The sequence below is a fragment of the Schistocerca gregaria genome, chromosome 6 (assembly GCF_023897955.1).
Source record: "Schistocerca gregaria isolate iqSchGreg1 chromosome 6, iqSchGreg1.2, whole genome shotgun sequence".
Taxonomy (NCBI): Eukaryota; Metazoa; Arthropoda; class Insecta; order Orthoptera; family Acrididae; genus Schistocerca; species Schistocerca gregaria.
The window spans coordinates 330400148-330688505 of NC_064925.1; the positions used below are offsets into that span (position 1 = coordinate 330400148).

Here is a 288358-nt window from a genome sequence, read left to right on the forward strand (position 1 = left end):
ACCATTCCCTTATACAACTGATGTTTGTTCATATTCACAACTGCAAATACATTTCATGTATTTCATAACGGCTGAGTTGCCACAGTGCCTGTTCCTTCAGACATGCATACATGTCCAAAGTAGCACTGCATCATTCCTCTTAACAACACAGGCACTTTCATATCTTAAATAATTAAAATGTGATCTGCAAAGAAAAACAATAAACGACACACTAAATGTGCATGCACAGCTATCTCATCATCACCTAAAATGTGGGTAGATCTCTATCTAAATTTTCCTACTGCCTACTTACCACAGTAAAAAGTGCACTCAGTGAAAATACAGCATAAGTGATTTGTACACCACAGGCATCTACATCTACATCTACATTTATACTCCGCAAGCCACCCAACGGTGTGTGGCGGAGGGCACTTTACGTGCCACTGTCATTACCTCCCTTTCCTGTTACAGTTGCGTATGGTTCGCGGGAAGAACGACTGTCTGAAAGCCTCCGTGCGCGCTCGAATCTCTCTAATTTTACATTCGTGATCTCCTCGGGAGGTATAAGCAGGGGGAAGCAATATGTTCGATACCTCATCCAGAAACGCACCCTCTCGAAACCTGGTGAGCAAGCTACACTGCGATGCAGAGCGCCTCTTTTGCAGAGTCTGCCACTTGAGTTTGTTAAACATCTCCGTAACGCTATCATGGTTATCAAACAACCCTGTGACGAAACGCGCCGCTCTTCTTTGGATCTTCTCTATCTCCTCTGTCAATGCCGATGTGGTACGGATCCCACACTGATGAGCAATACTCAAGTATAGGTCGAACGAGTGTTTTGTAAGCCACCACCTTTGTTGATGGACTACATTTTCTAAGGACTCTCCCAATGAATCTCAACCTGGTACCCGCCTTACCAACAATTAATTTTATATGATCATTCCACTTCAAATCGTTCCGCATGCATACTCCCAGATATTTTACAGAAGTAACTGCTACCAGCGTTTGTTCCGCTATCATATAATCATACAATAAAGGATCCTTCTTTCTATGTATTCGCAATACATTACATTTGTCTATGTTAAGGGTCAGTTGCCACTCCCTGCACCAAGTGCCAAACCGCTGCAGATCTTCCTGCATTTCGCTAAAATTTTCTAATGCTGCAACTTTTCTATATACTACAGCATCATCCGCGAAAAGTCGCATGGAACTTCCGACACTATCTACTAGGTCATTTATCTATATTGTGAAAAGCAATGGTCCCATAAAACTCCCCTGTGGCACGCCAGAGGTTACTTTAACGTCTGTAGACGTCTCTCCATTGATAACAACATGATGTGTTCTGTTTGCTAAAAACTCTTCAATCCAGCCACACAGCTGGTCTGATATTCCGTAGGCTCTTACTTTGTTTACCAGGCGACAGTGCGGAACTGTATTGAACACCTTCTGGAAGTCAAGAAAAATAGCATCTACCTGGGAGCCTGTATCTAATATTTTCTGGGTCTCATGAACAAATAAAGCGAGTTGGGTTCTGGGTTTCCAAAAACGACATGATACTCGAGCAAAAAACAAGTTCTAAAATTCTACAACAGATCGACGTCACAGATGTAGGTCTATAGTTTTGCGCATCTGCTCGACGACCCCTCTTGAAGATTGGGACTACCTGTGCTTTTTTCCAATCATTTGAATCATAGACTGAAGGATCCCCCTGCTGGAATAGGAAGCCATGTGTTAGGGGACAGTGCCCAATTTGGAAGGAGGTCAGGGACACTTCATTCTGCCGGAGTGACCAGCATCAGAAACACCGTGACCGGATAGTTAACTTCAACAACAACTGCATAGTAAGCTTATTGTCCCTCACTGCCAGCCACGCTTTCTCCTGCAACTGCACGGACCTTTAACTTACTAGCAAAATGACAACCCTCAGGGGAACGGCACATTGTGTCATTTCATGTTTCCTGCAGGCGTCCTTGGAAGATTGGTCTACTTGTTCATTTCCCCAAATTCCCACATGCCCCAGTATGCAGCACAATGATACCTGCTTCCCTCACTGTTGAAAAAAGTACAGTTGATCATATATTAGCTTAACTATTTTCCCTGCCAGCTGCAAGTGCTGCAATGATTATAAGGCACAAAGGGAATCAGAGCAGATGATAAATTGTTTGCCCTGAAGATGCCCCATCGGCTTGAACTTTACTCTAAATACAGTATATTCCTGAGGAACATGAATCCTGAACACATGGCCAGTAAACACCACTAAACAACCAAAGGAGTCCCCTTGTTTGTAACCATCAGTGTACACAACTTTAAATGTGCAATGACTATCTGAAATGTTAAAAAACAAAGATTGAAATGTAAAATCTGGACAGTAATATTTCTTAAAAGTTGTGTTTATATCCAACCGTGCTGTGGTAGCAGTATTACAAAACTAAAGCTCCTATCTTTCTTCATGTGTAATGTACAAAATTAAAAAATTGTGATCAATGTAATAAGAACAAGGAGTGATACTCAAATAGAAGTGTTCCCTTCTGTAATAAGTAACAGCTCTATAACATGAACGGTCACACTTGGTTGCATCTTGAGGCAATCCTTTTCAGGCAAGCTCACTATTTGTATCCATGTATGCTTTAACATTAAATCAAGTGTGTTACAGAAAGATATTTAGTTCCACAAGTCCATATCTTCTACATGAATAAAGAGCAAACCTTGGGTTTAATTTTAAATTGTGCTGCAAAACTTAAAGTTTGCTTTGGCACTAATTGCTACTTGTCAGTTAATGTGGTTGTCATTAGGGGTCCATCTGAAGCAGCTAGCTCAATCACTCACTTGCTGCCAAACTGTGTTGACTCAAGATACGCAGCAACCAAATGCAATTTCCATTCTCTATTTCAGTAGGAGAAATTCAGTTACAGCTATGCAGCATGATTTTCAGGTGCAGCACTAAACCTCTTACAGCGTTAGGGGCACATGGATATTGCGTTGCACCAGTGGGTGTGTCCAAGGTCACCTGATCTCACAGGTGTGTGTGTGTGTGTGTGTGTGTGTGTGTGTGTGTGTGTGTGTGTGTGCGCACAGGGCAACAACAGTGAAAGCAGTAACTCCAGATTGTTCACCAAAACATGGAGTGGGTTTGATTATTGGCTGAATGTTTCTCATATGTCAGCACCTGTTTTGGGTAAATGAAAACTTTGATCATAAACACAGTTGTAAAAAGTTTGCCATGGTCATATGAGCATGCATATGAAAGATACATCCCACCCTTGTAAGATTGGATTGTTCCTTTGAAAGAATGTAGAGTCCAGACCTTAGTCACAACCATAAGTGGTAAGAAACAAAATCATATCAATATACCATGGTGATGGTTAGAGAGCTTAAAACATGTGTACTGACTAGCAGTAGCTGACAGCACTGGTTATATTTCATGCGAAACCAAACATCACAGCAGGTCATTATGTGCAACCAAATCCAAAGAGGAAGTGATGACTTGAATATTCATGGGCTCCACAGAACTCTTCTTGAGCTAGAACTATTGTTATGCTGTCTTCTGGAACACTAAACTTAACATAATGTCTTTTTCCTCATTTTTCAACAAAACTTTTGCTGAATTGGCATGAACCTTCTATTGATTGTATATAGAGGCTGCATGATGTAGTGTAAAGCATAAGGATGCGTGAGAGCTGTATATGTGTAAAAATGTGGACAAAATGACAGCAATGAACAGTGTGGATGCTGCTACTAGGACCAGTTAAGCAGCACTGCTGCTCTCTTTTAAAACTGTTTGGCAATGAACCTGCTCCTTTAGATAGAACTCCTTACAAGATGTTTAACAACGTATTTGTGCAAACAGAGGAGACTTGGCTTCTTCAATTCCATGTAATTTATGTCTCCCTTAAAGTCCTACAAATAACAAGTACACACAGCCAACTTTCCAGAGACTGCAGTTTAAAATCTGTTGTAATTTCTAGAAGACATAGCAGTATTTTATTTTGTCTACAAGATGTCCTGACAATATTTCATAGGTGTATTGGAAAACTTGTCACGAACACATTTGTATTGTCCATCTGCCAATGACATACAGAACATCAGTATGAGGTGTGGTGATATCGCTTAAAAATTAAGATGCACAACAGTACCCCATACTACAAGTCAGCTCATCCAGCATTATGTTTACCACAGATATAAATGCGCATTCAGTAGGTGATCAGTGGACCATGGTGGTAGTATTACAGCTGCAAGCCTTCCATCTGGAGGGACCTATGTGCCACTCAGCAAAATTTTTGTCTGGGAACAAGGTGGCTACTCTACATACATAATGTCACAAGTTGTAGGTACTCATCCACTAGACAATTTTTGTGGGGGGTTGAGCCCATCGAAACATTTTAGTCACTGAGTACTTCTTGAAAAAATAATTCTGAACTTTTTTATGATTAGAAGGTCATCCATCACGGCACCAAAAGTTTTTGCTAATTCATTTAATAGCAATGAGGTAATTCAAATTCCATCTTATGTCATACACCATATTAAAATAGTGACATCGTAAGTACATAACACCTAGAAAGAGATGCAACAGTTTTTGTACAAAAATTAAAAAAGTTGCTTTTGATATTAATTTAACAGCATTTTTTACAAAAATTAGAGAGAATAATATACCAATATTTATGGTTTAAAGAGCTTGTGTGGTTTTACTTCTAACTTCATCCTGCACTCACTGATGTCTAAAAACATATGCTTTGTGGTGGTACAGGTGCCATTTCCTGTTGATAATTCAGGATCTGTATACAAATGACTAACTATCCTATATCTTCTCTTATTGTATCTGCAAGTGCAAAAAATAATTGTCACATTAAGTGTTAGGATGACTAATGTCAACAGTTCATGCTATGAATAACCCTTCAGTGACTGAAATATGAATTGCAGTAACAATACTGCAAACTACTTTGCATGTTTGATTTATGCAAAAGTGACTCAAGCAATGTGATGTGTGATGTATAAAGGATTACACTTTGTTATTCGTGGTTCATGTTGTAAAACAATGCAGTATAATTGTGCTACTAATAACTCAGTAATTGTGATGATTGTTTCAAAGTAATTTGCAATTAAGTTTTCTCAAAGTGCAATTAATGAGTGCTACAAGATGTTTTGTAGTGGGTTGTTTTAATTCCTTCAATTTCCTAAACATTTTGTACCAATACAAAAAATTATGAAAAATCACTAGTCATGAAAACAGTATCCTTAAACTTCTGCTTTCATGAATGGAAAAGTAAAAGGAAAACAAATAAAAATAAGAGAGAACTTATTACATTTTACTGGATACATTACCAATTTTGTTGAGTATTTCTCAGTTAGCTAATTGTTCCAAAACTACTAATGCAGAAAACAATCCAACACCTTTTTTGTGAAAGTCTATGATTCATACATTTTAGGACCCTTTGGATCATGATGATAGAAAAAATGGTTTTTAGTTATTGATTACTGGTGAGTAGCTAAAAGAATTCCCTGTGAAAGTAACAGTCAGTCATCAGTGTACATTAAATTTTCTCAGATTCTGCTTGTTAAGGCGTGATTATGCACCTATATTTCTTGACATTGTTTCAAATGCTATTTCTTCATTATTGCAGGAAGAATTCTGAAAGAAACTGTGTTACTCTGAAGCTGTCTTGTCAATATTTATGAGTCCATTTATAGTTCAACATATTAATACATTTGTTTTTGTACAAAACATTTATTTTTCATCTTTTAGTAGTAACTCTTGCACCCAAGGTACAACTGCTTTCTCATAATTTTGTGATGAGATCAGTGTAATATTTAACATTATGTACAGGTATAGAATGGCTGTCCATAAAAGTGGAATAAAAATAAATATAAAACTAAAATACATACATGCAATGTGCATCATTAACCAAAAAAAAAAATCCTTTATTTCTCACCACAATTGTACAGGAACCATTTATGCTCCTTCAATCGACCCACATGACTCAGTTCTAGAATGTGGCTTATAGTGAACACAATTGGCAAGAAAAATGGATACTGAACGGTCGCTTAGACTAAGTGCTCTTCAGACATAGCAAGGTAAAAGAGCTTCTTGTACTAATACTGTTCCTAACATAAAGACTATTTTTTTCTGTCTCTTATTGGCATCTACATTGTTTGTATTCTGTGTGTATTTCAAATATCAAAACTGTTTTGCAAGCTGTATTCTTACAATCTTTTATTGTTCAAAATGTGACTGAGACTTGGCTGAAGACAACTGTAAGCATATTTTACATTAGGAAACACTTAAAATTTAAGATACATTTAAATAATATGCATTTAAGAAATAAACCACCTCCCCCCCCCTTCTGACTGTAATAAGTGTCTTGGATTCACACATCATTTGAAAGTCCTGATTTTCTTACAAATATGGAACTTCTCATCTTCTTTCTGAATTTTATAATTCAGGAAATATTACTACTCAATTAGTTAGCTTCATGTTCCATGGACCATTTTGCATAATAAATCATAATGATGTAGAATGAATCATTTTCCACTCAAATTGCCAACTAATTTGTAAATATGGCTGCATACTGAACATTTATAAGACTTTTTTAAAAATACAAATGTGAGTTAGTAATCCTTACCTACTACCTTTTCCACATCACAATAATAAAATTCTTCTACAAAACAAAAGGAGTTGTCAAGTAGAAACTTTTTCAGTTTGTTTTGAAATTTTATTTCTCCATCTGTCACAGATTTTATATCACTGGGTAAGAGATCAAAGAGTTTAGTTACAGCACTCTGCACCCCTTTTGTGCTAAAGACAACCATAATGTGAAGTATGAATGTCATTTTTCCTTCTGGTATTGCAATTACAGTAGAACCCCTATTTAATGTTTTCCTAGGGACCAGAATTTTTTAACCTTAAATGGGTGTTTACCTTAAATCGAGGTTTTGATAGAAAGTAAACCTTTTCCAGAATTTTTTAGCACTGTTGGATTTTAGGTTCAAAATGTCTGTCTCCAATTGATTTATTCTGTCTATAACAGAGCTGTCCATTTTAAATGCTGTGACAAATCTCCGGACAATGTCTATGGTGGCAACAGCTTCACTGAATGACGGTATTTGCATTTCTTCATCCCAAACATCATCATCTTCTTCAATATCTTCATCATTCTGCTTTACTTCATCTTCACAGATTTCCTCAACATCTCCGATGCATGTAGTAATGGCAACATCACCTCAAGCCACAAATTCATCAAAAGTGATGGTAAAATTGTTAGATACCTGCACCCAATCATTCATGTCCAGTTCTGCTTCGTTACCGTCTTTGTCATGAGTGCTCATTTCATTAAACCCAGCCTTATGAAAGCAATTTGAGATGGTTTCCTTAGTTACCATTTTCCAAGCTCCTATGAGCATATGCATTGCTTGCAGGATGTTCAATTTAAGCACTTCATTCCTATCAATAGAGGCAAGTGCCTTAAGGACAAGAGCTTTCCGATACTACTGTAGCTTTTCAGGCTATGAATAATCCCTAGACCTGTGGGCTGGAGACTGCTAGTGCAATTTGCGGGAAAGAAGTGCACTTTCACCATCCACAGAAATCCTAAGTCTGTTGGATGAGCAGGACACTTATCCACAAAGAGAACAACCTTCGTGTTTCTAGCAACCATTCGTGCATCAAAAGCTTGCAAGAACTTTTTGAACAAGTCCGCAGTCATCCAAGCACTTTTGTTGCTATAATGCTTACATGGCATCGTATCACTGTTCTTAAAGCAATGTGATTTGTGGAACTTTCCAGGTACTATGGGATTCAGCTTGTTGCCGCTATTTGCGTTGCTGCATAAGAGAACAGTAATTTTCTATTTTTTCATTCTTCCTCCATGGCATGCTTCTCCTTTAACACTTAAGGTTTTAGAGGGCATGAATTGGTAAAACAGGCCTGTTACATCCACATTGCACACGTCCCAAGATTCAAAACTTTCTAAGAGGGGTGGGAGCACCACTTCATTCCAGTGTTCAACACTTTCCTCACTAGCTGCAGCACTCCCTCCACATACTGCCCTGCAAGTTATCCCATAGCGTTTTTTGAACCTATCCAGTCAACCATTCGAAGCTTTGAAATTTCCCTGATATCGTAGATGCTTCCATTTTTATTAATGCCCCATCGATTGGCAAATTTTCAGCACGCACTCCATTGAACCTCTCCATTAGCTTCCATTCCATTTCTTTGTAGGGCGTCTTTTTAACATTTTTTTCTCTGCTTTGCTTTTGAAACGCAATGTGTTTCTTGATCCAGAATCTTATCCTTCTTCTTCCATATTCCTGACAATGAAGACTGCAAGTGCCAGGCGTCGAGCCATTTCACTTATGGGCACATTCGCGTTTCTCTCCACTTCCCGAGTCAATTTCACTTTCTCCGCGACAGATAGAATTTTTATTTTTGGTGCTATAGTCAACTTCACTAAAACACTGAACGTGATTGAGCAAACTGATATACAGCTGGATTCTCCACGCAATACGCAATAATACGCAAACTGATGCGAACCTGCGTAAACTGGCGCTACACTGTAATGCTGTTACGAACGTACATAATCGGACAGAGCTTGGCCGTGTGCAAGCATGCGAAGTGGTGTGAGTGTTTGCACGCTGTACATTGTTAGTCTTCGGCCGCAGACGGCTATATTCGAGCTTGGTCGTGCATGTAGCGAGGAATCGATCTGGAAGATCATCGATCATATTCAATATAAATGCTGGAGTTCATACTTTCTTGAAGCCCGTATCACACGATGCTTCCATTTGGAGGCAAAGGAAAAATCCTGCTAGAAGTCACCGCAAGTACTGTAGTTACCGTATTTACCCGATTGCAAGCCGACCTCGAGTGCAAGCTGCGCCTCAGAAATGAGACTCGGAAAAAATAAATAAATTTTATCCCGATTTCAAGCCACACTTAAAAGTGAAAGATCATCATATGATGGATAAGGTATTAAGTGGCCCTATCTCTCAGGGATCTGGGAAACTTAAAATTACAATTACATCGCAAAACACTGACAACAGTGAAAATTCACAAAATCTATCGAAAATACATTATTCCGGATCTACACGCATGTGAGCAGTGACATCGCAGGCGAGCTCGCTGCAGTTGCCGCTGCTTTCATACAAAGCATCATCCTCGTGTGCCATCAAGCGCATTAGAAATACAATATTTTTTTAATGCATGACGAACAGTTTCACTTGGGAGACGTTTCCAAGATTGACTAATGCACACACACACCTGAGACAAACTTGCACACTAAACATGTCCTGTAGGCGTTAATTGCTTATCTTCTTTCGTTACGCAATGTGTATACATATTTTTCTGCTTGTCCATAAAAGGTTTGTTAAAACAAACATATAATGAATGCAGAATGAACATCATCCATTCTGAAATTACAACTAAGTCCGTTTCACCATCTAGTTATTATTATTATGTACAGTGACCTGCGTACGAATCTAACACAAGCATTCGTGGAAAACCTAGCAAGGTACCAGGACGACGTTGCTATACAGGTCTGATCCTCTCTAAAACCATGTCCTCTGTGAACCAGCCAGTTTCGTTAGCAAATACAATAACATCTTTAGGAAACACTTGGGACTTCGGTAAAGTCTTCCGTGTGAAATGAATGGTGGTAGTTTATGGCCATCGGCTGTACAAGCCAGCATGAATTTCCAGTGTGCAGTTTGATGATGCAGCGCCGAAACGTGAAGAGTTTTTCCCCATATTTTTCAGGCCCAATTGCGGCTCCCTTTAAAATCCTGGATTTTCTGACATGCTTTTACTTGAATTATTTCTGCAGTTACAGGTAAGCACTGTCACTGCTTCCTCACAAAATCATTCACTACAGCTTCCAACTCATAGTGGTGGCTATGTTTTGGTCCAGAAAATGCTTGTCTGTTGCTGGAACAAGCTGAAAGTTGTTACTTTTGCTTTCTCCACGTCTTACCAAAGTTCAAAACCAGACTGAAACAAAGGTTTTTGCTAGCACTGCTCTCATTAGCTGGAGTTGTCGAAATGTAAAGCCACAGTTGTCAAGTTTCTTCAAAACGTCCGTTTTGATGTTGTATACCTAAAGAGTTTTTTTCAATTGCTGTGAATATTCGAAATATTGCTAAATTCGCCGATGATAAAAAAATCTTAACATTCATTACTCGAAACTAACACAACGGCTTCTGTGGCAGCTCCTAACGGCAAAAAGCAGCAATATTTAATAAAGGATGGGGGCCCTCCACTCCCACACCAACGTGGTGACCAAACCAAAAGTTCTACTGTCACCTCCGTAAACATGTTAGTTTTTGAATCAGGCGTTACAGGATGCGGGCTGGGATGTTGTCCATGCGTCTGGGTAAGATTACTCATTAACATGATCCATCAGGAGATAGAAGTGGTCGAAAACGATTGAAGGGTAGCGGTTGTAGGGGCAGAGGAAAAAAAGTGCCAAGGCAAGAGCCAAGGGAAAAAAACCTCTGCGACAGTAGGACGGGTAGTAAAGGCAGTAGCGGCTTGCTCTCTGCGACAGTGCATGCAAGATGCAAGGTGTGGTTGTGTTAGTTCGAGGTATCGTGCATCGTTACATTTGTCGTTGTTGGAGCTTGTTGCGGCGCTTGCTGTAGTTGCTGCGTCCCTGCAACAGTTCAAAGTCGTTGTGGGTTAGTGGGCGATCGGTCATAGATCGGCTCACAGACGGTGTAGGGGAGGGGGGGGGGGGCTGGTTTGCGTGCTGTGTACAGTACGGTTTCCCTGCGGTTGCTGGTCGCACATCTAGTAATACCTGTGTTGCAGGGGCTCGCCAGTACTGTCGTGTTAGCGTTCTATGGACCATAGATGTTTAGTTCCTAGCCAGTAATGTCTTTGGTCTGTTATGCTTCCATCTATGGTTGTGGTCGTAGTTACCCAGAGAAAGGATAAACAGGTTGCGTGAGTGTCTCGTGTTATTGTACAGTCGTGTGGAGAGTTTTTGGAATACCTGCAAGATAGTATCTAGCCGGTATTCCCGGTGAAGGTCCGCGATGCGTGTGTAGCGCGGAGCGTTGCTTATGATTTTGAGTACTTTGTTCTGTATGAGCTGCAGACGGCGCAGGCGAGTTGGCGCAGCTTATCCCCAGACAGAGGCTGCGTACGTCATCAGGGGTCTAATAAGTGTCATGTACATGGACCTAGACACCCTCCTGTTCAGTGTGCTACGCCTGTTAAGCATAGTGTAGAGTTGTTTGAGCCTCGCGTTAGCTTTGTTGGTCACATGTTGGATGTGGTCCCCTCCAGAGTAGTTTCCTGTCCAGCCAGACACCGAGGTATTTGACCTTCTCGCGGAAACGTATTGGGCGTGTGTGTAGTGTTATTGGGTTGCAGTGCTGATGTTTGCGCAGTTGCTTCGGTCTTCTAGTGAACAGAACGGCCTCGCACTTGTCGACGTTTACTCTAACAACCCATTTCACCAGCCAAGGCTCCGCCGTTCTGAGTGCAGTCTGTAGTCGTGAGTTAATGTTAGACGGCTTCCAATCTTGCGCGAGGATGGCAGTGTCATCCGCGTAGATTGCCACCGTCGTGTTGTGTGTAGCTGGGAGGTCGTTAATGTAGAGGTTAAACAGTAAGGGCCCTAGGATACTTCCTTGGGGTACTCCTGCCTGTATACCATGTCGTGTCGATTGTTTGCCCTGCACGTCGGTGTTGAAACTCCTGTCCGTGAGATATGAGTGTATGAGACGTACGAGCCCGTCGGGGAACCCTGCGTCACTAAGTCTGCGTATTAGGCCGTTGTGCCATAGACGATCGAAAGCCTTTTCGATGTCCAAGAACACCGCCCCAGTTGCCTTGTTTGTGTTGTATCTGTGTGTTATGTATTCAAGGACGGGGAGTTGTTGTTGTGTTGTCGAGTGGTGATTCCTGAAACCGAATTGCTCCGGTCTCAGGGTGTCGTTTGTGATGCAGTGCCTGGTGAGTCGTTTTAGTATTACCTTCTCAACGATCTTGCTGAGCGCGCTCAGCAGACTGATGGGTCGGTAATTTTGTGGGAGGGAGCGGTCTTTCCCCGGCTTCCTGAACATCAGGACCTTGGCCGTCTTCCAAAAGGCGGGGAAGTGTTGGTGCTTCAGTATGGCATTCGTGATGTGTGTTAGGTAGTCTACAGCTTTGTCCGTGAACTCCTGGAGGACACGGTTTTGAATGCCATCGTGACCAGGGGCCTTCCTAGCGGTGATGGCCCATTTGATCTCTGCTGTACTAGCTTGTCGGATGTTGTTGCGCGCTGGTTGGGCCAAGATGCGTGTGACCTCCTGGTCCGTAGCAAGTGTGAACGCTGGGTCTGAGGGATCCAGGTTCGGTGTGAATGACGCTGCGAGTGTGAGGGCCATCAGTTCCGCTTCTTCTTCCGCAGAATATGCTGGTCCGTCGGGTCCTTGTAGCGTGGGGGTGTACAGTTTCTCCCTGGTGAAATGTCGGGCTAGCTGACACACGCCAGGTCGCGTGGTGTCCAGCCCTTCGAGTTTCTGGTCCCGCTGTTGTGTCTTGAATGTTTGTATTTTTTCCCGGATTATACCTTGGAGCCTGTTAATGTGCTGTTTGAAGTGCTGCCGCCTGGTACTCTGCCTGTGTCTCCTGAGGCGGTTCCTCATTGAGATTAGGCCCAGGATTTCCTGGGGCAGGGCTGCACTGTGTTGTTGCGGCGTGCGGATTGGTATGGTGTCGGCTATTGCGTCCTGGACGGCGCCGGTGAGGGTTTCAACTGCCTCGTCAATTTGTGCTGTCTCGTTAATCGCGTGGGTGGGTGGGATGCGACTGTCAAGCGTTTCCTTGAACTGGGTCCAATTCGCGCGCCTGTAGTCTAACATCCTGCGTTGTTCCATATGCTGCAGTGTTTCTTCAATGCACAGTATAATGGGTTGGTGATTTAAGGGCAGATCGTTTTCAACGGCAACGTTGAGTGTCGTTGTTATGCCCTTGATAAGGGCCATGTCTAACACGTCTGGCCTGTGTCCCCTCCGGTAGAGAATGTGCGTCGGTTCGGTCGGCGCTAGTGTGATGTAGTTTCGTCCTAGTGCGAGTTCGTATAGTTTCTTGCCGTTGGAGTTTCGTATTCGTGAGTTCCAGTCCGGGTGTTTTGCGTTAAGATCTCCAGCGGCTATTACGCGCGGTGATATGTTGAGTATTGTGCTGATGTCGCGTGTTATAATGTTTTTAGGGCTCTTGTATACTGACAGAGCACTGAAAGACCTGAGTCGAAACAAGCCCCCCCGGAGTAGACAACATTCCATTGGAACTACTGACGGCCTTGGGAGAGCCAATCCTGACAAAACTCTACCATCTGGTGAGCAAGATGTATGAGACAGGCGAAATACCCTCAGACTTCAAGAAGAATATAATAATTCCAATCCCAAAAAAAGCAGGTGTTGACAGATGTGAAAATTACCGAACTATCAGTTTAATAAGTCACAGCTGCAAAATACTAACGCGAATTCTTTACAGACGAATGGAAAAACTAGTAGAAGCCGACCTCGGGGAAGATCAGTTTGGATTCCGTAGAAATGTCCTTACGACTTACCTTAGAAGCTAGATTAAGAAAGGGCAAACCTACGTTTCTAACATTTGTAGACTTAGAGAAAGCTTTTGACAATGTTGACTGGAATACTCTCTTTCAAATTCTGACGGTAGCAGGCGTAAAATACAGGGAGCGAAAGGCTATTTACAATTTGTACAGAAACCAGATTGCAGTTATAAGAGTCGAGGAGCATGAAAGGGAAGCAGTGGTTGTGAAGGGAGTGTGACAGAGTTGTAGTCTCTCCCCAATGTTATTCAATCTGTATATTGAGCAAGCAGTAAAGGAAACAAAAGAAAAATTCGGAGTAGGTATTAAAATCCATGGAGAAGAAATAAAAACTTTGAGGTTCACCGATGACATTGTAATTCTGTCAGAGACAACAAAGAACCTGGAGGAGCAGCTGAATGGAATGGATAGTGTCTTAAGAGGAGGATATAAGATGAAAATCAACAAAAACAACACAAGGATAATGGAATGTAGTCGAATTAAGTCGGGTGACGCTGAGGGAATTAGATTAGGAAATGAGACACTTAAAGTTGTAAAGGAGTTTTGCTATTTGGGGAGCAAAATAACTGATGATGGTCAAAGTAGGAAGGGTATAAAATGTAGACTGGCAATGGCAAGGAAAGCGTTTCTGAAGAAGAGAAATTTGTTAACATCGAATATAGATTTAAGTGTCAGGAAGTCGTTTCTGAAAGTATTTGTATGGAGTGTAGCCATGTATGGAAGTGAAACAAGGACGATAAATAGTTTAGACAAGAAGAGAATAGAAGCTTTCAAAATGTGGTGCTACAGAAGAACGCTGAAGATTAGATGGGTAGATCACATAACTAATGAGGAAGTATTGAATAGGATTGGGGAGAAGAGAAGTTTGCGGCACAACTTGACCAGAAGAAGGGATCGGTTGGTAGGACATGTTCTGAGGCATCAAGGTGTCACCAATTTAGTATTGGAGGGCAGCGTGGAGGGTAAAAATCGTAGAGGGAGACCAAGAGATGAATACAATAACCAGATTCAGAAGGATGTAGGTTGCAGTAGGTAATGGGAGATGAAGAAGCTTGCACAGGATAGAGTAGCATGGAGAGCTGCGTCAAACCAGTCTCAGGACTGAAGACCACAACAACACAACGTATACTGACACCAGTGTAGTGTAGGCTCCGTTGAACTTGACCCTGACGGCGGTTGCCTCTGCTTTTTCAAGTTCAGGGAGTACTATGTTTGTGTGTTCTATGTCTTTGTGTATGATGATTGCTGTTCCGCCGTGACCTGAGCCGTCCGGTCGGTCGGTGCGATAGACGCAGTAGCCGGTGAAGTTTAGTTGGTTGCGTGATTTGAGCTTAGTTTCGCTCAATAGTGCGATAAGGATACCCTTACGCTCCATGAGCGCGGCAAATTCCGCCCTTTTGTTGTTGATCCCGTCTGCATCCCAGAACAGGATCCGTGTTAGTGTTCGGTTGTTTGCGTTGGGGGCGGGGTGTGGCGTGTTATCCATGTATCGGTGTGAACAGTGTGGCGAACGCTGTTTTTATGGCGGCCCAGTACTGCCCAGGTTGAGCAGTCAAGAGCTGTGTAAAGAGTGTGGCGACGGCCGCCATGGTCTTGTTAAAGATCTGAGCGGTCGTGTGATGGGGGAATATTGTTTCCGATAAACCCTCAAATGTTGTGTTGGTGTTGTGTGTGTCGGCCTGTGGCTCAGTTGTGGTGTTGGCGGCCGCTGGTGCGGGTGTTGGCGTTATGTGTGGGCTGGCGATTGTGTTGTTGCTATGTGGAACATTTTGAGGTGCCAGTGTGTCAGACGTGGTGGGGGGTGGAGTAGTGTGTGTGCTGGTGTCGCTTGTTTCCGCGTGTACGCCTACGCCTTCTCTGGGTTTTTGGTTCTGGGGTTCTTTGTGTGTGTTTACCTGTGTGTCGTGTGGAGGTTCGCAGGCAGTGGCTTCAGGGGACGGGGTTGTGTTGTTTTTGGGGGCTGGTGTTGGTACCGGCGTGCTTGCAGTGTCGTGTGTTGGCTGAGACGACTGTGTTGTTGTTGCAGTGGTTGTTTTAGGTGCGTGTGCTGGGCGCAGAGGTTCCGCGGCCTGCCCCGCTCCTCCAGGGCGTGTAGCCATGGCGAACGACACTCCGTTCCTGACAGGGTTAGGTGCGGGCCGTGTTATGACGTTGGGCGGCTTCGACTGTTGATTTTTGCGCCTCTCTGTATACGTTGCAGCCCCTGTAGTTGGCCGCATGGCCTTGGCCACAGTTGGCGCAACGGCGTATGTTTTCGTGGATCAGAGTACATGCGTTGGATGCGTGTTTGCCAGCGCATCCGCGGCAACGGGTTGCCAGGCCGCAGCGGTGGACCGAATGACCGAACCGCTGGCAGTTGTTACATTGTTGCGGGACCTGTGGCGGTTCGTATATTTCTACCCTTACGTCCATCCGCAGAAGGCTTTTTATCTGCAGAAGGCCGCGGGGGGCGGCCGTGTCGGCCATCTCGACCAGGTAGTGTTGTAGACGGTGGTGGGAGCGGAAGCCTGTCATCCTGGAAGCACGTTTGCAGTTGAATCCTAGGAAGTTGAGCGCCGCTTGTACTGTGCTGTTTGGGGTACTGGGATCCACTCCCTTTACCACGTACTGCTCTGTCCGTTCTTCTCCGGTCCTGTACGTATAATGTTCGATGCCCTTTTCTTTGAGGAAGATAAGTAGATCTTTATATTCAGTGTTAGTTGATACGTACAGTGAGGCCCTATCCCCAGAGTATTTCGTGTGTAGCGTGCAAGGTGAGTGCCTTTCCGCAAATGTTGTGTTGAGGACGCTGAGGTCCACGTAGTTCTGTATTACGACTGGGGGAAAACCAGTCTTCTGTTGTGCGGGCGTAGCTGCGGTTGGTACTTGTGTGGTGTTGCTGACCGCAGGTCGGGTCGTGTCTGTCGTTGTGTTGGTGGTCCTAACCGGAAGTGCAGGTGTTGGTGTAGGTAGCAGCGCCTTTCGGCTACCTTGCGAGTGTGGTTGCTCGCTTGTTTGCGTGGTGTTTTTCTGTTTGCGGCGTGGGCCCTCCACCTGACAGGGCCCAGTGAAGTGTTGTTCTGCGCCCGCATCTGCAGCTGCTGGTTCCGCCGCTGGAGTCAGCTGCCGCAGTGGGACAGTAGTACAAGTCACCAGTTGCAGGTGAATGTAATGTTATGTGCAGTGTACTTGTCCGCGTGGGGGAATCACTGGGGCCGCAGAGGTCGGTTATCAATCGACGCTGGCTCAGCAGCTCCTGCGCTTGCGCAGCGATCTGCCGGTCCTTGTCGGCCAACACATCCTCAACGGCGGCAAGCGGGACGCTGACGTCGACGGGAACAGCCGACTCTCGCGCCTCTTTTGCTGCAGCCTTGCTGCGGGTTTGGGCGGGGGAAAACACCGGCGGAATCTGCCATCTTCGTGTTTACAGAAGCTTTAATTCGTGTGGGTGGGCACGGCAATTATGCTTTTTCTTGAAAGAAAAGGCTATAAGTAGGTCCTACAGAAGAGGAGGGGGGGGGGGGGGGTGTCCTACGGCCTAGCGTGCGCTGTTTGTGCAATGGCGCGGCACCTAAAGGAGGTGCGGAGGAAGAGAAGTGGGGTGGTCCGACGTGAACGGGCCCCTGGCACTGATCAACCCTAACACGGAACGAGATAGTCTCCCTAAGTTTGTAACCGAAGTTACGGGTTACTTTGAGTCAGTGACTCTTACGACGATTGAGCTTCTCCGCGAGCTACGCGGCTTTTCGACGAAAGGGAGCAAGCTCAACCTTCCGCCGATCCACCGAGCGCTTCGAAAGGGAACTCTCTGTATGGCAGAGCGGTCAGCGAGGCTTAAACCCCAATAGCTGCCGTTGCACCGGCTGAGAGCTCCTTCCGCTGCGACGGAAGGAGCGCGTCTGCCAAGCAGCAATAAAGGCTGCAGGCGCTTACGGCGGCAACTAGCGGCATTTTTCGCAACTTCTTAGGCTTTGCACCTGAATGCAAACTGTAGGCGGTTTTTTGGATTCCGAAAACCGGAAAAAAAGTGCACCTCGCATTTGGGCCGCAAAAGCCACTGTTGTATTGTTTTCAATATTTAATATTCCTAACGCTAAATGCGGGTTTTCCCGTAATGCGAATTACGTTAAATCGAATATAAAATTGCATTGCACTTACGGAATAATTTTTAGGACTTGAAATTTCTTCCATTAAATGCGGGATTACGTACGTTAAATGGAGGTCACGCAAAATCGGGTTTATACTGTATGTACATTGTTCCTTTTGCACTGCAGTGGCTTATGTACAACAAACTCCATGAGGGAATAAATATACCGTGACGCACTAGTCAGAGTGCCCAACTCCTTGAAAAGATGTCAACAACACGACAGTATGTGGCCACCACATATTCTTACATTATGTTTTGAGCATTGGAAACTTTCTTTCTAAACCCTTTCAGACCTGGATTTTTTCTGGACGAAGGAAATTCTTTCATTATATGGTAATGCTCTTACGTGATTTTTAATGATTTTAGATGCATGAATTATACAAAAATGTGTACAATTTCCAAAATATAGTTCATTTTATGAACTAAAACAATTAATTATGAAATACTCTCTATTGTAATAAATAACATGATCATTAAATAATTACCGTGCAAAATAAGAATAACAATATTCAATTATATAATGGAATGTAGCAAACCCACCATTCTGGTGGCCATGAGCTGCTACTCACTGCAACATTGACTTGCTGATGTTTTCATAGTGATGCCCAACAGTTGGTAGTGATTTGGCATGATGAAAGGGTTGACCATTCACAAATGTATACCACAGACTTCCAATGGGAAAAAATATTTCTGTTGTAGCTAATACACAGTAAAATTTAACATATACGATTATAACCACAGGGACCGAAAGGGTTAAAAATGCGTTACCCCATAACATTATTCCATGTAACATTACTGAATGAAAGTAAGTTGGCTTACTTATTTGTCTCTCCCCAAGATCTGGAATTTTTCGAAGTGCATATATGGCTGAACTAAACAGTTCCAAAATGTGCTGCTTCTAATTAAATTGTCATCAATACGGACATCTAAGAATTTTGAAGTTTGCACCCTATTTATTATTTCCTCACCATGTGTTATACTTGTCACTGGTGGGGTACTCCTGGATGTGCAGAACTGAATGTGTTGTGTCTTTTTAAAACTGAGGGTAAGATTGTTCACAGAAAAACAGTCAATGATACTTTTAAGAACATTGCTTACCTAAGTCCATTAAATTTTGGACATGCAGTCGTGCAAATAAAATTTCTTCCACTGATATTTCGACCGTTTATCATCCAGCCACCCTCAGAGTGAATTGCAAGACTGACGACAAGGCGCCAAGTACAGTCTTATATGCTCGACCACGGCGGCACTGCACGTGCAGGTCACAGACGCTGGTCGACAGTGAAGAGATACACTTACACACGCACCGCCTGTGGCAAAGGCCTACAGACATTCGATTCACTTACTGATGTATGTTCGGCAGCGGTGACACCATGATGACTTCTCTGCAGTTTAATTACCTCCAAGAGCCAGATTCCATGCTTTGTCCACATTAAACCCAGTATCTCCATGTATTAATTTATTAGCTAATCTAATATCTGTAGCTTCCTTGAAGACAGAATCCCAAATGAAGATGTGGATGTTAAAATCATCACATCACTGTAGTTCATGGAATTCCTAGTATCAATACAATGATCGGCGACAGTTGATTTGCCTGGCTGTGATAAGCATGTGTATCTTTGATCTTTCACACATCTCTCATGAACAGTGCATCTTGTTTGACCTGTGTATGATTTCTCACAATTCCCACAAATAATCTGATAAATACCCACCTTACAAAAAAATAAATCATGCTTTACACTGTTTCCAGAGATGAGTAAAGTGAAAATCCACTCATTTTAAAAATGCTTTTGAAGTATGTAAGCTATTCTTGCAAGTTATCTTTATTGGATATACAGTGTGCGCTATTCACAAAGGTCTTAAGGACACCTAGGGTCTGTAAATGGTGATCACAGCTGCTGGCATGTAGGTAGAGGTTTTTATGCATTGTTTTACGATATACGGCATGTCCTAATGTGCCATCAACTTTACAGCAAATGACAACATCCAAAAAGGGGAAGTAGCTGTCTTTTTCTATTTCTATAGAAAATTTGAGACTAGCGTGGATAGAATTCAAATGCTCAAGAAATCAATGTAATTCATTCATCCCTGTGGCCTTACTAAAAATGTGTCATCCACGTACCTCCAGAAGACTATTGGTTTAAAACTTGCTAAATCCAGAGCCTTTTCCTTGAAGTCTTCCATGAGTAAATTGGCTATTAGAGGAGAGAGGTGGCTTTCCATAGATACTCCATTAACCAGCTCATAAAATTCACCATTAAATTGAAAATACGATGACAAAAGAAAATGTTCAAATAAGGTCGTGATGTTCTTATCAAAATATTGGGTGATAAGAGATAATCCTTCACAGGTACCTTGGTATACAATGATACCACATCAAAACTAATGAGCACATCTGTACTTTTTAACCTGACATTGCTAAGTCTCTGAATAAAATCTATAGAATTATGAATGTGGTGACTACATTTTCTTACCAACAGTTTTAATAAGGAAGCTAAATATTTGGCAGAAAAATATGTAGGTGAACCAATAGTGCTCATCCTTTTCCATCTTGTGAACTTTAGGAAGCCTATAAAATCTCAGTGGTATTGCACCTCACATTTTTAAACTTCTTATGACTTTCTTTACCGAGTGACGTGGCGCAGTAGTAGCACACTGGACTCGCATTCGGGAGGACGACGGTTCAATCCCGCGTCCGGCCATCCTGATTTAGGTTTTCCGTGATTTCCCTAAATCGCTCCAGGCAAATGCTGGGATGGTTCCTTTGAAAGGGCATGGCCAACTTCCTTCCCCATCCTTCCCTAATCCGATGAGACCGATGACGTCGATGTTTGGTCTCTTCCCCCAAAAACAATCCAAACAATCCAATGACTTTCTTTGGTGGTGATGAAGCAATCAAGCAAGGCAGTAGTCATTACTGTCATCTTGTTAGTAGGATCTTTGTTAATCTTATGGTATGTGTGAGAACTGAGTAGAACACATACCTTTTCCTCATAGACTTCCTGTAAGTGGATTCAGCTGAAGAAAACAGACATGAAAGCTGCCGAGAAATTACTAAACATTGGCCACCAAGAAGTAATATTTCCAAGGAAGAGAGATTTGTGATACGTACAAAAGTTGTGTGAGGATACTGACACGGTCATCCTGCATGCTAATATAGGTAATGCTACTGTCCTTTTGCCTCAAGAAGTCTACACACACACACACACACACACACACACACACACACACACACTCTCTCTCTCTCTCTCTCTCTCTCTCTCTCTCTCTCTCTACACAGCTAGCAGAACTACTCAATAGTGGCAGATTTCCAAAACAGTCAGAAAAATTGATAGGACTCTACACTAAAATTAATTAAGGACAAAATATATACTGCCAATCAAATGCCTTCAGAAGTAATGAAGCCTAAGTGCAGGGACCTCAAAAAATTTATTTACAATAAATAAAAATTTAAATGTGAATTCTGGCTCAAAATGCAAAATAAACTAATGGACACTAATTTTACCAGCATAACTGCTTTACTGGTGATGTGTTCAAATTGCTTTACTTTCAGCAAAAAATGTTGGTAAAGTGACCAATTTGCAGTTAGTACTCTACATCTAGCAAAGTTCCATTTAAGAATAAAATTGTTGAAGAATGTGTCTGCAAAATAAGGAGCACAGCTGCGGATGAACAAAGTGGTCTGTAATGATGCTTGAAAGTTTCAGTTTAGTGCTACATAATCTGTCGGAAGGTCTTTACAAGATACACATCAACTCAAGTAAGATTGTCTTCATCCATGAGACCTGGACTCATAGAACAAAGAAACAGGTAGTTTTGTCTGTAGCAGTAAATAGTATGGGCTGCACAGCTATGAATAAACATTATAACAAATGCTACTTACGCCTTATGTACCACTGATACGAAAACATTTCTTTTCGGATTTTTCAATTGTTGAACTGGGTTGAAAAAGACAGATAATTTCAAGAAAGACATAAATTAGAGAAGTATTAGTTGTTCATGTAACACATCCGTAAAAACTGCTGTGCATAGCCACTTCATCAACATTGAAATCATTAGGGATGGAGAACACACTCTGAATGTGTTAAAAATGGGAAAAGGTTCGATCGTACCCTTTCAATGGAACAATGCTAGCACATGCCTGGAGCAATTTAGGGAAAACAGTAAACCTAAATCTGGACGGCCTGACATGAATTTGCACCATTGTCTTCCCAAATGTGAATCTACATTGCACCACCTCACTTGATCCTTTTGAAGGAATCATCTGTCACAACCTTTTCACTAAACACCATTATAATACATTAAATCCCCAATATGTCTCATAAAAGAATAACACTCTTCCCTAACCAAGTAGTAAACATACAATAAAAATTGAAAACAACATATTACTAAATTTAATTGCATTTTTGGCTACATATTACAGTTTCACTCAATTTTGGATCCACTGTATCATTGATTTTTACTTTGCTAATTATACAATAAGACCATTCCTTGTAAAACATTGTGGTGTTCAAATCAAACTTTGGTTTGATGACAGTTTTACCTGTCTTTAGTTAGATATTAACATCACAATTATGCACCACTGCACTTTCAGTCTATCTCAGTAAATAATAAAACCATCAACGATTCTCCACCAAACCAGTGACCCATCTCATATAGTGACAAATAACAAACAAATGATGCAATCACTTTAAGGGAATACCATGTGGGCTGAAGTGTGAATGGGACTTTGGAAGGTGTGCTAGGGTAGTCGGGCAACCGCACAAAGCCATTGTGCCAGCATGGTGTATTGGTTAGTGCATTAGCCTAGGGCTTGGGAGATATTGGTTTGAATCACAGCCGTTGTACAAATTTTTATTTGTCACATCAGTCTGCATATTTATATCATAAATGTTCAAGACTTGAGAAGGTCTCTGGAACTGTCGAGTTTCATTTGAATCCCATATAAGGTAGGCAGTAATATGTACTTTAAACTACAAAGATGAAATCTTCTTATGGTTCTGCTCATACAGCCTATCGCCAAATGAAAGTGTTAACTAAAATTCATATATTGCAGCTATTGAAAATCACTGCAAACTGCCTCTGCAGGCATAATCATAAGTCTCCAGCAGAAATGCAACATTTTTGAGAAATAAAACATGCACGCGCACGCGCACCGCGCGCGCGCGCACACGCACACGCACACATAATTTATCAATATCCTAAAAACAGTGCATAATGAAACAAAGGAAAATCCAGGATGGAATAATGACAGTATTATGAATAGGACAGATTGCTACTCATAGTATAGTGGAGATGCTGAGCCACTGATAGGCACCCCTCCAAAAACACTGTCAAACAAATAAGCTTTTGGCTGAAAAGGCCTTCATCGGAATTAGACAACATACACATGCACACTCATGCAAACGCAGCTCACACACACATGACCAGAGCTTCTGGTTGCGAGGCCAGACTGTGAACAGCGGTGCATGATGGGAGAAGGTGGTGGTGGTGGTTAGTGTTTAACGTCCCGTCGACAACGAGGTCATTAGAGACGGAACCATCTCGGCATCTGCCTGAAACGATTTAGGGAAATCACGGAAAACCTAAATCAGGATGTCCTGAGACGGGACTGAACCATCGTCCTCCCGAATGCCAGTCCAGTGTGCTAACCACTGCGCCACCACGCTCGGTGATGGGAGAAGCAATCTGGGTGAGAGGGGTAAGGAGGAGGCTGGTGCAGGGAGATGGAGAGGTAGCAGTGTAGGGGTGGGATATGGTAAAGTGCTGCTAGTGGGATCACGCAGAGACAAGGTGGAGAGGGGGTAGGGCAGCTAGGTAGCTAGGTGCAGTTTGGGAGGATAGATGGACGGTGGTGGGAGGGGGCAGTGGCAGCAGAAAAGGAGAGAAGTAAAATGATTGTGGGTGCATTGGTGGACTAGAGGGATGTGTAATGCTGGAATGGGAACAGGGAAGGGGACAGGTGGGTAAAGGACAATGGCTAATGAAGGTTGAGGCCAGGTAACTCTCCCGGCCTCCACCCTTCCTGTTTCCATTCAGTTCTACACAGCCCTCTATGCCACCAATACACCCCCAACTGTTTTACTTCTCTCCTCTTCCACTGCCTCTCCTCCTTTTTAACCTCCTGACTGCACCTAGCTGTCCTATCTACCATCTCTCCTCCTTGTCCCTGCATGCCAGCAGCACTTTACCATCCCGAACTCCTATTCTGCCACCTCTCCCTCTCCCTGCATCATCATCTTTAGCCCCACCACCCAGACTACTACTCCTGTCATGCGCTGCTGCCTGCAATCTGGCCTCAGCAACCAGAGACTGTGGTCATGTGCATATGAGTTGTGTTTTCATTTGTGTGTGTTCTTTAATTCTGATGATTGCCTTTTGGCCAAAATCTTATTGTTTGATAATCTTTCCTTTGTGCCTATCAGTGGCTCAGCATTTCTGCTGTCTGGTGAGTAGTAATCTATTCTTCTTTTTAATGAAACAAACATATTTAACTGTCATCTATATCTTCTTAGCTCTAAAAATACTTCAAGTCTTGATAAGACGTACTGATGTTTGATAACACAATAGATAGGTTCCTCCATGCAATATGCAAGTGATCCTATACATTCTGTACATATCGTTTCTTTAGATATCTTGGAGCTCTTCAACTTTGTAGCCACATTTGTCTGACATATTCCTATAAACATATTTCTTTCTTTCTTTTGCCCATTTCATTAGTGACTAGTGTGAAATATGATTTATTTGATGCAACATATAATAGTTAATTACATAACATAACTGCAAACCACAAAGAACATCTACATATCATTCATCTGTATGGAGCTCAGAGACAACACAAACAATCAAAGAGTCCACACTGCAGATAAAACATAACAGATGAATTTACTGTCTACATCAGCCCCCCCCCCCCCCCCCCCCACCACCACCAAGTGTCAACAATATTTGGGTTTGAAGCATGCACAGCGCCCAAAATGAGCTATGACTAAAAGTTTACTCAGAGAGACAAGTGTAATGCCAGACTTGCAGTTTCTCTTCCAAAGGGACTTCTTCACAATTACATTTTGGTAAAGATCTCATCCACTCATTCCACTCCTCATGTGTTTAGTTCCCATTATATGAAACTGGTGAATAAGTGTGGTAGATTGTTCATGATTTCCTCAGAGTGGTATGGGCAATGAAACCACTTCCCTTGCAAATAGTATTATCTCTGGAATATTTTCAATTGTATAACAACTCACTCTGCTGGGTTCCCTCGAGGAATGAACTTAGAACTAAGTATGTGTCAAGTCCCTGAAACCATCAAAAACTGCATCATTGGTTACAACTAAATTGACATTCCTTATCTGGTAACATTACTTTAGTTTCCCACTGTTTATAAAGTGTGTTCCACAAACCCATTTTACAAGCATGGCACTGATTATATTCTTCAGATTCATGTGAAAGGCATCATAAGTACAAGGTAGTGGTGCCTTACTTCACCTGGTCATTTTGATCCAGCAACACAAATGTTGCAAACTACTATTTGAAGTAATTAAGGGAGTACAATATGAGTGTAGTTATTCCTTTTTGCATTTATTGTTAGCTCTGTTTTTTGGCATAGCAAACAACATACTAAAACGTTTTGCACCCTCTTCCATATGTTTTGGAAGTAGTATTTTTTTTTTTTTTTTTTTTTTGCGCACTTAATGACACCAAAGAGTCCACATTAAAAATGTATATGCCAAAGCAATTTATTATTAGCCTCCTGTGGTATGCATATGGACCCCTTACTTAGGCCTAATCATGTAAAATTATACAGCCTGGTTGATAATGTAACATGCTGTGAGCTTGTTGTCTGGCTAATTTTTCAGTTATTTCTTCACCAGAAACCACACATTATCCTTGTCTTGCATCTGAATTACTTTTCTTCACCTATCTAGAAAGTGCTTATGGTATATATTATCCTTCAACATGACCTTTACCTGTGCATTTGAGTTGATTTGCTGTAAGATAATACTTTTGAAAACCTTCTGCTAAACAATGTGATGCAATGGATTTAAATTTGCTAACGTTAATGAACGTTAAAAGATAATGGATGTTCACTCTGCTCTTCTTGCTGTTTCCTGTAGGATAAATAACTGACTAAGGGTGAAGCTAAACACTGTTGGTTCTACTGACTCATGAGGCCCCATGTGCATCAGCATTAATAAAAATTTAATATACCAAGAAAAGCACAGTTCATTGGCTTCCGTATGTGTGGTTGGAATTCAAAACGTTGGCTATGTCACTGTCCTGGGTTTGTCACCTTAACCCCAAATGAAATCAGTCAATTTGTGGGGATATCGTTCACTTCTCACAACATTTTTATCTTTTCATACACTTGGTTTACTGCAGAAAAATAAAGTATTACTTTTCACTAGATACAATAATTTATTATTGAAATAATGTCTGCGAGGAATTATTTAGGCCGACCAGTATCATGCATTCGTTTGTACTTTGATAATCCACAAAAAGTATTTAAAATTGCTTCAGCATAATTCTAGTTGAAATTTCTTATTTGAAAACTAATGATATTTTACATGCAGATCACAATTAAAGTTAACTGCAGGACAGTTTTTAAAAGTTAAGACTAAGTTGCCTATTCCAAAATAATTCAGAGTCCTCACATTGCTTTCATGTGGACTTCATGATTTTGTTACAAATAGTGCTTTTGTTCACATGGACACTATTTTGCATCATTATATCATCAATAATAACCAAACAATTAATCTAATTACAGTCATAAGTCTGTAATTAAATATACTTACTAATGGTGCAGTTACTTTCACTATTTCATGTTTTATTCATGAGTAAATTCACTTTTTCATGTGCAGATTATACATTTAATATTTATACGACTGACAAAAAAATCTACCATAACAAATCAATAGTACTAATTGAGACCTATCCATTGACACTATGTTTGTATGAATCACTTCAGGTGTTATGTTATATTATGTTATGTTATGTTAACCGGGGACCAAGAAACGATGGAGAGGCTCCATCCCCACCTCAGACACAGTGGCCCGCAACCACACGATGACTACTGCAGTCCACTTCACTCCTCTGCCGCCCTACACCAAACCCAAGGATATTGTGCAGTTTGGCCCCCAGGGGACCCCCCAGGGAACGTCTCACACCGGATACGTGGAGAACTTGGTTGCGCAGCAATCGCCAACATGGTGTAGCTGAGGCGGAATAAGGGAACCAGCCTGCATTCGCCAAGGCAGATGGAAAACCTCCTAAAAACCATCCACAGGCTGGCCGGCTCACCAAACCTCTACACTAATCTGCAAGGTGGATTCCTGCCAGGGACCAGCGCTCCTTCCTGCCTGGAACTTAAGGTGTTAGTCAGCTATTAATTTTTAAAGATCATTTTAAATCTAAAACATTTACCATTAAATAACTTGAAAACTACAATTGTAACAAACCACGTTGGCTGAATTTACTGAATAAAGAAAATATTAAATAAATACTAAATAGCGTAGCCTCCCCCACAGCTTTCAAAAACATGCTCACTTGGCTGTCACAACACTCACCGACTTTGTGGCTAGCATCACAACAGAATGCAAGCGCACAGCCGCACCTGTTGTTAAAGTTTTTTTAGCCTTTTCTTAGATATAAAGTCTCAATGCCCCGAATTGCTACTTGGGAGGGAAGCCAATGTTACAATAGCTGTCCAGGAATAAAGAGATTTGCACATGATAGACTAGCATGGACAGCTGGATGAAACCAATCACTGGGCTGAAAACAACAACAACATTTGGAATATTAAGAGAGAAGATTAATACTCTTTATTGAGACACAATAAGAATGCTACTTTTCTGGAACAGTTGGTAACTGGATATGAGAAGTGAATCATGCACTACAATGTCTGGAAAGAATAAATCATGGCACGACACATGGCAGCCACCACTATCATTGTCCGAAGTGAATCATTTGCTCCTCAGAGCCTTTTTAAGGGGTCCAAAAATGGCGTAATCACAGGGAGAGAGGTCCAGACTGTGTGGAGGGTGGCTGTGAACCTCCCATTTGAATTTCTGCAGGAGTTTCATGACTGTGTTGGCTGTACGAGGCTTTGCATTGTTGTGGAGCAGAATGACCCCACGGGTGAGATTTCCAGGTTGTTTTGATTTGATTGCTTGGCGAAGGCTGATCAAGGTTTGCTAGTAAAGCTGGGCATTCACTGTTGGCCCCTGCTGCAAGAAGTGAATCAGAAGGGTGCCATCTTGGTCAAAGAAGAATGTCAGCATAACTTTTCCTGCACTCGTGTGGATGGCGACGTCCAGATGTACATGCAGAACTGGTTAACATCACAGCCCCAGAAATTTTACGAGGCAGCCATTCACTGCCTTGTGTCACAGTGGGACACGTGTCTCAACAGCCAGGCTCAATACTTATAACATACAGGTACTGGTTTCTGTAATTATACCTCCGGCTCGTTTCTTTTTGAATGCCCCTTATATATGCTACAGAAGTTAACATGTACCCCATGACAAAGAATTTCCTTTGCTTAAACCTCCAGAAACTGGTTTCTGTAATTATGCATCGGCTCATTTCTTTTTGAATACTCCTTATATTGTAGTGTAGAACTGTTAAAGTTTTTTCTGCATGGAGAACTACTAGTTACCAGCATGGTCTTTGGATTCCCAACAAATAATTGGTATATAAAATATAAATGGTATTCAATAATAAAAATATAAATGGTATTCAACAGTCTTTTCCACACATCTATACAATTAGTGTTATTTCATGAAACATATGCAGGTTCTTAGTCTTGCAGCCAAAATACAGTAAATATGGTTTTCTATTGCATAGACAGCATTGAAGGGCACTAACTTGCAGAAAATGTCACTTCACCACAAGTGTAACAGAAGTTATTGCATTATTTCCACATTTATGAACCACTGTTGTATGTCTATCACTTGTGAATTGACATTTCTCATGAGAACACTTTGAAGAGCAATCACTTTCTAATGTAAGAACTGAAAACCCTTACCGGGCTATAATCTTTCTGATCATGTCTTGAACACCTGAGCAGATAATGGGCCTGACCACATATGCTGTGAAAATTACATGCTTGAATAATGCTGGGAACTGCTCCACTTTGGAGCCCAATATTTCGTATGTTTCAAATTCAATAGCTCCAAATTCACATGGTTTAGCTCACTTCGCTTCCCTAACAATTTTTGTGTTGAACAATGTATCTTAGTCTATAGGGATATATTATACAGCTGAAGTCATTACACTTTTGTATTGTTAAAAAAAAAACAATTTAAATAAAAAATTTATTTTCAAAATGTACAATTATCAGACACAACATATCTGGTCAAATATCTTACCTTATGTACACAGTTGACCACATTTTTCATCACATGCCATTGATGCTACTCTTACATATTTTATTTACATAAATTACACATAAAACTCAATAAATTAGAAAATTTACATACATAAAAATAATTACTGCAAAATATTAGGAGCCACATGTAACAGTAAACACTGTGGCACTGCCATATTGTGCTATTTTTCCCCAGACAAAATAAATTATGCTTATCTTTGTACAAAATAAGATTACTATACCTTTCAATTTCTTTCAGTAAAAATTCAGTAGGCATGAGCATTTGAATTCATTACCCAAGCTGCTCTGGCATAACTGATTTCAAATACTTAGAATTAAGCAAGTTTTATTGTTGGTTACAGTGCTTTTCATACACTGGTTCGCCAATTCAGCACTTAAGTGAATGTGTCATCAAGGAAAGAAAACAATCACACGTTTCTGACAAACTCAGAGAATGAGACTTGACAGATACATTACATAAAACACACAGAATTTCAGTTACATATTCTATACTGCAAATACTGTCCATTTATAACTCTTTTCCATGGTGTTAGCCAAAAAGGAACATATCCGTGCACCAAGGTGAAAAATTGCATATACCATGTAAAACATAAAAAGAGATTTTTTTTCCACCAGTATTTGTCATTAATTTCACTGTGGTCTCCAATAAATAATGCAACAATATAAGGCTGACGAACAGATACAGATCAAATTAAAATTTTAAAAATATTAATAAAAATGACTGACTAAAGTCATTGTGGTGATTTTAGATAGATAAAATCATCTTTTCCAAAATACAATACATAGTATAATAACAGATGTAACAGCTCAAGGCTGAAGGCAAATATTAATATCGATTTGGCACGAAGACATTGCATGGCATAGAGGAGTTTTCCAACAAACAGAATAAAAAAGGGACAGATATCACCATCATATTTTTTTGTGACGTTACCTGTAGGTTTCTTTTAATTCTTTGTAAAGAAACAGTGTATGTAAATTTAACACATATGTAAAGAGACCTACACTTTGGCTTACAGGGAGGTGGAGTAGTGTAAGTACAAGATGGTGGGTGGGGAGGGAGAGAGGGAGAGAAAGAGAGAATAGTATCAATTACTGCTTAATAATACATTCTATAGTCAAATGATAAAAATGCTAAAGGAATGCGACAATTGATTTTTGGATATTTGTCTTTACAGTGATTGTTGTTTAACTATCTCTTCTATGGAATATGGACGAAGACAGAGGAAATAACAAAAACCATCAAAGTTATCCATAAGTAAATGAGTGGGTTTGAGATACAAGAAGTCAGATGCTTGAAGAGATACAATGCTAACTAAGATCAGTATGAAGTGACAAGAAGTGTGATGGAAAATATAAGACTAACTATAAATATAAAATGCACTAGTCTCATTAACATGGCATTGGCTGTTACAATTATTCCTATGTTCTGTAAGTATTACTGTCACGAGGTGAGGTCCACGTCATCTGAGAGGTCATGTATAGCGTCCACCATGTGGAGAGCTAACTGGTACTCAGGATGATCATCTGACATATGTTGAACTGCCTGTGCCAACAGCTGTGATGTATCCCTCACTGAGCACATTGCCACTGAGCGGAGTGAAAGTCCATTCTGGAAAAAAAAAAAGAAAAAAAAAGTACAGCCAAATAATATAGTACACAAACATTACACTCATAAGCAGGTAATGGATTAGAAACTAGAGAAACCAAATGTTGAGTATACATGGCCATGGGTGATGCTCTATCTTCTTTCAAGAGTTTAAATTTAACAAAAACTTTATGGGCTGCAGCTTCATGTCATTACAACATTTGTAAATCAAAATAAAGTGAGCCTTGTTTATAAACCAATTTAACTCAGAGTCTTCTACAGTGTAGCTAATAAGAGAGTTGAATGAAAAGTTCGTGGGGGAATGGCTGTATGATTTGACAAGACAATCAGGCCTTTCACCATAAAAAAACTGGAAAAACTGAAAAAGCAGAAAGTTATATGATGAAGCATTCCATCATATGTTTTTTCAATGTGCCCTATAGCCCTATGCCACAGCTGCCTACTAGCACAAGTATCTCAGTAATGAATCTGTGGTATATCTTCACGCTTTTCCAGTTTTGGGAGAACTGGAAATCGACCTAATAGTCTCATGAATAAATGCTAGTGACACACTCCACAAGCACCATCAGATCAAAAACTTTTCCTCAACTTTCACCTTTTCAGTGTTGACAAAGAGATCATATCATTCTCAAAATACACAAATAAAATGTAACTTTCATTTGAGGGATGACAAACATAGGTTCAAACCATTCCATCGATGATTTGGAGGCAGTACGGCTTTTGTTAACTTGTTCAATCTCTTATTTTGTAATAATTTTTATTGCATAACAAAGAAGGGTGGGAAATGCAAACACTTTGCTGTAAGGGCAGACTGGTGTGACTGATGCAGTTTGTTTCACATCTTGTTCGTATTTATTAAGGATATCTTGATGTACACCATGAGCTGCTGTTCAAAAGTTATTATTTGCCAAGCCAGTGTTTGGGTAAACAGCCCATCTTCAGTGATGTCACTTTCGTAGTCAGCAAAAACTGGTAATACCTGTGTGCTAAAAGAAATGTCTATGTAACATGCATCAATCAGCTACAAGTGAGCGGTTGCCTTTTTCCATTCTTGTTTATTATTTTCACCCCACAACTTCCATTAGTGTAAGATTTATTACATTTTATGTACTACACAACTATCTGCTAAAGTGCACTATTAATAATGTAGCAGCAAAGATCTAATGTATCCAAAATTTCTGCCATGTTACTTCTTTTTCTATTAAGTGCCCCCCCCCCCCCCCCCCCATTTTTTTTTTTTTTTTTTTTTTTTTTTTTACATACAACTAAAAGCAAAGTAAATGGCATGGCATCAAACCTACATGATTGTTGTTGTTAGTGCCTATGCTCTGAATTGTTGCTCGAATCTATGAGTTTAACAACGGATTAGGTACACTAGTTTTAGTCCTTTGTAAATAGAGACCTGTTAATATTTGAAAATTTATCTCATAAAGGGAGGTTCAAAACTCTCCTACGATATCAACATCAATGTGGTTATTGTCTCTTTCACTACAAGATTTTGAGGTGGTACTCTTGGAAACAAAGGCTATGAGCAGTCATCTTAGTCCTGCTGTGGCCAACTTGTTTATGGAGACTTTCGAACAATGAGCATTGCAGACTGACAGTAGGAGACCAGCCAGATGGTATCACTATGTTGATGACATGTTCATAATATGGACACATGGAGCAGAGGAGTTGGATGCCTTCATGACATATCTAAACAGCATTAATCCAAAAATCCAATTTAGTATGTAGACGGAGAGTAATGGGCAACTGAATTTCCTGGACATGTCAGTGATTAAACGACGGGACAGAATGTTGGGCCGTAAGATATATAGAAAGGCTACACATACTGATCGTTATCTGCATAAAGATTCACACCACCGTACAAGACAAAAAAAGAGTTGCAATAAAAACCTTGGTAGACAGGGTGAACAAAATTTGTGAATCTGTTCATTTAAAAGAGCAGATTAAACATCTACGGTCATCTTTCGTGAAGAACGGGTATTATAGCAAGGATATAGATTGAGCACTTCGCTCTAGGCAGAGAATCAGGAACTATGACGAACAACAATCGCCCAATGACAAGGTTTTTCTTCTGTTCATTAGTAAGGTCACAGATCCCATTGGGAAAGTGTTGAGCAAGTATGGGGTGGAAACTATTTTTAGGCCTACCAGGAAAATAAAACAATATTTAAGATTGGCAATAAACATGGGGCTGATGTTGACAGTGATCACTACCTTATTGCTGCAAATTTTTGACTAAAAATCATGGCTACAAACAGAAAGTTCGAACAACGGAACAAAAAATATGATGTGGGAAAACTTAGAATGACAGCAAAACAAGAAGCTTTCTGCATTGAGCAAAGGAACTGCTATGAACCACTCCAAAAACCACAGGAAAATTATGAAAATAGTGTTGTTGATACATGGACTGAGATTAAGGACATCTATTGCACTGTGAGCAAACAGGTCCTTGGCTTTAAAAACCATCTGAAGAAAGATTGGATGCCTGAGCGTACGTGGAATTTGACCAGCTGTACGAAGAAGATTAAGGCAAAATTAAATATGAGTAAAACAAGACAGCAGAAAACTCGAATGCAGGGTGAGTATGCAGCTACTGACTCTCCAACAAAGGGGACTGTGAGGAATGATAAGAGAAAGTGGATGGATGAGCAAGCTCTGCGAGCAAAGACAGCTGCAGCAAGGGCTTATGCAAAAGAACTGTATCACATCACCATAATGTTGTCCAAAAAAGGTTTCAGGAAGAACAGACCTGTGAAAAGCAAGGAGGTTCAACTGTTGATGGCAGAAGAAGACCAACTTAGAAGATGGAGAGAACATTTTTCTGAAGTCCTCAACAGAGAGCAATCTGAAGAGATGGAGAGGCAATGGCATTTTCCAGATGCTAGTGACAGATAAAGAACAGGAAGGCCCCAGGAATGAATAATAGTGCACCTGAGGTGCTAAAAGCACACATTGGCACGACCATAAATCTACTGCATCCATTGTTTGAGAAGATAGGGTCAGAAGAGAAAATATCAAAGGATTGGGAAGAAGGGCTGATTATCAAGTTGCCAAAGAAAGGGGATACTACCAACTGTAATATCTGGCGAGGCATCACCCTCCTATCTGTATCAAGTAAAATACTCTGTAGATTGATGCTAAATCGTATCAAGGTCTGAGACCTGAGACTGAGAAAAGAGCAAACTGGGTTTAGAGTGCATAGAAGTGGTGTCAATCTCATCAACACACTGCATATAATATTTGAGCAGAGTACAGAATGACAGAACGCACTCTACCTAACATTTATTGGTTTTGAAAAGGCATATGATTATGATGATGATGATGATGATGATGATGATGATGTTTGGTTTGTGGGGTGCTCAACTGCATGGTCATCAATGCCTGTGCAAATTCCCAACCTTTGCTCAGTCCAATCTCACCACTTTCATGAATGATGATGAAATGATGAGAACAACAGTCATCTGGAGGCAGGTGAAAATCCCTGACCCTGCTGGGAAAAGGCATTTGACTCTCTTAATAGTAGAGTTATATGGCATACTTTGGAAGAATATAGAATACCATCAAAGGTAATAAATATTATTAAAGCCATGTGTGATGGATATGAATGTAGGGTGCTACAGAATGGGAAACTTACTGAATCTATCCAAACAAATGCTGGGTTGAGGCAAGGATGTATTCTGTCACCTACCTTGTTTTTGTTGGTACTGGACAGCATAATTAAAAGAGGAGTTGATGGTAGGAGATGATGTATTCAGTGAGGAATGCAAGACAGGCTTGAGGACCTTGACTTTGCTGACGATATCTGTCTACTCTCGCAAATATTATGTGACATGGAAGAAAAGCTGGAAAGACTGAAAGAGGAAGCAGAAATTGCAGGACTTAAAATAAATGTTCAGAAAACTAAGGAAATGAAAATGCGATCTGAAAAACAAGTGAAGCTAACAGTGTATGGAAAGGAATTGGAACAAGTAGACTCCTTTGTATATCTAGGAAGTACCGTCTGTAAAGATGTAGGGAATGAGGAGGATGTAAAGAGTTGGACACGGAAGGCAAATGGAAGCTTTGTACAACTATACCCTGTCTGGCATAATAAGAACATTTCGAGATGAACCAAGCTGCATTTGTTCAGTATCAATGTGAAGTCAGTCCTCCTGAATAGTTGCAAAACATGGAAGGTAATAAACAGATTGTAAACCAGGTGCAAGTATTCATAAACCAGTGTCTTAAGCAGGTTGCCAGATGTTATATAAAATGACGAATAGTGGGAGACGACAAACCAGCAACCAATCTGTGAACAAATGAAGGAAAGAAAATGGAGGTGGATTGGTCACACAATACGCAAACAACAAGGAGCTGTTGAAAAGGCAGCACTGGATTGGAACCCACAAGGCACACATAGATGTGGCCGCCCGAAAAAGACATGAACATGGAGTGAAGTGAAATGTTTGGCTGCCAACAGAACCAAATGGAAGGTCTTTACTGCTACCCTATTATCCCACAGGAACAACAGGAAATAAGTCAATTAAGATCAGCAAAAGATGCTCGACACCCTTTGGCAATACCATGGGTATATAAAATTCCTTGCAGTTGTGGACCGGTTTAGATCGGTACCACAAAGAGAAGTGTGAACAACTGTCTTGTTAAACATAAGAGGAATTGCCACCTGGGCCACATGGATAAATCAGCAGTAGCAGAACATGTTTACCAGGGAGGTAATCATGAAATAAAATTCAGTGAGACTGTGAGGAAGCAAGCTGGGATGATTTCAATTCCCCTCTTGCTTTGCCATCTGCCTCCTTGAATGCATTTTTTTCAATTTTTAACTAATTATCATTAACGTGCATGAATATAATCTGCATTTTCATAAAACGAAAAAGTCTGGCCCTTAATATTAAAGAATGTAACACCAGATCTAATCTTGTGGTTAATTTTATGTACGTAATTGATTTTCTAACTTATTTTGACTATTCCTAGTTAGTATCTTTTGTTATAGGGTCAAATCAGTAACTGTTTCGTAACTTAAAGTCTACTGTTGATGTATAAACAAATATAAATTCTGTACTAATTATAAACATTTGGGAGACAAAACAATAGCATTCTCAAAGGATCTATTTGGCTCTGTTCGAAAACATGTTAGCAAAACCAGTCCTTCATTAATTCCAAAGTAATTAACAGTTTTGTCAAAAGTATTGTTTATGTAACTATATTTGTTAATTTCACGATTTAAACAAATAATTCGGTTTAACTCTTTTAGTAGAAGAAACTGTTGAAAAGAATCAATTTTTCGATATATTCAGTTAATTTAATGAGTTAAGATTTAATAGTAACTTCTGCAAATTTAACTTTAAACAATGCGTAGTTTCAGGGCGTATTATTGTAAAGTTTCAGACGAGGAACCTGTGTTGCTACGAAAGACAATAATGTATAAACTTCATAGTGAAATAAGTGTTATACCAATAGGGCGTGTGTTAAAGCAATAACAGCGACTGTTCAATTTAATTGAAGAACTGTGAACTATGTGGTTATGTTTTTACTGCTCATAGGTGTTCAACAAAAAACTATTGTAGCAGTATGTGGAGGTTTGCCTGCAAGCTATTAATGAGGCTTATGGAAAGATTAAACAATAGTGCACTGGTCGTACATATATAACAGTGTATTATTGGAGAGGGAGGGGGTGCAAAGTGAAAGTAAAAGACTGTAAACTGCAACTGAGCGTCTGTCGGCTACATTATTTACTGTAGTCAGTGTCCAAATTACAAACCCCATTTTTCAGCCAGCGTAGCTACGCAGTACATCGACACCGAGGACAACAACCGAAATAAATATAGCAGGTAGAACTACTACTAGACAAGCATCATATCTAAAACCTCGCATTATTATGCACACATGTATAGAGAGGTTATCGAGACTGATAAACACTGTAATAATTTTAACAGGAAAGATGAAGGTATTAAACTGGATAAAATTTGGATGTCGAGACAGTTGGTATTACCAGAGACAGTGTCACAGACGACACCTTGTGATGGACAGCGGCGCCCTCTGCACTACCTATATAAACAGCGCTTCCTTGAGTTCTCTTTGCAGTTTGCCACTTTATCTCGGAGAATGTCTCCCGTAGTTGAAGACGAAACGTGAGAGGAAAGTTTTAAACATCGACCACAGCCTATCAGCTTATAAGTTTTAAGTGAATGGATTCAGTAGTTCAGGGGAATCTGAGTAACTGGATAGGATTCTAGGCAATGATTAGTGGCATGAAGAAGATGATGCTTTGAGAGTTGACACCACACAAGATAAAGGATTTTTTAATTTCTGCGTAAGTTTGGGATGGGACCTCTTGTTTTAGTTCACAAGTTCAAATATCAGAAAACACATCAATCTGCTTGTTCTTTACCTGATAATGACAGAGAAAACAGATACACAAACTTAAGTAATGAGTCAGTATATTGCTTGGTTAGGGTTCCCATTCATCCTGATTTTTCCCAGACAGTCCTTATTTTTAACAAAACTCTCTTTGGGAACAGCAAAATGTTTCAGATTTTTGTTTTGCATTGTATGACTTTTTTTCTTTCTAAATTGTTCTGATACAATACTTCACTTTGTATGCTGACATTATACTTCATTCATACAAAAAATTAAACTAAATTGGTTCTCAAGTTCGATACAATATATTGCTTCTTCTGGAAAATTGATGGTACTGTGATTTTGAAAATAACTGCATAAATTCTAACTTCAGTGTGTTGTACTGTTGTATGGTAGCGCAATGTTTCCAGTGGTTGCAGCAGTGACTTTGATAAACTTTATCCTCGCATTACCTGGGTTAAGAATGGGATACTGCAAGTGGAAACTAAACAGAAAGATCTCCCAGAATCCTCGTTTACTAAAGAACAGTGTGATAAATGCTGAGTGGGCAGTTTGTGCTGTGAAATATAGCACTGGACATGGAAGCATTTTGGGTTACCTGTTGAAATAAAGGAAATGATAACTACTTATCAGTGAAGGTAGTTTCAGACATGAAAAAGCAACTTTCAGCATAAGAAGCCACATTTGTATACCACACAGTGATGCACAACCAGAGTTTCAAGTCTACAGACTGCACCACCAACACAATTAAATTACTGTCCATTAGAAGTTTCCGACCTTGCAGACAATTGTGCTGTTTACTATGGGAGAAATAACTGAAAGAATAACAGTTTAATTTAGTAATGGTAGATTCTTCCAGCCACACAGACTTCAAGCTCACTCCTTAGTGGTAAGGTATCACCATCCCAATAAAGTCATTGCACTAGATGAATATATTCTGCTGTAGATGTAATACTGCTGTTAACCTCTCATCAGCAAACTGGTAGGATTATGTGAAAAATAAATTATTATTAAATCTGTACTGATTATAATTCTATTCTGTTTTGATTTTTACTCATCTTTCAACACATTTTGTGTGTAGCTTTGTAAACAATATGTCTGTGTGGTATTTCAAAAAGTATTCATTTGATAAAACGTAATATGGGACTAGTATGCATGACACATGTAGTACGACAACTCAGGGAGCAGTTTGATTCATATTGGGTGAAATGACACATTTCTCTCTTGTATTGGAGACGAGTACTGTCTGGAGGAACACATATTTTCCTGATTGAAATTACTCACAATGTCGATTCAGATTTCCATCTTGTAGAATATATACTTCACCCTGAGTAACACTGTGATAATCACCATGTGCAATCCAATAATACCAAGAACATTTGCCCATTCAACACTATTAAATTGGCTACAAGCTTGTTGCTTTTATCTTATGTCTTGCCAATATATTATGTTGCCTTTTATGAAATTATTTTCTGTATTTATTCATTATCAGCAAATATGGAAAAAAAAGAGAAGAGAGAGAGAGAGAGAGAGAGAGAGAGAGAGAGAGAGAGAGAGAGAGAGAGAGAGAGAGAGAATGTGTGTGTGTGACGTACATGAATTTCATTTGTAATTATTTATGAAAAGGATAGTTGCTACTCACCAAATAACAAGAGATGCTGAGTAACAAATAGGCACAACAAAATGACTCAGGAACTGGGCTTTCAGCCAACAAGGCCTTCATCAAAGATATAACATACACAAACACACTCTAGCCACAACTCACACACACCTGACTTTAGTCTCTGGCTGCTGAGGCCACACTGCAAGCAACAGTACATAAAGGGAGATGCAATCAGGCGGTGGGGGTAAAGAGGAGGCTGTGATAGGGAGGGGAAGGGATAGCAGGGTAGGGATGGAGGACTACTTCACAGCATGTGTCATTTGGATCTTTTCCAACACTACCAACTTTTCTGAAATAAATGTGCAGGTGGTAACTCTCCCTGCAATATATTCTATGTCCCTGTAACCGTCCTGGCCTCAACATTTATCAGTCTTCATCACTACCCTCTAGCCCCTTCCCCATTTCCATTCCAGCACTACACAGTCCTCTAGTCCACCAATGCACCCCCAGTCCTTTTACCTCTCTCCTTTACCACTAACCCTTCCCCACTCTGTCTAACCTGACTGCACCTAGCAGCCCAATCCTCTCTCCACCTCACCCCTGTAAGCTCCCACAAGCAGCATTTTACCGCTCCCCTCCCTCCCTGCTGCAGCCCCCCCCCCCCCCCCAACCCAGTTGTGTCTCCCATCATGAGCTGCTGCTTGCAAAGTGGCCTCAGCAGCCAGAGACTGCAGTTGTGTGTGTGTGTGTGTGTGTGTGTGTGTGTGTGTGTGTGTGTGTGTGTGTGTGTGTGTTGTGTGTGTGTGAGAGAGAGAGAGAGAGAGAGAGAGAGAGAGAGAGAGAGAGAGAGTTGCAGTTGTGTGAGTTCTATCTCTGATGAAGGCCTTGTTGGCTGAAAGCTCATTTTCTGACAGACTTTTGTTTTACCTATATGCGACTCAGCATCTCCACTATTTGACGAGTAGCATTTGTCGTTTTCATAATATCATTACAGTCCATCCTGGATTTTCCATTGTTGAATTTGTCATTTTCTGTTATATGCACTGTAAAGTTATGTAGTTCATGCCAAAGTATAACAGACAGCATGTGGCACAGATGCACCAGCATTACACACAAAAGAATGCTTTGAGGTGCTCTGTGAAAACCCTTCCCCAAAATGCAAGAGATGGAGAAGGCACATGTCCTAAGACGAACACTGTTTCCCACTGGAGAGACCAAACTGTGAAAGGTGTACGAGTGATAGAGGGAACTTGTTGCCAGCCAGTTTTCTGCACTGCGAAAACAAATTATTTCAGTAAACCTATGTCTCTATGAAAAACATTAAAAAAAAAACTATCCTTTCTGCAGGTGTGTGTCTGCCCTGAAGCCATCCAGGAAGTCCTCGAGGGAGCAGGCTTGTTTGCAACATGCCAAAGCCGCCATCCTGAGGGACAAAACTGTGAGAATGCCTGCTGGATGCATGTTTGTGAAAGGCTGACTGTTTTTCAGCACAAAGTTGGCACCTTGGAACAAGGTATCAAAAGGAGGAGAACTGCCCTGAAGGGATGATCTATTGGCTGTCACTGATATATCAGCAGCCAATGATGAAATGTGATGACAAAATTTCAACAATCAAAAAGTGCAATAGGAGGGAGACTGGGATCAAAACCAGACAACCAGAGTGTGGAGAGACCCTTTCAGCAGAGTGAGATTCCATGATCAAATTCCATGGACTTTCAGGGTGGAGATACTCAGTGATGAGTGAGACTTCATTATGATTCTTTTAAGAATCCTCATATTATAGTTTCATCTCAAGGCCTGGTAGTCAGGACTTTGTCTGCACTTGCCATTGGTGCTGATCTGGTATTGTGACGACTCCAGTTTACTCCATGTTCTTCTGAACCCCTTTTCATTCTTTGTTGGATTTCATTCTAGTCTGCTGCTTATTCTTGAGAGCATCTGATTTTGCTTTCTTTTCTGAAGGGTGTGTTCCATCTCTCACCTGATGCTGCCATTGCAGTTTGATTTCAGTACTGATCTGAATTTAGACTCTGCTGCCGACAAGACATCCAACTCGAATCTGATTCCTTGTGTGCCACCTCCACAGTCCAGCCATAAGCATACCATCCCCCTTGTTGGTGTGCTGATCTCTTGTAACCCTATTACCTGAATGGTGGACATGCTGGCCAAAAAGCTCTCACCAATGTTCTGTGGAGCTCACCCTCTTGACTTGCATAATAAGAACAGGGCATGCAACTGTCAATAGCTGTCAATCATCTGTCTTGCACTGTCCGCACACAGCGATGAAAGACATCACAACAACCCAAGACACATGCCACTCAGATAGACGCCCGTCGACAGCCAACTATAGACCATGGGGGTGAAACTAATAGAGACTTCCAATAACACCCATAACATATGAATCAAAAATATTATCATTTAATGATAGGAAATATAGGCTACAATAAAGGCAATATTATTGAAAGGATACTCGCTATTCACCATACAGTGGACATGCAGAGTCGCAGATATACACAACAAAAAGACTGTCAAACAGGCCTTCATCAGAATTAAACAACATACATACACGAAAATGCAGCTCACACTCACATGGCCACAGTCTCTGGCCGCTGAGGCCAGATTGTGAGCAGTTGTGCATGCTGGGGGAAGCAAACTGGGTGGTGGGCGCGTAAAGAGGAGGTTGGGGCGGGAAATGGATGCAAACAAAAATATAATATAATAAAAGCAGTATACTTACAATGCATTTAAATTGAGCATGTCACGTACAGATTCGTAAGCAATAACAGTAGGGTAGGGCTGGGGGTGGGTAAAGTGCTGCTTGTGGGAGCATACAAGGACAAGTTGGGCAGAGGGTAGGGTAGCTAGATGCAGTCTGGAGGTTAGACGGAGGGCAAGAAGGGCAGGGCAGGTGAAAGGGGGGGGGGGGGGGGGGCAGGAAAGGAGAGAAGTAAAACGGTTATGGGTGCGTTTTTGGAACAGAGGGCTGTGTAGTGCTAGAATAGGAACAGGGAAGTGGACAGGTTGGTAAAGGACAATGACTAACAAAGGTTCAAGTCATGAAGGTTACAGGAATGTAGGATATATTGTAAGCTTTCTTTGACAGTCTTTCTGTTGTGACTATCTGCGACTCAGCATCTCCGCTATATGATGAGTGGCAACACTCCTTTTCAAATATTATCATCTAGTATTTGTATTTCACAAAGCAACAATACAGATTAGGGCGACATATTTTCCTGAATTCGAAGTTCACAGTCAGGCCACTCAGAGCACACCATCAAGTCCCTGTTTCCATATTGCAAGATGGGCCTCACACTTCTGGTATTTTGGTGTCTGTGCTCTGCAGTGCTGACAGCCGACTATGACATGTTATATGTAACTGAAAAGCCAGAGCCTCAGAACACGCTTCTGTGCCATGCCTGTCCAGTCTAAGCAACCTGAGACCCTATATTTAATAATGTTTCTCTTTGTTTTAATAAATTGTTTTGATTTTGCTACCTGTGTTCACCTGTAAGTCACTTCAATGCTTAGCACACATCCAGGGAAATGGTGACTTTTTGACTTTTGGTTTGTTTAATGTTTATCAGGACTGGAACACAGCAAACAAGAAACAGTTTTTTCCCACATATCACTGCTCAACATTTCTACTACCACATTTTAGCATTTTGCACCCAACATGGGGCTTGATATTACGTGAGTTACAGAAATAATATACTCACCAAACTGTCCAACCAAATAGATAATGAAGGGCTTATACGGGAAAGACGATCACAAAAGTTTTCTGATGATGTTAGAAGCTTCCTTAGTCGTTGTCCTACAATTAGCAGCAACTGCGATGCTAACTTTTCCACATCATTCACAGCAGGCAATATCTAAGAATGAAAAAAAAATTGCATTTAGTCTTATGCTGACGTTAATCTGTTTCCTTACACATTAAAAAGAACTTAATAATCTATTCATGAAATGACTGAATGACTATACCTTTCATAGCAAATTTATGGATTATGGATTATCATGAACACATGTCTTATATAATATAGTTGTGAGTAACTAAATCCACTTTCCCTTCTTCCCTTTCTTTCCCCTCTCTCCTCCCTGATGAAGGAACATTTATTCCGAAAGCTAGGAGCTTAAATTTTCGGTTGTTTTTTGTGTCTCTATCGGCTGTACTGAGCTGAGGTAAGTACTGGCCAGCCCCTCTATCTCTTTGTTAGTAATAATATAGGCCACGTGCATGATGGTAACAAAATCGTTGAAAGTATTTTTTGTCTGTAATACTTGTCATGACAGTAACCACATGTATATGCATAAAAATGTGAGCTCAAAATGTAAGTAGAAAGTAAAAAAATAGTGTAAGTCTCAATCATGTGATGGCCAACAGTAGAAATTGTGATGGCATCAACTGAAACATTCTGAAATTTTTAGTAGTATATTGTCCGAGTGTCATTCATATTCTCAGTTGCCTGTTCTTTTTCTTAACTCAGGCTTTTTACTAGAGTTTTTCCTCCATGTACTACCTAATTACCCATACAGAAGACTTTAAGCACAGAATCATAGTTTTCTTTAAATTGTCATCAGTCAAGTGGCTCAAATAAAAGTAACTGAAAAATCACAGCAACAGACAGTTCACTGTCACTGCAGTGCTACTAACAAGACATGAATTTAAATATGAGAAAAAATAATGTAAACACTAATGCAGTCTTTTAAAATATTATAGATATGTTTTGTCTCTTGTAATTCACTACCTTTCTGAAGCAATGAGCAGCAATGGGGCTATCTACTGTTACCTAAAAATAAGGCGCATTTCCCTCACAATTGAAAGCCTTTACAATTTTCTCTTTACTTTTATTTGAATGCTGCTGGGATTAAGGTTTGCCATTTGAGCCCATTCCAACTTCCAATTTCAGTCTACATTTTTTGTTTTGTTTTTAAGGTCTTTCCTTGTTTCAATGATGTAACGTATCTCTAATACCTCACTGGTTTATATTCGGAAGTACTGGAGATATCCAGCAACTAAGTGGGAGTGGCAATATAGAAAAACGAACTGACCACATTCCACTTCCTATCTGTTACAAAAATCTTCTGTGAAGACTGATGTGATCTTTGATTTCTTTTAGTTATGTATCAAGGTCTTGAACTTTGAATGCGAATTACTAATGCCACTGTTGAAGCTGCAATGGACATGTTTGTCACTGACACTTTAACTGCAGAAAAGAGGTGATTGAATCTGAAATCATCAGCTTTGAAGCTTGAACTTTACCATTAAGTCGTCTGAGGGAATAGAGGTACATACTCAAGGTATCATAGAAAGTTACCATGAAAAAAAAAATGAATCACTCTCCCACATTGCCTTTGCTTTTGTTGTGTCTGTCTTGACACTTGGCCTCTTCTTTTTGATTATTTTGAATTTTGAACAACTCTGTTAGCTAATCTTTGTTTCTGTTCTGTTTGACATAATAAAGAGTCCTTTGCTAAAATTACAACAGAAACTAAATTTATTTTTATATTTCTCATTTTTCAATTGTTTAGTTACATGTTATATGTTTTGTTCAGCTAAATTACAATGTAATTTGGATCTTTAATGTTCTTCAGACATAGTTATGCATTCTACAAAGTATTACACACAGTTCTAGCAATACGAACCATGACTAATGTCCAAAACCCCACAAGTGTGGTGTCATTGCCAATAAATATCCTTCAACTTAATATCACATCAGGCTATTCTGAGACTGTTTACTGGTTAGATACTGGTATATAACATTACAATCTGGAGAACTTCATTTATAATCATAACCAAAATGCATCACCACATAACAAGTGTTTTTCTGAGTTGGCTCCATCTGTATACCACAAAAACTGAGATAATTCCAGAAACAGCAGCAAAAAGTCAACCGTAAACTTTCATCAAAGATATCAAGTTTATAATCCTCAAACACAGTTGTAAGTCACCAAGGAATTGCAGACAACGGCTGTGAGCAGATGTTGATTTAAATCAATGGGAAAAGTTGATTCAAACCCAGGTCTCCTGCTTACTTGGCACATGCACTTTTCCTACTGATTTCAATACTGTACAACCTCACTTTTATGTTCCCAGAATTAATGTTTTCCCACTGTTTACAATATTTTTTAATTGCTCGCGTCAAATTTCTTATGGCTACAATGTTAATTCAGACTCAATTTTATGTTATTGTATTTATAATTTTCACAACATTTACGCTTATGAAAAAATGTTAATTCATTAACACCAGGGCACTCTATTCAGTGGACATGAACTGGTAAATGGGTAAAAGTTGGGACAATTCGTGCCTTATCTCCTGCCGCTGCCAAACTCTATTTGGCACGGTGGCTGATGGGAGTAACTAGGTTTGTTCGAATAAAGACATCATCGCCAATCACAACCATTTCCAAACTTTCTCTGTTTTGATTGAATAACTTTGTGATTGTTGTGACTGTCATGACACCTTTGTTGAACCATATTTAGTGTGTTTCGTTGTTTGGCCACATGTGGTGATAGTTGATACCTTCGCTGACTTTGTGTTACTCAAATGTTTTTGGTTTTAACACAGCACTAATTATATATTTTTTTCATGCTTAGCATGACATGTTTCGAGAATTTATTCTCACTGTCAAGTGCAATACTTACATATGTATTTTTTGCAATGTTTCACAAATAAACATTGTGAGTGATAGTTTGCATATGTCCGGTTTTCCACATAACTGAGGAAGCACAGCACCTGATAACCTTAAAAAGACAACTACAGTGCAAGAGATGCAGAACAACACTTATGCAAACACCACACAAAACACTTACATAAATATTTGCATTTGACAACTTTAAAAAATTCTTGAAATGCACCATGCGAAGCATGAAAAAATATGTAAGTGGTGCAGAGTTCCATTATTTAAATAATGGATGACAGCTGCAGGCTTCCCAAAAACACTGATTATGATGTATGAAATTAAGTAAAATGTTTCAACTTCCCAGACAGATACCAGTTCCAGTTACACCAGCAGTTTATATTTCACAATAAACCTTTATTAGGTAATAAACCTTTATTAGATAATAACCAAGTCCCTGACAAGTATTTTGATGGCTATTAAGTACATATATCATACATAAAGTGCAAAAATGCAACGGAGTGTTCTGTATGCAACTTTTCCCACATTATACACTATTTTTTAAAAGTCCCTTGAAAAAGTGTAACAGTGGAATTTCACTGTAGTAAGCAGGAGACCCAGCTTCAAATTCCAGTCCAGTACAAATTTTCAGCTTTCATCTTTATTTAAATCAATCTCCACTCGCAACCAAAGTAGTTCCCAGCTTCAGACATGTCCAAAAGAACAGACATCACATATAAATATATATAATTGTAGGCATTTAAAAATTCAATGCTGCTCAGTATTAGACTTTTTCATTACTGGAAGAAAATTCATCAATACTGTTCATCCTGGCTACAGTGCTACCTTGCCGAGTGGTACTTACTTCTTCTGCCAGTCTATCATAGCCACTGGCATAAAGTTCACATACTTGATGTCTCCTTAAGTCATCACTATATACACCCCAGACAGAAGCAAGATAATAGCATTTACTCATCCACTGTACAGCAACTGTGGTATCAAGCTGTACTCCCTGCAATTGATAACAATGAGTAATTACTAAGTTTCAGGACCTCATTCCATGCATTCATATGTAAATAAATATATTTATAAATTAATATCTCCTAAATCTTTGTGCATAAAAAGGCAAAAAAAAAATAGCACACAATGAATCATTACATTCTTATTTCTTGATTACACATGTTACCATGTATGCTAATTTCTCTAATGGTTATTAAAGAAACAAAATGTTAAGTACCTGAATTTTTGGGGGTGAAATTGAGATTGGAGTTATGGATACACAAAATGTTTTGTTTTAAGGTTTCATTTCAGTCATGTTGTATGATGCCCAGTGCAAATTTTATGATTACAACAGATTGTGCCCTGCATGGTTGGGATAAAATATCTGGGCAACTTACAGGAAAGAATATGATATGCTATGCTTCAACCAAGTTTCATTAAAGGGCACACATTAGAGGAAATTATGGAACATAGTGACAAATTTACTAAATGTACTTGATAATTACTTAACACTGATGTTTACTTACTACAATTAGTGAGTGGCTTCATGATATACTATTGCAGGATTAGTTATGAGCAATATGGAGGGTGGAGGTGGGGGGGAACGGACGACGACGACAGAAGTTTCCCATCCATCCTACTATAGCCCCCTATAGCTTTTCCTGTCTCTCCAGGGAAAAAAATGGGCAAGAACGGGCAATATTTTCAGGACTGCAAGAAGTTGAAACAAAAATCACTGGAAAAAACTTCTGCAAAACCTCACACTTTGACCTGACTGATGTTTCCACACAAAATAAGGTTAGGTAGAACATGACATCTACACACAGAAAAAAATTCTATTTATTTTTGGGTGCCTACTTGTATTCCTCAAGCTGACAAAAATGGCTCTGTGAAAACTTACGTGCCCCCAAAGTTTAGTTCAACTCTCAGCAGCTGATCTACAGTATTTACTCTTAAGCTTGATGATGCAAATAGGAATCACAGACTGGACTGATGACTTTCTAAGTAGTTAACACATAAGACCATACACGACTAATCCATATCTTTTGGAAAGAACCTAACTTGATACAGCATGACAGCATTCAGGGTTCTAGTGCACCAGTGGCTCTGACAAGCATACAGTTTTGAAGGAAATGTTTAAAATCTCTCGCCTTAAACCACTGTGGCCACAGTCATTGAAAGAAAGGTGAGAGACAAGACGTATTATAGTTAAACCAAAGTGTCTATGACATTCATAATAATAGGCAAACAGAAATATCTGCTTACCAAAAGGCAGCAGATGAAACATGTAGAAAGACTCAAAACTGCTACTTTTCAAAACTAAAGGCTCCTGTTACTGGAAACTTCACCCAGAACTGCTGGCAAAGCTCACTTACTGGGCAATATGATAAAGGAAAATGTATTGTTGGTAATGGATGAGATTTGAAAAGATGAAGCACTCAGTAAAAGAGGAGAGAAAATACACCATAAACAAGCCAAAAACGGAACAATCAAGTTCTTTAAAAATGGTTGAGGGAGGAAAAAATATAATAAAATGAAAGCCAAAGAAAAGAAACATCAGAAGAAAAGAGAGCAAGACTAGAAAAATTACCTGAATCTGAGACCCAGTTGGTGGAAAGTAGAAAGTGATTTTTGTAGAACAAATACCCACCTGAGAATAAGTGAGGAACAGATACTGGAAGGGAGAACAAATATCAAGGTCATAGATAGCCTTGCATAGTGTGCTCTGCAACAGGGCTCTGCCCTAGTACTCATCCAGACTGTCAGTGAGATTTTCCCCCATGCATTGCCATGGCACTGTTCTCCTCCTCCTTAACCTAAGCATTACTCTTAAAAAGCTCTCCACTTACAAAGTCTCTGACTAAACCAAATTAATGAGTGTATGAATGTACATATGTATGGACAACAACAGCCTGTGTGGCCCAAGTAGTAAACTAAACATTTTGCAGAACTGCAGTAAAACATTTTTTGATAGTTGCCATGCAAATATGGGTGTGGAGGGAATACGCCTTCTTTTTGCAAATTGCTGATATATCAAAGTAGTTGCTACACAGGGGGCTTTTCCTTTGATGGAATGGGCCTTGTGTGAATAGCAGTATTCTTAAAAGGAGAAGAACAATAAAGCAAGAAAATGTTTTCAGAAGGAGAGTGCAGTCAGGTCAGTACACAGTGGAGATTTAACACATTGTGTTGGATCATTAAGAGATGAGTGCTGCTGAGTAAATACTTTAGTTAAAGATAGTTTGAATAATGTATTACTTAAAAATCAGCAACATAAATACTGAGCAATCTTGAATGACATATCTATGAAGATTCATTGCAATAATGGAAACTGCTGAATGGAAAACTGTAAAATAAGGGAACTGCAACCACTCACCTACAGAAGACTGATATGTGAACACAGAAAACAGTGTTCACTAGCTTTTGAGCTCTGTCTCTTTTTCTGTTAGAAATTACACGCATTCACCCATCCCCCCCCCCCCCCCCCCCCTGAACTGAATAGTGGGTAGAGCGTGATACAGATGGGTAGCAGGAGGAGGGATTGGGGAGGGATGGTAAGTAGCTCAGGGAGAGGCACCTGATGTGCAGGATATGTACAAGGAATGGGGAAGGGGGGCACCAGCAGGTACAGGGGAAAAGAATGTGACATAAGGGCACTGGAACTGGTGAGTTCACGAAAAGCTCAATAATGATTATAAGAAGGTGTGAAATTGGAGGGGGTGATAGGACAAAGGAAGGAGACACTATTGGGTAGAGGGTGTGGGTCCGGTGGGTTTGCAGAGACTGAGGCTAGGAGGAACTCGGGACTGAAGGGTGTGTTGCATGAGTAACTCCCATCTGCGTAATCAAGAAAAGCTGATGCTGGGGAGAAGTATGCAGATGGCATGGGTTGTGAAGAGGCCACTGAACTCGAGCATCCTGTGCCCAGCTGTGAATTGTGACACTTGATGGCCAACACCATTTCAATTTGGACTGATAAAACACACTGGTGGACAGGGTATTGTAATCTACACTGTTATATTGCATGATTATTGAAGACAAATTGACTGGCAGGTGACTGATACCTTTAACTATTATGTCACTTTTGCTTGCTTCTTCCTCTCATCCAAATAAGTTAATTTTCTTTATTATCCCCTCTGTCTTTATTTCTGTCTATAGTCCGCTTTACCTCTTTTACATTGGTTCTTATTCTGCTCATTTCTTTTTTGATAAAGTACAGCTATTTTACAGGCAAAAAATTGAATGCAAAAACAGATTCATGCTACTGTCAAAAGGACTTCTGAAGGACCCAGAAGACAAAAATATTCTCTCTTGGATTCTTTGAATAAAGTGATATTGAGTAGACTGTCAAAAGTTTTATAAAATCTTTGGTTTCTAAAATTGAACTTGCCTTGGACGAAGTGGCATCTTCCAGTCCATCAACAGGCCGTATCATCTGCATAGCAGCTGAAATGACTCGCAGGAGGAACTGTGTACGGCTGTTCAGTAACTTTGGATTAGGTGAGTGCCCAGGTAGTTGGGGGTTTGAGCTCATATCTGTAAACATTGCTGCCTGGCTCTGCAAGATACAAAAAGTTAAAAAAAATTGGGCACATTTTAGATAATTATGTATGTATGCAGAAGTATTCTAAGTTCTGTTCAAGACAAATCTCAAAATAAAAATTAAATACAAGGCAAAATATAGAACTCATTCCTACATAACTCTACCCTTGGCTTGATTTCAGCAGTTCTCCATAGACCACACTACTCCCTGTAGTAATAGCTATACAGTAAAGCTTCATTTATATGTTTTTCACTTATACATTTTTTCTCTTATATTTTTTTTTTCAGTCCTGGAGAAATGCCCGCAATGTACGCAAGTTATGACATCCAGTTTGAGAACGGGGTTGTAGGGAGAGGATTGGTAAGCTCTGAAGCTCCGTGTACTAACATTGCACTGCAGACGGAGAGGTGTAGTCACAGTTGTCTGTGTTGCATTGTCAACTAGAAAATTACATTGTAGGGAGTGCTTGTAGCCATCTAAAGCTTAATTTTTAATGTGGCAAATTTGAGATTGTACTTTTGTTATATATCTCCCAGTCAGTAAAACAAAGTGCAACAACAGAGTCTCAAAAAACCAGTTGTTATGCATATACTTTTCAGTATAAAAAATCATAAAGTATGAAACTTACAGTTAAGTGGTGGCAATAGCCATACGAAAGGTTGATACTAGGTGTAGCAGTCATTTGTTACACAAACTCTGGTGAGTCAGCATTAGGGTGCAACTGAACAAGTATTGTTGCATGTCATTCATGAATCCCAAAGCACATCATTAGTTTATCTGTATTCAGTGAAGTAACACACACATTAAATGCGACTACTTCATGAAGTCTACTGTATAGGCTACTGTCCCATAATTACTGTATTTCTGATTATGGTTAGAAATGAATATTATAAGGGAAAGAAAGAAGAAAAGCATTGTGATCACTGAAAAACTATGACTTTTCAGTGCAGTGAAGTAGATGTCTGCAAATAGGGTGTTTTGCTCGCTTGTGCCCACCACACTCATTCACGGCTTGCCAGAGAACCAATGTTCGAAGTGGGCAGACTGCGGTTGAATGAAGCACTGTGGGGTGGGGAGGGCAGAGGCAGTTTGCTCTAGTGCTACAGTTGAAACTGTTATAGTGGCAGTTCTGCCTGTCTGTGGGCCAGTGTCATTTCTGACTTACTCCCTCCAGCTGATTGAACTACTCACATCACATTAGTTATGCTGCAGATGTATATTCCAAGGTAGTAATGTCTAATAGTGAATCTGTTATGATCCACCAGAGAAAACAGTGTGCTTTATGCAATATCAAATATTTGGAAACAATTTCAAGTTTCACAAGAAAACTATGTAACTACCAATTTTCGTTGGTCTCATAATGAAAATTTCAATTCCTGTTTTATGTAACACCTTCTGCTTTATTGATTCAAATGTATGTATGTGGACTTGATCGCCAAACAAATTAGGAATCTAGCAATAGGAAAATAGCCTCCAAATTATTCCCTGTTGATGAAATTACAATGAAACGACTCGTTTCAGGTAAGTTTGCTTCATCCGTCTGAGATAATTTTCCGAACTGCACTGAAATTTCTTTCACTATTTAAATTTGAGGCTGGAACACAAAACATTCTTCTTTCTGAATTTGAGAGGTATGGGAAAGACTACAGTTATGATTTCACCTTTCAAGATGATCTTCATCGCCACGACTACCCATTCAGGTTGCGTACAAGTCAACTTCGTCACGAGATTGAGTGTGACATGGACCACAATCTAGTCACTCTGAACACAGATACTTCATTTTCTCGGCTGCTGAGTGTAGCTGACAGTCTCTCAACAGTTATAAATAAATATCTACAGATACAAGAAAGCAGGGTAAGATGTTACATCCACATTATAATTTTATTCTAGTTTATCAGAAACAAATATTTCATCGCACATTTGACGCTCAGTAGTTAATGTCTCATCTCTATCAGATACAGACATCATTTTCTGTAATCGGAAGGACGACCACAGAATTGTTACTATCCTGTGCAGTGTAGGAATTTCCACCTTCTCATCTGTGAGACAAAGACAGCAATGTTTCAGCACTTGTAAAACCTACAGTTAATAGATGGTGATATGACAATTTTACTGTGCTGCCAAAATGCTCGTAACAAAAAAAAACCTGCATTTTGCAATTAAGTGCAGTTTTCATTTGCTAAACATGAGGTGTGTCTACAGTAATTTAAATGTATGTACCTATGTATCTTCAGGCTCTGTGTTACAAAGACTTTTCAGTTTGTGCATCCATAACAAAACAAACTGAATTGTTGGAAACTTGTCACCTTCCAGCATTCTCATCACATCTTTGAATGGCTCTACAAATGTCACGAGTTCTTTTGCAGTGTTCTTATTGTAACCAGTACGTTTTTCAGAGGTGCTTCTCTCTGGAAGCAGTTCCAGGATTTTGTTGTACTGCCTTACTACACACAGTAGCATTCTAAACAAGCTGTCCCACTTACACTCTGTAACTTGCTTCAAGTTTGTCTGCACTGAATTCACTTCACCAGTTTTCTCCACAAAAGGGACACTGTCTTTAGCAGAATAAGTTGTGAGATAAACCACTCCACACCCATTTATCAAATCCAACAAGTGTTTCAGGACTGTGTTCAAAATGTGTAATGCATGCATAGTGCTGAAAGGATTGCAGTGGGTTCCATATATTAGTGCCTCGGTCAGTGGCAAATGAAATTTTATTAAAATGCTGGGGATTTACTCCCAAAAATTTGAATAAAGTTTCTTCGAATGTAGTTCTTAATAAATTTGCCATTTTTTTTTCTTTTCAGAAATGTGAGTTGACACCAATACTATGTTTAGCAGTGCCTCATCTTGATAATCAAAGTGCACAGTACTAGATAGGTAACACATTTCCCCATATGTATTGGTCCATATTTCTGCTGTACATCCTCATGCATTCACACCTATTCCCTGAATAAAGCTGGGCATCATACTCACTCGAATTTCATCGGCTTGTCTTTCAGTGTTTCATACTACCATCATAAGATGAGGCAAAATGTTGGAAACACCTACATGTCCCAGTTCTGAAGTGGCACTTACAACCTCCTGATATAAAGCGAGAAATCCTACACCTAATGTTAATGCAAATGGATGAAGGTCTCAGGCATACATTTCTAGGCACCTTTTCAATTATTGAAGCTTTCACTGAAACTACTAATGCTTCAGAACATACACTTTGTCATGCTCTGTGGACATGTGCCTTCAGATGTGTAGTGGCAGATCTCTAACACAGGAGAACAGATCACTTGCTACAGCACATGTAGCTGACATCCTCATCAGTCACTAATGAAAATCTCTCCCAAACATTATTACATCCACTGTCTTTTGCACTCAGGAGATATTATTTCGAATCACGTTTCACTTTCGCACTCTCCTTCACCTCAGGTTCAAGCGTTGTGATCCTACAATGGGCAACTGAGCGGCACTCGGGTACCTACGGTAGACAGCCAGCAATTTGAGCATGCAATGCTCAAATGAGCGTGATTGAAGTTGAGTATGATTATCCCCTCAGTTCAAAGCAGCTGTATTGACATCCGATGGGCTTAGTGGAACTACATGCACCAAGCAATTCGAGTGAGCATAAACGTCAGATGCAGAACTGTACAGTGAGGGATGATACCAATTGAAAGTGAGTGGATATTGCCTAGGAATTAGGAATTACCTTAAATTCCATTGTACTTGAGGCAAAGGAAACTGAAGACAGGACAAGTGTATTTTCTAAAGTACCTAGTAGGAATAATGTTTTCTGTAATGTAACTTTTATCTACTGCATTTTTCATGTGTGGTTTTACCAGTTAATTTGCAAGTTTGGTGCTTCCTTTCATATATATGTGTTTCACACTTACTCTTCTGTTTTTTCTTTAGTCTTCTGAAAAACATACAAACAACAGAATTGTTACTATCCTGTGCAATGTTGGAATTTCCACCTTCCCATCTGAGAGACAAAGACAGCAATGTTTCAGCACTTGTAGAATTTACAGTTAATAGATGATAATACAACCATTTTACTGTGCTGTCAAAATGCTGGTGACCAAAAAACCGGCGTTCTGCAATTAAGCACAGTTTTCATTTGCTGAACGTGAGACGTGTCTACAGTAATTCAAATGTATGTACCTATGTACTGTCAGGCTCTGTGTTACAAAGACTTTCCAGTTTGTGCATCCATAACAAAATAAACTAAATTGTTGGAAACTTGTCACCTTCCATTATTTTCATTGTATGTATTATATTTATGAGATATAAATATATCTGTGAGATATAAAATAACCCATTTTCATTCAGTTCTATCATTCTATGGTCTAATTAGACAGGTATGAATGCGCAACTGTCATGGCATAAAACAGACATATTTTATTCAATATTCAACTACACGATCATTGATAAAAACTCATCTACAACATAACCTATCGCATGAGAATTTAATACTTTATACATTAAAAACTTCAGACACTCCTCCTCAACATAATTTCTTATTATTGTCACTTCATAAGCCACAGAACAAGGAAAAACAGAAATTTTCACTAAAAAAGAAATAAGATAATTTCTAATGTGGGTCTCACGGTTGTTTGTGTGTGTGTGTGGAAGGGGGAGGGTGGGGGGGGGGGGGGGGGGCAGGGTACCAAAAGTTCCTGGGCTAACACTTACATAGTATCTTATGGGTTTCTCACATTAGGAGTGTCACGCGAACGCCTGGGAGCTTCAGGGAGATTCAGTGCTACCCGTCGCCTTGCCCGAGAACATTTTGTCCGCCCATAGAGCTTTTTCTTTTTGCAGAAGCAGTTGTTCCATAGATCATTTTAATGATTTTTGTATCAAAATGATGAGGAATGAATTGGTTTACGGGATATGTACACGCAATCAGTTTTAACTTTGATGAACATATTCCTAGTGCAGCAAATAGCATTAAAATGAGCTTCCTTCTTTTAAATATAATTTTGGAGTATAGGTTACTTCTCCCTGAAAAGCAAAAACATTGTGTCATAGATATAAACACATGCACAAAAAGAAAGAAGTCCTGCCAGCTTTCATTGATATTTTTTGAGCTACAGTTAAAAAAAAAAAAAAAAAAAATGCCTGTGCCCATTCCCATGCCCCTACTTGGTGTCAGCTGGATAAACAGTGCCAGTGCTGCATTTCAGCAAGTTTTGTAGGTTGTGGTGAGGTTTGTGTTGGGTAGGATGGATAACTACGGAGATAGGAGTTATTCCTGCAACATACCCTTCACTCCTGTAATCATCCTGGCCTATCCTCTGTCAATCACCCCTTTCCAATTCGCACCCTCATGTCATCTTCAGGTTGAGAAACTCCCCACTGGCTTTGATATCACATACCCAGCCCATGTACCTACTACCCATCTCTCTCCACTCATATTCGGCATACTGACTTCCTCCCTCCGAGTGCTAGTCACCAACCCCCAATTTCTCTTTCTGCCTCCCACCTCTCTCTCTCTCTCTCTCTCTCTCTCTCTCTCTCTCTCTCTCTCTCTCTCTCTCTCTCCCCCCCCTCCCCTCTACATACCCCACTTGACACAGCCCCACCTGGCAAAATACAGCACTGGCACTGTTCATCCTGCCGAGACTCTGTAGGAGCACAGCCGTGTGTATGTGTAGGTGTATAATTTATTATAGCTCAAAAAAAGGATTATTCTGACAGCTAGCAAGCTTTCTTTCTGTTTGTATGTGCCTATCAATGAATCAGCAGGTCTGCTTTCCAGCGAGTGGTCTCCTGTAATCCAAAATTATTTACATTCTCCCAGAACTTTCCTACAACATTTATATTTCTGTTTGTCCTTTCTCTCTCTCTTTATCTTCTTCTTCTTTTTCTTTGCAGGCTACCAATTTTTCAAATTGCATGCAGAAACTGATAGATGAAATTTTTTGTAGACAGTGCTCAGACTGAAACAATTAATATGTACTGAAATTAATAGACTGTCTGATCATGATGCACAATTAATGGAAATAAACGACATGGAATGTTACAGTCCCAAGAAAGGTCCCCATAATGGCTTACTAATGGGAGCAGGACACAAGAGTTTTAAGAGTACATTAAAAGAGGTGGTCTCGGGTGAAAGAGGTGATAATGTCAAACTCAATTTATTCCTTAGAAAGTTTTTGTGTCAATATCTGAAAACTGCTTTCCTAAAAAAGTTATTCAGAAGACAGGGCATGGATGACATAGGGAATAACAATTCATGTAAAAGTAAGAGGGAAATTCATATCAAGATCAAAGTCAAGATCCAACATTACTTGAATACTACACGAAAAGAAAGAAAAAAAAAAATACTGTGGTATTTTAAGGAGAGTCATTAAGTTGTCCATAAGTATGAATATCCTGACAGAAATAAATAATGCAAACAATAAGGTTAAAACTATATGGGGCATTATCAAATGGGAGACAGGATATCCAGTCAGTGTACAAGAAATCATTACAATTAAACTAAATGACAATGGTGTGACTGGTAATTCACAAGTTGCAAGTAATTTTAACAATCAGTTTCTTAATGTAGCAGCAGAAACAGGATTACACAATTCAGCTGAAGAGGCAAGAGAATGTATTAAAATGTCTTTCCACACAACTTTAAGCAACTAGATGTAGCACCAACATCCTTAACTGAAATTAACAGAATTATAAAAAATTCTAAAAAACATAAGTTCATGTGGTGATGACAGAATTTAAAACAGAATTCTGAAAAGTTATTCCAAACTAATAAGTAATGTCCTTAGTGGGATATATGTAATGCATCCTGGCACAGGGAATTTTTCCAAATAGTTTAAAATATTAAATTATGTAATTGTCACCGTAAACCTCATCATAAGAAGGGTCACACGGCCTTTCCCTACTGACATTTTTTTCCAAAATACAGTATTTGAAAAGAGTAGTCTCACATGGAAGTAGAAACAGTTCGTAGTTTGGATTCTAGAAAGGTTATTCAACTGTGAATGCTATTTATCTTGATAAGATTTCAACAAAATTTTTCACTTTACAAAATGAAAAACTGTCAAATCTTGTGACTATAATATCAATGAGTATTGTCCAGCTCATACAAATATCTGGTGTAAAACTTGTACGGATAGGAAATGAAATGGTCACATAGGTCCAGTCGTGGGAAAAGTAAGTGGTAGACTTCAAATTATTGGGAGAATAGTGACAAAGTGGCATCATGAATCACTAATGCTACCCAATGTAGAATATTGCTCAAGTGTGTTGTGGTACCCTTTCAGATAGGACTAACAAGGAATACCGAACGTGTATAGAGAAGGGTGGCATTAATGATCACAGGTTTGCAGTGTCACAGAGATACTGAAGGAATTGAACTGGAGGACTCCTGAAGATAGACATAAACTATCCCGAGAAAGTCTATTAACAAAGTTTCAAGAACTGGATTTAAACGATGACTCTAGGAACATACTACAACCCCCTATGTATCGTGAGAATAAGATTAGAATAATTGCTGCACACATAGAGGCATCCAAATTATCATACTTCCTGTGCTCCATATGTGAATGGAACAGGAAGAAACCCTAACAACTGGTACCTTAATAACTGTACCCTCTACCATGCACCTCACTATGGTTTGCAAAGTATATATGTAGGTTTAGATGTAAATAAACATTTTTTCAACAATACTATAACGTTAAATAATAAATTATCACCAGTTGATATTTTTGTGATCTTTCTAAGGTATTTGATTGCGTAGATCATGTTACACTCTTAGAAAAATTCAGGTTTTATGGGACTGATAGTTTTACACACAGCGGGTTTAAATCATATGTAACGAACACAACGCAAAAAGTTGTTCCGAATAATTCAAACAATGTTGGAGGGGCAGAAAATTTTAGTGACTGGGGGAAAATCGTAACAGAAGGTCCTTGGACTCAATTTTGGATGAATAACCTTCCAGTTAACATCCAACAAACAGAATTGGTACTTTTTGCATATGACACTAGTGCTTTAGTAAATTACATTACAGTGAAAGCGACAGAAGACATGGTAAGGATATTTTCCAAAGACTTAAGTGGTTATTAGAAAATGGACTCTCCCTAAATTTTAAAAGAAAAAAGCACACTATAGTTAATTTTGTACAACAAATAAGAGTCATACCCAACAACAGATGTAGCACATGAAGAGCTCCAAATGTCTGGTTGAACATATTGATGAAAACTTGTGAACTGGAAGAAGCACATTACTGAGATTCTCAGACAATTACATTCAGCTACATTTGCTCTTAATATAATTGCTAACCTTGGAAACATGTGAATTAACACTGGCATACAGTAAACTCTCAACTGTCCATGATAATTGGGGACTTGAATACTGCGCATAATCAAATTCCATGGATAATCCACAATTAAAGTACATAGTCCTGCATTGAGGTTGTTCAAAAACAGAAATCCAGTTTCACCTTACATTACACTAGTTTGAAACAAAATAGTCTTGAACTGATTTCTGTCTCAGAGAGCTAACTTGTCTTTTACATATCACACTACGAGCTTTATGCATCACCAACTTGTCAGAATGGGCAACATCTTCTTAATGTACCAGGTAGGCCAATAACACTTCAGCCCACTTACATGCTGATGGTTACTGTTTCTGGAATTAGAGAAATGTTGTCATCTTTGTCACTGTCGTTCATCTCCTTAGGTATCCCTTGTATTTGCTGAACAATAGTACTATTACTCAACATCTCACGATCCAGTTCTGTACAGCTGATGTCAGACCATTCAGAAAATTTTTTATATCAACAGTTTCAGATCCTGTTGTACTTTTTGAAACAGCAGCTAACGGTGCTAATGAGCAGTCTTCTCCATCATCAGAATTACTGATTTCATCAATTTCTTAGGATTGACGTTTTTCCAAGACTTGGCTATATTTCAACACTTTATAAATTGCGTCTAGCACAATTAACTGTTTCTAAAACGTTTGACGATTTCTACCCTCACAATAAGTTTTTATAGCAGATTCCTCTACAAATTTTCTTTATGGCAACAATGACGCCCTGATTCATTGGCTGGATTAAGGCTATAACATTAGGAAGTGAATATTTTGCAATTATCATCCCATCATCAGTTAACAGAAAATTTTCATCCAGATGCGATGGTGCACTGTCCAGTAACAATACAGCTCTTCTAGATGGACTCTTGAACATTAAATGTTCTTGCACCTGTGGCACAAAGCAATTATGGAACCATGTTTGAAATATTGTGTGATCCATCTAGGCCCATTTCTGGTGAAAATAATGGGCGGGGAAATTATGCAATTCTTTTCCTTTGAAACAGCACTGATTTTAACTTTACCTATCACACCAAGCGTGACTTTAAGTGGTCCTGTACCATCAGCGAAACACAACACAGTTATTCTTTCCTTGTTTGATTTATAACCAGGTGCACTATGCTCTGTCTTTAAAGCTGAAGTCCTTGTTGGCAGACACTTCTGAAACAACCCAGTTTTGTCTGCACAGTTTACTTGCTTCAGCTCTAAATTTTCCCATGCAATAAATTCCTGGAAATCACTATAAAATTCAACCATATTATCCCTACTAACTTTCCTCCTTGGATAGCAATCTCCAGATACCATTATGCTGTTTTAACCTTGTTAACCAGCAAGACAATACATTAAAATCTCCTTAAAATCCCAAGGTTTTGAAGTAAAACTGGGCTCATCTGATACATACTGGGCCAGATACTTGTGTGCCCTCTACTCTTTTCTGCTGAAACCATTAGAACACAGCTTTATTCAGTTCTGCATAAGTTGACATTTTCACAGCCTTCCCTGTTAAACTGCTAGTGCACTGAATTATTTTGTCATTGGTTTTCCAAATATCATGGATCACAGTTTCACCCACATTCTCGTTGCAGTGGTAACACGATTCCTGTTAGATCACTGAAGTTAAACACTGTCGGGTTTGGTTAGCACTTGAACGGGTGACCGTCTGAGCTCGCCAAGTGCTGTTACCAAGCAGGGTGCTCTTGGTCCTTGTGAGGCCAATTGAGAAGCTACTTGACTGCGTAGCAGTGGTTCCAGTCATGAAAATGGATAATGGTCAAGAGAGGGTTGTGCTGACAACATGCCCCTCCATATACACATCCAGTTATGTTGCTGACTGAGGATGAGGTAGATTGGTAGTATTGGGCCTTCTGAGACCTGTCTGGATAGTCTTCTTTTAGTTTCACCCACACTGAACATCAATTCCGGAGTTTGTGTACCAATATTGGATTTATCAAACTTGTGTATTAGTTCCAGTTTCTCCTATTTCATTACCATAACATGCTTTCGCTTTTCAGATACTATTCGACACTAACAGAAACCAATGACTATGTCCTGCAACAATCAGAATCCAGCACTTGTTTACTACCCTCGTGTTGTAACATGAGATCATCATTCACTGCAACCACTCCTAGATTAAAGAAAAATTTTTGTGATAAAAGAAGAAGAAGAAGAAGAAGAAGAAGAAGAAGAAAAGAAAGGAGAAATAGGACATCAATAATCTGCAAAACTGATAATCTTCCTGCAGATAACCAAGAGTTTACTGTATTTTGCATATTTCCCCTCAGTATAGTCTTACAGAATAATTTTCTGGGGTAAGTCATCACTTAGAAAGAAAGTTCTGACTGCACACAAAAGAGTAGTAAGAAAGATACATGGTGTCTACCTATGGAGGCCACGTAGGTACCTCTTCGAGGAACTAGGCATTCTAACTGCACTCTCACAATATATATATTCACTACTGAAATTCATCGTATGTAATGTATCACAATTTCAAAAGAATACTGATGTTCATACTTACAGCACTACAGGGAAAAATGACCTTTACTATCAATTATTAAAGAAAGCTAACAGTGGCTTAGAAAGCAGTTCAATGTGAAGCAACAAAAATTTTTGATCAATTACCCAACACCATAAAATGTCCGACAGGAAGTAAAGCAAGTTTTAAAATATCTTAAAATGATTTCTCCTGGATAACTCCTTCTACTCCACTGACAAATTTCTACTCAGAAACTGCTGGCCTGGATACATATAAAGAAAAAAAAAACTTCTTTTTAAGTGAGTTGCATGCATAGGACTAAAAAAAGGGTTCATTACAGTGAACATTAACAATGTATACGTTTCCTGAAACTAACTCATTCTACATCATTCCGATAAAAGAACTGTTCAACTGATCTATGGAACATTAACAAACAAACTATCTAACTAACCAAGACACAAAACAAAGCAGCAATCTAAATTCATTGTCAGCTGCGTAAGTTGTGGGGATCAAAGGTCACAAGCAAACAGGTGGTGCACTGATGGTGAAGGGAATTTTTCGAAGGTCATCCAAGTATCCATACTGAAGAGGGCTGTGGGCACATGTCCCTCATCAATGATGACCTTGTGGAGCTGGGTGAAACCGCACGTAATGGAAAACCATCACTCCACATTTATGGATCTCAGCCATGATTTTCCACAGATAACGCAATCCTTGTTGGATGAACTATCAATAAGTGCCTGATGTTCAGAAAAGTATGTGTCAAGTGGCCCCTTCCAAAGGGCAGACTTCTATGACACAGCAATAGAAAATTTGATTCCACAATGTGACAAGGTCTCATTTTTGTTGGTGATTATGTCAAAAAATAGCTCATACATCACTGTGCCTGTTGCCATTAAAGTTTTTCATGTAACTGTGCTTAATAAATAAAACACAAAATTAAAAATCAGAAATTTAATATCTGGGTGAGCCTTGTCCTCTCATTCTGATGGCACTGGCAGTAAAATCTTTTTTGGAGTGGCCAATAATTCACACCTACTAAGCTAAAGCATAGTTCGGGGTACAAGGTTGAGCAATAAAGTTCACTTAGTTGTATGTGAAGAAAAAGAAACAACCACAAAATACTAACTTTGAATTAAGAGAAAACAACCTGCACATCTCTCCTAATCAAAGAGAGAGAGAGAGAGAGAGAGAGAGAGAGAGAGAGAGAGAGAGAGAGAGAGAGAGAGAGAGAGAGAGCGCACGAGCACTTACCATTGTGTCAAAAAGTGTTGCAATTGGTCGTGGCAGCCTCATACTGAATGCCATCATCATCTGCAGTGCTGTTGCTAGCTGCCGGTGTAAGTGCACAAGGTCAAAGTTTGCTAGCGACTGGGAGAGAGCAAGCTGAGCCAGTGGAGGGGGACCAGCATCAGAGTGCCACAGCTCTTCGCTTCTCAACATCCTCAGAACGCACGAAGTGCCTGTGCTACCTGTGACTGCCTGTAAAAATTACCAGAAGCACTCAAGGTTTAGTGATCAAAAGTAGTCAACTACTACTACAACATACTCTGGCAGTAAAGACATTATTTAAAAGGAAACAACGATTTCTCTCACAAATAACAATGTTTCGCTGTAAAGGATTAGAGTACGTAAGAGCAGCGTCAACAATATTTTACGCCACTCAGACAATATAACTACTATAATAATATAATATTATGAAAAGGACAGTTGCTACTCAACCATATAGCAGAGATGCTGAGTCACAGATAGGAACAACAATAAGACTGTTGGAAAAAGGGGTATCAGCCACTGACGCTTTCGTTGAAAATAGACACTGAAGCACACACTGACGCAAACGCAACTCACACACACACATGACCATAGTCTCTGGCAGGTGAAGCCAGACTGCGAGCAGCAGCACATGATGGTAGACCCAATTGGGTGGTGGGGGTAAGGAGGAGGTTGAGGTGGGGAGGGGGAGGGGGAGAGATAGCACGGTAGGGGCATAGGACGGGACGGTAAAGTAGTGCTTGTGGGAGCATTTAGGGATGTAGTGAAGAGACGCTAGGGCAGCTAGGTGCAGTCGGGAGGTTGACGGAGGATGGGAGGGAGGGGGTTAGCTGACAAAGAGAGAAATAAAAAAGACGGAGGACTGAGGCTGCATTGGTGGACCACCAATGCATCCTCAGTCTTTGGTGTCCTCCCCCCCCCCCCCACCCCCTCAGCCACCTCCTTACCACCACCACCCAGCGGCCTCTACCATCAAGTGCTGTTGCTTGCCATCTAGCTTCAACTGCCAGAGACTGTGGTTACGTGTGTGTGAGTTGCGTTTGTGTCAGTGTGTGTTCGTGTGCATGTTGTCTATTTTCATCAAAAGTCTTGTTGGCCAGCAGCACACTTTCCAACAGTATTTCTGTTGTGCTTATCTGCGACTCAGCATCTACGCTGTATGGTGAGTAGCAACTGTCCTTTTCATAACATTGTTACATTTCATCCTGATTTTCTACTATAATAATGATTATTATTATTATACTTCATTATTTAATTACAAATAATAACAGGGAATATCAAACTGCTATTAATATAACAACATTTTCTACAAAAACTGAATTAGTCACAATTTCTCAAATTCTGGTCATCAGTAGCACACTGCACATGCTGGTGGTGTTTCTGAATGCAATGCTTGGGGTTCTTTCAAAGAGGTTAGCTGACTCCATTACATAAGAAAATATTTAAAAATATTTGTCTAACAGCCAGTCATCCACAAAAGTAGTGTGCTGTCACTTACATCAACAAAAGATTTATATCTGAAATTCACATAAAATAGGCATTACATGTTCATTAGCGAACCATTTATAAATAAATTCATACAATGTAACCAACTAATACTTGATTCTTACTTTTACTGCCTCTTCTGCGTTATCACCACCCTTTTGGGAAGAGAGAGAGAGAGCGTGATGTTACTGTCAATCAAAGTGTCACCAAGCATGCAAATGCTTACAGTCATGCTTATAATTCAACTAATTGTCTGCAGTGAAAATCTGAATAAAGTCAATGCCCACCAGCTGCAACATTCTTCAGGGACCACAACAACTAATTGTACCATGAAATGCAAATATTGACATCTACTACAAGCATAATGTAAGTTAGGTTTTTTAGGTTTTCCTTGACAAAGTTGTAGCACAATTTTACAGCGATGGGAACAACTGAGTGAAAACAATTGATTCAAGTCAACTGCTGGAGAACAACAGATTCATATGGTTGTAGTTTTATGTGCTGGCTGAATTAGTCACTCATTCTTTTGAAGGAAACCAGTCTATAGGAGCAATCAAATGAAAACAATCAATTCAGTCAGTTAGGCTATTAATTCATTTCTTTTGAATGTATGCAGTCTGTGTGAGTACCTGAGGGAAAACAATTGATTCACGCCACTGTAGTTTTGAATTATTCATTTTTTCTTTTAAAATGAAACCAATCTGTGTTTTTTTCTGTTGGTTGAACATTGTATCCATTCATTAAATTGAAACCACTCTTTAGAGTTTTCGCTCACTGAGCTACCCATTCATTCATCTGAGTGAAACCAATCTGTAGTACTTTCATTAATTGAACTAAAGCAGGGGTGTACAACAAGGGCACACGTGCACAATGGAGGGTAGTCCTACCCATTGGGATAAGTGAAGACATCTGCAGGGGACATGTTAAGTTAAAATAAACGTTATATATAATAGAAAGAAACATTCCACATGGAAAAAATATACTAAAAAAAAGGTGCTATGACTTACCAAACAAGAAAGTGTTGGTAGATAGACACAATAAAAAAAACACACACACACGCAAATATCAAGCTTTCGCAACCCGCGGTTGCTTCATCAGGAAAGAGGGAAGAGGGAAGGAGAGGGAAAGACGAAAGGATGTGGGTTTTAAGGCAGAGGGTAAGGAGTCATTCCAATCCCGGGAGCGGAAAGACTTACCTTAGGGGGAAAATTGACAGGTATACACATACCTTGGTGCACGGCCAGCACATCTTGGCACAGTGTTACACCGTCCAGGTTATCTGGATACTTCCCACTGACACCAACCTATCAGAACTCCAGAGATGGGAACTTGCCCGTCAATATATCATCTCTTCCCATTACCCACCAGGCCTCAACCTCTGCTAATTTCAAGTTGCCGCCACTCGTACCTCATCTTTCATTCAACAACATCTTTGCCTCTGTACTTCCGCCTCAAATGACATCTCTGCCCAGACATGTCTGCTTGTGTCTGTGTATGTGCGGATGGATATATATGTGTGTGTGTGTGTGTGTGTGTGTGTGTGTGTGTGTGTGCGCGCGCGAGTGTACACCTGTCCTTTCTTTCCCCCTAAGGGAAGTCTCTCCGCTCCCGGGATTGGAATGACTCCTAACCCTCTCCCTTAAAACCCACATCCTTTTGTCTTTCCCTCTCCTTCCTGAAGAAGCAACCAAGCGGGAAAGCGCCGGCAGACAGGCACATGAACAAAACACACAAACACACACACAGAATTACTAGCTTTCGCAACTGATGGTTGCTTCTTCAGGAAGGAGAGGGAAAGACGAAAGGATGTGGGTTTTAAGGGAGAGGGTAAGGAGTCATTCCAATCCTGGGAGCGGAAAGACTTCCCTTAGGGGAAAAAAAGGACAGGTGTACACTCGCACACACACACATATCCATCCGCACATACACAGACACAAGCAGACATATTTAAAGGCAAAGAGTAAGGGCAGAGATGTCAGTCGAGGCGGAAGTACAGAGGCAAAGAAGTTGTTGAAAGACAGGTGAGGTATGAGCGGCGGCAACTTGAAATTAGCGGAGGTTGAGGCCTGGCGGGTATCGAGAAGAGAGGATATACTGAAGGGCGAGTTCCCATCTCCGGAGTTCGGATAGGTTGGTGTTGGTGGGAAGTATCCAGATAACTCGGACGGTGTAACACTGTGCCAAGATGTGCTGGCCATGCATCAAAGCATGTTTAGCCACAGGGTGATCCTCATTACCAACAAACACTGTCTGCCTGTGTCCATTCATGCGAATGGACAGTTTGTTGCTGGTCATTCCCACATAGAAAGCGTAACAGTGCAGGCAGGTCAGTTGGTAAATCACGTGGGTGCTTTCACACGTGGCTCTCCCTTTGATCGTGTACACCTTCCGCGTTACAGGACTGGAGTAGGTGGTGGTGGGAGGGTGCATAGGACAGGTTTTACACCGGGGGCGGTTGCAAGGGTACGAGCCAGAGGGTAGGGAAGGTGGTTTGGGGATTTCATAGGGATGAACCAAGAGGTTACGGAGGTTAGGTGGAGAGCGGAAAGACACTCTTGGTGGAGTGGGGAGGATTTCATGAAGGATGGATCTCATTTCAGGGCAGGATTTGAGGAAGTCGTATCCCTGCTTGAGAGCCACATTCAGAGTCTGATCCAGTCCTGGAAAGTATCCTGTCACAAGTGGGGCACTTTAGGAGTTCTTCTGTGGGAGGTTCTGGGTTTGAGGGTTTAAAACCCACATCCTTTTGTCTTTCCCTCTCCCTCCCTCTTTCCTGATGAAGGAACCGTGGGTTGCAAAAGCTTGTAATTTGTTTGTGTGTGTGTTTTTTGTCTCTATCAACATACCAATGCTTTCGTTTGGTAAGTTACAGCATCTCTGTTTTTAGATATATTTTGCCCACATGGAATGTTTCCCTCTATTATATATGTAGAAAGAAGCATTCCACATGGGAAAAATATATTAAAAAAGATGCTGTGACATACCAACGGGAAAGTGCTGGTAGATAGACACAATAAAAAAAAAAAAAAATCACACACACACACACACACACACACACACACACACACACACACACACACACACAACAAACAAATATCAAGCTTTCGCAACCCACGGTTGCTTCATCAGGAAAGAGGGAAGGAGAGGGAAAGACGAAAGGATGTGGGTTTTAAGGCAGAGGGTAAGGAGTCATTCCAATCCCGGGAGCGGAAAGACTTACCTTAGGGGGAAAAAAGAACAGGTATACATTCGCGCACACACTCCCTCTCCTTCCCTCTTTTCTGATGAAGCAACCATTGGTTACGAAAGCTTGAATTTTGTGTGTATGTTTGTGTGTCTATCAATCTGCCAGCACTTTCGTTTTAATGCAAAATTTGTTGTGGGACATCATGGAATATTCCTGCTTCAGCCCTTTAGTTTTATGAATTCCATTAGGTGGCAGCATTACATATAGATTTCAAAATAGCGTCTGTAATGAAGTTGCTTTCCAGACAGAGAGCAGTCACCGAGTTTCTTTCGGCGGAAAACAGAGCATCACAGATATTCGTAGGCACTTGCAGAGTGTCTACAGAGACCTGGCAGTTAACAAAAGCACAGTGAGTCTTCTGTCTCTGCATATACACTGAAGACCCTAAGAAACCAGTACACCTGCCTAATACCGTGTAGGACCTCCACAAGCACACAGAAGTGCCACAACACGACGTGGCATGGGCTCAACTAATGTCTGAAGTAGTGGTGGAGGGAAATGACACCATGAACCCTGCAGGGCTGTCCATAAATCCGTAAGAGTACAAGGAGGTGGAGATCCCGTCCGAACAGCATGTTGGAAGGCATCCCAAATGTCCTCAATAATGTTCATGTCTGGGGAGTTTGGTGGCCAGCAGTAGTGTTTTAACTCAGAAGAGTGTTCCTGGAGCCACTCTGTAGCAATTCTGGACGTGTAGGGTGTTGAACTGTCCTGCTGGAATTGCCCAAGTTCATTGGAGTGCACAATGGATACGAATGGATGTAGGGTGATTCTTACGTACGTGTCACCTGTCAGCGTCCTATCTAGACATATCACGGGCCCATACCACTCCAACTGCACACGCCCCACACTATTACAGAGCCTCCATCAGCTTGAACATCCCCTGCCGACATGCAGGGTCCGTGGATTCACGAGGTAGTCTCCGTACCAGTACACGACCATCTGTCGCCTGCTCTCCCGAGCAGGCGACATGTTTCAGTCATCAAAATTGTTACTGTGTTGACCACAAAATATTACTGCAGAAGTTGGACCATTATGGAGTAAGAGGAGTAGCTTACAATTGGTTCACCTCTTACTTTAATTACAGAAAGCAGAAAGTAATTCTCTGGAATATTGAGAGTGGTAGTGATGTTCAGTCCCAATGGGGCACTGTTAAGTGGGGCGTTCCCCAAGGGTCGGTGCTGGGGCCACTGCTGTTTCTTATTTATATAAATGATATGCCTTCTAGTATTACAGGTCATTCAAAAATATTTCTGTTTGCTGATGACACTAGCTTGGTAGTGAAGGATCTTGTGTGTAATATTGAAACAGTATCAAATAACGTAGTTCATGAAATAAGTTAGTGGCTTGTGGAAAATAATTTGATGCTAAATCACGGTAAGACTCAGTTTTTACAGTTTATAACTCACAATTCGACAAGAACCGATATTTTGATCAGACAGAATGGGTATATTATAAGCGAGACGGAACAGTTCAAGTTCCTAGGCGTTAGGATAGATAGTAAGCTGTTGTGTAAAGCCCATGTTCAGGATCTTGTTCAGAAAGTAAATGCTGCTTTATTTACCATTAGAACAGTATCTGAAATAAGTGACACTTCAACACGAAAAGTAGTCTACTTCGCATATTTTCATACATTTATGTCATACAGTATGTATTTTTTAGTGTAATTCTTCTGATTCAAAAAGGGTATTTTTGGCTCAAAAACAGGCTGTTCGAGCTATATGTGGTGTAAGTTCGAGAACCTCTTGTCGACCCCTATTCAATAGCCTGGGAATTCTGACATTGCCCTCACAGTATATATTTTCTTTAATGTCGTTTGTTGTTAGCAACATTAGCCTATTCCCAAGAGTTAGCAGCTTTCACTCAGTTAATACTAGGCAGAAATCCAATCTGCATGTGGAATGCACTTCCTTGACTCTTGTGCAGAAAGGAGTGCAGTATTCTGCTGCATCCATTTTCAATAACCTACCACAAGAACTCAAAAATCTTAGCAGTAGCCCAAACTCTTTTAAGTCTAAACTGATGACTTTCCTAATGGCTCACTACTCCTATTCTGCCGAGGAGCTCCTGGAAGACCTAAAAAATTAAGCAAATTCCAGTGTTACATTGTTGATTTTCTTTATTTACATTTACGACTTGTCACCTGAATATGCTTTTTTATATTTCATTTTATCTGTTTCCAATATCATATTATAATTTCATGTATTGACTTGTTCCATGACCATGGCGACTTCTCCTTAATTTGGTGCCACAGAACAATTAAAAAACAGTCCAGTGTCGGTGTTTACATGCCAGATGAGGCGTAAACCTTTGTGCTGTGCAGTCATCAAAGATCAGAAATGGGCCTTTGGCTCCTAAAACCCATATTGATGATGTTTCGTTGAATAGTTTCCACATCAAAATTTGTTGATGGCCCAGCACTGAAATCTGGAGAAATTTGCAGAAGGGTTGCACTTCTCTTACGCTGAACGATTCTCTTCAGTCGTTGTTGGTCCCGTTCTTGCACAATCTTTTTCTGGCTGCAGCGCTGTCAGAGATTTGATATTTTACCAGATTCCTGATATTCACAGTACACTCATGAAATGGTTGTACGGGAAAATTCCTACTTCATCGCTACCTGAGAGATGCGGTGTCCCATCGCTTGTGTGTTGACTATATCAGCACCTTCAAATTCACTTAAATCTTGATAATCTGCCATTGTAGCAACAATAACCGATCTATCAACTATGCCAGACACTCGGAGTCTTATATAGGCAATGCCGACCACAGTGCCATATTCTATCTATTTACATATTTCTGTATTTGAATATGCATGCCTGCACCAGTTTCTTTGGTGCTGCAGTGTAGATACCTAAGTGATGGCTGCCTCCCCTACCTCTTCCCCCTGATATGGCGGTCAGCATCACGTAGTGGGGGACAGGCTGCTGTTCGAGTCTTAAAGTATTCAGTCTTGTCCAGACCCACAACATGTTAACTGCTGGATGCAGTTTGAGTGTATAGTAGTTAGTGCAGGTAGGTTAGGTGGTAGCCCTCTCTTCTATTAACAAGATTGTCATGGAGCCTTATCTAATAACGCTCTCCCAAAAGCCACTAGCTCGGCACAACACTTTTGTTTCCTCAAATCCAAAGGTATGTTATTCATTGGGGCTAAGTCCTGCCACTACTGACTTATCTCTATGGCCCAGATATATGCATCTAATGAGCTCCACACAGCATTCCAAGATAAAGTGCTGTGTTTGCCCAACATATTGCAGGCCACACTCACAAGGGATCTATACGTACCTGGTACATGCAACTTAATTTTGTCCTTTACTGACCGAAGCACTTCTTCGATTTTTGTAGTAGTTGAAAGATGGCTTTGATGAGTGGTTCTAGGATTCTCATTATCTGTCTGCAGGAGACCCAATATATGGAATGATAAAAGTGAGTTTCTCTTTCTCTACCTCTTCTTTGCAAATGAGTGCATCACTCATTTTCTTGAATGTATGTCTAATCTTTGCTTCACTACGCCAATTTTGGCAAAACACATCTTTCAGGCATTGCAGCTCTGCTGGGAGACACACACTGTCACAAATGGCATATGCCTCGTTTAGTAGAGTTGCTAGGACAGTTTACCACTGTGCTGGATGATGACACTTCACTGCATTTGGTACAGGTGTGTGTGTGTGTGTGTGTGTGTGTGTGTGTGTGTGTTTTCTTTCTTTTTGTAGACTGCATATTCTAGTGTACAACAGCTTCTCTTTTTTATTAGAATGTCTGAAAATGGAAAACATCCATTCTGTTCTAGCTTCATTGTGCGGCATGTGCCATCTCTGAAAAAGAAAGCCTTCCAGTTACGCAGCAAAACCTTAAAAGAGGTGTTTCACCAAACTGGTACTGCAGAGACCAGATTATATGTGCACTGAAGAAAATGAATGATACAAACATCTGCAAATAAGACGAAGAGAAAGAGAAACTTGCCTTTATTTTCTATATAGAGCCTCCTTCAGGCAAAATTGCAAGAATCCTCAGAAAAATGGACATCAAAGTTGTCTATTGAGCACCACAAAAAATAAGAGATATACTTGGTATGGGAGGAACATGCTACAACTGCAAATATCGGGTATATTTAGCATCCCTTGTGAGTGTGGCCTCCGCTGCTTCAGGCAAACACAATGCTGCATCTTGCAACATTGCATAAGACACTTAAAATGCACACATCTGTTGGATAATAATAGGTCAGCAGTGGCAGAACACAGCCTCAATGAAGGACATATATTCAAATGTTGTGCTAAGCTAATGTCATATGGCAGAACGTCATTAAAGAATCAAGTGAGATAAGGCTCCATTGGACTCTCACCAACAAGGACGACGGCTAGGAGCTAAGTTTGTCACAGTAGCCTGCACTAGCAGCTACACCCCAAGACCACAACCAACAGTTGGTACTTTATGAGTCTGCATAAGACTGAATGCGCTGACAGTCAAACAGCATTCGGCTCTATGATGTCAACCTGTGCACCACAAGGAAGGAGTGGTTATATGTGATAACTTAACATGTACACACACCAGTGTTTATTATTTTTCTGGGTGTTTATCATTTGTTGTGCGAGTGTTAAAAGGTCTTCTCACAAACACTTCACGTAATTTATTACCTGATGTTTTCTGCACAGTTGTAAGTGCATCAAGAAGTAGACTATGCCTACCAGAATAGACTAACAGTTTTGCATCCACAATTCCACAGCTGACCTGCTGCCAAGGGTAAATTAAGAATTAATTGCTTGCTCTTTCTACATGTACTTCGATGTACCCAGCCATCTAAAAGCATACCAATCCTAATATCTACAATAATTAGTCTACAAGTTAAGGAAATATTGATGTAATGTTGTTCGGTACACTGTCCTCAGTCAGCAATAAAAATATCTGCACTTAAACCCATTAAACCCTGTATACATGGCACACCTGCATGATTGACACTTTGCCAGAATACTCATCAAAACACTGAAATTTCGACGAACCCACCTGGAGAAGATATTGTCAGCACTATTAGTCAGGAAAACCTTCGTTTAGATTTTAAAAAATGCATATCTGAAAAATATGTACTTATATTTTTAAGAAAAATATCCTTCTGATAAAATTGGTCTTTACAGTTTAGTTAGCTTCACCAAAAATAACGTGTTCCATAAACAGCCGAGGAAAGTGTAACACCTGTGTATTCTAATAAAATACTATACAGTACCTTCTCGATTGCATGCATGTGTATGCTATTAGCACCAAAATGTGAAACTTATGATGTACGCAGCTCTTGTAGAGCCATGCACTAAACTTTTACAGATACTTGTTTGTAACCTGGAAAATGATGAGTGCATGTTACATCATTGTTTTCCACCAAGAATACTTCCTGTAGAATATGAACTGCATAAATTTTTATTGGAGCTGGGATACTTAAGGCAATGGATTCAAACCGACTGATTTACACTGGACTCATTAATGAAGACAGTCGATGAATAATATCTCATCCAAAAACTTGAGAACTTGAAACAACATCTTTACACATTGAAATCTCAGAGTTGCTTCTTAAAATCAATCAAAGAAGCACTCCCTGATGTTTTACATATTGTTATGGTGGAATTTGAGTAAACTATATACAGGTTTGCTTCGTGTTGTTGCACAAGGATTTCTCTAGATATCAATCAACAAGTTACCCTTCATCCTTTTCTTGTTAGTTATAAAAGAGTGGATTGCATAATGTCAATGGCATTATGTTGGACAAGTGACTGCAACATGATGCAAACAATCCTACTTTTCCAGAAAAGTGCTCTCACCTATATATTGGAATAGCTAGTACACATCCAGCATGTCATTTATTTCAGTGGTGGCAGACCTACACATTATAAAAATCTTAAGAACTTTGTAAATTTGTACCATCACAAGCAAGATCATGGGATAACTGAAAAATGAATTTTATTTTACTTACTTTTTTGGCACTAGTAATGGTAAAAATCCATGTGATGGAATCAGCGATAAATCTTTAGGAAAAGAGTAAATTTACAGCATCCAAATGACAATCACATTGTAAGTCCAAGGGACCTTCATACATTAGCCCAAACCCATGTTTCTTTAATATGCTTATGTTTGTTTTAGGTATCATTTCAATTCATGACTGCCCAGATCCTGCATGACCTGATGATACTATTGGCAACAGTAACTGTTTGAATGTATTTGGTTATATTACATTAAGTGAATGCCATATATGCATGGGGGCTTGCATACAATTGTAAAATACATATGTCATTTGTTTTAAATGTGAAAAAAACATGTATTCCTTCTACCGCAATGCCACATACTACACATATGCACCATCTGGCAGTGCAGATTCACTTATCATTCTACTGCTGCACACGGGCCAGTTTGCACTTGTGCTTAGTAAGAATGAAGTGGATGTGATACTTTCAACAACAGTGGTCTGATAAGTGCAAATTCTGCCATCTATATTATTGTAATCAGTTTGTGGTGTAAATATGTCTGTCACTGTGTGCTTTGCCTTTTACATAATGTTCTTTTCATAATGGTGAAATGTCAAAACATGTAGGGAAGAAGGCAGAAACAGAATTAATATTACAAAAGTTTCAGTAAATTTGGAAAAAAACACTTTAGAAATAACTTTCATTACAGATTTCTAAATATTTGCAAGCATAAGTCCAGGATATTTATAATTTTATACCACAGTTGATTGTTTTATCTTTCCAATGATGTGAAATTGAATAAAATTGATTCATAAATAAAAAAGTAATAGTGGAAACAAACTTTTATCCCACCTTTTCTACCAATGCCAGTTTGTGAAAATTAATCGAATTTCAATATTACAGCACAACCAAAGTTTTGATCCAAAAATTCCAGGAACCCTTTTTCATTATATACTTCCTTACACTAATTTTTCAATATGTGAAATGTAGGCAACAGAACTACTTTATTTTGAGTGATTTAAAATGAAGTCAGCCAAGTTAGACACTCTCTTTTTGTACCATCTGTAATTCTCTTATATATTTCAACTAATTATGTAGAAACAAACACAAACATCTCATGGAAAATGGGACAATATTGTAAGATGATGATAATTTTTACTCACATCCATGAAAAGATTCAGAAAGTCAGCACATGTTCCAAGAAATTCTGTCATATGAATGTCTGATATTCCAACATCCTGATAACAGTTTGTTTCTTTTGGAATTTTTCCAGCTTTGTGTATCAACTTAGCAGCAGACTCAAATCTCTGTTTCAGATGCATTGACCATATAAGGCTGCATATTCCTTCAAAAACCATAATACAACTAATTAAAAGACTAGTTAAATATTTTTGCAACCTGTACTGATGTGTCATTCAAAAATATTTCATGTAATGTAAAATTTTCCACCAAATCCTTACCATGCTTCATGTGGACAGATGGAATAATATTCAGGCAATGTATTGCTGAATGAAGTGCTACCATGTTGTCGGGATTATGTTGCCAGTGAAGAATGTATTCCCAACAAAGATTGGCTAAGAGTATACTTGATGACAAACTATAAGGAAAATGGTGTTTTAAGATTGCCAGGAATTCTGTAAACAATGAAATTATAAAATTAATGCAAATGATAATGTGAAACAATAGAGCAGAAACACAATACTTAACTTTACCCTACTCTAATTTCCACAATAAAACGTGGAACACTCTTTTTTTATATATATATATATATATATATATATATATATATATATAGGGGGGGGAGAGAGAGAGAGAGAGAGAGAGAGAGAGAGAGAGAGAGAGAGAGAGAGAATGAAAAGAACTCTGACTGGATGCTGAAAATTTACAATTCAGGTGCAAGTAAATCTACACATATTTACTAGGTGTAAAAGAATGAGACTGGAATTTTGTTGCAATAATTACGCATCTGTTGTTTGCAACTGATAAACAATATTTTATTCAAGATAATATCCATTGCTATTTATACATTTCTTTCATCTCTCCCACAGGCTATGAATGCCATGCCAAAAAAAACAGTTATTCTTTTGAAGCAAATGAGTCAGCAAGCCATTTTCATATGAACTGAAGCGATGTTCCGTGACAGTATGTCCCAGTGATGCAAAGAGATGATAATCAGAAGGAGCCAAGTCTGGAGAATAAGCCGCATGCCCTAGTGTTTTCCAACTGGATGCTTCAATCATTTCTCTGACCTGTTTTGCTGTGTTTGATGGGGCGTTATCATGGAGCAATATGAATTTGTGTTGCCTTTTTCCATATTCTGGTCAGTTTTCACATAATGCTCGATTTTAATCAATCATTTGCTGTTGGTAGCGATCAGTGAAACACAGATTTAATCTGCCAGGAAGTTTCATATCAGCGCACACTCCACTGCAGAGGGAAAATCTTATTCTGGAAACATGTGGCTAAGCCATGTCTCCGCAATATCCTTTCTTTCAGGAGTGCTAGTTCTGCAAGATTCACAGGAGAGCTTCTGTAAAGTTTGGAAGGTAGGAGACGAGATACTGGCAGAAGTAAAGTTGTGAGGACGGGGCGTGAGTCGATGGTAGAGCACTTGCCCGCGAAAGGCAAAGGTCCTGATTTCGGTCCGGCACACAATTTTAATCTGCCAGGAAGTTTCAAAAAAAAAATGCTGACTACAAAGTGAGAAGCACATTTTTTTCAAGTCACATTAAAGTAGACACTGTTAAGAAACAACAAAGTGAAGTTAACAATAAGAAGTAAAATGTGAAAGAACAAATAGAAGAAAAAAATATTAACGAATCACAAATAGTTAAACATTTGATAGGAATTGAATCACAGTTCCATAGAAGAAGTCAACGATGGGAACCATTGGTATTCCACTATAAACAAGACTCTGCCATGTTATGCCAGAAACAACTGCATTTGAGAGACAGAAAAGGAACTGTTATAACATGACTTTAGCTGTATGTAAAGATAGCTAAAAATACATACTGTGAAATTTAGCTAACTCAGTTTCTTCACGCGATTCAGGAGGCAGTTAATATGGACACCCAGATTTATGCCATGTTCTTTGACTTCTGGAGAGCATCCAATACACAGAAAAACAAATATGAGCTTATGGGATGCTGGACTGACCTTGTGTCACCCTTAGTGGGGAAAAATCAACAGATGTAAAAGTAGACTTGGGTGTACTTCAAGAGTGTGTTACTGGCAGCTCATAATTCACAGCATGTATATAAAATGACCTGGTGGATAATGTTGGAAGTTCTGAATATCAGGAAGTCACAACAATATAAAGTTTTACTTAGATACAGGAAGAGCTGCATAGTCCTTCTGCTTGGTGTAGAGATTGATAGGTGACCCTCGACATAAACAAACATAATGCATTGCACATGAACAGGCACTTTGATCTCATGATACACCATCAATAACCAGAAATAGAATGAACCATATGACTGGGGTCACAGTGGTATTGACAACAGTCACAAGATGCTGGCACCAGAAGTCGCCCAATAACATCAGCTAACGGCTTGGTCACCACCTTCATCAGTTTTTGGCAGGATCAATTCTAAACTCTTTGATTGGGATGGATGAAAAAAACATTAGCAACAGATATTCTTCTGGAACAAGTCAAATTGTTGCATTGTGGATTTTCCTATTAAAAAATAATGCGGAATGCTTGTGAATGTACTAAAGCTTTGGTAAGGGTGAGAGCATCACAGAGATTGTCAACGAATTCCCACAATAAACAATGAAAGAGAGGAATTGTATATTATGGAGAAAATTCACCATTAAAATTCCACGAGTGTGTATTTTACAAAGAGTTAAAAAGCATACTACTCCCCCCCCTCATGCGCACTCGCTCGCTTGAGCGCGCGCGCGCACACACACAATTTTCTGCAATTACCATTGAAAGGAAAACTATATAAAATTGAAGTCATATGGAGGCTTACAAACAACTATTTTTCCTGTACACAATTTGTGGATGGAAAAAGGGTAATTCATAGTTGTATCTGAAGTACCCTCAAGATGGTTTGTGATGTAAGATGTAGAGTTATCAAAATAGCTACCTTAGACCATATTACAAATAACAACATAGTGTAAGAAGTAAATACCTGAACAATAACAAATTCGACTTCAGCAAATAATTTATATGAAACATGAACAACAGATGAAGGAAGGCCAGCTGCTAGTAATAACAGCACACTGATTCAATGGGAAGGAAGGAAGATTAACATTTAAGAGTCCTGTTGATATTCAGGTCATGACCAGTGGAGTATATATGCTCAGAGAGGACGATCATGGCAAATGGCATGTGTAGTGGCTTTCTCGAAGGAATCATCTCAGCATATGGCCGAAGTGGTTTAGGGAAACCACTTAAACCTAAACCAGAATGGCCAGAGAATGATGTGAACTGTACTACTCCTAAACGTGAGTCTGCACTACTAAACGTGAGTCTTGTGTGTTAACCACTGCATCCTCTTGCTCATCAAGTTCAGCTTCCATCCTATATGTATGAGAGAATTACCACAACAGTATCAGAAGAAAAGACAGGTCAAATTATTGGCTTTGCAGTTAAATAAAATATTCTCTCAATGCTAACTTTAATTACAAAGAATCCTTTTGTGTTACTGATGTGGACAAATAATAATAATAATAATAATAATAATAATAATAATAATAATAATAATAACAATAATAATAAAGGCTACTGATGAAAATCTAGTTTGTTGTTAACATTTAGTTCTACAACTTTACATTTCCAGCTATCAAAGGGCGAAGCAAAACTGTCATTAACTGAGTGATGTGTGGCGAGGTATTGTGCCTTCATACTTATTTAGTGCAGTTTTCCTACTGAGAACTCAACATTACCCACAATTTTCCCTGTTTTGCATCAACACTGAATTCTCATATGCCAGGATGGACTGTTACATAGATTTAATGAAAACTTGGCTCATTACTGAAGTCAAAAACTAAAATATTTAATATTCTTTTTGTCAGTCGGCCTCAGAGGACCTACATCACCGTACGATGAATGGCAGAAGGTACACTGTACCACTACTAGTCATTTCCCTTATTATTTCACTTGCAAACAGGTGAGGGAAAACGACTGTCTATATGACTCTGCATGATCCCTAATTCCTCTACTCTTATGTTCGTGGTCCTTACATGAAACATTTGAGAGTGACAGTAGGATCGTTCTGCAGTCAGCTTCAAATGCTGGTTCTCTAAATTTTCTCGTTAGCGTTCCTCAAAAAGAACCTCCCTTTCCCACCAAGGATCCCAATTTAAGTTTCAGAAGAATGTGTTGATTAAACCCAGTGAAAAATAATCTCAGTCAGTCTGAGAATTGTTTTGATGTGTTCCTTTAATCTGGCCTGGTGGTAATTCTAAACACTCAAGCAGTACTCAAGAATGGGTCACACTAGTTTTCTATATGAGGTTGCCTTTACAGATGAACCACACTTTCCTAAAATTCTCCCAACAAACTAAAGTTGACCATTTGTCTTTCTCACTGCTTAAATGCTCATCCCATTTCACATCGCTTTGCAACATTCTCCCTTGATATTTAACCAACCTCACTGCGTTAAGCAACACACTACTAATATTGTATTCAAACATTATAGGATTGTTTTTCCTAACTTACATTTTTCTACATTTAGAACTAACTGCCATTCCTCATACCAATGATGACATCTTCCTGTACACCACAACATCGACAGCAAACAGCTACAGATTACTGTTCACCCTGTCCATCAAATCATTTATGTATATGGAGATAATATCAGTCCTATCACATTCCCCTGGGGCACTGCTGATGACAGTTGAGTGCAACATACTTCCTTAAGAAGTCTTCACACCATTCTCTTATCGAGGAAGATATTCTGTAACCTCATACATTCATTAACAGCCTGTACCATAGCACTGTGTCTAACACCTTTTGGAAAACTAGAAATACAGAATATGCTTGTTGCCCTTCATACAGAGTTTGTAAGATATTGTAAGAAAAGGGAAAGCTAAGTTTCACATGAGTGACACTTTCTAGAACAATGTGGATTCAAGTACATAAGCTTTTTCATCTCAAGGGAACTGATTCAGGGTCTATAACATGTAGATAAGGAAAAAAATTTCAAGAGTTCCCAGTTAAAAATACACTTTTTCACAGGTGAAAAATACCCATTAAAAAAAAGTGTTTTTGGAAAGATCTTTGATGCACAGTAACATGTACACTGCAGATTTTTGTGTGATGAAAAGTATAAAGACGAATTCCACCAAATACAGCATGTTAGTTTCCAAAACACTGAAATCAATATTGTGGTGTGCTTTTGTCAGCCAATCACAGCTCATGTCACTTTACCTTGCCAGCAAAATGACAGCAGATACTCACAGCAGAGAACACGTGATGATGTCCACCAATAGCAACATCACTGTTAGATAGTGCAAACACACAAATACAAAAAGTTCATGGTTTAAATTAATATACATATAACGTAGTTACAAAAAAGCTAAGCTTTCACAGATTACATTGGTTTTTTTAAGATATATCAAACACCAACATGCCACTAAAATTTTAAATGATGCCATAAATGTCTAGTCTTCTGGATCCAAAATTTTTCTAATTGGCTGATCCTCTAAGTGCTAACTTTTGAATGAGAGTCAAACACACTGTGATTTAAGAAGGCAGTACACATTGTCATACATAACATAATTCATGTTCAGTGAAAGTAAATTTACTTTGAAAGTGTTGCTTCTCAACCACGATTTGCAATATTTTCCTGTGACCTATTAGAAACAGGTTCATTTGAGCAGTTGCCAGAGAGCACCAGATCACAGGGGTTACTGCTCATACATATGTACAATGACGTAGAAAGCCTGTGTTTGGTGTTTACTCTCCTTCTACACTTTTCGTTGCATTTCTGTTTTGAGTTTCATGTGTAGTGGGGCATCACGTGACCATGCATTTCCTATTGTCACACCAGATTGGTCAACGAGTGACTGCATAGCAGCCTTCGGGCAGCATAGTGATTTTACGTAGGACCAGAATTTTACCGGGTTCTCTGGTAGATCTTTAGCTAAGGTATGGTGGCGGCAGTTTTGTATGCTTTGCACAATGATCTTTTTGTTCTCTCTGGAAAAGAAAGTTCATTTATTATTGCATGTCAAGGTGTTTCTTTTACTCTTTGCTTCCCTTTACATAGTGGAACTTAATTGGCTCTGCTACATAACTCAAAAGATTAGTCAGAACAATAATGTGCTTACACTAGCAGACTCACCTAGTACCCTTAGCTGCCTCTCATCTGCGGCTGCAGCTTCCATCCCTGGATCAGCTTCTACTTTATCTCCTTCTGTGATTTGATGAGAGATGAGTCGCTCCTTTCGTGAAGGCATATCCTCGTCACTTAGAGGTGCTTGGGCTGCTGCACCTTGCTGTAATTCCAGTGCGTCAAATTCTGCGTCCCTCAAATCCACTAGCGATGCTGCTTCCAGACCTGCTGAGCTTAGCCAGCGGGCGACTAGTTCTGAGATAGAGCCTAAGGAATGAATGTCATAACGAGAACTGAGTTCCAACTCAACACACACATTTTGAAAACTGCTCTTCTCCTGACAAAATACTTGAGGCCAAATAAAATTACCCAAAATCACACTTTTATTTAGATTTCATCACATCCTTTCCTAAATCACATAATTTCTGATGAAAAGTATGCCCTTTAGTTTATAAGTAAAAGAAAGATATGCTGGTACATCATTCTGCAACAGTAAACAGTCTACATCCTGTATAAACACCACCCCTCAATCTCTCCATAATTTCCAACATATGACCTCATTACAACTGTTTATAACTATGTACATGCCCTTTGCTATTATGCTGATACCACTTTCACATGAATGTACTATAAATAAGTGCATGTTTTAGTATAGTAATAACAAATTTTTCTCAAGTTATGAATCAGTCATATTGAGGCAATTGCCTACATATGAGTATTTCACTAAATCAGTGCATCTTCTGCATCAATCACTTTTTAACTGCCCAATAAATCTGGCTCAATATATTTCATGAGCATTAAAACAGTTTTTATGTAGGCATCATATTTTGAAAGCATGCTACTGAAAAACTGCATGTAGAAAGGTAACTGTGGTGTCACCGCCAGACACCACACTTGCTAGGTGGTAGCCTTTAAATCGGCCACAGTCCGGTAGTATACGTCGGACCCGCGTGTCGCCACTATCAATGATTGCAGACCTCATGCCAGCCTGCATGAGCTAAAACGCGCGCATTTCGGCCTCCTTTAGTAACACAGTTGGCTCTTCTGCCAACTACAACATTAGTGACGAGAGTAAAAGTGTTCTTATCGATATTGCCCTGATTTACTTGTGTAATGGCTTTGCCACAATCTCAAGATTTACTGTCCGAATTTTATCGCTTACAGAATCAGCAGACACAGGCCTTACTGGATGCCCTTCGACAGCTCGTCCAGGGTCAACGTGCGATGCAAAAATATGCGGCAGCAGCCGCTTCACTGCTAACGCAGCCACAACACGCTGTTGCATCAACTTTTTGACCTTTTGATGCTGCACTGGAAAGCTGGACAGAGTGGTCATGCCAATTTGGATTCCATCTCGCCGCCTACAGAATTCAAGGTAACGAGCAGCAGCCTTTCTCCTTTCGTCTGTCGGAGTGAATACGTACCACGTGATAGTCAAATTATTTCCCCGACGTGACATAGCAACTCTGTCCTACGAAGAAATTTTGTCTTCATTAGATGCATATTTCAAAGAATCAGTCAATGTAGTTGCCAAACGGTACACCTTCTTTCGAACAAAACGTACGGCAGGTCAGACTAAACGGGAGTGGGTTGCAACCTCACAAGGCCTTACAAGGGATTGTGCTTTTGAGTATCAATGTGGACTCCTGCATTCAGATACTGTGGTACGTGATGCAATTGCACAGAATGTTTCTGATGTTCGTATAAGGGAACAGATTTTGAAACTAGTCAATCCCTCCCTTCAACAAGTGATGGGCATACTGGATCGGCAGGACACACTTGACTTTGCTCAGGAATCATTTGAAAATTCGCCAGCAGTGTGTCAGGTTAACTGGCCCGCTGGGTGAGCTGCACGGAGCAGTAAACAGCACTCGCACCCGGCCGCGCCGCTGCCGCCAGGCTCTCAGCCATGTGTAACGCACCGGCAAGCTAATGCAGTGATCAAATCATGTCCGCGGTGTGCTACTAAACATTCGCGTGAGAATTGCCCATCACGTCAAGCTTTTTGCTTTTACTGTAATAAAAAAGGGCATGTTCAGAGTGTTTGCCAGAAGAAGCTCAGATCGGAAGCTCAAAACCGTTCTAGGCCCTTTGCTTCATGCCGGAATCGAACCAAGGATACTCAGGCTTGCGAAACTTCGCCCATGGAAATTCATGTAGTTCGTTCCACTCCGCCCAGTGCCACTCTCTCTAACAGTGATTGTATTCATCCCAAAAATAGTGTGCGTCGACGTCACCGGAACTCCCGTCAAGTCGCAAGTGATTATGTACCAGTGCCCGTTCACGTTGCACGAGACAGTCGCTCTTGTCGTCAGCAGGACAATAAACTTTTTGTAGACTTGGACATTAACGGCATAGTGATACCATTCCAGCTAGATACCGGAGCTGCAGTTTCACTGACCAATCAAGACACTTACAAACTGCTGGGAACACCTCCGTTGCGTGCCGCAAATGTTAAGTTAACTAGCTATTCAGGACAAAAGATCCCTGTGTTAGGACAGTGCAGCCTTCTTGCAACATACAAAGGACAAACAAAACTTGTGTCGTTTTACGTCCTTCATTCTTCTTCTGCAGTGAACTTGTTTGGTTTCGATTTATTTCATTTGTTTAACTTGTCTATAGTAAATCAGGTACTATCAGTGAACCAGACTGTGCCTTCAGACAGTGTTTCTCGTCTGTGTGAAGAATTTGCAGACATTTTTGCACTGGGCCTCGGTTGCGCTAAGAACTATAAAGCACATTTAGAACTGAAAGTAAACGTGCAACCGAAATTTTTGAGCACGCAATGTTCCCCATGCATTGCGTGATGAGGTCACAAACACATTACAAGATTTGGAATCACAAGGTGTAACTGAACGTGTGCAGGCTTCTCTCTGGGCGTCACCCTTAGTAATTTTGCCAAAACCTTCTGGAAAGTTGAGACTTTGTGTGGACTTTAAGGCAACAGTGAATCCACAACTAGTGATTGCAACTTTTCCTTTACCCCGCCCGGAAGATCTTTTTGACAAACTGTGCCGGGGTAAATATTTTTTGAAGTTGGACCTCGCAGATGCGTACTTGCAAATACCGGTGGGCGAAGAAACCCAGCGCAATTTGGTGGTTAACACGCATCTTGGGTTGTATCAATTGAAACAACTGCCATTTGGGTGTGCATCCACCCCTGCATTGTTTCAGCAATATCTACAAACTGTTTGTGCGTCGGTCCCTACTGCAGCAAATTATCTGGACGATATTGTGATCTCTGGAAAGACGGAAGAAGAACATTTGGCCAATCTCAGACCATTATTTCAGACCCTTGCGACAAAATGGTCTTTGCTTGTGGAAGGACAAATGTGTGTTTTTTGCTCGGGACTTGCCATACTTGGGACATGTACTCAATGCCCAAAGGATACATCCCAGTCCCACGCACCGTTGTGCCATACAAGACTTGCCATCACCACAGAATTTGAAGCAGCCACAGAGTGTGATGGGAAAAATTAATTATTATCACCATTATATACCACACGCCTCTTCCATTTCATCTCCGCTTCATCGCTTGCACCGTAAGAGTGTTCCGTTCGTCTAGATGGCGGACTGCAAACACGCCTTTTGCCAGTTGAAATGGGCGTTGCTTTCCAATACTTGCCTTACGCCATTTGATCCCTAGAAGCCCCTTTTGTTGATGGTGGATGCATCGGATTTCGGGATCGGTGCTGTGCTTGCGCACAAAGATGGATCGCACGATCGCCCTATTGCCTTTGCGTCCAAATTGCTCTCGTCTGCGCAAAGAAATTATTCACAGATTGAGAAAGAAGCATTGGCTCTCGTATTTGGTGTTACAAAGTTTCATGATTTCTTGTATGGTCGTCACTTTACTATAATCACAGACCACAAACCCTTGACATCGCTTTTTCATCCGACCAAGCCTGTACCTCCACGCACAGCGCAGAAATTCATTCACTGGTCTATTTTCCTCTCGCAGTACCGCTAAGATATCTTGTATCGGTCCACTGCTAAGCACGGAAACGCCGATGCGTTGTCCCACTTGCCTGTTGCTGAGGATAGGGCATTCGATTCCTCCGAATTTGCTTGCATGTTCATTGATGCGGAAACCAATGACGTGGTCAAATCGTTTCCGATTGATTTTCGTTGTGTAGCTACAGCCACAGCTGCCAACCTGGTCCTTGCTCCCGTTCTGCGTTTTGTTGCTACGCAATGGCCCTTGTCAAAGTCACGGATCGGGGACCCGATGGTTCACCGATTTTTTGCTCACCAGGAGAGACTTGTTGTACGACGTGGTGTTTTGTTGTTGCGTTCTGATAATGATCAGTCCAGGGTCGTGGTACCACGTTCGTTACAGTCCTCTGTCTTACAGCTTCTCCACCAAGGACTTTGGGGTATAGTGAGAACGAAACAATTTGCTCGTCAGCACTGTACTTGGTTCGGAATCGATGCCGCGATTACGAATATATGCTCTTCTTGCATGGTGTGTGCCGAACAACAATCAGCACCACCGCGGAAATTCTTTGCATGGTCAAAAGCCACTTCCCCTTGGCAACGCTTACACATCAATTTTGCTGGTCCATTCTGGAACGCTCGATGGTTGGTTGTGGTAGATTCATTCAGTAATATTCCTTTTGTTGTCCAGATGTCTTCCACGATGTCGTCTGCCACCATCCACGCGTTATCCGCTATCTTTTGCATTGAAGGTCTTCCACAGACTATTGTTTCCGACAAAGGCCCACAATTCATGTCCACAGAATTTCAGTCATTCTGCAAGGCCAATGGTATTCAACATCTGACGTCCGCGCCGTTTTCGCCACAGTCAAACGGTGCCGCTGAACGATTGGTCAGGACTTTCAAGTCACAGATGTTGAAGTTGAAAGAGTCGCATTCTCGGGAGGACGCGTTATTGCTCTTTTTGTCCTCAGATCGCTCTCAGCCCCGAGATAGTCGCTCACCGGCTGAGTTGCTCCACGGTCGCCCTCATCGAACCTTGATGCCTTTGATACATCCGCCGCATCAGGTTCCTGTGCAGCGGCAGACACCTGCTTTTGCCCCAGGTGACGTTGTCTACTATCGCCACTATCGAGGTTCACGGCGTTGGCTGGAAGGGCGCATTCTTCGTTGCCTCGGACGCGCTATGTATCTGGTTTTGGGGGCCTGGTGAGGTGCGTCGGCATCTCAATCAGCTGCGCCTCTGTTGTCGCACGGGATCTGCCGCTCGTCGTCTGCTTTCAGCGACGGTGCCGTCCGATCAACGCCCCGGGGACCCATCTACTGGCTTGCTTCAGCCCCAGGTGTTACCGACGCTGCCTTCCATTTTGCCCCATGGCGACACGATGCTGCCATTGCCGCCGCCGCCTGTTCTCCTGCCGGCGATACCCGCAGTGGACGCATCGCTGCAACCGCCGGGTGCCTCCCTGGGTCACGTGCTGCCGATCGCTTCCCGTGCCCAGTTGTCCTCCGACATAGAACTCTTGCCCGCTCCGGACCATATGTCGTCTTCGCCCATTGGGTGCCCCGGCCCGATGGAGGTCGACCCTTCGGACCCTCCTGTCTCTTTACGGGCGCATACACTGCATGTTGGCGTGCACCCTGGAGCAGGTTTTCAGGTATTTCCTAGTTCTCCGCGGCCCGAATGGCAGGGTGCGGGTGGCACAGCCTCACCTGTTGTTAGGCTCCCCACCTCATCGCATACGTCAACATGCAGTCCTCCCCACGGTGGGCGGAAGCCTTATGCCACAACCGTACGCCGATTTGTGGGGGAGGAATGTGGTGTCACCGCCAGACACCACACTTGCTAGGTGGTAGCCTTTAAATCGGCCGCGATCCGGTAGTATTCGTGGGATCCGTGTGTCGCCACTATCAGTGATTGCAGACCTCACACCAGCCTGAGTGAGCTAAAACGCACGCATTTCGGCCTCCTTTAGTAACACGGTTGGCTCTCCTGCCAACCACAACAGTAACTAGTAAAGAGTTTTGGGCTTGCTTAATCAAATAATTATAATACATCCACAGGTAGTGTAATTTAAATTATTAAGTAAGATAAAAATAATATTTTTTAATTTTTTATGGAGCAACTGAAATGCAACATAGAAGCATCTACTCACAGCAACACAACACGTGGGTCCCCTTGTCCTGATTTATGAGTAACCAGTCATTTCTTTTTAACCTTCCACAACACATCCCTTTTCCCTCCCCGAGGAAAGCTATTGTGTAATTTTACTGTTATATGACAAAACTGAATATTTCATCTCCTGAAGTTAATGCATTATTGGCCAGTAATTCTTTCTAATAATTAATAGTTTTCTCAAATTAATTTTCCTTTTTTAAGCTAAGAATTACAATTAACCCCCTACATAAATCAACTAATTAGGAATTGAAGACCATAAAGTAGATTTTTCAGAGAAAATTCAGGACTAAAGCTAAAATCAAAGAGTCCTTCACAGGGAAGAACAATCACACTCACCTTTTCCTTTTTCGAGAACATAATTAAGTGAAATTATGGGTTTGGTAAAGGGTAAGACTAGAAGACCCTTTCCAGGATTTCTCATAGCAGCCGCCAGTCCTTCATTAACAAGAGGTTTTTGCCTGAAAAAATAGCAACCCTTATAAAAACTACAACACTTAGAATTAAAAATGTCCACAAAGGCCATGCACATAACAAAGTTTGTGGTCATTGTACCACAGAAAGAATAGTCTGAATGAATACTAACTCTAAGGATGAATAGGGTCCAATTTCAGCATGTGATGGTTGGCCTCCAGCAAATATCTCTGATATTGTGACATCTTGTCTACATGTTTTTATGAGCCATACGACTTTACACATATTGTCGTCTCAAAGCTTGACCAATGTAATGGGTGCAGATCTGCCCATGTTGATGAGCCAAACACCATTAGTTATGGGCTGGACTGCTGGAATGTACATTATAACACTGGTTTCTATTGTCCAGTAACCACACAACCTCAGATTTTAAAGAGTATGTGTGTGTCAGAATTGACATGTTGATTGACAATCTACAGCACTTTTTCATGATTTCTGTTTCAATCTGTTCTTTAGTATAGCAACAAGTGTGTTAGATACTACCATCGTGTATGTTTTGAGGCCAATACCAATCAAACATATAGTGATGATTGGGTCACTATCTACATCTTCATCTACATACAAACTCCACAATTCACTGTGCAGTGCATGGCAGAGGGTACCCTGTACCACTACTAGTCATTTCCTTTCCTGTTCAACTTGCAAATAAAGTCAGGAAGCTGTCTATATGCCTCCATATGAGTCCTAATTTCTCATATCTTCGTGGTCCTTATGTGCAATGTATACTGGAGGCAGCAAAATCGTTCAGCAGTCAGCTTCAAATTCCGGTTCTCTAAATTTTCTCAATGGTGTTCCTTGAGAAGAACATTGCCTTCCCTCCCAGAATTTCCATTTGAGTTCCCGAAGCATTTCCGTAACACCTACATGTTGTTCAAACCTACCAGTAACATATCTAGTAATTTAGCAGTCTGCCTCTGAATTGCTTCATCTTATTTTAATCTGATCTGGTATGGATACCAAACACTTGAGAAGTAATAAAGAATGTGGTCTCCTCTACAGATGAGCCATACTTTCCTAAAATTCTCGAATAAGCCGCAGTCAAGAATTCGCTTTCCCTACCACAATCCTCACCTGTTCATTATTTTCATACAACTGTGCAGCATTATGCTCAGGTACTTATATGACATGACTGTGTCAAGCAGGACACTACTAGTGCTGTATCTGAACATTATGCATTTGTTTTTCTTTCTCATCTGTATTAACTTACATTTAGAGCTAGCTCCCATTCATCACACCAATTAGAAATTTTGTGTAGGTGATCTTGTAACCTCACATAATCACTCAACTTTGACATCTTACCGCAGCATCATCAGCGAACAGCAGCAAGTTGCTTCCCACCTGCCTGCCAAATCATTTATGTATAAGAGGACAAAAGCGGTCTTATCACAGCTTCTGGGCATCTCCTTATGATACCCTTGTATCTGGCTAACACACTCTGTTGAGGACAACATACTGGGTTCTCCAACTTAAAAGGTCTTTGGGCCACTCACATATCTGTGAACCCATTCCAATGCTCGTACCTTAGATAAAAACCTGCAATGGGGGCACTGAAATCTAGAAATGCTCGTACCTTAGTTAAAAACCTGCAATGGGGCCCTGAAATCTAGAAATACGGAATCTGCCTGTTACCCTTCATCCATAATTCACAGTATATCATGCGAGAACAGAGCAAGCTGAGTACCACAAAAGCAATGATTTCTAAAACCATACTGATTCATGGATATAAACTTCTCAGTCTCAAGAAAGTTTATTATATTAGAATTAAGAATATGTTTATGGATTCTACAGCTAACAAAAGTTAGGGATAGTGGTCTGTAATGTTGCGGGTCTGTTCTTTTGCCCTTCTATTATACATGAGTCAACTGTGCTTTTTTTCAGTTGCTTGGGACTTTGCTCAGATTGAGAGATTCACAATAAATGCAAGGTAGGTAAAGGGCCAATGCCATAGAGTACACTTTAAAAACCCAAATTGGGATTCCATGCGGACCAGGTGACTTATTTGTTTTCAAGTCTTGCTGTTGTCTCCCTACACAGGTATGCTTATTACTATGTCATCTATACAGGAGTCTGTTTGATGGTTAAAAAAGAGTATGTTTGCACTATTCTCCTGTGTGAATGATTGCTTTTATGATAAATTTAAAACTTCAGCTTTAGTTTTGACATCTTCAACTGCCACATCACACTGGTAAACAAGTGACTGGATGGAAGCCTAAGACCAACTTGGCGATATTGCATAGGACCAGAAATTTCTCGGTTTCTCTGCCAGACCTTTTGCTAAGGTATAACAGTGGTAGTAGTTGTATGCTTCACACACAGGTCTCTTCCGAAAACGTGTGAATCTCTACTAACCATTGCCTATCATCATTTAGGTGTTCCCTTTTGAACCGAGAGTGCAACAGCCTCTGCTTCCTCAGCATTTTTGAATTCTGTAAAATCATGGTGAATCCTTTGCATTGTTAATCCACTTACTAAGCACAAATTTCCCAGACAATGATTAACAATCTGTTTAAACCTTGCCCATAACTCCTTTACGTCCATCTTACTGAAACTAAGTGATGTCAGTTAACCGTGTAAATGAGACGTTAACAACTGCTTACCTGCTCTTTCTACAAAAAAACCCTCCTACCCTTCTTAGTTTATTTATTAACTTTTGTAACAATGATTGCTACAATAATCACTAATCCCCATTTCTGTACTGACATTTTAGATAAGGTCTGCTTTATGTGTAGCTACAAGGTTTAAGATATTTTCATTGTGTGTGGGCTGATCAACTAGTTGCTAAAGGCAGTTTCCAGAAAACATGTTCAAAGGTACTTTGCACAATTGTATCTGTACCCTACACAATGAATCCATAGACATTCCAGCCTATATTGGGTGGGTTAGAGTTGCCTCCAACTAGTATTGCATGATGGACTCACTTCCAACTAGTATCGCATGATCTAGGTACTTACGCGATACTGACCATAGACTCTCTTTGAATGACTCAAATTGTTGAAGTGGACTTGGGTGGCTATAAAATATCCAACAATTAACTTGGTTTCACCTACACCTGTTATACACAGTCAGATAACTTCACTGTTTCACTCAACTTCGAACTCAGCAGAGACAAGGATTTTGCCAGCTGCAGTGAACACACCCCCTCCTACGGCCTCTAATCTGTCTTTCCAACATACATTCCATTACCCACTAAATACCTCAGAGCTTCCCACTTCAGGTTTCCATCAGTTCTTGGTCCTAAGAGTAATATGAGTATGACAACTTTCTTGGAGGCAGTAAATTCGGGAACTTTGTTATAAATACTTTGACAATTTACTGATAAAATTTTGACATTCAAAGTGTTTTATTCTGAACATGGTCTGATTTACCTTGCTGTGTACGTCTGACTTACTTTGCAACATACTGACTGCTGAATGCTCATCAGAGTACTACAAATTACCGCATAGCTTAAGAAACCCTCATGTGTACTCCATAAGCTGCTTCCTTTGTGTAGTACACCCCTGATCTATTGATAGGTGTCCTACAAACCCTAACAGATAATGCTGATCTAGAAATCATAGCCAAGACTGTCACAGAGTCAAAGAAGCCTTTGGTTGAGAACCTCCACATGACGCCAAAGCAAAAGGACCACGATCAGCTCAGGGAACAATGCCTCAAAAGGACCATGATCAACTCAAGGAATAATGCTGAAAAATGGTTATAATGTGTGAGCTCAACTCTCATATACAGAGGAAGTCCATGCTGTGACCACTATATCAGGATGGGTATACAAACAGGGATACTGTTCCATCTTCAGGCAACTCCACATTGCCGTACTTCAGCAGGCTATTACCTTGCTCTGTGTGGCAAGGAATCTGCAAGGTTTCTTTGAAGACCAACATATACCACTGACTCGCAGACCTGAATGATTGTCTGGAGTTTCACCCATTGGACATGTAAGACACTTGGTTGGTCAGTTCATCAGAGGCTTACAGCAACTACTCTTGACACTTTGTGGATCCGCAAAGAAACTGCATGACAGGAGCTAATTCAGGCACTCTCTGATTCATAAAAAGTTCAGAGATTCTGACTGCAGTACATGGGGCTTCAGATCATTCTGAAATATTATGCTAGAGTACTATATTTTTCACTGAAATTTATTATATTAACACATATACGTTAACAAAAGGACTTTAACTGTAAACAAAGTTTGCACAGATACCTGTTAATTACAGCTGAGTGTACTACACAATAGCAGGAGGTTGTATACTCATAGAGCAATATTGTTTGGATGAATTTTCCACGTATATACCTTTAAAGTATTCACTGTGTAAATTAGCTGGAAAGTGTGTGTGTGTGTGTGTGTGTGTGTGTGTGTGTGTGTGTGTGTGTGTGTGAGAGAGAGAGAGAGAGAGAGAGAGAGAGAGAGAGAGAGAGAGAGAGAGAGAGAGAGAGACGGGGGGGGGGGGGGGGGGGCAAAGAAAACGAAACAGTTTATAATAAGATCATCATCATCATCATTTAAGATTGATTATGCCTTTCAGCATTCAGTCTGGAGCATAGCCCCCTTATAAAATTCCTCCATGATCCCCTATTCAGTGCTAACATTGGTGCCTCTTCTGATGTTAAACCTATTACTTCAAAATCATTCTTAACTGAATCCAGGTACCTTCTCCTTGGTCTGCCCCAACTCCTCCTACCCTCTACTGCCGAACCCATGAGTCTCTTGGGTAACCTTGCTTCTCCCATGTGTGTAACATGACCCCCCCATCTAAGCCTGTTCATCCTGACTGCTACATCTATAGAGTTCATTCCCAGATAACATAGTTTTTCTCAACATCAATGCCTGAACTGTGTCAAAATATCTTTGGGGTTCAATATCAGACTGACTTGTCTGCTGTCTGCTTATATGACTGAATGATGAGGCACACTCACTAGGGCACAACACTCATGAGGAGCATGGTTCAAATCCCCATTTGGCGAAGTTTTTCTGTTGGTCTTTCCCTACAGTCAGTCAGCAGCTGCGTGACAAGACAGAGCAGCAACAGGGAAGCAACCGATTTTGTGACATTTTACAAGTTTCTAACAAGGAGCAAATTATATAATTTCATATGTGTGCTCTGGTAGTTTAGTTTTTGAATCTCTGCATGTTAATATAATTTACTAGGTACAATTCTTGGATTTTCCTTAGTATCAACAGTGGAGATTCTTAGCATGTGTTGATGGTCATTTGTTTGTCAGTTTAGCGTAGTATTCCACCATCTTTAGTACAGATAGGGACTGCAATCGCTGTGAGTTGAGTTGGTGATGCTCTAGATAATATCTGTGGCTGACACTGTCCCTCAGCCAGATGCAGTCACTTGTCCTGTTTCAAAGAAAACCATGAAGTCTGCAAAATCTGGGCACTCAAAGAGGGTGGGATTACTGGTAGCTCCAATGTTACGCACTTGAAGAAAGATCCATACCCAAAAACTGGAAAATACAGAGGTCACACCAATATTCAAGAAAGGCAATAGGAGTAATCCACTAAATTACAGGCTGATATCATTAATGTCTATATTCAGCAGTGTTTTGGAACATACATTGTGTTTGAACAATATGAATTACCTTGAGGATAATGACCTACTCACACGTAATCAACACGGATTTAGAAAACATTGTTCTTGTGAAACGAAACTAGGTCTTGGCTCACACAAAGTGCTGAGTGCTAAAAACAAAGGATTTTTAAATTGATTCCATATTTCTAGATTTCCAGAAGGCTTTTGATACCTTACCTCATATGCAGCTTGTAATCAAAATGTGTGTTTATGGAATAATGTACCCAGTTATGTGACTGGATTCGTGATTTACTGTCAGAGAGGTCACATTTATAGTAATTGATGGAAAGACAGAGTGGAACAGAAACAGTTTGCTGTGTTCCCCAAGGTAGTGTTATAGGCCCTCTGTTGTTCCTTATCTATGTATAAGTGATTTAGGAGACAATCTGAGCAGCTGTTTTATGTTGTCTCCACACGATGCTGCCATTTATAGTCTAGTAAAGTAATTAGAAGAACAAAATCAATTGAAAAATGATTTAGGTAAGATACCTGTATGATGCAAAAATTGGTAATTGACACTAAATCATGAAAAGTGTGAATCATCCACATGAGTGGTAAAAGGAATCTGTTAAACTACAGTACATGATAAATCAATCAAATCTAAATTCTGTAAAGTCAATTAAATACCTAGTAATTACAATTACAAACATCTTGAATTGGAAATGACACATAGAAAATATTGTGGTTGGTTGGTTGATTTGGGGGAGGGGACCAAACACCGTGGCCATTGGTTCCATTGGGTTATGGAAGAATGGGGAAGGAAGTCGGCCATGCCCTTTCAGAGGAACCATCCTGGCATTTGCCTGAAGTGATTTAGGGAAATCACATAAAACCTAAATCAGGATGGCCAGATGCGAGTCTGAACTGTCGTTCTCCTGAATGTGAGGCAGTGTGCTAAAAATTTTGAGGTCACGGTAAAGCAAGGACTGCATTTTATTGTCAGAACACTTAAATGCATCAGATCTACTAAAGAGATTGCATACAATATGCTTGTCCGTCCTCTTTTTGAGTACTGCTGTATGGAATCCTTACCATACAGGATTAACAGAGTACATTGAGAAAATTCAAAGAAAGGCAGCATGTATTGTGTTATCAAGAAGTAGTGGAGAGAGTGTCATGGACATGATACAGGATTTGGGATGGATGTCATTGAAACAACGGTATTTCTTGTTGTGGCGGGATCTTCTCACAAAATTTCAATCACTGACTCTCTCTTCTGCATGCAAAAATATTTTGTTGATGCCAACCTATGTATGGCAACGATCATCAACATAAAATAAGTGAAATTAGAGTTTGCGCGAAAAGATATAGGTGTTTTTTTTTTTTCTTCTGCACACTGTTCGAAAGTGGAATAACAGAGAATTATTGTGAAAGTGGTTCGATGAAGCCTTTGCGAGGCACATAAGTGTGATCTGCTGGGTAGCGGTGTAGATGTAGAAATCACTTTAGGGAAATTTCAAGCTGACTTAGTTGAGGAATCCACCTGTTATTCCTTCCTGCACTGTCCAACATCTGAGATAATTCTCAACCCATAATGATCTCAACATTGACAAGATTTTAATCCCTAAGCTGCCGTGCACTTCACAATGGTTTGCATAGCATGGATTTAGATGTAGAAGAGTCCTTTCTGCACCAGTGTGGGTAACATTTGACCTGCTAAATGGATCCCGTGCTTTCACCCAAGTAACTGTTTGGTATTGTGAAAAATGTTATCGACTTCTGACAAAACTAGGTATCAATGAAGTTCAATTATATGGGAAAGATTGTGACCCACAACCATGATGTAATCCTAGGCAGAAAGAAAGCAAGCATTGGTCATAATGTCATCTGTCTTTTTTATTGTATTGTACCTCTAGATTTCAACTGATATGCAGCTATCATCAGTGCATTTTAAGTAGTCATGTAGATTGAACGTAGTTATAATGACACACTTTCCAATCTAACTTAGGCATATACAAACATTATTCCTTTCTTGTGCATGCCTGAGTTACAAAGGAATGTGTATCATTACAATTGAGGCGTTCTCTGGAACAACAATTTAATTGCAATATATGGAAATCGAGATACAGAGCATCAAATATTTGACGTCGTGTTTCCATTCATTTCACTCCCTCATATATGGATGAAATTTCAATCAAATAGAAATGATGTATTGTTGTTTCAGAATAAATGATGCGATAATGTACTTCATACAACTTACATATCGATCTGAATTGATAATACAGTACCACACTCAAGCTGTTCTTCCATAGATCACTGTATAACACGAACAAGAGGACATTTTCCATATTTGACTATTAAACAGTCGTTAAATCTGGAAGTAGTGTAATCAGACCTTAACGAACATAATATCTTTATTTGACAAACATATTTAGCTTTCAAAGCAACAGTAGACTAAAAGTGTTCCTGAAGGCATTATATATAGCAACGAACGTAACATAATAATCCTCCTTAAAACCCTAGAATTAACATAACCATCCACTAAGTGAAAGACATGCATATATTCAATACATACATATATAGAACACAACACCTTCTTCAACAATGATCTTATGCATGGTTACTGGTGATCATGTGTTTGTTTTGCATCCTGAGCAGTCATTTTCTGTTGAAGATGCATTAACTATTGACAATATTCTTCAGAATTTCTGCATTGTTGTCTCAAAGGAACTTGAGTAGTGTTAAGATATCTTTCTTCTTTGCATCTGTTATACCAGGATGATACATCTTTACCACTGCTATGTCCATCTTCCATATTGGCAATGTACATCCTCGTTTCTTTATTTGGTAAGGACCGAATGTTCCTGCATATGTGGATGAGACGGAAAATGCATTTCCACTGTAAAACAAAATGACATATTTCTGAATTCAAAATAGTGTCTTTTTTGTGCCATTTCATGGCGACAAAGCTGATTCCCAGTGCTCAATAATGTCCACTCCTTTCACCACCTCGAAGGGTACTGGGCTTTTTCTGCACCTCTGAAACATATTGGCACATATTCTCAATGTTTTCAATATTCCTTAGCATTTTTCCATATAGGCCGAAGTTAATGGTCGCATTGACTGTATGAGTGTCTCCAAACTGGAAATACGTGTTGTTTGCTTATATTGTTTGATTCTGAAAGCCAAGTACAACATTGTACCACCATCATATGTTTATTCTACCCTCCACATGAATCCAATAGAAGTACAGTCTTACTATGGTTTGGATCCTGGAGTTTCCTACTTATGAAGTCATACAAAAAGGAACAAACAGAACTTGAATCTTTTTTATCTGAACCTTCAGGAAACCAATAAAATGTACTTGATTGGTCATTGTAACAGTGAACATTAATTACACAGAGCCACAGTAGCCTCTTATATAATTGCACAGTAATGCTCAGTTTAGGCAGAGGCAGGTTCTGTGAGTAATCAAATTCGAACACTAAGTCAAATACTTGTCCTCGAGTTTATTGTACTCCACAACCTTTAGAATGTGTTCTTCATATTCACCTTTATGAAGATCATTTGGATTGACAATATAACTTCACACTCCTGGTAGAAATCACATGTGTCAGTTCTTGGTTTTCGAAATGAATAAAAACTATTTTCCCTAAAGAACTTATGATAAGTTGTATGCTTCATCTGGAGTGCCATATTCGTTTCTCTGAATGATGTGAATAATTTTGCAACATTAAGGTCAGAATTGTCAAAGTATTTCCTTTCAGACTTGCCTTAACAATAATGCGGTGGTTTGGAAGGAAACTGGTCTCAGTTAGAGCAAATCATGTCCCAAACTTCTGTACCAATTTTATGCAGTCTGTTGCTGTGTTTCTCGCTTTTGCTTTCTACTGTAAGAGCAACAGCACTGAATGCCTTTAGAACTGTTTTCAAACTTGCAAGATACTTTGGAATAGGGATTTACAGACTACTGTCTCATTATTGTTGCATCTTAGATTATAGTTCTTGTCACCTGAGGCCCAAATTCAGTCATGGATCTGTTCCTGATCTGCTGGGCATACTTTTACATAGCATTCCTTTGGGTAACATATCTTAGTGACTGCAAATTTCTTAGAACAGACTATTTTCAGTAAAATATAGCAGTGCCCTGAATTCTCTTCTTCGTTGCGACCTCTTTCTTCCGCTTTCTTTTCTGAATTTTATGTTTCCTTCCAATTAGGTGGTTCCCGTAATCACACTGTTCTGCATATACTATCACAATAACTTGCCATACTTTGTTTACAGTCACTATTTACTTCCTATGTGATGTTGGCAAACATAAATTCCATGACACAGATCTCCCACCTCTGACAAATACGTCTCAGCACAGTGCACACGCAACACTGGTACGAGCAGTGAGGAAGTTGTCTACTTGCTGCAGCAGTTGGTGGAATGACTTGGAGCGGCATGGTCATCAAATGTTTCTAGAGAGAGCTCTGTCTGTTAGAGAGTAGTAATAATTTATGAGCACAAAGACTGGTTTGTACAGATGCAGTTGCTGCAGGAATAGAAAAAATGACTTAATGGACATTAAGGAATGCCTCAATTATGTTCAGTCTACATGGATACTTATAACACACTGATGATAGATGCACATTCAGCTGAAATCTGGATTGTCACTGCATAAAAAAGACACGAGATTATGATAGATGCAAATGTTCTTTCTACCATGAACTATCAATAAATTTACATGGCCAAACTTTCACAATAGTCTTACATGAAATGGATTCATTAAGGATTTGTAAATGACCTGGTACAAGTAAACAAATCTGACGTTTATTCAGATGAATGATAAATCATTTATTATTTCTGGTTAAGAGGCAAATAATAATAATAATAATAATAATAATAATAATAATAATAATAATAATAATAATAATAATGGGGAATGGGATGATGTGATTGTGGTGCTCAATGCATGCATAAAATCATTAACTTGGCCCATTATTAATTAAATTTTGAAGGAAAAGTTTAGAAAAAATGCTGATGAGCTGTTGCTTGTTCTTACAGTTAAAAATAAAGTCTGTGAGGGATATGATAAGGAATACAATATAATAATTGTTGTTGTTGTTTCAGTCATCACATGTAAGGCTGAAATGACAACATTTCTAAATTCCTGTGATAGCTATTCTCTTTCATTTCAGCATAACTTCTGCAGCCAACATTATCAATGATCTGTCTTGAATACTCATAGCTACAGCTGCACCAGTAATGCTTTTCTGCAACCATCCCATGTACTGTAGTTTTTAAAATTTTACATTTTAATACATGCTCATTGGTTCCATTTCCTTGATTGACAAAATTCTTTATTAAGATTTGTTTCTCCTTGGCCCGTAGCAATAAATCTTCACTTTGCTCATTCCATCTTATCTTCAAAAGCCTCAAGTACCATCACGTCCTGAGGACTTCTAATCATTTCATTACTGTGTTACCGACTAGAAATATGAGGCATATCTGAAAAGCAGGTACTGTTTTGGTAAAAACTCATAACAACATTTTTAAAGCAAAATTTATTTTTACAAGAAATAGCATTTCTTAAACTATTTTTTTTTTACATAGTTGCCACTAATGTTGAGACATCTGTCTACAAGGAAACCACTTTTTTGTGCCCTCCAGTGAAGACAGCCACTGCTGAACACCGTTTTTTGTGTCAATTTGTGCTTGTTGAGTCCCTTCCCACAGGTGAAACCATCAATGCAATATGATGCTCTGAAACATTGAGAAAACGTCAATACACAGTTTAAAACACAAGGCGTAGAATGCTCAGTCTAGGTACTATGTTGCTTTATGACAGCACACATCCCCATTCTGCTGGTGGTTCTAGAAACTTTATTCAGCAATTCGGTTGGGAGAAGTTTGATCACCCGCTGTAGAGCCCCAATCTCGCACCTTCTGACTCACTCATTCTTGAACATCGAGCACTAGTTTGGAGGAAGGCGCTTTGACAGCAATGACAATGGTGTTCAGCAGAGGCTGTCTTAAGAGGTGGCATCTTTCTATGAAAAAGGCATAGAATAGTTGCTTTCCCCCTATTCACTGGTGACATCTTTCTACGAAGAAGGCACAGAATAGTTGCTTTCTCCATATGACAAGTCTCAACAGTAGTGGCAGCTATATAGAAAAATAGTTTAAGAAATGCTCTCTTCTGTAAAAATAAATTTTAGTACGGAAAAAAATTTTAAGAGGTTTTTTTCCCCCAAAACTGTACTTATTTTCCAGACATGCTTTGCATATTAGATCTAAGGGCAACAAAGACCTGATCTCTTTGAGGATATCCACGTCAAAACTGGTATCAGTGACCACGACACAGTTGTGGCAACAATGATTACTGAAGTACAAAGGGCAATTAAAAAATGTAGGAAGATATACAGGGTGTTACAAAAAGGTACGGCTAAACTTTCAGGAAACATTCCTCACACACAAATAAAGAAAAGATGTTATGTGGACATGTGTCCAGAAATGCTTAATTTCCATGTTAGAGCTCATTTTAGTTTCGTCAGTATGTTCTTCCACCTACGCTCAATGGAGCATGTGATCATGATTTCATACAGGATACTCTACCTGTGCTGCTAGAACATGTGCCTTTACAAGTACGAAACAACATGTGGATCATGCACGATGGAGCTCCTGCACATTTCAGTTGAAGTGTTCGTATGCTTCTCAACAACAGATTTGGTGACCGATGGATTGGTAGAGGTGGACCAATTCCATGGCCTCCACACTCTCCTGACCTCAACCCTCTTGACTTTCATTTATGGGGGCATTAGAAAGCTCTTGTCTACGCAACCCCGGTACCAAATGTAGAGACTCTTCGTGCTTGTATTGTGGACAGCTGTGATACAATACGCCATTCTCCAGGGCTGCATCAGTGCATCACAGATTCCATGCGACCGAGGGTGGATGCATGTATCCTCGCTAACGGAGAATATTTTGAACATTTCCTGTAACAAAGTGTTTGAAGTAATGCTGGTACGTTCTGTTGCTGTGTGTTTCCATTCTATGATTAATGTGATTTGAAGAGAAGTAATAAAATGAGCTCTAACATGGAAAGTAAGCGTTTCCGGACACATGTCCACATAACATATTTTCTTTCTTTGTGTGTGAGGAATGTTTCCTGAAAGTTTGGCCATACCTTTTTGTAACACCTGCTATATGTTCAGTAAACTAGATAAAAATGCAGTAGTGTCATGCCTCAATGAGGAACTTAGGAACTTGGAGCTTTTAGATCAGGAGCTTGTAGAGGAGCCATGTTTTAAGATTAAATGAATAATTGACCGTGCACTGGATAAATATGTACCCAGGAGAACAGTTCATAATGAAGGGACCCTCCATGGCACACAGTCACTGTATAGAAACTTCTAAGGGAACAGACTGCTGCATAATAGATGTAAGACAAAGCTTAAGGCTATAGATAAAGAGATGCTCAATGAAACACATTTGGCTGTCAAGTGAGCAATGCATTCTAGTCTACACTGCTGGAGATGGCGGTCACGTGAGCAAGTGTGTGTGTGTGTGTGTGTGTGTGTGTGTGTGTGTACAGAGCATGTTCAAAACTTGAACTGTCATGTTCCAGTTCTTTTTTATGTGAGTCTCTGTCGCACAAGTCAATTTAATATTAAGCAACTTACAAGAATGTGTGCATCTAAAACAATTTTAGCAACAACTAATACAGGTGAAAATAAGATGAACAAAATATATTTTTTCTCAGTGGAGAGAAAAACCACAGTACCAAGTTCTGCTTTTATTGTAATGCAAATTTATTTTGCAGCACACATGAAAGATAAGGAAGTGTGCAAGGGACAGGAAAGGGGATAAAAGAAAAGGACTAATGATAGTTAAGAAATGGGATGAGTTATGGAACACTTGTCCACAACCCTGGTCAGGAGAGACTTACCGGATGGGGTGATATGGGCAGACTGATTGTTGGGGCCCGTATGGGACAAAATTTTAATATCTGAGTACTTAAAGGTGGAAAATCGGGTAATAGGTAAGACTTAAGTATCGGAGGGGGAAGGGAGAGGTGTGGGGGGAGGGGGGGGGGGAGAGGGGCACTGTGAAAGAGTGCAAAAAAGTAACAGGATTACACACGATTGACAGTTACGGGGGTGGGGAAAAGTGATTGGTTGGAAAGTAAGCAATAAAAATGAAAAATTTAAAGGGAGTGAAGGAGAGGAATAGGTACTGAAGGAAATGATGAAACTACGGAAATCAAATAAACTTAGTCAGATGCGTGACAGGAACCAAGTATATATTGAGAAAGCAAAGAGAACCCAGATTGCACCTGGAATGAAACAGACACTGAGGTCACAATTGTCATGTTGTACAGTGTGCTCTGCAACAGGATATTGTGTATTGCCTGTATACACCCTCTGCCTATGCCCATTCATCTTTATTGATAACCTTGCAGTAGTGACACCAGTATAGAAGGCAAAAAGTTTTTCCATACCATCTGGTACACAACATATCTCATTTCCTAGGATAGTTTTTGATAGTTTTTGTTTTGCCAGTTATGTGGCTGGAGTAATTGATGATACGATGGTATATCAGACAAGTCTTACAGTCAGTCGAGTCACATGGCAGGAAAATGGATGCAAAAGGAGTGTAAAGTCTGATCAAGATATTGGAGATTTGGGAGTGGGGTATTGCAAAGCTATCAAACAGAATGGACCAAATTTCAAGGCATGATTTTAGGAAGTCATAGCACTGTTGATACAGCTGATTAATACATTCGAGGCAGGGATAGTACTCAGTAACAACACATGTACCCCTACGAAGGGGGAAGAGCAGTACAATTATTGGATGCGATGGCCCAGGAAAACTACTTCTGGACATATTCACTATTCACACTGCTTCTATTCAGTTACTTCTGGTAGTCACAGCAATGGAGGAAATAATTCAATTCTATATGTTAACAGGACCTGAAATGAAGTTCTCAAACTATTCATTAGTCAATTTTTATAAATATCATTTCCAAACATACCTAAGAACGGCATCAAGCAAAGCTACATCTTCAAGTTGTCCAATTAAAAGAGACCACTGACATATGTCTCGTGACACATTTTCCCATTCACTTGCAGAGCTCCGCATTTCATCATCTGGTGTCAGTGACATTTCTTCGGACACACTATTACTTGCAACAGCAGCATCTTTTGCAGAGTTCTTGTTCTTCAGCAGTCAATAGAAGACAAAAACAGATAATTTCTAAAAACTATAAGACATATAATACTAACGTAGAAGCTACAGAAGACTAGTGTTTTATTTTTAATGAAAATTGTTGGTAACAAACAATAATCCTTTATGGATGTTACTAATTTTACTCATGCTGCAGAATAAAAAGTGCTGTGTATTTTTGCACTCTCAAAACTAAATAATCAAATGCTGAAAATTGCTGTTAAATTGTATCTCATCTGAACATTACATTTCTTGAGTTATTCAAATCTAACTTAAAATTTAAAGAGGATTTTTGTGTAAATATTTTAACACTGCTGACGGACAAACCTATATCATTTGTGAGTGCCAAGAGTACTTTCAAACATAGCTTGAATAAAATAGCTTTGTGAATGACACAATGCAGTGGTGGAGGGGTCTGGCTGACCATGTGCTGACATCCACTATTGAGTCAGTTCTGAAAATACCTAAAGAAAAGACAAAACAGCGAGCACACATCAGATGAGAAGAGCTGTACCCAACTGGCAGCACACCGTACAACTCGATTTGTTTGAAATGTTAATCACAAGGTTATTTTAATTGGACTAAAACATTTCTGAAGCAGAAAATATTATTTATTGCCTGATGAAAGAGATCTTAACCTAATTTCAAACTCTTCTGCAGTGTTCATGTCTACTATTCAGAACAATATCTGTAAATATTTACAGAAATATAACAAAGCAAAGCCAATTAGCAATAGGTGACTAATATACTAGAATCAAGGTTTAGTCTCGATAACATTCATTTTGTAGCAGTGAACCTTCAACACGGGGAACATTTGCCACTGTGGAACAGACATCCAATCTCAGTTATTATGTCTCTAACTTCTCTGTCGGCAAAAACACTGTGCAGTAAATGCCTGTTAATCCCATATCCAACAGTCTGGCACACTCAATAAATGGGCATCGCTTTATACATACTGAATACTTCAGACACGTTCCTAGAATATGGTTACGCTCGGCAGCAGTGGTCAACAATTTCGAATGGTGTAGTGCCAACAACTGCATCAGTCATGTGTCAGACAGTGTCTATAAGCACCAATTGTCTACAGCAATGAAAATGTGGTGTTTTAATGTGGTGTTTTAAAGTGTTATCTTGATTAGCGGTGTTCTATATACCAAATACAGAAGTGCTGCATATTGTTGTGGGAATGTTTTTTCAACTGAGTACTCTCAAAACAAAGTTGAAGTGAAATTTGAACATGTTATGCTTGTGATACAACAGAAGCTTGTCATTAATTGAAATGAGAAAGGTGAGGATAGAAATAAGATAACAACATTAAGTTGGCTCTTCAACAATCTATGATATAAAAAAGATAATAAAGGTCAAACTTCAAACGTTTTGCTTACAGACTGTTGCAGTAAAAAAACACAGAATCACGAAAACCTTTGGAGAAGCCCAAACTAGATCAGTTGGGTGAAATTTTGTACAAGTGGTTCTGGATCAAAATGTCTGAAGGAAAACCTGTAATTGAACCTACACCTATGAAAAATGGTAAACCTTCAGTTTCTGGGGCTACCAGAAACTGATTGTGTGTTTTCTTACAGTTGGCTGTACCGATTCAAAACTTGTCATGGAATTTGGAAACTTGACAGGTGGGGAGCAAAGATTGGCAGATCAAAAGGCAGCTGAAGAACACAAAGAAACTTTTTGCAATTTGGTTAAACACATAACTTAACTGCTAGTCACGTCTACAATGCCAATGACTCAAACCTACTTGGGCATTGCTTGCCTAGTTCACCATTGGCAGGTAAAGATGAAAAGTGCAAAGGGGGGAGATCAGTTGACACTGTATTGTGTTCAACTGCTTCAGGTGATCACATGTTGACTCCATATGTTATTGGCAGGTACAAAAAGCCAAAAACTTTTAAATGCGCTTTAAATTTTCTTGTAATTTGTGCAGCTAATTTCAATGCAGGGATGATTTCAGAATTGTCTAAGGACTCATTTTTCTATAATTTTGTACCTTCTGTGAGACCCTGTTTAAAAAAACTTGGTTTGCCTGAACAAAGCAGGGTTATACAGTTGATAGATAACTGTACATTCCACTTTCCAGTACCTAAATTGATCTCAGTGAATATACTTAAAAAAAGAAGACAGTATATTTGCAACAACTTTGGTGTGGAATAAAGTTAAGCCTGCTACTCTTTGGTGGGCTTGGCGGAAACTCTGGCCAAAAGCCTATGAAGAAGAAACAAACTCCACTATTCCAATCAAAAATGATGTTGTTGTTAAACTGTTAGATGTTGCTCAAAACAAAATACGAATTTCACCATGAGATGAAGTTTTGGACTGGACAGATATGATAATAAAGAACACGTAGCTGAAGAAACATCAGTCAAACTGATAATGGTTATATGATCTGCTGAAAGCACCAAATTGTCCAATACTGAAGAACTTGTAAATTCATGTACTACACGTAACAAGTTTTTGAAGGGAAAAAGGGCATCAGGTCTTATTACAATGAATACAATACGGAAATACTGTATGTACTATAATATACATAAACTGTCCTGTACTAAAAATAACAAACATGGTACTGAACTGTAGTATGATACTGTACTGTCCTGAAGTTAACATAAAATCTTGAAACTAAACAACAGGATGCAATTAAGTTTCTACATTTGTTCTCTAAAATGTTGTTTTATTTAGTATTGTACATTTTTATCAATTTAACAGAAGCAGAGAGAACATATGATAAACAATCAAAGGCCACTTGACCAATGCTTATCTTGTGTCACACACTGCAAACTCCAGGTAGGAATACCAACAATGCAGGAAAAGACTGATTGCTACTTACCATAAAGAAGACACATTAAGTTGCGACAGGCACAATTAAAAGAGAGACATGTGCTGCCTGACAGTGTGTGCACGGACTAGAATGCCAACAAGCACAGCATCAGGAAGCTGTGGGGGCTAGGAGGTGGGGAAAATTGGAAAAAGGAGAGCAGTGGGCAAAGATGGTTTGGGTGTGTTGGCAGAAGGCAGCAAATGACCAGGGCAGGAGATAAGAATGGGGAGGAGATGGTAGGACAGATGGGGTGGAAACTGTTGGGTGGAAGGTGTGGGGGCATTATGTAACCGTAGGTTGAGGCCTGGATAGTTACGGAAGTGAAGAATCTGCTGTAAGGATAACTCCCATCTGTGCAGTTCAGAGAAGCTAGTGGTGGAGTGAAGGATCCAGATGGCTCAGGTAGCGAAGCAGACACAGAAATCAAGTGTGTTATGTTCAGCTGCATGTTGTGCCACACCGTGATCTATTTCACTTCTGGCGGCAGTTTGGCAGTGCCCCTTCATTCTGGTGGGCAGCTAGTAGGTAGTCATATCAATATAGAAAGCTATGCAATGATTGCAGCAGTGCTGGTAAGTGACATCGCTGCTTTCACAGGTGGCCCAGCCTCTGATGGGGTAGGATAAACCTCTGACAGGACTGGAACAGGAAGTGCTTGGTGGCTGGATTGGGTAGGTACTGCAAATGGGTGTTCCACAGGGATATGATCCTTGTGGCTAGAGGTTGGGATTGGGAGTGGCATAGGGATAGATTAGGATGTTGTGGAGGTAGGGTGGATGATAGAACACCACTTTAGGAGTGGTGGGAAGTATCTCAAGTAGGATGTACCTCATTTCAGGGCATATAATAGGTAATCAAAGCCCTGATGATGGATGTGGTTCAGTTGCTCCAGTCCAGGGCAATACTGGGTGATGAAGAGGACACTCCTTTGTGGCTGGTTCTTGGGGGTGTTAGGAGGATTGGGATGTGAAGGGAAATGGCACGGGAGATCAGTTTGTGGACTAGGTCTGAGGGGATAGTGCCTGTCTGTGAAGGCCTTGATGAGATGCTTAGCATACTGAGCAACGGAGCTCTTGTCACTGCGGATACACTGTCCCCAGGTGGCCAGGCTGTATGGAAGGGATTTTTTGATGTGAAAGGGACGACAGCTGTCAAAATGCATGAACTGTCGATTGTTGGTGGATTTAATGTAGACAGAGATGTAGATGGCGCCATCAGAGAGGAGAATGTCTACATCTAGGAACGTGGCACACGATTCAGGAGGACCACATGGAGTAGATGAGAAAGAAGGTGTTGAGGTTGTGAAGCAACAAAGATAGGGTGTCTTAGATTTAAGTCCAATCATGAAGATATCTTTCATGAACCTGAACCAGATTAGAGGTTTGATGGCTAGAAAGGTCTCCTCTAGATGGCACATAAAAAGATTGGCATAGGTGCGTGCCAAGTGGATGCCCATGACTATGCCGCGGATTTCTTTACATGCTTTCCTTTCACAGGAGAAACAGTTGTGGATTAGGATAAAATTAGTAAGGTGTATAAGGAATGGGTAATGGGTTTGGAGTCTGAAGGACGTTGGAAAAGGTAGGGTTCAGTAGCATAAGCTTGAGGGATGTTAGTGCATAGGGAGGAGGCATCAACAGTGACGAGCAGGGATCCAGGAGATAAAGGTGTGGTGATGGTGGAGAGTCAGTGAAGGAAGTGATTGGTGTCGATGATGTGGGAGGCTGGATTATAGGCAATGGCTTGGAGGTGTTGGTCAGTGAGAGCTGAAATTATTTCAGCCACAATGGAGCATCCAGAATTGTTGGGTTTGTGGATTTTGAAGAGGATGCAGAAGGTGGGTGTGCAGGGTATCATAGGGGTGAGGAGGGAAATGGTTTCAGGGGAGAGATTCTGGGAAGGGGTTAAGGCTCCAAGTAGGGGTTGGAGTTTGTGGTGCACTTCTGGGATGGGACCACTCTGGCAGAGTTTATAGGTGGAGGAGTCAGATCACTGGTGGAGATAGTCTGCCAGGTAGTCACTATGATTCGTGGAGCTTTTGTCTACAAGTAGGATGATCAGATAAGGATTATCAGATCAGGATTTGTTTTGAGGTCGTGTATGGCTGTTCTTTTTCCTACTGAAAGGTTGGTGTCCTCGGATGGTGAGGCTAAGTTGGAGGTAAGAAATTCCTGGAAGATGGAAGGGCGAGAGTGAGAGGATCACAGTTGAATAGTGGGATGAGCTGGAAGAGGCAAGGTTCAATGTTGGAATTAAGGTGGTTTTGGTTGGAGGGATTGGTGGCAAAGAATTGTTTCCTTTACAGGGATCGGGAGAAGGATAGAAGGATGTCACATGGATGCCCGTGACTATGCCGCAGATTTCTTTACATGCCTTCCCTTCAAAGGAGAAGTAGTTGTGGATTAGGATAAAGTTAATAAGGCGTATGAGGAATGGGTAATGGGTTTGGATCCATCACGGTTAAATTTGGGTGTACAGCTAAAGGTGAGGCCTTTGGATAGGGTTGAAATTTCTGTGGAGCTTAGGGTTTTGGTGGAAAGGTTAACAACAGTGTTACAGGAATGTTTTGGCACTTGATTTGATGGCGAGTCGGAAGGGGTTTTTGAAAAGGTTAGCTGAGCAAGGTTTAGCTGCTGCAAGAGGTGGATGAGGAGGAACACTGGGTTCGATAGGGGTTGGATAGTGGTGCTCCAAGGTGGCTGTAGGATGTCAGCAGATTGGATGACTTATGGAGGTCATGTCTGGGCTGCTCCTCCTGGTGCTGGGGAGCAAGGGATTCAGTTTCAGATATGTGATGTATGGAGTAGGGATTGCTCAGTAGTAGTAGGATATTGTGGAGGGACCTGAGGTTGGTTCTGCGATGCCTGTGCCATGGAGATGTGTTTTTGCAGTACCAAGTTTGTGAGGGTCGGCGGAATTCCATGGTTTAGCAAACATTTGAGAAACAGGATGTGGGATTGGGTTTTAGCCAGGGAATGGTATACTTTTTCGAACTGGTGCAGAAATATGGAGCAGGGGTCTACTATGACAGGAATAGTGTAAAGGGAATGGGAAAGATGCAGAAATAGGTAAAATAGTTGTTGATGGTTGGGAGAGGAGCTGGATAAGCAAAAAGATGTGTAAAAGTGCAAAAAGCCGTGCACAAACAGGCAAAGATTTGAAAAAATACGCACAGATAAGTAAAAATATGCCCAAATGTGTTACAAATGTACAGAAACATGAGATAAAAGGAACAATGAGGAATGGGAGTGTATGTGTGTTGCAATCTTAGCAACAATCCACATGCTTTCAAATCGAAACTGAAGAGTTTCCTCATGGGTCACTCCTCCTATTCTGTCGAGGAGTTCCTTCAAAAATTAAGATGAAATTCTTGTTGTATTGTTGACTGTGTTTACTTAAACTTATGGATTGACTTTTTCTGGTTTATAAACATTTTATTTTTATCTGTTATTATTTTTATGATGTGATTTCATGTACTGACTTGTTACATGACCTTGGAGATTTGCTCCTCAATTTGCTCCTACAGAACTTGATGTGGAACTAAATAAATAAAATAAGAGAGAGAGAGAGAGAGAGAGAGAGGGGGGGGGGGGAGGGAAGGAGGGAGAGAGGGAGGAAGGGGATACAGGTTAGGTCGAGGATCGAAAGTTCGTGTGCCATGAAAATATAACTATAGGAGAAAAGAATCTGGGGCAGCAGGTCACGAAGTCTGCGTTGTGCGCAGGCATTAGTTGACACAGTGTGACTCAGAAGTAGATGTGGTTTGGAAGGTGGTGAATAAACACAGAACAAGCACTGAGATGTGTGATTTTACAGAGAAGAGTAGCAAAGGAAAACATCACAGGGTTGTAGGATGGAAGATAAGCTGATCAGCAAAATCAAACAATGGAAATTACAGGTAGGATTATAAAGGAAGTAGGAAAATGTAGATATTTACCGTAAAGACAGGTACAATTAAAAGACACTTACATAAAGCTTTCAGAAACAGACTTCTCCAGCAAAAGAGAAATAAACACCATTCATACACACAAGCAAGCACAGCTCATGCACACATGACTGCCAACCCCAGCATCTCAGGCCGGAATGCAACTATTATGTCGGATGCAAGCAGCCATCTGGAGGGGGTAGGGATGGGGAAGGGATAATAGTGTTTGGGTGGAGAGAGAGACAAACACTGTCAGGTGGAATGTGCAGCACTGGAATGCAGTGTCAGGAGGTTAAGAGCAGGGGGGTGGGGGAGAAAGGAGACGAGTGGAGAAAGATTGGTAGATGCGTTGGCAGAGAGCACCAAATAAACAGGATGAGGGACAAGAATAGGGAGAAGACGATGCAATAGAGGGGGTGGAAACCGTTGTTGGGAACACTATGTTACCATAGATTGAGGCTGTGATAATGTTGGGAGCACAGAATGTGTTGCAAGGATAACTGCCACCTGCACAGTTCAGAAAAGCTGGTGGTGGAAGGAAGGAAGTATGGAGGCAGTTCCTTCAGCAACTCTCCACTATCCCCACCCCTTTTGCCTCATGGATCTCTGCTCATCACTGCTGATGACACCTCCCTATACACCATCATACCCCATGCCTGTGGTCTTACTGTTATTGAACACCACCTTTCCCAAAGTCCTTCAGACTCCAAACCCACTACCTCATTCCTCATATATCTCAGTAATTTTATCCTAACCCACAAATACTTCACCTTTGAAGTGAAGATATATCAACAAATCTGTGGTACTGACATGGGCACCCGCATGGGTCTGAGATGTTGGAGGTGGTAGTTGTGTGCATGAGGTGTGCTTGCTTGGGCATACAAATGATATGTGTGTCTCTTTTGCTCAAGATGGCTGTGGCTGAAAGCTTTATGTAAGCATCTTAATTGTGCCTCTCTGAAACTTAATATGTCTTCTTTACGGTAAGTAGCAATCTGTCTTTTCTTACAATGTTGATACTCTGCACACTGCTATTTTTAGATGATGTTTGGTAATTCAGGATTTTTAATAGTCCAGTACCATCAAGGTCCCAAAGGAACTAGATCAGCGGGTTTCTAAGTACATGCCTCACTAGAAATTAGCTGTTGATGTATAGCTGCAAATAAGGAAACCAGAACACTTCACAGTGAGCTTCAGTACAACATTCTGCCACAGATGTTACCATCACAGCCACAGACACACTCAGACTCACGTTAGAATGATGTGACACTGGGTTTTATTATACTACTAAGTCATTTGATGAGACCAGATTATTTTGTTAAATGACAGAGCTGCTATCACCAGCAGAATAGGGATACATTATGAAATATCTTAGTATATCTTATTTAGATCATTTTCATTCTCTCTCTCTGTTTTTTCTCTTTCTTCCTTTCAGACATGCTGTCTTGATTTACAGAGCTTCTTGTCACATCACCTCTTAATTCTAACTATAAGTGACATACTTGTTTCCATATCTGATAGGCCCTTCAACTATGTTCCACCCATTCTCCAACAGAACTACAGGGTATTCGTTTTCTGTTATGTTCAGGATTCATACGACTGTTAAACAATTACGGCGTATTATTTTTCTCATTTATTGGATTAAATAGCAAAACACAATGAGATACAAATATATTTTGTACTGTCTGAATTACTTCTGAATGCCCCATGGGAGAGTATCTTCTCTACTATACCTGCAAGACAAGATGAAAATGGATGTTCACAGAGCAATGAGATGTTAGATTACTTTTGGACTGTTAACGCAAGGTCATATATCTTGAAAATGAGCCTCAATATGTGTTCCCAATTACACAAATACTGAAGATAAGAAAATGAAGGTGACACGGCACTGAGAAACAATCTCAAAGCACACAATGAACAAAATGAAGCTAAAAAATACAAGGAAATGGTTTCCGATGATAATTTTCTTACATGTACAGCAAATGTTATTATTTCCTACAATTCCATGACTCGTTTTTTTCATCTGCAAACATTCTCTGAAAATTCTAAATAAAAAGAAAAATATCTATATATTACTAGCAAGAAAAAGGATTACTTACCCCTAGTTCCTTAATTTTTTCAAGTGAAATCGCAACAGCACGACAAATTATAGCACCCGTTAGGGCCATAAATGGATTTGTTGAGTCTGTCAGCACAGCCCGTACTTCTTGCCACCAGGGTGATACTTCATTGTATTCAGTACAAATATGATTCACATCTAAAAAGAGGTCAAGTTTTGATCCATATTTCATTCATGCACATATTTTCCTAACAGTTTCTACATTACACATACAATTATTTTGTCATTACATAACTGACAGTAAATAATGGCACGTCTTTTGCAATTGCACCCACCTGTCAAAGAACATATTGCCTGCAATAGATCCATAAATCTCAACATTTCTGCCTGGAGAGCAGCACCTTCTCGTTTCTGCAACCAGAATTGCAGTGCAAGTTGCATGAGGTTAAGTGGCTCTATTCCACTCGTAGCAGCAGCTGCCCGCCATGTGTCAACTGTTACATCACTGTACAAACTGCCTTGATACACTAGGTTGCCTGCACAAACAAATGTCAATTTGCCAAGTTGGTTGTGTGTGTGTGTTTTTCATAATGAAATAAAGTTAGTAAAAATAAAACAATAATGAGAAGAATATTTTGCTTGCTGAGACAGTGAAGATGGCTCCCAGCAGAAACACAAAAAAACAAATTTACTTGGACACACACACACACACACACACACACACACACACACAAACACACACACACACAGGACAATCGAAGATTATCAGCACGATAACCTATTTGATTCCTGTGCCAAATCATAAAGGAGTGTTATGTTTTAATGAGCCCTCCCCCCCACCCCACTCCATACTTTTTCAGTTGAACAATGAGATGAATAAAGGTCTTGGTGAGGAGATCATCCTGCAATTCTTCTGAAGTAATTTACGTAAACAATAAGAAATTAAATCATATTTTATCATATATGGATTTGAACACACTGCTCCTTCTAACTAATAATGTAGCCACATCACAAGTTCCATGAAAAATATGAAGTCTTTTGATTCAGACTGGCATTATGACCAGATTATCTCAATATATATCTGCACACTTTTAAATTTGTATTTTCAGCTGTGAAACATATTGTAATGTGCTCTCATTGAGATACTGGAACATAATGCTAAACAGGGACAGAGACTATTTCAATAACTTTCAATTAGTGTGATTTTTTTTGCAGAATTACCAAAAAAATCCACTGTACAAGAAAACAATCACTAGCTTCAGTCATTTGCTACAGAACACTATAGATAACAGGGTAAAAATTTCATCTTGTGTTTCAAATTAAGTGTTGAGATTTTGGGTTGAACTAAGTTGTAAAACAAAATAGCCTCTAGTTGAAATCTATCTTTTCCTACATCGTTAATATTCCTACCTGGAATTTAAATCGTTTGATTAACCTTTTCGTGGGTCACTTGGAGGGGGCTTTCCTGGGATCCGTAAGCCGTCAGCCCCTGGTTCGGTTTAGATACATTGATGTCATCTTTGCCAGGCTGACCTGTTAAAATTCCTGGAATCCCTAAATACCTTCTTCCAATTTTTCACATGGTTCTATTCCGAATCCCATGCCACTTTCCTTGATGTTGATCTCGTCCTCACCAAATGCCAGCTACGCACTTCTATCAACATTAAACCTACTAACAAACAGTAGTACTTATTTTTTGACAGTTTCCGGCCTTTCCACAGCATTGGCATTCGAGGCAAATGTATTTGTTCGGATGCAGACTCTTTATAGCAATACACCCCACTCTCACCTCATCCCTCACTGGATGTAATTACCCAACAGCCTATTTCAAAAGCAGATTACCCAGGCTATCACATCCAATTCCTGGTACTGCTGATTGCTCCAAAAAACAACTTTGGAGCACACCACTCGTCACTCAGTACAGTCCTGGTCTTGACGGTATTAATCAGCTACTTCAACAAGGCTATGACTTCCTAAAATCATGGCCTGCAATGAGATCCATTCTGTCTGAGATTTTACCCAACACAGCTAGAACAGCTTTTCGTCACCCTCCAATCTCCACAATATCCTCATAAGACCTTACACTCCTTCTGCACCCATCTCCATACCATATGGCTCCTATGCCTGTGATTATTCCCACTGCAAGACTTGCCTTATGCACTCTCCTATCACCAGTCCTGTAACTGGCAAAACATATACTATCAAATGGCGAGCTACCTTTGAAATGACATCATATACCAGCTGTTGTGTAAACACTGTTTGGCCTTTCACATCATCATGACTACCACCAAGTTATCAGTCAGGATGAATGGGCACAAGCAGAGGTTGTACACTGGCAACACACAATATCCTGTTACACAGCATGCTGTACAGCACGACAGTCGTGATCTCGCTGCCTGTTTCACCACATGCACCATCTGGATTCTTCCACCAGACACCAGTTTCTCAGAACCCTGCAGGTGGGAACTAGCACTACAATGTGTCCTTAATTTTCACCACTGACATGGCATTAATTTCCGTTAATTTCTTTTGTTTCAGCATTTCTTCACAGTAACTAGTCATTTCTTAACTCTGTTTTAGTTTTATACATTTTTCATTTTCTGACCTGTCTATTTATCACCCCACCCCTGTTACATAAACTGCACTTAACTTTCCACTCTTATAACTTGTTCACAATATTTTAGTTGTAATCTCTGTCTTGCATATTACCCTGTCTTCCACCTCTAAGCTCTCAGATTTTCAAATCTTGTCTGATGGAGTCCCCAACAGTCAGTCTTCCACTGACCTGCAGTTATGGGTGACTTCTCCAAAGTCTACCCCTTTCCCTTGACCTCTCCAGTCCTTTCCCTTCACCTCTCTTCTTTCCCCTCCTCCCTTCTGCCGGAAGAAGGACCCACTGGCTCCAAAAGCTTAAATAAGTATAACCTTATTTTATGTGTGTGTTTTCCTTCAATTATGAAGAGTTATTTATAGAAACTACTATGTTATGTGTTCTTCATTCCCATCAAGTTAAGTTACTTACGACGGTTGTACCAAAAGGATGGTTCCCTAATGAGCTGCAGCCTCGAGGGAAGGTGGTAGCCTAAGTCCAACAAAAGTGCATATTGCACAGTGGTTCCCCCATTCTCAAGCCTGCCCGTCCGTGATTCGCTACGTCGCTCAGTGCGGGCTTGGCAGCTGTCAGAGATGGAAGTGCTGATCACTGTTCCTACCAAGTGCGTGGTTCGAGCAATAAACCGGTTTCTCCACGCAAGAAAGTTACCACAAGTGGAGATACATCAGCAACTGACAGAGGTTTATAGTGAAGAGTGCATGTCTGTTCAGCACATCCGCAAATGTGCTGAGGCTCGAATGGAAATTCATGATGAAGAACGGAGTGGAAGAGCACTGGTTTCAGATGTGACTGTCAAATGCTGAGTTATCGCAAGAATGCCTTGACTGTTTCTGCAACAATGTGAGGGGTGAGGCAACAAGGAGAAGTGTTGGACTCTTATCATCACAGGAGATAAAACGTGGGTGTTTCATTACACCCCGAAAACAAAACAATAATCTCGTCAATGGCACCACTCCAGTTCACCATCACCAAAGAAACACAGTCAGCAGGAAAGCAAAAGGTTATGGCAATTGTGTTTCGGGATCGGAAGGGGGTACTCGTAATCTATTTCATGCAACCTGGAACGACAATAAACACAGACAGATAGTGTGAAACGTTGACCAAACTCTGGCTAGCAATCAAAAATTGCCGGAGAGGACGACTGATGGACGGAGTAGTGTTTCTTCATGACACCGCTCAACCCCACGTCGCTTGTCAAACACAGGAGCTTTTGAAGAAATTTGGGTGGACTGTTATGCCCCATCCCCCGTACAGCCTGGACTTAGCCCCCAAGTGATTATCACCTCTTCCCCCAGCTAAATGAACACTTAGGTGGAAAGCACTTCAAGAACGATGATGAAGTCTGAGCAGAAGTCATACACTTCCTTAACACGTTGGTGGGAGGCTTCTTCGACTTAGGAATATAAAAGCTGGAGCACCATCTTCAAAAGTGTGTCAAAGAAAACAAAACAAAAAGGGACTATGTTGAAAAATATACATAAGTGTAAGCTTTTCAACTATGTAAAAATTATTAACAATAAACAATGTTTTCTATTTGTAAAAAATATGGGAACCTTACTTTTGGTACAATCCTCGTATTTATCTTTAATTTTGTATTCATGATAACTTTCTTCTAAAATCCTGCAAATACAGTCTGAACAATAGTTCAACAATACGATTTTCAAGTTATTTATTTATTAAAAATTAGTTTTCACTGAAGCTTATCACAACAATCCATATCAGTTCTATTACCAGTGTTTTACATTTCAGTTAGAACAAGATATTATTGTTATATTGTAGTGCTTAATTTCCATGTAAATTCTAGAATCACTCGGCCTTCCACCGTCTCAAACACATCATATTTTAGATGTGAATGGGAGAAAGGAACCCTATCTACAGCACGTCACCTGTCTGTGTGCACAGGTGTGAAATCAGTCATGAGCAAAAGGTCAACGCGGCGGCTGAATGACACCGACAAGTACTTGTCGGGCGATCCATGGAAGGCGTAGTGAAAGCACACAGAAGAGCCAAGGAACTTCTGTGTTATTCTGTGCTGATTGTAATTGTGACTATAGTTAGTGACAAAAGAACAAATGAGATTCTGAATTGTGAAAAAACTCCTATCTCGGGCTTGCTGGAGGCAAGACATACTTTACAATTTGTTTGTAGTACAAACATGGTTGTTGGCCAACTCTTTTCTAAATGGACTTAAATCTGTTTCTAATGTGAGACGTTATGAGTTACTTACGAGAAGTTAAATGTTTATGTGCAAAGTGTAAATTTTGTTCTTATGAAGCTCAAAGAGACCAATAGTTATTGAAAAGTATTCGTCGTGTGCTGAATTACTTCGCAACTGGTGAGAGGTTCTTTAAGGTTCCTGTAGCTAGCATCATTCTTCAGAGAAGTAGTTTGTAGAGATTCCAGAAGCCAGCTATCCAGAGAAGAAGATCAGCTGTATACACCAAGTAAGTCGACTCTTATAAGAGAAGTGGGAAGTTTGCACACACATTTCACACATTATTATCAAAACCATTAGAACGAGGCGAACAGTGTGAAAGGATCAAAGAAAAAAGGAATTTTGAGACGAAAAAGAGAGAAAAATCTATCAAGGGTTGCCATAGCAACCGAGCATAACAAGACAAGAGAACCACTAAGAGAAACTGGATTATGCCAGAGGATCCACGGAAGGAAATTTGTAATAGCAAATAAGGGAGAAGACGTAAGAAAGTCACAACGTGAAAAACCAGAGAGAAGAGCTCGACGTATTAGACTAAGAAGAAATACGCCTAGAACGATATGACTAAGAAGATCTGGTGTGGGGAGCATACAGCTCTCACACGTATCGCGGGGACACAGACGTGGAAACCAGCCTACATCTGACACCAGCTCCTGTTCACATCCGCTCACCTATGCAGTGAGAATTCTATGCCGGGTGAGTGCAAAACAGAACTTTAATACTTTATCAAGAAGTGATACAAACTATTTCATGAACTTTATTGTTGTTGTTGTTGTGGTCTTCACTCCAGAGACTGATTTGATGCAGCTCTCCATGCTACTCTATCCTGCGTAAGCTGCTTCATCTCCCAGTACATACTGCAGCCTACATCTTTCTGAATCTGCTTAGTGTATTCATCTCTTGGTCTCCCTCGACGATTTTTACCCTCCACACTGCCCTCCAATACTAAATTGGTGATCCCTTGATGCTTCAGAACATGTCCTACCAACCAATCCCTTCTTCTAGTCAAGTTGTGCCACAAACTCCTCTTCTCCCCAATTCTATTCAATACCTCCTCATTAGTTATGCGATCTACCCATCTAATCTTCAGCATTCTTCTGTAGCACCACATTTCAAAAGCTTCTATTCTCTTCTTGTCCAAACTATTTACCGTGCATGTTTCCCTTCCATACATGGCTACACTCCATACAAATACTTTCAGAAACGACTTCCTGGCACTTAAATATATACTCGATGTTAACAAATTTCTCTTCTTCAGAAACGCTCTCCTTCCCATTGCCAGTCTACATTTCATATCCTCTCTACTTTGACCATCATCAGTTATTTTGCTCCCCAAATAGCAAAACTCCTTTGCTACTTTAAGTGTCTCATTTCCTAATCTAATTCCGTCAGCGTCACCCGATTTAATTCGACTACATTCCATTATCCTGGTTTTGCTGTTGTTGATGTTCATCTTGTACCCACCTTTCAAGACATTGTCCATTCCATTCAACTACTCTTCCAAGTCCTTTGCTGTCTCTGTCAGAATTACAATGTCATCGGCGAATCTCAAGGTTTTTATTTCTTCTAAATTGGATTTTAATACCTACTCCAAATTTTTCTTTTGTGTCCTTTAGTGCTTGCTCAATATACAGATTGAATAACATTGGGGATAGGCTACAGCCCTGTCTCAATCCCTTCCCAACCACTGTTTCCCTTTCATGCCCCTCGACTCTTATAACTGCCATCTGCTTTCTGTACAAATTGTAAATAGCCTTTCGCTCCCTGTATTTTACCCCTGCCACCTTCAGAATTTGAAAGAGAGTATTCCAATCAACATTGTCAAAAGCTTTTTCTAAGTCTACAAATGCTAGGAACGTAGGTTTGCCTTTTCTTAATCTAGCTTCTAAGATAAATCGTAGGGTTAGTATTGCCTCACGCGTTCCAATATTTCTACGAAATCCAAACCGACCTTCCCCAAGGTCGGCTTATACCAGTTTTTCCATTCATCTGTATAAAGAATTTGCGTTAGTATTTTGCAGCTGTGACTTATTAAACTGATAGTTCAGTAATTTTCACATCTGTCAATACCTGCTTTCTTTGGGATTGGAATTATTATATTCTTCTTGAAGTCTGTGGGTATTTCGCCTGTCTCATACATTTTGCTCACCAGATGGTAGAGTTTTGTCAGGACTGGCCCTCCCAAGGCTGTCAGCAGTTCTTATGGAATGTTGTCTACTCCCGGGGCCTTGTTTCGACTCAGGTATTTCAGTGCTCTGTCAAACTCTTCACACAGTATCGTATCTCCCATTTCATCTTCATCTACATATTCTTCCATTTCCATAATATTGTCTTCAAGTACATAGCCCTTGTATATACCTTCTATGTACTCCTTCCACCTTTCTGCCTTCCCTTCTTTGCTTAGAACTGGGTTTCCATCTGAGCTCTTGATATTCTTGCAAGTGGTTCTCTTTTCTCCAAAGGTCTCTTTAATTTTCCTGTAGGCAGTATCTATCTTACCCCTAGTGAGATAAGCTTCTACATCCTTACATTTGTCCTCTAGCCATGCCTGCTTAACCATTTTGCACTTCCTGTCGATCTCATTTTTGAGACGTTTGTATTCCTTTTTGCCTGCTTCATTTACTGCATTTTTATATTTTCTTCTTTCATCAATTAAATTCAATATTTCTTCTGTCAGCCAAGGATTTTTGCTAGCCCTCGTCTTTTTACCTACTTGATCCTCTGCTGCCTTCACTATTTCATCCCTCAAAGCTACCCATTCTTCTTCTACTGATTTCTTTCCCCCATTCCCGTCAATTGTTGCCTTATGCTCTCTCTGACCTTTATTAATGTAGTTATTATACTTAAAATTAAATTTTAAATGCTTTGAAGGTCTAAAGCTTGTAAAATCATGGATCATGTTAAGCAAATTGGAGAGATGTCAGAACCAGCCATGGCTATGAGAATTACTAAAGAAGGGCCTGGCTGGTCCGAGTTAGTAAATCTCATCAAAACTCAAAATGCTGCGCTAAGTAAAGAACTATATTCAACTCTAAGTAAAGAGCTATGCTTAGTACACTCTAGTTTAAATGCTCAGAATGAAACTTTGGGATTGTTAAATGCCAAAGTTGACTCTCAGAGCAAAGAATTTGGTAATCTATGTGAAGGAGTGTTTGCTTTAAAGACTGACCTAGAATAGTAAAGTGGAGAATTTGAAATTAGACTTAAAGAAAGAATTAACCAATTCATTGGACATTCATGTAAACCAACTGTTCATTGACTTTAGTGAGAAAGAAACAGAATGATCAATTAAAAGGTTTAGCAAAAAAGGTTGGAATTTGATATTGAGGAAAAATGTAATACTGTACAATCAGAAATCAATGAAAAGTTAGGATCATTTGAAAATGTATGCAATGTTGTTTGATGCTCTAAAGCAGGGATTGCATACTTTAAAAGAGAGTTGAAAAGCAAGATAAGTTAATGCCAATAATCCAATCGCAAATTACAGGCATTAATACATGAGTAGATAATGCAGAAAGAAATTTCAGAGAGAAACTAGCGAACTCAGACATCATAAATATAAGTAGTTTGGAAGACCAAGTCGAAGAAATTATAGAAAGAAAAGTTACCGAGAGAATAACATCCAGGAATGTGTAGCCTATGGCTTCTTCCGGGACGGGCATAGATGAATTCTGGAGAGAATTCAAACTTATCCAGGAACAAGTAGAAAATGGGTAACTTCACATAATTTAGTATTAACTAGTGAAGTAATGACTGATCTACAATGGGGGGCTAATTCAGGACTATCTAGGCAATTTGCTAAATTTAAGCCAAACGAGGATGTACATCTGACCCATTTATTGAAAAGATTCAATCAAGCTTTGCCAAAGAATTGGGAAGATTCTATAAAGATTGCATATGCTGTGGGGCACCAACTAGGAGAGACCTACAAATGGGAAACAGCAAATATTGAGAATTTTTCCTCCTGGGAAAACTTTCGAAAGAGATTTAAAGAGAATTACTGGTTTGCCAGCACACAAGAAAAGTTAATATCAGATCCATGGGACCCAGGCAGAGTCATATACCCCCAGGGACGTTAACATTCTGGATTAACGGGCGGAGTGACGGTTGTCAGAACCTGAGTCGTTTTCGGTGTTTCTTCCAAAAAAAGTTTTCCTGCATCAAATTTCTTTAAAAAATTAAACTGTTCTGTAATCTATTCCTAAAACTGTAAACTATCCTGTAATCTTATATCTTAGAAAACCAGGTGACAGTCAAACAAAAAACAATTCTAGAGAATCACAAGTAAAAAGTGATATTTAGATAAAGTGAACTGAATGGAATATTATGTTTGTAGAAAATATAATATTGCATGACTAGTTAAACAACTGTGATAATGTAGTATATAGATTTTCTACTTTGTACAGAATATTTTATACCTTTTATGTGATGTGATGTAGATGGGAGGGTTTGTATAAGTTTTGAAAGGGGTGGGTATCGTGGATAAAAGCATGATTTACAAGTACACACAAATCATGACTAACACGAAACACACATCACACCTTTCAGACAACAAGTGTGCCTAATTGTTCACCATTTGCTATTCCCATAAGGTTGTTAAGATTTCCTTCGGCAACCTCAAGGGTGAAGGTGGGAATGTCCATTCTGTAGGAGACGATTTAACACCAAACCTCCTCGGGTGTATCACTCAAGTACCTGAGGGGTAGGGATCCTGGGGAATGGGGGTGGTAAAGATTTCCTGTCTTTGGGGCTATCTTCTTTATCTTATATGAAGTCTTCACGGGTTGTCAACCGAGTTGCATCGTCATCTCTTAACAACGTTGCAATGGACACAAACATTGAAATTACAGGCTAGAAACCTGTTGCGATGTGAGAAGGAATTGACTGTGATTGTCATTTAAGAAAAGTCAGTACAATAAATACTCTGAAAACTGAAACAGTAGGATAGTAGGAGTTGAATTATAGCTAGACATGGTATCTACTGGAAGTATAGAAGTTGATAAGTAGAGGAGGACTCTAGGGATTAGATGAAGTATTAAGAAGTATATGCGAAGTGTACAGTAGATTTGTAACTTTACCAAAATATACTTAATTATAGCATACATAGGAACGTATGTTGGGGTAATGAACCATGAGGCCTACTCGTGCAGGATACGGGGGCATACTCAGCATTTGCTAAATATACGGGGCAGACATACCTACTTGGAGGCAGGACGAACTGTGGCCTGAAAAAATAGGAAGTGTTTTATAAAGGGGCGTACCTACCAAAATAGAAAGAGGAAGTGCTCTCATATGGTCAATCCACAGGCAAGATATAGGTACTGATCCTAGGAAAGAGACAGTACCGTGAGAAAAGTCTCAAAATTTAGTAGGGATTGTTCTGGAAAGTTTGAATTCTAGGCACAACGAGCATTATTACATTTTATGTACATTCACGAGTGTCAAAAAGAACACTTTCATTTTCCCCAGAGTTTCTCCAAACTATAACAGATAGTGAAGCTAGTACATACTAAAGAAAAGGTAGTACAAAGGATATAAATAATAAAACACTGAAGTGTCATGAACACCTGCAGTTTACGATTGGAAATAAGGAAACAGTCCTCACAATTCTTAAATATTACAAAAGACGACTAAAAACATGAAAAAATGTTCAGGTCTTGACGTCAAGATGAAATAAGAACAGATTAAAGGAACCATCAGCTAAAGATTGTTCTAGAGGAAAAAAAAGATTGTTGTTGAAGTGAAATATGTATGCAGAAACATGTATGAGAAAGTATATTGGTATGATATGAAATTTTGTTGCGAGTGATGTTACGTACATAATGATTATGTATAAAATATCACATGTCCGATCTGAGGGGGCGGATATGTAGTGTTTTGAGAATTTGCGTGAAAGTTCTAGAACCACTCGGCCTTCCACTATTTCGAACACACGACATTTTAGATGTGAGTGGGAGAAAGGAACCCTATCTACTGCGCATCTCCTGTCTGTGTGTGCAGGTGTGAAATCAGTCGTGAGCAAAAGGTCGACACAGCGGTTGAATGACACCGACAAGTAGTTGTTGGGCAATCCATGGAAGGCGTACTGAAAGCACACAGAAGAACCAACGAACTTTTGTGTTATTCTGTGCAGTTTGTAATTGTGACTATAGTTGGTGACAAAAAAACAACAGAGATTCTGAAAAAACTCTTACCTTGGGCTTGCTGGGGGCAAGATATTTAACAATATGTTTGTAGTAGAGACATGGTTGTTTAACCAGTTCTTTTCTAAATGGACTTAAATCTATTTCTAATGTGAGACGATACGAGTTACTTATGAGAAGTTAAATGTTTATGTCCAAAGTGTGAACTTTGTTCTTATGAAGCTCAAATAGACCAATAGTTATTGAAAAGTATTCTTCGAGTACTGAATTATTTCGCATGGTGAGAGAGTCTTTAAGGTTCCTGCAACTAGCATCATTCTTCGGAAAAGAAGTTTATAGAGATTCTGAAAGCAGGCTATCTAGAGAAGAAGATTGGCTGTATACAACAAGTACGAGGAGCATTTGAAAAGTCTGGGCAAAGTCTGAGAGGTGGCACCACCGTCGCGTATCGAGGTCATGTTTAGTTAGCAGCATCTTTGGAAAGAATGCACACCAAGTTTCAGCCATATGTCTATTTCTTTGTGTCTGGCATTCGTGTGAATCAAGGAAGTCTAGTGATTGTCAGAAAATGGACGAAAAAGAATTTCGTGTCATGATTAAACATTACTTTATGAAAGGCAAAACACCTTAGGAGACTAAAGAGAAGCTTGATAAACATTACGGTGACTCTGCACCTTCGATTAGAACAGTTTGTAAATGGTTTCAAAATTTTTGGAGTGGCCATATGGGTGGGCACAAGTGATGCTGAACATTCTGGATGCCCTGTGGAGGTTACGACTCCAGAAATCATTGATAAAATCCATGATATGGTGATGGATGATAGAAGAGTTAAGGTGTGTGAGACTGCTAGTGCTTTGAGCATCTCGAATGAATGGGTACATAATATTTTGCATAAACATTTGCACATGAGAAAGCTATCCGCAAGATGGGTTCCACGATTGCTCACGCGTGACCAAAACTGGAATCGTGTGAAGTGTTGCAAGGATGGTTTTTGGCTGTTGAGGAAGAATCCGTAGGACTTTAAGCATCGTTTTGCCACTGTGCATGAAACGTGGATACATTACTATACTCCTGAGACCAAATAACAATCTAAACAATGGGTTATCAAGGGAAAATCTGCACCAAGAAAGGCGAAGACCATTCACTAGGTTGGAAAGGTTCTGGAGACTGTCTTTCGAGATTCTCGCAAGGGATGATCCTCATCAACTACCTGAAAAAGGGTAAAGCTATTAGAGGTGCAGATTATTCATTGTTATTGGATCGTTGAGACCAAGAGATGAATACACTAAGCAGATTCAGAAGGATGTAGGTTGCAGTAGGTACTGGGAGATGAAGCAGCTTGCAGAGGATAGAGTAGCATGGAGAGCTGCATCAAACCAGTCTCAGGACTGAAGACAACAACAACAACAACAACAACAACAACAACAACAACAACAAACAACAACAACATTGGATCGTTTGAAAACTGAGCTGCAAGAAAAACGCCGATGACTGGACTGCAAAAGAGTCCTTTTCCATCACGACAATGCACCAACACACCTCAGCAGTTGTGGTCACAAAATTAATGGAAATAGGATTCCAACTGGTTTCACATCCCCCCTATTCTCCAGACTTGGCTCCCTCAGACTACTATTTGTTCCCCAATTTGAAGAAATGGCTGGCAGAACAAAGATTTTATTCAAACGAGGAGGGGATTGCACAACTAATAGCTATTTTGCATACTTTGATAATTCCTATTATTCGGAAGGGATCAAGAAATTAGAACAGTGTTGGATGAAATGTATACGTCTGAAAGGAGACTATGTTGAAAAATAAGAAAGGTTTATCCCAAACACGTAACTAGTTTTTATTTTTGCACAGACTTTTCAAACGCCCCTCGTAAGTCAACCCGTATAAGAGAAGTGGGAGCTTTGCACATACACTTCACACACTCCTAGTCGTCAAAAATGTTAGAATATCAATTTATACTCTCAAATACATATCTGATAAATCTTCCACTCATTCTGTTGTTATTGGAGTACTAGAGCTGGTTTACTTGCACTATGCTCTATGTTTTAATCAAAATGAAAATCTCAATACCTAAACAATTAAAGTTTTTCATGGGATACTTACTCCTATGGTGCAAGCTAATAGTATTGACAAAGCATATGTTTCTGAGCTCTTGGACATCATTCATCCGAGATGTAATTATTGACTGTAAGCTTTAAGTTTTTGACTTTATCTGAGAAATTCTTAGAAGAACATTGGGAAAAATAACTAGGATTTACACAGTAATGAAATTTTACAAAAAAGATTGTTTTAAGTCAAACCATGGAAAATCCAGGATGGAATAATGACATGTACAGTTGTGTATGTGGCAGTAAGGAATCATATATTAAAAACAAAATTCCAAGACTTCCCAAGCGGGAAAGCGCCGGTAGATAGGCACAATGAATAAAACACAAACACACACACAGAATTTGAGCTTTCGCAACCGGCGGCTGCTTCATCAGGAAAGAGGGAAGGAAAAGGAAAGATGAAAGGATGTGGGTTTTAAGGGAGAGGGTAAGGAGTCATTCCAATCCCGGGAGCGGAAAGACTTACCTTAGGGGGAAAAAGGATAGGTATACGCTCGCGCGCGCACACACACACACACACACACACACACACACACACACACACACACATATCCATCCATACATACACAGACACAAGCAGACGTGTGTGTGTGTGTGTGTGTGTGTGTGTGTGTGTGTGTGCGTGTGTGTGTGTGTGTGCGTGTGTGTGTGTGTGTGTGTGTGTGCGCGCGCGCGCGCGAGCATATACCTATCCTTTTTCCCCCTAAGGTAAGTCTTTCCGCTCCCGGGATTGGAATGACTCCTTACCTTCTCCCTTAAAACCCACATCCTTTCATCTTTCCTTTTCCTTCTCTCTTTCCTGACGAAGCAGCCACCGGTTGCGAAAGCTCAAATTCTGTGTGTGTGTGTTTGTGTTTTATTCATTGTGCCTATCTACCGGCGCTTTCCCGCTTGGTAAGTCTTGGAATCTTTGTTTTTAATATATTTTTCCCATGTGGAAGTTTCCTTCTATTTTATTTACATCAGCAGTAAGGAATCAGTAATAGATGGACAAAAGCATAACCCAAGAACAAGTGGAGGAAGCATGTATGGAGGATGTCTGCCAAAATAAGACTCCATTACCACCCAGAGGGAGCGTGAAAACTGGTGACCCAAACACAAAATGAATCTAGCACATGGAATGGACTATATGGTCAAGGAAGATACAGAAAGAAGCAACTTAAGCAATCTCAGCTGTTGTCACAAGTCCTTCAGTACTCCAAAGCAATGCATTAAGCGTTTAGGTAGTAAGCTTGTCATTGTCATTGTCATTGTCATTGTCATTGCCATTGTCATTGCCATTGCCATTGCCATTGCCATTGCCATTGCCGCCGCCGCCGCCACCACCACCAAGGGCAACAAAACTGCAGTTCCACAAAAATGGCTGTGATTTACACTGACTTGCTGAAGTGCACCCTTGATGCATTATAATATCTACAGTTGATAGCTGTTTTCCTGTTCCTGCCTTTTCCTGGTTGTCTTGCCAGTAAGTGGGATTCATAACTTGTGTTTAATAAAGAGTGCTGAGTGAGGTTGAAATTAACCTGTAGAGCAACAGGTACTTAAATTTTTAATGAAATCAAACTACTTTCATCTATATACAGACACACGGATGGTGACAAATTGTTTCATTATTCCTCTTATCAAATAATAAATAATTTACATAAAATATCATTTTCAATGCAAGTGTTACAGAGCAAGGTATGCAACAGGTATGTTCAACTGCTCAGGTTGGGAGCAGGTGAAGCAACCATACTACCTGCTTGCACACACTGCACTGAACAGACAAAGACATAGAAGATAGTGTGGAAAGTATTGCATAAATTAGGGATCATGATGATCTATTTACATTTTTCCGTTTTGGCCACAACCACTGGACTTCATCTGCTCAACAATACCGGTCACTGAAACCACTACTTATAATTTTTCTAGACAGTCATTTAGAGTAAGAGTATTTCACTTTACAACCAAAACTTACTTATCCTTTTAATTTTGTCCTCGGGAGCATCCTTCTTCAAACTGACATTATTTGCTGAGGCTGCATTATTTGTAACATTATTTATTTCAAAGCTGGATAGGAAGTCTACAAAGGCACTCTTATCATCTGGGAAACCAACTCTTGCCTCAAAATTTCTTGGTGATTTGCCTTCAACTGTATCAATTGTTGCCAGCAGACTGAGTAAGCTGTTCATCTCCCGTTCAGGAGCTCTGAGCAGACCAGACAGATCCTTTAAACATTTCAAGCAAACAGCAGCAAATTATGTATAGGAGTTCATGGTCAAAGTTTTGTATGATAAAGTGAATTATTATTAGTAATTAACAACATAAATCTTATAAAAAATTGTCAAAAATATATAACTTTTTGATCAACCAATTGAAGAACATTCTGAAAAATTAGCAAAATGCCAAATATTAATTATTAGCAACATTGGCTGTTAATATAACTAACAGGATTACAAAATGCGGTGAAAGTAGCAGAGCCATCAATGACACTGTGGGGCAGCAACAGTTGTATGAAACCTTATTTTTGCAGGAGTCCCATATACATCTGTGACTGTCACCCACTCAGCAGCCATTTGTAATCAGATTTTTAAATAAAAAATGTTGATACATTTCTAAGTGTTCTCATGCAAGTAGGTTAGAAAAAAATAGTTAAGTGGGTTGCAACTAAAATGTTTTGAACTTTCAATAACTTTTGTTTAAAGTCGTATTAAATGGCACTCTCTCTAATTCTCCCAATTAAATCAATTTAAACTTCAACATTCACCGAAATATTTAAAGTGGATTTTTAAAAATACTGTTCCAAAATACATATTTCATGCATGTTGATCTTTCTATACATCTGTAATGGGAAAAAGGTCATTTCAATTCAGAAAAAAATCTTCTACTTATCTCCTTGTAATTCCTACTCAACATAAAAAATTTGCTCTGTAAATGGATCTGTGAGCTGCCCACTAACACTAAGAATTATGAATCTAGAGTGTGTATTTGTAGCAAATGCACATCTCCTGAAAAAGGAAATGAGATGACTTGGTTGGTTGTGAATAAAGCAACTAAAACATCAAGGTCATCAGTCTCTTGGTCCATTGGTAGTTCAGCTGGGATTAGTGACGTCAACCAGGAAGATGTTCTAATGACAAAAGTACACAGGAGCTAGGAATAACTGACAGCAAAGTATACCAGGGTGTGTACGCAGACAAGGAAAAAAAATTCCTGGATTTTTCCCGGATCTCCCGGTTAAAAATACATTTTCTTCCGGGTGAAAATATATTTTTTCTATGTTAAGTGACATTATACTTTCCCTTGGAACTGTAAAACTTATCCTTTGAATGGATATGGTTTTATACAGCAGCTTAGAATTTCCCAGGACTTTAGAAAATTAAACTCAGGGGGAAAAAAAAATGTTTTGGAAAGATCTTTGATGTGCAGCAACATGTACGCTGCATATTTTCGTATTACGAAAGTGTAAATTTGAATTCCACCAACACGAAAAGTTAATGGTTTAAATTAATATACATAGTGTTACTACAAGAAAAGCGAAGCTTTCACATATAATATTTGTTTCAAAGGTAAATAAGCTACAAGAGAAGCTAAGCTTTCACATATAATGTTGATCTGTTTAGCGCATGTTACACTTTAAGATACATCACACAAATACCCCTAGTAAAATTTTTAATACTGCCACAAATCTCTGATCTTCTGGGCTCGAAATTCTTCTAAATGGCTCATCATCAAAGAGCTGATTTTTAAAAGAGAGCAAACGCGCTCTGATTTAAGAAATTCATCACACATTCTCGCACATAGTTCATTTTGGACGAAAGGAAATTTCCTTTGAAAATAATACTTTTTGAACAATTCACAATATTTTCCCGCAACTTGTAGAAATAAGATTCATTTCAGCAGTTGCCAGAGAGCACCAGATAAGAGGCGTCACCACGCTTGCGAAACTACGGTGACATAGAAAGCCCGTATGTTCGTACATGTAAAACATTAAAAGATCTTACATTATATCATAAAAGAAACAAGACATCAGAGGATACTCCGTGAGCATCGGAATTTCATGAAGCATACTAAAATGCATAGTTCGCCTTACAGTGCACATTCGTATGTCCAGATTCCCAATGACATAGGCCTCGGCCTGATATGAAGCTCTTCAGTATGGTTTTCGGGATGTAAATTTTCTTGGAGTACCAGTACTGTATTATCTCATGTTTGGTTTTTTATTATGGCATAATGCCGAACGTGCTAGAAGATGAAAATGTATACTTGAAATGCAGCGAACAGTTGAAACTAGCCAATAGAGTGGAATTAAATACTTCGTTTCAAATAAATTGACTTCCTCAGCAGGAAAGCTTAATGAAAGCCAAATTTCTTTAGTAAACCAACTAAAATAACTTTATTGTTCTGCAAAGTGATTAATGCTCGACTGTCAGAAAAATCTGAAACTAATAACATATTTTAGACTTCCGTAATTATGTGAATGTGTTTTAATTCACCTGATAGGTCCCAGTCACAGAAATCAGTCTTGCTTTCATTTGACATGAGAGCAGTAAACAAAGAGAAAACAGAAAATCACTAAATGTAAATACGGGTCATGTGAAGACTATCCCCCTCCCCCACCCCCACCCCGCGCCCCACTATAACTCAGACCACTCTGCAAAAAAACTACTTTTAAAAAGTAAGTTCATTTTGTAGCGCACATATTTCTAAAGAGTCTGATACATAATACATATATCTTCGAGGAAATGTAAGACACGTTATTTTGTCTTAAGTGTGCAGTGCAGTGCCACGCCTCTTCAAACAATATACCGCACGTCACTGTATTTCACTCTGTGGAACTCAAATGTGTATATTTTGTAATGGATGGCATCAAACTATTTCAGGTCAGCGGAAATTAAAATGTCCTGTAGTGGCCTCTCCTGCTCCCAGTCAGCTGGTTCGACGACCTGCCGCCCCCCCCCCCCCCTCCCAACCTTTAAAAAAACCTCACAATTAATACGGGATAGGATTATTTGTAACCAGGATAACGAGAAATCTTCACAAAATATGGACTCTTTATTGCCTATTAGCTAATAACTTGCTCTTCTGTGTGACATAAAATTAAATATAGGGTACCTAAAAACAAGAGACAAACAAGACAGCACAAATTTCTTCAATCCTTTGGTCCTAGAGATTTTTCTCTCTAATTTTGTGACAGCTTTACATGGCATGGTTTCATTTCTGCAAAAGAACTGTTATCTTATCAAAGTTCGTCAAATGTTTAGCTACATAAAAAATGGAAACGTCGTTGTCTAATACTGAAAAAGCTGTTAATATAAATAGTACCCCAGACTGGTGTGGTTTCTCGATCTAGTTACATCTACTATGTCACTGTGTGCTGGATAAAACAAAATAGGCCTTTCTAATATTGCAGCAGTTGTAACACACACCAAATAGGAGAGACTGATTTGGCAACACTGATCATTTTTATAATACGACAGAATATAATTCACGAGGTACCCATAAGAAATACCTATTTGGCCTACTACAAGCAAAAGGCTTTACGTTAGGAAATAGTTTCAAATTTCATTCATACGTTCCAGTTTCTCATGCACGAGACCAAAAAGTAGTAGAACGAAATTTTTGTATAAATTTGGAATCATCATATTCTTCCATAATTTGTGTGATGTCCCTATTTCTTCTTTTTCCTTGTTCTAACAAACAGTCTTGTCATTACTAATTCTGTAACTACTCCTTTCACTGTCAAAACTCATTCTCCGGTTAACTTTACTAACCCTGCCACCATCACCTGTTTAGTTATCCAGCAATTATTCTCTGGTTAGGCGGTATTACGTGTTCATACAATGAGTTTTCCATGCTACTCCCAGAATGGAAGTTAAGTGGCTGCTGGCCGGGGACTACAACTGGCCCTGTCTAGTGTAGCAATCTGGCCAAAAATTTTCTGTCAAAATTTCACTTTCTTGGATACACCGAGAAGATAATACATAATCTTTCTTACCTGTTATTTCTGTTAATTGTTTATTTCCACTATGGTAGTCTGAATCTATGGATTTTGCTAGTAATTGTAACAATGCTGAACATTAGCAAACCAAATCAAGCACATAAACAAGCAGCAGTTGGCATTCACGGGTTCAGCTTTAGTCCGCTCAGCTCTTATAGCCCCGTCCTGCAGGAAAGTTTATTTCTAGATGTGACGAGAAATCCCCTGCCAGAGACATCACATACACTATGCACGCATCCAAAAATTAACTTACAATTCATTCAGAAATCAACTTAGAATGTGTTCAAAAACCAGCAGCGGTACGTTTCAAAATCATATGAATAATCAATAGACCGACGTGCGCTGGATGCTAGGTGCTTTGTGAAACAAGGTTTTTTCCTCAAGAATATGAATTTGCCCCCTCCCCCGAAATTGCTGCTTGGTTCAGATACCCCAGTTGGCCCCCACCCCCCACTAGATGCGGGCCTACTGCGCACGCATGAATCTGGCAGTTTGGGTGAACTAGCAAAATTTTTCAGGGTAGCATGTGGCTGGTTGCTGCTACTGCTGCTTACACAGTCGACAGCCACATTTCTGTATCCAAAATCGGGAGAAGGTACTACTCATACGAGACTCAACAGCGCATGTGCATGATCCCGCTTGTAACTGATTAAATGAATCATGACATCATGCTCATCGGAGGCAATTTGTTGTTATGAAGATTGCATAGTCTTCTGAAAGCCTTTGACACATTTTGCTGTTGGCAGACACTTCTATGAGCACTGTGTTATTTTATAAGGCGCATTTCCTTTGCAATTTAAGTTTTATTTTCGTTTTTTTCTCTCGTTCGTGTTTTAATGTTGCAGTATTATTCTGCAGTAGCGGGTTACTGTAATATACTTTGTTAGAGTATTGGTTGTTACCAGTCAAAATTACAAAAATTTAGCTGAAAACTGAAAGTCTGAAAAATTTCCGGGATTCTTTTTTCCCTGTTTTCTCCCAGACGAAAAAATTCCCAGGTTTTTCCCTGATCTCTCAGTTGTTCTGGGTTGTATACACCATGCATACGGATTGGACCAGTGTGTATGTCAAAGCAGACAAGGGAACCTCACAGGGCTCATCCATGGTGAGAGAAACGCCAACGGCATCCGACACCCATCAACTCAATAAAGGGCACAGACAGTGACAGGGCAAATAACATCTACCAGTCACGATATCCAGAACAGTAAAAGTTCGAAGGCTTAAAATGTAATGTACATCAATAATAAAAATAGGATGCGAGGAACAGGTTAGGCAAAAGGTGGATTTCCCCAGGGCTCTTCCTGCAACAGGAACATTCCACCCCTCATCCACTGTAATAATGATATTAAAGAGTGCCTACCATTCAACAGAGTGCTACCCAAAAAATGGAAAATTAGGTGTGGCAAAAAAAAAGACAATCTAAAAGTAACTAAAACAGAATAAAAGAGGGGTGAAAGATGCAGCTTGTAAAGGAGGTAGAGTCAAGGGTCCACCAGGCTGATCATGCATCAGGTAATGTCTCAACCTGAACCAAACCACTGCCATCCCTACAATAATTTAAAAGCTTATATCCAAGAATAAAAACCATTTTCAAAGAGAAGATGAAGAATGAGTTGAACTGCACTTGTATCAACTGCCAATATTAGAGGCAGAAGAGCGTGCTTACTGTGGAGAGCCAGGAGGTGAGGGCTAGGGAAACGCTGGGAATGCATTCTAAAGAGGTTAGGCCAAGGTCCTGGCAAAGGTCCCAGCAAAGGTCAGTGAGGTACATTCCATATAGTAATCCCACCTGCAAGCAGGTGTCAGAGAAGTCATGCTCTCAGATGAGGAGAAGAAGAAGAAAAAAAAAAAGATAATTTGGATGAGGAGGAAATTGTGATGGAGATACCATAAATGTGCAACAATAGGTATCGTCAGACCTGAAGAGGGATGATTCCTGCTTCAGCAAGAAGAATGCCTATGGGACTAGTCCGGAAGGTGCAGCAAAAGCCAAACATCACAATAATGGACTGAGCTCAAAAATTTCAAAGCTGAAAATGCCACTGAGCCATCAACCTGGAAACCATAGTCCAGTCTGGAATGAAGATAGTCATGGAGAATAGAAATTCGTGTGTCTGTAAAAGGATCAGTTTGTGGAGTTTATAACAACTACCACTGTCATACCTCAGCAAAAGATCTTGCTGAGAACCCAAGAAAATTGTGGTCCTAAGTAAAATCGCTAAGTGGCTCTAAGGCTTATATCCAGCCACTCATTGACAAGGTTGATGTGGCAGAAGAAGATAGCAAGTCGAAGTTTTAAACTTCGCATTTAAGAAATTGCTCATGCAGCAGAACCATACCAACATATCATCCATTGACCATCACACAGACTCCTGCATGGAGGACATACTAATAAGCATCTCTGGTGTGGAGAAACAACTAAATGAGTTGAAAGCAAATAAGTCTTCAGGTCCTGATGGAATCCAATTTCAGTTTCACAAAGAATACTCTACAGCACTGGCCCGTAACATAGTGTGCATTCATTGGGAATCTCTGAGCCAGAGCAAACCCCCAAGCGATTGGAAAAAAGCACGGGTGAATTCTGTCTACAATAAAGATAAGAGAATGGACCCACAAAATTAGAGACCAATATCCTTGACATCTGTTTGCTGCAAAAGCCTTTAAGACATTTTCCATTCACATATAATAAATTTCCTCCCCGTCCTCCTGCTTCCTACATTTCTTCTTCCTGTGCATTTATAATTTAGAGCCTTTACTGGGAATTTTTCACCACCTACACAATCTATAAGTTTCTTCCATTTTCTCCTGTTTTCCTTTTTCCTTTTTTTTTGTTTAGGTTATATATGCCTAAATCTTTCCTCATACCTTCATTTCTTTTTCAATCTTTCCTTGTACGATCTTCCACTGTTCTTAAAAATCTCATGTCTTGAGCCGGTATTCTACTTTCTTGGCATGTTGCTGCTGGCCATGCTTCACTTCCATAAATAAGTGTTGGTACTGCTATTGTTTTATAAAACTGCAGCTGGGTTTCTTTCTTAGCTTTATACCGCAAACTTTTTACGACATTCCACTTATGGAAGTAAATTTATTTAATTTTTTCCACATCAGGGTTATCTTCATAAGTGACGCTACATCCTATGTATATAAAATGTTCTACTTGCTCCAAGATTTTATTATTTTTTTTATTTACTGACAATGTTGGGTTGTAATCTGAGACTATCTGCTGCAACTTATAGAAGGTCATCATCATTTCCTGTAATCAGAGTTACGTTATCTGCATATAAACTTACATTTAGTCTAGTGTCATGATCTAAAAGAACTCCACCTATGTTCAACATTTTCTATTTGGAGATAACTTCATCTATATATTGAAGAGTGTTGACAGAGGCTTTTCCCTCTCAATAAATTTCCTCCAGTGGTAAAATCTTCTACCCACAAATAAGTACAGTTGTAGAAAGTACTGTTGTTGTTAATCTCAGCTTGCCCTTTTCTCACATATCATCCTGTGAAATATGGGTGAAGGGCAACAGGGTGATTCCTTATTTGTAGATTTCTGCAGAGTGCTCCAGGGAAGTGCGACAGGACTGCTGTTATTTTCTGTACACATAAACGATCTGGTGGATAGGGTAAGCAGCAGTCTGCAGTTGTTTCCTGATGATGCTGTGGTGTTTGGGAAGGTGTCATTGTTGAGTGACTGTAGGAGGATATAAGATGACTTAGACAAGATTTACAGTTGGTGTGATGATAGGCAAATAGCTCTAAATGTAAATTAATGCAAACAAGTAGGAAAAACAACCCTTAACGTTCGGGTACTGCATTAGTAGGGTACTGCTTCACAGTCATGTCAATTAAATATCTACGTGTAATGTTTCAAAGCAACAAGAAATGGAATGAGCATGTAAGGATTGCTGATGAAAGACAAATGGTCAATTTCAGTTCATTGGGAGAATTTTAGGAAAGTGTGGCTCGTCTGTAAACAATACCACATACAGGACACTAGTACGAGCCATTCCCAAGTACTGCTTGAGTGGTTGGGATCCGCACTAGGTCAGATTATTATATTATCTCAAAGATCCTCATCTGTTTGGAGTGTACAGTTTCTGTGAGAGATAGCTCACTGTACCATATTCAAAGTTCCATGAGAGGCAATAGTCACTGGTAAGTCACCCAAGTCGCACACATGTCTGAAGAGCTTGTGAGTATGCAGTATAGAGGCCTTTATCAATAGTGATTAATTACAAGATTTTCCTAATGAGTCCACTTCTCCAAATCTGATTACCATGTGTTTCACAAAAAATACCAGTTATGTCACCATGAAATTATGACCACCTGTTCTACTACACACCAGGTACTGGGTAAATTGTTTCGCTTTCAGTCATCTGGCTCATCTCTCTCACCATGTGGTAGCCAGGGTAGTAGTAGAATTGTTAACTGTCAGTGCAGGAATGTCTGAACGTGTTTTGATATGGCCGCATTAGAGTGTCCATTGTTTTGTATCTATGTGACATGTTTCATGTGTGAAATGTACAAAATGATGCTACTTACTCCAACCAGGAGCTCTCCCCAAGGTCAACGCCTAGCCACAGCGAGGGTCATCTGACACAACAGCTGTCGCAGGGAGTGCTGATGCCCCAGGAAGATGGGCATCTATTCCTTGGCATGCGAGTTAGCAACTCAGGCATCAGAAGTAGGATCACTGTGTTGTCACGAGGCTCCAGCAAAACAGTAAATAATGATTCCATCATAGCAGATTGGTTACTGATTGGCTTTTCTGTGCACGCATGAATCTATGCAGTAATCGTATACAGATGTTTGTCAAGGTGTTCTTCCCCACTTGGTCCAAACAACAGAAAAAAAATTGAAAATGGAGGTCAAGCCCAGAAGGGTTCAATTGAAAATTGATGTATGGAGAATGGAGACATTGGTGTAAGAAAACATAACCTGGTGAAACATCCGGGTCAACATCAAAGGCTGCTACCATGAGAAAGAAAGAGAATTGAGGACAGTTGTGATGAGAAGAAAACACACACAGTTACAAAAGCTAATAATTAAGCAAAATAAATGGAGCACAAAGAGAGCTAACTGTATAAATATCCAGTGTCACTTAGTAAAGCACAAAGAAACAGAGTAGAGTACAAAAAAAACCAAAGGCTTTTAAATACAGGGGGCAATGAAAAATAGTGATGAAATCGAAAGAATTTCTACTAGAAAATGTGATATCACTGAGATGATCAATGCCTCACTCTGTCAATTTGTGGTTTGATCAATATTAATCTGAAACGAAGACCATCAAACTGCTCAAAAGTGCAGGAGGAGGGAATTAGTGTTTAACATCCCGTCGACAATGAGGTCATTAGAGACTGGGCACAAGCTCGGATTGGGGAAAGAAATTGGCCATCCCCTTTCAAAGGAACAATACTGCCACTTGCCTAAAGTGATTTAGGGAAACCATGGAAAACCTAAATCAAGATGGCAAGTTGCGGGTTTGAACTGTCATCCTCCTGAATGTGAGTCCAGAGTGCTATCACTTGCCACCTAATTTGGTCTGCTCAAAATGGAAGTAGTAGGTAATGACAAGAAATATCATGACTGTATCTATGCATGGTGAGAGCTATTAGTCATGTTTCATAGAACAAGGAAGGTCGCGATCAGGTAGGGCTGTGTCCATTAAAGCCCCCTATCTCTGAAGTACATTTATTTATATATCGGGCAAAGTAAAATTATACAACAGTCGTTACACTGGTAGGAATATGGTTTAAGTAAATATTATGAAATGGCATACTTATAAGATGTGATTAAAAATACTCACACAATTTTAAGTAAACAAAATTAGACAATTATAATCAGAATATTATGTGTAACAGAAATGTGTAAAATAAAGTAAGAAAATATTTCTACTTATCAGCTGAGACAATGTTTTTTTCCAATCCAGAGGTTCCTTCATCTGGTACAAGAAAGGAAAGTGTTCAGAAGGAATGAGAGTATTGGGAGACTAAGCAATTAATGGGTACTGGATCAGTGGCAAACTAGCAGAATACGAAACTGTAATTTCAATAAACTATTATCGGTTCTCATTTACGTTCACTTTCATGTGTTGTTAACCTAAATAACTGTGTATACTGTGCTCCTAAAAATTACACAAAAGAATATTTCTTTTTTATTTTCCTTGTCACGTGTACATTTCTCAATTAATGGGGCATATTCTGGGAACATTTAGCAAAATGTAAGGCTAGATTTCAGTTTATCATTGCAATAGTTAAATTTGAATGAAAAAATAAATAAAATGAAATATGAATAAGAAGGAAGAAAGTAATTAACACCTAGAATAATAATGGAGAGGACTGTTGAAATAAATAAGCTTCTTACACAATAATTTAGGTTAATGATACATAAAAGAAACAAAAAATGGAAAGTGAACATAAATGAGAACCAATGATAGTTTATTGAAATGACATTGTTTCCTATTTTGCTAGGTTGTCACTGATCCAGTACCCGTTATTTGCTTAGTCTACCAATAAATGGTTCAAATGGCTCTGATCACTATGTGGCTTAACTTCTGATGTCATCAGTCACCTAGAACTTAGAACTAATTAAACCTAAGGACATCACACACATCCATGCCCGAGGCAGGAGACGAACCTGCGACCGTAGAGGTCGCTCTGCTCCAGACTGTAGCGCCTAGAACCACACGGCCACTCCAGCCAGCAGTCTCCCAAAACTCTCATTCCTTCTGAACACTTTCTTCACTTGTATCAAATGAAGGAACTTCTGGATTGCAAAGAAACATTGTCTCAGCTGACAAATAGAAATATTTTCTTACTTTATTTGAGAGATCCATTTTCTTTCAATGTAAAATGCAAATTTAACACATCTGTACCTACCTGTGGGGTTTTCAGATCAGTGGCAACTACTGCATTATATGATGGAGGTTTGTCTTGCTGTTGTCTAACAAACTGATAGAAAGACACTAACTTCTGCAGGTTTTGTGTGGTTCGCAGGAGAAGCTTTCCTGTATGGTCCAGTGTTTCAGGATCTGAGAAGAATCAGAAAAGTTACCATTACTATCATTAACTCTCTATAGTGATGAAATTATTTTGTGTGTTATAAATACACCCTATCAAATATTTCATGGTACTGCACCTTATAACTACATGTACATTATAATATTCACATATATGGCTTCTTGTGTAAGGACATGTAAATCTGTAATTGTTTTAGCTGTATAACTACCACAAGTTTATGTCTTTTCAGTTCAAAATATTAACATCAAAATTTTCAAACAATGAGCTGAAATGTGGTAAATGACCACATTTTCAGAGGTGGAACAGGCATAATCATACTACACTGCCAGAAAAAATACACCACTTTATAGGTTTCCAATGCAGTGACACTGCATATGGAGTACATGAAATGATTACACTCACAGATTAACAGCACAAGAAGTTCTGAGGTACAAGGTATCAAGTCATGCTGAAACAACCATATTAATATATGATGTGGCTTCCATGAGCAGCAATGTTTATGTTGACTCTGGGATTCAGGTGATCGTGCTGATGGTGAATAGTGTTCACAGGGACACATCCTGCCACACCTGCTTGACCTGTCCATGCACTTTTGCATTATTGGCTGACGAGTCACATGATTCACTTCTTGTCCAATCATATAACACACATGCTCGATTGGATACAAGTCGGGAAATCATGCTGGTCAGGGAAACTGCTGCACATATTGCAGAGTATATTGAATTGCATAGGCAGTGTGTGGGTGAGTATTACCCTATTGTAACAATGACAAATTATCTTCCTGTTGCAAGAATGGCAAAAGATTGAGTCTAACAACATTCTGCACATACCAAGTCCTGGTTAGTGTTCCATCCAGAAAGACAATATGCGAATGAGTGTCGAAGCCTATTGCACCCCCAACCAAAAGGCCTGTGGTGAGGCCGACTTTCAAACTTGGACAAATGCACTCTACAAGCCAGCACTCATCATCTATTTGCAAACAACCATCACTTACATGCAGGTGGAATCTGCCTTCACCACTGAACAGCACAGTAGGCCAGTCCATCTTCCAAGTGATCCTCTGATGGCACCAGTTGAGCCATGCTCATTGATGCTGTGGTGTAATGAAAGACGGGGTAGAGATTAGCACGACTGTAGTCCCACTGCTAAATACTGGTTTGTAAAACTTTGTGTTGATACGTTTGGACTAAAAAGGCCTCTTATCTGTGTTGTGGAAGCTGTATGGTCTGCCACTGTAGCCCTTACAATACGAAAATCCTGGTGGGCATTTGCGGACCTCCAGAACCTCACCTCTGGGTGTGTGAATGTTCATGCAATCACTGGTACCAGCATCATTGCACAACTGATGCAGCATGTCCAACTTGTGTGGCAATACTCTAAAAGGACCATCCCACCACTCAGAAAGCCACAATCTGACCCCTTTCAAACTCACTCAGCTGGCTACAGAAAGCATGAGTGTATCTCTGTAGCATGGTTGCCTGCTGCTTCACATGTTTGCACCAGATTGAGCCTTCTGGCTGTGAGCATTCCCTATTAAAGGGTAGACACAGATGGTGCTCTGGTAGCTATGAAACTATGCTATATGTTGGCCGATCACATTGAAACCATTATCAGTACACCTACTACTCACAGGTACCATATGTCATCATCGAATCAAAATCGATGTTGTCGTCGTCATCGTCATTCCATGTGTACAATTTTTTTCCTCTCTGTCTCTCTCTCTCTCTCTCTCTCTCTCTCTCTATATATATATATATATATATATATATATATATATATATATATATATATATATATATATATATATGCAGTAATTTTGAAGTGAATGTTTAATACCATAGAAGATATTAATGTCTCAAGTGTACGAGAGCGTCAGTCTACCTCTGTACCAGAGTGGTCAGTGCAGATGACTGAAACACTCAGGATCCAAGTTCGGTTCCCAGGACTGCCAAGGTTTTTCCTTGGCGGGAGGATTGGAAAAGGATGCACTCATCCTCGTAATGCCAACTGAGGAGCTTCTTGACCATACTAGCTGCTCCAGGTCATAAAAAGTGACAACAGCTGGGAGAGCTGTGTGCTGAACTCATACCCCTCAATACAGAATCCTGTGGACCTTTGGCGGAGGGTGATACAGTTGTTGGACAGTACTAATGGGCCCGCCATAGCCTGTGGATGGGATTTGTTTACAAGATATCATCTAATGCCATTTATATATGGGTCTTCCTTTCAATGTGTGCAGACTTTGTGTTAGTGATGTGGAAACCAAAGTAGTCAGAACTATGATGTGGAAACCAAAGTAGTCAGAACTATGCAATAAAAACACAAGAACACCTGGATAACTTAGTCAACTTAAATATTAAAAAGAAATATCACATTTATTTTTGGAAAATAAATAGGTTACCTGTCCACAATCTTTGATCTGTTCCACAGTCATGTATCCTCAATCACACTGATATTCCAAGGTGTCATCCAACAAAAATGCTAATTTACTTCACACAAGTCAAATTTAGGCATGCCATTGGCAATGTTTAACAATATGTTTCTGCTTCAAGCTTCGAATACAGTGTCCATGAATAATGAGGAAGACAATGTTGCAGAAATAGTTGAAACCTTCACACAACTGGTTGAGATAGGACATTTCAGTTAGCTCATCCTACTACAAAACAATTCTGTTTGATCTAAGAAGCTAATTATTCAATAGTCTCTTAAATCTTTGCAGATCATATTGGATACACAAAAGACAACAGTAATTCAGTCATAGAAGATGGTATTGCAAAATAATGGAAAAATTGTGACTGTATAAAAAATTATAGTTTTTGCATTATACTGCATTTTATGCTATAATCCTAGCCCTTTGCACGGCATATTATCAGTGTTAGCAGATATGAGATGAACAGTACTGTTTGTAAATTAAACTTACTTTTAATATTTTCTAAAAAGTTTCTGACTATATAATTATACCAGATAGACATGAGAGATGAATGCTCCTTGTGGGTGGCATAGTTATATAGACCTGTATGTATTATTTGGTGCCAGGAAGCTCTATTTGTCTTGTAACAATGTATGGTGTGTCCCAGGAGGAGTGCTCAATATTCACGGATAAAACAGGAATGATTATTCGAAGCAAAAATGTTTAGTAAATGTGTTCTAAAATGCATATCATAAGACGTATGAGCACTTTTTCATCTTTGATGCTGTGAAACAAATTTCATCTACTGCAAGCTCTTTGCTTTCCACATTTTGAGAGGTAATAGCACAGACCAAAACAAGAAAAATATGTCCACTAAAATAGGTTCTAATGTGGATAACTTAAGTGCTAAGAGCACTTGTTAATCTTCGCTGCTGTGAAACGCATCCCTTCTACTGAAGAAATGGTGTGCATTTTAGAGCCTATGCTTACTAAGCAATTTTTTCTTGTTTTGGTCCATACTGTTTCGTTCCAAAACAAGGACAGCAAAGAGCTTGCCCATAAGAGATTTGTTTCACAGTATCGAACATGAAGAAATGTTCATAGCTTGTAACATATGCATTTTGGAGTCCATTAATAATAGACTTTTCTTGCTCTGAATAATCATTGCTGTTATATCGCTGAATACTGACCATTCCTCCTGGGACACCCTTTACTACCTTACCCATTTCTTGTTACCGTATTTACTTGAATCTAAGCCACACTTTTTTTCCGGTTTTTGTAATCCAAAACACCATCTGCGGCTTAGAATCGAGTGCAAAGTAAGCGGAAATTCTGAAAAACGTTGGTAGGTGCCACCACAACGAACTTCTGCCATCAAATATATGTAGTGCAACACAGGCATGCTTTGCAGGCACAATGATAAATACTGGCGCCAAAACCTCTGCATCAGTAAATAAATTTAAAAAAACAAAAAGGTGGAAGATGAGCTTTTTTCTCCGCCCAGAGTTTCGACCACTGCATTTTCATACATTATCCAACGAAGTAAATACAAATTAAGTATTGTTCATCTTCGAATTTAGCAGCATTTCAATGTACTACGAAAATCTGACTGGCAAGACTGTTTGGGATGTTTGTCAATACGGCCAACTCTATGTTCTGAATTTTTTCTTACCTGTGAGAAGAGATGGTTGCTAATAGGAACTTTTATGAATTGTGAATCACAATCAATATTCTCTTCACCCTAAGACTAATACAAATATAAACATTTTTCCATGTATTCTTTCGTGTTTGCTGCTATCTCATTTAAAACCTGTCTGCCTAATACACTACGAAACTAGAGTGAGACAACAGCAAACGCAGAAGAATATACATATCATTTCATGTTTATATTCGTATTATTCTTGTGCCTAATAGAGATACAGTCAGAAATGAAGCACGGGAATTTACTACATTTTTAAATCTAAGATGACTCTAATTTCTGTGCAGAATGTAATGTACTAAAGAGGCGTCTGCAAAGATTGTCAAACGGAGAAAAATTTTCACTAAACTCTTGTTTAGAACATCTTCTATCATACACATTCTATTATTTGGTTCTTGTTGATCATTATCAAAGAAAGCAGCAGTGTAAGTAACAACAAATAGCAGTCTCTTGCCATTGTTTTGCTAATGAGACGATTCCCCCCCCCCCCTCTCCCCCCCCCCCCCTCTCTCTCTCACCACCCGCCATTTTTTTTTTAATTGTAAGCGGCGGCAGCGTGCACAAAAGCAAGCCATGCCACGAGCAGCGACAGGTCGTAAACACTCATTCTCAGAATGCGACAAACAATGCGTGACACAGTACAGTAATGCATTTTCAGATTTTGAGTGACGTAAACACCTATAACAAAGAGAACGACACTTATCATATCAAAGAAAAATAATCAATCAATACAAACCAAATGAAGCACAGGAAAAAGGAAGGGTACCCGTATAAACATGAACGGAGTGCCTGATGCGTAGCAATGGCTACCTGGTATAGCTTAACTGCTAAGCTTACGACTCGAACCAAACTATTGTAGCTGTATCGTCATTCATTCGACCTAAATTGTGTCTCATATTACAATGGACCAACATTGTTTCGATTTGGAGATGCGGCCTAAGACTCTTCTCTCCCCTTGAATTTCGAGTCTCAAATTTCAGGTGCAGCTTAGATTCGGGAAAATTTTTTTTCCTTGATTTCGAGTCTCATTTTTCAGGTGCGGCTTAGATTCGAGTAAATAAAGTATACTCCACAACAGTTCTTCATCCTTACCTTATTCCAACAAAGGCAATCATTATCTATATTACTAACACACTATCCTGGACACACAGTACTAACTGCACATTGCCTATATAATGGTTCCCAAGCACAACAAAAATTTCATTTTCAATATTTTGCATAATTATTGACGACATTTAAAAATTTCAAATGCTGTCACAATCTACTCTTTAAAAGATGTGATCTTATATTCGAAGTTTAGCACATCAAGAGAAGGGTTACAGTAAGGAACTGTGTGTGTGTGAGTGTGTGTGTGTGTGTGTTTTGAGGCAGCATAACTGATGGCCCACAAATACCAGACTATATTCATCCAGTATTTAAGAATGAGAGCACTTAGTGGCTACCAACAAACTTTACACATGGTTTCAAAACTTACAAACCTTTTTCTTGCTGACTCCCCACCCCCACCCCCACCCCACCCCAGCCCTCCTCCCTCCTCCTCATGAAAGGAAAAAAAAATTATCACTTATTACATTTTTGGTGCTCATGATGTCAAATTTCAGCATCAGGCATGATATTTTAATTTATTAATTTTTTTTATTACCATGTATATTTGCAACACATTTTGCAAACATATATAACATTGAACAAAATTACATCATTTTACAGCACATAGTTTGGGATAGATGTCACAAACATTAAAACTGTGAAAAACTAGCTTTTGCTTAAAACTGTGTGCAGTAAAATTTCAACATCACACACGACATTTTAATTTATTACTTCTTTAACACTAACTGTATTTGCAACCCACTCTGCAGACAGTACCTACATGCAAAAATTTTGTTAAACTTTTCTTCTTACACACTTTTAGTCATATTTTTAACATATTAACTAATTTTTAAAGTAATCAGATGCTTCAAACTGTTTTATAAATGGAGTACGATTCTTTAAAGAATTGGGGGTTACTTGTATACTCATTATAAATAACTGAGGGCTTGGCAAAATCATTCACAGGGGTTCAAGATTTCCCAATACACTGCAGAGCTCGATATGGTATCATGCCTGCTCATTTGACTCGTGTACCGTATAAGTGCAAACAATATGCAAGAAACTGACAACTAGCCATACATAAAATCAGACAGCTTCATCAAACACATGAGAAAAAGTCTTTCAGTTCTATTGCACTTGAAGAAATTTGCAATAAAAATTCTTTTACATGCATATGGATGTATTAACATTCATGGCGATTTAAAGATGTCCTTTAAAAAAGGATCTTTTACTCACTTATTAGTTGCTATTTTTACATACAACCTGCCCCTTAAAAGATACGCAGGCCCTGTTTCACAGTTATTTTTATTTTTTAAATACAAAATAAATTAATACTCTAACAAAGGTGGAAAAGGCAGTAAGTTGCTAGATAGCAGGGCGACTTACAGCTTGAGGTCACGAGTTTGTTTTAGCCAAGTGCTAGGCTTAGCCAGGTGATAGAAGACATAGGACCACTCTGTAGGGACTTTGACAAGAATGATGAGGTGATAGTAATAGGTGGGGCAGGAAACAGCCTGGCTAAGGATAGGAATTATGATATTAAGAGTGACCTGGATAAAATAGGAGCTGCAACAGGATGTACGAATGTGGGTTTTGTTGAGGTATTGCAGCGTTACAATCAGCCCTCGGTTAACCCTTCTGTGTGGCGAGTTAAAGAGAGTTGAGCGAGCAGCTGCTGGATGGTGCAAAAACACACATTTATACAGTGCCTGTTGGTAGCATTGGGAGATGGGGATACACTCGACATGGCCTGCACCTAAATAGTCTAGGGACGGATAGATTAGCTGATTTAACTGTAGGTCGTCTAAAGGGGGCCACTAGCACTCAAGGCAAAACCCCTGTGACCCGAAAGGGCATAGAGGCACCTTTTTTAGGTTGAACAAGATGTCCAGACAGGCAGCTCTTAAAGGTAAAAAAATAAATGGTTCGAATAAAGGTAGAGGAAACAGTTGTGTTAATATATTTCACCAAAATATCAGGGGATTAAGGAACAAAATAGACGAACTAATAATTTGTTTTGAGAATATTAAAAATACAACAGAAGTTGATGTACTGTGCCTGTCTGAACATCATATAACTACACAAATGGAAAATGTAAATATTAATGGGTATAAACTAGCAACTTATTTTTGTAGAGACAATATGGAGAAAGGAGGAGCTGCCATTTATGTTAAGGGGGAACATAGTTTTAAAAACATAGAAACCACAAAATTCTGTGTAGAACAGCACATTGAAGTATGCGCTTGTGAGCTTAAATTGGACAGTGGTAAATTCATAATTGTGACTGTGTATAGGTCCCCACTTGGAAATTTTCAAATGTTTCTTAAAAACCTAGATCTCTTGCTGCATTATCTGTCAGAAAAGGGAAAACAATTTATCATTTGTGGAGATTTTAACGTAGACTTTCTTAAACACTCAAGCAAGAAGAACGACCTTGAACTATTACTTTGCTCTTACAATCTGACATCAGTCATTGATTTTCCTACTCGTATTGTACAAGACAGTAGCACCCTGATAGATAACATTTTCATAGACCAAGATAAATTAAAAGAAGTAAACACCTATCCTATTAAGAACGGGCGTTCTGATCACGATGCACAGCTACTTTCAATTCATGACTTTGCTCCATACAGTAATGTGAAAAAAACAAACAAAATAATACGCCCAATTAACCATATAACAATTCAACAATTTAAGGAAAGCTTGAAAAGGGTAGACTGGGAGGATGTTTATCGGGAACCTGATGCAAATGTTAAATTTAACTTATTCCATGATAAACTTGTGGGTATATTTGAAAACAGTTTTCCTAAGAAATTAGTGAATCATAATTCAAATAAACTTGATAAAAAACCATGGGTGACTAAAGGGATTAAAATTTCTTGTAGCCGGAAATGGGAATTATACCAAGACACTAGAATAAGTCGAGATGAAGAAAAGCTCAACCATTATAAGAAATATTGTAATATATTAAGGAAAGTTATAAAAAAATCCAGAAGTATGTGTATCAAGTCTGAGATTAGCACCTCTGATGACAAAGTTCAAACAATATGGAATATAGTTAAAAGGGAAACAGGGCAACCAAGGTCACAGGACAACAGTATTACTGTTAAGCACAATGAAAAGCTTATAAATGAAAAATCACAGGTTGAAAATATTTTTAATAATCATTTTATAAATGTAGTGGAAAATATAGGCACCAGCTGCTCACCAGATAGGGCAGAACTCTATATGAAAGAGGCATTCCCGATGCAAACAAATGAAATTGAAATCCTACCCACCTCACCGTCTGAAATTAAGAAAATAATAAATTCACTTAAGAATAAAAACTCACATGGAACTGATGGTATCTCCAATAGAATACTAAAATCTTGTCCACACCTGATAAGTCGAGTTCTTAGCCACATATGTAATAGCTCATTGAATCAGGGAATATTTCCTGACATATTGAAATATGCCGTAGTTAAACCCTTGTATAAAAAAGGTGACAAGACAGACGTCAACAATTATCGTCCTATTTCACTTCTGACATCCTTCTCAAAAGTGTTTGAAAAAGCAATGTACTCAAGAGTAACTTTACACATTAGTGGGAATAACGTTTTAACAAAATGTCAGTTCAGTTTTCAGAAAGGTGTTTCAACAGATAGTGCTATACACTCTTTCACTGATCAAATTTTAAATGCTCTGGATAGTAGAACATCACCCATTGGGATTTTCTGTGATCTCTCTAAGGCTTTTGATTGTGTGCATCATGAAATCCTCTTAGATAAGCTGAAGTACTATGGAATGAATGGTTCAGTACACAGATGGTTCACTTCATATTTAACTGGTAGAATGCAGAAGGTTGAAACAGTAAACCCACATAGTACACAAAGGGCATCAGATTATTCAGACTGGGGATGTAGCAAGAATGGGGTACCACAGGGTTCTGTCTTGGGGCCTTTATTGTTTTTAATATATGTTAATGACTCGCCTAATTATATTCATGAAGATGCAAACTTGGTTCTCTTTGCAGATGACACAAGTATTGTAATCAAGCCTAAAAAGCAAGAATCAGCTGAGGAAAATGCAAATAATGTTCTTCAAAGAGTTATTAGGTGGTTTTCCGCAAATGGACTTTCATTGAACTTTGAAAAAACACTGTACATACAGTTCAGTACAGGGAAAGGCATAACACCGGAAATAAATATAGAGTGTGGGGGAAACTCTTTAGCTAAAGCAGATTGTTCAAAATTTCTGGGTGTCTGTATTGATCAGAATTTAAACTGGAAGACACACATTGACAATCTACTGAAACGATTGAGCTCAGCTACCTATGCTATTAGTGTCATTGCAAATTTTGGAGACAAGCACATCAGTAAGTTAGCTTACCATGCATATTTTCATTCGTTGCTTTCTTACGGAATCATCTTTTGGGGCAATTCATCACTAAGAAAGAAGGTATTTATTGCACAAAAATGTGTTATCAGAATGTCTGGGGCTCATCCAAGATCATCTTGTAGACAATTATCATCAGGTGCTGGACATTAGTCATCTCCTGATTTTCAATGAACACAACCTCTAGTGAAAATTTAAGCACTTTCAAAATGCCGATGAGTTGATTTACATATACCTTAAAGTATCAAGAACAGTCCAGCATAAAATAGACAAAATGCATACAATAATAAGTTATTTGTATTACTAACCTTGGACAGAGAGTTTGTCCACACATTCATTTAAAGCAACTTCTAAAGCTTCTGGAATGCTATACTTATTAGAAGACAGCATTTCAATAGCTTGCAGCCTGATCTCATTTGTTTTCAGTTCACTCATTGTTTTTTGTACTTCTTCCAGCAATCTGTCATCTTCAAAATCAACTTCTTTTAAGAATGTTTTCAATTTTTTCAACAGATGCAGATCTCGCGCTCTTCTGCTGTTTTTATCACTGACAGAAAGGAATGAAAACTAATCATTAAGCTTGTATACAGTGCATAAATGATAAAATTAACTTCCTTTAGAATACAAATAATGAAGAACAAACAAAAAAGACATTGAATACAAAAATTTCTTAATATTTGACAAATAATGCTATTCTACGCAGCTGAAACTGTACAGGCATGTATATCACCTCTGAATGTTACAATTTTCTAATATACATCACCCAATGTTTGTTAGAACACAAAATGCCTTATCAAATGAAAAATTATTAAACATGGATCAAAAAGTTTTTTTTCTTGATACTTTCTCTGTTTTGTTTATCCTTAATCCACATTTTGCATTAACTAGCCCTTCCAGTTCATTCAACAGTCGTGCAAAAGTTTTCTCTACTTTCATCAAAATTGGGTATGTCATTTGTGGATCTTAACAGTGGTACTGATTTAGTAGCAACTTTATTATTTTTAGAACGAAATTTGCACCATTTGACTTGGTATTTTTAATATTCATTTATTTCACACTACCATGATTTCAGCCTTTACAGTCATTGACAAGTGCAAATATTAACTCAAAAATTAATAAAATGTACTGATTGAATGGAGCAGGGCAAAATATGAAGAACAAAAAAAGTCATCAAGTATTTGTAGAACATTACTTACTTACTACACAATGTCCGACATGCCTGACTGACAGTCTACACATAACAACATGTGAGGTGGAAAGCAAAAAGGGACCCCCTGTCGGAAAATCTTGATTTTGAATTATAAATATTTTCAAATTATGCATAAATATCTAAATAATTTGGTGTAACAGAAAAAAGTTTTTTTAAAGTTACAGACATTTCAAAGTTGTTACAAGAAAATGTATTAAAAGTTCCAAGCAATACAAAACCTTTATGTTTTACATTCAAGAAATTAATTTAATAGCAAAACACTGCTGTAACTGTCCTCTTTTAAGTAATAAAAAAATATGTTTCACAGTTCCAGCTTGACACTTTTTTGAGGGTCTAGGAATTGCTTGCAAATCATCGGGCTTGGGATCAACAGCTACACTACTGCTGACTCCAGCAACAGGTTCAGGTTCAACTTCAGGACATAAAAAGTCTTTGAATTCTTCTTTACAGTATGGTCTGACACTTTTGAAGAGGCATTCTTGACATTTCCCTGTCATTACTTATGCAATTACTTCATCAGGAAATCTGTGAGGTTCATCTTCTAATGGAAATAGATGATGCACAAACACATTCCCTGCAATGTTGACCTTAGGATACGCTTCACCTTGGTTCTCAACAATGAAATCAAAGTAGTTTACTGAGTTACAAGGGGCACTTTCTTGGCATCATTGTTGTGAAAAAAAATTTAATCATTCACATATTTTTACAAGAACATCATCTTTTTCAGTTTCAACCTTCACAGTGGAATCAACATTAGTCGGTGGTGTTGATTTTTCAGTTCAACTAACCAAGTCTGACAAAGAGGAGATGTAAGTTCCTATGAACACACAAAAAAAGAGAGAGAGAGAGAAGAAGAAGAAGAAGAAGAAGAAGAGGCCCAATCACAAGTAAATTTTATTTTGCCTACAGGCATGAATGACACAATCATTTTCTTCTTTTTCTTTTAGAAAATCCTCCATGCCAAGTACCCCATCAAGATGTTGTTTTTGCTTTTTGTCCAACCCAATTCTTGGCTGGACAAACATTGTTTCTTCTCCTGAACCCCCCCCCCCCCCCCCCCCCCCCCCCCTTCTGCAAACTAGAGTCTGAGGCTGCTTTAACGATGGATTCAAGGAAATTGTTTTATTTCTGATCTTAGCTCGTAGAGGACAAAGAAAGGTGTATTAAAATTACAAGGAAAAAAAACCCAACAAAATCCATAGTTTTCAGGCAAAACAACATTTTACGGCGACATTGAACAACTGACTTTGCTGACAAGAGGTCCCTTTTAGCTCTCACCTCACATATATGTGGTCTTAAAAACAGTCATTGCATTACAAGATGCATGTACAGATCAAAAATACATAATACTTCTGACATTGTGGTCAGAAGTAAACAGAAAACTTTTAACACACTGTTTTGTACATATAACAGCCAATACAGTAATGTGACACACATGCATCACGTCAACTGATGTTAACATTTGTCAAAATGATGTCAGAAAATGTTACAACGTAGCACCACTATATGAGTCATATGATGTTTGGGAATGCTACTGGCATTACCAGGGAAAGAGAAACAAATTTATTTATTCAGCTTTCATTTCCTATGGCTTACTAATAAAGGGACATTCCAGTTGCATCACAGAAATTCTGGTGGTGGTGGAAATTGGGAGGGGGGGGGGGGAGATTGAGGGGGGGGGGGGGTGGGGGGGGGTAGGAATGGCAGGGCAGGAATTGGGGGGGAGGAGAAATTGGTGGGAGGGGGGGAATTGGAGGGGGAGGGGGGGGAGAAAAGAAATGAGAATAAAGAACAAAGTGAATTCTAAGGACCACAGTCAGACTGTTGTAAACTGACGTATACTGTTTAAAGGAGTTCGACACCGGGGAGAAATATGGACACCAGAGGCACTCAGTACTTCGATATACTGAGAGAGAGAGAGACAGACAGATAGAGAGAGAGAGAGAGAGAGAGAGAGAGAGAGAGAGAGAGAGAGAGAGAGAGAGAAATTGTCATTTGACTGCAATGTCACATAAAAATGATGTGCTTAAAATTTTTTAATAAACCTCCAGTATCTGCTCGGATCCTTGCTCATTTGTATTTTCAATGTTACAAATTTATGACTGGTTACACAAAAACACCCATTTTACAAGATAGCAGAACTATTTGAAATTAACATAATTAACAATATGTGAAAAGGAAAGTTGCCACTCACCATTTAGCGGAGATGCTGAGTCACAGATAAGCACAACAAAAAGACTGTCACAAATACAAACACGCGATCTAGTGTCCTTCGTCAAAATTAGATGGCAAACACACACATACATATTCACGCCACATGCAACTCACACATACATGACTGCAGTATCATCTGTGAACAGCAGTACCAGTGCATGATGGGGAGTGGCGACTGAGTGGGGGGGTTTAACATTATTAACACTAGTTTTTAAGAATCGAACTGTAAGACCTTTTCTGAAAACAAAATATTAATTGTATACTTAATGTCCAAGCCTATTCCTCTGGAAGTGCTCAATGGTGAATAAAGAATTGAATGTAATATAGCAAAGCATAACAGGGAAATATAATTATTTTGTCAAAAAGATAAATCAGTATAAAAATAAGGGTTTAAAATTTGACATATTAGACCAACCCTGAGCAGACTTACCTGAGTGCAAAATGGAAAGGAACTATAATTTCATTCAGTGAGCCACTAGAATCAATGAAAACACATGGGAATTGACTTCTGTTTCCGCCTTTCATTGAAGTATTATTGAGTCCCATAAATCCATGACCTAAATATAATAACCTGAAAAAATGAAAACATGCATATTAATTTCTATTAAGGAACTAAATCACAAGCACTAGAAAAAAATAACCAGTAATCGGGTGATGGTAGGTATATATAGAAGTAAAACTTCCGTAACAATTTGTCCATTTTATTTGGACTGTTGAGCTCCGTGGCCATGGATAATGATATTTCACTAAAAAGTACGGCAACCAGCCACTTTTTAATGCGTTTTTTATTTACGCCAATATGCATTTCGAGTTAGCCAGCTGAAGATGGGTGCAAACCCGAAATGCATATTGGCATAAATAAAAAAACGCATTAAAAAGTGGCTGGTTGCCGTATTTTTTCAGGAGAAGTAAAACTTCCAGTTTTTAATCTAATGAGGGCAACTGACAAGTTCTTTCAATAACTTAAGCTGTAACACAGGCATGCAAACCATGAAAGTGACTTAAGTCAAAAGGACAATTTTATGAAACAGGCAGATTGCTAATCACCATATAGCGGAAATTCTGAGTTGCAGATACGCCCAAGAAAAAGACTGTCAAACAAGTAAGCTTTTAGCAAAAATGGCCTTCAATGGAATTAGACAATGTACACACACACACACACACACACACACACACACACACACACACACACACACACACACATATGACCACTCTCTTTGGCTGCTGAGGCCAGGTCTGGCCTGGGCAGCCAGAGACTGTCCGTCACGTGTGTGTGTGTGTGTGTGTGTGTGTGTGTGTGTGTGTGTGTGTGTGTGTGTGTGTGTGGTCTAATTCAGATGAAGGCCTTTTTGGCCAAAAGCTATCTTGTTTCCCAGTCTTTTTGTTGTGCCAATCTGCAACTCAGCATCTCCGCTACATGGCGAGCAGCAAACTATCCTTTTCGTAATATTGTCATTACTCCATCCTGGATTTTCCACTGATTAAGTCGAAAAGCTCACACCAAACTGCAAAGTGCATGATATTATTACTGGTAAATGAGAAGGAGAACAAGGCAAAATAAGGATCAATAACAAAAAAGCTAGCAATGGATAAAGTCTGAGAAGTAGTGTCGCAGAACAAGCTGAGTAGCACCATGGTGTAGATCACAATCTATCTGAGACAGAAGAAGAGAACGTTATGATGACAGGAACTGTGTGCCACCACACGAGACATCCTTCCGGGTTCTCTGGTGATGATGGCCAAGATCCCAAGTGGCTAAAGGTATATGAGCGTACAGCTAAATTTAACAAATGGGATGCCACAATGTGTTTGGATAACATATTTTTCTACTTTGAGGGCACTGCCAAGCAAGGGTATGAGAACAACGAGGAGAAGTTCAGCTGGGAAGTATTCCAGGCTGAACTGCGCAAGTAATTCGGCGACACACAACAACAGAAGTGCAAGGCTGAAGATAAAGTGCAGAGCACAGTGCCCAGGAGAAACTAGAGCATCCTACATTCAAGACGTCTTGGAGTTGTGTAAAATAGTGGATCCTAGAATCAAGGAGGAAGATAAGGTTGCACATCTCATGAAGGGTGTTGCTGAGGACATGTATGAAGCCCTACTCCTGAAGGACGTTTCGACAGCAGACGACTTCAAAAAAGAATTATGCGCAAGAAGTTTGAATGACTTCCAAATGTCATATTGATGTCTGTGATGGAGGAAGCAACTGATTTCACAAGTTTTCTTCGTCAGATAGTGGTAGAGGGTGTTCAGAAGGCACTAGGATTACACAGTGAGCAAAAAACAGAGACACTTCAAGATGAAGTGGAACAGACATTGAACCCAATCTCTCGTTCTTCATTTCCCTTTAAAACGGTGAAAAAGTCGAGACCCAGGCGAAGTTATGTTCCTACAATGCTACATGAGGAACCTGTTTGAGGACCAAGGAAGACTGATGCCTGGAGGACCCAGGATAATCAACCAGTTTGTTTCCACTGTGGACGACCAGGACATGTGGTATGCTATTGTCGAGAAAAGCGGCAGATATTTGATGACACCTGCGCCAGAAGACAGCAGACCGATCTTAGCCAATGCCAACTCGGGTACAACAAAGATGAACAAGAAGATGTGGGTGCAGAACGACATAGGTCACCATCGCCACAAACCAGCCACTGGAGAGGACACTCCCCAATATGCCAATCAATGTCTCCATCACCACTTAGAAGATCCAGTCGATCGTCACAACCTGGAAAACTAAAGGGTGCGACCTTCCTTGGAGGTGTAGCCACTGAAGAGAAAAATCCTCCGCTGTCAATCACTACAAAAATTATAGGAATTACGTCGATATCCTCACAGATGGCCGACCAGCCCAAGCTCTTGTGGACTCTGGAGCATCATATTCAGCCATTTTGGAGAAGTACCGTTGTCAGTTGCAGAAAACCGTATTCGTTGACAACAAAACATCTCTGCTGAAGGTGGCTATTGGGTAATATGTAAAACCTACAAGAAGATATACCATTCGTATGGATATAAATGTCCACACACAGCCCTTAGAATTCATCATCTTACAAGAGTGTAGTCATGATGTCATTCTCGGATGGGACTTTTTGAAAGCTTCTCAGGCAATTATAGATTGTGGTCGCTCGAAGATTATGCTAGATAAGATGAGATACTGTGGACAGAAAGATGGACATCCTAGTGTATGGAGACTATGTGTGCTGGATGAAGTGATAATTCCTGCAGTCAGTGCTAGAAAGGTAACTGTCAGGTGTCATGTCATGCATCAACCCACGGATCTTGTAATGGAATGTAAGAGAAGCATACCACTGAAGAATAACTTGGTTATACCAGCCTCTGTTGTCTCATTTACAAATGGATTCAGTGAACTGTGGATAGTTAACTGTCCCAAAGAATCACAGATCCTTCCATGATGCATGTGTGTAGCAAATGCTGAGCCATTAATTGAAGAACAGCTGAGCATCTTAGAAACCTCCATGCTGAGTCTGTGGGTGAAATTAGTGCTACCACTATGAGACACGATCTTCTAGCTCGACTATCACCAAATCTCACTAAGGAACAACATAAGAAGATACTTGCGATTCTTCAAGAGTTCTCTGAATGCTTCAATCCACAGGTGAGGAGCAAATCAGACAAATCAACGGTGAAGCACCAGATTAGCACTGGAGACCATCAACCAATAAGCCAGAGAGCATACCGTGTGTCAGCAATGGAACATTGAATAATTCACGAAGAGATAGAGAAAATGATGAAGAATGACATCATTCAGCATTCACAGAGCCCATGGTCATCACCAGTGGTCCTCTTCAGGAAGAAGGATGGCAGTTGGCACTTTTGTGTTGATTACAGGAAGCTTAATAAGATAACTAAAAAGGTTGTTTACCCTCTTCCATGAATTGACAATACACTAGATTGTCTGAAGGGGGCTAAGTTTTTCTCATATACTCGGGATACTGGCAGATCGAAGTAAATGAGGCTGATCATGAGAAAACTGCATTCATCACCCCTGAGGACCTGTATGAGTTTCAGATAATGCCGTTTGGTTTGTGTAACGCACCAGCAACTTTTGAATAGATGATAGATAATCTTATACGACACCTGAAGTGGACGATGTATTTTTGTTATTTAGATGACATTATAGCGTTCTCAGAGACATTTGATGAAAATATAAAAAGACTGAGGGCCATCCTTAAGTGTCTCCAACAAGGCGGACTGAGATTTAAGCCAAGAAAGTGTCTCTTTGGAGCAAAAGAAATCAAAATAATTGGACACCTTGTGTCAAATGAAGGTGTACGGCCAGACCCACAAAAGGTGAGATCTGTAATGGAACTTCCTATTCCTAAAAGTATTAGAGATGTGAGAAGCTTCCTCAGATTATGTTCTTATTGCCATAATTTTATCAAAGACTTTTGTATCAAAGCCAGGCCACTCCAAGAGTTGTTAAAAGCTGATGCTAAATTTATCTGAGGTGGTGCTCACCAAGAGTCTCTCGATAAGCTGCGAAAAGCTCTGACAACTGACCCTGTACTTGGTCTCAATCATTAGAGAGCACCTTTAGAATTACACACAGATGCCAGCGGGTATGGGATCGGTGCTGTTCTCATGCAAATTTCGGACGGAAAAGAGAAGGTTTTAGCCTATGCTTCTAGGGCACTTACAAAAGCCGAGAGAAACTACTTAACTACAGAAATAGAATGTCTTGCTGTGATCTGGGCCATGTGCGAATTTCGGCAGTATCTCTATGGAAGGCCATTCATAATTGTTAAAGACCATCATTCACTTTGTTTGTTGACAGGTCTTAAGGATCCATCAGGACAACTTGCTAGGTGGGCATTACGTCTTCAAGAATATGACATTACCATAGCATACAAAAATGGAAGAAAATACCATGATGTTGACTATCTCTCAAGAAACCCTGTGCAAGATCATCAAGACTTTGATGAAGATAGTGACTGTCTCGCAGCACTCCAGCATCTCTCTGCTGAGCAGAAGGAGGACGCCAAGATATCTCAAATTATGCTTGCCTTAAATTGGTCAGAGGATGTGAAAGGACAATTTAAGGTAGTTAATGTATTACTTTGCAAGAAAAATTCTGATCAATTTGGAAAGAGGCGGCTACCAGTGACTGCTAAATACTTGTGCTTAGATGTTTTACAGAAATTCCATGACACATCTGAGGCCGGACATTTAGGATTTATTATGATAGAATCCGCAAGAAATTATTCTGGCCAGGTTTATTCAGGAGTGTCCATCACTATGTGTCACACTGTCAAGATTGCCAGAGAAGAAAGGCAGTTTCTCAGAAACCATCTGGCTGACTCATACCAATTCCACCAGCCGAAACGCCTTTCCAGCACATTGGGATTGACATCGTCAGATGATTTCCAACGTGTGCTAGTGGCAATAGATGGATTATTCTTTGCACTGATTATCTGACACGCTATGCCATTACAAAAGCCGTGAAAACAGCAGAAGAATCCGAGGTACCCAAATTCATTGTATTAAAACATGATGCCCCAAGGTCGTTAATTACGGATCAAGGGAAAGTTTTTCAATCGAATCTTGTGACAGAGATAAACCATCAGTGCAACATTACTCATCACATGATGACTGCCTACCATCTGAAAACTAATGGTCTTACTGAATGCCTTAATAAGACCTTGGCTGGCACGCTAGCAATGTTCGTCAATGCTGAGCAGAGTAACTGGGATGAGGTGCTACCTTTTGTGACATTTGCCTACAACATCGCCAAACAATACACCACAGGATTTACGCCGTTTTTCCTGGTGCATGGGCGTGAAGTGACTACGACGTGGACACTGTGCTTCTGTTACATCCTGATGATGTGGACGACAACAACAACAACATCAGCCAGGTGTTAAGCAGAGCTGTGGAAGGTCAGTAGTTAGCTTGACTCTGCACGCTGCAGGCTCAAGAAAACGATCGCCGAAGGTATGACGCGAACCACTGCCCTGGTGTTTACCAGCCTGGTGACCTCGTCTGAGTCTTCACTCCTGTTTGGAAGGTTGGTCTCTCTGATAAGCTCCTTAGGCACTACTTTGGACCTAATAAGGTTGTAAGACAGTTGTCTGATGTTACTTATGGAACTGAAGATTTCGACCCCAACACAACACGATGAAAGATCAGAGATGCGGTCCACATCCTTCGAATGAAGCCCTATAAGGATCCTGCAACCCAGGATAAATTTGAAGCTCCAGCGACCGGCAACAAGCGGAAAGGTGATGAAGAGCATAGTGACAAAAGAAGTTCTAAGAAGATCACCGCCAGGGTGAGCATCAGTCATCGGGATTCAGAGTATGCAGGACCGATGACTCATTCCCGGACTGGGAGGATGTAACACCGAGACGCTGCTCGCTAAAGGAGGGAGCAATGCCGCAGAAGAAGCTGAGTAGCGCCATGATGTAGTGGGTATGATACCACATTGTTGCATGGCGGCTCATGAGTTCAAAACTCTCCTGGACTCTACAGTTTTAATTTTTATATTTGGTTTCAGTACATTTTTGAAGCATCCACAAATGTCAAGAATCATCGTACTGGGATGTTCTGTAGCTGTATATATACTGTATGTGTTCTGGCCGGAGGCACTTCGCCCTCAGCTCTGGTATGTGCAAGTGCTGAATAAACCTTCATCAAGTGAAGTAGTGCTCGTCATCCATCTAATTACACCTTCTTCTATGTGACAATAGTAGTGGAGGGGTGGGTTTTGAGGAGGAGATGGGGGAAGGGTGAAGAGTCAATGGTGATGTCGTCGGAGGTTAGCAGTCAGAGAGGCAGCAACTAGCATGTGACTTGGAAGGGTAGGACAGACGAAACTAAAACAAAAGGAAAACTAATAAAGAAGCAGGTAACAAGCTCAAGCAACAAACGTAAAGTTGCTGCAGTTAAATGCACATCACACAGTGGCAGACCATTATCATACCCCCGAACAGAAAAGTTATTGTAGCTGAAAACAAGCCGAGACTATGCTGGAGTTTTGTATGACTGAAAGCATCAACATCAAAATATTCTCTTTAAGAAGTGTGTGACTGACATTTTTGTCTGCTGCCATTTAAAATGAAGCAGTTATCATCTAACGCTGAAAGCCTGCCAAATGTAAACCAATATTAACATGTTCCATGTGGATCAAGATAAGCAACTGATTCCTAGTTGGGTAATTTGATACATTATCTACACTCAGGAATACTCATTGTTGGCAATGAAAAGTCATTTTCCAGCATTAACAGTTTATTCACATATACACTGAAGAGCCAAACAAACTGGTACACCTACTTATTATCATGTAGTGCCCTTGGGAGCACACAGGACTGCCGCAACACGACGTAGCATCGACTCAACTAATGTCAGAAGTAGTGCTGGAGGAAATTGACACCATGAATCCTGCAGGGCTGTCCATAAATCCGTAAGAGTATGAGAGGGTGGAGACCTCTTCTGAACAGCACGGTGCAAGGCATCCCAGATATCTTCAATAATGTTCATGTCTGGGGAGTTGGGTGGTCAGCGGTAGTGTTTATACTCAGAAAAGTGTTCCTGGAGCCACTCTGTAGCAATTCTGGATGTGTGGGGTGTTGCATTCTCTGCTGGAATTGCCCAAGTCTGTTGAAGTGTACAATGGACACGTATGGATGCATGGTGATGCTCACTTGTATGTCACCTGTCACAGTCATATCTAGACATATCACACGACCATACCCCTCCAACTGCACCATTACAGAGCCTCGACCAGCTTGAATAGTCCCCTGCTGACATGCAGGGTCCATGCAGGTTGTCTCCATTTCTGTGCATGTACACCCACTTGATACAATTTGAAACGAGACTCATCCAACAAGGCAACATGTCCAAGGCCAATGTTGACGGACCCACGCGAGGCATAAAGCCTTGTGTCGTGCAGTCATCAAGCGTACACGAGTGGGGCTTCAGCTCAGTAAGTCCTTGCGGACTGCCAAGGGGGAGGTTACTATGAGAAAGAGATTGAATGATCAACAAAAGGATAACGTTCTACAAGTCAGGGTGGAATGTCAGCAGCTTGAACGTGGTAGGGAAACTAGTAAATTTGAAAAGAGAAATGCAAAGACTCACTCTAGATATAGTAGAGGTCAATGAAGTGAAGTGGAAATAAGACAAGGATTTCTGCTCAGTTGAGTGTAGGGTAATATCAACAGCAGCAGAAACTGGTATAACAGGAGTAGGACTCATTATGAATGAGAATGTAGGGCAGAGAGTTTGTTACTGTGAATAGTTCAGTGATAGGGTTGCTCTTATCAGAATCGACAGCAAACCAACACCGACAACGATAGTTCAGGTACACATGCCGACGTCGCAAGCTGAAGACGAAGAGATAGACAAAGTATACGAGGATACTGAAAGGGTAATACAGTGTGTAAAGGGGGATGAGAATCTAATAGTCATGGGGGACTGGAATGCAGTTGTAGGGGAAGGAGTAGAAGAAAAGGTTACAGAGGAATATGGGGTTGGGAGAAGGAATGGGAGAGGAGAAAGACTAATTGAGTTCTGCAACAAGTTTCAGCTCGTATTAGCGAATACTCAGTTCAAGAATCACAAGAGCAGCAGGTATACTTGGAAAAGGCTGGGTGATACGGGAAGATTTCAATTAGATTACATCGTGGTCAGACAGAGATTCTGAAATCAAATACTGGATTGTAATACATACCCAGGAGCAGATGTAGACTCATATCACAATATAGTAGTGATGAAGAGTAGGTTGAAGTTTAAGACATTAGTCAGGAAGAATCAATATGCAAAGAAGTGGGATATGGAAGTACTATGGAATGACGAGATATACTTTCAGTTCTCTAAGGTTGTAGATACAGCAATAAGGAATAGCTCAGTAGGCAGTACAGTTGAAGAGGTATGGACATCTCTAAAAAGGGCGATCACAGAAGTTGGGGAGAAAAACATAGGTACAAAGAAGGTAACTGCGAAGAAACCATGGGTAACAGAAGAAATACTTCAACTGATCGATGAAAAGATTAAGTACAAAAATATTCCAGGAAACTCAGGAATACAGAAATAAAAGTCGCTGAGGAATGAAATAAAGATGAAGAGCAGTGTAACACCCCAAGAAATCCGAAAACCCAAATAAGAATGTCATGATAATTTAAAGTAGGGAACAGTGTTATCCTGACAGGTATGACAACTTTGACAATAATATAACATCTTAAAGTTTTGATGAACACCAATTTCAATAATTACTGAGTATGTCATGATATAAAGGTAGAAAGAAAGAAAGGTTATTTTTAATTAGCTATCAAACGTCTCAGTAATAACTGCCAATCAGTACAACGAAAGTTAAGTTCAAAGTAGTATGTCGGTCAGAGACAACATTTATTGTGAAAGAGAGTTGTAAACGCGGCGAAAAGGAACTTCAGTGCCTCTACAATGCTCGATCATGGAAAAGTTAGTCGCTTGCTAGCTTGCTTGCTATCAAGTCCAGAGAGAGCACCGTTTGTTATAGTACTTGAAACGGAGTGCTATGAGAGTGTTTCTATTTTTTAAAAAAAAGTAATACTGTGTGATAGAGATGTGTGGACTTTGTTCTCAGTTATTCTGACTTGAGAACTTGAACTGAAGTGATATTCTGATAGTGTACAATGAGTTAATGAACTTTAAATATTGGAGATATTATTGTTGGACTCAACCTTCATCAAAGAGAACAGTTACAATGTAGAATGGACATAGTATCAAAGATTGCAATACCTGATTAGCCTGGAGTAGGAAACATTAATACGAACACACGAAGATAATACAAATACGCCGATTGGGAAAGTTGTTGTAATTGTCATGATCAGCGAATTGAAAAGAATCGTAATTGATCTGATCCATCGGTGTGCGTGTAGTGTGATGATTATAAACTAATTGCAAAGAAGGAAAATAAAATTGTTAGTCATTAATGAAAAACTCACATGTTGGCTCCATCATTAATTGAACTGTGTGATAGTTGATAATCAAAATTAATTAACTATGAGCATTCTAATTGAAAGAGTGACTTAATGAACATTGAGCACTGAAACGAGTGTTTTGCCGAAATAATATCGCGATGCACGAGAGCAAGATAGCATTACAGATTATCTCTGGATTTGCATTGTGCTGTAGTGAACAATTCTGTCTAGCAACATAACAACAACTACTGATACTGAACCGCAAATGAATTTTTTCCTCACTTCAGTGGTGTGGAACGACGCTGGGGATGAATGAATATTGCAATAACTAACCGAGCATAGCAAATCTTCACAAAACCATAACAGACAATTAAATTCAGCAGTTTGCATCGCTGAGAAGACTGTGTGGACACGCAAACGGACTTTCATACATTACGCGAGGAACAACTTTCTTTAGAGATTTTCAGGTGCTGTTCCACGTTATCTGACGGGGACAACTATCACTGCGCATCATGTCTCCACTTTACCGACCGAGCTGTAGCAGTAGTGGCTCAACATCAACAGTGACAACAAAAAGGGGAGAAGGGACGTCACAACAGGGAAGCTAAGATGAAATGGCAGCAGGAAAAACGTATAGACACCGAAAAAGAAATGATTATTGGAAGGACAGACTCAGCATACAGAAAAATCAAAACAATCTTTGGTGACATTAAAAGCAAGGGTGATAACATTAAGATTGCAACGGGAATTCTAGTGTTAAATACAGAGGAGAGAGTGGGTAGGGGGAAAGAATACATTGAAAGCCTCTATGAGGAGGAAGATTTGTCTGAAGTGATAGTAGAAGAAACAGAAGTCGATTTAGAAGAGATGGAGGATCCAGTATTAGAATCAGAATTTAAAAGAGCTTTGGAGGACTTAATACCAAATAACGCAGAAAGAATCAATAACATTCCATCAGGATTTCTAAAATCATTGGTGAAAGTAGCGACAAAAGGAATATTCACATTAGTGTGTAGAATGTATGAGTCTGGCGACATACCGTCTGACTTTTAGAAAAGTGTCATCCACACAATTCTGAAGATGGCAAAAGCTTACAAGTGTGAGAATTATCGCACAATCAGCTTAACAGCTCATGCATCCAGGTTGCTTCCAAGAATAATATACAGAAGAATGGGAAAGAAAACTGAGGGTGCATTAGATGACAATCAGTTTGGCTTTAGGGAAGGTAAAGGCACAAGAGTGGCAATTCTGACATTGTGGTTAATTATGGAAGCAGGACTAAAGAAAAGTCAAGACACATTCATAGGATTTATTGACCTGGAAAAAGCTTTCGACAATGTAAAATGGTGCAAGATGTGTTGAAATTCTGAAAAAAGCAAGGGTAAGCTATAGGGAGAGATGGCTCATATACAATATGTACAACAGCCAAGAGGAGATAATAAGTGTGGACAATGAAGAACGAAGTGCTCTTATGGTATAAGACAAGGATGTAGCATTTTGTCCTTCCTGTTTAATGTGTACATCAAGGAAGTGATGATGGAAATAAAAGAGAAGTTCAGGAGTGGAATTAAAATTCAAAGAAAAAGGATATCAATGACACGATTCGCTAATGACCTTGCTATCCTGAGTGAAAGTGAAGAAGAACTACATGATCTGCTGAATGGAATGAACAGTCTAATGAGTACGGAGTATGGATTGAGAGTAAATCAAAGAAAGACAAAGGTAAAGACAAGTAGTAGAAATGAGAACAGTGAGAAACTTTATGGTCATGAAGTAGACAAAGTTATGGAATTCTGCCACCTGGCAGTAAAATAACCAACGATGGACGGAGGAACGAGGACATCAAAAGCAGACTAGCAATGCCAAAAAGGGCATTCCTGGCCAAGTCTACTAATATCAAATATCAGCCTTAATTTGAGAAAGAAATTTCTGAGAATGTACGTCTGGAACACAGCATTGTATGGTAGTGAAACACGGACTGTGGGAAAAATGGAACAGAAAAGAATCGAAGCATTTATGATAAAGTGCTACAGATGAATGTCGAAAATTAGGTGGACTGATAAGGTAAGGAACAAGAAGGTTCTGCGCAAAATCGGAGAGGAAAGGAATATGTGGAAATCACAGATAAGGAGAAGGGACATGATGATAGGACATCTGTTAAGGCATGAGGGAATGACTTCCATGGTACTAGAGGGAGCTGCAGAGGGCAAAAACTGTAGTGGAAGGCACAGATTGGAATACATCCAGCAAATGATTGAGGACATAGGTTGCAAGTGCTACTCTGAGATGCAGAGTTTAGCACAGGAGAGGAATTCATGACAGCCGCATCAAATCAGTCAGAAGACTGGGGGGAGAGAGAGAGAGAGAGAGAGAGAGAGAGAGAGAGAGAGAGAGAGAGAGAGAGAGAGTGGGGGGGGGGGGGGGGGAAGAAAGAGAGATAGAAAGAGGGTGGGGGGAAGAAAGAAGAGAGAGGACATGGCGCCGCTAAGTACAAAAGGAGTTTTACAATGAAATTTAAATTGACAAACGTGTGTTTCATTACCATATTATTTAAATGTTAAACAAAAAAATACAAGATGTTGATGAAAATTACTTATTTTTCTTTTCAATAAATCATCAAAGTTTGGTATCACTTTCTGAGCACTGCTAATCCAAGACAAGCACTTAAGTCAAAGTCTGTCAGCCAGACTAAGTGGGAGGATTTCATTCTCTTTATTGTTGGATAATGTTGCTTGCTCAAGTATGTAGATTCAAACATCAACATAACTTTAGCTGCAGGCTTGTAAAGTCGTGGAAATATATATCGAGGAAAATTCTTATAAAAGTCTGTGAGACTAATTTAGTTATGAAATTTATCATGCAGCTGCCTGTAACACTGTAGAACTATATGTTCCAACTGAAAATGGAAGTTTCTTTTAACTTTTCAATATCCTGGTAATAAACCTCAGATTTTTGAAGAAGATCAATGAGTATTTTGATATTGTTCGAAATTCCGCTATGCTCCCACTGTTAAAGATGACAACTTGGAGAAGCACACAGTGATCCCATTTCCTAGTTGTCTATTCCACAAAGAGTGTTTCAGCTTAAAGCCCTGAATGCAGTCATCTCTGAAATTAACTTATTTTTACACTGTAATGCTAAATTCAGGGTCTATACAAGGGCGATGTACTTGAGGGCAATGTTATAGAAATGGAAGAGGATGTAGACGAAGATGAAATGGGAGATATGATACTGCATGAAGAGTTTGACAGACCACTGAAAGATCTAAGTCGAAACAAGGCCCTGGGAGTAGACAACATTCCATTAGAACTACTGACAGCCATGGGAGAGCCAGTCCTGACAAAACTCTACCATCTGGTGAGCAAAATGTATGAGACAGGCGAAATACCCTCAGACTTCGAGAAGAATATAATAATTCCAATCCCAAAGAAAGCAGGTGCTGACAGATGTGAAAATTACCGAACTATCAGTTTAATAAGTCACAGCTGCAAAATACTAATGAAAATTCTTTGCAGATGAATGGCAAAACTGGTAGAAGCCAATCTCGGGAAAGATCTGTTTGGATTCCGTAGAAATATGGGGAACATGTGAGGCAATACTGACCCTACGAGTTATCTTAGAAACTATACTAAGGAAAGGCAAACCTACATTTCTAGCATTTGTAGACTTAGAGAAAGCTTTTGACAATGTTGACTGGAATACTCTCTTTCAAATTCTGAAGGTGGCAGGGGTAAAATACAGGGAGCAAAAGGCTATTTACAATTTGAACAGAAACCAGATGGCAGTTATAAGAGTTGAGGGGCATGAAGGGGAAGCAGTGGTTGGGAAGGGAGTGAGACAGGGTTGTAGCCTCTCCCCGATGTTATTCAATCTGTATATTGAGCAAGCAGTAAAGGAAACAAAAGAAAAATTTGGAGTAGGTATTAAAATCCATGGAGAAGAAATAAAAACTTTAAGGTTCGCCGATGACATTGTAATTCTACCAGAGACAGTAAAGGACTTGGAAGAGCAGTTGAAGTGAATGGACAGTGTCTTGAAAGGAGGATATAAGATGAACACAAACAAAAGCAAAACGAGGATAATGGAATGAAGTCAAATTAAGTCGGGTGATGCTGAGGGAATTAGATTAGGAAATGAGACACTTAAAGTAGTAAAGGAGTTTTGCTATTTGGGGAGCAAAATAACTGATAATGGTTGAAGTAGAGAGCATATAAAATGTAGACTGGCAATGGCAAGGAAAGCGTTTCTAAAAAAGAGAAATTTGTTAACATCGAGTATAGATTTAAGTGTCAGGAAGTCATTTCTGAAAGTATTTGTATGCAGTATAGCCATGTACGGAAGTGAAACATGGACGATAAATAGTTTGGACAAGATGAGAATAGAAGCTTTTGAAATGTGGTGCTACAGAAGAATGCTGAAGATTAGATGGATTGATGACATAACTAATGAGGAGGTACTGAGTAGGATTGGGGAGAAGAGAAGTTTGTGGCACAACTTGACTAGAAGAAGAGATCGGATGGTAGGACATGTTCTGAGACATCAAGGGATCACAAATTTTGTATTGGAAGGTAGCGTGGAGGGTAAAAATTGTAGAGGGCAACCAAGAGATGAATGCACTAAGCAGATTGAGAAGGATGTAGGCTGCAGTACATACTGGGAGATGAAGAAGCTTGCACAGGATAGAGTAGCATGGAGAGCTCCATCAAACCAGTCTCAGGACTGAAGACCACAACAACAACAATGCTAAATTCAAAGTATTCATATGGTGCATAATATCACAGTGGAAGGCCAGATCTGCTACCCAACTTTAATTTTTCAATTCTGCACAAGGCTTGCGACTCACGTCTGTAAATATATTGATTTCACTACAAAGTTCAAAAAAATCTGTCAAGGACTTTACCTCCATTTTCAGCCAGCATATTTCACTGTGGTATGGTACATTGCCATAAATGCTTTAGAGACCTTCCAAAAAGACTTCGAAATGATGATGATCTGGGAGATGAAATCTGTTGTACAAGTCACCACACTCATTATTTTCTTCATGTTCATATTCTTGACACATGAATATCTTGGTGGAGAAGACAATGTATTGCAAAAATCTCATGTGGAATGGATAATGATGTCAGCAGTTCTTGTAAAAGTGCTATGAAACTGATATTTCAGCCAAACGTAGTATGTACCACCTATAGCTACAGAAGCGAGATTCTTCCACTACAAACCATACTATCAACATTCACTTGTGAACATTTGAGAATACCAGCCCTTGTTATGTGTCTTCCACTGGAATCGTGTCCAATTGTTGTTCTGTGACCATGGGCTACAATCTAGTCTGTGAATGTAAACTGCCAACTGAGCAAAATCAGAAATGTCTGTAGGCTCATCTATCACCCAAGAAAATGCAATACCTTTCCCACAAGAGCCATTACCAAATCTGAAGCATTATTAGTTATTTCTTGAATTATTAATGAAACAGTAGAACGAAAGAGACTAATTGCCTGAAACTTTTCAAGTATTTTGGGAGCAATATTTTCAGCTGTGAACGCTAAACATGTCTTTATAAACTCTCCTTCGATGAAACTGTGCAATGGTTTGCCAATATGAAAAGTAATAAAGTAACTTACTCAAACTGCAAATTTGTCTGTTGAGCATTCCTCCTGAATACAAAAATATATTTTCATAGTGAAAATGTTTGGGAAAATTCTCTTTTCAAGTACCCACAATCCTTTGCATGGAAGACATTGTAATGCCACTGTAAACTGAATTTTTTCTTTGTATTCAGAGTTTCGAAGCACACTGAGCATCTCATGGCACCACTGTATACCATAAACATACAGGTAACCTGCACTGACATGTTGTAAACTGATGTTCATGTGTTTGACCTTCCCTTTGAGGTTCCTAACCCAGCCATCATGCTACTTTTCATTGATTTAAAAAAAAAAGTTCCCTTCACTTGAAGCACTGTGCCATATACATAAGCGAACATGTCTTCTCTGAAGACAGTGCACTGTTTGTGCTTCACCTGCATTACATAATGACATTTGACAGCATCATTTTACGGCGAGTGCTCACTCGCCAGATGGAAATCAAATGTAAATGCTCTTTCTCCCTTAGCCACAACCTGAACATTCTCTTGAAACTTGTGAAAGATTCTATAACATTCTGGAACATGCTACAGCATTCTAGAAGAAACATTCTGACCAGTCTCTGACAGTTCAAGAACTTGACTCACATCTGCTCTCTGACCTCCCGTAACAAGTCAGTCAGGGCACTGACCTATTTTGATACCCATATCTTCAAATCCAACCTTTCCAGTTTCAAATCTAAATTGTCTTCATGGATGGGGGATGGAGTGCTACTATACCTTGTAATCCTCATAGATCTATGAGCATGAGTTGCAGATTTATAGTAGCAAGCATTAGCAAACCACACTTCCATTTATTATTATTATTATTATTATTATTAAGTGAAGAATCGGGAAATATAATACAGCTCCCCACATATCATTCCCGTAGGGTCTTCTAAAGCAATGTTTGAGTAATTAAAGTTCTTAATTGAAGGAGAAGAAATGGTTGGTTTTTACTTAATCATCATTTTTACCTTGCCGTCCCCCTTTCAGTTTCATGTCCCAAATTGAAGATCTTAAAAGCTCAAGTATTTACACAAAAAAAGGCATGTGAGACAAAAATTCTTTAGGCTGTCCTAGGCAGTCCTTCTGCCATTCTCTAGAAGTCATTTTGGAAAAAATTAAAACGGCTGATTAGGATGAAAATTGTTTCAGCTCTAAGTAACACTGAACAGTCACACTTCATCCCGTTAGCACTAGAAATGAAGTATAAGGTGTTATAAACTACTGAGCATTGTCACAAGAAGCCGTAGGCATATAAACAGTGAATTTACCGTCCATGTGCACTGACTTTGAATGTGGCAACCTTTGGACCTTGCTCCATTGCCCAAATTTCAATACTGCCCCTCTTGGGTGAAAAAATAACTAGGAAAAGAGCCAAACGAGGCTGTATGCCAGTGCTTTGCTGTCTTATCTCTTCTTGAACTTCAATCCAACTGCACTGGGCTTCACGGTAACCTGTAAACAATGGTTATTTATAATAATTATACTTGCCACATTAATACCATAAGCACATATATTTTTCACATAACTAATAACAGCAATAGATGACAGTATTACATTAACTACAATTAGAAATAAAAATCATCACAAAAATGAAAAATGGGAAAACATAAAGAAATAAATGCAAAAGAGAAGAAAGCAAAATGTGAACTAAAGTTCTCAAAGCTCTGGAAGAGAGACTATGAGAGATAGCAGGGATTTGGTGTACAGGGGTTCACGGAATATGAATCATGAACTACCATATTTTTGGTAATGTACTCCAATGTTTCAATGCATGTTATTCCACGCTCATGCACTTGTAATATACAATGTGGCATATCATTTGTCACAAGACGTAGACAAAATAGTTCGAAGTGGAAGAATGGAGTGCCTTGGGTGTTACACATTGATGGATGTTTTATCCAAGGACCACCAAGTGTGGTTGTAAATGTGGATGAGACAACAGAGGAAAATAGTAATTCATATTCTTTTCTAAGGAAAATTTATTTAACTAACAAAATCACAGTTGAGTAAATATTTCTAAAAAAGAGTGAACTGACAGCAGATTCCTACATAGTGACGATGCGATGCTGTGTGTTACACAAAACTTAAGAATGAAAGTAACTTTCGCTTGATGTGTCACTTGTAGTGTTTTGATTAAATACAGCTAATATTTACACAAAGCTCTATTTATTGGCGAGCACGGTAGGTGGGCATGTTCGGTCAGAGGGTCAACTGTCCTCTGCAATAAAGAAAACTGAGTAAAGGAACCAACCATCAACTTGAACGGAAGAATCCAGATGGCAAGTGTGATGAAACAGGCACCAAGTTCACAACTGTCATATTGTAGTGCATATTCTGCAACAAGATATTGTGTGTTGCCAGCCTATGGACAATCATTGTAAATGATAACTTGGTCATAGTCATGCCAAAATGGCCAAACAGTATTTATATTACCAGGGTATATATATGGACAAGAAAAACAAAATTCCCGGTTTTTTACCAGATTTCCCAGATAAAAAAAACACTTTTTCCTACACGAAAGTATGCTTCTTCAATGGTGAAAAATTCACTTTTTCCATGATAAGTAACAGTATACTTTCCCTTGGAGCTGTAAAAATATCAATCTTTTGAATGGTAAAGATTTTATCCATCAGCGTAGAACTTTCCGGCACTTCAGAGAAGAAAAAACACAACAAAGTTTTGGAAAGATCTTTTATGTCCAGCAACATTTACACTGCATATTTTGTATTTGTATTACAAAAGTATACTTTCGAATTCCTCAAAACACAGCACATTAGTTTCTGAAGGATTGAAATCGAGACTGAAATGCACTTTTGTAAGCCAATCATAGCTCATCTGACATGATCTCACCAGCCAATGACACCAGATATTCAGAACGTGGGACACTTGATGGAGTCAGCCAACAGCAACATCACTATTAAGTAGCATCAACACACAAATAGGAAAAGTTAATGGTTTAAATTAATGTATATAGTGTACCTACAAGAAAAGCTAAGTTTCCACATGTAATATTGGTCTTTTTGCATGTGTTACACTTTACGATACATCACATGAAAGTGCCAGTAAGATTTTAAATAATGACATTAAAGACTGGTCTTCAGGGCTCCAAATTCTTCTCAGTGGCTAGTCCTAAATGTATTACATTTTAAATTAGAGTTGAGTGCTTGTGATTTAAGAAATTCATTGTAGGTGATATAGCCTGTTTGTTCATATATTATTATGAGATCTTACATGACATCATAAAAGAAATAGAACATCAGAGGATGCTGGAGCATCGGAATTTCGTAAACCATACTAAAATGCATAATTCAGCTTAAAGTGCACATTCATATGCCCAGATTGACAATGAGGTAGGCCCAACCTGATATTAAGCCTTTCAGTGCGGTTTTCAGGATGCAAATTGTCTCGGAGTACCAGTACTGTATTATGTTTGGTTCTTAATTATGGCATAATGCTGTATGTGACAGAACATGAAAACGTGGATTTGAAATTCAGTGAACTGTTGAAACTAGCAAATAATGTGGAATGAAACATTTCGTTTCTAAGAAACTCACTGCCTCTGCAGAAAAGATTAATAAAAGCCACCTTTATTTAGCAAACTGATAAAAATAACTTCATTGTTCTGCAAGACAATTAATGCTTGACTACCAAAACTGTGGGAATAAAACAAAATCAGAAAACTGAAACTAATAACATATTTTAGCCCTCCTATGAATGTATTTTAATTCACTTGACAGCTCTCAGCCACAGAAATCTGTTTTCTTTTCATTTGACGTGAGAACTATAAACTAGGAGGAAACAGCGAAAATCACTAAACGAGAAAATGGCTCACGCAGAAACTACCCTCATCCCCACTACAACCCAGGCTGCTCTGCGCATGTGCAAATACTACAGCTTGTGTGTGCCAGAAAAAAATTTTCCATGTAGCATCTAGCTGCTTGTTACTACTGCTGATACTGCTAACAGCTACACTTCAAGTAACCTAGAGCGGGAAAAGGTACTACCAATACTAAACTCAACTGCGCATGGCAACTGCTCAAATGAACTTAATGTAAACAGTTGTGATGTCATACTCATTGGCAGCAGTTTATTGTTACGAAGTTTTCTGTAGTCTTTGTCCTGAAGCCTTGACACATTTTGCTCTTTATCAGTTCTTACCAATCAAAATAGCAAAAATTTAACTGAAGACTAAAACAATGAAAAATTCCCAGTTTTTACTGGTTAGCTCCTAGATGAAAAATTCCCAAGTTTTTCCCATATTTCCCAATTGTTCCAGAGTGTATACACCCTGATAACAGTCAGTATAAGACAAATGTCATTTCACAGGTGGCTCTCCCTTTGATAGTACATGTTTTGCCAGTTACAGCAGTGCGAACTGTACAGGGACAGAAGCAGTATGGTAGGGAGATGGGTGCAGGAGGAGGATAGGGTCTGACAAGCATATTGTGGAAATTGGGAGGGTGACAAAAAGCTATTCTAGATGTAGTGGGCAAAATCTCAGACAGAATGGACCTCATTTCAGGGCATGATTTTAGTAAGTCTTTACCTTGTAGAATTGGCTGATTAATACATTCAAGACCAGGATAATACTGAATGACTAGTGGTGTATTACCAAGTAATAGATCCCTTCCCACCTCTAACACATACAACACACTTGTCTTTTCACTCTTTTTAACTTGTGCATTAAGTTTTAGCAGTCATCTCTGTCTTGCATATTACCCTATATTCCACCTTTAAGCTCTCAGGTCTTCAGATAGTGTCCTGTGCAGTTGCCAACAATCAGTTCTTCTCCTCATCCCATCTGTTAAGTCTGCCCTGACATGGGATTCTGAGTGACTTTTCCAAACGTTACCCTTTTGCCTAAACCTCACCAATCCTCTTCCTTCACTATCTTTCTTCCCCTTCAACCCTTCAGCCAGAAGAAGGAGCCACTGGCTCCAAAAGCTTGGATACGTGTTACCTTTTTTGTGTGTGTTCTCCTGCCGCCACTTGGAAAGTAGTTTTTTTTTCTTTATCTTTCCAATTATATTATGTTCTTTGAAGTACATTACGTAGCACTATGTACTCATACTGAGGGGAAGTATGGCATCTGTTAAGAAAGCACACCTTTCAGGAAAGGTGTGGGCAGTTAGATACTGTTTGAGAGTACTTGCAGTTAGCAGTTAGTTTTACACAAGTTCTCCACATGGGCCACACTGAAATACTAGTGTTTAAGACAAGATATTTAATTGTTAGGGACCGAAAAATGTGGAATCTATTTTTGACAAAATTTGCATCTATTTTTTGCAAAATTTGCATCTATTTTGTCGAAATTTATATCTATTTTTTGTTTGTTTGTAAATGGTTTGACTTACAAATTTAAAAGGTTTTCACACCACATGAGTTATGACAGACAAAGCCTTAGTTCTTTAAGCTGATTAACTTAAACAGCCTTTTCTTTTTGTCTGGTTTTATTTAAGCTTTCAACAAATGTTTGATCTTTTGTAAAGCAGCAGCACTCTACTGTTGGCGAACTGAATGTATCTCCAATTTAAGGTGCTTCTGGACATTATTTGTATTTTTTCACCCAATTCAATTATTACAAAATCTGCAGAATATTAATTTCAATCTTTTGTGGACATTCACATGCATGCAAATCAGGCTTGACAACGCTGCAGATAGAACTGACAACGCACTTAGTACAGAAGTAGAACCAAAGCAGCTCTACTTGAATGTTACAGGAAGAATGTCATTGCTGTCAAAAAAGTGACAGTATATAGTGGCACACCGTGGCAAGCATAAACCAACTAGAATTTTGGCCGAAAGAGGGGGTAGTGGCAATGATGGGGAAAAAAGCCACACCTCCCTCTCACAGGACAGCAGCCTACATCCATGTTCTGAGAGAGCAGAACTGACACCCTGCCACAGGGATCGTTGACCTCTTTTGGTGTTGTAAGAGTTGTGATTGTAATCCGTGATGTACCAGTATTAACCATTTCACCGGTATCAAAATAGGAGCAGAAAACAATGAACAACTCACAATACAAAGAATTCAGGAATGGTACTGGGCAACTTCTTGTAGAGGTCAGCAGAGTCTTGTTACCAACATAGTTCAGGCTTGACGAAACAGCTGTTCAAATCATCTGCCACCTAATTTTTCACATTAAAAATGTCCACATTGTACCAACTTCTGGATTTCAGCTAACAAAAATATGTTTCCTTCTTATAAAATGCTAGTTCCATGTCTGAATACTACACTGTATCTATTTACAGACCATTCAACTGCCCACACACTTGGTACTGCACCAGAGCATCAACCACAGTGATACATTGTCATATTCATGCACTTTTTATTTTTCAACCAAATTCTTACACACATTATCTTTCCAAATTGGGCTTTGCCAAATGATGTACAATAGCAACATTTTCAGCATTATATGCGGAGAATAAAGCTGTTTCAATCCACCCCTCATGAAATAGTTCCCCTGGATACAATCTACTATGAAATAGCATCTATTATGTAATTTCACATTTTCACATTTTGAGGCACAATTCATATCTGCAAAGGTCATTGTAAAGGCCAAGACAACTTTTTTGTCTCAAAAAGGTATTGAATCAAACAATTCTAAAATATGCAAATGGAAGGTTAATTCATACATACACATTACATGTAGGGAAATGGATGAACACACACACTACCATAAAGATATAGCATAAGAAAAAAGACGAAACAAATGCTGTCATTTAAAACAAGTTTGATGGCCAATTACAACAGTGCACAATAATACAGGGCACTAACACAGACCTGTGATATCTTAAGAGTCCCTAGAAATAGTCTCCCAACAAATCTGTCACACACTGCCAACACTCTGGAGAATGTCGAATACCCGTGGCCTTACCATGAGCAAATTGTCAGATCACACATCACTGCTGTGGTAATGTCTTCAGTTCTGGTATGAGGTCATCAATCATATGGCAAGTATGGTGGATGCTCCTCTACTTCCCAGCCCCCTTCACGTGCGCAAATTCCACACACACACTGCCACATAGGCTCTCGTGTTATCATCAAGAATTAATGCATTGTGTAGACATTCCGGACGTTTCTCCCGAATAGCTTGTCACAGGTGTTGTTGCAGGAAAGTGCGACAGTAGTACAGTGTATTAACAGTTCATTCGAGTGAGATGAAACTGCACAAAATCACTGCTCAAATGTCATAGGCTATGACGACAATTAACGTGACAGGAGAGGGACTGCGACAAAATTTCTGCCTATGTGATGAATCTGTATGATTCCATTCCCTGGACTGGGATTTCAGTTCTGGCTCATTAGGTAGAGACAGTGGTCATGTGTGTGCAAGTTGCATTTGTGTGTATGTTGTGCAATTCAGAAGAAGACCTTACTTGTTTAGCAGTCTTTATGATTTATCTGTCTGTGATTTAATATCTCTGCTATATGGTGACTAAAAATCTACCCTTTCATAATATTGTCACTATTCCATCCTAGATTTGCCACTGTTAGATTCATTTACCTTAGATACAAAGCTAAAACAACATCATGGTATTTGACATAAGTACCTAGTAATGCAACTGTACGAACTTTCACCAAGATATTCTAATTCCACAAAGATACAGAAATAAAGAGACAGTTCAGGGGCCACTATCTATTCCCTGCTCCACTTGAAAAATTCTTAAGGTTAAAGTTTAAAAGTTACTAGGGTGAGAATTTTATACAATATGAACAGAATAAACATTTAATTGGAGAAAAATTGGTATGACTGTAGGTCTTAGACTAACAGTGATATAAATAATTTTGTAATCAAAAAGGGTGCTGGGTGACCACAGCTTCCAATGCTGTACGCAACCACAAAGTGAGTGTTTTGTTTGCTGTCTGCACCACATCTATATAAAGACCAAAGTTTGGAAGTTATTTGTTCATCATCAGTCAAATGGAATATGTTACACTCCTCTATGGAATGTGCTGTGATTCTTTCCATGACAGTCCAGTTAAGACTCACAAGGTGTTAATGACAAGTGACATCATTAATTTTTCGTTCGAATGAGATATTGCATCTAACTTGTGAAACTGTGTAAAAGTGAACCTAGTTGGGTAGTATCATTTTTAATGTCCTGTTTCATGTGCCACCTGCTATATTATAGAAAACTGTGTGGTGAGCGTCTGAGATTATTTCTCCCCTTTTAAGATGAGCAATTAACTTTACATAACTAGGGACAACGTGTAGAAACCGAATTTGAACTGTGTCAGGTGCTCAGTATGAGAGAATAGGCTTTAATGTTTTCAAAACCTATACTTGTGCTTGTGAAATTTTGTCAGAATATACTTCTCACTGAAACAACAGCAGACTTTTATTTATTTATATTACTCCCGACACCTCTGCACTACTCTTTGAGAGTTAGGACATTTTATTTCATTTTCAGTGAGCTGAATGGTGAAGCTAAGGACTGAAGACTAAGAACAATATGTTCTCCATTGCTTACTGGCTGTTCAAGAATAGTTTTCAGGTCTTTGTAAAAGGCTATGATATCCAAAAATCATACAAGATTACCAAACATTTCAACTTACAGAATTACCAACAAACCAAGCATTTTTACCTGCTGTCCCACACCAGAGTAGTACAAGTTTGCATGTCAACCAACTCTGCAGATGGTGAAGAGATTGAAAAATGTATGACAAGATAAAATAAATTATTCAGATAGTTAAGGGGGAGAAAAATTTAATTGTAATGAGGGACTGGAATTTGATAGCAGGAAAAGGAAGAGACATAAAAATAGTAGGTGAATATAAATTGTGTCAAAGTAATAAAAGAGGAAGCCTCCAGGTAGAATTTTGCACAGAGCATAATTTAATCAGCACTAACACTTGATTTAAGAATCATGAAAGCAGGATGCGGCACAGGTTAACATGATCCCCATATGTTACTGGATACACGGATAATGTGTCAGCACTCCAACCATCAACTGCCAACTGACACAAGAACCATTCAAATTGTATTTGATGGTTCTCGAGTCAGCTGGCAGTGCTGACACATTATCTGCATATCCAGATGTGATATACATCCAACTGATGTGATGTATATAGGGATCATATCAACCCATGCCACAGCAATGACAGCCTGAAGACAACGCACTGAAGTGTTGAAACTGGTTGCAACAAAATAAAATAAAATCATACTGACAGCTGTAGGTGTTTTATTTTGCCACAATGAAGAAATTAAGGAGATGGGACCTGCATACGTGGACTCAGATGTTTTTTGAGAGTTTCACAGGAAACTTTAACAACAATTGGCTGAAACACGGCAATGGAAAACAACAATGACAAATAGATATCTTTGAGAGATGGGTATTGAAGAGGCAGCAGAGGGCCAAATAGATAAAAAGACAAGGCTTAGCAGAAATCCCGGAATATTGCAGGAGATATCGAATTTAATTGATGAACAGAGAAAATATAAAAATGCAGAAAATGAAGCAGCTGAAAGGGAATAAAAACAGCTAAAAAATGAGATTGACAGGAAGTTAATACGGCCAAGCAGGAGCAGCTAGAGGACAAATGCAAGAATATAAAAGCATATAACTAGTGGAGAGAACAACACTACCTATAGGAAAATTAAAGAGATGGTTAGAGAACAGAAAAGCAGCTGTAGGAATATCAAGAGCTCAGAGGGAAAAGCAGTTCTAAGCAAAGAAGGGAAAGCTGGAAGGTGGAAGGATTATATAGGAGGTCTATAAAAGGGAAACGAACTCGCAGGCAATATTATAGAAAGAAGGGGCTGTAGATGAAGATGAGATGGAGATATGGTACTGAGAGAAGAATTTGATAGTCCTGAAAGATCTAAGTTAAAACAAGCCCCCTGGAGTAGATGACATTATCTCAAAACTACTGATATCCTCGGGAGAGACAGCCACAAAAAAACTATTCCGTCTGATATGCAAGATGTATGAGAAAGGGGATATACCCTCAGACTTTAAGGAGAATGTTCCAACTTCAATGAAAGCACGTGCTGACTGGTGTGAATATTACTGAACTATCAGTTTAATAAGACACGGCTGCAAAACACTAACACAAATTACTTACAGCATAATGAAAAAACTAGTACAAGCCAAAATCAGGGAGAATCAGTTCGGATTCTGAAGAAATGCAGGAACACACAAGGCAATACTGACCCTATGACTTATCTTGGAAGAAAAGTTAAGGAAAAGCAAACCTATTTTTAAAAGTTTTTGTAGATCTGGAGAAAGCTTTTGATAATATTGACTGGAACACACTCTCTGAAATTCTGAGGGTAGCAGTGATAAAATACAGAGAGCAAAAAGTTATATACAATCTGCACAGAAAACAGATGGCAGACATCAGAATACACAGGCATAAAAAGGAAGCACTGGTTGAGAAGGGAGTGAGACACGGTTGTAGCCTATCCCGGATGTTATTCAACATGTACATTGAACAGACAGTAAAGGAAATCAAAGAATAATCTTGAGAAAGTACTGAAGTTCAGTGAGAAGAAATAAAACCTTTGACAACATTGCAATTCTGTCTGAGACAGGAACGGACCTGGAAAACCAGTTGAACAGAATGGGTAATGTTTTGCAAGGAGGATATAAGAAACAAAAGCAAAACAAAGTTAACAGAAAGAAGACTAATTAAATCAGGCAAGACAGAGAGAATTGGATTAGGAAATGAGACACTAAAAGTAGTAGATGAGTTTCGCTATATGGCAGCACAAAACAGTATGAACCTGCTTTTATGTTCCCAGAATTAACATTTTCCTATTGTTGTGACATTGTTTATTGCTCCCGTCAATTTTCCTACATTCTAAATGTCAATTCGCACCTTATTTTCCTTTATCATAATTATAATTTTTCAGCAATTTGTGCTTTATGAAACAATGTTCGTGGAGACAAAAATAACGTAATTGACTTAAAATGACACAGGCATGGCACTGGCCTTTACGCAGTGTTTACAACTGTTATTTGGTTAAGTTTGTTGAAACCACAATATTCTACTCAAAAGGTGTGAATTGGTAAAAGTTGGAACAATTCATGCTTTATTTCCTTCCAATGCCACCAGGCTGATGGGAATAAAAACATTCATTCGAATAATGGCCAATCGCAACAGTTTTCAGTCTCTACTATACATGTGCAACTCTGTGATTGTTGCTCTCATTATGACAGCTCAAAAGCAAATTCACATGTTTTGTTGTTTGGCCACTTGTAGAGTTAGTTGACATCTAACCTCAAAATGGTGATTAGATTGCAGGAGATGCACATTAGCAGATATGCAAACATCACAAAAATATGTATGTAAATATGTGTGTTTCACAATGAAAATAAATTCTTGGAAAGCATCATTCTAAGCATGAAAAAATACACAACTGATGAAATGTTTCATTATTTAAATAATTAATCACATTTGCATGCTTCCCAAAAACAATGATTATGCTGAACAAAATTAAGCCAAAACGTTTCTACTTCCCAGACAGTTAATCAGTTCCATTACGTCAGTGGGTAAACATAATAGAAAATTTAGATACCCGTTATTGGATAATAAACAAGTCCCTAATGAATATTTTGATACCTATTATGTAAATATGCCATAAATCAACTATGAAAATGCAAGGATGGGGGAGCCTATATGTAACTTTTACAGCTTAAAACATTATTTACCGCATATTACGCCTTTTAAGTCCCTTGAAAAGTGTAAAAGTGTAGTTTCGCTGTAAATGATGATAGCTGAAGTAGAGAGGATACAAAATATAGACTGGCAATGACAAGAAAAGTGTTTCTGAAGAAGAGAAATATGTGAACAATGAATACAGATTTTAATTGTTTGGAAGTCTTTTCTGAAGGTGTTTGTCTGGAGTGTACCCATGTATGGCAGTGAAATCAAACAATTCAAATCTCAAGCTGGAATATCAACAATATTAGAAGGAAAGATTGTTGCCCACAGTTAAGATGGCCCAAAGAGTTGCAGGCAGGCACAATGAAAAGACTGTTACACATTATAGCTGTCATATGTGCGTGATGTATGCTTGTTTTTGTGTGTGTGTGTGTGTGTGTGTGTGTGTGTGTGTGTGTGTGTGTGTGTGTGTTTTCTTTGCTGAAGAACGATTTCGTCAAAAGTTACAACGTGTAACAATCTTTTCATTGTGTATGTCTGAAACTCAATGGGAACGGGTCCTTTCCCTAAAATTCTTGTATTGAAATGAAATGTGTAAGATAAACGGTTCACACTTGAAGAGAATAGAACCTTTTGAAATGTGGGGGTACAGAAGACTGCTGAAGATTAGATAGGTAGATCAGGTAACCAATCAGGATAGAATTGGTGAGAAATGAAATTTCTGTATACCTTGACTAAAATAAAGGATCAGCTGATAGGATATATTCTGAGACATCAAGGAATCACCAATTTAGTACTGGAGGGAATTATTGGGAAAGGTGATAAAAACTGTAGAAGGAGAATATGAGATCAATATAGTAAGCAGGCTCAAAAGGATGTAGGCTGCAGCAGTTATATGGAGATGAAGAGGCTTGCATAGGATAGAACAGCATGGAGAACTGCATCAAACAAAAAACACAACAATAACTACTACCACTACTACTAAAAAGATCTTCTCTCAGTGTTTCCCATTTAACAGTTTGTACAAAAATAAGGAGAGACATTATTTTGTTGTGTTCAAGGTGTCAACAGAAATTCTGAAATCATCTACTCTTTTGCTAAGACAATGTATAAGCCAGAAAGATTACATCTCTACCAGGTTAACACAATGCACATATTTGGTGACCTCGTAACTTTTCCTTGCCATAAAACATGCATCAAATATAGTTGTTTAGTATATAATACACTAAAATCAGTGTAAGCAATACCAAGTTAGCAGTGGCAAATGTTAGGTTCAGATTATACGCTGACGACAAATTGTAAGAATGTTTATGTTGCTTCTCGTTCATGTGTGTACTAACTGTAATAAAAGAGCAGTTTTGAAGATAGTTAAACTTTGTACCTGGATGGCTCACATATGATTCAAAACAGACAGACATTACATGTGAATTTTTGTGAACATATACTTAGACATAATCATCACAACTAGACATAATCATCACAACTCTAGTTTGATATCAGAAAAGCAATAAGCATCAGTCAGGGCACATCCAGGGCCAACAGTATCTATTGTGCCATGCTAGCATACATTCACCAATGTACTTAGTTATAGACTGCACAGAGAGTTTGAAATGGGTTTTCGATGGGATTTCCTATGTTCACAGAGGGACACAGTGGAGGGCAGGGGTGTTGTAACTGACATGAAATATCACTGGCTTTCAAGTACCATTTACAAACATTATGTGGCTGAGTCTCTCAAGGTATGAGCTCCCTAGTCCCTAGTTCTAAACTGGTAGAAATTGTTACAAGTCAGAACAATTTGTGCCACTAGTGCTTTGTTGCCTAACACTGTCAACCTAACAATAACCACACTGAGTTCAGCATTGTTTGCAGCCATTAAAATGAATGAAGTAGTAATGTTTTGGGCTGAACTTCAGAATTAGTCCAACAGAAGGGATGCTGGTAAACAATAAACAAGAGCATGATGGCACCTCTTCTGGGTAACATACAAACTAGTTTCAAACCTTCACGGATGTAGCACTACTGGCATAAAATTTATGAGGCTGTTGGGAAATTATTTAACAAAAAGATGCAATAACTTTGGATTGAAGGGAGATATTATCAGGTGGTGTATGGTATACATCTTTGCATGGTCAGCAATTAAAATAAAATAATTTAATATACACTTTCCATGGTGCTCTACATAACTATTTCAGCAACAACAACACTGATGAATGTATGTAAATAACAAACATGAATAAATGACAATGAAAAAAAATGAGAAAAATAATTTTAAAATGAATCAACATTGGTAAGGATTGCTGAAACAGAAGAAATAGAAACAAACATTTTAAATGTAATGTTAAGGAAAATTTGTAAATAATGTTAAATGTGACTGCAAGTGTCTCTCAGACAGCTATTAATGTACAGACATTCAACTTTGCCATGATGGGGGTCCTACATGCCAGTTTCGCATAAATTTATCTATCTTTTCTTTTTCATGCACATGTTTAGCAATAAGGAACTCTGCTGCTGTAGGTAGAAATCAACTATGTCATGAGAGATGGAGGTATTTGCAGGGTAAGGTTCCAATATAGTTCCCAGTGGTGTGCAGCCACCTAACCAGTGTAAACGATTACTGAGGTGGCTACCAAATTGTTGCACGAACAGGACCTACGTTTTACTGTCTCCTATTCGTTATACTTCTGTGCCAGTATTTGAACAAATATTTTGGGTGAGGCTTAGTGACCCTCATTGCCTGTGACCATAGTAACTACTACCACCAATTCGGCCACAGCTCATAAGAGTTTTGTTGGCAAGCATTTCATCCAATATTACTATATTTTCAGTTTCATCAAACTGTGTCATCCAGTGGTAATTACAAGCTATTCAAATATAATCTATTTTTTTTCCAGCTAGAGTTACAATTTTTTTTACCACTGAAAAAGTACTGTAAAAAAATTTTTACTGCTTGTAATATCTCAAGTAAGTAGTTTGAAGATAAAGCACTGTTGTGTATGGAAACGAGAAAAGCCTCAACAATTACAGTTAAGACAAGTACTACAATACTTTGAGTTTTGTAGCCCATTATTTAATGTAGGCAATTTTCAATAACGATCATTGCTATTTTAACATTCGTGTCTCACCTCTTCATGCAGTGTCAGTTTATGTACCCAGTACCCTACTGTGGTAAGCAAGTAACCACAACACATTCCACAGTGGACTGCCATCACAATTTAGAAGTAAAAAGACCTACACTCAGTTTTAGAGGAAAAATCTTTGAAATGAAACAAAGGCACAATCCGTATCACTTCAGGCAGGGGGTTTACCTTCATAGTCTTGGATGTTATCGGATTTAGCATATGTTGAAATTCAGAAGTAAGAAACAGGTTTTTTTTTCTCTCCAGAAAAAAATTCCTGCCTGAGATACACGCCTCCAAAGATGACACTGCAAACACCATTTTGAAGATGCAAATTTCGGACAAAATTTTAAAATGCTGTATCTCTGTAGCAGTTCTAGATATTTTGTTAGAGCCTTTTTTGTTTGAAAGATACTTGCTTTAATATTACAATGGTATCCTCCATTTTGAGATATCTGTCAAAGTTATTTTACTGTTGCCTTTTCAATTTTTTTTATAATTTACAGATTTTTTTATTTTATTTTATTTTATTTTATTTTTTTTTTTTTTTTTCAAGAGTGCCAGTCCAGAAAAGTTACATGCTTCCAACTTACAGTCCAGAAAAGTTACATGCTTCCACTTTTAAGTTGGATAGGTTTTACTTTTTAAAAAAATAAAAAAAACTTTCAATGGTAATGTATGTCTTCACTGAATTTGTTTCTTACTGATTTCTCTGTTACAATGTTTATTTCTATTGTCACTGTTGCAGTTACTTCTTTTCACTTTCATTACTGTAGATACTTCCTACACTTTGTTGTAGTTTCTTGTCAGTTTCTTTGTCGTGGTTGTTCATTGCAGGTTTTTGTAATGTAGTTGTTCAGTGCTAATTTGTTTACTGAAGAGACTTCTAAGAAATCTGAGACCACCCAGTGAGTTCTGTGTTTTCGTATGATTTGCCAGTTGACACAGTTTTAGTGTGTTATGTGAAAAGGACTGTTTGAAATGTCTTCTGACGGGGCCACAGGAGAGTAAAGTGTGATGACTATTTTCATATCAGTAAAAGAGTGATATATATGACAAACAAAAAAAACAGACTTTGTTCAGGTTGGGAATAAGTGTTCTCACTTGAAGACTCTGTTTCAAAGTGAAGATGTTCCCTGTGACAACTTTTAGTGTTATAAATGTTTAGACAGAATAATAACATTTATAGTATCTGAACAAGGTGAAGCCTCCCTTCGTGCAGATTTTGCATCAATAATGGAAGAATTAAATACCCTGAATCAGTCAGCTACAGAGGTAGGTGTTAGTCCAGTTAGGAAAGCATGGTCAGTGAGGTTGAGTCATAAGATCTATGCATCAAGAAAGCACAGAGAAATTACTAAAGCTATGAATGAATTCACTACAGCAAAACTGACCACACTCTTCAGAGTAGAAATTCCATCTTCCAAATAAAGTGAACAAAAGCACTCTTGCCAGGAATTTTTCACAAATATCAATTCAGCTGTTGAAGACTGTGCATCCTATAGTGAAAAGGTGCAAGTTTTAAATATTATTCCAGAGAGACTTTCAAAGAAAACAATTTTGAACCATGTTCCCTCAGTATCAAAGTACATGGTAGACAAATCAAGATATGTGAGATCTGTAAAAGGGGTCTTTGGAAGACCAGATCCTTATTATAGTCATCTTGTAGAAGCAGCTAAAGTTGAAATATTGTAGTCATTTTATCTGAAAGATAAATGAGACTGTTCTCGCAAGAGTTAAAAAACGACACTATGACAGTATCTGTAAGGTCAAAAAGTTGTGAAAGTGAAGAGCTACATGAATCACAGTATTAAAGAAACTTTTGCAATTTATAAGAGCAAGTATACAACTTCACATATTGGAAGATCAAAATTTTGTGCACTACAACCTAAGTGGGTAGTTCCACACCCACCCAGAGATGTCTTTTTATGTGTGTACTGCATGAATTTGAACTTTGTGTGATAACTTTGAAGAACTTACGGGATCATGTAACATACGACACCTTGGTTGGGTGTGCGAAGTCATTAGTAGTCTGTGACGTAAAGTGAGAGACTTTGTTTGTTTCAAGAATGTGGTGACTGCCCTTGAAAGGGAGGGCTGTCTTTACAGACACTTGGCCTGGAAGATGTAGCAGACAACTCTGCAGAAATTACATATGCAACATGGGAGGAAAATAAGCTAATTAAGAAAACTGTTACCTTTGACAGTTTCATTGATAAACTGGGTAAATGGTCAGTGAAAGCAGTGACACACCAGCATCTGAAGAAACTGGAAGAACAACACATTGCAGAAGTGAAAGGGTATGTACAGGCTGATGAACAATGTTTAGTGCTTTACTGTGATTTTGCTGAGAACTGGTCTGTAATTCTCCCACAAGAAGCACTAGGGTATCATTTGAGTAATGACTGGGTTTGAATTTTTATAGGAGTGACATATTTTCAAAACAAGACCACAAGTGTTGCAGTTATACGTGATGACACAGGACATGACTCAGCACATGCTTTGCTAGCAATGCACAAAATTCTTCAACTGCAAGGAGGGGCAGAGAAGATCATCATTATTCCTGATAGTGCTCCTAGTCATTTTAAAAACCATTCACTTGTGAACAACTGACTAGGTACACAGTGCTACTGACCACGGGAAGTGGCCTTGTGGTGGTGTAGGTGGCCTGCTGAAGTACCCTGCTACAAAACGTAATCTTTCCAGACAAAATACAGCTGCAATTTAGAATGCTGAGGATTTTACAAGCGTCATGAAATCTTACACATCCACAGCCATTATTCTTTTGTCCAAAGAGGAAATCGAAGAATTCAGTGAGCAAAAAAGAAGAAGAATGGTCCAAACAAACTACTCCTGTGAAAGGAATTCAGAAGACACATTTTTGGACTCACAGTGATGTACGAACTCATATTGCATGCACTTTAAAGAGCAAGAAAGAAGAAATTTCATTTGTTCGGCCAACACCTCAGAAACAGCAGGATAATATTCAGATTCACAATCTGAGAAGGGGGGATGTTTGTGGCATGTGTGTGTATGACTGTGACTGGTAGATTGCAGAGATTATAGACACCAGTTATGGATTAAACATAACTGTAGTGAACTTCATGCTACCACATGGACCAGCTGCTGGATATAGGTTTCCAGCTGAAGGACAGCAACAACGCCATCAGTGCTCACTTCCTGTTCACAATGTTTTGAAGATTGTAAGTGCTCCAGTTCCGCTTGGTTCAACAGGAAGGCATCACTCTATATCAAAGGAAGATACTGAAGCAGTGGAACATACTTTTAATCCACTGACTGGCTAATTTCAGTACAAAACAGAGTGCACAGAGGGTTCTATAAATTGAAAATTTTAAGTCTTTGGACCTTCCACACATATTTTGTAACCATTTAAAATGCTTGAAAAATGAGGGTCTTCTTCATCTTTCGAAACTAAAATTATGTTAAATAAGGCTAGGTCTTGATTTTTGAGAGCCTGTTATGTGATGATAAAATTGGTTTGACGTACAGCAAAATTTCAATTGCTTATAAAACCTGTTCAACCCAAATGTGGGAGCTCTCCTTTTCAGGGAATGCAGAACTATACAGTAGTAACCAACAGGGAAGAGAAAAAAATTATGGATTGGCATTAAAAAAAAATTTGAAGAACTTTTAAAGATATGTCCAAATGGGGGGTTCCTTTGTAATTATAAAGCAATTATCTTTCAAATAAAAAAAGCACAATAAAATATGTAGAACTATACCAGAGATACAGCATTTTAAAATTTTTTCCAAAATTCGCATCTTCAAAATGCTATGTACAGTGTCATCTTTGGAGGTCTGTATCTCGGAGCAGAAATTGTTTTGGAGAAAACAAAACAAAAAAAAGTGTGTTCCTTGCTTAGTCATTCGCTTTAACATATGCAAAATTCAAAAACAGCCGAGACAATGAAGGCAAGATTTTTTCCTAGCCTGCCTGAATTGATACGGACTATGCCCAAAGTACAATGCAACAGTGAACAAATACTTTTCCATGTAGCAAGTATGAGAACATACCTTTCCACATACGAAGTGCAATTCCTTTATGATTGTCTATTAAAACAATTCTTCCAAGACTGTCTGTTACAACAGACAGTCTTCTATTTGGAGAAATAATAACTTTATCACCATTCCTCATCTGATCACACAGACCAAACCTGAAATATAACTTGAATGTATGTTAGTCGATTCTAAAACAATGAACAATAACAACAAATCAAATTAAAAACTTACTTATTAAGTTACAAATTACCAGAAACAATCCAAACTGTGAATGACAGTTATTAATGTGTAGTGGAGGCTCACTCCCAAAAACAGAACCGATATTTCATATTAGCCGTATATTTAGCGTAAGCTCAACATAACATTATTGTAATTAGAACAAAAATAAATACCAAGAAAGTGCTTCTTTTTTCTTATTATTGCCTTCTTTTAACCAAAAAATTCAATTAACACTACTACTGTACTTAACACTGTTTGTAGGACTGCTTATTAAAGTAAGTATAATCATTACACTCTTGAGCACAAGCTTGGTGTGAGGAAATGTGGAAATTAGACATGTCCTTTTCAAAAGAACCATCCAGGTAACTTCTACAAGTGATTTCGATAAACCGCAGAAAACCTAGCTCTGGATGGCTCAGTTACCCCACATGATAATCCAACATCTTAACGACTGCACAGCCATGCTCAAGTTTCCCAAAAGTTACATTTGTCAACTGTTATTTATCAAGCACAGTGTTATGGCCACATTAAAATCCATCAACTTCATCTCCAATGTAACTTTACTACCAGCAGCAGTGTTATAACTTGGTGGCCATTACAGGTTGTCTGAAGAAGGTGAATCGAGAAAGGTAACTAGATCAGTTTAGCAAACATTTGAACAATTCTATGAAAGAGAAATTGAGACATGGGCATACAGAGCTTGCTGTTATTCCGGGAGGACTTACTTCACAACTGCAACCTCTTGATGTCACAATAAATAATCCATTTAAAGTTCATATGAGAAAGGAATGGAACAAATGGATGATGGATGAAACCCAACATTAACTCACACTGAAGGGAGCTTTAAAATGCCCTTCAATCATACAAGATTGTCAGTGGATAAAACAGTCTTGGTCAACGGTGAGAGAAGACATCATTGTTAAATCTTTCAAAAAGTGCAGCATAAGTAATGCTCTTGATGACAGTGAAGACCATCCTATACACAAAGAGGGCAACAATGATGACAAAGAGGCAGAAGAAGAAGAAGAAGAAGAAAGTTCAGCTGACAATTTTCAGGGATTTTAAAGGTCAGTTTGGTTTTATAAACTAAGAATTCTGTTAGTCTGACTTTGCAATCTAATAATAAAAATGGAAAAAAATGTTATTTCTTAAAAAAAATTGCTAAAAATTAAGGTGCATCTTATAGGCCGTAGTGTCTTATAGCCCATAAAATGTGGTAGTATGACATACAGCATGCACAAAATATTAAATAGCATCACTCCAAGGAGGCAGGATGCCTGAACAGTACGCACCTTCAAGAGGTGAAATTACTTGCACTGCTGACAGAAATGCTTAAAGTAAAACAGTAATCCTAACTGCATGAAATTGAGGTTTCTTCTTCAGGCACGGAAGGGGAACATATAGCTCACAAAAACAGAATTACTGTTTCTGCTTCAAGTGTTTCTACTTGTGTTACCCAAAAACTCACATCCTGAAGGTATGTAATAAACAGCCATGAAGATATATCAATGCAGTTACAATATGGTGATGGTAACACTAGAGACTGACATTATAGAATAAAACTGAACCCTGCTCTTTAAAGAGCCCCAATAACATTTAATATTAATGAACTTGTGAGCTGCAGCTGCAATTGTAATTTTAAGTTTTATTTCTTCAGTGCAAAGTGAATTTTCAATTTACATGAAACAGCTGTGCCAACAACAGAAGAATAGGACTTGCTTGTGTGTGTGGCTTGTCCTAAATAAATATACTTTCTGATGTGTCTGCTGAGAGGTGTGCTTGCAACCAGTACTGACATCAGTGACTTTTTATGGGGCTGCCACTAGTGGTACGACATAGAATGCTGTAGCCAGCTCAAGAGTGCTGACATCAGTGATTCCTCCTGTCAGTTACCTATGTGATAGTTGATTCAGTTATTCAGTCTAGTGACAATGGTTGTACAAAAACTAAAACATTGAGTGTCACCTGTTAGGCATAAGAGCAGCAAATAACCATGCTCTCTCTAATTGTCCTAGAGCAAGGTCCATGTCAGCATCAATCCCTATGTCTTACACCTACTCACTGAGGATCAGAAACAAATTTATAGAACAGTTTTCAAACAAGATGTGGATTTGGAACAATGGATGAAACATGGATCCACAACTACACACCACAGTCAAAACAGCAATCAAACCAGTGGATAGAAGCAGGTTCTTTAGCTCCACAGAAAGCAAAGAATGTAAGCAGTGGAAAAGATCAGAGCATGTGTTTTAAGCTCCACAGGATTTTTTTAAAAAGAGACATGGTTTGCAGAAAGACATTATCTTTCACTGTAACATGCATCTACCCACAAATAATGTCTTAGCAATGATAAAATTGAGGGATCTGCACTGTGAAATGTGACTGTAATACAGCCAGATGAAGTATATTAACATTGTAGGAGACTGTGTTGAAAAGTAAAAGATTTCTGAGTTGAAAAGTCAAACCTTTCTGCGACCTAAAATTCTAATTTTCACTGTAATGGCTAGAGCTTTACAGACCACCCTTGTTTAGCTGTGAGTAATTTTAGTGCTGATGTCAAGTTAACACATGTTTAAAAGGCAAATATTTCTTGATAAGATTATTACATTACATACAACTGGCATAGTTTTAACACATTACCATTTTGTATATCACCCTCATCAACCATTTGGCAATTACTGCTGGATAAAAGACCCTCCCACACTTTTCCATGTTTTACAGTTTTCAGCTATGCACACCAATGTTTCTCATGCAATATCAACAACTCACCTTCCATTAGGAGATGTACTAATCTTTCACCTCTTGGAATGTAGAAATGAGCTTTTTAGCCGTTCCATCAAGCAAATGCTCACATGGCTGTATGTTTCAGCCATCAGCATTTCATTTTCACTACAATGATAGCTTAGTCTTCCAACCTGTGATCCATTTGTTTGTTATTCTGTCCCTTCTAGTAATTTTCAACATGCATCTCTCCAATAATAACTGAGCAACCTACAGTTTTTGAATGGGCTTCACATTAAAAGTTTATGCCTCTCTATGTCAAAATTGGTAATTGAAACTAATATTAAACTTTCTTTTCCATATACATTGTAATCCTAGTTTTTAAGGCTTTAGTTAGTTTATTGAAAGAACTCCAGGCCATTTTTGCCTTCCTGTTCTTTTCCTTCCCTGTCCATACAACTGCCCTAGAGACAAAATCTCATAAAGTGGTTCTACAATAACACTGTTAATTATTTTCAATTTCATTTTGTAGTTTTAATTGTAGGTTATTTTAGGTTTATTATAATTTATTTTCACATGTATGGCCAAACTTTCTTAATTACATTCTCTCATTTGTTGTTGCATTTTTTTCCTACACCATAGACAGACAGTGGAAACTTCTCAGCAAAATGAATATGGTCCAGGTGTGTTTCATTAACATGCATTCTTTCTTCTTTTTCTCAGTTTAAAGATCTGTAATCTTCAATTAGGACTTTTGAGCATAGTTCTGTGTACATGGAATCTTCTGGCCTGACTCCTCTATCAATACTAAATATCTTTCTCTCCTGACAAAGTCTAATGGATATTACAGGATAACAAATAGCTTATTCAGTGTACTAACATAGGCATCCTCCCCCCACGGACCTTGCCGTTGGTGGGGAGGCTTGTGTGCCTCAGCGATACAGATGGCCGTACCATAGGTGCAACCACAACGGAGGGGTATCTGTTGAGAGGCCAGACAAACGTGTGGTTCCTGAAGAGGGGCAGCAGCCTTTTCAGTAGTTGCAGGGGCAACAGTCTGGATGATTGACTGATCTGGCCTTGCAACATTAACCAAAACGGCCTTGCTGTGCTGGTACTGCGAACGGCTGAAAGCAAGGGGAAACTACAGCCATAATTTTTCCCGAGGACATGCAGCTTTACTGTATGATTAAATGATGATGGCATCCTCTTGGGTAAAATATTCCGGAGGTAAAATAGTCCCCCATTCGGAACTCCGGGAGGGGACTACTCAGGAGGATGTCGTTATCAGTAGAAAGAAAACTGGCGTTCCACGGATCGAAGCGTGGAATGTCAGATCCCTTAATCGGGCAGGTAGGTTAGAAAATTTAAAAAGGAAAATGGATAGGTTAAAGTTAGATATAGTGGGAATTAGTGAAGTTCCGTGGCAGGAGGAACAAGACTTCTGGTCAGGTGACTACAGGGTTATAAACACAAAATCAAATAGGGGTAATGCAGGAGTAGGTTTAATAATGAATAGGAAAATAGGAATGCGGGTAAGCTACTACAAACAACATAGTGAACGCATTATTGTGGCCAAGATAGATACGAAGCCCACACCTACTACAGTAGTACAAGTTTGTATGCCAACTAGCTCTGCAGATGATGAAGAAATTGAAGAAATTTACGATGAAATAAAAGAAATTATTCAGATAGTGAAGGGAGACGAAAATTTAATGGTAATGGGTGACTGGAATTCGAGTGTAGGAAAAGGAAGAGAAGGAAACATAGTAGGTGAATATGGATTGGGGCTAAGAAATGAAAGAGGAAGCCGCCTAGTAGAATTTTGCACAGAGCACAACTTAATCATAGCTAACACTTGGTTTAAGAATCATGAAAGAAGGTTGTATACGTGGAAGAACCCTGGAGATACTAAAAGGTATCAGATAGATTATATAATGGTAAGACAGAGATTTAGGAACCAGGTTTTAAGTTGTAAGACATTTCCAGGGACAGATGTGGACTCTGACCACAATCTATTGGTTATGACCTGTAGATTAAAACTGAAGAAACTGCAAAAATGTGGGAAATTAAGGAGATGGGACCTGGATAAACTGAAAGAACCAGAGGTTGTACAGAGTTTCAGAGAGAGCATAAGGGAACAATTGACAGGAATAGGGGAAAGAAATACAGTAGAAGAAGAATGGGTACCTCTGAGGGATGAAGTAGTGAAGACAGCAGAGGATAAAGTAGGTACAAAGACGAGGGCTGCTAGAAATCCTTGGGTAACAGAAGAAATATTGAATTTAATTGATGAAAGGAGAAAATATAAAAATGCAGTAAATGAAGCAGGCAAAAAGGAATACAAACGTCTCAAAAATGAGATCGACAGGAAGTGCAAAATGGCTAAACAGGGATGGCTAGAGGAAAAATGTAAGGATGTAGAAGCTTATCTCACTAGGGATAAGATAGATACTGCCTACAGGAAAATTAAAGAGACCTTTGGAGAGAAGAGAACCATGTGTATGAATATCAAGAGCTCAGATGGCAGCCCAGTTCTAAGCAAAGAAGGGAAGGCAGAAAGGTGGAAGGAGTATATAGAAGGTTTATACAAGGGCGATGTACTTGAGGACAATATTATGGAAATGGAAGAGGATGTAGATGAAGACGAAATGGGAGATACGATACTGCGTGAAGAGTTTGACAGAGCACTGAAAGACCTGAGTCGAAACAAGGCCCCCGGAGTAGACAACATTCCATTAGAACTACTGACGGCCTTGGGAAAACCAGTCCTGACAAAACTCTACCAGCTGGTGAGCAAGATGTATGAGACAGGCGAAATACCCTCAGACTTCAAGAAGAATATAATAATTCTAATCCCAAAGAAAGCAGGTGCTGACAGATGTGAAAATTACCGAACTATCAGTTTAATAAGCCACGGCTGCAAAATACTAACGCGAATTCTTTACAGACGAATGGAAAAACTGGTAGATGCAGACCTCGGGGAGGATCAGTTTGGATTCCGTCGAAATGTTGGAACACGTGAGGCAATACTGACCTTACGACTTATCTTAGAAGAAAGATTAAGAAAAGGCAAACCTACGTTTCTAGCATTTGTAGACTTAGAGAAAGCTTTTGACAATGTTGACGGGAATACTCTTTTTCAAATTCTAAAGGTGGCAGGGGTAAAATACAGGGAGCGAAAGGCTATTTATAATTTGTACAGAAACCAGATGGCAGTCATAAGAGTCGAGGGGCATGAAAGGGAAGCAGTGGTTGGGAAAGGAGTGAGACAGGGTTGTAGCCTCTCCCCGATGTTATTCAATCTGTATATTGAGCAAGCAGTAAAGGAAACAAAAGAAAAATTTGGAGTAGGTATTAAAATTCATGGAGACGAAGTAAAAACTTTGAGGTTCGCCGATGACATTGTAATTCTGTCAGAGACGGCAAAGGACTTGGAAGAGCAGTTGAACGAAATGGACAGTGTCTTGAAAGGAGGATATAAGATGAACATTAACAAAAGCAAAACGAGGATAATGGAATGTAGTCAAATTAAATCGGGTGATGCTGACGGAATTAGATTAGGAAATGAGACACTTAAAGTAGTAAAGGAGTTTTGCTATTTAGGAAGTAAAATAACTGATGATGGTCGAAGTAGAGAGGATATAAAATGTAGACTGGCAATGGCAAGGAAAGCGTTTCTGAAGAAGAGAAATTTGTTAACATCAAATATAGATTTATGTATCAGGAAGTCGTTTCTGAAAGTATTTGTTTGGAGTGTAGCCATGTATGGAAGTGAAACATGGACGATAAATAGTTTGGATAAGAAGAGAATAGAAGCTTTCGAAATGTGGTGCTACAGAAGAATACTGAAGATAAGGTGGATAGATCACGTAACTAATGAGGAGGTATTGAATAGGATTGGGGAGAAGAGAAGTTTGTGGCATAACTTGACTAGAAGAAGGGATCGGTTGGTAGGACATGTTTTGAGGCATCAAGGGATCACAAATTTAGCATTGGAGGGCTGCGTGGAGGGTAAAAATCGTAGAGGGAGACCGAGAAATGAGTACACTAAGCAGATTCAGAAGGATGTAGGTTGCAGTAGGTACTGGGAGATGAAGAAGCTTGCACAGGATAGAGTAGCATGGAGAGCTGCATCAAACCAGTCTCAGGACTGAAGACCACAACAACAACAACATAGGCATGTTAGCAAGTTGTCTTCTTCCTTTTTTTTTTCTTTTTAACGAAGTCAGAAGCATACTTGAAATGAAAGAACCCTGACAAAGTGTTCACTTATGTGCATTGTTCCATTCTGCTTATGACTTGCATATGGTCCATTGTGCTATATCCAAGTCTAAAAGCAGGCTTAGTTAGCAATGTGATACCAAAGGCTCCTGTTGGAAACTATATCTTTACATGTGCATGCTTGGGCCTCAGCTCATTTGTCAAATGGATTCTAGTCATGGGATTGCTCTCTATGTACTCATATTCTCACTGTCAGCCCATGACCCAATAAAACTTAAGTTATTTAAGACTGTTTCCTTGTGTTCCTACTTAGAACACAAGTGGCAACGAACAAGGACAGGATTTTCGTGTGCTCTGCATCATCAGGATTTAGTGCTGTTCGCCCCTACCATGGAGGGTCTACTGAAGTTGCTCATCCAACAACAACAGTGTACAGCAGCTGTTTTTTTTTTGTGGTTTTTTGGGCGCACAACTACAATGGTCATTAGCGCCCTGACTAATTTAGGAATGTACCGCGAGGCACAAGGTTAAAACAGCAACTAAAAGGGACAACACTATAAAAGACATATTAACAGACATAGGATTAAAAAACTACAGCATAATCAAACGTCCTTAGACAGGTGTGTCAAGTTGATAAAACGAAGAACGCGAGCAGCAGCTCCTGGGTAATCCGCTAAAATGGCATCAAGAGTACATGGCTGGCCAAGATCAAGGCGCAGCGTAGTAAAATCCGGACAGGACGTTACAATGTGGCGGATCGTCAGCAATTGCCCACATGGACAGAACGGCGCCGGCGCTGCCGTCAGCAGATGGCGATGGCTGAACTGGCAGTGTCCAATTCGTAGCCGGGCCAAAATGACCTCCTCCCGCCGAGAAGGACGTGAGGAGGACGTCCAAGCTACGGGAAGAGGTTTCAAGGCCCGAAGCTTGTTGTCCCTAAGTGCAGCCCAATCGGCATGCCACAGCAATAAAATGCGCCGACAAATGATCGTGCTACAATCTGATGAAGGGACACAACAAGAAGCCGTCCGAGGCTGGAGGACCGCAGCCTTGGCCGCGGCATCTGCAGCTTCGTTCCCAGGGACACCGACATGGCCAGGAACCCACATAAAGCTAACTGGAGACCCGTCGTCCAACAGCTGCTGAAAAGAGCATTGGATCCGGTGCACGAAAGCATGAACCGGATACGGATCACTGAGGCTCTGGATGGCACTCAGAGAATCGGAGCAGATGACATAAGCAGAATGTCGGTGGCGGCAGACGTAAAGAACAGCCTGGTAGAGGGCAAAGAGCTCAGCTGTGAAGACCGAACAATGGACATGTAGCCGGTATTTGAAACTTTGTGCACCGACAATAAAAGAACACCCGACCCCGTCATTGGTCTTAGAGCCATCCGTATAAATGAAGGTCATATTAATGAACTTCGAACGAAGTTCGACAAAACGGGAGTGGTATACTGAACCGGGGGTAACCTCCTTTGGGAGCGAGCAGAGGTCAAGGTGAACGCGAACCTGAGCCTGGAGCCAAGGTGGCGTGTGGCTCTTGCCCACTCTAAAGGTTGCAGGGAGTGAAAAATCAAGGTGTTGAAGGAGGCGACGAAAGCGAACTCCAGGAGGTAGCAGGGCAGAGACATACAAGCCGTATTGACGGTCGAGAGAGTCGTCAAAAAAGGAACGATACGATGGGTGGTCGGGCATTGACAGAAGCCGACAGGCGTAACGACAAAGCAGCATATCGCGCCGGTAGGTGAGTGGCAATTCACCGGCTTCAGCATGAAGACTCTCGACGGGACTAGTATAAAACGCCCCAATCGCAAGCCGTAAATCCCAATGTTGTATGGAGTTGAGGCGGCGTAAGATGGATGGCCGTGCAGAGGAGTATACAAAGCACCCATAATCCAGCTTGGAGCGGACGATCGACCGATATAGGCGAAGTAGGACGGTTCGATCCGCTCCCCACGACGTGCCATTGAGAGCACGGAGGACATTTAGAGAACGGGTACAACGGGCAGCCAAATATGACGAATGTGGAGACCAACTAAGTTTCCTGTCAAATGTAAGACCGAAAAATTTTGTTGTCTCCACGAATGGGAGAGCAACGGGGCCGAGTCGTAAGGACGGTGGGAAAAACTCTTTGTAGCGCCAGAAGTTAATACAGACCATTTTCTCGGCAGAAAAACGGAAGCCATTGGCGACGCTCCAGGAGTAAAGACGGTCAAGAGAATGCTGAAGGGAGCACTCCAGGAAACATGTACACTGCGCGCTGCAATAGATGGTAAAATCGTCCACGAAAAGGGAGCCTGATACATCATCTGGGAGGCAATCCATTATTGGATTGATCGCTATGGCGAAGAGAGCGACGCTCAAAATGGAGCCCTGTGGCACCCCATTTTCCTGGCGAAAGGTGTCTGACAGGACAGAACCCACACGTACCCTGAACTGTCGATCCATTAAAAAGGAACGAATAAAAAGAGGGAGGCGACCGCGAAAGCCCCATGTATGCATGATGCGGAGAATGCCCGCCCTCCAACAGGTGTCGTAAGCCTTCTCCAAATCAAAGAACACAGCCGCGGTCGGACGCTTCCGCAAGAAGTTATTCATAATGAAGGTCGACAGGGTAACCAGATGGTCAACAGCAGAGTGGCGCCTACGAAATCCACATTGGACATTGGTAAGTAGGCGTCGAGATTCGAGCAGCCAAACCAACCGACAGACACAGCTGGTAAGCGAGATGGGTTGATAACTGGAAGGCAAGTGCTTGTCCTTCCCCGGCTTAGGAATCGGTACAACAATAGACTCGCGCCAGCAGACGGGAACATGTCCCTCAATCCAGATGCGATTGTAAGTACGAAGAAGGAAACCTTTACCCACAGGAGAAAGGTTCTTCAGCATCTGAATATGAATAGAATCAGGCCCCGGAGCGGAGGACCGTGACCGGGCAAGTGCATTTTCGAGTTCCCGCATGGTGAATGGGGCATTGTAGTTTTCACAATTCGAGGAGTGGAAATTAGGTGGCCGAGCCTCCTCTGCCTGTTTTCGGGGGAGGAAGGCAGGGGGGTAATGAGTGGAGCTCAAAACCTCTGCGAAAAAGCGGCCGAAGGCATTGGAGACATCCTCAGCGGCCACAAGGACGTCATTCGCAACCCGCAAGCCAGAAACTGGTGAGTGGACCTTAGTGCCAGATAGCCGGCGCAGGCTACCCCATACAACAGAAGAAGGAGTAAAACTGTTGAAGGTGCTTGTGAAAGCAGCCCAGCTGGCTTTCTTGCTTTCTTTAAAAATACGACAACACTGTGCACGTAATCGTTTGTAATTGATACAATTCGCCACTGTAGGGTGGCGTTTAAAGGTGCGTAAAGCACGTCGACGAGCACGTAAGGCGTCTCTACATGCTGCGGTCCACCAGGGGACTGGTACGCGGCGTGGAGAAGAAGTAGTGTGAGGGATGGAATATTCAGCAGCAGTGAGAATGACTTCCGTGAGGTGTGCGACTTGACTATCGCAGCTTGTGAAGGTTTGATCCTGAAAGGTCACCCTGGAAGTGAAGAGCCCCCAGTCTGCTTTGGAGATGTTCCAACTAGTTGAGCACGGAGAGGGGGTACGATGCAGGAGATGGATAACACACGGGAAGTGGTCGCTCGAATATGTATCAGAAAGCACATACCACTCAAACCGGTGTGCAAGTTGGGTAGTACATACAGAGAGGTCTAAATGGGAATAGGTGTGAAAGGTGTCTGAAAGGAAAGTAGAGGCACCAGTATTGAGGCAGACAAGATTGAGCTGGTTGAAAACGTCTGCTAACAGGGAGCCCCTCGGACAGGATGCTGGAGAGCCCCAAAGAGGATGGTGAGCATTGAAGTTTCCAGTTAACAAAAATGGTGCAGGAAGCTGAGCAATAATTTGCAGCATGTCTGCCCTGGTAACGGCAGACGATGATGGAGTGTAAACGGTACAGATGCAAAATGTAAAATTGGGGAGAGTAATGTGGACGGCAACTGCCTGCAGGCCGGTGTGCAATGTGATGGGATAATAGTAGATATCATCCCGGACCAGCAACATAACCCCTCCATGAGCCGGAATACCTGCCACAGGGGGTAAGTCAAAACGCTCAGAGGTGTAGTGTGCCAAGGCAATTTGATCGCATGGGCGTAGCTTCGTTTCCTGGAGGGCTACGACGAGCGGACGGTGTGAGCGGAGCAGCAATTTCAAGTCCTCTCGGTTGGAACGAATGCTGCGAATATTCCAGTGAATAAGTGCCATCGTGAGAAGAAGAAGATGGAAGAAGGGGTCATCTAGAATGCCGCTGAGGGCCTGGCTTCAAGCGAGCACTGTCGCAACTAGCAGGAGGCGGACAGTCATCGTCCATTTGATCTATAGGTTCATCGGCCATCTTGTGAAGATGGCCGGGAGGGGGAGCTTCCTCCGCTGGTGAACGGCCAGATGTTCGGCTACCAGAGGTGCGGCCAGGCGAAACGGATGACGGCCTGGGGCGGCAACCGCTGGGGGCGCAGGAGGAAAAATGCGCCATGGCGGGGAAGGAGAACTGTGCTTCCTATGACCCTTCTTGGAAGGCCATTTTGTGGAAGGATTGGTCGGTGGCTGAGGGTTCGAGGTACGTAGAAGGTCTGCACGAGACGGTTCTTTCTTGAAGGCCCGTGCTCCTGACTTCTGGGTCTTCGTCCTGGAAAAAGCTGATAAAAGTGCTTGTGTCGGGGGGGGGGGGGGGGGGGGGGCCCACGGGAGGAAGAGGAGACGTCGACTGGGCGATCTTAGCACTGGCCGAACGGACGACCGTAGTGCTGAAGGTCAGATCGCATGTCTGCTTTGCCACCTCCCTGGTAGTTCGAGGAGAGGCGAGGGCAGTACTGTACTTCCCCGCTGGGAGCAACGTGGGCTTCCTTCTAGCGAATAGCTTGCGAGCAGACGAGGTGGAGACTTTCTCTTTGACCCGAATTTCTTGGATACAGCGTACTTCCTTGTAGACGGAACAGTCGCGGGAGGACGCTGCATGGTCACCGCGACAGTTCACACAACGAGGAGACGGAGGTGGACAGTCACCCTCATGGGCATCCCTGCCACAAGTCACACATGTAGCCGCATTGGAACAAGAATGGTGAGTGTGATTGAAACGCTGACACTGGTAGCAGCGCATAGGTGTCGGGACATAGGGGCGAACAGAAATAACCTCGTAGCCCGCCTTGATGCGTGACGGCAGCTGAACACTGTCAAAGGTCAAGAAAAGTGTCCGGGTCAGTACAAGGTCATTGTTGACCTTTTTCATGACCCTATGGACAGCCGTCACGCCCTGCTCAGCGAGGAAAGACTGATTCTCCTCGTCAGTCAATCCGTCGAGTGATTTAGTATAGACCACTCCATGAGACAAATTCAAAGTGTGGTGAGCCTCCACCCGGACAGGGAACGTGTGCAGGAGTGTGGCCCGAAGCAGTTTTTGTGACTGAAAGGCGCTCTCAGTTTCTAGTAACAAGGTACCATTACGCAACCTGGTACAAGACTTGACAGATCTGGCTATGGCATCTACGCCCTTCTGGATAACGAAAGAGTTGACAGAGGAAAAATCCTTTCCGTCCTCAGATCGAGAAACTACGAGGAACTGTGGGGCAGGCGGTAGTATTTTAGTCACTGGTGGCTGGTCAAGTTTCCGTTTGTGGGCAGAAGTCGAGAGAGAAGAAGAAGAGAAATCCATTGCGGAGGAATCCCCCATGATTGCCAACATCTCCGATGGCGCGCTCCTTCCTTGTGGGGACCCTCGCAGAGGGCACACCCGCCTTAGGTGATTGTTCACACCTCAGGTTACACCTCCCAAGAAACGGACGGAGGGACCAATCGGCATGGTCGGAAGGTGTCAGCTCAGGCAATCACCCTTCCCTGGGCCTGGCCTTTATCAGGGGGTACGTGCGTGCCTTACTTGTCTACCCAGGGCGGGGAATTACGCGTTACCCCGTCACCGGCTACGCGTGTGAACCCGTGGGTCGGCCTTCAGGCACGCACAGGGAGGAAGGAAGAAGAGGAAAAAGAAAGGAGAGAGGGAAAGAAAGGACATACTGTCTCAAACGCCGAAGCGGAGACCAGAGAAGGAGAAGAAGGCAAGGAGAAGAAGGCAAGGAGAAGAGTAAGTAAGACAGTGAGATGGAGAAGAACAAAGAAAGGAACCAACCAAAGGAAGGAAGAAACCAGAAGAAGTGAAAAACGAAAATGAAGGCAAATATAGGTCGTGAAACCGTCCGTCTCTGGACGCAGGCGCTAACTACCACCTTGAGGGGAAGGGACTCCTTTTAGTCGCCTCTTACAACAGGCAGGAATACCTCGGGCCTATTCTAACCCCCGGACCCGCAGGGGGGACTCCACAGCAGCTGTGTGGAACAGCTATTGGCTACACTGAACCAGGCCTTGCCGCTGGTTGCTCACCCAATGGTGTTCCCACCCTTTGATGAATCTGCAGAAGACTGGGATGCTTACAAGAAGTGGCTTCACCATAATTTCATGGCATTCTGCATGGTCAAAAAGTAAGTCAGTAAGACAGCAGTTCTGATTTCTTCTGAACTGTCAACTACATAGCAATTAATGCATCAGTGTCCAATGGTGACAAGAAGGGTAGCAATTTGCACATCTAGGATTCTGTTTGCTTTTACAGTTTACTTCTACAGTTAGGCTTGGTAGGACGGGTAGAATGTGTGCAAGTTGTGTGCAGACACAGGTAGAGCTGCCTGCAGTTCACAAACAGCTGAAAGGGGTTTTGGCTTTGGTCAGTCACATTCAGCCTGCTGCCTTGGGGTGTAAGGGTGGCGGAGAGTCCGAGCATCACATGGGATACCTCAAGTGTTGCTTGTTCCATCCATGGGCTCTGTTGCCAAACCACCTCCTAGTGTATCTGACACAATGGATACACCCTCACAGTACGGTGTGTGGAGGACAGTAACACACTTATGTCACTTGAAACAGATGGCTAATGTGTGTCTGGCTTCGCCCATTCACCCTGTGAATCAACATTTGGCCACTGCTTAGGCTGGATCCGAGCAGCCACATGATGTAAAGGGTTTACTAGTTATCAGGTGCTCCACCATTAGGCGCATTATGCCCCTTAGACAGATAGCATTCAGAGTTGGAAACAAAGCCAATATGCACTCAGTGTATCTGCACGGGGGCTCATCCAAAATGTTGTGGCGGCCCTGCCTGTAGCTATTGAGCATACAGGGTGCAGTTGTCTGCAAATATGGCTCATGTCGGCACCAATGATTTCTGTCACATGGGTTCTGAGGCCATCCTCAGTTCATATCGGGCTGCTGGGGAAGGTGGTGACGGCTGCTCGGACACGAGCGTGAGAAGCAAGCAGAGCCCACAATTTTCAGCCTTGATGCCAGAGTTGTTTGGGGTCCTTTGGTACAGAGCTGAATGGAGGGTCTGAAAGAAAGGCTCTGTCGACTGTGCGACAGTCTTGGTTGCAGATTTCTAGACCTGCATTATTGGGTGGGTCAGAGGCCCCCTACACAAAGAAAATAGCTGCTCAGATAGCAGAGTACTTGTAGAGTGCATATGAGGGTTTTTTAGGCTAGGCGGTAGTTTGTTACTCTGATAAATAGTCACCAGTCGATACACAGCAAGGGAAGTCAGACTGCGTTCAGAGTAAGGACACTTCAACTGCCAAAATTTTATCAGTAAATTGTCAAAGTATTCAAAACAAAGGTCCCACATTTGCTGCCCTCCAGATATGTTCTTGCACTCATTTTATACTTGGGACTGAGAGCTGGATGAAACCCAAAGTGGAACACTCTGACATATTTAGTGAATCACAAAATGTACATTGGAAAGACAGATTAGATGCCATAGGAAGGGAAATGTTCGTTGCAGTTAACAAAAATATTGTCTCTCTATTGAGGTCAAAGTTGAGTGTGCTTATCTGGTTGCTTATAACATGTAGGTGAACCCAGGTTAATTGTTGGATGTTTTTACTGACCGCCCAATACCGCTGTATTGCGGTATTCTTGAGTCATTCAAAGAAAGACTATGACTAGTAGTGTATAAATACCCAGCTCCTGCGATACTACATGGAGGTGAATTTAACTAACCTAGTATAGACTGGGATGTCTATGGATTAATTGCAGAGAGGTACAGACAGACAGTCATACAAAGTGCTTCTGAACCTGTTTTCTGAAAACTGCCTTGAGCAGCTATTTTGGCAGCCCAAATGCAATGGAAATATCTTAGATCTTGTAGCTACAAATAAGGCAGACCTAATCAATAATATCAGTACAGAAATGGGAATTAGCGAACATGTTGTCATTACAGTAACTACGGTTATGGAAGTTTATAAATGAATGAAGAAGAATAGGAGAAGGTTCCTGCTAGAAAGAGCAGATAAGCAGTTGTTAGCATCTCACTTAGACAGTGAATTGACATTACTTTGTTCCAGTGAGATGGATGTAGAGGAATTATGAGCAGCATTTAAGCAGAAAGTAAATCATGATCTGGAGAGATATGTGCCTAGTATGTGGATCAAGGATGGAAAGGACCCACCATGGTTTAATAACAAAATGTGGAAAATGCTGAGGAAGTGGAGGCTGTTGCACTCTCAATTCAAAAGAGAATGCACAAACAATGACAAGCAAAGGTTAGTAGAGATTTACGGATCTGTAAAAAGATCTATGCCCAAAGCATACAACAACCACCCTAGTAAAATGGCTAATAGAGGACCTGACAAAAGACTAGTCCCATGTTAAATCGTAAAGTGGGTCTAAGGCTTCCACCCAGTCTCTTGTTGACCAGTCTGGTACGGTATCGGAAGATAGCAAAACGAAAGCCAAAGTTTTAAACTTTGCATTCAAGAACTAGTTCACGAAGGAGAACCATACAAATGTACCATCTTTTTGACCAAGTGGAAGACTCCCATATGGACAACATAGCAATAAGCATCCCTTGTGTAAAGAAACAACTGAAAGATTTGAATGTAAATAAGTTATGGAAGCCCAATATGGTTTTACAAAGAGTACTCTACTACTCTATGGCACTGGCCCCTACCTACAGGGTGCTGCACAAAATGTGTTACCATTTTGCTTTTGAATACAAACTTTATTGTCAATACAATCTGAAAGGAACATATACTACAAAGAAGAGCCGTACATGGAGATTTGTTCTAACTCAGCACATGCTCAATATGTCCACCATTTCGTTTCCTAACTTCCTTCAAACGAACACTGAAGTTAGTGATTACCCTACGGCACATGTATTCCATAATTTCACTGCAAGCTTGAAGAATAAGTCTTCTGAGCTCCATTAAATCACGTGGACGTTTCGGGAAATTTTTTTCCTTTAGGTACCCCTAAAGAAAAAAGTCCCATGGATTGAGGTCTGGACTATTGGGGGCCAATTTCGTCCATCACTGAAGTGACCTGGAAACCTGAGTGAAATGATCCACATGTCGAAATGCTTGTATAAAAACTCCAACACAGTGCTTGCAATATGTAGCCTTGCTCCATCTTGGATGAACCACTGTGTGTTGAAGGGCAAGGCAGTAGCAAGAAGCTGTGGAATTTAATGGAGCTCAGAGAACTTATTCTTCAAGCTTGCAGTGAAATTACGGAAGACATGTGCTGTAGGGTAATCACTAACTCCAGTGTTCGTTTGAAGGAAGTTAGGAAATGAAATGGTGGACAGATTGAGCATGTGCTGAGTTAGAACAAATCTCCATGGACAGCTCTTCATTGTACTATATGTTCCTTTCAGATAGCATTGACAATAAATTTTATATTCAAACACAAAATGGTAACACATTTCGTGCACCACCATGTAGATTGAATTTATCGTGTATCTCTTGCCCAGTGCAAAGTCCTAAGTAACTGGACAAAAGCACAGGTGACTCATGTATATACGAAGGGTACAAGAACGGACCTGCAAAATTACAGACTAGTATCCCTAATGTCGGTCTGCTGCAGAATCCTTGAACACATTCTCAGTCTGAATATAACAAATTTTCTTGAGACTTAGACGCTTATGTCCACGAATCAGCATGGTTTTAGAAAGCATCACTTCTGTGAACTATGGATGAAGGGCGACAGGCAGAGTCCATATTTCCAGTTTTCCAGAAAGCACTTGACACAGTGCTCAATAGCAGGCTGTCAACAATAACACAAGCATATGGAATAAATTCATAGATGTGTGAGGGGCTTGAAGTCTTCTCAACTTATAGAACTCAGTATGCTGCCCTCAATGGTGGGTATTCATCAGAGACAAGGGTCTGTCACAAGTGCCCCAGGGAAGTGTGAGAGGACTACTGTTGCTCTCTATATACATAAATGATTTGGCAGACAGAGTGGTTCACAGTCTGCAGCTGTTTGCTGGTGGTGCCAAGCTGTATGGTAAGGTGTCAAAGTTGAGTGACTATAGGAAGATACAAGATGACTTAAGCAAAATTTCTAGTTGATGTGATGGAAAAAAAAGTAAGTTAACATAGATGAGTAGGAAAAAGAAACCTGTAGTGTTTGGATACAGCATCAGTAATGTCCTGCTTCACACAGTCATGTGGTTCAAATTTCTATGTGTAATGTTGCAAAGCGATGTGAAATGGAACAACCATGAGAGGCCCTTAGTAGGAAAGGCGAATGGTTGACTTCGGTTTATTGGGAGAATTTTAGGAATGTGTCGTTTATCTGTAAACAGGACCACACTGGTGTGACATTTGCTTGAGTACTGCTCAAGTGTTTGGGATCTGTACCAGGTCAGATTAAAGGAAGGCATTGAAGCAATTCAGAGGTGGGCTGTTACATTTGTTACTGGTAGGTTCGAACAACACGTAAGTGTTACAGAGATGCCTTGGGAACTCAAATGGGAATCTATGGAGGGAAAGTGACATTCGTTTTGAGAAACATTATTAAGAAAATTTAGAGAACTGACATCTGAGGCTGCTTGTCGAATGATGCTACTGCCACCAACATACACTGCATGTACAGCCTGCAAAGATAAGCTATGAGAAATTTGAGTTCATAGGGAGGCATATAGACACTCGTTTTTCACTGGCTCTCTTTGTGAGTGGAACAGGGAAGAAAATAACTAGTTATGGAAGAGGGTATCCTCCAATCATATGCCGTACAGTGGCTTGCAGAGTATGTACGTAGATGTAGATGTATCCTGGATAGCCCCTCATTTATATCACCTACTGTGCCAGTTAGTTCCTCTGCAGGAACCAGTGTTGCATTCCTTTGACAATATGTGTCGTCTGCTGTCCTCTTACCACCAAAAGTGTATGCATGTGGTCACTGTGCATGTCAAATTCTACCAACATCACAAACAGTTGCAGCAGTCATATTGAGCTTGGGCAGCCAAGCTTCATGCCCTCAGTTGTAAATGCCGCTCTGTCATGGCCAAGGCTCAGGAGTCATACGCAGACACCCTAGACGCATTCATCTGTTCAGCCTCTGGTAAGGAAGTGCACCAGCATGTCCTTCAGTTTGAGGACCCTACGTTGGAGGAAGTTTTGAATAATGCACAGCTGTTCGACATTCCCCACATGGCAGACTGCCAAGTAGGGCCTTAGAGTGATGTCACCATTGTTGGCACCATACAAACACGAGGTGTAGAGCCTACTGCACTAGGGGACAACGAGGTGGCCACAGTGCAAACAGATTCATCAGGCCACTGCACACAATCATCAGCAGTGGAAATAGTGAACGCCTCTTTTATCAGGACACTCGTTTTGTACAGCATGAGCACAGGTGGTGGGCCAGTTGCATAATGTAGGAAGAAACATCAGGTAGCAGCAATGTGTTAATCTTTAACCCTTTATGAGTCCTTGTAGGAATCAATGAACATGGATACTGATGCCATCTCGTTGTGTCCGCCACTGTTTGAAGGCAAGAACAAACTTTTCATTGAAGTGCAGGTGATGAACTAACTTTACTGAAGTGCTGATGATTACCAATCATTGCACCTACAGGGCAACACATGAGCCGCCGTGTCCCTACTTAAGTCACAGACATACACCAGGCTTGGGTCCCCACCACTGACACATACCGATTGTCAGCTGGTAAGCTATCACAAACAGCATATTCCTATTCTCTGCCAAATCACGGTTGACACAGGTTACAAGCCAATTGTCCATTATGTTACATACTTGGTGAGCAATACGACTACCCAAAATTTATTTGGGTTGGATGCTTTTGCTACTCTTGGATTTTCTGTGCCAGATGCAGTGCATTTGGTGTCAGATCAAGTGCTTTATCATGAACTGCAGTCTTTACATTCTAAGTTTCCGGATCTGTTTGCCCCAAGATTAGATTAAGAAATTTCATGGCACACATCATCATCAAACTCTCTGCCTGCACTTGTTTGTTTGTTTGGTTGTTGTTCTTTTTTTAAATGTAGCTGCTGCCAGTTGCTTCACATGACCATGTCAATGCACAGCAAGACTGCTTAATGTCAGTGGGAGTAACTCAAGTGATTTCTTCAAGTGCGTGGGCTATGCCTTTAGTAACTTAATGACTATAAACAAACCGTACGGTCAGCTACGGTCCTTTGGTGACTTTGAGGTCACTATTAATGTGCAAGCAATTGTGCAATTGTGGACACTTACCCCCAACCTTGCCTGGAGGAGTTGCTCACAAAGCTGTCTGGGAGTAATTTCTTTTCCAAAACTGATTTGGTGTGGCTCATGTTGTGGGTTCCTGTAGTCATGTCCTAGTTCATGTACCACGGGCAACGTATGAGTGGCCAAGTAAGTGGTCCCAACAGTCGGGATACCAGTTACTTTGGAATAACGCTGGGCATCTCAGACATATTCTGAGTCGTGGTCACCTTTGTGCTCATACGGCAAAGACTACCAAATCCACCGGTTAGTCCCTCAACCGTTAGGGGTAAAACTCAATGGGTCTCGGCGCAAGTAAGGCTAGCAACCTGCTTCCCCGATACTTTAAATATGATGCTAGCAACAATCAGAGCAAAATGCCTTGGACCTTTGGGGGTGACTTGAGTCCCACCTCTAACTGACAAACCAGGGACTCCTAAGATACGACTTCGCAAACAAATGGTAATGAGATGGGGAGCTATTAATATCAATGGGGGCTACTCTGGGAAGAAGGTAGAGCTGGCAGAGGCTGCAAGTAAGATGGGGCTGGACGTTTTAGCTGTTAGTGACATTCGGGTAAGAGGTGAGAAAGAAGAGGAAGTGGAAGAATACAAGGTCTACCAGTCAGGAGTCAAAGCAGGAATAGCACAATGGGGTGTAGGGCTTTACATCAGGAACAAAATGGAATCCAGTGTAGTTGCAGTAAGGTATGTAAACAAACGACTGATGTGGATAGATTTGACAGTGTCTAGCAAGAAAATTAGGATTGTGTCAGTATATTCGCATTGTGAACGGACAGATCAAGATAAGATGGATAGTTTTTATGAGGCACTCAGTGATGTAGTTGTTAGAGTAAAGGACAAGGACAGTGTTCTGCTCATGGGTGATTTTAACGCCAGGATTAGAAATCGAACAGAAGGGTATGAAAAGGTTATGGCTAAATTTGGAGAGGATATGGAGGCCAACAGGAACGGGAAACAACTCTTGGATTTCTGTGCCAGTATGGGCTTAGTAATCACAAACTCCTCTTTTAAACATAAGAACATTCACCGGTATACTTGAGAAGGCAGGGGAACCAGATCTGTCATTGACTATATAATAACAGATCAGGAATTCAGTAAGGCTGTGAGGGACACCCGTGTATCCAGGGGATTCTTTGATGACACCGATCATTATTTAATATCTGCACTGAAATTGGGATTGTGAAGCCGAAAGTGCAGGTCAGGTCCATATGTAGTAGGATACGAGTGGAGGAACTTCAGGATAAGGAAATCAGGCACAAGTACATAACAGCGATCTCAGAAAGGTACCAGTTAGTTGAATGTAGTCAATTACAGACATTGGAAAAGGAATGGACAAGGTACAGGGACACAGTACTAGAAGTGGCTAAAGAATGTCTTGGAACAGTAGTGTGTAAAAGTAGGATGAGGCAAACAGCTTGGTCGAATGACACTGTCAAGGAAGCCTGTAAAAGGAAAAAGAAGGCGTATCAAAAATGCATTCATACTAGAACTCAGGTAGACAGAGAAAGTTATGTTGAAGAAAGAAACAAAGCCAAACAGATAATTGCAGCATCCAAGAAGAAATCTTGGGAAGACTTTGGAAACAGGTTGGAGACTATGGGTCAAGCTGCTAGAAAACCATTCTGGAGTGTAATTAGCAGTCTTCGAAAGGGAGGTAAGAAGGAAATGACAAGTATTTTGGACAGGTCAGGAAAACTGCTGGTGAATCCTGTGGATGCCTTGGGCAGATGGAGGGAATATTTTGAAGAGTTGCTGCTCAATGTAGGTGAAAATACGATCAGCAATGTTTCAGGTTTCGAGGTACAATGACTGGACAAAAGCAGTAATCACACCAATCTTTAAACATGGAAAAAGAAAATATTGTAACAACTACAGAGGTATCTCTTTAATCAGCGTTGTGGGTAAAATCTTCTCAGGTATTGTTGAAAGGAAAGTGCGAGTATTAGTTGAGGACCAATTGGATGAAAATCAGTGTGGGTTTAGGCCTCTTAGAGGTTGTCAGGACCAGATCTTTAGCTTACGGCAAATCATGGAGAAGTGTTATGAGTGGAACAGGGAATTGTACCTATGCTTTATAGATCTAGAAAAGGCATATGACCGGGTACCTAGGAGGAAGTTATTGTCTGTTCTATGAGATTATGGAATAGGAGTCAAACTTTTGCAAGCAATTAAAGGTCTTTACATGGATAGTCAGGCAGCAGTTGGAGTTGACGGTAAATTGAGTTCATGGTTCAGAGTAGTTTCAGGGGTAAGACAAGGCTGCAAGCTGTCTCTGTCTCCACTGTTGTTCATAGTATTTATGAATCATATGTTAAAAACAATAGAGTGGCTGGGTGAGATCAAGATATGTGAACACAAAATAAGCAGTCTTGCATATGCAGATGACTTAGTTGTCATGGCAGACTCAATTGAAATTTTGCAAAGTAATATTTCAGAGCTAGATCAGAAATGTAAGGACTATGGTATGAAGAGTAGCATCTCCAAAACGAAAGTAATGTCAGTGGGAAAGAAATATAAATGGACTGAGTGCCAAATAGGAGGAACAAAGTTAGAAAAGGTGGACAGTTTCAAGTACTTAGGATGCATATTCTCACAGGATGGCAACATAGTGAAAAAACTGGAAGCGAGGTGTAGCAAAACTAATCCAGTGAGCGCTCAGCTACGATCTACTCTCTTCTGCAAGAGGGAAGTCAGTACCAAGACTAAGTTATCTGTGCACCGTTCAATCTTTCAACCAACTTTGTTGTATGGGAGCGAAAGCTGGATGGATTCAGGATACCTTATCAACAAGGTTGAGGTTATGGATATGAAAGTAGCTAGGATGATTGCAGGTACTAGTAGATGGGAACAATGGCAGGAGGGTGTCCACAATGAGGAAATCAAAGAAAAACTGGGAATGAACTCTATAGATGTAGCAGTCACGACAAACAGGCTTAGATGGTGGGGTCATGTTAAACGCATGGGAGAAGCAAGGTTACCCAAGAGACTCATGGGTTCAGCAGTAGAGGGTAGGAGGAGTCAGGGCAGACCAAGGATAAGGTACCTGGATTCGGTTAAGAATGATTTTGAAGTAATAGGTTTAACATCAGAAGAGGCACCAATGTTAGCACTGAGTAGGGGATCATGGAGGAATTTTATAAGGGGGCTGTGCTCCAGACTGAATGCTGAAATGCATAATCAGTCTTAAATGATGATGATGATGATGAACGGATTTGGCCGAAACTACCAACAGATTCTGCCGGATGAAATACCAGAAAAGCTGCTTGTGCTCAATATCAGCAGCTAATGTTTGGGCTCATTACTGTGCCAGCCATCTTTTAACATTTTCTAGATGAGATTCCCATGTGCATTAACTGTTTTGATGATATTGTGATGACAGACACTAAAATGGAGGATCATCTATGTAACCTGTGTTCCAAGTATACTGTTCTGCTGGCCGTAGGCCTCAAATGTAACCATGCAAAGTCTCTTTTCCTTTCAGCCTTCCATTGTTTATTTGGGTCTGCAATCTCCCAGCATGGAATAACATGTCACCACCATTATGGCTTTGCCTCCCACCCCTATAATCTACGAGAACTTCAGACAATCCTCATAAAACTGGTATACTATCACCCTCGGCTGATACTATTGGCCACCCCTTCCATCTGTTGTTTCGGGAAAATACTCCCTTTGCTTGGTCTACAGTCTGTGAGTGTGCATTTGTGCACATCAGACACAGTCTTTCCTCTACACTGTCTCTCACACATTTCAACCCAGCAAGCATCTGGTCCTCGTTACAGATGTGTCTGAGTATAGGATGGGGACAGTTCTGGCCCTTTGCCATTCCTATGGCTCCGAGCAGCCCATTGCTTTTGTATAGAAAACACTCATCATGGCTCAACATTATTCTCAGGAGGAAAAAAGAAGCTCTTGCCACTGTCAAAGCTGAAAAAAAAAATCATGAGTTCTTGTAACATGCAAAATTTCATTTAATTCAGACTATTAGCCCTTGGTTTCTCTGTTTAGTCCTTTAATGTCCTTGCTGGGGCAAAGGCATCAACCATATTCAGCATTGAGCCCTGTTCTTGTCCTGGTACAATTATTTATCCCATATCACAACATGTGAATGTGGAGGCTCTGAGTGGGTCTGCTGCTCCAGTAGGTTGTGTGCATGGTACAACAGGGGTGGCCTGACTGTCCGATGGGTTGGATGTCAGACCTGCTTTGGAATTATTATGCATTGCATCATCATCTCTCACTCTTGGATGGTACTGTTCTCTTGTAGACAAACAAGTTTAACTCCCCTCATTGTGATATCAGTGGCTCTGTGGTAATAAGTCCTCCATTTAATACATCATGGTCACTGGGGCATCTCTTGAGTGAAACTGATGGTGCACTGTCGAGTGTTCTGGCCAGGCATCAATAATGAGGTGGAAAGTTTGTCTCGGCCAGACACAAGTACTTGGGTCAACCATGGCTGGCTCCTATAAAGCCATGGAAAAGGAGTCCACATAGAGTTTGCTGGTCCAGTTTTAAAGACTTTCTGGTTGTTGGTGCTTAACATTTTTTCTCATTTTCCGTATGTCATCTGACTGTAGAGGCTCTGTCAAACATAATCTCCATTTAAGGCTTGCCTTGCACTTTCGTTTCAGACAATGGTCCTCAGTTCACGGCTCAATCTTTCAAAGAGTTTTGTAACCATAAACGCATTTGCCACGCCACAGTACCACCTTTATATACAGTAGAACAGGGAATGTGCTGTCCAGACGTCTAAGACACAGATGCACCAGTACATGGCAGATTTTCCCAATGAGGAGGCTCTTACATTTTTCTTAAGATTTTACAGAATGACACTGATTGGAGCCAAGAGCCCTGCTGAGCTCCTGCATGGCTGACAACCTCGGACTCTTATTCAACTTCTTGCTGCCAAGCAGGCGCCCCCAGCAGCACTGGTTTCATCAAAGCTCATGCCCAGCACACCCATCTGTGTCAGGGGTTTCAGGTGGCACCTGCACCGGATTACAGCCATCATCCACAGCCAGCACATTTTCATGGTTCACACCGAAAATCGGGTCATGGCATGTCATTAGAACAAACTGTGTCCCAGGATGGGTGCCAGACCTCTTCCACAGGCCTGGGAACCATTCATCCAGTACCACCATTTTCCTGTTCTCTGACAATTTTCCTGCAGCCAGAACTCCTCTCTTTGTTCTGTGCCTGCATGACCCCTGGCAGGGATTGCAGCCAGGCCACTGTCTCCAATGCCTCCCGTCGCCAGTCCACCATAGTCTCCAAAAGCTGGTGTCCTTTGCCGTGGGCCCCCACTTCAAAATCGCTTCCTTTCCATCACCAGTCCTGTATACCCATTACCCAGGACTGGGGGTTCCCTCACCCCACTCACTTTTGTCCGTATGCACCGGTCCTAGGGAACTGAGAACTCAGAGCATCTTTGACTGCTGCCAAGGATGTCACAGACACCTTGGTAGTCGAAGCATCAGACATGGTGATACCTGCCCCCCCCCCCCCCCCTTGCCCCACAGAGGAGGAGGAGTGTCATAACCCACTGGTTACTAGATCTAACATGGCCATACGTTGAGCCCCTAAAGCAGGCGTAGTGTGCGCCAGCATTTGAGTGATGCGCTGCACAATGACCGAGGTGGCCACCAGGCCAGCATGATTGCCAACAGCACTCATCAGATCTGATATGTGTGCACAGCACAACACAACACCTGTGGTTTCTGCTGGGAGTTACATCTTTATACAAGCTGCTCAGGCCTCGAAAGTCAGTTGTCAACTGTATTCCAATCATGTGATTATTGTCTGTGTTGTCATATTCTCAACACTTCATGACCTAATAAAACTAAAGTTATTTATGACTGCATGTTTCCTCGTGTTCCTAGTTAGAACACAGGTACTGATAATTTTAGTGAATATCTTTCACCTTATGGAGAACAAAACTAATAGATCTGTATTTTTTGTTTCACCTGTCACCATTCTCAGGCTTTATCCATTTCTCTTGTATCATCATCAGCTTCAGTTTTTCATACCTCAAATGGCTCTTTTTCCTGGAATGTAATCATTTTCATAATTAACTATCTGTATTTCTGAACTATTTCTTGCACTACATAAACATTCAAAGAAATCATGGAATGCTTGAATTACAAATGAAATATGGTGGCTACCCAACATAGGCTTCAGTATAATCTTCATTTTTTATTGCTTTTAGTTGTTTCTCTTATCAAATTTTCATTCTATCTTTTAACATTCTCTGAAAGACATTTCAGAACAGTTTTGTTTACTTTAAAATATTCTATCTTGGTCATATTATTATTTCCTTCAAACTCTTCTCTTCTCTTTAATAGCTGCTCTACTCCATTTGAAATTTTCTTTACTTTCTCCTTCATATTTGCACCATATTTTCATATTTGCTTAAGTAAATATGTTCAATATTTTCCCTTTTCATCTATGACTGTTATAACCTTCCATTTTTAAATTTGGGAACTGGTAACTAAATTTAATCTAACGGATCTCTGTATTCTCAATTAATTTCTCATAATCTACATTTCTGAACTCCTGCTTGATGAGTATTTGTTTCTGTCACATATTCTCAAACAATACTGTCAATGAAAAGCTTCATTTTCTTGTGAAACAGAATCAAAGTTTGATGAAATTTCTCTGGTTAAATATGATGAGACCAAATATATGCTTAAACATCTGACAGTTTTAAGTACCTGTTAATATACACTCCAACAACAAAATATATCAAAACAAGCTTACCTACAAACCATTGGTTCCACAGCCTCTAGTGCAACTTTATCCTTTGGGCGCTCAGCACCATTTGCCTTCTTTGCACCTGACCACCATCCACTGAAACTACAAATAAATAAATAAGTAAATAACCAAACAAAACAAAGGAATAAACATATGGCAGGAAAAAAACCAATGAATAAAACTGTTAAACCTTGAGGCTGAGAACTGTAATAAAAATCTATTAATTTACAAGACAGGAAACAGATCTAGATCATTCAACACACAAACAACCAAAGAAGACACATGAATGTTTCACAAGTGATACTGCTGACCGTCAATACCCAAATGTCCAGTCTCTGTAACAGAGAGTGTCTTTGGCTGGTAATGTGTTACATACGAGGGCTATCCACAAAGTACATTATGTTTTCGATTGTGTCCGTTAGGGGCGGGGCTAGTGCGGCCATCTTGGTGTCATGGCATTTCGCCACTCAGTCGGCATCCTGCCGTGCTAGTGAGAGGTTCGTGCTGTACTCCGTTGAGTTACTGTGACAGTTTGAAATGTCAGTGTTAATTTAAAATGCCGCGAAGTGTGAAGTGCGTGCTGTAATAAGGTTTCTGACTGCAAAAAACTGTACACCGATAGAAATCTATCGGCAGCTTTGTGAAGTGTATGGGGACAACATAATCACTGAAGGTGGACTGCGTCAATGGGTCATAAAATTTAAAAATGGCTGAACTAACGTTCACAACAACGAGCGAAGTGGAAGACCCGGCATAGTGACTGCCGAACTTGTCGAAAAAGTTGATGCCGTGGTCCGTGAAAACCGTAATTTCACAATAGTGGAACTCTCTATGAGTTTTCCACAAATTTCACGAAGTTTGTTGCACGAAATCATTACCGAAAAGCTTGGTTACCACAAGTTTTGTGCAAGATGGATACCAAAAAACTTGACAGAGATTCACAAAAAGCAGTGAATGGCTGCAGCGTTAACGTATTTGGACGCTTATGAGAAAGATGGTGACTCATTACTTGATTGCATTGTTACTGGTGACGAAACATGGGTTAAGCATGTGAACTGCGAGACAAAATTGCAGTCAATGCAATGGGGGCACAAAAATTCCACCAAAAACCCAAGAAATGCATGCAGACAATGTCGGCAAGGAAGGTGATGGGGACTGTCTTTTGGGACAGAAAAGGTGTGATTTTTTGTGGATTTCCTGGAAAGAGGCACTAACTCTCAAAGGTATTGCCAAACTCTGCACAACCTCAGAAGAGCAATACAAAACAAGCGCAGGGGAAAGTTGGGCTCAAAGATCTTGCTGATTCACGACAACGCCCGGGCCCACACAGCAAATGCCACTCGTGAAGTTCTCGAATCTTTTAAGTGGGAGTTGCTTCCTCATCTGCTGTACAGTCCCGACCTGGCACCGAGCGACTTCCACTTATTCCCAGCAATGAAGAAGTGGTTGGCTATGTAGCGTTTTGATGACGACGCAAAGCTTCAAGAAGAGGTAACCACGTGGTTGAAGGCACAGGCAGCCGAATTTTACGATGAATGAATTTCCAAGCTCGCCCATCGCTACGATAAGTGCCTTAATTTAAATGGCAACTATGTAGAAAAGTAGTATTTAAGTGTGGCTTTCATCTGTATATAATAAAAAAATTTCCAATACTTTATTTATTTTTAATTCCAAAGCGAAATGTACTTTGTGGATAGCCCTCATACAAGGGTGTGCTACATGAGGCTTCTTGCTATAATATGGGTGATTCACTGCCAGGTCTTGGAAATCACATGAAATAACTTTTTACAACAACATCCTGTAGTAATACCTGTTACTGAGCAGTATTTTCATTTTATTAGGGAATGGAGGGGGCACCTTTAGAAATGTCATATTAGAGCAGGCTGTTCCAATGCTGCTGCTACATGGGACACAAGTGCCCTCGATTGCCTGTCAGCTCACCCATGTGTTTCCAACTGATAGCCTGTACTATCTGTCACACAGCTGTCTGCCTAAATTTTTCATCTCATTACCAGCATTAAAGTAACTATTACTCAACAAGAAACTGGACTGCTAGGAGGAATGTGAAAAAGCTGCTCAAGTACATGCCATAACCAGACAATGACTTAATGTTGCCAGTACAGGACAACTCATGTTGTATGGTCAGGGATCTGCAGGTAGCATTTGTCGATGGTTGTGTGTGTGTGTGTGTGTGTGTTTGTGTGTGTGTGTGTGTGTGTGTGTGTGTTTGTGTGTGTGTGTATGAAGACCTTGACCGCAACTATGCTTGTGGTCTGGGCTGGAGTGGACCATTGGCATTAGCAGTAATGATGTTCACTAGTTTATTGTTGATGTGGCTACTCTGAAATCTATAAATTAAATTTTACATTATGATTAGCTACCTCTTAAGTGTTCTGTGGGTATTTCTGTAAGCATGTCAATGCATCTCATTGGTCAGCTGATGTTTTCTTTCTCAAGAATCAAATTATTTAACAGAACCGTTCATAACAGTTGTGTACCATGTTCTTTTCACAGACTAAAAAAACCACACACACTCATTAGAAATTATTTCTCAGAAGGCATTCTTGTCTTATGGCAAGCCAAATTTTCCCCAGTGCCTGGAAATGTCTTGGTCCTGTGGATGTGTCAAATTGTAACTTCTGTTTTCATAAAGTGCCTTTATATTTGCAAATATCTGTTTCTGCTCCAGCTGAATGATGTTTATTGGGTCTATGTCATATCAGTTACTGCCTGAACATAAACTAAAGGCTCAGAGTGCCAGGCAAGTCCTGGTGGCTTAGGTGCCACCTGGTTACATCTCCACCCCTTCCTTGAATCTGGGCAAAAGGTGGCATGTCTGTCTCATACAGTGTCTGGGGCTGAATGAGTATCTCATCTGGCTGGTAAATTACAATACACATCAGTTAATGTGTTGTGGATAATAAAGAATGTAGAACCATCAACTGAGAGTTCAAAGCTTTGGACGTTCTCATAACACTCTTCATAACACCCTTGGCATCCGTTTGCACTTTGTAATTTCAGTTGCATTTCTCTTAAGCAACTGTCAGACAAAGGCACTGCTTGTATTCAAATACTGGGGTATTAGACTGTGATAGATTATTGTAGTAATTCTTGTTATTGGACACCCCAAGTAAACATTTTATAAATCCTATCACAATGTTCTTTATTTGTACTGTGATTTGCACAGTATGGATATGTTTTACCACTAATGATTTTGTGTTCAACCCCCACCCCCCTACACACACACACACACAATGGAGATGAGAATAATGCGAAAGGTCTACCACTTAATTTCATTTGTTACATGTCTCAATGTTGGTTGCAGATTTCCTTTAACACACATCTTTCATACCTGAGGAAAGCAGTATTTTTATGTCCTACTTTCCAATAGCAGTTCTACCACATAGCTCTTTCCCAAACTCTGCCCCCCCCCCCTTCAACTTTTCAGTACAGGCACCTAATCTGCTTTCTTTTTAAGGAGCTGTTTTTTGCAAGAGATACTGATGTCAAAGAATTTTCTGTAACACCAGTTAACTCCTCACTAACAAAATTATTCACAAGGTAAAGCAAAGCCATCTCCCATTTCAACCTAAATATGATACATATGAAGGACATATTGAATATCTTTGCTAATTTTATACACAGCATCTCCGGAACTTCAATGACTGATAATGAAACACTAACCTTGAAACAGTTAAACCACTTTTTTTTTAATATTAATTCAATAAAATACTATAAGTTTAGTGAACATCATGGCATAATTTGAATACCTGTACATCGAATGTACAATTTTCACTTGTAACACAATGTAAAAATGGAAGTTGTCCTGTAAATGGTAAAAGAGATTTTTATATATGGCAACATTTTCACATTATAAGCACTGTACACAAATTTTTCCCTGTAACGGATTTCATAAGTCCCTGAATTTATATGTCTTATAACCTTCTTTAGCTGGTTCACTGCCTGAAAAATGAATGAATGCAATGGTGGAATAATCCCATTATTACAAATCATCTTTCTGCTTTCCACTGCAGGTTCACTTAATGAATTGACAATTCAAATGTAAAAAAAGTTTTGCTTTCCCTACACTTAGCAAAATACGTTTTTAAACATCTTAAATTACATTCCCCAGATGAAATACACAGATCATAACTTCAAACAATGGAATGGCAATACATGATGGAACAGGAAATATTCATAGTTCTTTGCAGAGTATAGATGTAGACCCCTTCAAGGATGACTACATAGGTATGGAAAGCTTCCTTGAAAGATTGGAACACTGTATTATAAACAATCCCTTCCATATGGCTGACTGAAAAATTGCATCATGAAATGATTCTTTGATTCTTCCAACTTTAGGTGTTAGTACTACAGGGGGTTGAGGGAGGGAGGGACGCAGGGGGGGAGAGAGGGGGGCTGCCCAGTTACTCAAAGAATATACAATGGTTCTCGATAAAATGAGGTTCTCAAGGACCTGCATTCATGAGAAACTCCGTTACATGGGATCGAGCAACACTGGCATGTAGCTTGATTCTCCCTCTGCAATTTCCCGTCCCATGTGCTGACTACGGCACTCAGTCTTGGCTTGGCTGCCATTAGACATGGAGCTCCCACTCGCATCTCATTCCAAAACTGAGTTAAGCTCTGTGATTCATTTTTTTCTGTTTGAAAAAGACTGTGTCAGTGGACATTCATTCCCAACTGCATGAAGTTATGCAGAAATGTGTGTCAGTGTACACCATGTGCGCGAACAGTGCAGAAAATTCAAAGACGGACATACAGACATCCATAATGAACGCTCTGGACAGCCACTGGTTTTGGAAAAAACAATTGCGAAAGTGGAAGAAGCAATGTTGAAAGATTGAAGTGTGACAGTTCAGGAGCTCTGTGAGATGATCCCTGATGTCACCACGACCACCACTGACAAAATTTTGACAGACTGTTTAGGATATGCCAAGCTTTGCGCAAGATGGGTCAAGAGTATACTTACGAAAAACCATAAATGGAACGTGGTGGTGGCCTGTGAATTTCTACATGGTTGGTTGGTTGGTTTGTGGAGATTGAAGGGACTAGACTACAAAGGCCATCGGTCCCTTTTTCCACGATCATGAAACACCCACAAGGAACAAGAACAAGGAACGGAGATGACAAGGGACAACACAGAACAAGAATGACATAGACAAAGACCAAAAAAAGAGGAATTAAAAACAAACAAGTGTTACAGTGGTTGGCCGACCATGGAAACAAAATACGGAAAAGCCAACCACCAAGAGACACACTAAAAACCCCAATCTAGAACCGTAGGCCAAAGTTTGTTGGGTGAAGGCAGTGTGCACCATCCATCACCCCAGGTGTCAAGGACCTTCTGCCGCAAAACTGACTGGAGATCACACTCCGAAAGGCCAATCTCCAGGGCCGGTGCGCTAATAGCCTGTTTGGCCACCGAGTCAATACGTTCATTACCTGGGATGCCGACATGACCTGGGGTCCGCACAAAGACCATGGAGTGGCCGCAACAGGCAAGAGTATGGAGGGGCTCCTAGATAGCCATCGCCAGATGAGAGCGAGAAAACGATGGTCGATAGCTCATAAACCGCTCAGGGAGTCACTACAGATAACGAAGGACTCACCTGAGCACGAGAGATATACTCTAGGGTCGCGACAGATGACTACAAGCTCTGCAGTGAAAACACTACAGCCATCCAGCAATAAGAGTTTTTCAGATTGTTCCCCAAGAGTAAAAGCGTACCCAACTCAACCAGCAACCATTGAACTGTCGGTATAGACTATGGCAGAGCCGGGAAATGAGGCAAGGATGAAAAGAAAGCGTTGATGGAGGGACTGAATTTTTCGGGCCTTGTGACAAATCCAACTGAAGGCATGGGCAGGGCACACACCACGGGGTAGACATATATGGGCCCAGAAAAGAGGTGGGAGAGGGAAAAACTCTAGCCCAGACAGAAGAGACTGGACACGAACTTCAATCGGACACCCTGACCAAGGCTGCTGTTCAGGAATATGGATGACCGAGTTGGGGAACAGGAGACAGTAATTTGGATGCCCGGTCAAGCTACAAACATGTGCGGCATAGGCAGCCGGATCCGCAATGGAGGGACAACAGCCTCCACAAGTATGCTGTTTACAGGGCTTGTGCAGAAAGCTCCAGTTCTGAGTTGTACCCCACAGTGAAGTATGGGGTCAAGGAACTGCAAAGCGGAAGGTGATGCCGAACTGTAAGCCAGGCTCCCATAAGGAACAAGCTGCAGCTAGGGTCACCAGGCAAGATGGCCATTGCCATGAGTTCCGATGCCCCAGAGAGATAGTCATCTACTCCTTGGCATTTGTGGGGAGTTAACGGCGCAGGCATCAGCAGAGCAATCCCTGTGTTGGTTGCTACAACCAACAGGGTACATGGTGGCCCCACCACAACGGACTGGCCACTGTGCTGGATATCAGGTGCAAAGAAGTCCTTGGCCGTCGTCGGTACAGAAAGCAAAACTGCTTAGTGCATGGCGGAAGTCACACCCAGGAATGTATTCTCGCCCGAGAGATACAGAATGAGTGGGACAGCAATGCGACAATGAGACAGGGGGCTAAAGATCTCAACGCACTATGGACACAATGCACCATGTAAGTCACCCTTCCCCAACTGGCTCACTCTTTGGAAAAATTTGGAAGTATGGAGGTCAAACACTACAGGGGACTATCATATAAAGGGGCGAAACATATGATTCTCCTTTTAGGCACCTCTTACAACAAGCAGGAATACCGTGGGCCTATTCTAGCCCTGGACCCGCAGGGGGAAATTTCTTCATGTCTACTCAACTGATGGCAAGAATTCTTGACTTTATTGTCACTGGGGATGAGACTGGGTTCACAACACAACACCAGACACAAAACAACAATCCAGTCAGTGGAAACATCCAGTGTTGCCTAAGCTGCAAAAGTTTAAACAAACTGTCTGCTGGCAAAGTGATGGAGAGTGTGTTTTGGGACAGGAAAGAGTTATTGTCGAGTGAATTCATGCCTGCCTGTACAACGATCAATGTGAACCACTACTGTGAAACGCTGAAGAACCTATACTGCACACTCTAAAACAAGAGGAGAGTCATGCTTACGTCGGGACTGCGTTTTCACCAGGAAAACGCTTGTCTGCACATCACCCGTGTCACAACCAATCTTATCAACAAATTTAGATGAGATACTGTCGCACACCCACCCTACATCCCAGATATAGCCCCAAGTGACTTCCATCTCTTCCCTGACTAGAAGAAACAGCTACGTGCGCCACATTTCACAACCAGAGAAGCTGAGAGAAGAGGTTTTAAGCTACCTTCACGGTGCATTGGGAGAATTCTACAATTCAGGAATACAGAAGGTGGTACACCACATGCAGAAATGCAATAAATTCAATGGTTATTATGTCAAAAAATAGGTAAAAGTCCAAACTTTCCACATATGTATTATTCAGTGGCAATAAACATGTTTTCCATTGTGAAAAATAATTGAAAACCTTGAATGAGATTTTCACTCTGCAGCGGAGTGTGCGCTGATATGAAACTGCAGTTTTCTTTGTCTGCTACTCATGTTTGAATGATAGTACTGATGCAACTAATTTCTGGCGTAACATAAGTCTCCATCACTATTTTAGGTTTTTCAGCCATTCCAAAAATACTCCTACACTTCTATTAAAAGATTTATAGCATCATTTACACTTTAATGCAGTATTACCTTGTTGCATAACTAAGCATAATTATTTCAACACCTGACACCATCATTTGTTTCGTTGAGTAAAATATTTATAGTTGTTCAATGACCTCCTGGATTCTATTATTTTGAAACTGTTTCTTGTGATCCAGTGCATTTCCTGATGCCACAATGATACCTTACTCTAAAAAATTAAGTTAGTGTCATGTAGCTGTATGCATACAATTTGTTTATTGCTTTACTTATGTCATACAGTTTGTGTGCTCTCTCTTCTGAAGCACCCAGGTGAAACTGATGGATCACTATGAAACTTCCTGGCAGATTAAAACTGTGTGCCCGACCGAGACTCGAACTCGGGACCTTTGCCTTTCGCGGGCAAGTGCTCTACCATCTGAGCTACCGAAGCACGACTCACGCCCGGTACTCACAGCTTTACTTCTGCCAGTATCCGTCTCCTACCTTCCAAACTTTACAGTTTGGATACATCCCCCAGCCTGTGGCTAAGCCATGTCTCCGCAATATCCTTTCTTTCAGGAGTGCTAGTTCTGCAAGGTTCGCAGGAGAGCTTCTGTAAATTTTGGAAGGTAGGAGACGGATACTGGCAGAAGTAAAGCTGTGAGTACCGGGCGTGAGTCGTGCTTCGGTAGCTCAGATGGTAGAGCACTTGCCCGCGAAAGGCAAAGGACCCGAGTTCGAGTCTCGGTCGGGCACACAGTTTTAATCTGCCAGGAAGTTTCATATCAGCGCACACTCCGCTGCAGAGTGAAAATCTCATTCTGATGGATCACTAGTTCCACTACACCAATAGTTGACAACTTAAAAACATAAAATTCGAAAACACAAAAATCACACATGCTTTTGCACACACAAGAAATAACACATTGTAAACAAAACACATGAATATAATCTACAAAGAACATAGAGGAAAACATCACTGACACCATGTATGTGACACATGATTGCATGTTTCAAAGAATGCACTGACGGGCTTCAGTGTCGATTAGAATTGCAAACCATACCACTGACTGCTCAGAATGCAGATTTTCCTTGCCTGGCTCCTCTTGGAAATTGGAACTTGGGTCACTTCATGTTAATTATATGAAAGCTACAAAAGTGGTACAGTGTTCTTTTGAATTTAATGTACAGAATAATTCAGACAACATACTTACGGCACAGCTTGTCCAATGGCTGTCTTTAATTTGGTGGCAACGGCTTTGGCCATGTCAGTTAGAACTGGCTGTGGCCCTCCTTCTAGTGCATAATGAAATCCAACAAAAGGTTTCTTGCCAGCTCCAACAACAAGCAATGTTTGGGGTGCACTAGATCTGTAATAGGCTCCAAAGCCACCACACAGTGATGCTGTCACCAAGTGATCAAAAGTATTTGCAGTGGAAATGCCCACCATTTCACTGTCTGCTGTCACTTCTTGCTCCTGAAAACCCCATTTCTTGTACATCAGTGGTGGAGCTTTTAAAACCTCTGCACAGTTAGCTTTCACTGAAATAAACAAGAATAGGCCTCAGCGAAGGAAATATTTTGTGAAACCGCAATGATCACTAATAATAAATATTATTAAAAATGTAGTTCAAACTGTTAAAAGAAGAACATTCTGCTTTTCTTTATAAATAATTGATCACTGTAGAATAAGATTTTGCAGTAATTTTAATCAAACATTACAGCTACATAGCATTATGCTATAGACTAAAATTTACTTGGTAGCTCATGTGTCACTTGTCATCACAGTGTTGTGACAACCACTGTCAGCTCTCTATAGTTTTATGTTTGCTCAAACAAGGACTGGGCTGTTTGTGCAGGTGCTCTTTCCCACTGCTGTCAGTGGCAGTAAGGTTATTAACAGGGCACAGCATTATAGCCGTTAATGGCACTTATACCATGGGCTTCAAATGCAGCACTCCACTCAAAACACTCGAAGTAAACTAATGCTTTACTGCAGCACACTGGCTGTACTGGATGGATCACAAGTAATGTTGATAGTTTTGACTGAGACTGCAGTCGCATCTGGGAGTTGCGTTTTCGTGTTTGTGTGTTGTCTATTGTTGACAAAGGCCTTACTGGCTGAAAGCTATTTTTGTGAGTGTCTTTTTGCTGTGCCTATCTGTGATTCAGCATTTCCGCTATATGGTGAGTAGCAAATTTCCTTTTCATAATATTGTATATTCCAGCACAGTTTGAAGAATCATTACATTAATGGCAGCTAAGACAAATATTCCTGGCCAATTTAACTAACCATTACCTTGAAAAAGTATAATATTCAAGTTGATGCTCAGCATTCATGTAACTTGCTTTGCATATAAGTGTATTTCTTAATCTGTTAAGATTTTTTATAGGCGAAGTAGTAAAATGATTGAGATGTCCCTTAGTCCAACAAAGGAAGCATGCTGTTTTGAAATTTCCTATACTCTAATGTAGTGTAACGTAAATAAACTGCTTCATGTATTTTTATCACTTGAATCAAAATAGGTGTGCCAACTTATCACACTTAATCTGTGCAAGCCATATGGTGATTGTTGTCTCCTATATTAAAATGTTTAAATTCCAATTGTTTTTCTCTAAAGGATCCACACCATATAAAATTACATAAACAGACAAGTTTTATTTCCAAATAAAATTTCTATGTACCCCAAAAAGAGGAAATACTAAACACACTTTATCATAATTAATTACAATATTGTGAAGTAGACAAACACAATACGTGGGTGACATCACAAGCCCTACAGAAAATAACCTCTTAGTAACAAGAACTACCATATATAAGTTCACCTACCACGTGCTAACTGATTACGGCACGCTCTTAGTGACTGGAACAAACCAAATCCTGGTAGACTGCAAATAACAGTGTTGTATGCTACATAAACTTCCTCCACCTGCTCTTGCACCATGCCACCTCTTGCAGGATGAAATGACTGGCATTTTAATGAAGTTACTGGTTCATCATGAAGCAGCTCTTCTGCTAGTAGATTTACAGTCTAGAAATAACAACATAATAATCAAAATTCAGCAAGCGTCAAAAATAAATTCTATAAAAGTAAAAAATAAATTCTCTAGAAGTGCAGCTGGTTTAACTTACTTCACTATAAAGCCGCAAAAACCCAGTAGAAAAACCTACTGCTATACAGGTCCAGTCGGGTGCAACATGTGAACTCTTCCCTGGTGCTATCACTGGCAGGCACAGAACAGCAGTGATCTCTTCACTGTAACAAGTCACAACCCAAACAAAAAAATGTTGTGTGAATTTGTGGTAAGAGTATTCAGCCAATTAAAGGAATACAACAAACAAGTTCGTGAATATTAACTCAAGACTTGAATGTAGCCTACATCAATCTACAACTGAAAGACGACTACCAAAAAGTATTGAAGTTCCACCAGCTTCTACAAAGGCAGTTCTCTATGAAATGAATTGACAGATAAGCCTACATACCTCTGACGATAAAAACCGTAAATTGCTAAACTTACTCTTCTTCCTTACACGGATTTCCATGCCATACAACATGAAATTTCATTTTCACTTCGCCCTCTTCTTGAGTATCCCATTTCGCTAAAGAAAAAGAAAAAGTAAAAAATAATTTAGTTAACTAAGATGACAATCCTTCACCATAAGGCACACAGCAGTGCGTGCGAATGTAGAAGTTACAAATTAGAAGTAAAATAACGTTCTAGATTATCAACGTGCGCACAATTCAGGTATCTGGTCAAAGAGCCTTCATGGTATATGAGCAATTTAGGTAGCAATACGTAGATCCATATTGTCGCAAGAATAAACTACATACAAAGATACTCATGTACATGCTTTATGTTGTCAAATTAGATCGTGCCAAGCAATGAAGAAAGCAAATCTCGACACTGTTGGTGTGTCACTTACACATGAGAATGACAAGCGTCGATTTACGTGCTATGGCTAGAACATCCCCGAATGGAGACAACGAGACATGACATTCCTGAAGCCATGCCGATTCTTTGTCATTGTTGACAACTGCATTGTCATTGACATCATCCTCGGGCCAGGCCCACTCTGTTGGGCAAACAAAAGACCAAACACTACAGTTGTCACAAAACATAAACAAATGCTGCAAATAACAAGAATGACAATGTTAACACACGGTAACACTGTCAGCCACATACCATCTTCTAGAAAGTTTGGAAACAGAAATCGTTTAACGTTATCTATATCAGCAAAATAAGAGAAAGTTTTTATTTGACAGGACATTTCAACGCACCAACCATAAACTACTCAAAGATATCAATCTAACAATTCGAAAATGAAAACATTCAGAGATACTATTGTGAAACACCTACAAAGTCAGAGCCTCTTTAAAGCGGCTTTTTTTTTGTCTCTGTCGACTGCTTAGTACCTTTGGCAAGTGAATCTATAGCATCGTTTAGGGGTATTGTTTTTATGTCACTACCAAAATGAAATATGTGCTCAATACTGTCTGCTGTGAAGTTTAGAGCACATCTCTTTAGTTTATTAAGACGATTCATACCCGACGTCAACGGAGCGACATAAGTAAATATCTCCTTTAAATAACCGTTGGTGCATTGAACCTAGATGAAACGCTAACATAATTCCACGTCAATTTAACAATATTGAACGGTGAAGGTGAGGTATGAGGAACCGAGTTTCAAGCACAAGTCGGAATACAGTAATATCGTAAAGCTGATTCACACTGTATCCAACGTAACGTCAACCCATTCAACAATGCATTTCAAAGTCATTCACTCTGGCCGCCACGTCGCGCCACTGTCACTACACGATGGCACTGACTGTGACACTGTCCGTGACGTCACAACAAGTCTCTTAGTGCCGTACCGAAAGGTGACAGTGAAGCTATAAGTTATCGTCCGTGATACATAAAGTCGGAGAATAGCATCGGAACTGAGGAACTAACGACCAAAAAGTTTATTGGTGGCCAAAGCTAATTTTATAACGTGTTTTCTTGATTAAGTTTGTGTGGTAAAATGCTGAAAAGTTGATTGATATGTTTATTCATGCGTAGAACAATACCAGTACAATTGCACAGATATCGCCAAATCGTTGGTACAATGATTCATAGCAAATATGTGGATTCTTACAATTTTTTACAATTCTTATAATTAGTTTACCACGAATTCTCTACAGAAGAATGGGAAAACGACAGAATCCTCTATTGTGGAATATCAGTTTGGATTTAGGAGAAACGTAGGAACATACAAGGCAGTACTAACCCTACAAGTTATCTTAGAAGATACGGAAAGGAAAGGCTTGTTTGTAGCGTTCTGAACTTGGAATATCTTTGAAATCCTTAAAGTAGCAGAGGTAAAATACAGGGAGCGAAAGACTATTTGCAACTTGTATAGAAACTAGACAGTAGTTGTAAGAGTCGAGGGGCAAGATACTGAAGCAGTGATTGAGAAAGGAGTGAGACAATGTTGTAGCCTATCCTCGATGTTATTCAATCTGTACACTGAGCAAACAGTAAAGGAAGCCAAACAAAAGTTTGGAGTAGGAATTAAAGTTCAGGGACAGAAATACCCATATGTTCGCTGATGGCATTGTAATTCTGTCAGAGACAGCAAAAGCCTATACAGAACAGTTGAACAGAATGGACAGTGACTTGAAAAGGTAAGATGAACATCAACAAAAGCAAAACGAGAATAATGGAATGTAGTCGAATTAAATCACTTGATGCTGAGGGAATAAGATTAGGGAATGTGACAAGAGGTTGATAGGTTTTGCTATTTGGACAGCAAAATAACACATGGCCGAAGCAGAGAGGAATAAACTGTAGGCTGGTAATGAAAAGAAAAGCGTGTCTGAAGAAGAGAAATTTGTTAACATTGAATATGGACTTAAGTGTTAGGAAGTCTTTTCTTAAGGTATTTGTCTCGAATGTATCTATGTTTGGAAATGAAACATGGATGATAAACAGTTAGACGAGAAGAGAATAGCATGTTTTGAAATGTGATGGTACAGAAGACTGCTGAAGAATAGATGGGTAGATCACATAACTAACGAGGAGGTGCTGAAAGGATTGGGTACACAAGAAATCTGTAGCACAATTTGACTAAAAGAAGGGGTTGCCTCATGCGACACCTTCTGGGATTTCAAGGGATCACCAGTTCAGTAGTGGAGGGAAGTGTGTGAGGGTAAAATTGTAGAGGAAGATCAAGACTGAATACAATAAGTAAATTCAGAAGGACTTAGGATGCAGAAGTTATTCAGAGACAAAGATGCTTGTGCAGGATGTACTTCAATTCTGTAGTCAGCTGTGTGTATGCCTTTGATAAGTCCAAGAAAATTGCATTCACAGGAATATCTTTGTCCAGTACCTCAAGAATTACTTTTGTATACTGTGCAATAGCAGATTCTGTACTTCTTCTGGGCTGAAATCACGTTGTTCATTGGAAAGAAGGCTAAAGTTCTGTAGGTACTTCATTAACCTATTTTTCATTAGTTTTTCAATAATTTTGGAAATGATGGACAGTAAAGAGTTTGGTCTGTGGTTTTCTACATTTTCCGCTTCACCATTATTACTTTTGCTTGCTTTAGGTGCTTGGGAAAACAACCAAATTTGAATGATTCAACAGTTATTTTTGTCTATGGAGTTTTTGTGGGTTTTATGGTATCTGCACATTCCTTAACGACACAAGGTGGGGTTCCATTTAGACCAGTTGATTTTTTTATTTTTTAACTGGTGTACAACTTGTGCCATCGCTCTCTCTCTCTCTCTCTCTCTCTCTCTCTCTCTCTCTCTCTCTCTCTCTCTCTTTCTCTCTCTCTCTCTCTTGCAGGATAGAGTACCACTGAGTTAGGTGGCTGATGCTGGACAGGAAAGACATATAGTCTGAAAATTTTTGTTGTAATGTTTTAATAATGTAATTGAATTAAAAATTCACCAAGTTATCTATTTCTTTTTGGCTGTTTAATTCACTATCTTTGCTTTTAATATGAATTCAAATGTTTTTGCACAACATTTGCCGTCTCCCATTCAATAATATTCTTAACTACTTTGCTTCTGCTTTTATGGACAGTATTATTTTATGGTTTGTATGTTTTTAGTAGCTATCAGTACCTTCTCTAAATTTTCCTATAACTCTCATAAAATTGCAAAAAGGCTGGTCAGTGTGCTTATTTTTGATGGAAGTGAGATACCTAACAGTTTCAGAGGATGTTTTTGGTTCTGCTGCTTACTCATATATATCTTTCTGAAGTTTCAGTGTTTTGAGGAATGTAAATATTTTCAACATTTCGTGGCTCTGTCAGCAACTGCACCAATATTAATTTTAATTTTAATAACCAACAGCCTCAGTTACACTTCAGATGCACCGTTTACCTAGAATTTACCTAGGTTTCATAAATGTTAAGACAGTCAATCTAAGTAAGTTCTGCACAGGATAACATATACACCCTTTTCCTCAGCTATACCTTTTATTTTACTTTACTAGCAAATTCAAGGTCAGGAGTTAAGTTCGTGTCTTGTCCCAACAAGTAGCTATCAAACAGTTTATGCACAGGCGCAAGATATTGTGTCCTCCTAGGCGGGCCCCATGACGGTACGGTCAGTTCCCGTACAGCACTCATTGTTGACACATCACGTTGTGAAGTGGAACCGAGGAAGTTTCAGATAAGTTTTTACAGTCTGACAATAATTTATGGATTTTTAGTTTTAGCTTGACGATGTCCACTATGGACAAACGGTATTTACTGTTATTCTGGAGAAGGTTGGGTTATCCCGACTAAAACCTAGGTAAATTCTAGGTAAACAGTGCAACTGAGCCTGTTGTTTATTAAAATTAAGTTTTGGGGAATGCTTCTTCAAATTTTTGTTTCAATATGGATATACAATTATTAAAAATATTTTATTGACATTTGTTTGTGCAAGGATATCCTCCCATCCTTCATATTGTAATTCAAATGAAATTTCATGCAAGTTTGACTTTGAGAAGAGCCTTGTACATATTTTAGGAGGCCATTCTACTTAAATATTTACTTTTAATATCTGACACAGATGATCTGATAAGCCTAGAGTTTGAACAGGTACATATCATTGTTTCCTATCTATACCTCTTGCTACATTGTCTAGCAACTTAAAAGATAGTTTGGTTACTCAGGTGGGACAATTTACAAGTGAAGAGACACGCCATAACTGTACGGAATATTTAAGTAGACATCGCTGATCATCTGACTTCATTTTATTGATACTTAAATCCCTACAGTTCATTATGTTTTTTTAGGAAGATATATCAGATGGTGTCTGTTTTAGTTTGATAAAAAATGTCAATATCACCACTGGTGTATCAGTGGATGCATGTACATATAATTTTCAGATGATTTGCTCTTTTATTTAACAGCTGATAGTTCAATATGGTTACCAACACTTAATGCAATAAGGTCATTTCTAACTTTAAATGTTATTCCTCTTTTCACACAAATACACAAATTCCTACCTTTCATGGAGAGCCTACTAAATACACAAGCAAGTTCATATGAGGTTAAAAGGATGCTGATAATCTGAGTGTTGAGAGCCCATAAGCTCCAACTCTCTAACTCTCTCTCTCTCTCTCTCTCTCTAACTTACACACACACACACAACGGTGCGCGCGCTCTGACATTTGAGGTTAAAGCTACATATAAACTCTCATTCCCTTTGCATAAATGTTCAGTACTATACTGTAATGTATCCACACATAATGAAACAAGAGAGAGTCGCATTTTTCTTTTGTTTTGACAGTGGACTTTATTATCTTATAACAGCTCATGGTCAATTGCGCAGAATAGTATGAACCAAAGGCATAATGTCTATGAAACAGCAAAAGAGAATTAACAAATATACTACATTCAGTTTTTTTCTTTAGTTTCTTCTGCTTGCGATGAAAGTGCTGTTTTAGTGAGCAGACGTGACAGTGCTCTGTAACAAAAATGTTTATGTGGAAAACATAATTGTCAATGTTGTTAAAAGTCAAAGTTTTTTACTTATTTCTCTGTGTACCTTGAAGCAAAGAACTACTGTTGTACAAAAGTCGTAGCATGGCGGAACGCAAAATCGAATCTGATCATTGAATCCCAGCCACATGGAAACAACACAGGATGAGCTTGGCAGACAACAATTAACTCAGAGGAAGTGAAATAATAAGAAATGTAGTGGTAAAAGCTGATCTTCACTATTTTCAAGCCTGTCACCACTAATGTTCATCCATAAAAGACAGTACACTTACCATAAATGTTAACATTGTGTGTCCTAAAGGTCATTATCAATCTTGTATCTAATTTTTTTTCAGTTCCTGTGAGCTATACCATAAAACAATACAAGCACAGAATATTTTTTTATTCATTAGAACATAACAGAGTTGTGTAATCTTTTCAAATTTACTTCTAGTCGCTGAATATATTTTATGAATTGTATTTTGCTGGAAGACTGTTAAACAATTAGTTGTACTTATTTTGGTGACCACCTCCTAGTGAATGAGGCTAAAAAATCCTTCACATGGGATGGAGACGCTGTTTTTCATCTGCTTGGTACACTGCACATTTCACTTTCTGTTGTTTCCTCTTGTTTTGTGGTGTTGCTCCTGTGTCACTGCTGTTGTTATTAGTGTAAATGTACATGCTGTGAGCATTTCCTTTTTCTCTTAAGACTTTGGTTTTAGGACTTTTATTGATACTACAGCTATTCTTACAGCTATTTTTATATCGTCAATTAATTCTGTTGTTGATGTTTCTTCATGTTCTATTACTGCTGCAGCCAGATTAGTTAGTAGGGATGGTTTCTCCAGAACTTCAACAGCCTTGGTTGTATCATATTTGTTACTTCTAGAGAAAACACTTATCACAAACATTTTGATCCTCTGCCTGGGTAGTCATTTGCCCCATTTATTTAGATGCATTCCATATGCTGAAATGCTCATTTTTTTGCAGGTTATCTAACGTTTGAAAAAAAAAGGACTGGCAGATCTTTTTGAAGTCCTGTTGGCTTTGCCTTTGTGGATCCCTTGTTTACATGAGAAGAGTCAGACAGTTCATACCTGTGTGGTGTAGTTAACACAATCACTTTCTGATCCCCTAATGTACTCTCTTACTACTGTGGTCGTTAGTTTGAGTTCAGTTTTATATACATCGTTGCACAGCCTGCTATGATGATACATGACACACAGTTACTGTTTTGACAGTTCTTGAGAAGTTCCTGCAAGCCTCCTCCATATTCCATGACACTTGTAGTTTTGATATCTTTCTGGTAACAAGGAATTCCTGCAGTTCCTCTGCCATGGCTGTCAGAAAGCAAAACTGGTCTTCAAACAGCGGCATTTACATAGTCATCAACAGATCTTAATAGGATAGTAACTTAACAGGATGTCAATGTCATGGTTTCCTGGGAAGAATGTCTCGATGCACGGTGGAGGGGAGGTGACACTTTTTGATGTACCTTTGTTTAAGTTGTCCCATTGTTTGTTTAACTTCACTTCACAAAAGTCTGTTGTGCAATGAGTACTTTCTCTCTTAATGACGAATTGCCCCAAAATATGATGCCATGTGAAAGCAGTGAATGAAAATAGGCACATTAGGCTAATTTGCTGAAATTTTTATCACCAATCTTTGCAATAACCCTAATAGCATAAGTAGCTAAACCTAACCATTTCTGCAGGTCATCGATGTGTTTCTTCCAATTCAATTTCTCATCAACACACACACCCAAAAATTTGGAGTATTCTACCGTAGCAACGGACTTCTGTTCATAGTCTATATTTATCAATGGTGTATGTCATTTATTGTACAGAGTTGTATAAACTGTGTTTTCTCAAAATTTAGTGATAGTCCATTTGCAGAGAACCACTTAATAATTTTCTGAAAGACATTATTTGCAATTTACTCAGCTGATTCTTGCTTCTTGGGTGTGGTTACTGTACTTGTATCATCAGCAAAAAGAACTAACTTTGCATCTTCATTAATATAGAGTGAAAAGTCATTAATACATATTAAGAACAATAACGGACCCAGACTGAACCCTGTGGGACACCATTCTTTACAGCTCCTCAGTTAGAGGACTCTGCTGGTTTTTGTGGACTATCTGTACTGTTACTTTCAACCTTCTGCATTCTTCCAGTTAAGTATGAATTAAACCATTTGTGCACTGTCCCACTCATACCACAATACTTAAGCTTATCTAGAAGAATTTCATGATTCACACAATCAAAAGCCTTTGAGAGTTCACAAAATATATCAATGGGTGATATTCGGTTATTCATTGCATTTAATATTTGATCAGTGAAAGCGTATATAGCATTTTCTGTTGAAAAGCCTTTCTGAAAACCAATTTGACATTTTGTTAGTACTCTTGAATACATTACTTTTTTTTAAGAAATTTGGATAAAGCTGTCAGAATTGAGATTGGGCGGTAGTTGTTAGCATCAGATCTATCCCCTTTTTCTATGCAATGGTTTAACAATAGCATATTTCAGTCTATCTGGAAAAATTCCCTGTTGCAGTGAGCTACTACGTATGTGGCTGAGTATCCTACTTATTTGTTGGGAACAAGCTTTTAGTATTCTGTTGGAAATGCCATCAATTCCATGTGAAGTTTTACCTTTGAGTGAATTTATTATTTTCCTAATTTCAGTAGGAGAGGCGGGTTGATATTCTATTTTATCAAATTGCATAGGTACTGCTTCTTCCATATACTGCCTTGCATTTTCTAAAGAATAGCTGGAACCTAGTCTCTACAACACTTAAAATGATTATTAAAATGTTTTCTACGTTTGACTTCTTGTTAACAAACTTTTCATTGTGTTTGATAGAAATAGTCTTCCTGTACTCTCAATTGCCCTGTTCCCCTTTTCACAACATTCCAAATTAGTTTAAATTTATTTTCATATGTGCTAATCTCAGACATAATGCACATACTTTTTTAATAACTTTTCTTAATACAGGGCAGCAGTTTTTATAATGTTTCATTGTTTTAGGATCATTACTCCTCGTAGCTATAAGATACATTTCCCTTTTCTGTATACAAAATATTTTTATCCTTTTAGTAAGTTATGACTTTTTACATGGTTTCTTACAATTACAGTTCACTGTTTTCTTAGGGAAACTGTTTTCAAATATACTCACAAAGGTATCGTGAAATAGGTTAAATTTTAAATTAGCATCATGTTCCCTGTACACCTCATGCCAGGCTAACTGTTGCAAGCTTTCCCTAAACTTATGAAGTGTTAAATCGTTAATGGAACTCACTATTTTGGAGGACTGTTTTGCATTACTGTATGGAGCTATATCATATACTGTAACTAGCTGTGCATCACGATCACACAGACCATTCTTACCAGAAAAAGTTTTTATTTGATTGAATTTATCTTGGTCTATGAAAACGTTATCTATGAGTGTGCTGCACTCCTGTACTACCCGAGTAGGAAAATCAATAACTGATATCAAATTGAATGAACCAAGTAATACTTCAAGGTCAAGCTTTCTATCTGACTCTTTCAGAAAATCTGAGTTGAAATACCCACAAACAATAATTTGCTTTCCTTTGGTCTGACAGGTAGCACAACAAAGAATCCAAGTTTTTCAAAAATAGTTGAAAATTTCCCCGTGGGGACCTATACACAGCTACAATTATATAAGTGCCTTTATTTAGTTTAAGCTCACATGTACATGCTTCTATGTGTTACTCTACATAAATTTTTTAGTTCTAAATTTATCATGCTATGACTCATTTTAACATATATGACAACTCCTACTCTCTCTTCTTATTGGAGTGCTTTAAACAAGCATTTCATCTTTTTTTTTTAGCAGCATAAAGTGTCCTTTTTCATCTTTCAGGTCTTTCTGAAAGTCTTATAGCACTTCAAGCTCACAGTTATAACTACCCATTTTATTTTCATCCGTAAGGTCGTTACAATTTGTTCCGCATGCACACAATATGTTATCTTGATGTACTTTCGCGAACTAATGTGAATGATACCACTGCCCATGCAGCTATGTTTAGGATTGCTCAACTTTTTAGGCATGTACCTTCTTTGCTTGCTTCCAGAATGTCTCATTTAGTCACCATTTTATCGATGCCAAAGATAGAGTGACACAGGCAGGTGTCAGTCTTTGGTTATTTTGTGAGTGTAGGTTTGATCCTAAAGTATGATACAATATACTAACCCTACCCACTAGTGATGGCAGCCTATTTCTCATCAAAATCAGAGTCAGAGTGGTGGCCCTATATGTCAATGTAATGACAATATCCTGTACCCTACGTTGGCACAGTTTGACAGGCACCCTATTTGAGGAGCTGGTTGTCCCCTCCCAGCTACCACCCATTGCTGTGGAGCATATTTCCTCTTCACTTTTCCAGGTCAAGACTTTTTTCGTTGACTGAAGTTACATCCTCACTGATCTCCCATACACGAGGGCCCCTTGGCACATGATGTTTACTGGCTGATGATGGGAATGTGATGGAATGCCATCAACCTACGACTGCTTGGCCAATGGCCTTGTATCCAGTACTTGGCTCTCCTCGATTTGGACGCCCAGGTGACCAGGCATCTAGACATCAACCAAAAACATATGATGTGGCAACAGCTTCATGACATTAATTTTGCCAACTCTCCACTGTGCCAACAGCCTTGACTACCAGACATGGATGTACAAGTACATCGCCTGGAGTGTGGTGTGGGTGTTGATAAGTCCGACACTCAGTGATCCCATGGTCGCTTTTGATCCCAGAAGAGACGTATTCTCTATAACTAACATTAAACCTGTGACATGGATTGAAGGGATATCGATATCTGATCTGTTCCACGATTTTGACAAGAGTGTTCTACATTTGTGTGTGTGTGGGCTTTTTTTTCTGGAGCGGTTTACTTGTCTTCAACACCACCCGTACTACTGCCAATACTGCGCCAGTTTTTTTGGGGGGGCATTCTTTACTTGGATCCTCTTCATGGATGCGGAATGTTGGGCATGAGAAGGTAACTTCATTGTGAACATCTAACTGTCAGCACAAGGCCAGTGATAGAGACCTATGACATTTTTAAGTGGATCAACATGTAACTACTTGCATACACGCCAGGGTGTGCAACCTTTTCATTTGTTCTCCTTGGAGGGCAGTCTATAACATTCTTCATTATTGTACATTGTGTTGTTTTCTTATGACAATGAACCAGCTGTGCAAAATAACCTTTTATGAGCCCCAATCTTTAACTATTTTTCACTATTGTACATTTGTCTTGTTACTGGAAAAAAACTACAACTTGCTAACTTGCAATGAAGGGAGATGAACCATGTTAAAAAAAAGTAGTTCAGGTGAGAATTTATAATAAGTTGTCACAAATTTTTATATTAATGAAAAGCTCCTCCAGTTGCTCAATTATAACTTTATCAAGTCCACCCTGAATGATTTCGCACTTTATATCACATTAGGCCACTATAAAATGTTTCTGAAAGTGCCAAATATTAATACTAGGGCAGGTACAAACATATTTTTTATCGTAGGAAATGAGATAAAATCATTATATAGAAGTATAGCACAAGTGCAAGAAGGTAAGATCACTTACATTATGCTGTAGAGAAACAATGTAAAATGATAAAAACAGTAAATGTCAAGTGGAGTTAAAAAAAACTTCACACTGAATGACGTCAACAGAAAAATGGACAAGGCCTAATTATAAAAACTGTACAATCTGATACATTATCATTTTTAATATGGTTCAGCTTTAATTTTCTGACTCATTTCAAAATTACATTGCGTGTTTTTCAGATGAAGTGGTTATAATAAATGATAAATAGTAAAAGTCAAGTGGACTAAAAAACGTTTTGAACACAAAGACATCATGAGGATAATGGATGTGTCGTAATTATAAAAACTATACAACCAAATACATTGGGAAACTATTAACACACCTTAGCTTAAAACGTCACTGGGCATACTAGCTGACGAATAAAGTGGCAGCTCATTTAATTTCTGTTCTTTGTATAAATACTGTTTAAAAACACTAGCATAATGTAGGTTTCACAACACGTCGAAGTTGGTAAATTTTGTTGTAATAAAATGACAAAATATATCATACTTTTGGTTAAGGATGTACTTCAATAGATGGCATGCTTGTTTGGCTAAGAAGTGTTCTAAAAGAACTAGCTTATACATTATCGTTTATACTTCAACAGTGGCCTGGACTGAGTTATTTTTTAACGGTTTTTCGAGTATGTCAGCCTTTTCCACACTTTTTATTCTGGACGGTAATTTGTATTACCAGATGATTTACATGTTTTGAATATTTTCTCACATTTACGTGTAACACGCTTAATTTCTAAATTATTGACAATGGCAGGTCACTGCTGAGAGAGCTCTCTTATATGTATATTAAACCAAATATTACAGAACATATTTCTATTAAATTAATAAGGCACTCGCAGAATCTTTGACAAATCGAAAATGGAGGAAATAGGGAAATTGTAAACAGCTGGACACGAATCCACTACTTTACTCAATACTTTCCTTTCCTAAACAGTAAAACATCTGTCACATCACTGTTATGTTGTAAATTACACCTCATGAAAGCTTTAACTTCCGATATGCCATTATGTGGAATTTAATTATAGAAATCGTACAAAGAACAGCATGTTTTTATAAATTATCTAAGTGTCAGTGCCTTGAAAATGCATATTTTCATAAAACACAAGTTATGATATGAAATCCAATATGGCGTCTCCTTAGCACCCTGCATTGAAGGCTGACAAAAGTTGATAGCAGTTACTGCTATCTAGGATACGGCATGTGACGTCTAAATAATCTCACCTGTGCGTGAAGTTTTGTAAAATGAGTGTCTCACTGATATATACATTCATTCAGACCTCCATCTCTCTAGCCCCCACCGCAAAAACACCTTTTTTTGTGTTATTCAAGATGGTGGGTTGGGACTGTGGCCGTCGGTAGGTCTCTGTCTGAGGACAAATTTTTCAGGTTTTCTCATCACTGTCATTTCACGAAATGTGTCTGCGAGAAACTAATATGTTGCCTGACTCTTCTTGGAACACACTCTTGACATTTTGGCAGCAAACCTCGACGTTGTGGATAATGCCCCTTTAGAATTTTCGTTAATGTTGTAAAAGGGGCATCTCTGTGACAGTCTCTAACTTGCTAAACAAAACAAAAACAAAAGACACCTGTCCTCCTTGAATTTTATCTATCTCCTCTATTAATCTTATATGGTAAACATCAACTCAGGAGTTCATGCCACAAGCACAGGCATCAACAAAAATGTGTGCAAGCGGGGGGAAGATTCCAAAGGTTAATTTGTTGTATAATCTATTCAGTGCATCTGGAAACATGTCATGTCCCAAGAAATGAATTTGAACGAAACTATACAGAACTTATTGTATATCAAATGGTTAATAGTTAAGCGTATTTCGATAGTGTATGCAGATATCCTTTCTATTAATCACTTTCATTTTTAGTTTTGACTTGCGCAAGCAAAGTTGAACAAAAATCTGTTTGTAAGCTGCATTTTTTTTTAGTTGGTTGATGAAAGTGAAACTCACAGGCAGTATACGATTAAATGAGAAATCTCCCAGAACCGCTCAAAATTTAGCCAAAAATTCCACTTTTAACGTTCTAGGACTTAACCAATGCAGTCATTATCTCTGCAGTTTATCACATTATTGTACAACTGGGCCAACTAGAATGCATACTTCTTAGCTCAATGTCTGCATTTAGCATGAAGAATGTGACAACCAAAAAAACCCAAGATGTATTACTATCTCTATGCAGAGACGCTAGTGAGGTGCAATGAATCCCCTGTTATCTGCAAATCGGAGTATTTTTGGAACAGACTTGATTGCTTTGGTACTTTTGAAAAAACTATGATCAATTAAAACCGCTAATAGAAAGGTAGGTGAAAAATAGTGCTGCAATAATAAAAGAGTGACTTCAACAAAATTATCTTGTAATTCCTCTTCACATAAATAATAAATTTCATTATACTCCTTCCTACCATTACATAATCATCTTAATTAAATACATCGATAAATCGAGACTTCACATTTGAAATACACTCCTGGAAATGGAAAAAAGAACACATTGACACCGGTGTGTCAGACCCACCATACTTGCTCCGGACACTGCGAGAGGGCTGTACAAGCAATGATCACACGCACGGCACAGCAGACACACCAGGAACCGCGGTGTTGGCCGTCGAATGGCGCTAGCTGCGCAGCATTTGTGCACCGCCGCCGTCAGTGTCAGCCAGTTTGCCGTGGCATACGGAGCTCCATCGCAGTCTTTAACACTGGTAGCATGCCGCGACAGCGTGGACGTGAACCGTATGTGCAGTTGACGGACTTTGAGAGAGGGCGTATAGTGGACATGTGGGAGGCTGGGTGGACGTACCGCCGAATTGCTCAACACGTGGGGCGTGAGGTCTTCACAGTACATGGATGTTGTCGCCAGTGGTCGGCGGAAGGTGCACGTGCCCATCGATCTGGGACCGGACCGCAGCGACGGAAGGATGCACGCCAAGACCGTAGGATCCTACGCAGTGCCGTAGGGGACCGCACCGCCACTTCCCAGCAAATTAGGGACACTTTTGCTCCTGGGGTATCGGCGAGGACCATTCGTAACCGTCTCCATGAAGCTGGGCTACGGTCCCGCACACCGTTAGGCCGTCTTCCGCTCACGCCCCAACATCGTGCAGCCCGCCTCCAGTGGTGTCGCGACAGGCGTGAATGGAGGGACGAATGGAGACGTGTCGTCTTCAGCGATGAGAGTCGCTTCTGCCTTGGTGCCAATGATGGTCGTATGCGTGTTTGGCGCCGTGCAGGTGAGCGCCACAATCAGGACTGCATACGACCGAGGCACACAGGGCCAACACCCAGCATCATGGTGTGGGGAGCGATCTCCTACACTGGCCGTACACCTCTGGTGATCGTCGAGGGGACACTGAATAGTGCACGATACATCCAAACCGTCATCGAACCCATCGTTCTACCATTCCTAGACCGGCAAAGGAACTTGCTGTTCCAACAGGACAATGCACGTCCGCATGTATCCCGTGCCACCCAACGTGCTATAGAAGGTGTAAGTCAAGTACCCTGGCCAGCAAGATCTCCGGATCTGTCCCCCATTGAGCATGTTTGGAACTGAATGAAGCATCGTCTCACACGGTCTGCATGTCCAGCACGAGCGCTGGTCCAACTGAGGCGCCAGGTGGAAATGGCATGGCAAGCCGTTCCACAGGACTACATCCAGCATCTCTACGATCGTCTCCATGGGGGAATAGCAGCCTGCATTGCTGCGAAAGGTGGATATACACTGTACTAGTGGCGACATTGTGCATGCTCTGTTGCCTGTGTCTATGTGCCTGTGGTTCTGTCAGTGTGATCATGTGATGTATCTGACCCCAGTAATGTGTCAATAAAGTTTCCCCTTCCTGGGACAATGAATTCACGGTGTTCTTATTTCAATTTCCAGGAGTGTATAATCTCACAACTGCTTCCTCACTTTAACACAGCTAACCCCTATATGCCACTGTGCCTTCGCACACACCAAAAATAATAACCTAACTTCTGCGATACAGCTTTAAAACATCTTTGCTCGCTCACAATCGATTTTTATACCAAAACTATACATGACACCTATCAGCAGCAATCAGAAATTTGTGAGAATTTTGTGATCAATAAAAATCTGTATGGTAAGAAAGATTCCTCCCATCCTCTCTCATGTGGATGTCTATGGCTACAAGCTTTTTGGTCAAAAGAGGGTTTTGCAAGGTACCTCTATGATGGATCAATTACATTTCATAACAGTGGCTTACTGGCTCAGTATCTAAGTGGCACACTAAAGACCTAGTTAACAATCAGTCCATGAATATTTACTAGTCAGTTATCACTTCTTTCATATCTAACAATGAATGTTATTGTGAAATATGCCTAGTTGCACCACTTGTCGAAGTCTATGTTAGATGACAATTCTCCTATAACTGGTTAAGTGAGGCTGTTCAAAAGTTGGTAGATGGCAACAGCATATTAACTCCAACAGGACCATGCCCTGTAAAACACTGTGGTGTTCAAACCAACCTTCAGGATCATGAAAGCTTTACCTTTAACAGTCCTTTTTTCTTTTACCAAACTTATCAGTTTGCTTACAACAGTTATGAACAAATTTGATATATAATATTAGGAAGGGTCTATTTCATGGGATGATCCTGTAGGTGGGGCAAAAAAACCTTGGTGATGGCTATACCTTTCTTGTATGTGACATATATCACAAAAGTAGTCTAATTGCCAGTTTCTTTAAACAATCTATGTCTTAGCTGCTGATGCTAGCTGGGAATAGCCTCATTCGAAATTTAAAAACAAATATGTTCTAAGTTCTCCCAAAGAAGATAGTAGAGGTATGAATGTAGATTATATCCAGAACAGGTTTTGAACTTCAAAATTGTGATGCAATAAGTAGTAATGAAACAAAAAATCTAAAACAATATTCTTAGAGTTAAAAATGGTGTGTCACTCAGAAGACAACATCTCCAAGATTGTGAGATTGACACAAACTCCCACAGAATTCAAATTAGAGGAGACAATGAGATAGGCTTCTCTCTGTTCTCTTTGACAGTATTGTGGGGATCTGGTAAGAGAAGTTGCAAGAAAGGTTTTACATCATGAGTTCATTCTAGGATCAAGCTTCAAAGGGGTAGACACAAATTGTTTGGCATTTATTAATAACACTCCTATATTTTACAAAAATTTAGTTTAAGGGCAGCAACTAGTAATCCTGCTAAAGAAAAAGAAGAAATATACAGCACAGGGAGTTCGATTTAAAACATATGTTGAGAAACTAGAAGTCATGGCAAATGTGAAAACGTCATCTAGTTTGTTGGTAATAGAACACAGAAAAATAAATGTAAACGCTTATTGAAGCAATACAAGTATATAGATGTGTCTTGTTCTTTTCCCTGGTTCAGGTGAATTTTTAATGTCACTCAGGAAGCACTTAATCAACAATAATTTAAACATGAAGCACAAACAAGAAAGACACCATCTCAGGCTGAGAAAGTCTAAAATGTAATGATGTAACAAAATCAAGTCCCCTACGATCTTGGCAGATAATAGAAAACAGATCCATATACACCCTCTGTTCTTATGAGTCAAATGCCAATCAACCTGCAGCATAATGAAGGAGTTCACAGGTAACAGTTCTGCCATGAGCCTGATAAACAGGTAAGTTGGTGGTAGTGTGTGTGTGTGTGTGTGTGTGTGTGTGTGTGTTTGTGTGTGTGTGTGTGTGTGTGTGTGTGTGTGTGTGTGTGTGTGTGTGTGTGTGTGTGTGTCCTAAATAAATAAAGATATTTGCAGTCTCCAAACACCAAAATAAAATATTCTGTTAAATAAAACAAGATATGTAAAACAAATTGGTGCCTACAAAGTACAATAAAGCTTACATACAGACAAACATACAAATGTACATTTTACTAAAGACCAATACTATGTAATAAATTAACATTACAAAGGATGATGTTGCTAATGTTGATTGTAAAAAACCTACAACCTTAATTTTGAGAATTCTTGAAGAGATTTTTTATTCACTGGAATAGGGACAGCTGCATACACAAAGTTCTATAATTCATTCTTAGGTTTCACTACAAGACCTGTAAGATATCTAGTAAGGTGGGGCTGGTTACTGAATATGTATGTAACCATGTATCTTATCTTTAGAAAAGAGAAAGTACATTATTGCTTACATCTTCAACTTCATGAATCTATGCTGCGCATGCACTTTTTTTTGTTGTCAATACTCACCATAAATTTAGTTGTCAGCTCAGTCTTTCCTTATAATCAAAGAATTGCTTTTCTGATCTTCTTAGCATTCACTTGCCCTGTTGCATGTTCCACCCAACTCCATTTAATTTTCATTATATTCATAATTACATCCTAGCCTCTTTCCTGATCAATTTCTCTGTTTCCCTGTCCCTCCAAGGAATACACAACATACACAACATGCATCATGTCTATGATGATTAAGCAAAATTAGTTTTCTGAATGGGTTTTGGTATTAAAAGTCCATTTCTCACTGCAAAGAAACAAAACTTGTAGTAGGCAGGGATTGTAAACTTTCCTTTTCAGGAAAATCAGAAGTTTGGGTTTAGAAACCCCACATAGATTACCAGAAGCACTCCAGGTCACTTTTGTTCTTACATTTACTACTTTCCTCTTTATCCTCTAGACTCAAATACAAAAATTTGTTAGGAAGCTCTATGACTTCACTATTAATTTGTAACTTTAATTTTTTAATTTGACAATTATTCATTATTTTTGTGTGTGCATTCCACTGAAAAAGTTGCTGGGCTTCTTTGAAGATAATAATTGTGTTATTATGAACGCTAAGCAGGAGTTGATTGTAGTTTGAAGTACTGCTGATAATAACCTATAAATTCTAGGAGAAGAATAATAGAAGCATGAGACTGTGCTGGATAGCTTGATAAGGGAAGTACCACAGTTATCAGATAAAGTACATCTGGAACTTTTAAGTGTACTAAATTCCAGAATCCAACTGCCATTAACTTTCCATTCATGGGAGCTATTCGAATACTCAGCTTTTCCACAACCATCTTGCAGAGCATGGACGATTAAGACTTCTGTCCAGCTATAAATGACTTGCTTCATTATTCTAACGCTGAAAACAGACAGCAAAGTAGCTCCTGAAAAGGATTCGAATGTATTTGGCAGCTGTCAACTAACCAGTCTTAGAGTTTACCAAAGCTCCCAGTTTTTTCCATACGACAAATTACAGCATGACTGGAACAAAAGCGCATATCTACTGATGTACGAAATGTGCAAAAGATTTTATTCATTATATTACGAGACTGGCAGTGGTTTCGAATGTAATCTTATCCCACAGCAATTTAACGAATTACCACCCATAGTGGTGATTGTACAGAGAACTGTACTTAATTCGAATCATCGCGAAACTTCCCTGCAGGAACTGCAGTATCACGACTATTCATAAACTACTTGCCGCTAGCAGGAACTGTACAACAAGTAGTACAAATGAGGAAGTATTATGCAGCATGTGGACCAATATACAACGATACCTCAGAGAGCAAAGATTGTTGCAGACATACAAGTGTTTTACAATGAGTATGGACAATTTGTGTTTAAAGATGTTATATACTTGCATTCTTTTAGGCCAGAAAAATACTAAGCAGGTATTTCACAATCGTTGTTTAATCCAAACCATATACTACAGTGTGGAGTACTAAAACTCGAAAAACACCAGTGTGGTTGACACGATTTTACGATGGAAAGTGCTGAGATGATGAAGGAGCGGCATATAAAGATATGGTGTCATCGCTCTGAACTTGTTTTCATAGAGACAGCATAGTTTACATCGACGGTCCTGGTTTCAACAAATTTATAAAAGTAAGTGTATCCTGCAGACACTCGAAATAAAAGGACGCCCTGCCCTCAAGTAACTGAAGAAGAGATATGGTCAATATGGGTTTATGAACATTCAAGAAAACGTGTAGCTATTGTTGAGCTGGCTCACCAATAATTAAATAATTTTCTTTTAAAAAACTTTGTTTTTATTTATTTATGTCCTACTTTCCACTTCCTCACTTACAGGTTTCAGGTAAGTGTTTAAATTACGCTATCTGCACTTCTCTTGAAGAAGTGTCATCTCTAATAGACGTGACACATCTGAGGCTCATAAGCAGAGGATCTTGCACCAGCAGGTGCAGACAGGTACCAAAAGGACATGGCAGGCATGGTGCTGGGTCAGATGGTTCTTGCGTTCTCGCCCTTGGTTGATACCTAGAAGAACCTTGCAGAGACGATTTGTCTCAGGTTACACTGCAGATAACGTCCAGCCATGTCCCCATGTGTCAGTGAATGTGTGTCTGCACCCAGATGTACATGCCATGTATATATAAATATTCAGCACTGAATGGATCCTTCTCATTTCTGTCTGATTAGTCACGAAACGTTGTGTACAGGCTGATGGTGATGGCGCTGGTAAGCGCTCCTGCTTTGAGGATGATGATAGGAGCCTATGTCAGCCCCTCTCGATGATGTATTATATGCAGAGTTATACAAGGTTGGGAATACACACATTCCACATTAGAGTACTCTGTTGATGTGGGGCTTTCAGGAATCCTACGGTCTCACATTGATAATATCAATGCTGGATTTCGAGATCTGGCTACATTCCTTCATACGTGCCAAGCAGTGTTGAAAAGGGAGCTCTCTGAAATCATCAACATCCAGCAGTGTCCAACCATCAGGTGCTATGCAGTTCTCTACTGTGAACTGTCACTCCCCCCTAAATAAGGTAGTAATGAAGCTGCAGAGAAAAGCATTGTTAAACTTAGAGGGAATGACGGAGTAATATTGCAGGACATATCAATTGCAGAGTGGCATCGAATTTTTACTGACAGAGTCATAGTGAGGTATTTTTCCGATATGAAGGGAAGAGTATCTGGTAATGCGGTCAGTCTTGATGTGTACTCGCACATTTTTGATCCAGTTAATGGATGGTACCGTTTCATCCCTGTTCCTCCATATATTGCCGCTAAAAAGGCATGTATTAATGTCATATGGTCGCTTTTAGCTTGCAACAGAAATTACTCGAAAACTGCAAGGCATCTGATGTTTGCAGGCATTATAGCTTCAAATTCTTCTCATTCCCCATCACAGTTCCATACCTGCGAAGGTTAGAGAGAGAGTACCAATATTAGGCCTACTTGGTTCATGTTTACTATCTACATACACAGGGTGGAGAAAAACTGTGTCACGAAATTTCAACCCTGGATAGCTGATGCCAATAGGAACCAAAATTACTAATGTTGTGTGGGTGGAAAGCGCGCCATTTTTTAACTATGAAAACTTGGCGCCACGCACTCCGATTGGCCGTGGGATTTCCCTGTGACATATTCGACACATGTGCGTGTCACGTTGGGGCAGCGGCGGAGAGAGGGCGTTTGTATGTGTGAACCGACAACCATAGCGCTGCCCGTCAACCGACGAACGGCAACAGAACAATCCCACGGCCAGTCGAAGCGTGTGGCGCCAAGTTTCCGTAGTTTAAAATAGTGCTTTGTCGAACTACACAACATTAGGAATTTTGATTCCTACTGGCATCAGCTATACAGGGTTAAAATTTCGTGACAGTTTTTCTCCATCCTGTAGATGAGAAATGAAGCAAGTGAAAAGATGAGAGTTTCCAGAAAAAAATATTACCTGTGCCAGGAACAAGTATCTGTGGAAGTGCCCAATGAAAATAAAGAGTTCTTAAAGTTTAAAAACGCCCATCACCAGGAAAGCTGCCCCTTTGTTGTGTATACTGACTTTGATTGCTTGCTAATTCCTGTGGCACATTGTGAAGGTAATCCCAATGACTCTCACAACACTTTCACAGAATGACATATACTGTATGTGGCAACCTATTACATTATATGCTCATATGATTCCAACTGCAACAAATTTGACTAACATGTCAGGGAGAACCCTGCAAGATGGTTGCTCTCCAAGCTCAAAAAACTTGTATGGGGTGTTAATTGCCATTAAAGTAAAAAAATCCCAATGACCAACTCGCAGAGGAATGAAGTCTTGTACAAGCAGGCACTTTAATGTCATATTTGTGACTTGCCTTTGGACAGATAAATGGAAGGCGGTGGTGGTTAGTGTTTAACGTCTCGTCGACAACGAGGTCATTAGAGACGGAGCGCAAGCTCGGGTTAGGGAGGATTGGAAAGGAAATCGGCCGTGGCCTTTCAAAGGAACCATCCCGGCATATGCCTGAAACGATTTAGGGAAATCACGGAAAACCTAAATCAGGATGGCCGGAGACGGGATTGAACTGTCGTCCTCCCGAATGCGAGTCCAGTGTGCTAACCACTGCGCCACCTCGCTCGGTGGAAAAATGGAAGACCCATGAGGAGGTTCCGCTTGTAATCTGTAGTACAAACTACCACAACACATACACGTATTTTTCACAATTTGAGCAGGTATGATGACCACTTTTTTGTTGAGCATTTGCGGGATTTTTCGGTTGGAGAATAATAACTCAGTATCATACCTGACAATTTGGAAAAATGCATTTCATTCTTGAAAGGAATGACGCGAAGAATATCGCTCCACTCCCTAGATTGGCGACGATTTTTGCTGGTACCTCTTCTGAAACTTGTTGGGATGTATTAGGAAGATATGCATATCACCTGAGATGCATATCCAAACGATGTAAAATTTCAGTTTGTAACGAAGAAAGGGGTCTTCTCATAGGAATACCTGGATTCTATGGAGAAACTCCACGAAACCACAATGCCTTATATAACTGCATTCACCAGGAAACTCACAGGTACTGCCACAATGAATGCGCAGTGAATGTTTGGTGGGAATTAAAAATATTTGATTTAGAGTGATATACTGAATTCTACATTGAGACAGATGTACCTTTGCTCGAAGGTGTGTTTGAGAAATTCTGGAATGTAGGCCTGGACACATGTACTGTGCATGCTGCCGTCTATTACACCATGTCAGGGCTTTCGTGGGATGTAGTGTTAAAAAGACATGTACAAACACGAACAGCTCACTCTTGTTGATATGTTGCTTCTCTTGGAGAGTGGGATTCATGGGGACTTTGACAATGAGTCGACAGGTACACTAAGGGGAATAACCCTTGACTGATTGAGGAGGAGTACAGGCCATCTGACTACTTAAGTTATATCCTTTATCTGCATGTAAACAGTCTCTACAGACGAGCCATGAAATGACCTCTACAGTTTGGAGGGTTCCGATGGCTGTCCAAAGACGAAATCTTCAGATAGAAGGATGTGATCCAATGTATGTCTGCTGATGCTGGTAGAGGATATATCCTGGAGACAGACCTGGAATATACCACCGAACTGCGTGACGAGCACAGTGACTTGCCATTGCGTCCAGAGCGCCTAGTCTCGCTAAGTGGCTCCTTCCGCAACTTGATGACAACGCTGCGAAATAAACAAATAAACAGAAATACAGTCTGCACTACAGAAACCTCCAGCAGTGTCTCAGGCTGGGGAAACAACTTCTTAGAATCACCCACAGCATCACCTTAGAGCAGCATTCCTGGTTGAAAGGGTATATTAATTTAAACACTGGACAGAGGTCTCTCTCGAGGTGTGAGTTTGAAAAAGATTTTTATAAAATAATAAACAATTGAGTTTTCGGCAAAACCATGAAGAATGTTAGCAACTGTTACAAAATTCATTTAGTTTACCATTATTATGTGTATTAAGGTTCAAGAGGTTACTTCATCAGGCCAAATTCTGAGTGGGTTACAATCCTCAATGAAGGACTAGTTGCTGTGGAAATGGCTAAGGTTTTAGCTTGCCTATATCGGTATGTGTATCCTGGACCTCATCAAACTCCATATGTACCGATTGCACTACAAGTTTGCAAAACCAAACTTCGCTGACGTCAAGTTAGTTTATCATGGACGGGCAGTTTTACCTCATGACTGAAAGGCTGCAATCCATATGGAATTAGTAGGTGCAACCCTGAGGAATTCGACACTTCCGGATACGCGGCCGATAATCCTTACGGCATAACACCTCACTGTAAGAAGGTTATCGGATTGGTGAACAACGAGGCGAATGACTTACTGATTGTGAAGTTTGTAGGGCTCAGAACGAAGATGATGTATACTGTGTAGGTACCACCCAGAGACAGGCAAGGGTGTGCATCATGTCACCTCACAGGCGCTCACAGTCAAAGACTATGACGACTGTCATTTTGCTGATGACAAGTCTCCTCATACCGTGCAGCAAGTAGTCTTTCGGTCGGAGGGCCACGATGTGCATACTTCACTGCAAATGGAAATCTGTCTGTTGCATCCTGATGACAATTGCTTCATCTGTGCCGATGGTACAGGGACCTTCACATTCTAACGTTATTTATTGAAGTGATTGTTTGTTTGTTTGTTTGTGTGTGTGTGTGTAATAGGCAGATGAAGTGCTTATCATAGTTGTGTGAATGTGTACACATGTGAATTGTATATTATTATGTGTGTCATATAAACGACTGACTGTGCACTATGTGTGCATTTAAAAATATTGAGGTTATATTCTGTGTTTCTATGTATGTGTGTGGTTCTTCACCTGCTTTTGGTCGTACCTATATACTGTAAATGTTGTAAATATAGAAACTCATTCCACTCCTCTCTCAGTACAATGTATCTCTGCTGCTGTAAATATTGTATAATTAATAAGTTACTCTTATCTAAATAAAATCTCTCCCTGTTATGCAATCTATTTTCGAAAGAAAAGTATTACTGGTATTATGTATCTCCATTGCTATAAATATTGTACAGTTGATCACTTGCTATTGTGTAAATGGAATTGTTCCACATACAAGCAACCAACCTTTTCAAAATAAAGTATTGTTTATGATAATGAACCATGTGTTAATTTGCTAAATTTGTGTTCTTTTACTATGAAAGTTATTGTAGAGAGAAAGAAAATACAAACAGTTTTATTTTATAGAACATTTTTTAAAATTATTGTACAATCATTTCAGAAGTATCGAAGTAATTTTTTTATTTGATTTGAGTTCGACATGAATTGTATTCAAGCCTGCAGGTGTGATTACATACATCGTCATTCATTCACTAAATTCAACTTTAACTGATTTTGTAGTTACGAGGTCAACACTTACACACTATGATAGTGGGAAATAGAGGCACTGTTACATTGCTCCACTCGACCTATGCTTATGCTTGTAACACTATTATCGGTATTACCTATAATTAGTCTTATCTAATTTTTTTGTCTGTTTTTACTTTATATGACTTTTGTATAACCATTCCCTTGGATGCAAAATCTATGTAAATGTTTTATTCATTATTTATGATCATTTATGTAACTGTAGTTAATCTATGGGTGTAATTTCAAAAGTAATATACTGTAAAAGATGAAAATATTAAAAAAACTTTACTTGTAATACTGGTTCATGCATTCAGATTTGGAAATTGGAATTGAATCAATTATTTGAAGTAACTGTTCAAGGTATTTTGGTTTCATGTTCGTGTCCACGTATTCGCTGAATGGCTGAATGTATTTTCTCTATCACTGATGCAGGAAAATGTCACCGACATTATGTTAGAGATGCTCCTATGTCCACAAGCTGTGTCAGTATCTTGCGGCCAAAGCTCTGTCGCTGCAAGAGCAAGATCTTTAAACAATACTTCAGTTCTCTGCTTCCTTTCATTTTCTGTGCTGCTTTGCTTGGTCTGAGAGCCTATATGGAATGCATGTCTAGGACTGGTAACAAGTCGGTGTTTCAAATTTTCAGCAAGACCTCGATAAAGCGGGCGACTGTTTATTTGAACTTTATTTTTTGTGTAATTCAATGCCTTTAAGGACTTTGTTTTTAGGTGCTTTAGTTGCGACTTCAGCATGAGAACCCAGAGAAGACGTCATGGTGTCCAGTGCTCAGATACTACATTTTATTGTCCTGTCAGCTTCGGTAATACTCACGTCTCTTCTTTGAATAAGCAAAGATAAATCTGAGAGCTCAATTAGAGAAATTCAGAAGAAGTCCAAGTTTTGCAAACACCTGCATATTTAGACCTTCCTCTGGGCTCTCTGTATTTATCAGCACCAGCTTCTGTGGAAAGTTTGATGAGAGGTCTATAGTTATTCCAAGCAGATTTCACAGTTCTAGCACTAGAGGCAACACATCTGATACTAAATACTTTTCCAACTTAATTTAGTTTTTCGCTAAGATCTGCTGCACATTCCCTAAGCTGGGTTTCCTTTTTAAGTGACATGCTGTAGACAGAATACAGTTTACCAAAGGGAAAATAGAAATGAGTACAATCTTCAAACTCATCTCTCGTGTCATCTGCTACTAGTTCAAGTCTGTGGTTGCCACAGTGTCAAATAGTCAAGGGGGGAAACATGTTCTGCCACGCCACAACAACTCCATTTCTCTTTCCATACTTGAAAACCCAACAAAGCTATATTTGAAGTAAGAAGGAGAAAAACCATAAGAACTCAGATTCTGCAAAATGGTATCCTTGTTTGAGCTTGATTTCGTGTCTTTAAGTTCAATGATCCAAAAGAAAAAAAAGGAATGAATAAACTACAGTGTTTTTTGACGTGACGCATCTCAAACACAACACAAATACTGGTAAACTATTGCACATAGTGGACTCGTCTACCACAACACTTATTTTAAAATTTTCTTTTATAAGGTGATTAGCTATTTTCTTCCTCATTTCTGTAAAGATATGATCAGTAACGTTGGTACAACTCAATTTAGACTGTAAGACTCTCCCAATATGCAAACCATTAATTTCCTCGACTTGAATGTCTACTGGAAAATCACTGAGTGGTCTTCTTAGCTTAGCCTCTTTATGTACTGTTCTAAACACACTAGCTGTATTCTCACAGTAGGTAACAAACATTTTATCTACTCCTCTATCTAAAGGTCTGCTCTCGGCACTAGCCTTAACCTGCTCTGCCCTTTTATGTCCCATTAAATTTTATGTTCACGTGTTTTCTTTGTTAAACTATTTTGCTGCACTTATTTAGCATTTACAACATATGTAACTTCCCCATTAACCCACTCTTTAGCTGCTAGTCATCTCTTTTCAGTTTTAACGTAATTGTACTGAGACTCCGCGCTATTCTCTTCAGCTTCCCTGTTATCATCTGGAGCTCTTCGTTTGCCACTATTTAACCTGTTAGCAATCTCACTGTTACTTTGCAATTATGCTGTATGTACAAGTACACACACCCTTCATACAAACAGTACCTAACGAAACAGACTCAATTCAATGGCACTGAAAATAGACAAAGAAGCGTTTACCGCCTAAAGAAGCAAAGCTGACAATGTTGCGAATAGCTCAGCATGATTTATTATACATCCAGCCGGTTGAAGAAGCGTTAATCAAGGACAATAATATTCGCTTCCATTTTAAGTCCGAGTTGTGCCACGAAATAACTCTGAACAAGAAAATAATGATTTCCGATTTTCCTTTTGAAATACATTCGGTAATTTACAGTTGGGCTATTTTTTCAGATTTAAAATGGAAGTTTGACCGGCACGCCTATAATGAATTTGGATTTTAGGGGGTACTCGGTACCGGCCAAACTACAGCACAGTGAGCGCTATATAATTGTATGGAGCAGTCATGTGGTTCCTTTTCAATAATAAGTTTGTGCTCTGTAAATTTTATTTATCCTTAGTCGTTTACTAGACAGCCCCTCTCTCAAGTGGTATGACAATTCAAAGTTGTAAAGTGGATAATTATTTAGTGAGCGTAAGTTTTGAAATACTCCACATAATTTTTATAAAAGGATAGTTAAAGTTTCATCAAAGTACAGTTACTAAGAGAAGATTTGAAGTATCCAGTTTATAGATTTTCCTTATCGACGTAACAGTGTTTATTATTTCATGTATTATATAGTTACAGCGTCTCTAATATTGTGTTGTGACTTAAATTTTCAGCCTAGATCAGAGTCTGATGATAGACTAGTTTCTGTGTCCTAGTTGACCCATATTTAAATTTCACGATAGAATAACATTACTCATGAAATACAACTTTTATTCTAAAGACCTATGTGTACTATAGAAAGCAGATAGCTACAACTATTCAAACTATACTAAATTCAGGTATCACGTGTCTCATCTGAATTAAATAGTACTAGGAAGTGAATGTTCCTTGGGAATACGAGCAACAATCTATATAAAACATAGTTACTTGATAATATACTTCTTACTTACTTGATAATATACTTCTAATAATTAAACTGACAAAGAAGAGCCCCCAGTCCAAGTCAGAAGTGCTCCTTAGTAGTAATCATTTACCTATAATGATCATTAGCTTCCTACTGTAATGTACAGATAGTGTTATTGAGCGCCAGTTGTTGCCTGAATGTAATAATACTTCTCGTGTGTAGTTAAAGTCAAATCACTGGTACATTACTTGCTAAACTGCGTTACTATCTTGATCTTGTCAACAAAACATAATCCCAGTTCCAAGTAAAGTCAATCCCAATAGTTAAATTTCTTTATGAGCCATACAAGCACTTGGTGCAACTTTGCCTAAAAGTCCAATACCTTTCCATGACTCATGATCACTGTCAAATAAGTATCCTTCCACAGGGGTAACATTATTGGACATGTCCGAAAGAAAAAATGTCACGCATTCATATGATTGATTCCCCTTGATGGGCAACAGATCCACTACCTTCAGTGTGTATACTTACTTACGTACGACCTCCTGCGGGAATCTCGAAGTATCGAGCATGAAGGACATCGACAGGGACTGTGGAGATAGTTGGCCCTAAGTAAGAGTGTGGGTCGGCCGGGAACCGTAACGAGATAGTCCACGCAAGTGAGATAAACACTGTGTCCGGGCGGTGCAGTGTTTGACGCAACTGCCTAGTAAGCGGGAGATCCTGGGTTCAAATCCAGGTGTGGCCCACATTTTCATTCGTTGCCACTGAATTCGCATGAAATCCCGATGCAGCTGATATCCATAGTACCTTTCCTTTCCTTTCCTTTCTTTTCTTCCCTCCTCCATATCAATTTATGTGATAGTTAAAGTATTTCTTCTGGCATCCGAAATTTCTTTGTAGCTTTGTCTGACTGACTGCTGCGATTGTCCATTACAGCGATGTCCTTTCCTCCTCAGCTGAAGAGCCTACTGTGGTATTCCGCATAGAAGTATCTACAGCCTCAGAGAACTCTGAACGCGTAGAAAGGTACCGTTTTCTCGTTAATTTCTGGTCCTATTCTAGCTTTGGCGATCAATGAGATACTTTTCCCGACTGGTCCTTTTTTTCAAGCACAGCTAGAACTTCATGAACCTCTAACAGTGTTACAACGGTTTCAAAACCAGATTCCGTCTCCTAGGATTAAGTTGCTCTTCTAATTCAGTTTCTATACAAGCCTCTTGCCCGAAAATTTTTTGCTGTGAAACTGTACTATATGAGCTTTCTGGGAAGTCATTGTTACCTACTAAGCCTCCCACAGATGACTTTGTGTATCGCCCTACTTCTGTGATACTGTCGTCTATTTCTGTCTCATAATTACAAATTCTGTCCTGTAAGTTTTTTTCTCTTGCAAATTTTCGCTGGCCCCGAGAGATGGTTTAGAGTTTTCTTTACTCCTTACGTCCATTCATTTAATGTTGACGCTGCTTAGCTTCTCATTGAGTATCATCTGGAATCCGCTTTAATTCCCCATTGTTTTTCGAGTTTAAATGGTTCAAATGGGTCTGAGCACTATGGGACTTAACATCTGAGGTCATCAGTCTCCTAGAACGTAGAACTACTTAAACCTAACTAACCTAAGGACATCACACACACCCATGCCCGAGGCAGGATTCGAACCTGCGACCGTAGCGGTCCCGCAGTTCCAGACTGTAGCGCCTAGAACGCTCGGCCACTACGGCCGGCTTTTCGAGTTTACTTTGTGCCATTTAACATATTGTTCAGCACATCATATGGACTCTGTTATAGTACCTTAGACTACAGAAAGCAAAACAGCTACAAAATTTCCTTCTTCAATTCAAGTTACTGTTTTTCCTTTTCGTGGACACTTAATTGGCTTCCCGCCATCTACCATTTCCTTTTTTTTACTCTCGCCAAACTCAACAGAAATGGAAACATATAAAATGTCCCAATTACTGATTTAAAGAATATTCTCTCAACACCTCTGCTGAATGAATGGGAGCAGCCTCTTATGTTCATTTTTTCAGGGACGGTTACAGAAACTCGGCTGATTAGTACAGAATGTCAAATCGAACACCTTTCAGCCGTCTGAATGTCTAAACTGTTATTGTATTGGGATACCAGTTTCAGCGATATATTACACCATCTTCAGATCCCCTGACAGACGTCTGGGAAGATTCCAGCCTCGGTTCCAGTCAAATTAGATTTTTGTTACAGTGATCACTTCCAACGTCATCTTAGTCGACAGATGATGTTTGAAGTGATCGCTGTATCAAAAATCCACATATAACAGTCTTTGAATGCTAGCTCCTATGTTGACCGGAACCGAGGTTGGAATCTTCCTACATGTCGGTCAGGGGCCCTGAAGATGTAATATATCAGCGAAACTGGTAACCCAATAAAATAGCACTTTGAAAATTTCGACGGCTGAAAGGTGTTTGACTGAGAACAGGCGAAAGACACAGATATTCTTGTATTGCTGAACAAAGAAATCGGCAGTCTCATGAATTAGAGAAATAAGAAAAGAATTGGAATCGGAGAGAACAGAAAGAAAGTAAAAAAAAAAAGAATACAAAATTTAGAAGAGTTTCAAGGCAGAAGAAATAAGAAATTGGGAACTTATTCTTTCTTTTACTTTTTCCTGTGCCTTTCTCCCGCATCAACGCATGATCGACATAATTATTAACTGATTCAGCGTGGTGGCTGGATGCCATTCCGTCGCTGCCCCGCCCCTGTCACCCCCTCCCCATGGGTCACAATACGTGTACTCAACTGGCTGCGCGTAATCTTATTGCTGTGAAAATGAACGAAAATGTTTACGAATCATGTGAGGCAAGAGTTTGATATGGGCCCGGTACTCACCTAGTGAAATGTGGGAAACCGCCTAGAAACCACATCAAGGCTGGCTGGCACATTCACTCTTTGTTAATCCGCGGGCCGGCGCATCTCTGCGTCACTGAAGCGGCGCCTTAAAACACTCACGACTATCCGGGTGGGTAAATAAGGAATCGGGAACAACAAGGACAAAACAAAGGAAGGACGACGTCGGAAGAAGATGAACGACTACTGGAAAAATAGGAAACAAGTAAGAAAGAAGAAGAATTGTATTTCTTCAGTGACCCTAGTAATCAATACGAAGATGAAAAAATTACACAGTCCAACGAAAATTTTTTTTTCAAAAACTTTTTTACTTTGATAGCTGATCTTTATAGATTTTTATGAGCTGAATCCAAATCTGGCCTTAGTTTTTTTGTATCACTCATAGTTTTCGAGCGATATGCTTTTTAGTATATAGTATAAACATCCTATGCTATATGGTAAATAGGGAAATTAATGAAACACTTTCTTACAACATAAGCATGGTTTGTATTTACAGTACGCTACTTAAACCTAGTCTGTTTCACTTGTCAGCTGGATTTTCTTTCTCTTTTCTCTTTGAAGCTTCTTGTCTAGCTTTCCCTACGATGAGTCGCTTGTTGAACTTCTCGGTGAAATGATCAATAGTAGTCCCCCATCCTGTCGGTGTTCCAGCTGGCTTGGTAGCATTTCCCCATGACTTTAATGTCCTGGTGAAAACGCTCTCTTTGCTCCTAACTAACATCTCAAATATTGCCGGGGAAGTAATCAAGGTGACTATTCAAAAAGTGAACTTTCAGGCTCATTAAACATCCTAAAATTTTAAACTTCTTTAACATCATAGCTATAATAGAAACATTTTCTGGGTCTTCATGTCCTAAGAACTTCGTAACGACTTGCTTGAATGGTATCCATGCTCCTTTCTCATTTAAGGTAATTGTGGATTCAAAGTTAACATCAAACATCGATTTTCTAATGTCAGGTCCGACAAAGACGCCTTTTAGTTTAGCTTCTGAAAGGTGTGGAAACTTTTGGCAGAGATCTTTCGGAAAATCCTTTACAAACTGTTTCATTAGATCTAACTTTATATATAGAGGTGGTAGGAGTAAGTTTTTTGGATCTACAAGGTTTTTGCGTGGAATGTTCTTCTCACCAGGTTTTAAAGACTCTACACGCCACTTCTTTCTGCACCAGTGTTGATCCCTAGCCCTTCTGTCCCATTCACACAAGAAACATGGAAATTTGATAAAGCCACCTTGCTGACCAAGGAGCATGCATGTTACTTTTAGATCGCCACATATCAACCAACCATGAGCAGAATAGCATGTTTTATTTAACACAATTTCTAGGTTTTCATAGCTTTCTTTCGTATGTACAGAATGTCCAACAGGCATAGACGCATACATGCTACCATTGTGTAATAAAACAGCCTTTAAACTAGTTTTGGATGAATCAATAAACAGCTTCCAGTCTTCCTTTTTGTATTCAATACCAAACTCATTCATCAGACTGCGAATGTCTGAACAGTAAATTAAATAACCTTCCTGTTGAAAAAGTTTGGAAAATTGTTGCTCTCTATTTCTATACATATATATGCTGGTTCCAGCTGCAAATAAGTTATTTTCTTTTAATCTAGAGCCAATCAGTTCAGCTTTTTCTTTCGTTAAGCCCAGGTCCCTAACCAAATCGTTAAGCTCGTTCTGAGTAAACTATTTGGGCTCTAGACTTCCTGTATTACAGTGAAATTCATCATCATCTTCTTCGTCTAAATTACATTGTACATCAAAAATACTACTGTTGGAATAGAATTTAAATCATCTGGTGGCTCAGGAACCGGCAAATCTACACCATGCCATACTGGTCACATGGTGGACGGAAGGTTACGGTAGCTTATTACCTTCTTGTTTTTCGAAATATGACCAGTAATATTAACATTGCAAAAGTAGCAATCATTGGAATGATTTCTTGGCTCCCTCCACATAATAGGAACAGCAAATCTAAAGGCTTTTTTCTCCTTTTTGGACCACTTTCTCAGATCTTCAACACACATAACATACCTTTATGCAGCGCCCAAGATTTATCTGGATCACCAAGTTTAGATCCAAAGTATGATAGATAAACCTTTTTCACAAAGTCGGTAATGTTTATCTGGTGTTTTTTAATCACAGTTTTACCACAGATATAACAAAAACTGCGAGCAGAGTTTTTATAACCACGATTAGACATTGTACTGAGCACATTTAGAGGAAATGGAAAAGTGGGGTTAGGTTAACACTAAAGAAAACACCATCTTTTAACACAAAAATAAAATCGACCCTTTTTTGCCAGCAAATATTTTTCAGCAGTGCTACCAAAGTTATCTACATTCATTATATCTCCATTTTAAATGATTTTAACTATATAAAAGCTGTTAAATTCTTTTAAAAATCACTTAATTTAATAAATTTAACTGTAAAATGTGAAGAAATGGTGGGTGATACAGTTTTTTTAAGTATCGTATTTGGATTTACCACTGTGAAAAAACATAAGAATAAGGTATTTTCATAAAAAAAAATTTCCATCGTTGGCCTGTGTTGTGGAAGGAACTGATGCATTACATGGACAGATTCACGTATTTTTATGTAAATTTAACGCCGCAAAAACAACGGAAAGCACAAAAATGTGCATTTAACTATTTATTTTCTGTAAATAACTTCAGATCTAAATAATTTACATAAATTAATTTTGTGAATTATAATTATTCTTTCATAAATAATATTTCAAAGATATAGTGCGAGTCAGTCTGTGGCTGATTGCGATCGATTGTAGTACGTTCTTTTGTTTTATGAAGTAAGTGAAGAGCGCCCCTGCTCCTATTTCTCTCTCTCTCTCTCTCTCTCTCTCTCTCTCTCTCTCTCTCTCTTGTCTGTTAGCCTTTATACTGACAGGGTGCAGTACAGCTGCGTTTCTTGCGTATCATTAATTAATCTTTCTTTTGAGTAGACAAATGTGATGTAAGTGTCATGTATTATCTTCAGAAACATTTGCAATTAAATTAATGTAAATTACTTAGGTCTGATGAGTACTCTTTTTAACACATCACCTAGTAGATATATGACACAAGAAATGTTTAATGCCTTATTGTTATAGCCAACTACCAATACAAGCTTAACGGATAATGGCATGGAGATGCAATGGCTGAATACAATTAGCATTCTGCCATTTATTCATTTGCAACTTGCTACAGCGTCGATTAACTGTTGATCATAACGAAGCATTTTACAAAGTTTTAAGCAAGGACGGAACCTTAAATGATTTGGCCTATGATTCCATTTCGTCTGTAAATAACAGATTACAGCGTGGCAAAACTGAAGGTGGTATTAAAATATATAATCTTTTCTACATTTTATAGCGTTTTTCTAGAAGTCGCTAACAAAATGCATCCACCGTTAACAATGGCCGTCTGCTCCACTTACTTTTAACTGTTTTCGTTCCAATGATTAATTTCTGTCTCTATTTAAACCACATTATCATTCATTTTTAGTAATCTTGCGTGAGCAGACGCTTCAGAACTTAGGAACGGCACAAACCCTTAAAAATGACGATAACTGTACTTACGCTGCTCACGTAGGTCAATATGGCTTAACACAATTTTCGAAAAGTGTGCCACAACGGAATAATGGAATGGATCCAAGTAAAATCTTCCAAGTTGGGCTTTGGAAGTGTTGTCGGTAGCGGAAATCTCCTTGAGAGCACTTAGGAAATGAAAGTTAGCGGGGATGAGAGGCGTGGCGTTGTTTCTCTAGCAACGAATTAAACGTCCGCCAAGGCAAATACGGAGCCTTTTCTTGGGCCGCTGTTCCTCCTCTTTGCCCACCCCCGCGCGCACTCTCTATGCGATATTTATTTTTGAAGCGCAGCCGAAGTGTGCTGGCTGGCTCTGCTGTGCTCTGTTTGTTGATTCAATAGCGGCGATGCGGCGAGCCTAATCCGCGATGTCTGCGGCTCGCGGCTAATCCCCGACGCGGCTGTTTGCGCCCTGATGACATTTCCATGTCGCCCGCGATTACCGCCCGCCGCTCACAGGCGGATCTCCGGCGCGCCGGCTCAGCCGTCGATCGCTGTCGCGCCTTCTTCCTCTCTCTCTTTCCTCTTCTTCTTCCGCCTCCTCGTCCTCGTCCTTCTCTTCCTCCTCGGCCACTCTCTGCGTTCTGCACTCGAAGGCCCTCGGGGTCTGGGCCGAGACACTCGCTAAGCCCGCCCGCTCGGTGGCGCCGGCCATTCCGTAATATTGCGATTGAGGATTTGCGCGCGGCGCCGAGGTTACCGGAGGAAGGCTGTGCCGCCAAGGTGTGCCCGGATTCGGCGGCGTATTATCGTTGTAATTCTACTACGGAGCAGAGCCCACCAGCCGCCCTACGCTGACGGTTGCTATCCATCCCTGGTAGCTCATCTGCTTCCACACTCTCAGTCCGTGGATACCACCGCATACATCGTGTCCCATTTATCTTGACCACTGCAAATAACTCTTGGTTCAGAACAAAATTTTAAAAAAGATGTATTACGCTAATATTATTAACAAATACAGCCAGATCTACATGCGAGGGACTTTCAATAAGTAGTACATTTTTTTCTCGACCAATTTTGATTGAAAAAACGCAGAACTTTCGCGGGACATTGCGGAATACTGCCGCTTCAGCTACTATAGTTTCATTAAATGCCGGTACGTGGCGGCGCTATTCGTAGCCTTCAAAATGACTGTAACAGAGATAACGTTCCAAGCAGAGAGCTGCCATTGTGTTTCTTTTGGTGGAAATCCAGAGCGTCGCAGATATTTACAGGCGCTTGCAGTGAACAAAAACACGATGAGTCATTGGGCAAGACGTTTGCAGTCATAGCAACAAGGTCGCGTGATCCTGTCCGATGTGTCGCGTGCTGGCTGAACGCATACAGCTGTGGCTCCGGCAATGTTGGAACGTGCGGACACTCTCATTCGAGATCTCTCTGCACAACAGGACGTGTACGAGGAGGGACACAAAAGTAACAGTAATCGTAATGCTGCACATCGTGTACTTGTAGTAGAAGGTTGCGCCGCCAGAGGGTTGCTGTAGGAGCTCTGCTCAGTCATTCTGCTACGCGGCGTCATCCAACAATGAGAAGTGTGGTTTCTTTGGCAGTTCTTTGACTGTGCGTACAGTGCAGACGTGACACAAGGAAATGGCTAGTTCTTACGAACAATGAGAGGCAGTGAAGTTTTGTGTCTTGCTCGGTAAGAACGCAGCAGAAACTGTTGCGATGACCCAAACAGCCTACAAAGACCATGCTCTTAGTAAAACGGAAGTGTACGATTGGTTTTCTCGGTTTAAAAAGGGAGAAATGGTGGTTGATGATCAGCCCCGTTCCGGTCGACCTTCAACTTCTCGAAGCGAAGAGAACATCGACAAAATCCGTGATCTCATCAGCGAAGATCGACGCAGGACAACCGACCAACTCGAGAACTTGTCTGGGTTGTCCTGGAGCTCAATTCAGCGCATCTTGACCATTGATTTGGGGATGCAAAGAGTGGCAGCAAAATTCGTGCCGAAGGTTCTTACCGGAAATAAAAGGGACTGTCGCGTTCAAGCCTGTCTCAAAATGAAGGACGCGTTCAAAGATGATCCACATTTTTTCAACAAAATCATTACAGATGATGAATCATGGTGCTATGGGTAGGATCCAGAAAGTAAACAACAGTCATCACAATGGAAGTCTAGGCGCTACAGTCTGGAACCGCGCGATCGATACGGTCGCAGGTTCGAATCCTGCCTCGGGCATGGATGTGTGTGATGTCCTTAGGTTAGTTAGGATTAAGTAGTTCTAAGTTCTAGGGGACTGATGACCTGATAACATAAGTCACATAGTTCTCAGAGCCATTTGAACCCAACCAAAATAGTGGGGAATAATATGGTGTTATTTGTAATGTATTTATTTCTTATTATTACAGCCTGTTACCTGAAAAGCTAAAATAGGTCATAAAATCATATTTCCTTGAGTTATAATAATTTATACATTAACTATTTATTTCTGATATTCAATTTTTTTTTAAAAATGCTAGAACTACTTCTACTGCTACAAAATCACAATAAAACCCTTAACCAGTTTCCCAACTACTAATACAGATACTATTATAAGCGCTACAGAATATGTTCTCCGTTTGTTCACACGGTGCGAGGTGGCGCAATGGTTAGCACACTGGACTCGCGTTCGGGAGGACGACGGTTCAATCCCACGCACGCCAATCCTGATTTAGTTTTTCCGTGATTTCCCTAAATCCCTCCAGGTAAATGCTGCGATGGTTCCTTTGAAAGGACACGGCCGACTTTCTTCCTCGTCCTTCCACAATCCAATGAGACCGATGACTTCGCTGTTTGGTCTCCTCACCCAACCCCAACCTAACCCGTTTGTTCATTTATTTTGGTGCATTTCACTTGTAGATGGTTGTTTCTGCTACTGGATCCGCCCTCGTGCTACCCCTGTCAACAGCCACTGTCTGCTTGATTTCGTGGGTCGGACAGCACGTCAGCATCGTTTCCACAACAGCAAGCAATGCCATCCATCACTGTTACGTCTTAAAGTCCACACATGATCACTTGATTCTTGGGAAACTATTTCATTTGGTGGTCGCCGACCTTAGCCATCTTTTCTCCGTCTGCAGTGTATGTTGTCTAACCTGGATGGTAGCATGCCGACGTTTGGTTGAATGCCTCGTGAATTCTTCCTTGGCCTTCCTGGATACTGCGCTGCAGTGTCCTCCTGATGCGCCAGGTAGACCCGCTCCTTAGTATTGCTTTGGGATACAACACACTAAATTCCTGGCGTCCATTAACCGCTACATCGTCATAGAGCGTGGGGTCTCAGAATGTGTGTTCTTGTGTGCCCACACTGCTGCAGGCGCAACCATCATTCATCTGTCTTTCGATTTTCTACGGGTACGTAGGATACGGGCTGTGGCCAGGCAGGTAATGTATCAGTTCACACGATGTTACAGAGAAATTTGTATGTTCTCCTGCCAATGCCTGAAGCGTCCCATTTATTTTTCCATGGTTGTAATATGCGATCTTTTATTACATTTTTCGAACCGGCTCAGTTCCAAACACCTTTCGTGCATGCATTTGATTGACTTTCTTTAAACAGTAAAAAGACTCCCCTTTTCCTAATTTCCGAGTCGAGTGGTCGTATTCCTAGAATTACTAACAAAGCATCACTGTGCCGCAGGCGCCCGTTAATCTTAGTAGCACTCCTCGCTGAACTCTTCTCACATTGGGGCTGGCTTCACTAGCTTCAATTTAGTGTATGCTGTATTAGAATCCTGAATAAAACCAACTTCCTTTCAGAGAAAAAACGTGTTGCATTACTTATTGAACGCCCCTCTTAGCAGAAGGTACCACATACCACTACCAGTCATTTCCTTACCTGTTCCACTCATAAGTAGAGTGAGGAAAATACGACCATGTATAACTCTCCGTACGAGCCCTAATTTTTCTCATTTTATCTCTGTCACCCCTACGGTTTGATGCGGCCCGCCACGAGTTCATTTCCTACGCCAACATTTTCATCTCAGAGTAGCATTTGCAACCTACGTCCTCAGTTATTCGCTGGATGTTATTCAACCTCTGTCTTCCTGTACAGTTTTTATCCTCTACGGCTGCCTGTAATACCGTGGAAGTGACTCCCTGATATTTTAACAGATGCCCTATAATCCTGTCCCTTCTCCCTGCCGGTGTTTTGCACATATAATTTCAATGATCACGCCACCCAATTTTCAACATTCTCATGTAGCACTAATATATATATACATATAGCGAGGGGAGCAAGTGGACGTAGAAAACGGGAAAGATGAGTTGGACAGAGAGAGGGGGCAGGAGGAGATGGAGAGAGAGAGAGAGAGAGAGAAAGAGAGAGAGAGAGAAGGGGGAGGGGAAGATGGACAGAAAGAGAGGGAGGAGGTGATGAAGTGAGAGAGGCGGAAGGAGAAAAGAGATGAACAAAGAAAGGGAGAGGGGGAGATGGACAGAGACAGGGGAGAGTGGGAGATGAGGACATATACCCAGTTCCCATACACATTAGAAACGTGTGCTTTCCATTTTCTTTCTTTTCGATTTAAGCATACTGAGCCACAGCAAAGCGTGGTTTTTAATAAAACAACCAATATATATCCGAGGTAGCGACATCTAATATTCTGTCTGGGTAACAAAAACATATATTCTTTAAAATGAGGGCTTGCCAAGGGGGGCTATCAACATTTAGTACCCACACCTATTATTCAGAACTTGAAGTAGCAGGCGGAATCCATATGCAGTTGTTTTTCAGTGTCAATAAACTTCGCCAACAGCTGTATACTTTACGATATTTTATTTTATTTTGAAAGCAACCAGTTCCGGCCTGCAGATGGCAAAATGAATTGGCCGAACTGTCTGCCTTCAAAATAAAATATCGTAAAGTATATGGCTATGGTGAAGTTTATTGACATTGAAAAGTACTTACCAGCCGATGTGAAGCCTTAATGGCAGACATTTCACAGTTCGTATAGAAATTAACAGTAGCCACATGAATCGTGATACCTCAAAAAGAAACAAGTACATTACCATTATTTGCACGACAATACTGATGATGTAATCAGATTATCAATGTCTTTATTAATTTAATGTTTAGTATCGACGGTAAATTATACAAGTAACACCCAGCAACTAATTTTCAAAATGTAAACGGTTCATCCGATTTCGTCGATCTATGTGTCTTTAGAAAGCTGTTTAGTGTAAACCTAAATTGGTATGAATTATAGGCATGTAACTTGAATAGTACATGAGTTATTGGAGGTCAAAGTGGCCGATTACTATCGATCGCGTCAAGCCATAAGTACTCCACAGTTATACGAAAAAACGGTAACAGCATGCTTATAAATATATTTATTCACCTATGTCTTTGTTTACATCAGATATATACTATTCATGAAGAAATTGGTTAAATATTTACCGCGTTTTAGAAAGCACAGAGACATTAGGCTACTGGCCTACATTTTGTTCTATTGCTTTGATGTATGTTTATTTAATTTGTTTATGTATCTAATAATGTGTGTTAGAGCGTGTTTATGGTCCAGCCGTAGGAATATTTATTTAACTTCAAGTATTTAAATGTAAATCTAGTACTTCGAATGAGTTTCATTATAACAAGTTTGTTTGTGTGGTCATCCTCCGCAGCAAGCATATAAATACTTGTTTTTTATTCACAAAACAAGTGTTGCAATATATTCAAAATTGGTTCAAATGGTGGTGGTGGTTAGTGTTTAACGTCCCGTCGATAACGAGGTCATTAGAGACGGAGGGCAAGCTCGGGTTAGGGAAGGATTGGGAAGGAAATCGGCAGTGCCCTTTCAGAGGAACCATCCCGGCATTTGCCTGAAACGATTTACGGAAATCACGGAAAACCTAAATCAGGATGGCTGGAGACGGGATTGAACCGTCGTCCTCCCGAATGCGAGTCCAGTGTGCTAACCAATGCGCCACCTCGCTCGGTGGTTCAAATGGCTCTGAGCACTATGGAACTTAACATCTTAGGTAATCACTCCCATAGAACTTAGAACTACTTAAAGCTAATTAATCTAAGGACATAACACACATCCATGCCCAATGCAGGATTCGAACCTGCGACCGTAGCAGTCCCGCGGTTCCGGACTGAAGCGCCTAGAGCCGCAAGGCCACTGCGGCCGGCGTTGCATTATGTTTGTGTGGGCGCATTGGCATGAAGACATGGCGCGAGCGCTCTAGGCAATCGCAGCGCTCGTGAATGGAGAGCGAGTTCGGGTGAAGAGTGCGGGGAGTATGGGACAGGACACGGAAAGTGCTGTACGTGACGGCGCGAGGGACGCATGGTCGCGAGAGAGACTTGGAGTGTGGAGCGGTTCGCGCGTCGCCGCGAGAGATAGAAATACTTTGGGGTGCGGACTTGTGAACTTGTGACATTTCCGAGGTTTTTACAGCGAAGGCGTAGTGTGCGTTTAGAAGTGAATATCTCGCGAGCTATGTTGTTGTTCATTACTAATTACGTGAGGTTATTCAACTTATATTGTATTTAACTGCTGCAACATCGACACCAATAAGTGTTTTGCAGAAATAGACAGCATTCTCAGAAGTACTTCTACTACCGTACTCATCACTTACAGTCGTTAAGATAGTACCTGCAGATTTTATTTAATTGCAATCTTTCATTTATAAATTTATATGTTACATTCATAATTCGCAAATTGTCGAGTGATAGAAACCTTCGACAGTTCGATTCATGTGTGTTTCTTATTGTATACTGTAGACACAGCGGTGCTTGGCCTGTAATGCGGCAGCTACGTATCACAGCCCCTAGACAACGAAACCAATCATAACTATTAATAGTTTAACTCTGAGTCTGAGGGTACGTAGTTGAGGGCCACCCAACACCATCATAATTTCATCATTTAATTTGAAAGCCCGCAAGGAAGACATCGAAGCAGTTCAGAGGCGAGCTGCTAGATTTGTTACCGGTAGGTTTGAGCTACAAGCAAGTGTTACGAAGATGCTTCGAGAACTCAAATGGGACTCCCTAGAGGAAATGCGAGGTTCTTTTCGAGAAACACTGTTGAGAAAATTTTGAGGATCGGTATTTGAAGCTAACTGCCGAACGATTCTGCTGTCGCTGCCATAAACAGCGCATAAGGACCATGAAGATAATATACGATAAATTAGGGTTCATACAGGGGCATATAGACTCGCGTTGCTGCTTCGCTCTATTTGCGAGTGGAACAGGAAAGGAAATGACTAGTAGTCGTGCAGGGTGCTTTCCGCCACACACCGGACGGTTGTTTGCGAGAGTATCTATGTAGATGCAGATCCATCTGAACACAGCCAATTACGTGCACCACGTTGCATCCGCCCCTAAAACTAGGGACTATATCATGGTACGATACATAGTTCAGGAGGTATAACGTCACAAGCAATGAGATGCAAGAAAAACTTCCGCATCATACGTGTCATTTAAATTTATTACTTCTTTGCTACTAACCCTGTTCTCAATACTTTCCGCACACAGCATCCACATATGCAGCTAATGTAATTACAAACTTGTGTCATTCAACGAGACATAATTGAGGAGATATGACGTCAAAAGCACTGCTTGGAAAACCGTCGCATCGTACATGGCGTCTGAATCTATTGCCTCGTTTTTACTAACTCCATCTGCAACACATTTTGTAGACAGTATCCATCTATGCCGCTGAATGTTACTACAAAATTGCATCACTGTACGATACATAGCCCATGAGACATGACTTCGTAACATTAAGCGTAAGGGCAAACGGTGCGTGGTACGGGAGTGGACGCAAAGCTGTAAATAAATATCTGGGCAACACCGGGTTTCTCCGTTAGTAATTAAATAAAGTAGGTTTATAACTCCACGGAAAGAGTAACCTATCTGAAGAAAGGGACCTTTCACTTACGATTTCCTAATTTACGGAACTATACACCTTACCTGAAACACCCGATGTAATTCCTAAATTTCCTATAGGGGTGGCTCCCATTCACTAACATTATTGTACTAATAGTATAAATGCAGTCTCTTAAATTATGTTATGTCTTTGTTAGCTATTTAGATCTTCCGTAAATCACTTGCTTGATTTCTGTCAGAATTATGCTGAGCGGACACTTTGTGTGTTCAGTCTAGCGTAGCTTATTGTACATTGTTATTTTAGTATTTTAGCATTTTAAGTGTTTTATACGATGACGCAGCAGCACACTCAGAATGATTTTAATACTGTTTCAGTGTTTGGAATGAAAGAGATAGGCCAGCAGATGTCCAAGTGATTCAGGTGTGTGTGGCTAGGACCGGAATAGGTCGGTACGACCCATACGAAAATGTAGTAGATGTAGCCAGAAAATTTAACAGGTAAACTTTGGAGAAGAAGGTGACCTTTTTTTTTGCAGTATCCTTTCGGATAAATTTAGGGAACGGCTATCGACGCAAACTTCAACAATTCTGATACTTTACTCGTACATCCCTCATATCATGAAAATACGACAGATGAATGCGTTTATTGAGGCATTTTTTGGGATGGAGGTGGGGGAGGGGTATTATAAATCTTCTGACTTTTTTGGTGGGGCCCGATTTTAGAAATTCAAATGGACTATCATCTGTCTCTTCTGCCTGATTTGTTCGCAGGTCTTGCAAAGCTCTGTCAGACTCTGAAACTAAAACTGCATACCCTATGTCTTCTACATCGACACCCATTCCGTTTCCTCCCACGTCAGAAGGCAGTTTCTCCAATGTACTCTTTCTACATGTCCCCTGTCTCCTACGCATTTGACAATGGAATTTGTTTTACACTTTAGTGCTGCTGTCCTCGTTTTTAATTTCAGCGACAGCTATGTTAACTTCCCTATATGCGGAATCAGAAATTTTAACGAGCATTTCTTTTCGATTTTTACTACACCAACTTCACTGTATCTTCCCTGCGCTTTCTGTTGATTTCGTTCCTATATGACTTATACTGCTGTGTACCTTTCTTTTCCTCAACATTTCTGTATTTTGTTGTTATTGTCAATCAGTGGAATTATTTATTTAAATATGTTTTATCGCATTAACATACTAGAACCCATAGTTGTCTAACCAACTTTCGTTGATTACGCTTTTCGACGATGTGTTACTTCTCTAGTTAAACTGCCTTGTGTGAAATTCACAATCACAGTACTTACTGCCTCGGAGGACTTCAAACGCACATCATCAGTCCTAAATACTTCTTTCTCCCACGTCTTTACACCGTAATTCTTTGTTTTCATTCTGTCTATCTTCAACTACTCTGGAAGCGTACTGTTGTTTATCGAGTCGCAATCCTGCAAGACAGGCTTCCCGCCAGCAACTGAGGTTCAACGGGCCAGCCTAAATGCCCAGGCGGAGCGAGTCCACAGCAAATTCTAAGGGCCGGCTGCAGCGTCGCTTAAAGCGGGGCGGGAATATGTGGAACAAATAGTGTGGAGCTTACAGGGTAAACTCCCCATTGCACCTCCCTCAGATTTAGTGGTAAGATAGCCGAGTGGATAGCCTTTCAAAAGCTGACCACAGATCAAGTACGAAAACGGGAAGATGGTATACTGAACTGCAAAAAAAGAAGCAAAGTAGAAGCACTGAACGATCTAACCTTAAGATTTTCAACATCCAGCATATTGGGAAAGTCATACTGTCGTAGTTATGTGGTCGTGGTGTTGGACTGCACAACGGGAGATTCGTGTTGAAATCTCTCTCCTACTGGTTTTTTCCTTTTTTTTTCTTTTCACAAAATTGTGAGTTGTCCGTCCGGTAATTGACGTGTCTTTTCGCTGTGTTCAGATTAGCGTCTGTGTCGTGGTAAACGTTCGTTATCAACAGCGAGGTGTAAGGAAGGGACCTCCAGAAATACGTACCCCCGATTTGTTCTACACAAGTATCACATGTTATGACTCTTGCGTTCTGTTTTGAAAGTTTTGACTCTCGACACTTCTTCAATATTTCATCATAACAGATACGTAGCATAACCACATAACTCATATAGCATCAGCTTAAACATACCTCAGCAGCATAATTCACATCGTCGTCGCAATAATAACATCGTAACACCTCAGTCAAATCTCAAAATCGTCATAGCTTTCTGCAATAATTTCAAAACCTAAAAAAAAAAAAAGTTCTCTCCTCATGTCAAAAGTGTCATCTACCTAAAACGTACTTTAAAAATCATGATCCCACACCAAATATGTCATTCAAAGCTCTCATAGTATCACAATTGTTTCCGAAAAAATATGAACATATCACAAAGTACAGACAAAATCAATTTCATAAGTGTGAAGTTATCCACCTGCGTAATTGCGTAAACATGTGTCACTGACGTAGTAAAGAAAAAAGTTTGTTTCTCTATTAAATGATCAGATAGCTGTGTAATTCTGTGTTAGAGAAATATGGTACCGATGTGTAAAATTGTATAAGCAAATACCATATTAGCTAGGGCTCCTTGTGCTTGCCATACACATGTTACACAAAGTAAGCGTGTACCCCCCTGAGGATTAATGTAAATATATCCTCAGGTGTTACAGATTACAGCAATGGAATGAAATGTATCACGGAAAACCTTTGTATCATTGTACTTCAAATATCTTTAAAAATAAATGTTTTAAGTACGAAATTAATCACTCAACTACGTGTACTGTAGCGCTAAACTGTGCGTCGTGTTGTAAGATAATCTCTGTGGAAGTGTCGTAGTTATCGTCCTCCGAAAGCTAAGTTCTACAGAAGTCAATGTACTTACCTCATGATAAACAAAAGTGAAATGCTTTGCGTATAGATATCGTAGTTACTACGCTTATTGCCGTGATGAGGTAAGTACTGTACTGTAACGTATTGTTGTGCTACAGAAAAGGCTGTCTCATTGTACCTATACCACAAAGTTACTACTAAAACATGTTTTCTTTTCCAGAAGAATTTAGAAAAACTGTGCAGATATAAAACAGATACACCGCAAAAGGACAATGTAAATTGTGTCACACATTAGTAGCGTCGTGATATAATCGTGTAGCTATCAAAGAAACCAAATGCTAAGTCATCTTTAATCTCACAGAAAGTACTTCAAATAAAGAACGTATTTTCAACTAAACCAAAATGTTGCATTAAAATCTCATTAACAGTATATGTTCTAAGTATGTAAGCCTTATAGTCGTTACGTAATCGTGCAACTAACAAGCAATAATGTACAAATAACAACACTGTGTCGTCTGTTCACTATAACAATGCATTCGTAATTTCTGTTTAAAAATGTTCCCTAGGTTCTAGACTGGATAGTTAACTTCAAAACATTGTTGCATGTTAACAGTTTCTCAGTGTGACAAAGCATACTAGAAATGTGAAGTGAAATGTTTTATGGCAAAGACAAAGTTAAAAAGCAGATTATATTTGAATAAACGGTTTTACATGTGAAATATGGTGTAAACCTTTACTCTTCCTAGTACGCAGAGTTTCAACTTCAACGCAATTATCATGTGGTATACGTCGGATTCTGTAAGGTCCATTGTAAACTAGAAAGAATTTGTGACTCAGGTGTTTCTTCTTATGTGACAATGAATGAGAACTTTCTGACCAATATATAATTTCTTTGCATTTGCTTTACCGTGTAATTTTCTCCTTTTGTCTGCAGCAGAATTTATATTTTTAATAGCTAAATCAATTATGTCTCTGTGTCGAAGTTTACGTGTATTCGGAAAAGGTACGAGCTCTCTGATTCTGTTCGGTGGTTCTTTATTCTTCAGTATAAGAACAGGTGGTAAAGCTGTGGAGTTATGAGGCATTTCATTCAGCACGTTTTGAAATAAGTGTAAATATCTGTCCCAATGCTGATGGTTTCTGTGACAATAAAGTCTGCAAAGCTTATTGATTTCTTTCTTAATCCGTTCAGACGGGTTACAATGTAATGAGTACATTGAAATAAAAACAGATTTGATTTTATGGTTACGAAGCATGCGTGACCAAACAGCAGATCTGAATTGCGGTCCGTTATCTGAAATGACTTTACCAACGTGTCCAACTTCACGTAAGAAATTTTTAACAAAGGTGATGGATACAGACCGTCCAGTGGCTTTACGTAACGGAGTGAAAGAAACAAATTTTGAAGTAAGTTCAACAGCGACTAGAACGTACGAAAATCCATTAGATGTTCTGACAAGCGGTCCCAAGAGATCAACAGCAGCAAATTCTTTTAATTTAGAAGGAATGATAGGAAACAATGGAGCATGATGCGAGACAGTAGATGGTTTCATCTTTTGACAAAGTTTACAAATAGACAAGACCCTTCGAATTCTCTTTTCCATATTGTTAAAATAACAAGTTGTTCGAAGAATATGATAACATTTTCGTGGACCAAAATGTGCATAGCTGAAATGAATGTACCAAATGAAAATATTAACGAAATCGTCTGGAATTCAAAGTACCCATAGCTTGTCATCAACAGTGCAGCGTTTGAACAGTATGTTGTTTCTAACCAGATAATAATGCCGAATCTGGGTGTGTGTCTTTTCATGCCATTTACTTTTGATGTCTTTCCAAATCGGATCTTTATCTGGTTCATGAGCAATGTCCTTTAAAGATGTGGTGATGAAGTTTTCAAAGGCGACTTTCTGAATGTAAAGAATACTGAAATTTTTCTCGAGGCTACTTTCTGTGTTACTTTTCTCAAGCCCAGCCGGTGCGCGTGACAGTGCGTCCGCAACAATGTTCTCCTTGCCGGGAATGTAGACTATTGTGAAGTGGAATTCTTGCAGAAACAATGCCCAACGTTTTAACCCGACATGATTTAATTTTGAAGACATAAGAAATTGTAATGCACGATGATCACTGTATACTTTTACGTGCTTACCATAAAGAAAGAAACGGAATTTGTTAAATGCCCAAACGATAGCTAAAGCTTCTAATTCAGTAACGGAATAATTTTTTTCAGATTTTGTTAGCACTCGGCTAGCAAAAGCAATGGTTTTCTGAACAGTAATGTTATTTTCTGTGGCTTGATGAAATAAATGGGCACCAAGACCGACTTTAGAAGAATCCGTGATAAGGCAGAAATCTTGTGACAGATCTGGATGTGCTAGTATTGGCACGTTAAGTAGCGATTCTTTCAAAGAATTGCATTCCAACTGTGCTTGTTCGTCCCAGTTCCAAATAGTATTTTTTCCAGTGAGAGAACAAAGTTTTGGTGTAACTAGAATTTGCATATTCAGAGAACGACGGTAAGAATTTACGAGACCTAGAAAACTGCGGACTTGTTTTTTTGTGGATGGAACTGGAATGGCTCTGATTGCTTCTAACTTTTCAGGATCCGGCTGAATGCCTTCAGAAGAAATAATACGGCCCAAAAACTTCACCTTTGTCCTACCGAAATCAGACTTTTCCAAGTTAACTGTAATTCCAGATTCTGCAAAAATATGTAACACGCTGTTGAGGATGCGATTATGTTGTTCCCATGAGGCTTCTGCTATCAGAATATCGTCCACATATAATGTAATGTGACGTTTTAAGAACTCAGGTAATATGGAATTTAGCCCGCGAATGAATGCTGCCGAAGAAATGTTCAAACCAAAAGGAAGTTTCCGAAACTGATAACAAACTCCGAAACAAAGGAAAGCTGTGTATTTTCTACATTCTGGATGAAGTTCGATCTGATAAAAGCTGGATCTGAGATCAATGGAAGACAACACTTTCACACCATTAAAATTTTGAAGAAGTTCTTCCAACGTTTGCGGCCTGTCTGTTTCAGGAATGATGATAGTATTGATTTGTCTCGAATTTAAGACAAGCTTGATCGACCCATTTTCCTTCTCAACAACATGTAATGGATTGTTGTATGAGCTTACTGCAGGCTCAATAATGCCCTCGTCAAGCATAGATTGTATTTCTGTTCTAACACGGTCCCTATAATGTGCTGAAATTACGTATGGTCTAACACAAAATTTAGTATGCTCACGAACACGAAATTGGTATTGAAATCCCTTGATTGTTCCTGTTTTGTGAGTAAAAACTGTGGAATGTGCTTGTAAAATCTCCAAAAGGTCCTGCCTATCAGTGTCATTACAATTATCAATTGTTTGAATTTTATTCTGAATTAACTCATTAGTTTCAAATATGCCGTCGATATCATCCCTGTCAGTACTTGCAGAGTGACTGTTAGTGTATAGTTCCGTAGAAAATTCCGAACTGTTGTGTAACAGAAGGTAAAGCCGATTAATTTCCTCGTCATGGTTTGAGAGCCAATCTTCAAATTTCAAAGCTATTGACTTACCTTATTTCTCTAAACTTATTTCAGCATAGTGAAAGTTTAAGATTGCTTTGTATTCATTCAAAAAGTCTACTCTCAGTATAATTTCCATCGACAATAATGGAACAATAAGAAAGTTCATAGAGAAGCTGTGGCTTTGACAAAAGAATTCTAAGTTGGTTTGTTGGCGTACATTTACACTTTTTCCAGTGACTGCACCTTGTAATTTAATCTTCCGTAACGGAAGTGTGGGGCAATAGTTCGATTTGCTGCATTTGCTAAAAGCTGTTTCACTAATTACGTAAATGGGACTGCCTGAGTCAAGTACTGCCGTAAATTTTACGTCATTTACAGTAATGTGAATCACAGGATATGCAATGTTGTCACGTTTTACGTCGTGTTCCTGGAGTAAGATGTCCCTAATGTCTTCCATTTTTACGTAATTACTAGCTACGGCAGCTGCGTCGTCAGTTTCATAAGTACGTTTTGTGGCTGCCAGCGGTATGAGTCATTGCCTATTGTGTCTTTGTTGGCGCGCGTCGTTAATGGGATTTCGAGACCTAACTTCTACAAATTCACCTTGTCGAGAGGGCCCTGCTCTGTTTGAATCCCGCCAGTTCTGCTGCAATTCAGGTCTGTCGTTACGATCATATCGTCTGTCGTCATGTCGGTAGATTTCATAGTTTCTTTCTTGTCGGTCACGTGGTGGAGAATTTCTCCCTGAATCGTAACTGCGCGCTGGACCGTTGCGTCTTAAGGTATTGTGTCTCCCTTGATGATAATTATTTTGGTTTCCATATTGTCTGTTTCTCTGATTGTCTCTGTGATAGTCATTACCGCGGAGAGGTGATCTTTCCCAGTAATTATTACTACTCTGCCAACGTTTTTCATACGGGTGGTGTCTGTTTTGGTCACGATTTACGTTGTACGAATAGCCTTGTCGTGTATTATTTCTGTCATCGCGGAATTGTGACAGGTGTGACCTGTAATTGTTGTGCCCCTGTTTTCGCGTTCCGCGATTGTCAGTGTCAATTTCCAGTTCTTGTAAGTCCCTGAAAAGCTTCAATGTCGTCTTTGCATCGTTCTGCTAAAATAATCTGTTGTAAATGTTCAGGTAATTTGATTAAGCAAATGCGGATGTGTTCTGAGGGGCTGTATGGGTTTGAAAGATACTGATTCTTATGTAACATGTCTACAAAATATTTCACAAGACTGGAAAAATTCAGATTTTTTGAAATGTTTCATCATAATGATGCTATGTTTTACTCGGTCTTGTGTAGCTTGAGACCAATATGCTGAGAGGAAGGCATGATAAAATTCTCCTTCACTGTGACAATCGTGAATGTCCGATCGCATTCTTACAGCTGGTTCATTTTCCAAGTAGCCACACATAAATTCTAATCTGTGCCCTAATGACCAGTTGGGAGGAAAACAATGAGAGAATTGATGGAGCCACGCTTGTGGATGAATGTCGTTGCCAGAATTCTTAAATGTTTTGAATTTACGTGCAGTAATGAACAGCTTATAGTCAAAGTCATCGTGTCGGCGGGTATCATATCGGTCATTGTTACGTCGTGTCGGCGGTTCCATTTCAAAATTCGGTGCATCTTGCCAATTTCTTTCATAATTTCCGAAATGCCCTGTGTTATTATTTTGTGGCTTTTGCGTATTTCTAAGTCCCTCTTCCCGTGTTGGAGTGCGAGTGTCCTCTGAAATACGTAGTTCTTGTATTACCTGTGTCAGCTGATCTTGTACTTCCCGGATTTCTCTTTGGTGTTGCGTATTAATTTGATTCTGATTTTGTTTGAATTTCCTAATTTGTTCGAACTCTTCTGTGTCATTAAAGACCACCGATTTTGTGTCATTCAGGTTATCATCTACCTTCGCAGATAAATTACTGTATTTAGCTGATCCGAAAGTTCAACTACTTTCTCTGATAATGAACTGATTTCCTCCATGTGTCTTTCTGAACCAATTTTCAGAGTATCTACTGTGTCCTTTAAGTTTTCCTGAGTTTTTGCAAGTTGCGTAACCGAATCGGTAGATGCAACTGAGTCAATTTTAGCTTGCAAGGTCTCATGATTTTCATGAACAATAGTTTGCAGTTCTTTTATGGCTGCTTCGTGATTCTGTAATGCATTTTCATGCCGCGAAAAAATAGGTTGGAAATGCTCACAAATTTGTGTTTTTACGTCATTACAGACTTTTTGACATTTCGATTCGATTTTATGTAATTCAGTAGTTAAATCTTCACGTGTTTGTTCAAGTGTGGTGTCTAACTTGCGAAGATTTTGTTCCATTGTGTCTAAATTTTGAAGCTTTTGCTGTGTTAGTCTCTGATTTTGTTCCATTGTGTCCAACTGTTGCTGTGTTTGTCTATGGTGTTGTTCCATTGTGTTTAACTTTTAAAGATTTTGTCCCATTTGTTTCTGATTTTGTTCAAGTGTTGTGTCTAACTTTTGAAGATTTTGCTGTGTTTGTCTCTGATTTTGTTTCATTTGTTGCATTAATTGCAATAATAATGTATTAGTGTCTGGAATCTGTTCCTCTATGCTTTTCGGCAGTGCATTTGCACAGACAACATTCACATTTTGGCAAGCAAAAAATGTGTCTTGACTTATTTGAGAAAACGGTGAGGACGCAAAACCTGAATGTACAGTATTTCCTAGATTGTGTCCTGTCATTTCGGATTCCTGACGCGAGCTGTTGCCGACCGAACGATCGATAATGCTTCCCTGTTCACTAATTGTTTCACTGACTACACCATTTCCCTATGCACTATTACCAAATTACTACTTAGAACATTAGTTAATTCATTACATGGTGGCGCTAACACACTGCTTTCGTCTTCACGGTCATTTCTCAGTTTACTTTGGAGCCTAGTGTTACATTTTTCACACGCCATTATTGTCACAATACTTCACATGATAACACAGAAAACCACAATTTGAAGAGCAAAAATAAGAGAACACATTAACATAACACTGAAAATAATATCTAGTTAATTGCAAGCGCAGCTGCGAAATACTTGCTGCAAATCTACATGCATGCCACAACTGTTTTACTGTACAACAATGAAAGACTGCAATTACAAAGGAGATTCTCTCTACAATTACGTGCTAGCAGTAAACAATATCTACACTAATTACACAAACTACAAGAAAAAATCTGAAGATTCCAGTGAGGTATCTCGGCTAAGGGTCGACATATGAAACGTCCCCTTAGAAAAACTTATACATGAGTGTGCTTAAACTGACACACAATATTTTTAGCGCAACGCAATCTGACTTTCAAAAATCGCAACAAAAGAATGGCCCTGACTAACATTAACCTATACCTTTCACAAATCACTTACCTCACCAAAAATCTTCGTTACTCGAACTACTCCAATACAGCGAGCACCACTACTGCCAGCTAAATAAAAGATTTAAACTACGGAAGGCACTAACTACTGACAGGCACAGTTAGCAAAGAAAGATTTTAATAGAGAACAAACAATGTATTTACCTTAATAGTCATAATACAGGTATATATATATATATATATCAGTTCATGACATCAGTTCTTACAAATTTCAAAACTCCGCCATCCCTCTCCCCACGTCCACCACTGCTGGCGGCTCACCTCCAACTGCGCAACGCTACGCGCTGTTAACATCCAGAGGCCCAACGCTACAATGGCGAGTATTACAACAATGCCAACCAGCCACTGACTGCACACAGCACAGCCAGTGATTTTTCATACAGAGCGCTATGTGGCGTTACTAATAAAAAAAACCTTAACAGCCTACTTACAGTACATGACGTCGACATCGCTCGTTTTTACACTTTATGCACTGTCCGTGACGCTATCGTCCATAATTACACAGTTCGTTACATTCATATAGTCTTAGCCACAAATACACAGTTCATAGAATTGTTGTTGTGTGTGAAGCACACCGAAAAAATGTGCACTCTGTTCTCGCATTTCAGACTTCGATAACGTAACTGAAAGTCATTTATATTGCACAGTTAATTAAAGTCTTTACTTTCACGCCTTGATAGAATGTGATATACAAGAGTTCCACCACCCAAAACCAATACCAGCAAAGTTCATTCGCATAAAAGCATAGTTCGTGTCGGCCACAATAATGTTACAGGCACTTTCACAGTCCGGTTTATTTGCTCTTAAAGTTCGCTGGCGATGGCATTACATACTGCAGTGGTAAAGAGAATTAACAATCTGATAGTTCGGTATCACTGTCCATAGAATTACGTATGCTTTTCATAAAACACAGTACTATTTTCCCACGCACGCTTCACAGACACACCATCCACCATCCCCTTTACTACACATCAACCTTCCGACTATCGATATCACTTTCGCTGTCCCCTGTCTATAGATGTTATATCGTTATCGAAAATTACGTAAATGTTTATAAAAGTTATTGACTGCATTTTTCACAATTAATAATATTCCAAAAGAGAACTTTACAAACTTTACCACAGTTACAAAGCAAGAAACATACTTATCCATTGGCAAACGAAATTATCACAATTACATTTTTACATTTAAAAAACCACAGTAGAATGTTACATAATCACAATTAGAAATGCCCATATGAACAAAAGAAAAAGAATAGGAATCTAAAGAAAATCACGAAAAAAAATTTTATATGCGTAATTAGCAATGCCTTCACAAGTTCCCTGGAGATTAAAACAGGCGGAATCTGGTTCTTAATACGGCGTGTGATCATCATGGACGGCCTAGCATTCTCTGCAATGTGCTTCCACGCTGCCCACAAGCTTAGTGAGGAGTTCTTGTAACAGGACGTTCCATTCCTCCAGCAGCACTGTTGACAACTGCTGGACGATCGTTGGTGCATGTGGACGTGCTGGGATCAGTGTCCCCAACGCAACCCACACATTCTATGCGAGACTTAAGTCTGGGAAACGGGGTGGTCAGACCATTTGCCGAATTACTCTCGTTCCAAGAGCTTCTCCACTTGCGTAGTGCGATACTGTCGAGCAATATCATCCACAAGAACGACGTTAGGGCCCTATGAATCTCCGGATGGAAGCATACGTCGAACGGCCATATGGTAGGTGCGAAATGCAATAATGTCTCTGTCAACGAAACTTTCAAGTCCGGGAACATTTGGTACTCCTGTACCTCCAAGTACAATGGCTACAGTAAACCATCCGTTGCCATGATCAAATGTATCATTAATATCTAAACTAAAATTAAGTCGGCATCCACAGAAAACAGAAGGTCCGTCCAGCAGGGCTTGAGCAGCGACAGACTTCACTGGTATACGATTCTTCTTGTCTCCAGCTGTTGTAGCAAATTCGATGTTCTCGATAGTTTTGTATACTGTTTGTTTAGAACGGCAACGGTATGAGGGTACGTCCAGAATTACCATTGGATCTGCTATCACCCGAGAAGACCACGCGACCCACTGGTCGCTTGTCCAGTCCCTATGTTCCTGGCACTATTGCAAACGGTGTCGCCGATTAGCAGTTGTTAATGCAGCACACCGTACTGATCGTCGACCAGCGAGACCACCCCCAAGCAGCCGCTGTGCCGCTGTGTAGTGTGAGCCGATGTTCCTTGGAATCCTGTCAAAATGTCGTTGCAAGTACGCCCGCTACGTAGCGTGGGTCCTGTCTTGCTTGTTGCACAATGTGGCCGTCATCTGCTGCTGCAGCTGGCCGTGGTCGACGAACTCCTCTCATTCGGGTAGCTGTGGTGCTTGAGCAAAGTTGCTCTTCAACTTCCGCATCAAAATTTCTGACCACCGTCAAGCCCTGCAAACCATTTCAAATTTGAGATGTGAATTGCTGTTTTTACCGAAAGTTCACTGTGGAGAGAGGGCGAATGAGGGACTGTCATTTCCGCGATACCCAGAGCGCAACTTCGCAGTAATTACTGATTGATAGTTTCAAATAGAAATACAAAACTGATAATTACACAAAAATCTATACCATAGACGAATCTAGAGTAGGCAAGAATATTTAACTTTTCTTTCCTTAATCCTTCTTAGTTACCGACATCTTCACATGTATAGCGTTAGATCTAAGTGCCTACCGTTCATAGTATCCACTGATCTGGTTGTGTCTGTTATATATGTGGTTCATGTTCATTTCGTTGTGTCTTTTACTTACCTTTCTGATAACTCGCCTTCCACGGCTTCAAGACGCCAATAAGGGCTAACTGTTCGAAATATACATAAAAAAATGATTACTGTTAAGACAGTAGTTTAATTTTACCTTTATTTTTAAAAGGAATATTTGAGTGCGCTTGTCTACTGGAAGGAAACATCACTTCTGGCTTACAGGACAGTATAAGTACAAACCACTTGAGAGTTTTGTAGCGAGGGACAGGATCCAAACTTTTTTACATTTTTTTTGCATACAAACAAAGGAACGAACAGACATATTTTCTGTATATTTCGAACAGTTAGCCCTTATTGGCATCAATAGTTTTGAAAGTTGGATGGATTGAGTATATTTATGCAAAGAGAAAGAGAAATCTGCTCCCTCTATTTCATTCATTTAAGGAGGTTCACTTTTAATCCCGACCTCTGTCCACTCATCTTGATCAATCTGTAGTAAAATACTTCGCGAGATCCGTGGCTATAGACTCCGGATTCCTCTGTTACTTAAATTAATCTACAGTGGTCAATATGGTGTATTGCCTAACATTTACATTTCCCCGATTGTTATCTGGTAGTCGAAAACGTATCTTAGCCCAATTTTCTTTTTACAGTCAAGCGTCATTTGCCACATAAGTGTACTATTTTTTTGTTTTATTTAAATAGTATGCAGAAGATAAAATAGCACCAGTGTTTTTGTGTTGTTGTTCTTTAATCTTGTGTTCAATTCTATAGCCTTACTTTCTTTTTACTATTTTTTGTGTTAGTATTTCCTCCACAATTATTGTCTCTGCTATTAGTTTCCTTTACGTTTTACCACTGTAAGTACTGCAGTGGTCTGAAAATATGGATGTCAAAATAGGGCATCGAGGGGGTGGTGGTGGGGAGGGGGGGGGCGGCATAATTTGAGCAATTCTAGTTTCATTTATTCGTAGCTACCGAATGTGTATTATCGGTGACCTCAATTATATTGACTGCTGGGTTTGGATTTTCCCACGGCGGCTCCCCATGCGAATTCGGGTCGAGTCCGGTTGTTGATAAGTGTTTCGTACGTACTTAAATTGTGACTTGTGGTAACGCCACTGTGGATTCTGAAAATTCCTATTCGTACTGTACTGTGAGTCACCGTTTGCCGATGGTCCCCACTGACTTCTGTTATTCTGACCGCTGCATGTGCCGTTACCGTGGTTCGAGCAGCCAGGATGATACCTGTCATCACTCCTGCGTCTCCTTTTACGATTCGAAGAGCTGCCGCGGGCCCGGGCAGACACTGACATGGCCAGAGCATGCTGTGAACTAACGCTGGACGCGCATCAGGTGCTCGCCCGTGATTGTTACCTTTATAAGATAGCCATTCTGGTTATTGTTGTTATTAGTAGCCTAGATTAATTTCTGGAAACTGTACATTTCTTTCAAAATGTGTAGTACATCACTAAGAGCCACGCGTTCATCACAGAAACGATTCTTATTTATGTACTTCTCGAAATATTTTCTTAATGATGCCTGCTGATGTTGTATGGCTCTGGACTGAACACTTGATTTCTTAATTTTTCCTGTATTTTGCAAGAAATGGATTTTCAAATTTTGCTAATATGTGACAGCTCTCTGCTGTCTCGATGCCCAAAGCGCGGTCTTACCTTGCATAAAATCTGATACATACTGGATCTTTTGTTGTTCGGACCACGCTGTAGACAATACACTTCTGAAAGCTTTTACGAAAATAACTGGGTGAACAGGTTTCTTTTCTGCGACGAACACTTGAAACTTTTGGTATTTTACAAGTGTCTCTTCTACTATAACTGATGAAAGTGTGGTATCTGCCCCACATTTCATATAACAGCGTTTTGTGGTACTATGCTTGTGCTAACTACTGTTCGTTGTGCCCATAGATTTGCATGAGAAACTGGACTATGAGATTCATCATTACTCTTACCTGTATGGCTACTGTCATTCCTTGCTTGCCCATTAATGTTGTTCCATTATTCTTCTAATTTCACCAGTTGTGTTGCTGTTTGTGTTTGAGTTTGCACGCGATCTTTCCACTTGCTTGCCCATTAATGTTGTTCCATTATTCTTCTAATTTCACCAGTTGTGTTGCTGTTTGTGTTTGTGTTTGCACGCGATCTTTCCACTTAGTTAGATCCTATGCATATGTTCTTTGTATTTGACCTAACTCAGTTTGTTTTCTCAACAGTCTTCTATACCTCTGTATCTAACCTGTTATTAATTAAAGTTTCTTTCTCTCGTTTTGTGACTTTGTCATCTACTTGTTTGACTACCTGTTGAACTGTGGACTGTAGTGTTGTTAGTCCTAACTGCATTGTATCAAAATCATTTGTCAGGTTTTTAATCTGTTCTGGCATGTCTTTTACTGTAGTTTTCAGTGTTGAAATGTCATTAGTTATTCCCTCTAACTCATCGCATATCACTTCAGTGACGTAATTCGTAACGTCTGTTTTCAAAGTGTTCTGCATCTGAGTAAGATTACTAACATCGTTAGTTAAAGCCTCTAATCTTTCTGAAAACTAATTGTTTCCGCCAAATCTTTTATCAAGTTTTTGATTGTTTTCGTCAAATCTTTTATCAGTCTTTTGACTGTTTTCATAATGATTTTGATTGAGTAAATCTTCTGTCCTTTAATGTACTAATCTAGGGCTTGATACTGCGGAAGTAGTATTGCTCACCAGCTGTGACGTTGAGTCACTTGGTGGCGCGACAATATCACTACCGTTAACCTGAACATTTTCAACATTAATCTCAGGTATACTAATCACAGTGTTCTCTTCCTCTGAAACTTCCATGGTTGTTGTTTCAAACTTAGTTTTAACCATAACAAAGCGTATGAACTTCGGAAATTGAGTAACCTTCTGTTTCTTGTTTGTCTTACGTTCACTATGTAAACGCTTAGCTTCTGATACTAAAAATATTTCTTTGCAAAACAATTGCGCCACGCTAATCGTGTTTGCACGCTACTTTAATAATGTTTCCGCCATCTTGTGAAACTTTTATGTGATGAAAAATTACTATGAAAATAATAAATTTTGAAACTGCTAGAGAAGAAACCAAATTCTATGTGCAGCGCATAGTGGGTCTCGTAAAACATCAATTCTACTCCCACAATTAACTTTAACATGCGGTACGAATGAGAACTGATGTTCGTTACCTGACGTGCTGTTTGCTGTTCTCGGGAAAATATTTCAAAATCGGCTTTTTTCCAGATTTTTCTGTTCTGGATTTAATGTCGCACAATACTGGAAAATATTTCCTTATTACTGTAGTTTGCTCGGTGTCACGCGCTCAGTTGCATATAGCATGAAACAAACAAACATTTATGTAATGATAGTATTGTTGTTTTGTACATTTATAATAAATATGATAAACATGTATACGTTGTATGAACGGTCGCCATTGTAAAAATCTCCTTGTGTTTTACTTACGTTCACTGACGGGAATAGAAAAATTGTTGACTGCTTAGTGAGAGAAAAAAAAATAATTTCAAAAATCAGATAACCCCGCAGGAGGGCGTCGTTATCAGGAGAAAGAAAACTGGCGTTCTACGGATCGGAGCGTGGAATGTCAGATCCCTTAATCGGGCAGGTAGGTTAGAAAATTTAATAAGGGGAACTGGACAGATTATAGTTAGACATGTCGAAATCAGTGAAGTTTGGTGGCAGGAGGAACAGGGCTCCTGGTCAGAGAATACAAGGTTATAAATAGAAAATCAAACAGGGGTAATGTAGAAATGGATTTGATAATGAATAAGAAACTATGAATGGAGATAAGCTACTACAAACAACATGATGAACGCAATAGTGTAACCAAGATAGACAGAAGCCCACACTCACCACAGTAGTACAACTTTATATGCCAACCAAAGCCGCAGATGATGAAGAAATTGAAGAAATGTATGCTGAGATAAAAGATATTATTCAGATATTTAAGGGAAACAAAAATTTAATTTTACTCGTTGTCTGGAATTGAATAGAAAGAAAAGGAAGAGAAGGAAAAATAATAGATGAATATGGCGTGGGAGAAAGGAATGAAAGAAGAAGCTGCCCAGTAGAATTTTGCACAGAGGATAATTTAATCATGGTTAAAAGCTTGTTTAAAAACCACGAAAGAAGGTTGTAAACGTGGAAGAGACATGGAGACACTGGAAGGTTTCAGACTGATTATATAACGGCAAGACACAGTTTTCGGAACCAGGTTTTAAATCATAAGACATTTCCAAGGGCAAATTTGAATTCTGACCACAATTGATTGGTTATGATCTGTAGAGATACGCAGTACAGTACAATAATTGTTTCCTTTTCTACTCACGAGTGTGTTATAATCAGTGGGTTGAGTTTGCACAGCATATGGTGGCCCATGATGACATGCCCATCGTTTCGTTAATTGTCATAGTTACTGTGACATTTGCTTTTATGTAAGAAACTGCGTGAAACTTGGAAAAGTGTATGATGAAAAATAGTGGTCGCTATGGTTTTTCGTTTGATGTGTATTACACAATATGTCACTGGGTATGGAATTTAGCTAAGATATTGAATTTTTCATTAGACTTTGGTAGAGGCCTTTATCCGTCATCAGTCGCAAGAAATTTGATCTGACGTAGCACACTCATTTGCGATAGCGCGCACCAGCGATAACGGCAGAATAAAATATCTTCAACATTTCTTGTATTTCATAAATGGCTTGAGATACTGAGATAAGAGCTTGGCAAATGATAGCACTCAAAGAAGAGAATATTCTGCCATATGATTATTCCACTAAATACTGACTTCTTCGATAAAAATAAGTAATTTTTAAGGGCAGTCGATAGATGGTGAAACGAGAAATACTGTGGGTTTTAGAAAGGCCTAAGTGAAGACATTACACATTTATTTTTGTACCATGAATGTGCTCTTTCATAAGTTATTGACCTAACTTTTAATTATTTCTTCACTCATTAAACCTAATAAACGACAGTTTGAGTTCTCTCACAATTGCATCTGCACATGTTATGAACGTGTCACTGTGTAAACTCTTTTCTTGTTTTCTATTTTTTATTTTATTTAATTTTTTGCAAAATAAGCAAATTTTACAATGGCAATAAAAGAAACTTATGGTTCACACAGTATTCGCCACCCTTGATACTTCTGTGAAGGTTACAAATGGTTAAAAAGCCAGGCATAAATAAGTCGCTACTTTTGATGCATTTTCGGCAGAATTCTTTTTAGATACTAAGTAAAGCAGATATGACAGTAGATGTTTTTGAATGGTCACAATACAAGTGTGGGCATATATAGGTTCCACTTAATATTTACAAAAATAACAGCGTAGGCTTCATTTTAGAACGGCACTTTCCCTCCAGCGCTCGGCATTTCCCCATTTCCTCTGCAGCGCCTGTCCCTATCCCCCAATACTGCTGCTCTCACTACGCGTGCCCTGCCGATTCCGCATCTACCTGGCATGTTATTCTGCATGTACTCATCAGTAGAACTCCAAAGTCAGCACAAAATCTGCACAAATTATACATTGTTCAATGGAACGAATTAACAAGTATCATTTGTTTTGTGGTAATTTGCTCCAGTCAATCCAGAAAAGCAGTTAACAATAAAATATTGTTAAAAATAATGGCATTTATCCTGCGTCGTGGAAGTCATCATCTTAACATCTTTGACCTACAAGTGAGGCGCAACAACGACAGTCGATGTTATGCAGCGAACCAACTCTAGTCGCCTCAGACGAAATCAAACATAAAAAAAATACCAACAATATCAACCAATCCTTGTGAAAGATAACATTTAATATATTACGTAATAGTCGATTACCTGTGATTGCTCCAGCGGCATGAGTGCGATCACTAGTGTCAGCAGTAACATTATATCTAACATTATATCGCCACATTTTCAGCTCCTGTATCAATCTCTTCATCTCAGAGTAGCAAACACATACCACGTTCTCGATTATTTGTCGTGTCTATTCCAGTCTCTGTTTGCAGGTACCATATTTTCCATCTATGGCTCCCTTTAGTTGGTGTTTTATATACACTAACGGAAATCGAAAGTTTTACACCATGACGTACCAGTCGTTATTTATCAAAATTTGGGGATATGTTCACCACATAACGGGTATTGAATGATTTCACTTTCATCGCATTTCGAAGTGACGTAGTCATCAGGAAGAGCAATGCTGCCACCTGCCCCCCTCCATGTGCCGCCCCTCCCCCCCCCCCTTCCACCATGGACAAGAATACACTTGTAGTCGTTGGAAGAAGACAGCCTCCGAAAGTCATCTCGAGAGCTTTGAGAAAGTTCGAATCTTTGGCATGAGGAACATGGGGGTGTTATACCGACAGATCTCACAGATAGTTGGCTGTAGATTAATGAATGCAAAACAAGGCGTGACCAACTCTCTCCTCTGAATGTCTGTTCATGTCTGTTCGTCACATATTTTGCTATTAATATATCTGCATACCTTCATTGTATCTACATTTGATGTTGAGTTAATCGTTAGTCAAATTTCTCAAGTTTGTGCTGCTCCTCATTACTTTCGTCTGTGTTGAGTTTACTCTCAGTGTTTATTCTGTATTTATTTACGTAGTCTTTCGCCTCCATAGCTGAGTGGTGGTTGAATGCCATACGGAGGTCCCGGGTTCAATTACGGATAGTGTCTGGGGAACGGGTCCACTCAGCCTCCTGAGCCACTTGAACTACGAGGTTATTCGGAAAGTAAGGAAAGATCGCCCGTCGCAAAATGGAAAGTAAAGTCAAAATCAAAACTATTTTATTTGCAACAGTTTGCTATACCTTCCAGATACTTTTCTGCATAGTCGCCGCTCCGACTTAGACATCTCACGTAGCGTCGAGCCAACTTTCCGATACCCTCGTCATAGAAGGCGGCCTCCTGTGCTTTCCGATAATTTTCTATGCTGGAGTGCCATTCGTTGCCTGTGACAAAATATTGTCTTCAGAACCAGCTGTTCATTTGAGTGGAGATGAAAATCAGAGGGATCCAGGTCCGGGTTGTATGGTGCTTGGTCAAACACTTCCCATCGAAAACTCGGCATGAGCGTCCTCATTGCCAATTTAGTGCTCGGCCGAGAATTGCCACGAAGAAGGAAACGCGTGGCAGTTACATTATGTGGGGTTGCATAAAACCAGGCGAAATGTCACATGACGCACCCATACTTCGCAGGAGACACTATTCTGTAGGCATCTTTACGCTCTCACTGTGCGCTCAGAATTGGGGAGAACGACGTGCTGCTATCTACGGGCGTGCCCAGACACTGTCCAACACGACTGTGCAAAGCTTTATAGGATTTTCACTGTGCTTTCCATTTCGCGTTCCATCGAACCTTACTTTCCGAATAGCCCTCGTACTCGAGCGAGTAGCGGCGCCAAGGTCCGCAAAGCCAACAACGGGGAGAGAATGGTATACTGACCGTACGCCTCTCCATACCCCATCCAAATACCTACAATGACTGAGGATGACACGGCGGTCGGTCAGTCCCAATTGGCACATCTAATGCCAGAACGGCGGAGCATTATTTTCGTAGTCGTTCGCAAATAAAGGCCAGCGGATGACCCTGATTGTCAATATAAGGCTCCCATGCAGTCCTTTCTTGACCATTATGGTATGGCAGTTGAAGACAGCAAAACGAAAGATGAAGTTTTAAATTCCGCGTTCAAGAAATCGTTCACAGAGGAGGATCGTTACAACATACCGTTATTTGACCATCGAACAGATTCCCGTATGGACAATATAGCAATAAACATCCATGGCGTAGGTACGGATGGAAGCCCAATACAGTTTTACAAAGAGTTCTCTAAGGCATTGGCCGCTTACCTAGCCTGTATTTATTGTGAATCTCTCGTCCAGCAAAAAGTCCCAAGTGACTGGAAACAGCGCAAGTGACTGCCATATATAAGAAGGGGAAAAGAACGGACCCACAAAATTACAGACCAATATCACTAACTTTGGTTTGCTGCGAGATCCTCGAACATATTTTCAGTTCGAATGTATTAAACTTTCTTGAGACTGAGAAGCACATGTTCACGAATCAGCGTGGTATTAGAAAGCATTGCTCTTGCGAAACTCAGCTTGCCCATTTCTCACATGATGTACTGCGAACTATGGATGAAGGCCAACAGGCTGTTTCCATATTTCAGGATTTCCGGAAATCATTTGACACGGTGCCCCATTGCGGGCTGCTAACGAAGGTACGAACATATGGAATAAGTTCCGAGATATGTGAGTGGATCGAAGATTTCATAAGTAATATAAGTCAGTATGTCGCTCATGACAGCGAGTGTGCATGAGCCGCAAGGCCATCGCCAGGGCTGCCCCACGGAAGTGTGACAGGTCCGCTGTTGTTCTCTAAATACATAAATGATTTGGCGGACAGTGTCGGTAGCAATCTGCAGTTGTTTGCTCATGGAGCTGTGTTGTACGGTAAGGTGTCGAAGTTGAGTGATTCTAGGAAGATACAAGATGCCTCAGGCAGAATTTAAAGTTGTTTGATCAATGGCAACTACCTCTAAATGCAGAAAAACGTAAGTTAATACCGATGAGTAGGAAGAACAAACCTGTAATGTTCGGATAAAGTGCTACTAGTGTCCCCCTTGTCGCAGTCAAGTCGTTTAAATATCTGAGCGTAACGTTGCAAAGCGGTATGCAATGAAACGAGCATGTGGGAACTGTGGCAGGAAAGGTGAATGGTCGACTTCGATTTAATGGGAGAATTTTCGGAAAGAATGATTCACCTGGAAAGAAAATCGCATGTAGGACGCTGGTGCGACCTATTTTAGAGTTCAGCTCGAGTGTTTGGAATCCGCTCCAGGTCGGATTGAAGGAAGAATCGAAACAATTCAGAGGCGGGCTGTCAGATTTGTTACCGGTAGTTTCGAGTAACATCGAAAGTGTTACGGAGCTGTTTCGGGAACTTAAATGGGGATCTCTGGAGGGAAGTCGACGCTCTCTTCGAGAAACTCTATTGAAGCTGACTGCCAAACGATTGTTTGCCACCAACATACATTACGCATAAGAATCACAAAGATAATATACGAGAAATTTCCTCTCTCTGTTTGCGAGTGGAACGGGAAAGGAAATGACTGGCAGTGGTACAGGGTACCCTCCGCCAGGCACCGTAAGGTGGCTTGCGGAGTATCTGTGTAAATGTAGACGTAAAAGGACATTGAGGAAGGTGAGGAGAATGTTGTACTGCTGTAAATTTTACGAGATGAGCCTATATAAAACATTTTTGTGTCCTTATGTTTTGTCGAAACTGGTGGTGTTGTGAAACGAAGAGGGGACGGCAGGCAGGCAGGCAGGCAGGCAGGCGCGAGAAGGGCCGAAGCAATTCATTCGCTACGGAGAGCGCTGCCGCCGCCTTGACACACGGGGTGCACACAGAGAGCTCTCTTTTACAGGGAACCGGCTCGTTAATCACGTTAGCCCCGAGGCGGCGCGGGGGCTGTAATTTCGCATCGGCAGCGAAAGAAGCAGGTGTCGGCTTAGGCGTCGCGGCTGGAGAGAGACGAGGCCTAAGAGATTCCGCCCGCCTGCGGGCCGAATCAATTACATTAGCGCGTCGCGGATAAAACAGCGGCCGTGCCCGACGACAGGCTGCCCTCTTTGCGCACCTGGCGGCCTAATCCCGCCACCTTTCCGTAATTACGCCACCCGACAACCCCCGCCCCCCTTCCGCGCCCGGGGCACTACTCCAAATTACTGCCCCGCCAGAGCACCGCCGTCTCCCTCATCGCCGGATTACGCCGCGTCCGCCTCATCTTTCCAGAGCTCGCTTTGAGGGTACACGGACCACACCGTGCGCGGTTTTTAAATCCACCCGTGCGCTCCGCCAGGGATATACCAGCGTTCCGTGGAGCCCCTCCTGCCATATTCGTTATTTTTCACCATTATCCTCTTCTTATAACGTTACTGGGCACTGCTAGACTGCACACACAACGCCGCGCCTCAGCACATACATCTACATCTTATAGCTCGGTATGTCCGACAGTTCTGTACCCGCTTATAGGATGAATCAGAACACTGGGACACCTTTAGATATGATGGTTTGCACGAAAACATGAAAAAAAGCATGGCTCTGAAATGCATATCTTGACAGCTATGGGCAATTGTCCATCGTCGATATTGTGAAACGAATGTCTTCTAGTGTAAGCTCTTTGTTTTCCATGATTTGGGAGGAGGTAGCATAGACCAAAAAATGTTCAACAAATATTCAGTATACATGAGCTCTAAAATTCTTGCCTTAAGGGCCATGAGCACTTCTTCAGTATATGTGTTTCACAGTAGCGAAGATGAAAAGGTGCTGATCGTTTTTAAAGTATGCACTTTAGATCCCCACTTACTGGAAATTTTTCTCTCGCTTCTCTCTATTAAGTCCACCCGTCAAAATATAGAGACCAAAGAGCTTTCCGCAGAAGAGAAGTATTGCCTGACAGTAGTGAATATGAAAAATGGCTCACAGTTATTCAGGTATGCATCTTAGAGCCAACGTTTATAAAAACATTTTTTTTCTCGCTTTGGTCCGTAGTACCATCTTTGGAAGTTTGTCAGAGGAATTCATGTTCATCTTGTATGTAGAAGCTGTAACGAATATAACTGCAGATTTTTTATATGTCGTACCTTAATATGTACACAAATGAGTGTATTGGTTCTTTTTTCTCTGTGTCGAACACTTTTCCTACAAATTCGTACCAGAATTTACTACCTGATCTTTTCTGCATTCATAACTGCACCACTAAGTAGGCAACTCCTGACTGTATAGACTAACCATTTTGCGTCCACGTGTAACACATCGACACCTGGCTTGCTGTACAGGGCAAATTAAACGTTACTGGCTTGCTCTCGCCACATGTACGAGGGCTATTCGGAAAGTACGGTCCGATCGCTCGCAAAATGGAAATCACTGTGAAATCCAACAACGTTTTTTTTTTTTTTGCATTTATCTACACCTTTCAGCTACTTCTCTACATTGCTGCCGCACCAACATACACTCATGCTCATAAATTAAGGATAACTGCAGAATTTGGTGCCACACAACGTGGCACTACACAAAACAATAGCATAGCCATATAGGGAACACTCACGACACAGATCTGTAAGTCCATGGTATTGGTGATAAGATGAGAAAACCGTCCCGAAACACATGTGCTACCAATCGCCACTGTTTCCTGCGCATGTATCCCGACATCAATATAGGATATAATTATCGTGCACACGTACACGAGCCGCACAACGGGTTGGCATACTCTGGGTCAGGTGGTCGAGCAGCTGCTGGGGTATAGCCTCCCATTGTTGCGCCAGTGCCTGTCGGAGCTCCTGAAGTGTTCTAAAGGTTTGAAGACGTGCAGCGATACGTCGACCGAGAGCACCCCACACGTGCTCGATGGGGTTTAGGTCTGGAGAACAGGCAGGCCACTCCAGTCGCCTGGTATCTTCTGTTTCAAGGTACTTCTCCACGATGGCAGCTCGGTGGGGCCGTGCGTTATCATCCATCAGGAGGAAGGTGGGACCCACTGCAGCCCTGAAAAGGCGGACATACTGGTGCAAAGACGTGCACCAATCATAATCCCACCCCACACCATCAAACCACAACCTCCATACAAGTCCCTTTCAAGGACATTAAGGGGTCGTTATCTGGTTCCTGGTTCACGCCAGATCACTATTCAGACTATACCTGGAATCGTCCGTGAACATAACCTGGGCCCACTGTTCCAATGGCCATGTAATGTGTTCTTCACACCTGGCTTTACGGGCTCTCCTGTGATCAGGAGTCAGTGGAATGCACTTTGCAGGTCTCTGGACGAATAAACCATGTCTGTTCAGTCGTCGGTAGACTGTGTGTGCTTGGAGACAACTGTTCCAGTGGCTGCAGTAAGGTCCCGAGCAAGGGTACCTGCAGTTCTCCGAGGCCGTCTGCGCGCACTGATGGTGAGATAATCGGTCTTCTTGTGGTGTTGTACACTGTGCACGTCCCTTACTGTAGCGCCTGGACACATTTACTGTCTGCTGGAATCGTTACCATAATCTTGAGATCACTCTTTGTGGCACACGGTGGGCCCGTGCTACGACCTGCTGTGTTTGACCAGCCTCCAGTGGCCCTAGTATTCTACCCCTCATAACTTCATCAATATGTGTTCTATGAGCCATTTTCAACACACAGTCACCATCAAGACATCTGAAGATGTCTGCACACTTACTCGCTGAACTGTACTCTGACATGCACCAACACATCTCTGCGTATGTGGACTGCTGCCAGCGCCACGGTGCGACAACCGCAGGTCAAATGCACCACATGGTCATACCCCGAGGTGATTTAAAACCACAAACCGCCCACCAGGGCCTTGTTTCATCATGTATCAGCATTATCCTTAATTTATGAGCATGAGTGTAGACATTTGTTGTAGCGTTGTACCAACTTTCCAATACTCTCGCCAATTCTCTACGCTGGTATACAGCTCGTTGTCTGTGCAAAAATGTTGTCTTCGTAGCCGGCGGTTCATCTGAACAGAGATGAAAAACAGGGGCAGCCAATTACGGGGTGTATTCTGGTTGATCAAACACTTTCTAAACATTCATGGTGGTGTCTGATTGTTCTATATCGTGTCTCCCTACCACTTTCGCGCAACGACGCTCTGAGCGTGTTTTTTAGGGAATTGACTAGTTTGAACCTGGGACCTGTTGCTGGTAAGGAGACGCCAGACCACACATGACATGCAGAATTCAGAAGAGTTCAGTGAGACTAGCGATGATATAACCAATTACTAAATGATCTCAGTGTCAGAATCTTAATACTAACTAAATTTAGTGGAAAGGGTTCAAGGCTTTCCTATTTTTAGTTAGCTGGTAAAATAACGTCGAAAAAGCAGTTAAGTTTACCATTGGAAAAGCAGTTAAGTTTACCATTGGAAACATCGTTTATAAATTACACTATTGATAAAAGGAAACGCTTTAATACAGGATGGTAAAAACCAACTGCGTTCAACAAAAATGTGAACGAATATTCCCTGAATGGGTTTCCAAGTTCTACAATCGATCGAAGGATGACCTATTCCATATCACATCTATAATCTAGCTTTAAGTTAAGTTTCACAAAAGAGCAAACTATCAAAATGGTTTACAGTGACGCTCAATTATCTTTAATTACTTATCTAACTTGTCGTAAATTACAGTGGCTTCTCAATAACTATATAACAGAAAAATTACGCGTTTCAGATTTTTACTTCAAGTGGCAAATGTGAACACCATGAGTTTTAATTAACGATCGACACTAGTATTACGCAAAAAGGGGGTGTAACAGATGAGACTTCTGCAGTTCTGAGTGAAGCCTTATGCGCTCAAAAATGCGGCATCGCGTGCGTTCATTACCTTGT

At 40.0% G+C, this 288358-nt stretch overlaps 1 protein-coding gene across 1 annotated transcript; it reads right to left on the reverse strand.

The window, feature by feature from the left end:
- Nucleotides 1-28953: 28953 nt before the first annotated feature.
- LOC126278297 (rab3 GTPase-activating protein non-catalytic subunit) lies at nt 28954-221819 on the reverse strand. The gene is made up of 25 exons (XM_049978308.1): nt 221641-221819; nt 221381-221530; nt 220975-221056; nt 220589-220712; nt 220286-220487; nt 218670-218997; nt 209800-209895; nt 183302-183441; nt 165805-165988; nt 149421-149561; nt 145875-146113; nt 135857-136008; nt 124953-125202; nt 110242-110442; nt 109947-110104; nt 100905-101089; nt 86238-86359; nt 79796-80053; nt 73961-74134; nt 73664-73845; nt 61809-62036; nt 49622-49789; nt 46097-46243; nt 42333-42485; nt 28954-30650 (listed from the first exon to the last, which is right to left on the reverse strand). The coding sequence occupies exons 1-25, from the start codon at nt 221723-221725 to the stop codon at nt 30483-30485; spliced, it is 4317 nt and encodes a 1438-aa protein (XP_049834265.1). The 5' UTR covers nt 221726-221819; the 3' UTR covers nt 28954-30482.
- Between the last annotated feature and the right edge of the window lie 66539 nt (nt 221820-288358).

What these genes read in the sequence shown, in the direction of transcription:
- LOC126278297 (XM_049978308.1), bottom strand. Translation starts at nt 221,725, where the DNA reads ATGTCCTGTCAAATAAAAACTTTCTCTTATTTTGCTGATATAGATAAC. An exon ending in AAAGTCAGTGCACATGGACG is followed by an intron (nt 149,562 to 165,804) that starts GTAAATTCACTG and finishes TCATTTTTTCAG; the next exon opens with GTTATTATATTTAGGTCATG. An exon ending in AAGATGCCACTTCGTCCAAG is followed by an intron (nt 46,244 to 49,621) that starts GCAAGTTCAATT and finishes TATCAATTGCAG; the next exon opens with GGAGTACAGCTTGATACCAC.